General features: G+C 37.7%; 1 protein-coding gene and 1 pseudogene across 1 annotated transcript; one reads left to right on the top strand and one right to left on the bottom strand.

The window, feature by feature from the left end:
- The first annotated feature begins 70,652 nt into the window (after positions 1-70,652).
- On the top strand, positions 70,653-180,491 carry LOC149151953 (eukaryotic translation initiation factor 4G-like). Its single transcript, XM_089446014.1, is given in 15 exon segments — positions 70,653-71,221; positions 87,517-87,641; positions 139,415-139,506; positions 139,619-139,675; positions 139,917-139,994; positions 140,089-140,199; positions 140,201-145,002; positions 145,096-145,290; positions 145,434-145,788; positions 145,903-145,980; positions 147,108-147,209; positions 147,485-147,563; positions 179,412-179,500; positions 179,762-179,830; positions 180,030-180,491. Coding segments are annotated over 15 exon segments (6,495 nt in total). The 5' UTR covers positions 70,653-71,021; the 3' UTR covers positions 180,093-180,491.
- LOC149151954 (chaperone protein ClpB3, chloroplastic pseudogene) lies at positions 165,535-171,019 on the bottom strand (annotated as a pseudogene).
- Positions 180,492-288,358: the final 107,867 nt, after the last annotated feature.

The following is a 288,358-nucleotide window of genomic DNA, read 5'->3' as shown; positions in this document are numbered from 1 at the left end:
CTACAAAAATTGGCCACTTCATAGTTACTTGTCACTTATTCAATGACTTAAAGTAAAATAAAAAATTGTATAGCTTTACAACAAGAAATCACTAATCGTCAAAATTTAGCCCTTGGACATGTAACATTCTACATACATGTTAATGAAAAACGTTAAATGCAGTAAACATGATCTTGGCCCTATGGACTTGCACATGCCACAAAACACATTTTTTAAGTTTGAACACACCAATTAGGTAGTAGTTGAAAAAATTCCAACCCCATAAAGTGGTTGTCACAATCTTTAGGGGTTAACCTCATCCTTCAACAAGAGGTTTGTGATCTCAACCATTGTTCCCTAGTTTGATTGTTAAAGGCTTCTCAATCACTTAAATGGTGAAACCCAAGTTAGGGAATTATTAATCATTTGGACTGGAAAAAGTCACAAAGATAAAATTTAAAGGGAAGATTTCCCTTTTTTTTTATAAAGGTGGTACTCCTCTTCTCAAAAAGAATAAAAACTCACAATGATACATAAAGTAAAAGATTATATACAAATGGAAATGATATTCATATTGGCATTTACAACGTAAAATTGTAAATAAATATAAGTGAAATCAAGATGTTTGTTTCTAGCATAGCAATGAATAGAACACACCATATCATTGAGAAAGATGAAAGAAAACAAACCACATTTGTGGAGATATTAACATGGTATTTTCATTGATTTCATAAAGATCAAAAAGAGACATACACTAGAAATCCCATGCCTTAAATCAAAGTCTTGAGATTGCAATAGTTATGAGCTCTTGAGAGTTCTTTGTGGAACCTGGATATAAAAAAAATTAATAGGTTTATAATAGTTCATGAAATAAAAATGCCTTCATCCAAATGAACTGAGATGGGGTTCCCATGGACCATGTAAATGAGAAGACCTGGAAAGATAAGGAGAAGACAATTAAGGGAAATTTTACATACAATCTTGGAAAATAAAATCCATTTCTCTCTCTACACCAATGAAGTCTCTATTTAATTTTTCACCTTTGAAAGAAAACTTAACGGCTCCAACTGCCTTTATGTTATTGAAATCAATTAGCCTTCACTTATTTTTTATAACGCTTTTTAGCCATTTTTTGGTGAAGTATCGCAATGGTGCTACGATTATTTCATGCTTCACTCCAATATTGGAGAATTCATATTCAAATTCATCTAATTCATCACTTAGTTGACGTATGACATTTTCTTGATCATCAATCTTATTGACATAATTTACTAACCATTTTTTAATATCCTACTTCGAAAAATTTGTAGTTGTTTCAAAAATTTCAGCCAAGAGATGTACAATTCATTTAATTTTTCTTTCATCCTTTCCGTTGTTAGTATGGCATCCATTACCTTATGTGGGCCATCTAGTTCCTTTTCCATGTCAACAAGTCTAAATAATATATTAGTCCTTTTTGTGATAACATTGTCACAATCAACAATGAATTGTTTGAGAGAATTAATCATCTCATTCCAACAAGCCTTTAAGTATTTAAGCCATGTCTTCAAGGGAAATTTGTGCTCCTTCCTCTACATTTCACTCATATCAAAGACTCTAGTAAAGTAAACACTTAGAGAATTTTTAATAAAATTATGATCAGCTTCCATATCTTTTTGTAAAATCTCTTTCTAAGAGGTAATTTTCGGAGCAACAGTAAGTGAACTCTCTATTAGTTCCCATGATTGCAAGGTTATAGGAAGTATTTTATTAACATTTCCAACCACACATATTATAATCTCCACTAATACACTTGATGCTCCTTTCATTTATGCACTTCGTTAAGAGAACTCTCTAATGGCTCTCAAAGTATTCGATGGTTCAACAAATAATGGCCTCAAACACAAAGAAGCTTACAATTCATTAATAGTTTTATTTAAGTTATTGATTTACCTTACTCATTTATGCAATACTCAAGAGCATCCCTTGTTTCTTGGTGAAATTTTAAAACTTGAGAAGCTCTAGTTTCTCCAATATTGATATCACAATTCCATTGCTTCACTACTTTCTTATTTTTTACATTGACCTTTCTAATCTGTAATTTCTTGAAATGCCTATCAAATTCAACATTGTGTAGTATTAGTTACTCATCTTGACATAACATACCAAGTCCCTTAATTCCTAAATTAGGATAGAAGGCACAAAAAGTTCATCTTCACTAGCTTGAAAAATAGTTTTTTTACCACTCTATAACATATCCAACCCTTTAAGTCATATTTAAGGAGGTGGACTCAAGATTTTCACTTTCCTTTACTCTCGTTGAAACTCCTTTTTGAAACCATCATCGTCCTCTACTCATCAAAAGCTTTCCAATGATATAAATTTCATCAAAATTCGAGCTCTTGACACAAAATTATGCCCATTTGAAGATTGTCCTTCCAAATACCATGTTGACATACATATAGTCACTGCATGGTATTGATCTTTCACATGTATCTCCACCATTCAGTGCTACGCCAATTCTATGTGACTGACACATGGTAGTACGCCAATTCTATGTGACTGACACATGGTAGTCCCTACACATGTGTCTTAGTATCTTAGGCCATGTCATCTCCTGATACATTAGTCATAACATTATCTCGATCCAAAACCTTCCTTAAGTGATCATAGTTAAGAAATTCCATAACTCTAGATACATCTATCGTTCCTCCCCTTACATCTAGATCTGGGTATTTCCTTCTAAATACCATGTTGACATCCATACAATCGTTGCATGGTAGTCATTTTTCACATGTATCTCCACCATACAATGTTACTTCAGTTCTATGTGCCTGACACGTGGTAGCCCCTACACATGTGTCTTATTTGCTTAAGCCATGTCATCTCCTGATACATCAGTCACAACCTTATCTAGATCCAGGACCTTCCTCAAGTGATCATTTTTAATAAATTCCAAAACCTTGGATACAACAACCATTCCTCCCCTTACGTCCAGATCTAGGTATTTCCTTATGATATAATTATTAGAATCTTCATATTTTTGAATACATTTGTGAAATTTAAAACATTTAGATGCAGGGACAATGTAGGTGTCCCTCTTGCCTTATGAGTCAAATCTCTGAATATTTGAATTCTAGATCACATGCCACATAAACTTCATGTAGACTGTAACAGCCCTGGTCAAAATTTCATGTGATAAAGTTAATAAAGGCAAAATAAGACCAAGGTCATGGGACACGTATTCCAAGCTAAATGGTGGGAAAAAACATCCTAATGTGGGTGTTCATTTGGTTATTGAGGCTAAGGGAATTTGGCAAAGGCTTTGGAAAGGCAAAGTGGCATTAATTGGCATTTTATTTATGAAAATAATGGAAATTAGGAGAGAAGGAAGGTGAAAGGTCACAGGTTGCATTTGAGGAGAAAAATGAAGAAAATAGAGGCCTAACTAATAAAAAGTCTTTTGAGGATCATTTCACAACCCTTTTGTCAGTTCAGTTTTGGAGCTCTCTCTCTACTCTCTCTCATACTCTTGGACACTTAGAGCATACTTGGAGCACTCTAGCATTGGATGAAAGAAGACAAAGGAAGGAAAATAAAGCAAGAGGAAGCAAAATATCAAGCAAGGAAGAGTAGGATAAAGTTGCTACAGCGGGATTACTTACAGGTATCGAGTTGCATGTATGATTTCCTTGCTAGTTTTGGCATGTATGGTACATGCATGTGTGTTTTTGGTTCTCTTGTTGTCATTGTCATGGGTTTTGTCAAATGTGACAATGTTCTTCAGCCTTTCCTTGTCATTTCTCGATAGTGTGATGGGGTTCTCTTTTTTTGGTTGAGCTGGATTACAAGATGGATTCGAAGCTGAGTCGGGATGTCTCAGGACTAATCACAAGAACTAGGAATTCTGGAGTGGGATATACATTAAAGCATGATTGTGAAAATGCTTGATTGGGCATAGGAATCCCTTGACCAGTAATGGCAAGATACATGGTAAATCCTAGAGGGTGGTCACCTCTTAGGCCTAGGAATTCCTTGACCAATAATGGTGGGATACACGGTAAATCTTAGAGGTTGAGATAGAAAAATTCGTCATGGTTTAGGTGGAGAGCTTCGAAGGCATACACGCTTGTATAGGCCTAGTAATCTGATGGGATTGCAGTAAAGCATGGTTGTATTTATGAGGGTTTTGGGCCTAGGAATCCCTTGGTGGGATATATGGTAAAGCCTGAGGAATCCCTAGTTGGTTTTGTTGTGAGTCTTGCCATGCTTGGAATATGGCACGGGGGTGATTGGCTAAAAGAAAGATTTGGTTTAGCCCAATCTATGGTCAGGTGCTTCATGGAAGTCCCTAACTGATCTAGGTGGATATCCAGACACCAGTGGCATGGAAAAGGCTCAAAATTCAAAAGTGGTGGAAAGACGATTAACTTGACATCAGGTCGAAGTGCTCATTGCCTTGATTCCAGTAGTGCGAACGACACTCCAATCTGAGTCCGGATGAAGGAGATAGAGGTAGTCAAAGTTCGGTTGACTTTTACTCACTCGGCAGGATTAATGAAGACACAATTTGAACTTTTCTGGCGGACAGAATCCAGCCAACTCCAGCCAAATTCTAAGCAAAATTGTCGCTTGGTTAAAATGACTCCTTCGATCAAAAATCTGATTTTTCAAAAGGGGCATACTGTTTTATATAACAAAAAAATATTAAAAAAAGGGGTCTCAGGCCACCAACCCCCCCACCCCAACATGTACCATAAGCAATGTTTAGTGGAGGGGCGAGACACTACCCCCGCTCCCTCCCATGGAACCACCAACACCGTAACTGAGCGTAGAGTTTGGTTGGGCCAGCCCTTGGGGCACGGACCCAACCCATTCAAAAATGAACCATTTCCAAGTAAAGCATGGGCTGGTCCTTGGGGTGCGGACCCAGCCTCAACCGCCGCATAAATAAGTTGGACCTGGACGTAGGAATGGTGGGTAGGCTACCCAAGGTAGGCCCAATGCAACCTATATTTTAATTAAAGATTTTGTTATATGAAGAAGGGAGGAGGCGGGGTTTGACCGCCCGACCTCCTCTGTAATGAACTGATCTCAAACCAACTCTGCCAACAACATTATTACGAAATTTGTTAGCCTATTTTCTATTTAACACTCAGTTCATCAATGCGCCCAGGGAATAGGAGGGAGCGCACGCAGTTCGAGGCATACCTTGCTTTCGGAGCGACTGGAGGGTCTCGATCGCATGCATGGATTTCCATGGGAGTGGCTGGGGGTCTAGATCGGTAAAAAGACAAGTTGTCTCAGGGGTTAGGAACCTAGAAGGGTTGGTTTTCTCCTGAAGGGTCTATAGTTTCTGAGTAAGGTTAGATTGGGTTTGTTTTTTTAGTTCCACTTCCTTAATTGTATATTGGGAGTTGAATCACATCATAGTAGCCTCTCATCACATGTTTACCCTAGTGGACCAATTAGCTTGGGTAAATGTAGGAGGAGGGTGTTTCAGAGTGGTATCAGAGCATGGTTCGCCCCTTGGACTGGATGGGTAGAATGTGTTGGTTGTACATACATGTCGATTACATATGTGTTCTTTATGTTTGTGGTATATGTGCTTGTTGTGTATGCACGGTGGTAGTGATGGTTGTAGTTGTGTCACCATGTGAAAGTCGATGATGTTGTTTTTGGATGTGATCATCATGAGTGTATCTCAGGTATGCACTTGTTATGCATATTAGTGTCTATACGTCAGCATGGTTATAGTTTTCGTGCATGAGATCATGGTATGTGGTTGGTATGGTCATGAATTGGTTACTAGATAATTGTTGAAATGATGATTATATGTTGATATGATTATGTTTATACATGTATTGCGCTAATATGGTTTATCTTGCAGATGAGATATCCTCCCCTAAACTAAACTGAGGTATGTTGATTATGTTATGTTTTGGTTTAAGTTGACATGGTATACTTGCACGTAGAAGATCACATATGACTATCAAGATGGTAGACTACAGTTCACGAGACTCTCCTTATGTATCAGATGAGCATCGTGGTGTTGGGCACTCTTCTGACATAGCAGACACATTGAGAAGTTTGAAGGTAGAAATAAGAAGTTGTGTTGACAGTGTTGGACCTGCCAACATTCAAGGGATCTCCCTGGTATGAAGTCCCAATTAGACCTCACACCATTTGGTGTAGGAGTCTCATCCAGTATAAAAGCCCCGTTGCCATATACTTAGAGATATGCCTTGGCTCTAGCTGTCAGCACATGAGAGTGTTGTGCTGGTATCTTCAAACAACAAGGTAAGTGTGCCTGGTGAGTGCGTAATGTAACTTGTGTCTCGGTTCTCTTATTGAAAAGGGGGAGAGTAAAGTGAGCCTCTAAGTGAGAGGTAATAGTACCACCCAGGAAGAGACACACGCAAACCAGAAAGTTTTGTTTGGCATCCAGCGGAATAGTCCACAGTGGATGCAGCAGCAGTTAAAATTGAAGTGTAGGGGGACAACACATACACCACATAGCGGAGTAGTCCACACATATGCGACAGTTGTTAAAATCGAAGTGAAGGGGACAACACGTACACCACCCAAAGGAGTATTCCACACGGATGTGACGGTCGTTATAACAAGAAAAAAAATGGTTTGTCAATTATCCTATGGTGTAGTCCAAAAGGATGTGACAGCAGTGATAACCAATACACAAAGGTGGTCTGTCTAGTATCCCGTGGAGTAGTCCACAAGGATGAGACAACAATGATAACCAATACATCACATTCCCAACAATGTAGGTATTAAAAAAACTGAAGTAGTTCAACTATCTTAGTACAGGTGAAACAAATATGCATTACAAATACCGAAAGAATACTATTACAAACATCTACAAAACATGCATGAAAACATGTTGGCCTTAACAGGATTCTAAATCAAGCAGAAGTCCCAAGACACATCTGTACAACATACATCACTAGTCCTAGTAGTGGGAAATTTGAGCCACTCCTCGCTTCTCAAAGAACTGGTTCTCTACTCTCAAGGCCATGTAGGAGGAGCCAAGGTGAAAAGTCCTTGCTCATATAATGGGAGGGGTATATATAGCCAAGGTTGATGATTGACCCTTGTGACTCTTGGATTACCCTCATGACTGTTGAACTTCCTATGACTTTTCAACTGACATGAATCTTCAACTTCTTGTGTGTGTCCATTGGACTTCCACTTTACATTACATTCAGTTACAAAAAGATATGGCCCATGGTGGTGATGTGGCTTTGACAACTCATGACACAACTTGACACGACATTGCTGATATGTATTGGATGGTTGTGGTGTCCATGTCAAGCTGCTACGCTGCTAACTGATGGATGTAATCTCACGTGTGCTTTGTCTTCCCCTCCACATGGCTTGGTGTTGCAGGGTCTTCGATGGTCTTGGCCTTTTAAGATGGTTCCATGCATGTATTCCTTTCTCTTGTTGCTTCGTGTGCTTTATTCATTCGTCTAACTGTAATTAAGTCTTCTAGCATGTGCGTGCCTTCTTCATCTCATTCGTCGTCTCGCCATGATCTACCAATGTACATATTCCTGCAATTCATCATGATGGGACGACATCAAATCTAAAGCCTCCTAGTCTAGCATGATGCATTGTTTTATATATTTCGGGCCCGAGACAGATGATAGGATAGGAGAGGGCCCAGTAACTGTGCAATGCATAGTTCTAGGTAACAGGGAGGGAGAATTGGTCACTAAGACTATGCAAAGCGTAGCTAAGGCTTGGACAAGGAACTCTGGGGCATAGTCTTCACTATCTAGGAAAACTACGCAAAGGCCACTGGGAGGCAGAATTGCGTAGTGAAGGACACCAATGGTAGCTGCAAGGTGGGACCCTGAGGGGCACTTATGTGCAATTCCTAGAGGGAAGACAATACAAGGCTGCAGAGGGCCATTTGGGCAGTTCTTCACAGTTTTCAAGAGGAAGGCATGACAGAGCAGCAGGGGACCAGTTGGGCATTTCTGTGCAGTTTCCAAGGGGATGACTGGACAAGGCAACATAGGACCACCAAGGCATTTTTGCATAGTTTCTGAGAGTAGTGCAAGCCCAGGTATCTGTGTAATGTGAGGTTCCAACAGGAAGGAAGGAGGGCTAATGTTTGTGCTTGGGAAATACACAGTTCAGATAGGTTGTGAGGTAGTTTTCTGCACAGTTCTGAGAAGGAAGACAACTGCTCACTTCTGGGATAATGCAATCCAACTAGCCCAGAGGACAACCTCAGGTGCTATGCAGCTCCAAGAGATAGAGCAGCGCGACTGAGACTACGCAGTGCATCTCAGTCAGGGTTCAGTGAAGTGGAGTTGTTCCATCAAGAGATTTTCAGGAAAATGGCTAAGTGTGAAAGGAAAGTAGACTCATGAAGACCCGACATTGTGATCACACACTTAGCATACCTTGACAACATGACAACACTGATCAGCGGGAGAACATAGCAAAGCATGACCCTTTTTGAGACTATCTAGTGCTGAAAGCGACAAGTACGACACTTGGGATAGACCTTTGGACGTTCGTGATGATACTTGTGCGACGATGCTTACAACTTTGTGTATGAGCGCGATAGGTGTTCACATGGTTAGGACACTTGTATACACAAATACCAACCTTCATGGTCACCAGAACAGTTCGCAAACATGACATAACAACCAGACATGTCAAAAGATGACAATTGATCCAAAAGGCGAAAGGGGGCAAGACACATAGAGGAAACACATGGAATGAATTTCAGTGCTTGCAACCATGCATGCCATTGAACACAGAATGATATGACAATGATAAGAAGTCCTTCAAGCTATACTAAGAGGGGTATTTCAAAATATGTGCTTTGTTTTCCATACCTGCCCTACAAAGGGTTGTACATCAGATGGAGTCTTCATGTAGCCTTGATCTTATATCATACCATGGGTTCCTTGGTCTGCTTATCTTCTTCCTCATCTCCTTAAGAATCATCTAGCATGTCATCCTACTTTGTGGTCACTGAGAGATACATCTGCGCAGTTTCAGAATGCAAGGTAGACTCGGCAGCTAAGGGAACACACTGTGCAGTTTCAAGATGCAAGACACTGCTATGGGATGAGGTCCTGGGAGGACACGTCTGTGGAGTTTCAGGATGCAAGGCAGACTGGGCAGCTGAGGGACAACACTGCGTAGTTTCTGGAGACAGTGGGTTCCGGCTAAGGGAAGGACACTGGAGGGAACCATTGTGCAGTTTTGGATGCCAAGGGATGCTGAGCTCTTTGCACAATGTGAAGTTCTAGCTGATCCAGGTCTGGGTGTGAAGAAGGACCCTTCCAAGACCTTTTACTTTCATGATGTGTTAAAATTTATTTTTAAAAGAACATTAACGAATACATCTGCATGCGGAAAAGAAGAGGAACATAACAATCATCAACACATGAAAACATAAGCGTTGATAATGGAGTTCGTCTAGGAGGGACTACGTCTCCGGGCCCCGTGTCAAGATGGTGTAGGTCGCTGCATTAAGTGCTGTCAATAATGGTGATGTACACAAAGATGATGTCTTGATCATACAAGGAAAAATGCCCTCACGCAGGAGTGGCTCTAAGAGATATTCCACTACAAGAATTCTCAATCAAAAGACTCCTATCAGTATGACACAAAAACATGCATGGTGAGCATCCCGCCAACATGGCACAAAAGGGATTTCAATGCAAAACACATGCATGACGATAACAAGAGTATCCCAACAATGTACAACAAGGGATATCAAAGCATAACATAAAGAGTTATGACAACCAGTACATCACATTAAAGATTTTGCATAACATGAAGCAAGGAATCATGACAACATATAATAAACAAGACCCTGCATCAACATCAATCAAGGATCTGTGCAACATAATGCAGAAAGAAGAATTACATGAACACATCATATACCTCACAACTAAGGGCCATCTGAAGAAGTGGATGTCACACTGGTGAAGCTGCTCAGACCATCGATCTCAAGGCATCGATCGCATGAAGATGGCTGCTCGCACAAGAATGTGGACATCTGTACTAGCACTTAGAAAAGTGAATAGAAGAAGAAATGAGAGAATAAGAAACCTGAAAACACCATCAAATTTGTGGCGTCGAGTAGTGCTGAATCGACTGTCCAAAATCTGAATTCTGAGAAGTTGAGAATTCTGGGCTCAAGGAATCTTCTAGATTCCCCCGGGATTCCTCAAAGATTCTGTTCCATGGATGGACTGTAAATCTGCAACTCAAATGGTGAATCTGATCTCACCATTGCGATCCCTGCGGAAAACCATGAAAAAAAAGTATAAACTTGACTATATTCTGAAATGTCAAAATTTTACCTCCTTGGGAAAATTTCATGGCTCATGGTTTCGCTCCCTGTGTTCGCTGAAATCATGGTTCGATGTTCATTCTGGAAATGACTGGAAAATGCATACCTATGATGAAGAAATGAACAGCACCATTGTGTTCGTGGCGATGAGAGGTGTAAAAACCATATAAAATTTGTCAAATTCTGACAAAATGAGAATTTTGCCCTCCTGTAAAATTCATGGTTCCTGCATTAAAATATTAATTAATTCACTGCCTCGAAATCTGTGCCTGTATTCTACCTCGAAATATGTGCCTGTAGTCTCTCTCTGTCTCGAACTCTGTGCAGAGTTAAAAATACTGAGTTTAAATATGGAAAACCCTGGTGGATTTAACAATGAGAGCAGTTGGCGCACTGGTTAAAATGGGCAAATGGTTAAAGAGAGGTCGGGGGATCAAATCCCGCCTTCTCCATATATAAACCTTTCTTAACCATAAATGTATTTTATATAGGGGTCGAGTTCGCATTGGACGGTCCTCCCCTTAAATCTCGCACTTAACACATTATCCCTTAACGGTTGTCGGCATACAAATATTGGTGCTTTTCCCAAAATATCGGTGGATTAATCGCAATCAACGATCGGCCTTTGAAATTGGTGATTAGTGCGGTCGTCATTATATATATATCGGTGTGATTCACGAAGTATCACTGATATATATATCGGTGATCGGCGCCGATAATATCAGCGCGATAAAATGAGTCAGGGCGATATGTATATCTGCGATTGGGGTGTGTCGGCGATCAGCGCAAAGATCGACCGATACATATGTTTTATATATATATAATGGGTACGATAGTTGTGGAGGTTTTGGCGGAGGTTATGGCTGTCGATCCCTATATATATATATATATATATATATATATATGTTTAGTGATAAGTTTGTTTAAAGGGGTCGGCGGGGGTTGTGGCCGCCAATCCTGAAACCATGTATTTTATTGTTTTGTTATGTTATATAGTTATTTTAATAACCATATATATTAACAAATTTCGTTTACATGGTTATTTAATAACCATATAAAAATGATTTTGTCTCTTATGCAAGGTTAGGAGACAAATGAGAGAATGCCAAGTGTCAATGGTTGATGGGCTGCAATGTGGGTCCCACTTGCTTACTGGGATGCCATGTGGCACATTGTGGGCCCCACTTCTCCCTTGTCATGTCAAACTTTGAAGAGCTTATCTTTCACATACGAGCTCGGTTTGATGAACCATTCACACCACCGCAATCAGGACGACGAGATCTACGATCTGGTCTTGGTTCGAGCATAATCCAAACACTTTGAGTTTTGATCCATCTTTGTCCTGTGTGTCTCTATGGAGCCACCTGGATCAATCCTCCCCACTGAGGAGCTTTTGGTCCTCAAAAAGCATGAAAAATAATTTGAATCTCTATCTGTACCTTGTCTGCATCACAAATGTCCTGAAAAGGTCTCGCTTCCATCTCCTTCACCTTTGTTCTTCAGAGCCTTAAGTGACGAGCCGACACCTACTACTTCTGCAACCTGTAGTACACTGTTTGCAAATTACACGCTTTGAATGACGTGACCAACTAAAGACCCAAACGTCCCACACTTTCCACGAGTTTATAACACATACTCAGTGGTCAAGTTTACAACAAGATGGATGCAATACCTTAGCTATGACAACAAGGCCAACCCATCATGGTTGCTTCAAAAAGTGATGGAAAACACATCATCACTACAACACATGATTTACATACATAAGGCCAGACACTATTGTTTTGACAAGTGATGGAAACATAACATCACTTACAGATTTAACATGCAACTCAAATACGACTCAAAACATGACCAGACATCATTGTTGCTGACCAAGTGATGGAAAACACATTATCATTTTTACACTTTAAAATGCAAGAAATGATTTACAAAAGAATGACCATGAAATGACAACAAGTCAAAAAAACTATTTTTCACTTATCAATGTGAATGGGTCACCTCCTTGAGGTGGTTTTGCTTGTCGAACAACTGCTCTTCCTGGTTCACACACTAATGCTTTGTCTTTAAGGTGCTGCTCTGGATGGAGCTTCCAGCAAGTGGCTCTTTGATGGCCATTTCTGTCGCAATGACTGCAGTAGGCTTTCTTCCTCCATATCTGCTTAACCTGTTTCTTTTCATGTTGTTGAGAGGGTCTTTCACGCCTCATGAGTGCTGCCATTCTTTTTCAACACTTGGAAAAAGTATGGTTAGGTAAACCACAAAAAGTACATGTTTTTCAATGCCTTGATCTTCGTTCATTATTAATAACATGACCATAATCAAAATGAGCATTCGAAGACCGAAAATGGTTATACCATCCTTTGTTGTTTCTGATGTCAGTATGGCGATGAGAGCTTGCCTCAGCTCTTTCCCTGCAATGGAAACTGCCATGGGGTGATGGGGGTGTTTTCCTATCATTCTCTTTCCTCGACGATGTCTCGGATGAATCTGACACCTTTGAGCACTCTCCTTTAGTGTATCTCGAGCCTGAAAATTGATGTTCACGCACAACCTCCAAAGGTTGAATGATGCCTTGGTTATTAGCACCAAGTCCTTCTTTTTCTTCATGCCTCATCCTTGTAAGGAGCCTCATGTTTGTCCCTGCAATCGGGATCTCCAAATCTCCAACAGACATCATACTGTGTGAGGCTGAAATCGAAAGGAAATCAACATCTTTTACCTTCTCTTTCGATTTGGAAAGAATTGATGACGATTTCTCATCATCCGTCGTTGGTGGTTCGCTAACTGTCTTAGCACATTCCCCAACTTCTTTCCTGACATACCCAAGTCCTGTTTGACATGGTAATTCCTTTACCTTGATGGGATTGACGATGCCTTGGCCATTAACGCCCAATCCTTTCCCTTCATATCCCATTCTCTTCAACAGTTTGGAGCCAATTCCTGTTGTGTGATTTTCAAACGAAGCGAAATCATCATCAGGAAACATACATGAAGATGGAGAACTACTTTTTACCTCACATGGGTCATGCTGCAACTTTTCCAAGGCCTCGTCCTTTGCTTGCAGCTGTCGTAGCAAACTTTGTTTTTCCTCTTTCTCTTCATGTAGGCGCATCTTCAATTCGTCATTCTCTATTTGAAGATTATATTTGTTTTACTTCAGTTCATCCATGGCCTCTTCCGTGGCTTGCAACTGATGTTGTAATCGCTCCTTTTCCTCAGTCTCTTTCTGTAGAGTTTCATACATGATTTCCACTCTTTTAGAAATGTCAATCATGGTCTCATACATCGCTCTTTCATCCTCTGTCATTGTTCACACTGCAATTCACATCAATGCAAAGACCGCTCTGATACCACCTGATCCAGGTTCGGGTGTGAAGAAGGACCCTTCCAAGACCTTTTACTTTCATGATGTGTTAAAATTGCTTTTTAAAAGAACATTAACGAATACATCTGCATGCGGAAAATAAGAGGAACATAACAATCATCAACACATGAAAACATAAGCGTTGATAACGGAGTTTGTCCAAGAGGGACTACGTCTCCACGCCTCGATGTCAAGATGGTGTACACCGCTGCATTAAGTGCTACCAATAATGGTGATGTACACAGAGATGATGTCTCGATCATATAAGGTAAAATGACCTCACGCAAGAGTGGCTCTAAGAGATATTCCACTACAGGAATTCTCAATCAAAAGACTCCTATCAGTATGACACAAAAACATGCATGGTGAGCATCCCGCCAACATGGCTCAAAAGGGATCTGAATGCAAAACACATGCATGACGACAACAAGAGTATCCCAGCAACATACAACAAGGGATCTCAAAGCATAACATAAAGAGTTATGACAACCAGTACATCACATAAAAGATTCCGCATAACATGAAGCAAGGAATAATGACAGCATAGAATAAACAAGATCCTGCATCAACATCAATCAAGGATCTGTACAACATAATGTAGAAAGAAGAAGTACATGAACACATCATATACCTCACAACCAAGGGCCATCTGAAGAAGTGGATGTCACACTGCTGAAGCTGCTCGGACCATCGATCTCAAGGCATCAATTGCATGAAGATCGTTGCTCGCACAAGAATGTGGACATCTGCACTGGCACTTAAAAAAGTGACTAGAAGAATAACTGAGAGAATAAGAAATCTGAAGATACCATTAGATTTGTGGCATCGAGCAGTGCTGAATCGACTGTCCAAAATCCAAATTCTGAGAAGTTGAGAATTTTGGGCTCAAGGAATCTTCTAGATTCCCCCGGATTCCTCAAATATTTTGTTCCACGGATGGACTGTAAATCTGCAACTCAGATGGAGAATCTGATCTCGGAATTGTGATCCCTGTAGAAAACCATGAAAAACAAGTATAAACTTGACTATATTTTGAAATGTCAAAATTTTACCTCCTTGGGAAAATTTCATGGCTCATGGTTCCGCTCTTTGTTTTTGTTGAAATCATGGTTCCACGTTCATTTTGGAAATGACCGAAAAATTCAGACCTCTGATGAAGAAACAAATAGCACCATTGTGTTTGTGGCGATAAGAGGTGTAAAAACCATATAAAATTTGTCAAATTCTGACAAAGTGAGAATTTTGCCCTCCTGCAAAATTCATGGTTCCTACGTTAAAATATTAATTAATTCACTGCCTCAAAATTCGTCTATGCATTTTGCCTCAAAATCCATGCCTGCAGTCTCTCTCTGTCTCGAACTCTGTGTAGAGGTGAAAATACTGAGTTTAAATAAGAAAATCTCTGGCAGATTTAATAATGAGAGCAGTTGGCGCACTGGGTAAAATGGGCAAATGGTTAAGGAGAGTTCGGGGGATCAAATCCCGCCTTCTCCATATATAAATCTTTTTTAACCATAGAGGTATTTAAAATATGGGCCGGGTCCACATTGGGCGGTCCGCCCCTTAAACCCCACACTTAACACATTATCCCTTAACGATTGTCGGCATACAAATATTGTTGCTTTCCCGAAAATACCGGTGGATTAATCGCAATCGGCAATCGGCCTTTGAAATCAGCGATTGGCGCGGTCGTCGGTAAATATAACGGCATGATTCACAGAGTATCACCGATATATATATCGGCAATCGGCGCCGATAATATTGGCGTGTTAAAAGGAGTCAGGGCGATATTTATATCTGTGATCAGGGTGTGTCGACGATCGGCGCAAAGATCGGCCGATACTTATATATATATATATATTATATATATATATATATATATATTATATATATATATATATATATATACGATATACAATTGTCGCATATAGGATATTATATATATATATATATATATATATATATATATATATATATATATATATGTATACATATATATATATATATATATATGTATATGTATATATATATATGTATATATATATCTATATATGTATATATATATATATATATGTATATATACATATATATATGTATATATATATATATATATATATATATATATATATATATATATATATATATATATATATATATATGTATATATACATATATATCTATATATGTATATATACATATATATCTGTATATGTATATATATATATATATATATATATATATATATATATATATATATATATATATAATGGGTGCGACAATTGTGGAGGATCGCGGAGGTTATGGCTGTCGATCCCAATATATATATATAAATAAAATGCTTAGCGATAAGGTTGTTTAAAGGGGTCGGCCGGGGTTGTGGCCGCCGATCCCGAAACCATGTATTTTATTGTTTTGTTATGTTATATAGTTATTTTAATAACCATATATATTAACAAATTTCGTTTATATGGTTATTTAGTAACCATATAAAAATGATTTTGTCTCTTATGCAGGTTTAGGACACAAATGAGAGAATGCCAAGTGTCAATGGCTGATGGGCCGCCATGTGGGTCCCACTTACTTACTGGGATGCCATGTGGCACACTGTGGGCCCTACTTTTCCCCTGTCATGTCAAACTTTGAAGAGCTCTATTTTTCACATGCGAGCTCGGTTTGACGAACCGTTCGCACCACCGTGATCAGGACGACGAAATCTATGATCTGGTCTTGGTTTGAGCGTAATCCAAACACTTTGATTTTTTAGCCATATTATTCTTGTGTGTCTCTTTGGAGCCACTTGGATCATAGCAGGCAAGGGGAAAATCTTGAGGGTTGTAGATGCGAAGTGGACAGTTTAGGAAAGTTGGATGAGACTAGGGTGCTAAGGAAACTCCAAAATTTGGCTAAGTGTGGGATTAGTGGAACTGATGTGATCAGTGGTATAACTTGACTATGATCACACACTTGAACACTTAGTGACACAACATAGACCATCCAAAACATATGAAAACATACTTCGCTTAATGCAACAACCTTTGTGACAAGAGTGCGTGAAATGAGTGCAAAACATGTCTATGTGGTGAGGACAAGCCATTCTCACAAAGGTTTCCCCTTGAAGCAAAACAAACTTCCCTTTTCATGACAACGATAATCCCCATGCATAAAGATGACACATATTGTATAAGATAAAGCATGAACGACTCTTAAGATCGAAGAGGGGATATTGAGATCATCAACTTACCAATCAGTGACTAAGGAATGATCGATTACAAGATCCACAATAGGCTCTAAAATTTGAGTATAGGCCAAAATTTTGGAGGGTGTTGCAGTCGCTACAACAAGTTCCAAGGCAAACAATGACAACATCATTCAATCACAGGAGAAACAAGCAGAAGTCAATGCAGTAATCCTTTAGATCTTGTCATAATTACAGAGACAGGGACCGCTTAGGATCAGTCATGGATAGGAGGAAAGGACGAATGAGGAATATGGTAATAGATCTTATGGTGGTCACAATTTGGATACAGATGACACGATTAGTGATGGCAGGTTCTTGGACACATCGATAGGAGAGGTGATGGACACAGGTTCTATTATAGTTCTAGTTGTGATAAGTATCATGGTCATCATCATTATCATCCTTATAGGAAGAGTGACAGGGGATATTTTCCAGATGAGTTCAAGAAAGCCAAGCCACCTACCTATAATGGGGATTTGAAGAAACCAGAAGACGTAGAGGCATGGTTACTTTGGATGAATAATTTCTTTGAGTTACATAATTACACAGAGAACATGAAGGGAAGAATAACTATCTTCAACCTCAAAGGGAAAGCATGCATCTGGTGGGAATATGTGAAGTGGGTTAGAGACATCAAGACAGAGGAGTTGATTTGGCATAATTCAAGAGATTTTTCAAGAAGAAATATTCATCAGGGTGCTATGACAACAAATCCAAGGAATTCTATGAGTTAAATATCAGGTCGATGACACATGAGGAGTATACGACCAAGTTCTTGGAGTTGTTGAGGTATGTACCATATATTAAGGATGAAAAAGCCAAAGTTCATAGATTTGTCAGTAGATTACCATTAGCATTTAGAGATCGGATTCAGTATGATGATCCTTGGTCGCTTGAGGAGGTCATTGGGAAATTGAAGCACTGTTATGAGTAATCAAAGTGTAATATAGAATCTCAGCAAGGTTGGAAAGGGAAAGATGAAGCTAAAGGTAAATGGCAGTAGAAAAGAAGATGACCTCATAATGAAGGAGAGAAAGAGAATGTTACACCTTACAAGAAGTTTAATGGGTCACAGCATGGAGGGTAGCAAAATAAGGGTGATGGTAAAGGACAGTTGCAGTGTTGGATATGTGGCAAGGAGAATCTCAAGAGATATCACCCACAGAATCAGTGTGGTAAGCCTAAAATTTACAGTGTGCAGGAAGCGCAGAAAGTTGGGGATGTTGGACAGACCATTCAACGAATCTATGCAGCATTGGATAATAGGCATGAAAATCACCAAGCATCTATTATCGAGATGGATGGTAAGCTTTGTGATCAAGTTGTTTCTATTTGATTGAACCTGGATCTAATTATAGCTATGTTAGTCCTGATATGGTGGATAAGTGTGGTTTGAATAAACAAGAGCATGCAAAATCTTGGTTAGTGCAGTCATCTACAAGTACAAAGAAGAGAGTTCATCATTGGGAAAGAGCTTGTGCATTCAAGTTGAATGGTGTGCCTATTTCAACACATTTGAATGTACAGTATGGATTGGTTATATCTTCACTGGACTAAGGTGGTTTGTTATGAAAAAGTTATTGAATGCTTGGATGACAATGGAGAACAAAGAATCTTGTAGGGTAAGAAGAAAGCTACATCAATTAGAATGGTGACAACTATGTAGGCAAAGCACAGTCACAGAAAAGGGTGTGTGTTATTTGCAGTGCATATTTCCAATGATAAAGGTAAGGATGTTGAGGATGCAGAAGTTATGAAGAGGTACTCGATCTTGCAGCAGTTTCAGGATGTGTTTCCAAAAGATATTTCAGAGTTGTCGCCTCACAGGGAAGTGGAATTTCCATTGAGTTGGTACCAGGGGCAGCACCAACATCAAAGGCACCATACAGGATGAGCACACCAGAGTTAGTAGAGTTGAAGTTGCAGTTGAAGGAAATGCTTGACAAATGATACATTAAGCCAAGTGTATCACCTTGAGGTGAACCAACGTTTTTATGAAGAAGAAGGATGGTACTCTCAAGTTATGCATTGATTACAAGAAGTTGAACAAGGTGACAATCAAGAACATGTATCGGTTGTCGAGGATTGATGACTTGTTCGACCACCTGAAGGGAGCAACAATGTTCTTGAAGATTGACTTGAGACCTGGATGCCATCTTGTGCGCATTAAATAAGGGGACGTATACGAGACTACTTTATGGACAAGGTATGGGCATTATGAGTTTGTTGTAGTTCCATTTGGTTTGATTAATGCTCCATCTACCTTTATGTGCTTAATGAATAGTGTGTTGTGTCCTTACATGGACACGTTTTTTATTATGTTCATTAATGACATATTGATATATTCTAAAAATGAGGAAGAGCGTGCTAAGCAGTTAGTAGCAATATTGAGATTGCTAAGAGATAATTAGGTGTATGCTAAGCTTAGTAAATGCAGTTTATTTCAAACAGGGGTACACTACTTGGGGCATGTGGTTTCCAATGAAGATATAGTAGTAGATTCGGAGAAGATAAGAGTTATCATGGAGTAGGCAGCTCCTAGAAATGTGGATGAGGTAAGATCATTTATGGGGCTAGCAAGTTATTACCGGAGGTTCATTAGGGACTTCTCTCGAATTGCATATCTTATTATGTCATTGCAGAGGAAAGGTAAGAAATTTGAGTGGACAGAGGAATGTGCAGTAAGTTTTGAGAAGTTGAAGCAGTTGTTGACAAATGCTCCAGTGCTAAATTTGTAGATCCAAACAAAGAGTTTCTGGTGTGTACAGATGCCTGCAAGAGAGGGCTTGGTGGAGTCCTGATGTAGGAAGGATAGGTAGTATGCTATGAGTCACGAAAACTAAATGAGCATGAGAAGAATTATCCGACACATGATCTTGAGTTGGCAGTGATCATCCATGCATTGAATATGTGAAGGCACTATCTTCTTGGCATGAGGTTTGTATTTATGAGTGATCATAGTGGATTGAGATACTTGTTTTACCAACCAAATATAAATGCCAGACAATCTAGATGGTTGGCCACGATCAGTGGGTTTGACTTTGAGATCAGTTACATCAAGGGGAAAGAGAATAGGGTTGAATATGCTCTTAGTGAGAGGATACAGGTAAATCATATAGCATGTATGAGCTCCTGTGGGACAGATTTATAGGATCGGATTTTACAGGCAATACAATAGGATGACAGGTACATGGATCTTATGCATAGGTTACAGCAGGGTACAGGTGATCAGGATGTGGAATATCATCTTACAACAGATGGTTTGGGCATATTTAGGGACAGGATCTATGTGTCAAATGACAGTGAGCTCAAGAAGACTATCTTGCATGAATTTCATGCAAAACTGTATTCAAGTCACCCAGGATACCATAAGACATTGATAGCAGTTAAGAAGTCTTATCATTGGTCGAATCTGAAGAAGGAAGTGGCAAATTTTATGGGTAGATGCTTGGATTGTCAAAAGGTAAAAGTAGAGTGTAATAATCCAAGCTGTTTACTATAACAGAGTTTGATTCCAGAGTGGAAATGGGAGGTAATTTCCATGGACTTCATTTCAAGTTTGTCGAGGACATCTAGACAACATGATTCCATCATGGTTGTGGTTGACAGGTTGACTAAGGTAACGCACTTAATTCCAGTGAAGTCTACTTATTCACTAATGATGTAGCACATGTCTTCATAAAAAATGTAGTGAGGTTGCACAATGTTCCAAGGAATATTGTGTCATATAGGGATGTTAAGTTCACTTCCAAGTTTTGGAAGGAGTTGTTTGCAAGTTTGGAGACAGAGTTGGCCTTCAACACAACTTATCATCCACAGACAGATGGACAAACAGAGAGGGTCAACAGATATTGGAGGACATGTTAAGGATGTATGTGATGCATCAACATAGGAGATGGGAGGAGTACCTTCCGTTGGTTGAGTTTTCTTACAATAATGGTTATCAGGAGTCACTGAGGATGAGTCTGTTCGAGGCACTGTATGGGTGGAGTTGTAATACTCCCATCAGTTGGAGTGATCCAGTGAACATGGTATTGATAAGACCGAACATGTTGGTAGAGATGGAAGAGGAAATGCAAGTCATCAAGAAGAATCTAAAGGCATCACAGGATAGGTAAAATATTTATACAGATTGGAACAAGATGTTTAAGGAGTTTCAGGTTGGGGAACAAGTGTATTTGTGCGTCAAGTCAAAGAAGAGCTCCTTTAGGATTGGATCATGCACCAAGCTGGCACCGCAGTTTTGTGGACCTTTTAAGATTCTTAAAAGGATTGGACCAATAGCCTATCGACTTGCACTGCCTCCGACAGTGAAAGTCCATGATGTTTTCCATGTGTCATTGCTTAAGAAGTATGTTAAATATGTTGATCATGTGATTGACTAGTTTGTATTGTAGGTGGAGCCAGAAGGAGAATTCCAAAGAAACCTCAATGTATTTTGGAGATAAATATGCTCATGCTCCAGAACCAAGTAATGGAGCAGGTTAAAGTGCAATTGGAGCAACTTGGGCCTGATGAAGCTACATGGGAGATGGTTGATCAGATGCGGGTTATGTACCCTCCTCTATTCACTCATTGAGCGAAATTTTTTGGCATATGTTTTGGTATATGTATATATGTATATGGATTTAAATACCGCCATGAGTTGTGTTATAAAGCTCCAATAAGCGGTATGGGTATCATGTTGTTATTTTTTGTCATGTTGTTATGTTTCTCATGTTGGTTTGATTCTCAGCAAGATGATCATTGTAAATACCACACTGAGCTAAGTTATAAAGCTCCATGGGAAGTATGTTTTTTATTTTCAGAGGTCTCGCTGGTTGTGGGTGTCATTGAACACCGAGGAAGGCGTTCCCCCAAGGCGAAGGGTTCTGTAACAGCCCTGGTCAAAACTTCATGTAATAAAGTTAATAATGGAAAAATATGACCAAGGTCATGGGACACGTATTCCAAGCTGAATGGTGGGCAAAAAAATCCCAATATGGGTGTTGAGTTGGTTATTATGACTAAGAGAAATTAGAAAAGGCAATGGAAAAGGCTCTGGAAAGGCAAAGTGGCATTAATTGGCATTTTATTTATGAAAATAATGGAAATTAGGAGAAAAGGAAGGTGAAAGGTCACAAGTTGCATGTGAGGAAGAAAATGAAGAAAATAGAGGCCTCATTAATAAAAAGGATTTTGAGGATCAGTTCACAACCTTTTTGTCAATTCAGTTTTGGAGCTCTCTCTCTCTACTTTCTCAATCGTACTCTTGGACACTTAGAGCATACTTGGAGCACTCTAACATTGGAGGAAAGAAGGCAAAGGATCAAGCGACTACAGCGGGATTACTAGCAGGTATCAAGTTGCATGTATGATTTCCTTGCTAGTTTTGGCATGCATGGTACATGCATGTGTGTTTTTGGTTCTCTTGTTGTCATTGGCATGGTTTTTCTAGGTGTGACTATATTCTTTAGCCTTGCCCTACCATTTCAGAATAGCCATGGTGTGATGGGGTTCTCTTGTTCTGGTTGAGTTGGATTATCGGATGGATCCGAAGCTAAGTGGGGTTGTCTCAGGATTAATCTGGGTGGGATATACGGTAAAGCCTAATTGTGAATACCCTTGATTGGGCCTAGGAATCCCGAGATCGGTAATGGAAGGATACACGGTAAATACTAGAGGGTGGCAACCTCATAGGCCTAAGAACCCCTTGACCGATGATGGTGGGATACAATGTAAAGCCGAGGGGATGAGACAAACAAATTCCTCATGGTTTAGATGGACAGATCCGGAGGCATCCATGATTCTATAGGCCTGGTGAACCAGTGGGATTGTTGTAAAGCCTAGTTGTATTGATGAGGGTTTAGGCCTAGGAATCCTTGGTGGGATATATGGTAAAGCTTGAGGAAGCCCTGGTTGGTTTTGTTGTGAGTCTCGTCATGCTTGGAATATGGAATAGGGGTGATTGACTGAAAGAAAGATTTGGTTCAACCCAATCTATGGTCAAGTGGTTCTTGGAAGTCCCTGACTTGGTTGGCTTATGCATACATTAATAAGAACTCCTTCTTCTTTGGTATCTCATGTATAAATTTACTTGTTCATATATGATCTTATGTTTGTTATATCCTTGTTATTTATGTTGGTTATATTTTGGTTATAAGTATGGTTTATGACAAACTTTGGTTATGGCTCTCATCATGATTTGATTATTACATTAGATGTGAATGAATATATGACCTAATATATGATAATGCATCTATTGTGATAAGGCATCAATATTTCTTTATGAATCTCGAATAAGACCCCTATGCTCAAATCTGTTGTTATGACTTGTAGATTTCATATATGTGATATGTTTGACGAAATGTATGTCATGGCTAGCAGGGGTTCGATCAATTCCTTGTACCAATGCTTGCATTAGTGGCTTTAATTCATGGTTATTTAACACTTCTGGAAGTTTCATCAAGTTCTCGGCAGAGGCTTGAGTCTTCGCCCTGAAAAAGTGGTACAAAATTTGGCGTCACTGGCTCAGAACTGCCTAAAAAAGGTCACAATCGCATGCATACCTTACTGTAGGAGCGACTGGAGGGTCTTAGTCGCATGCATGGCTTGCCATGGGAGTAGTCAGGGGTCTAGCTGAGCAAAAGGACAAGTTGTCTTAGGGGTTAGGCACCTGGAAGGGTTGGTTGTCTCCACATAATTCCACATCACATGACAACTTGTATTAGTTAACTAACTTAATTTGACTTAGTTGGTTCAGTTAAGTCAAGATGAGGGTCTAACTAGAGTCATATAGAGTGTCTCCTACATTATAGGAGCCCTGGTTGAGTTTATTTTGAGTTGTAATTAATTAATTCAGTCTAATTGAGTTAAAGTCAGTTAAACTAGTTCCAACCGATGGAGGAACTAGTGGGACGTCTAGTAGTGTGGTGTTGCCTGAAGTGCAATGTGGTGCTTCCTAAAGTACAATGTGGTGTTGCCTGAAGTGTAATGTGATGCTGCCTAAAGTGTAGTGTGGTGCTGCCTGAAGTGATCAACCAATAAATAGATGATTATCTCATAAATAACTCATGCATGTCAGGTCTAAGAGTTACCCAATTGAGATTAGAGTTTAGGGACAATGTACTATCAGTTGTATAATTATCCGAATTGCACATATGGTGCATGTAGTGAGAAGAAGAGTACGTAATCCAATGGAGGAAAATTCCATTAAGTAGGGGCCTAATTCCTCATTGAACAGTACAAGGAAGTAGGAGCTTGGAAGGTTGGGAAAATGGTTAAGTATTGGCCAAGGCTTGTCTAGGAAGCAGTGAGATAGATAGAGATAATGCATATGTTTTTCAGGCTTGAGCAAAGCATTGTAATAATCTCATATTTTCTGACTAATGCAATATACAGATAGCAGGGGTTTTTAGCTGTGTCTTTCCCCAGGAAATCATTATGTAATGTGTTGATTGAATTCTATCTTATATGCTTCCTGATTTCGTGATCGTTTAGTTGTTTCCACTGATGAGTATAGTAGATTCAAGTCTATTGTTTTAGCATATTACAATTAGCAGTTTGAATCTACAGGGAATTTCTACATGGTATCAGGGCAGGAATCACTATCAGAACAGAAATCACAATAGAGAGGAATTTTGAATTGGAGAGTTATGGAGCCCTAGATTAGGGCAGATCCAAAAGACCCTATGTAGAGACTTCTTAATGGAGCTAGAAGGTTGCTAGTGGGCAAATCAATGAGACAATATTTAGTGACACAAAAAGGAGTTGTGATCATTGACATTGGTAGAATGAGCAGAGATATTTCCCACAGGGAAATCAAGACTCAGATGGAGTCTAGTTTCAGAGGGAGAAACCCTATGGAAGCGAGTACATCAGGATATAGGGAGTTCAAAATCATTATTGCAGTAGTTGCAGCAGCAATGTAGAATCATCAACAAAGCAATAAGAACAACAGTAGGAGGAGATCAAAGTTCGCTTTACATGCAGTTATACCTCTTGGTGTGAAGTGAGGCAATGTGAAGAAATAGTCCCAAGAGTTGCAGAAATTTGGGCAGGGTCCATTGATTTGTTTTTGTCTCATAAATCATTACCTTACTACGAGGGCCCATAGTATTCAGTAGCAGGAGGATCAATGGCCATTAGATATTGAGAAGTGCATAGCAGTGTTGACAACATAGCAAGAGGCTCAATAGCAGAGTTAGCAGCAACACAGTTTTCCCAGTAGACAAGGATCATTGTAAGTCAAATACTGAGGAGTGCAAAGCAGAGTTGACAACAGAGCAGGAGGCTCAGTAGTAGACTCAGTAGCAACACAGTTTTCCTAGTAGACAATTGCATATGGATTCAGTGGTTATTTTTTATTTATTTATTTATTCTCAATTGCAGATGTTGTAGTAGCAGCATCAACAGTGAGAGGTGTTGCATTTTGTACATTCCAAAGGTACTGGATTGGGATAGATGTGAATCCCTTTCTTGTTGAGAGGGAGTGTTGAAAATGGCAACAAGAAATGTTGAAAATGCAACAAGAAAATCCTTATTTAATTTTGTTCTTGAATTAAATTAGGAATAAAATTGTAATACCCCAACTTGTATTAGAACTAAGTTAATTTGACTTAGTTGGTTCAGTTAATTCGACTTGAGGGTCTACCTAGAGCCATGTAGAGTGTCTCCTACATTATAGGAGCCATGTTTGAGTTTATTTTGAGTTGTAAGTAATTAATTCAGTCTATCTGAGTTACAGTCAGTTAAACTAGTTCCAACTAATGGAGGAACTAATGGGAGATATAGTAGTGTGGTGTTGCCTGAGGTGCAATGTAGTGTTGCTTGAAGTGCATTGTGGTGTTGCGTGATGTACAGTCTGGTGTTACCTGAAGTGTAGTGTGGTGCTGCTTGAAGTGGAGTGTGGTGCTGCCTGTAGTGATCAACTAGTAAATTGATGATTAACTAATAAATAACTCATGCATGTCAGAGCTGAGAGTTACCCAGTTGATATTGGAGTTCAGGGACAATGTACTATCAATTGTATAATTATCTGAATTGTACAGATGGTGCATGCAGTCAAAATAAGAGCCTAAAGGAACTGCGTAATCCAATGGAGGAAAATTCCATTAAATATGGGCCTAATTCTCATTGAACAGTGCAAAAGAAGTAGGAACTTGGAAGGCTAGGAAATTGGTCAAGTATTGGCTAAGGCTTGTCTAGGAAGAAGTAAGACAGATAGAGATAGTGCAGAGGTTGCTCGGGCTTGAGCAAATCATTGTAATCTTCTCATATTTTCGGCTAATACAATATACAGATCACAGGGGTTTTTAGCTGTGGCTTTCCGTTGATGAGTAGAGTAGATTCAAGTCTATTTTTTTAACATATTACAATTAGCAATTTAAATCTACAAGGAATTTCTACATCCACTATGTTTCCTAGCTATGGTAAGTTCGTATCATGTAGTCTTGCTTAATACAAGGTGTGAGAAGGTCCCATAAATGCCTCAATGATAATGTCTACATCCTCCACTTAGAGTTGTCATAACAAGCCTTAACCAAATTTATCCAAGGTCTTTAATCAAATGAATACTTCCTAGCCTTCTTACCACCATACTAAGATTCAACACAGTTATTCCCTTCCATAGATGGTCTGGTTAGGGCCATTCACATCATAGAAATGACTAAATGTCCTTGAAGCTCAAGTCAACATATAAATTCCATTTCAGAAAAATTATTATTTATCATAGGAAACATATTTCAAGGAAAAACCTCTATATATAGAGGTTATACACCAAGAAAATAACATCTATTAAACATGCATAATCATACATTGACCCATCTCACTGTTACAACATATCTAATAGCTAGAAAAATAATATTTGTGAGGTATTGTATAATGATTTCATTTCATTATCAATGAAGATAAGTAGACTTATTTGGTTACTCAAGTTTGATGGAAATTGAAGAAGAGAGACCCACTCTCCACCCCACCAAAGGCTCAACTACACCATAGGCTTTCTTGCAGCTAGCCACCCCTAAGCCATATCCAATGCCATAAGGGGAAAACTCACTCAGTAATGCCAAGGATTTATAGGGTGTAGATTATGAAGGCTACTCTCCTTCATACACACAAACTTAGTATGTTTCCTTCTAGACAATGAGTCAAGGTTTATTATCTTTCACAATGTGGCCACATTGGGCCCGCACAACACAAAGGAAGTCCTTCTCCAATCCAATAGTCCCTCAATACTTCCCCTTTCTTAGTGCTTATCATACATAGCTTCATAACGACACTTTCCCAATAACTTCCTTCAGGCCCTCTAGCTCTAACTAAATGCTATAAAATTGACTTCCCAAATAATTGTGCAATCACAGCTCTTGAGTAGTTGCCATGTCATAAAATGATTTCGTCTTGCCTTCTATTCAGAGTTGTAATCTTAGAATCCATATCTGGTAAGTTTGGTTCATACCAAAGGTCATTAATGTTACACACACTCTCTTTGTGATTCTTGCTGCATATTTCACACACACCACGACTCTCTCCCCCTACTCTGTTGCTATGCACACACACATTCTCACACCATAGTGCCTAAGAATTCCAGGTCCTTCTAGATTTCATGGTCAATTCTAAAAATCTCTAGATGGTACGTTTCCTATACCTCTATACAAACCTATAGCGCTCCCTATTTTTTTTTCATAGTTATTAGAAGTTGGTGGTTCAATACCAAAATTGTAGTTTTGGAAAAAGGGAACTAATAGGACAATAATGTAGGTTAATAGAATTTTCCGCAAATCCCCCTCACAACTTCCTTTCTTAGGATCGAGATCTGTATTGGTTGCCTTGTTCTCCAATTTAGCAATATGTTACATAAAATGCATACTGCATCAATTAAAGTGTATAAGGATGTTTTTTTCTAGCCACTCCAACATTATAAGCCTTAGTTACAATTAAAAAATTTGGGGGTTTTAAAAAGAGGTGTTACACTTGATTAGTAAGTTCTTCAATAAGCATTATATTTCCTAATATTTGTTTTTCAACCCAACTATGGACTTCAATTATAATATCAATCTCCATATTTTGAGAGGCAATTTTTTCTTCTTGGGATTATTTAGTAGCTTTCCCTTTTGGTTTCCTTTTTCTCTTTAAACAAATAGATACATAATATTATTTTTTAGTCAACATTCTTGATGGTCTTCACCTCCTCCTCCACCATGATTTTTTTGTAGTAATGCTCTTTTCCTCATGAATTTTCTTATTGTTATGTTTTACAAAATGATGAGATTTTATGAGGATTATAGGGGAACTGTGGTCAATGTTGGTTGTATGTTGGTCATGTCCCTTTTGTTTTTCATTTGTACCAACCAATGTATTAATATCGTCACAGAGAGGGTTGCATCATGCTTTTTTCTTCTAAACTCTAATTATCCCTAGCTCATTCTTCTAACAACTTATTAAAACTCAAAGAACACCTAATATAAGTCATGGGAGTAGAGAATATACCACAAGGGTTAAATCTTTGAAAGAATTGACTTGCCACTTTTTGAAAGTGTCAAAATATGAAGCAATTTCAACTAAATGGACTATAGACTTCACTTTTAAATATCTTATTTTGGAAGGAGTATGAATGAATTGTTTTCTCCTCCTTTGTTTGAGGAAATGTGCCGAGTATTTATACTCCCAACATATTTCAACAATGAACAACTTATCAAAAACATAATATGGTAGAAGCATATTATTTCCTTCAAAACCAAAGACTGTAATGTCAGAAAAAAATTATTGCCATTCAAAGATTCCCTTTTCTGAAATAAAATATTGAGCTTCGTCAGAGGGTCTACCTCTATCGAGACCAAAAACCATCTTCTTAAATTTTGTAACAAAAGAATTTTGAACTCAATAAAATTGGAACAGAGCCTTCTGCTTTGATGGGTGCTTAAAATTCCATCTTTTCCACACATCACAACTTTTATTCATCATAGTATTATCCTAAAGTTGAAGGTACATTTTCTTATGAATTGCGTCATTTTAAGTATTTATACTAGTGTGTTTGGGGAAGAATTAACCTTTTTGTGCTTGTTAATGAAAGGAAATTCAAGATTATCCTCTTCACAAGCTATTAAAGACACTATTCCAGGTGCCAATGTTCCTAAAAGAGCTATCAAAGGTGTTATCACAGTTGTTGTAACATCCCTCAATGTTACATTGCTGTAAGACTGGACAAGCACTATTTTGACACTAGTTGCAGTCATCGTAACACAAGCCAAAGCATTGTTGTAACAACTTCAAGCATACTATAATTAACACAAAATCTCCCATTAGTTGTTGTAACACCTATGTTGTAGTCGTTGTAACATGTGTCACAATTATTATAACACTTGTTCTAATTTTCATAACGCATATCTTTGTTGTAGTAACACCTATAATTACTACTATTATTCCATCATTGTAACAATACTATAACCATCGATGGGTTGTTACACCTAGAACTAATGACTTACTAAGTGGATGATGTGCAATTTGGAAAAGCATAAGGTTGTTAGTTTAGGAAAACTTGACCGCACCAATTGACCAAGATCATTCTTGATGCGGATCTTAGAGGCTAAGATACAAAAGGCTTGAATGTCGAGAGAAGAGGAGAGAAAGCATATAGATCTACCACAAAACTTATCACAAGAACATTCATAAAAATGCAAGAACTGAAAACATCACCAAAATACAAAGAGAGAGAGAGAGAGAGAGAGAGAGAGAGAGAATTGGAGAAGAAGGATTCTATTAAGAAGAACCATTACATGTAATGAGGCCAGTTTAGGGACCTTTCCTTCTTGGCCTTCACTCTCTTCCTATTGCCTTCTTATAAGGTGTATTGTCAATGGAGTCAAATTTAATTATGCTTTACTTTGTCAATTACATGTATATCGAGTTCCCTTTTACATAAAAATATGACTTTATGACTTATACATTGAACATAGACTATAAGTCTCCCTAAGATCTAGATCAATCCTCCCCCTTGTAAAATTATAGTCTCCATCATTCACCCATGCTAAAAAAAGATGGACCCCATCATGTTTAATGTACCGTCATGATCACAATATGCTACGAGCCACTGAAGAGAAGGGTTTTCTGTGGTTAACCCATGATCGTAGGTTTGTGGATGACCCATAACCATCATATAAAATATATCAAGTGCTAATTAAGATATGACCCATGACCAAGATGGCAATGGAAAGTCTGAATAAGGGTTTTGTGTGGTTTATCCTTAAATGTGGGTTTATGGATGACCCATAACCATGGATTTTATTGATTTTTTTTGCTAATGGACTTCTTGTTGCATCTTTGTTGATAACTTTTGTTTCAGGTCATATAAAATATTTGCTTTGTAATTATCAGTAGAGCGAGAAGATAATTTTTGAAATTCAAGGTATGCGCAATTGCGTTGCTTTAAAGACAAGTATGACTTCAATTATTGACATCTCCGAAAGTAAGAAACAAAATCAAATTCTGTAAAAATCCCATTTGGGTTAATGAAAAATCCTTTTAAATGAGCTATAATGCACCCTCTGAAATGCTTTGTAGAGGTTGTGGCACCTATAGGAAGTTAGCTTAATATTGTTTCCCTATGTTCCATTCATTATCATGTTTTTACGGGGATCATACCATTATGTAAAAGGTGAGAAATGGTTAAAATTGTAACACCCTCCTCCCAAGCCTACCCAAAGTAACCATGTCAATCGAGGTAAACATGAGATGACAGGCTACTATGATCAAATTCGACCTCCTATGTGACCTTAAGGAAGTGGAATTGACATAAAATCACATATAGTCATCCAACCTCATCAACAGAACCCTCAGGAGACAAGTCAGCCACTGTGACAGCCTGTCCCTGGGTCCCACTATTGTTCTAGACCTCTTAGGCCATAGTCGCTCTCATGCTATGGGCAAGGGAGCGACCAGAAACCCAAAGTCACTCTCATAGGCCTGCATGCCAGTGACTATGGACCAAACTTGCCAGTTCTTTGCCAACAACCACGAGATGTAAGCCACTTTTCAGGCCTAAAGCCCATACCACTGCCCATAATGGAATGGTAGCTTAGAATCAGGAGATGTACATGGAAAACAATGATGCAAAAGCAATAAGTTGATCAAGACCTTAACCAAACCCCTACTAGCCATGACAGGCATTTCATCAAATATATCGCGAACATGTAACATATAGGTGTAAACAACATAATTAAGTGTAGGGATCTCATACTTATCTGAGAATCACTATTAACCCTTGTTCCCTCATGTCATTTGCTGCATCATCATCTATTAGGTCGTAGACACATTATCCATTCATGTACAAGTAAAAACATTCTAAGAGCCATACATAGTTGTTGTCACAAAATGTACCTATAACCAGCTGTTAGGCCCCTATACTGCTAGTGTAACCCCTTATTGTTATTAGTACAACCCACTTGTTATATATTATTTACCCATGTAGTGCCCATATTGTTACTATTATGCCCCATAGAAGCCCACTATTGTCATTATTGTGCCCTTACATTATTATTCTTATGTCAGCTCTGATTATGTTATGACCCCTTAGACTCCTATATATAGAAAGGAGGTCTTTTCATTTGTATCATCGAATAATTGTTCATTTATGTAATGTAAAGGAGGTTGCCCCCTCCAAGAGGCTGAATTCTAAGGCGTTGATCTATCTTTTCTATCTTTTTCTTGAGCTGGTTTCATAACATTTGGTATCAGAGCTTTGGATTCTAGGGTTTGCTGCTCCAAACAGGTCATTGTGGCATTTTCGCTATAACTTTTTTTCTGCGATGTTTCAAAAGCTAAAAAACAAACCCATTTGAGAAGAAATCGCGCTGAATCTCGGGTCCGAATTTCAGAGCTTTTCGCACTATATTTGCAGAGATATGCTCTGAGGAAGTTGGCCTTTTTGCAGACTCCTAAATTACATTCCAAACAGGTGACTGGGGAAAATCATCATAACTTTCTCTTTGAGCATCAGATTGAAATTTCGTAAGAAGGTACATAAAGAAGACGGACTGTAGTTTCTTGTAGATATTTTTTAGAGCCAAATGTCGAAACAGTGACACGTGGCACTTCATATAAGTTTGCTCTTCTGGAAAGGTCTATAATCAGGTCATCTTGGGAGATTGTGCATAACTCTTTCTTGGTGAATCCAATTTGGATCATACTGGTGGCATTGGAAAGAGGACACAGAGGGCTACTACAGGTCGCAATTTTAGAACTTAAAGATTCAAAAGTATAGAGATACAGTTGTTTCAAGATCGAGCTCCTAAAATCAAGAAAAAGCAAGATGAGGAAGTTTGATGGCAAGGATCCGGTAAATTGGATACTTCAGATGGAGCAATATTTTGATCTACATGGTGTACCACTGTTACAAAAGGTATGTATTGCATCTTCATATTTAGAACCGGATCAATTTTTATGGTATGAAGGGCTTTGTTCTCGTAAACAACTTGTTACGTGGTCAATTTTGACGGAGGAAATGATAGCACATTATGAGGATACAAAGAGCAACACCTTCTTTAGAGCAACACCACAACAATTGGAAAGAGTAAAAGGGCTTTGTGACATAGTGGAAAGCAAAATTATGGAAACTAGGAAGCATACCCCTCACAACTATAAAGATGGAAGTGTTGTTTCTCCTAGCTTTCCACAACCTACAGGGGTTACACCACAACAATTGGAAGAAAAAAGAGAAAAAGGGCTTTGTTACAATTGTGATAGCAAATGCACTAAAGGTCATAAGTGTGCTGAGAAGAAATTATTTTACATAGAATATGAAGAGGAGGAAGAAAAGGATCAAGAAACATCAAAAGAAGAAGATATACGCCAGGACCCCACCCCAGAGAAAGAAGAAATGAATCATACCATATCTTGTAAAGTATTGGCAAGAATTACCACTCCTCAAACTCTCAAGATAGAAGGACATATCAAGAAGAAAAAGGTGCAAGAAGTGAAAGATCACATTGAGAAGAAGAAATGAATCCAACCATAAATTACCACTCCTCAAACTATCAAGATAGAAGGACATATCAAGAAGAAAAATGTTCAAGAAGTGAAAGATCACATTGAGCATCAAGAAATGAATCCGACCATATCTTGTAAAGGATTGGAAGAAATTACCACTCCTCAAACTCTAGAGATAGAAGGACGTATCAAGAAGAAAAAGGTTCAAACAATGAAACATCACATCGAGCATCAACAACAAGTTCTCCAAATTTTAAAGGATAACGCCACTTCTGTGCAAAATCAAACGAAACAACAGGTAGATCAACATCGTAGTGAAAAAAATTTTGATGTAAGTGATTGGGTATTTTTACTGCTACATCTCAAGCAAGCTATTTATGAGAAGGAAATATTGGCAATACTACATGCACTTAAAAAATGGCGACCTTACCGAATGGGAAGACTCTTCAAGGATGAGTATGTGGAAACATTGTTTTGTGCTATTTCTATTATCCAACCAGATTGGATAAATGAAGCAAGGGATGAATGGAAGAAGGATGAAGAAGTATGGCCACTTATTCAAAAGTTGCAAAAGATCCCAATTCAAACAATATTGCCAGAAATTGAAGAGGAAGGAAAAATCATATTGGAACCTGGAGCAGTCACAGAAACAAGAACTCGACAGCTACGAAATCGATCAATTTCAGAGTATCTGATCAAGTGGAAGAACTTACTCGTTGAAGATTTCACATGGGAGGACAAGAATTTTATACAGAAGCATCAAGAACTACTCAAGCATTGAGGACAATGCTTTTTGAAGGAGAGGGGCATGTTAGGCCCCTATACTACTAGTGTAACCCCTTATTGTTATTAGTACAACCGACTTGTTATATTGATGTACCCATGTAGTGCCCATATTGTTACTATTGTGCCCCATAGAAACCCACTATTGTTATTATTGTGCCCTTACATTATTATTGTTATGTTAGCTCTGATTATGTTATGACCCCTTAGACTCCTATATATAGGAAGGAGGTCTTTTCATTTGTATCATCGAAGAATTGTTCATTTATGTAATGTAAAGGAGGTTTCCCCCTTGAAGAGGCTAAATTCTAAGGCGTTGATCTATCTTTTCTATCTTTTTCTTGAGCTGGTTTCATAACACCAGCATAATAGGAATAGAAATACCATAAACATATCAGCCAACAAAATCCATATATATATATCAGTACATTTTCACATGAAAATCAAGGGAATGAATTTCTCATTAGTGGATGTAATAAACCAACCAGAGATGGGACTACCACATTCCACCCGACCATAGAATGGCTGAACCAAATCTCTCTTCAACCATTCACCCTCGTGCCATATTCCAAGAATGCATGTGGGATATCATAAAACACATCAATCAAAACTCATCCAAGGCTTCCAAAGGCCATCCACCTCACGGTCGGACATCACAAAACTATCATCAAATTGGTCTCCATCCAAGCCTTCCAGAGTGTTTGTCCAACCAAGGCTTCCAACACTAGTAACTCAACCCACATCTTATACAAGGCTTCCAAAGTGTTTGTCTAAACAAGGCTTACAAAGCGTTTGTCTAAACAAGGCTTCAAAGACTAGTAACTCAACCCACCAAAGGCTTCCAGAGAATTTATCCAACCAAGGCTTCCAGGCCTAGTAACTCAACCCAAGGTGTTACAGGTCTTCCAGAGAGTTTGTTCAACTAGGGCTTCTAGGACTAATAACTCAACCCAAGCTAAGGAAACATGAGAACCAACCAAAAACAAGCAATGATATTAAACCCACAATCACCATGGTTATCCAGGAAATGGCAAGGCTAGGTAATCCACTCTCGATCCAGGCAATCCTCCATTCCAATGACAAATCACAACCAAGAAACCACATGTATATGCCATGCATGCCAAAACTAGTGAAGAAATCATGCATGCAACTCGGACCTGCAAGCGAATCTAATATAGTTGTTGATGACGATGCCTTCTTGCTCCAAGAATCCAAGTATGTCCTATTGGGTCTTGAAAATGTCATTCATTTCCATTACACTTTCACTATTATGTCCATTATATCACCTCCATTTCACTACTATGTCACTACATTCATCCCACTTTCATTATCATTGGTCCACATTTATGATTTTCCAAACTTTATTAATTCTTAGCCTTTTTAAGTGAATTTGTGATTAAAATCTAGAAAATAATGTGCATATGCTTATACCTAACAAGTGGGTTGAGATTGTTGACATGTGTAGGTCAATGGAGGCTTTTAGAAGACCTTTATGTGGCACTCTAAGGCCAAATTCGAATTTGAGTGGAAAGAATCATGGGATCATGAGGATATGTGTCACATCTCCTAATTGTATTGAAACTCTAAGAAGACATGTGTCTTATCAGTTCCTATTTTGATTATGACTTTAGAGGTAGAGGGAGAGATTCATGGACTCTCATTAATGAGATGGCTTCTTATCTTTTTGTATAAATAGGAGATCTCTCTCCTTCATTTGTTAGCTTGTTAGTTTAGAGCTTGTTAGCTTGTTAGCTTAGCTTAGTCTTAGCTTAGCTTGGAGTTTATAGTTCTTCCTTGATGGCTTTTGAAAGCTTTGGAGAGCTTTGTTGTACTTTGTAATTTTGAAGAATTTGAATAAAGCTTTGATGTTCTCAACATGGAAGGAGATGTGAAGTAGATGTCATGGAGCACATTAGAATGTAAGGTAGAGTAGATTTAATTTTTTAATTTTGCTCTGATTTCATTCATGTATGTCATTTTATTACTTTCAAGTTTGATAGTCTAGATTTTCCATTCATGCAATTTTAATTCATGCAAGTGTGTTCAACCGGTTGATTGTAGATTAGTTTTTCTTTACATGTTTTTGCATCAAATAGTGACATGAGATTTGCCTCTCTGTTGAACTTTTTATGAAGTTTTTTAATTCCAGTTATGCTTTGATTTCAGTCTTATTTATTTGTTGTTGTTAGTTAATTTAGATATCAAATTCTTCATGTCATTTGACATTATCTCCAGAGCCATAGCTTAACCCCGAAAAGCTACTTAGGGAGCTATCAGATTATGAGTGAAGTGATTTGATTTTACTTTCATCTCTGCAATTAGATATCAGGTTCTTCATGTTATTGACGTTATCTCCAGAGCCATGGCTTAACCCCGAAAGCTACTTGGCGAGCTATCGGACTATAAGTGAAGTGACTTGATTTTACTTTCATTTGCAAGTAGGTAATTTAGATATCAGATTCTTCATGTTATTGACGTTATCTCCAGAACCATGGCTTAACCCCGAAAAGCTACTTGGCGAGCTATCAGATTATAAGTGAAGTGATTTGATTTTGCTTTCATTAATCTGCAAGTAGGTAATTTAGATATCAAATTCTTCATGTCATTTGACGTTATCTCCAGAGCCATGGCTTAACCCCAAAAAGCTACTTGGCGAGCTATCGGATTATGAGTGAAGTAATTTGATTTTGCTTTCATTTAGATATCAATTCTTCATGTTATTTGACGTTATCTCCAGAGCCATGGCTTAACCCAGAAAAGCTACTTAGCGAGCTATCGGATTATAAGTGAAGTAAATTGATCTTGCTTTCGTTAGTCTGCAATTTTTGGTTTGTTTGAGTGCAATAGTTTAGATTTTATTTCTGTAATTAGATGGGCAGTAGAGACAGTGATTTCATGATCAGTATATCATCTTTTGTTTGATTTAAGTAGCTGCGTATTTACATTCCTGTTCAAGTATTAATAACATGTTTTGAGATCTTTTGAAGTGCTAAGTTTTGGAAGTTACCATAAGGGACATAAACCTTGTCTTGAAATCTACATCCATACTTTACCTTTGAAAGTATTCTTAAGACCTTACAATAGGATTTCCATTTGCGTTAAACACTTTAGGAAACCAACAAGAACAAAACCCCAAAAACAACATAAACTATAAAACAACGAAGTAAGAAAAAGGTTAACTAAGTACATATGGTGCACCACACTTCATCAGTTTACGATACCTGGATTAATAATTTATGTAGAGCAATTTAAGATGTTAAATTGACTAGACATGTCCTACCCTCCAAGATTGCTCCAAGAAAACTCTAAATATCCAAGAGTATGAGAGAGAGAGAGAGAGAGAGAGATAATGAAAGAGTTCCAACACTGAACTGACAAAAGGTTACCAACTGATCCTCATAAGCCTTTTTATGGACGAGGCCTCTATTTTCTTCATTTTCCATTATTTTCCTTCATTTTCTTCCTCACATGTGACCTTTGACCTTTCATCTCCTTTTTCTCTTAATTTCCATCATTTTCATAAATAAATGTGCCAAAAATGCCTTTTTGCCTTTTAATGCCTTAGTCATTGCCTTTGCCAATTTCCTTAGCCATAACCAACCAAATGAACACCCCCTAGGATGTCTTGGCCAACATTCAGCTTGGAATAAGTGTCCCATCGACCATGGTTATTGCTTTTAACTTTTATTACATGGAATTTTCACCAAGGTTGTTACAGAACCCTCCCCCCTGGGGGAAACATTATTCGGTGTTCAATCACACATATACCTCAGCAACCTGCTGAAAGAAGACATACTGCTCATGGAGCTTTATAACACAGTTCAATGCAGTATTTACATTGAAAGATCTACTCTAGAGAAAATCATCATGACAACATGACACAATACCACATAGTGGAGCTTTAGAACGCAGCTCATTACGATATTTACAATGATCATCCTACTGAGTGCCAACTCATATGTCATCATAACATCATGATAACATAACCATAATGACATGACACCCATACCGCATATTAGAGCTTTATAACACAACTCGTTACGACATTTACATCCATACACATGGGTACATATAAAAACATCAACATAAATGTAGATACCAAAACATATGCGAAATCATATACCAAAACATATATCAAACATATACTAGTCATCATATCTAAGCACATATTAGAACATCATATAGCATATATCAAACCATCATAAAACATATATCGAACCACCATAAAGCATATATTAAACCACCATAAGCAAATACCAAACCACCATGTCAAGCTGTCTTAATTGAACTGGCAAAAAAGGAAGGATACATGGCCCACATCTGATCCTCCATCTCCCATGTAGCTTCATCGGGCCCAAAGTGCTTCCATTGCACTTTAAATTACTCGATTGCTCGATTCTTGAGCATGAGCACCTTTTTTTGTAATATACACTAAGGCTCCGGCTAGAATTCTCCATCTGGTTCCACATGCAATACAAACCATTCAATCACATGATCAACATCCTTAACATACTTCTTAAACAAATATACATGGAAAACATCATGCACTTTCACTGTCGGAGGTAATGCAAGTTGATAGGCTACTGGTCAGATCCTCTCACTGATCCTAAAGGGTCCACAAAACCGTGGTGCCATCTTGGCACATGAGCCAATCTGCAAGGAGCTCTTATTTGGTTTGATGCGCAAGTACACATGTTCCCCAACTTGGAACTCTTTAAACAACATGTTCTTGTCTTTATAATTCTTCTGCATATCATGTGCTACCTTTAGATTCTTTTTTATCACCTACATTTCATGTTCCATGTTTGTCAACATATCTGGTCCAATCAATACACTGTTAACCAGATCACTCCAACTGATAGGAGTCTTACAACTCCGCCCATACAATGCCTCAAAAGGACTCATCCTCAATGAATCCTGATAACTGTTGTTGTATGCGAACTCTACCAAAGGGAGATACTCTTCCCACTTCCATTGTTGATGCATCACATACATCCTCAACATGTCCTCTAATATCCTATTGACCCTCTCTATCTGTCCATCTGTTTGTGGATGATAAGTTGTGTTGAAGGCCAACTTTGTGCCCAAACCTATAAATAACTCCTTCCAAAACTTGGAAGTGAACTTTGCATCCCTGTCTAATACAATCTTCTTTGGAACACCATGTAGTCTAACCACATCTTGGATGAATACCTAGAATACGTCACTAGTTAAGAATGTAGACTTCACCGGAATGAAGTGTGAAACCTTTGTTAACCTGTCCATAATGACCATGATGGAATCATGTTGCTTCACAGTCTTCGGTAAACCTGTGATGAAATCCATGCAAATAACCTCCCATTTCCACTTTGGAAACATGATCGGTTGTAACAATCCACCTGGATATTTACACTCTGCTTTCACTCACTGATAGTTGAAACACCTCGCCACAAACTCTGCTACATCCCTCTTAAATTCAACCAATAATAATATATATTCATTGTTGTCAGTTTCTTATGATAACCTAGGTGACTTGAATATGGTTTCGCATGAAACTCCCTCAAGATCACGTTCTTGAGCTCAGTGTTATCCGGTACATATATCATGTCTCGGAACTTGGCTAATCCATCTATCATAAGACAATAATCCATAACCTATGCACTTGAACTTGTACATGTACTGCCACCTGTACCTGTACCACTACCTGTCCCTGTACTTGTACCTGCATCCTACTGCAACCTATGCACAATCTCCATATACCTAACATCCTGCTAATCTTCCTGCAAGATCCTATCATATAAGTATGTCCCATAGGAGCTCATAAAGTCCAAGTGGTGTACCTATACCCATCTATTGAGAGCATCTGCCACCATGTTCTCCTTACCTTTGATGTACCTGATCTTGAAATCAAAATCGTTGATCGTGGCCAACCATCTAGCATGCCTGGCATTTAGATTCGGTTGGTTAAAAAAATACCTCAACCCAATGTGATCACTCATAAGTACAAATCTCCTACCAAGAAGATAGTGTCTCCACATCTTCAATGCATGTATGATTGTTGCTAACTCAAGATCATGTGTTGGGTAGTTTTGATCATGCTCGTTTAGTTGCCACAACTCATAGCATACTACCTATCCATCCTACATAAGGAATCCACCAAGCCCTCTCTTACAAGCATCTTTGCATGCCACAAACTCCTTGTCCGGATCTGTAATTTGTAGTATTGGTGCATGTGTCAACAACTGCTTACATTGCTTAAAGCTAGCCGCACACTCCTCAGTCCATTCGAACTTCTTACCTTTCCTCTACAAGGATGTCATAGTATAAGCAATCTGCGAGAATTTCTTGATGAACCTCCTATAATATCCTGCCAGACCCATGAAAGATCTCACCTCATCCACACTCTTAGGAGCTACCCACTCCATGATGGCCCTTATCTTATCTGGATCTATTGCAATGCCTTCCTTGGAGATAACATGTCCCAAGTAGTGCACCTTAGTCTGAAAGAAACTACACTTGCTGAGCTTAGCATAAAACCGATGCTCCCTCAACAACATTAACACTGTTGCTAAATGCTCGGCATGCTCTTCCTCATTTTTAGAATATAACAGTATATCATCAATGAACACAATAACAAACTTATCCAAATATGGATGCAACACACTATTCATTAAACACATGAATGTAGTTGGAGCATTAGTTAAGCCAAATGGAATGACAATAAACTCATAATGCCCATACATGGTCTTGAACACAGTCTTGTAAATGTCCTCCTCTTTGATGCGTACCTATTGATATTAGGATCTCAAGTAAATCTTCGAGAACACTGTTGCTCCCTTCAGCTGATCGAACAAGTCATCAATCCTCGGCAAAGGGTACATGTTCTTGATAGTCACTTTGTTCAACTACCTGTAGTCAATGCATAATTTGAGAGTACCATCTTTCTTCTTCATAACTAATACCAGTGTGCCCCATGGTGATACACTTGGCCTAATGTATCCCTTGTCCAACATTTCCTTCAACTGTAATTTCAACTCAGCCTCCTTAGGTATGCTCCTCCTGTATGGTGCTTTAGATGCTGGAGTTGCCCCTGGCACTAATTCAATAGAAAAGTCTACCTCCCTGGGAGGTGGAAACTTTGTAATGTCCTCAGGAAATACATCCTGAAACTGTTGCAAAAGTGGGTACTTGTTCAACACATCTTTATCCTCAGCCTCCTTACCCTTATCACTAGAAATGTGTATTGAAAATAGCTTACACCCCTTCCTGCGGCTACGCTTTGCTTGCATAGTTGTCACCATCCCAACTGATGTGGCTTTATTCTTACCCTGTAAGACTCTTGGTTCTCCATTGTCATCAACACGTTCAATAGCTTTATCATAACATTCTACCTTGGTTCTATGTAGATACAACCAATTCATTCCCAATAACATATTGTATGAACGCAACGGTAATACATTTAAACGTGTTGTTGTAGGCATACCATTTAAGTCAAATGCATAAGCTCTTACCCAATGATGAACTCGCTTCTTTGTACTTGTAGCCAACTGCACTAACCAAGACTCTGCATGCAACTCCTTATTCAAAACACACTTATCCACCAATTGAGGACTAACATAGCTATAATTAGATCCAGGGTCAATCAAAATAGAAATAACTTAATCACAAAGCTTATCGTCCATCTCAATGATAGATGCCTAGTGCTCTGCCTACCTGTTGTCCACGGCTACATAGGTACGAGGAATACTCTGGCCTACATCTCCAACAGTTTATGCCTCTTGTGCACTATATATCTGGGGTCTACCACGTTGATTCTGAAGACAATCTCTCTTACGATGATCTTTGCCACAAGTCCAACACTCTATAAGCTTCCAGTCTCCGTCCTTATTCTTTTCTTTAGATCGATGCCCCTATCCTTTATTTGATGCATTGAACCTCTTAGGTGGTGCAACGTTCTCCTTGTTTTCCGTACTTTGTGGCCCTGCTTGCTTTTTATCCCATTTTTCTTTATTCTTTACAATACCTCTCTAGTCTGGCTTAGTCTCAGTTTGCGCTTCAATTGTTCATAGCAACGTCTTAGCTTTCGAATGGCCTCCTCCAATGATCTAGGCTCATCGAATTCAATCCTATCTTTGAATGCAATCGATAGTCCACTAATGAGCCTCTGAATCTTAGCCTTCTCCTCCTTGAGGTAAGGCACATACCTCAATAGTTCCAAAAACTTACTGGTGTACTCATCATCTGTCATGGATCCCATCTTTAGCTCATAAAATTATTTTTCCCTATCATCAAAGTATCTCTTTGATAGATACTTTTTCTTGAATAGTCGCTCATATTAACTCCAAGTCAGATCTTCCTCATTTATGTCCCTGACATTATTCACATCTTCCCACCAGATGTCTGCTTTACCTTTAAGACTAAAAAGTAGCCATTATAGCTTCCATGTTCTGTGAATAATCACAAAACCTAAAGAACTTCTTCATACCGAGTAACCAAGCCTCTGCATCATGTGATCTCTTTACCTCTCCATCAAAAGTAGGTGGCTTTGCTTTCTTAAACTCATCCATAAAGTATCCCCTATAACTTCTCTTATAAGGATGATAATGGTGACGATCATACTGCCCATCTGAATCAGAACTAGAATCATACATGTGTCTATCCCTTCTCCTTTCCGGAGTGTCCAACAATCTACCATCTCAGATTGTGTCATCTCTATATGATCGGTGACCGCCATGCAATCTACTACCATATGCCCCATTAGTTTTGTCCTCCTACTCATGACTGATCCGAAGTGGTCCTTGTCACTACAAATATGACAAGCTCTAGAGTATCACTGCATTTACCTCTACTAACTTTTCCTATGTCTGCATGATTCTATCATTATTTGCCTTACAAATCCTTATTTATTCCTTTAAACTTTTCACTGTTACTGCCAAATCGAAAGAGTTCCCAACACCATACTGCTCTTCGGATTCGTAGGGAGAGTCTTTGTAGTCAACCATCTTGCTAGCCATTTCATATTTCTTCTTGCAAGGCATAATATGTCAGATAAACCAAATCATAATAAATCAATGTACCTTAGCATAGCTCAAGGATGATAACTTGTCTGCAGATCACCAAATCAGTGTGATACATGTATTACATAACCATAACAGTGTATCGACATACACAAGTAAATGTATCAACTCATAAACATCATTCTAACTAGTGTCCAATCATCAATGTTAAGCCATATCAACAATGCATGCTATGACCCCGTGCATGACAACAACCATCACTCCATTGTACACATTTCCACATGCAACCAATAGTATGCATAAGCAATGCCAAATCAACTACACCTATGCATAAATGCATGTAGTCGAACATAAGCGATCAAATCTTGGAATCAACCTACAAGACTGATACATGTAATCCAAATATTCAAGAATATAACCTAACATACGTGGATGTAAGTAGGTGCCATAAAATAAACATGTAAGTGACATATAATCTATACACAGTCAGTCACATACTCATGACAATTACTCTTCATGAAATCAATATCAAATTCTCCATGATAACCATACTATAACCCTAATCAATCATCACGAAAATGTAACAAGTATATAAGTGTAAGAGACACACATGAAATTGACATGCATGCATGACCAATACATTCAAACCATCCAGTCCAAGAGTTGAACCATCCTCTGATACCACTCTGTAACACCCTCCTCTTCGGCCTACCCAAAGTAACCATGCCAACCGGGGTAAACATGAGACGAGATGCTACTATGATCAGATTCGACCTCCTATGTGACCTTAAGGAAGTGGAATCGACGGAACATCACATACAATCATCCAACCTCATCAACAGAACCCTTAGGAGACAAGTCAACCACTGTGATAGCCTATCCCTGGGTCCCACTATTGTTCTGGACCTCTTAGGCCATAGTCGCTCTCATGCTATGGGCAAGGGAGTGAACAAAAACCCAAAGTCGCTCTCATAGGCCTACATGCCACAGACTGTGGACCAAACTTGCCAGTTTTGTGCCAACGACCTCGAGATTTAAGCCACTTTTTTAGGTGCAAAGCCCAGGCCACTACCCAGAATGGAATGATAGCTTAGAATCAAGAGATGTACATGGAAACAATGATGAAAAATCCAATAAGTTGATCAAGACCTTAACCAGACCCCTACTAGCCATGACAGACATTTCATCAAACATATCATGAACATGTAACCTACAGGTGTAAATAACATAATTAAGTGTAGGGATCTCATACTTATTTGAGAATCGCTATGAACCATTGTTCCCTCATGCAATTTGTTGCATTATCATCTATTAGGTCATAGACACATTATCCATTCATGTACAAGTAAAAGCATATTAAGGGTCGTACATAGCTGCTATCACAAAATGTACATATAACCAACACAATAGGAATAAGAATACCATAAACATATCAGCCATCAAAATCCATATATACATCAGTACATTTTCACATGAAAAAACAAGGGAATGAATTTCTCATTAATGAATGCAATAAACCAACTGGAGATGGGACTACCACATTCCACCCGGCCATAGAATGGCTGAGCCAAATCTCTCTTCAACCATTCACCCTCGTGCCATATTCCAAGAATGAATGTCGGATCTCATAAAAAAAATCAATCAAAACTCATCAAGGGCTTCCAGAGGCCATCCACCTCACAATCAAACATCACAAAACCATCATCAGATTGGTCTCCATCCAAGCCTTCCAAGGCTTCTAGAACTAGTAATTCAACCCACATCTTATACAGGGCTTCCAGAGCGTTTGTCCAACCAAGGCTTCCAGGACTAGTAATTCAACCCACCAAGGGCTTCCAAAGCGTTAGTCCAACCAAGGCTTCTAGGACTAGTAACTCAACCCAAGTTGTTACAAGGCTTCCAGAGCGTTTGTTCAAATAGGCCTTCCAGGACTAATAACTCAAACCAAGCTAAGGAAACATGAGAACCAACCAAAAACAAACAATGAAATTAAACCCACAATCACCATGGCTATCCAGGACATGGCAAACCTAGGCAATCCACTGTCGATCTAGGCAATCCTCCATGCTAATGACAGATCACAACCAAGAAACCAAATGCATATGCCATGCATGCCAAAACTGGTGAAGAAATCATACATGCAACTCGGTACCTACAAGAAAATATGATGTAGTCATTGATGTCGATGCCTTCTTGCGCTTTCCTTCCCTTCCTTTGCCTTCTTGCTCCAAGAATCCAAGTATGCCACACCCTCCAAGAGTGATGCAAGAAAACTCTAAGTATCCAAGAGTATGAGAGAGAGAGAGAGAGAATAATGAGGGAGTTACAACACTGAACTGACAAAAGGTTACCAATAGATCCTTAGAAGCCTTTTTTTGGATGAGGCCTCTATTTTCTTCATTTTCCATTATTTTCCTTCATTTTCCTCCTCACATGCAACCTCTGACCTTTCACCTCCTTTTTCTCTTAATTTCCATTATTTTCATAAATAAATGTGCCAAAAATGCCTTTTTGCCTTTTAATGCCTTAGCCATTGTCTTTTCCAATTTCCCTAGCCATAACCAACCAAATGAACACCCCCTGGGATGTCTTGTCCAACATTCAGCTTAGAATAAGTGTCCCATCGATCGTGGTTATTGTTTTTAACTTTTATTACATGGAATTTTCACCAAGGTTGTTACCAAAATGAGGTTGCCCAAGATTCTAGATGTTGCATACATATTTTTTTAAGTTGTGGCATGGTTGTATATATCTATAACATAGTGAATGTGAGAACACTGTGTAGAGGACCACAAAGGATGCCAAGGGTTTGTAGAGCAACACGAGTTGTTTTAGAGATCATGGTGTTGATGTTTCAAATACAATAGATAGAAGTACTTTGTTTTTGAACTATAATAATTACTTCCAATGATATATATGTGTTTAGCGCAACAATAGGATCATTAAGTAATTATACTTCAAAAATTTAACACCATAGACAATATAGCAATAGAGATCACAATGCACAATGAGACAAAAAAAATTACCCTGCAAAAATCCCACCAAGGGGGGAAGCCCAGCCAAACTTTTCCTTAGAGAATTAATTCAACAAAAGATACATCAAAGTCAACTAGCCAACAAGATGCCCAAGATGCCAAGTCAGAAGCTTCACCAAGTCACTTCAAGATTCCTCTTCAAAAGATCTCACAAGGTCTACACTAGGTTTGAATTTTGGCCTCTCCTTATCTCAGAATTCAGACCTTGACTAGACTTGTATCACAGAACTTAAGACATGCCATCACATGTGTGAGGGCAGTAGAGGGGCACACACATGCAAGAATATTCTTCCTTGAGTTCGACTTCCTTTTATCCTTCAACTCAGCTTTCCTTCCTTCATCATTCTTCGTTATTTCAGATCATATATATGCTAGAAGATGTGACATGAGTTGCTCGGAGTGGAAGCAAGTGCTCTCTATATCTACATAATGGAGGGGGATGAATAGGTGTCTCTTGGGCTAGGCCGACTTCATCATTGGGATACTGACTTGAGCATATTTTGGTGTCAAAATTGCAAATTGCAAATTTTCATTTTTTCCCACTAAAGATAAGGTCATGAAGGACACTCCTTATAATATTTCTTTGAATAAAACAAATAAATAATTTTCTTTTTATTGCAAGCATGAAGAACATACTTCAAATAAATATTTATTTTACAAATACGATTTATATTTCACTATTGCAAGTACAAAAGAATATTATGAATACCAAACATAGCTACAAAAATTCAACACATGGAACCTACAAGTTGTAGACTAATGGATGTAGTAAATCCATGTAAGAATTCCCCTATAGTGGTGGATGAAGGCCCAAGGGCACAAAACCCTGTAATGTTTGCGGACCAACTGTGATACTTACAGTGTATGGATGATCAAATGGAATCCAAAGGTGTTAAAAGGAGGTTAGAGATGCTGCGAAAATTCAAAACTAAAATATGCTTCAAACCATGGTTCCTACGAAGTGGTAACCTACTCTAATACCAATGATCCATATTTTGGGGACTAAGATCCAAAAGGCTTGAATGTCGAGAGAGGAGGAGACAAAACATAAAGATCTGCTACGAAACTAATCACAATAACATTGACAAAAATGAAAGAACTGAAAACATCACAAAAATTGAATAGGGAGAGTGAGAGAGAAAAGAAGAAGGATTCCATTAAGAAGAACCATACATGCAATGAGGCCAATTTTTGGACCTCTCCTTCTCAACCTTCACTCTTTTCTTATTTCCTTATTATAAGGTGCTTTGTTGGAAAAGTCAACTTTAATTAGGTTTTACTCCGTCACTTACATATCTATCAAGGTCCCTTTTATATAAAAATATGACTTTATGACTTATATGTTTGAACTTATACTATAAGCCCCCCAAGATTTAGATCAAATCCAACACTATTATTCCAACATTTTGACCAACTAACGTGGTTGCCAAGTTGTCCATTGTCATTTTTTATGAGTTGTTGCAATCAAAGTGAGACAACCTAAGAATCATATATTCTCATGGCTATCCTCATCTCCCTATGCTAAGATAGGACATTAGGAAAATTATATAAAGGCCTTACCCAATTTAAGTAGGGGGGAGATTGTGAATGTAATTTTGACATTCTGTTTCTAATTAATAAAGAATACTTTGTTTCTATTCATACACACTCTATTTCCATGATTGAATGTTCATTTAAGTTTTAGCTACTACCGTAACTTTTTTCCAGTGCCTCGCCTAAGGAGCTAGTGCCCCTTCTTAGCAAGGTTCTACTATAGTATAGTTTAAACAAGTCTTTATTCATTTCAGCAAAGTTCCTAGGTGTATGTGTGGATATTTCATTATTTATTTATTTTTGCAATAATGTAATTAATTACCTATTACAACAATTTTGATTCAAGCTCTTATTTCGTATCATGAAATGATTTGATTACATTTATATTTATTGGCACATTTGCGTTATTCTTTGAGATTACAATAGCTTATGTGATTAGTGATTAACTATATGCAAAGTTGTAATTTATTCACAGGGTGGAGGGTTAGAATACACTTCTAAATATAATCATTAATTAGCTTTTAGTTTCATGTAATTTCCATTTCCAACAATAATGTGTGTATGTGTTATCTATTTCAACAAACTAGTTAGCTTTTACATGTCATGTTTGCCTAACTAGGGATTACAAAAAAGAGGATTTCTATGCCAATGTTAGGTCCCTATAATACTATTGATTACCCCATTACAATTGTAGTTGTATCCCTTATTAATATTGTTGAGCCCCTATTGTCCCCATATTTTTATTACTGTGCCCCATAGAATCCCTTTATTGTTATTTTTGTGGCTATATATTATTATTATTAGGTCGGCTGGGTTATATTGTGACTCCATAGACTCCTATATATAGAAAGGAGGTTTTGTCATTTGAATCATTCAAGAATTGTTCATTTGTGTAACGTAAAGGAGGTTGCCCCCTCGAAGAGGCTGAATTCTAAGGCGTCGATCTCTCTTTTCTATCTTTTTGTGAGCTGGTTTCATAACAATTGGTATCAGAGCTTTGGATTCTAGGGTTTCGCTGCTCCAAATAGGTCATCGTGGCATTTTCGCTATAACTTTTTTCTGCGACGTTTCTCAAACAAACAAACAAAAACAAAAACAAAAACAAAAAAAAAAACAAAAAAACAAAACAAAAACAAAAACAAAAACAAAAAAACAAAAAAACAAAAAACCATTTGAGATGAAATCGCACTGAACCTCGGGTCCGAATTTCAGAGCTTTTCGCGCTATATTTGCGGAGATATGATCTGAGGAAGTTGGTCTCAAAAAAAAAAAAAAAAAAAAACAAAACAAAACACAAAAACACAAAAACACAAAAAACAAAAAACAAACAAAAAAACAAAAAACACAAAAAACAAAAACAAAAAAACAAAAAACACAAAAAACAAAAAACAAAAAACCATTTGAGACGAAATTGCGCTGAACCTCGGGTCCGAATTTCAGAGCTTTTCGCGCTATATTTGCGGAGATATGATCTGAGGAAGTTGGTCTTTTTGCAGACTCCTGAATTACATTCCAAACATGTGACCTAGGGAAAATCGTCATAACGTTCTCTCTGAGTATCGGATTGAAATTTTGTAAGAAGGTACAGAAAGAGGACAGACTGTAGTTTCTTGTATATATTTTTCAGTTCCATAGGTTGAAACAGTGACACGTGGCACTTCATACAAGTTTGCTCTTCTGGAAAGGTCTATAATCAGGTCATCTTAGGAGATTCTGAATAACTCTTTCTTGGAGAATCCAATTTGGATCAGACTGGTGACATTGGAAAGAGGACGTAGAGGGATACTACAGGTCGCAAGTTCAGAACTGGATGATCCGAAATTACAAAGATACATCATATTCAATATCAAGCTCCTACAAAGTGAAAAAAGGTGTGTAGTTTTTTTTAAATTTTTGCTTAAGCTTGGTTTGAAAAATTAGTTTGAAGGAATTCAAAGGGCATAGTAAAGCATTCTTATCGGTAATTGATGCCCCGAGGAAAGAAATGCAAACACCTAGTAAGCAACCTGAAAGCTCTAGCATGACTCATGAAGAAGAGGGAGAAATGCAACATGATATATCAAAATTACGAGACCAAGTGCAACAAGTGTCACTTGCACAAAAAGTAACAGAATCTAAGATGAAAGATGTAGAAGCTAAGATGGATGGTTTAAAGAAAGGTGTAGAAGCTAAGATGGATTGTTTAAAGAAAGGTGTAGAAGCTAAGATGGATGGCATGGAAGCTAAGATGAATGGCACGGACGCTAAAATGGATGGCATGGATGATAAGATGGAAGAATTGAAGATAAATATGAATAAGTTGCTACAAGAAATGGTCACTAATGGTGAAAGGGTAGTAAAGGAAACTCGTGATGAGAACAAAAAAAATGTTAATTGTGATTCCATAGACTCTAATGTTGGATCGAAGACCCACCATATTCCAAAAATCGATATGAGGAAGTTTGATGGCAAGGATCCCGCAACATGGATATTACAGATGGAGCAATTTTTCGATCTCAATAATGTGCAAAACACACAAACGGTACGTATTGCAACTTTACATTTGGAACCAAATTAGTTTGTATGGTATCAATGGCTTTGCTCTCGTAAACAAATTATCACTTGGGCAATTTTTACAGAAGAATTGATAGCACATTATGAGGATACAAAAAGCAACACTTTTTTTAGCCAATTGATAAGTCTCAAACAAAAGGGTTCAATAATGGAGCATATTGAGTTCCAAAAATTGAACTTAAGGCTAAAAAATATTCCAGAGGAGCATAGGATTGATGTGTTCATAGGGACTTTAAAGGATAATATCCAACATGATGTTCACCTTTGGGAACCTGATTCATTAGAGAAGGCATTCAGGTTAGCAAGAAAAATGGAAAGCAAAATTATGGCAACCAGGAAGCATACTAGTCACAACTATAAAGATGGAAGTGTTGTTACCCCTAGCCTTCCACAAACTATAAGGTTGACGCCACAACAATTGGAAGAAAAAAGAGCAAAAGGGCTTTGTTACAGTTGTGATAGCAAATACACTAAAGGTCATAAGCGTGCTGAGAAGAAATTATTCTACATAGATTGTGAAGAGGAAGAAGAAAAGGAGCAAGAAAGGTCAAAGGAAGAGGATATACTCCAGGAACAAATCCTAGATAAAAAAACAAATGAATCCAACCATATCTTGTAATGCATTGGCTGGAATTACCACTCCTCAAACCATCAAGATATAAGGACAAATCAAGAAGAAAAAGGTAATAGTGTTGATTGATTCAGGAAGTACCCACAATTTTATTCATTGTAAGGTAGCAAAAGAATTGAATTACTTCCTATATCCAGCACCATAGTGTCAAGTGATGATTGCAAATGGAGAAACAATAAATTTCTCTAGAAAGTGCCATAATATCAAGCTATCCATGGGAGAATATGTATTGACTAGCCCAATGCTTTCCATTCCAATGGGAGGTGCTGATGTTGTACTAGGAGTCCAATGGCTACAATCCTTGGGTACAATAGCTTTTAATTTTCAAGAACTTTTCATGAAATTTTCTGCCGAAGGAAAGGAAGTTGAATTAAGGGGTATTGCAGGGAAACCGGGAAAGATAATCAGCTCTAACGGTATGACAACGCTTCTAAAAAAGGAACAAAGAGGTGTAATTGCTCAATTATGTTCGCTAGATGTTTCCACATTGGAATCATCTATTTCTCCAGATCTCCAAAAAGTCTTGGACAATCATTCCAAGGTATTTGAGACTCCCAAAGGTCTCCCACCTATTCATGATCATGATCATGCTATTCATCTGATTTCAGGAAGTGTTCCTCCAAACATCAAGCTGTACAGATATCCCTATGTCCAAAAGAGTTAAATTGAACGTATGGTTGCAGAAATGCTAGAGGCTGGTATAATTCAACCTAGCCAAAGTTCTTTCTCTGCTCCAGTAGTATTGGTGCACAAGAAGGATGGATCATGGCGCATGTGTCCGGATTATAGGGAGCTCAACATGCTCACTATTAAAGATAAGTTTCCCATTCCTGCCATTGATGAATTACTGGATGAATTGCATGGATCAATTTACTTCACCAAGTTGGATCTTTGTTTAGGATATCATCAAATCAGAATGAAGATTGAAGACATTCCGAAAACAACATTTAGAACTCATGAGGGTCATTATGAATTTTTGGTCATGCCTTTTGGCCTTACCAATGCACCTTCTACATTTCAAGCTTTGATGAATTCCATTTTCAAACCCTTCCTTAGAAAATTTGTGTTAGTATTTTTTGATGATATGCTAATCTGCAGCAAGTCTTGGAAGGATCATGTTGAACATGTTGACAGGGTGCTACAACTATTGGAGGAGAAACAATTATATGCAAAAAGATCCAAATGTTTCTTTGGAGTACAAGAGGTGGAATATCTAGGTCATATTGTATCTCATGAAGGAGTTAAGGTAGACCCTAGCAAAATTAAAGCCATTAAGGAATGGAAAATCCCCACATCCATAAAGCATCTGCGAGGATTTCTCGAGTTGACAGGGTATTATCGCAAGTTTGTTAAGAATTATGGGAGAATAGCAGCACCTCTGACAACATTATTGAAGAAAGATGCATTTTCATGGACTCCAGAAGCAACAAAGGCCTTCGAACATCTTAAAGAGGCAATGTGCCAAGCACCGGTCTTAGCTACACCGGACTTCACAAAAACCTTTATTGTGGAACGTGATGCTTCAGGAAATGGAATTGGGGTCATTTTAATGCAAGATGAAAGACCCATTACTTTTGAAAGTCGTCCAATCAAGGGAAAGTTTTTACACAAAGCTATTTATGAGAAGGAAATGTTGGCAATACTACATGCACTTAAGAAATGGAGACCCTACCTAATGGGAAGACACTTCAAGGTAAAAACGGATCATGATAGCCTTAAATACTTTTTAGAACAAAGATTATCCTTTAAAGAGCAACAAAATTGGGTCACAAAGATGTTGGGTTATGACTTTGAAATCATCTACAAAAAAGGGAAGCAAAATGTGGTGGCAGATGCACTCTCAAGAAAGGATGAGGATGTGGAAGCATTGTTGTACGCCATTTCTATTATCCAACCAGATTGGATAAATGAAGCAAGGGAGGAATGGAAGAATGATGAAGAAGTATGGGCACTTATTGGAAAGTTACAACAATATTCCAGTACATCTGATACATTTAACTGGCAAAATGATTCGTTATGGTACAAAGATCGCTTATACCTATGTAAGAATTCGCAACTCAAACAAAAAATGCTTATGGAATTGCACACTTCTCCCTTAGGAGGGCACTCAGGATTTTTAAAAACTTGCCACAGGGTTAAGAAGGAATTTTTTTGGGATGGCCTTAAATCGGATATTCAAAAGTTTGTGGCAGAATGTTTGGTTTGCCAACAAAATAAAGTTGAAACAATTAAGACCCCGAGTCTATTACAACCTTTATCCATTCCAAGCCAACATTGGGAGGAGGTTGCAATGGATTTTATCACAGGTTTACCCAAGTCTGAGGGAAAGAGTGTCATCATAGCGGTAGTTGACAAACTTACCAAGTATGCACACTTTTGTGCATTATCACATCCATTTAAAGCCAGTACATTTTCTACTGCATTTATGGAAACAATTCAAAAGCTACATGGAAACCCAAAGATTATTGTAAGTGACAGAGATCCCATTTTCACTGGAAATTTTTGGACAGAATTATTTTCTTGTCTTGGTACTCAGTTAGCTCATAGCTCATCTTATCATCCTCAATGTGATGGGCAGATTGAGATAGTAAACAAATGTTTGGAAGGATACATTCGTTGCTTTGTATCTGATAAACAGACACAATGGGTCAAATGGTTGCCTCTGGTTGAATGATGGTATAACACTTCCTTCCATACAACAACAAAAATGACCCTATTTATGGCACTTTATGGATATCAGCCACTATCCATCACATCATATTTAAGAGAAAATTCTAAGGTTCAAGCAATGGAACATCACATCGAACATCAACAACAAGTCCTCCAACTCTTAAAGGATAACCTCCTGTTGGCACAGAATAGAATGAAACAATAGGCAGATCAGCATCGCAATGAAAGAAGTTTTGATGTAGGTGATTGGGTATTCCTGCGACTACAACCATATAAACAAATGTCCCTCAAGCAAGCTAAGAAGGATAATAAATTATCACCAAAGTATTATGGTCAGTACAAGGTGTTGCAAAAGATTGGTACTATGGCATACAAATTGGAGCTTCCTGCAACGTCTCAAGTGCACCCAGTTTTCCATGTTTCATGTTTAAAGAAGGTTATAGGCGACAAGCTCCTAGTTCAAACAATATTGCCAGAACTTGACGAGGAAGGAAAAATTATATTAGAATCGGAAGCAGTCACAGAAACAAGATCTCGACAGCTACGAAATCGATCAATTTCGGAGTATCTCATCAAGTGGAAGAACTTATCCGCTGAAGATTCCACATGGGAGGACGAGAATTTTATACAGAAGCATTCAGAACTACTCAAGCGTTGAGGACAACACTTGTTTGAAGGAGAGGGGCATGTTAGGTCCCTATAATACTAGTGATTACCCCATTACTATTGTAGTTGTATCCCTTATTAATATTGTTGAGCCCCTATTGTCCCCATATTTTTATAATTGTGCCCCATAGAATCCCTCTATTGTTATTTTTGTGGCTTTATATTATTATTGTTAGGTCGGCTGGGTTATATTGTGACTCCATAGACTCCTATATATAGAAAGGAGGTTTTGTCATTTGAATCATCCAAGAATTGTTCATTTGTGTAATGTAAAGGAGGTTGCCCCCTCGAAGACGTTGAATTCTAAGGCTTTGATCTCTCTTTTCTATATTTTTGTGAGCTGGTTTCATAACAACCAACTAGGTTGGATTAGATAGGGTTCTTATGCCAATTGGATTAAAATATTTTTCCCTTCTTGTGTTTCATGCTTTGTCTAATTGGGTGTTACAATAGAAAGGCTTCCTATGCTATTTAGACTAGTTAGTTTATCACAACCATAATAGTTTACTATAGTGAATCCATCAAAAATGTCCTAGAACAAGTTCATCGCTAAAACAATTGTAAATAGATTGCCCTAGCATATATAATGCGTCACAGTTCGCAAGTTCCACATCAACCACGTGTTGACAATTAAATGCAAATATCTTAGTTGTCTTTTTGAGCAATTAAAAAGGTAATTAAAAGGCATGTTAGCATGTTATAGTAAATAGATTGCCCTAGCATACATAATGCATGATAGTTCGCAAGTTCCACATCAACCATGGGTTGACAATTAAATGCAAATATCTTAGTTGTCTTTTTGAGCAATTAAAAAGGTAATTAAAAGGCATGTTAGGATGTTAGATTCCACAACATTTGATGCCAAAATTGAGCAAGCTATTCATATATATTCAGATTTTGAGCAACATGTAGGCATTTAAATATATTTACATAGACCAAAGCATAAATCAAATAGGAAGCCATCAAAACCTCTTTCTACTTTTGAAATTTCCTAATTGTTATGGAATTTCATTAGAGATTATATCAAGCCAATCAAATATAATTCCATCATTGGCTAAACGATAGAGAATGTAAAGAACATATCTAGGTACATGTTTAGTGGAATCCTGACCAGTAATTCCTTGTAGGGGTCAACCAATATATTTACTTGAATTTGAGCAATGTTTTTTGAAGTGGGATAAGGATTCTTTAGGAAGCTTCTTAGAAGTTCACTACATCCTCGTCAACTCTTGATGAATTCATTTGCTTCAGTGATTATAAGAACTTTATGTGGATTTAGTAATCGTAATATTCTTCTAGAAAGGCTAGGTGTTACTTGTACAAGATTTCTGTCAGTTTCTTCAAGATTTATCATCCTTTTCTGCTTATCAATTCTGATGTACACCATGAAACAATGTCCATGAAGTCAGATTCTTTAGGCATGCAACCTACTTTTGTTATTCCAATCATCTAAGTTTGGGTAGTACTTTTTTCCTCTTATGGTAATCCATAACACCAATTATATGCAACAAATTAGTGAAAGTCACAATGTTCTCTTTTGGGTGTATTAACGATACCTCCACAATAAGGCTCCTTCTTTCTATTTTCCATCTTTTGTTTTGGTAGTCTCGAGATATTAAGTGTTAATAAACTCTTAATGTCCACTCAATGAGGAAATTAACATTGAATGTCACTAAATCCACTAACCACTTGTTATAGCATTCCATAGTCATGTATTAATAACGAATGCTTTCACAAGGTAACAACCGTAGGATCCCCTTATGAAGAACCATGCCATAATGATCGCTGAAATCAATTGAAATGTGCAAAGTATGTTGTGATGGTCAGTATTTAATTCACCTTGAAAGTGGTGCTTCGTATCAAGTTGGTTGGAAAAAAGACTAAGTATGAAAGGATATGGAAGTCAAGAAGTTGGGATCGAGATGGAGTGTAAAGGTTGAATGGGGTTTAATTCATCCTACTATCTCGGATTTCAAAAAAAGACTGAGTAAGGAAGTAGGGTGTCAGAACGCGGATATGTGAATGGAGTGGTAAGTTGTCCTGCCATCCCAGCTAAGAGAAAATGGATAAAGATGGAGTTTTTATTGAGAGAGGTATTCAACACTATGGACTAAATAAAAGAATGTTATGGCTTAGGATATTTGAATACATGTACAAAGGACATGAGAACATCAATACTTTAAAATGTTTTACTACTGATAAAAAAATATTAATCGACAAATACTTATCATTCAATTAAGTAGTGGGAAGGGATCACTTGTGGCTTTATTATCACCATTCTCTAATAATGTGATTACTTGATGGTGAGACCTTCATCATGGCACCAAGACTAATTAGATTAGATCGAATGGATGGGAGAAGCATTAAGCAATGAACTTTTCATAATGCACAAATTGTTGCCCTAAAAAACAAGTATTTTTCTTGAGTATTTGTCTACATGAATATTTTGAACTTACACAACAATTTACATTTACAAATTTACATATATTTATAGTTGGTGGATTTGATTGTGCAATGGAATTTCTCTATGGTCAAGAAACCCATTGTTAATAGAGCTTGGATATTGGCTAAATGTTTTCTCCTTTGGAACCTATGGAAGGAGAGGAACATCAAGAGTTTTTAGAGATAAGAAGAGGACACTAGATATTATTAATGAAACGTTCCTCCATAATATCAGAGAAACCATCCTTGCCATTCCCTGGACTGTTGAAGATTGGAAGGTTACTGATGAGGAGGTTCTGATAAATTATATTTGAACCAACAAATGATCTTACTAAAGGAACAACTGACCCCAAATGTCTATTCAAAGGTGTATTTTTTACCTCCTCACAAAGGTTTCATTAAGTTAAATTTTGATGGGGCGTTGAAGAATAATCCTGGCATAACTGGTTTCGATGATGTTTTCTGAGACTATAGCTAATATCCTATGTAAATTTTTTCACAAAGTGGAGGAATTACTACTAATAATATGGTAGAATTATTGGCTTTAGAAGCGAGCGTTCAAATAGTTATTTTGTTAGCAATTTGTTTTGTTACAGATGGAAGGAGATTCACAAGTGGTAGCACAATGTGTCCAAAGGTTGTTGAATGGTTAAACCTCTAGTAAATTAGTGAAGAGTTGGAGACTGGATGGAGTAGTTGTAAGAATTAAAATTTTTCTTAATCAACTAGAGTATGTGGTTATTCAACATTCAAGAAGGGATGGTAACAAGGTTATGAATCTTTTAGGGAACTAGGGTTGTAAATCTCGTGATCTTGTTTTGGATGAGAGTTGGCCCCCTTCTAAATCAATGTTTGACTATGTTGTGGTTGTTCTCTCCATACTTTACCATAAATTGATAGGATGGAACCTGATGAGGCTAACATTATAGACATGGGTGGATAGACTTGATACAAAGGTCATCTCTGGTTAAATGTTGTGGTAGGATTTCATTGCGAAGGGAACATTGGTTAACAATTGGGTTTGTGACTTTAAATAGGCCATGGTGTCGAAATGTTGGCTTAGGTACAAGGCTGGTATGAATAGAGGCAAGGTTTGCTCCTCGTTCTCCCTCAAGTGTTACAAGTTGGTGAGGTTTTTATTCATTCTTTGTTGCTCAGAGTAGAAGTGTGCGCAAAGTCCTGTTTAAGAGTGGTTACTAGAATTTGTCAAGCTCGTCTCTAGTCATGGAATCAAATGGAAGTATGATCACTATAAGTTAATCTTGTTCCTTTCATTGTCTAGTTCATTGGAGGTCATCTATCATTTGCTTAAGTCACTATAGTCATTTGCAGTTTCATGGTTTCTTTGTAATTTTAGTCTCATTGCAAGCCTTTTAATGGTGGTTGGAATAGTAGTTATTGTGTTGGTGTATTGGCTTATTGTCTTAGTTTGTTTTAGTCAGCTAGTCATCTAGTCCCTTAAGTCGTTGGATGAACTGTGTTTTCTCTGTCCTCTATCTTATGATGCTTTCAATATAACGATGGTTATGATAGTATTTTTTGGATTTGAATTCTATTTATTAGATCTGGTTTGGTCTGAATTACCTTCTCTTTATCTAGAAAGCAAAAAGGATTCATAGTATTGTCATAGTCTTGTTATTGTAACACCCTCCTCCCACATCTACCCAAGCAACCCACCAATCGGGGTAAACATGTGACGAGAGGCCACTATGATATCATTCGACCTCCTAAGTCATGTTAAGGAAGTGGAACCGACGGAAACACACCATACAGACATTCAACATCAGCTTCAGAACCCTCAGGAACCAATCCAACACATCAGCCAGCTTGCTCTTGGGTCCCACTGAACTTTTGGACAACCTAAGCCTTAGTCGCTCTCATGCTATAGGCATGACAACATCCAGAAGCTGAAAGTCGCTTTCACATGCTTGCTTGCCAATTTCAAGAGACTAAATTTGTCAGTGTTATGCCAGCGTCCCTGGGATTTGAGCCACTTTTTCAAGCCCAGAGCCCAGGTCACTGCCCAAAATTTCATGACACCTTTAGAACAGTAAAATAACATGGAAATGACAATACTAAAGCAAATGCTTGAATGAAACCTTGACTGGACCCCTACTAGCCATGACAGGAATTTCATCAAACATATCACGAATATGTAATCTACAGGTGTAAATAATAATTATGAGCATAGGGGTCTCATACTTAGCTGAGAATCGCTAAGAACCATTGATGTCTCAACACATCAACTGCCATTCCATCCATTAAGTCATAGATACATTGATCATTCAATTACAAGTAAAAACATGGTGAAAGGCATACATAATTGATGTCATAAAACACATACATAACCAACATAATAGCAACATAAATACTCATGAAAGTACAACCATATAGACCACATATAATCCATCAAAATAATCATATAAATACAAGTACAAATAACCTTTCATTAAAGATGCAAAATCCAAACCCGGGATGGGACTTCCACCTTCCACCCGACCATAGAATGACTAAGCCAAATCTCTCTTCAGTCATTCACCCCTGTTCCATATTCCAAGCATGAATGTGGGATCTCATAGAACACATCAATCAAAACTCATCTAGGGCTTCCAGAGGCCATCCACCTCAACCCATCAAACAATGATTTCACCACCTGGTCAGACATCATCAGATTGGTCTCCATCCAAACCTTCCAGGGCTTCCAGAACGTTTGTCCAACCAAGGCTTCCAGGGCTTCCAGAACGTTTGTCAAACCAAGGCTTCCAAGACTAGTAACTCAACCCACAACTTATACAGGGCTTCCAGAGCGTTTGTCCAACCAAGGCTTCTAGGACTAGTAACTCAACCCACCAAGGGCTTCCAAAGTGTTTTTCCAACCAAGGTTTCGAGGACTAGTAACTCAACCCAATTTGTTACAAGGCTTCCATAATGTTTGTCCAACTAGGGCTTCCAGGATTAGTAACTCAACCCAAGCTAAGGAAACATGAGAACCAACCAAAAGAAAACAATGAAAGTAAACCGACAACCACATGTCTATCCAGGAAATGGCAAGGCTAGGCAATCCACTATCAATCTAGGCAATCCTCCATGTCAATGATAGATCATGACCAAGAATCCACATGCATATGCCATGCATGCCAAAACTAGTGAAGGAAACATACGTGCAACTCGGTACCTACAAGATAATCTGATCTAGTTGTTGATCTCGATGCCTTCTTGCACTTTCATGCCCTTCCTTTGCCTTCTTGCTCCAAAAAACCAAGTATGCCACACCTGATCCAAGGAAACTCTAAGTCTCCAAGAGTATGAGAGAGAGAGAATAACGAGAGAGCTCCAACACTGAACTGATAAAAGGTTACAAACTGATCCTCAGGAGCCTTTTGTGAATGAGGCCTCTATTTTCTTCATTTTCCATTATTTTCCTTCAATTTCCTCCTCACATGCAACCTTTGACCTTTCACCTCCCTTTTCTCCTAATTTCCATTATTTTCATAAAAAAATGTGCCAAAAATGTCATTTTTCCTTTCTAAAGCCTTAGCCATTCCCTTTGCCAATTTACTTAGCCATAAACAATCACAAGTGATCCCCATCACTAGGATTTTGCCCAACATTCAGCTTGGAATAAGTGTCCCATCAACATGGTTATTATTTTGCCTTTATTAACTTTTATTACATGGAATTTTCACTAGGGCTGTTATAGAACGCTCCCCCTTGGGAGAACATCGTCCTCAATGTTCAACAACACCTATAAACACAAACCTGTTGTAAGCTAAATATATTGCCGAGGGAGCTTTATAACTTAGCTCGATGCAGTATTTACAATGATCAACCTGCTGAAAAGCAAACCAACGTGAAAATAAGACAACATAACATCATAATGATATGACACCCATACCGCTTATTGGAGCTTTATAACATAGCTCAAGGAGGTATTTACATCCATATGCATATGTACATATACCAACATCATCAAACATATATCAAAACATATACCAAATCATATACCAAAATCACACCAAAACACAAAGCCAAAACTGCTTTGCCTCAACCGACAAACAAGGAAGGACACATAGCCACATATGCTCCGCCATCTCCCATGTAGCTTCATCGGGCCCAAAGTGCTTCCATCACACTTTAACTTGCTCAATTTCTCGGTTCTGGTGCATGACCATCTTTTTCTGCAATATAAACTGAGGCTCCGACTGGAATTCTCCATCTGGTTCCACCTGCAATACAGACTAGTCAATCACATGATCAACATCTTTAATTACCTCTTAAGCAATGACACATGGAAAACATCATGGACTTTAACTGTCAGAGGCAGTTCAAGTGAATAGGCTACTGACCCAATCCTCTCAATGATACTGAAGGGTCCACAAAACCGCGGTGCCAACTTGGCACATGATCCAATCCGCAAAGAGCTCTTCTTCGGTTTGATGTGCAAATACACATGTTCCCCAACCTGGAACTCCTTGAAAAACCTGTTCCTATCTGCATACATAACCGTTGCCATATATAATCGTTGTCATAAAACACATACATAACCAACATAATATCAACATAAATACTCATGAAAGTACAACCATATAGACCACATATAATCCATCAAAATACTCATAGAAATACAAGGAGAAATAACCTTTCATCAATGATGCAAAATCCAAACAGGGGATGGGACTTCCACGTTCCACTCGACCGTAGAATGGCCGAGTCAAATCTCTCTTCAATCATTCACCCCCGTGCCATTCCAAGCATGAATCTCTCTTCATCTCCTTTTTCTCCTAATTTCCATTATTTTCATAAATAAATGTGCCAAAAATGCCATTTTGCCTTTCCAAAGCCTTAGTCATTGCCTTTGCTAATTTCTATAGCCATAAACAATCACAAGTGATCCCCATCACTAGCATTTTGCCCAACATTAAGCTTGGAACAAGTGTCCCATCAACCGTGGTTATTATTTTGCCTTTATTAACTTTTATTTCATGGACTTTTCACCAGGTCTGTTACAGTTATATTTGGTTAATGATTTGCAGTGTTTACCTCTTGCTGGAGGGACTCTATCATGTCCTTGAGTTGTAGTCACATTTACCAAAATTGTCCCTTGTTTTTTAGTCTTTTTGTGACGAGTTATTAGTCTTTAATTTGGATTTTCTAGGAGGTATATTTTGGCTCTTTTCTAGTTTTGCATGGAGGGGTTTTTGTTTTTCTAGTTCTTGGTGTTTGTCGACAATTCCTTTCATGCCTCCTCAACAAAGGATGAATTCTAGGAGGGGTGAAAGAGGCAATGTTGGTAAAATTAGGTGTCGTCCTTTCGCCTATGACTTAGTGTCCACTCTCTTCGATGCAATTCCTTTGGAAATCTGGAAAGAGAGTTTATTGTTGTAAAGAAAAGAGGTTATGGGTCACCCTTATCACTCAGATTCTGAGGTGATGGGTGAGGAATTGAGATGGGTTCGAGACCCAGGAAAATCTCGGAAGAAACATATTCATTTCTTCAACTCGTTGGCCTCACATTAGCAGATGGTTACTTACTTCGCCAAGTATTTCAGGATAATTAATATAAGACCTGTAATCTCTTTCCTTCCCTTGAAAACGTAAAAATAATGCTTCACAACCTTTGATATTGTTTTGATAGTTTGGATTCTCGTTTAATTCGTGATGAAGGTTTTCTTGTCAATGATTCATCCTTTGGGGACCTTATAGATCCTATAGTTGATCATGGTCAAACTCCCACTATTATTTCTTCTCATCATGATTAGGGTTGGTGCAATTCAGATATTTTGTTGTTATTTTTGGTTCAAATGGTTCATGCTTGTTGATAGTATGATTGTCCACTTCTCTCGGAGGTGGTGGATTCCCACTATTGTCATTGATATTATTCTAACCTATCATTTCATTGGTAGTTTATGCTTAAGTTTTCATGATACTTGGGTTTTGGTGCTAGCATTTGGGTATGCTTTATTTCCTTGTATTCCATGGACACACAAAACTTATATTTTGCCAATTGAAGTCCGTTTCAACACATGCTTTCAGCTTGGCTTGATCTGGAATGGATCGGTATGTTCGCCTTTAAGTAAGCAGTTACTCTTTCACTATTGGGTGGAAGGCATGTTTTTGTGTACTAGACACTATGTCAGATTTTGGATCAGTTTGTTAATATTTCCCTCTGTCAACAATTGCTCTTCTATGGGTTTGAAGCTCTTGTTTCTTCTTATTTTCAAGGATGTAATTTATGAAGTGCATTTATTCACAGTTGATGCTCAATTCTTCTCTAGAATAGTCTCATTTTATGAGGGGCCTAAATTCCTGTTGCAAATCTTTAGTTGTTGTTTGAAACAAGACTCTAATTATTGTTGTAATGGTATTTTAGTGGTTCTAGGATTTTATTTTTTTTGCTAGAGAAGTTGGTGGTTGTGGAGTATATGAATTTGATGTCTAAAACACATCTAATGTTTGTTGATGATGTCCTTTGTACAAGAGCTACCAAGATTTCAAAATGGCAGGTTTTTCATCAAATAATTAACAAATTTGGGAACGCCTTGGGGCTTTACATGAATAAAGAGAAAATAGTACTTATCACAAATGGGATGGATGAGGCGAAGATAAAGCATATTGCAGATCTTTTTGGTGTTAAAGTCAGACCATTGGTAGATGGGTTTAAATATTTGGGATTTTATTTGAAGCCTAGCATTTATGAGAAGAGAGATTGGAAATAGCTAATTGTGAAATTTGAAAAAAAAGCTTGCCCTATGGGAACACAAATGGTTATCTTGGTTGGTAGGTAGGTAATGATCAAGGTCATGCTTCAAGGTATTTTAATATACTGGATGCACTTGGTTCATTTACCCTTGGCAATCATCCATAGAATTGATTCTATCATTGCTAATTTCCTATGGCCTGGTGTAGGAAACACAAAGAAATTTCACTTGACATGAATTAGATCTATTCCCAGGCTTATGGCCGAAGGGGCTTGGGTATAAGAGATATAATGAGCTTCAACCTCACCCTGCTTACTAAAATTTTATGGAGAGCATATGGAATGAGATTATTAGTGAGAAGTATCTTCATCACAGAAAGCTAGAAGAGTGGGTTAAATCCAGGGTGCCTGAAAAGAAAATGCATCATATATTTGGCATAACTTGATGAAATCCAAGCCCTGGCTTTGTGGCAATTTATGTTGGGAGGCAGGTCATGGTAATCAGATCTCTATTAGTTTAGATGCATTTCAAGGAATGTATAGGGATCACTCCCTCTCTGCTCCAATTATCCTATTTCTCAGTAGATGTGGTCTTCACACTTTAGCACATATCAGTGGCCATCGAGTTTCCATCTTATCCACTACTTATTGGCCGCATTCATGGGATCTTGGGTTTCCGGTGATGTTTGAAGCAGAATGGGAACAATATCGCTACAAACTCTATAAAGCAAGGATTTTGTTGATAGAGAAGGTGGACATATTTGCTTGGGGTGGCCTTTCACAAGATGGGACATCTTAGTAAATGAAACATACACATTCATTGGTCAGCGGAACAAACAAGGTTGATGTTTTGATTAGTTGCCTTTTACGTGGAAATGGGAAGCACCACTTAAACTGAAATGTTTTACGTGGTTTGTTTTTCATAACCAGGTTCTCACTTAGGAGAATATTTCTAAGAGAGGTTTTCAGGGTCCGGGAATTTTCCCTTTGTGTGTTGTGGTGAGCAAAGAGGTGGTACACTTATTTTTGTGTTACCCCTTTGCTCTCAATATTTGGGATGAGGTTTCCAAATATCTCAAAATTTATGAAGTGTTGGACAGATCCTCCATTGAAACATGTCTCATCCAATGGATGAAAGGCCATAAAGAACACTGAACCATTATGCTATATATTTTTTGGGTATTTGACACTGTAGAAATGTCTATATTTTCTTAGAACATTGTCCCTGATGCACAGATTACAAGCTTGAAGATTTTGGCTTCTTTTTAGGAGATTTGTCCATGTAAAACCTCAATTACATAGGAGATCTATTATTTGCAAGGAACTTGGGTGGTCTTATCCGTGGGTTTCTTTGATGAGGCATCAACAAGTGGCGAGTGTGGATGTAGAGCTTATATCGTGATTCGACCTTCCCAAACCTATCATTTACTTTGGTATGGAGGTATTGGTACCAATAATAGAGCTGAAGTAATGGCGCTTTGGGGAGTGTTGTAGTGTGCGTCATTGATGGCTATTGAGGAGTTAGAGATAACACGTGACTCTAAGTCGGTGATTGATTAGGCTCATAGTAGATATTCCTTTGGAGTTCCATCATTATTCCATTGGCCACAACAAATTAAAATCTTATTGGGATATTTCAAGTGCCTCTCATTTTCTCATATTTATCGTGGGCAGAACTCGATGGCAGATCTCCTCTCTAAATGAGGTGTTTCAGTCCAGCTGGGTTAGATCTACTATAGTTATCTTATCGATGGATTGGTCTGCAATTCGGGGCATTTATCTCCTAGAGGAGATGTTGTTTTGTTTATTTTTGTGTGTCTGATAAGTTTCTTTCTTATGTCTTTGTTTTAGTTCCACTTTTTGCTTTTGTCAGCTTATATTTCTTTGATGTTTTCCTGCTTTATGAGAGACGTTTTTGTTGACATCTTGATTGCATGTTTGGTGATGTTGGGCTAGCTTTTCTGATCGAAGATTAAGTTTGTTTTGCCACGAGTATCCCTTTTTGCATTTGCTACAAAGCCCTTTAGTAGCGCCTTGTATGTATCTGTTTTAATAGACTGTTGTTTTTGCCTAGTCTCTTTGACTGGGGCTTTGCGTTTTGAATGTCTTGTAAGGGATTGTTCTCTATAGCACCTTTGATTTTTAGCTTTCAACCTGCGTTTTCCATAGACATAATCAGAATATTGTGAACATTAAAACAAACATATGCAACTATTTTTGTTATTAAAATGAAAGAAATTTTTTTTAGAAACAAATATTACTTTAATATCCAAGCTAACATTTTAAATCTCATATTTTAATATAAATATTAAATATTTTATAAAAAAAATAAAAATTACATATATTTATGAATTATTATATCAAGAAAAACATCTCATTTATTTTATTATTATTATTATTTATTTTTATTTTTATATCTAGAAAAATCAATGGCGTGAGACTACAACGGTGTTCACGCTCGCATGACACGGATCGATACTCACCGATTACCATTATAACCCAGATGCAATCCTATACAAATTTAACAAAACTAAAACAAGTATTTACAAATTCCAACTTTATCAAGGCCTTTAACCTTGAAGAACAAAGGGATAAAATTAATAAATCATTATTAATTTGTATTATTAGATGAACATCAATTTTCAACAGTGAAAGACTTTTTGTGCATAAAGAGTAAAGTAAAGATTTTTTGTGGAAAGTTGTAAATCCAACATCACAAGTGAGTTTCGTGGAAAGTAAATGCAACGTCTTGTCTGTACATTTAAAAATATATTTATAACGTGGATTGTGGAAAGTTGTAAATCCAACCTCACAAGTGAGTTTTGTGCAAAGTAAATCCAACATCACAAAGTGTCCTGTTTGTGCATCTAAAAATATATTATGAACGTGGATGGTTGAAATTATTATGAACATTTTGGGAATTCTTTACTAAAATAATGCAAAACGTACCTTTGACGTTTCCGATTCCAAGGAGAAAGGAACTTGACTAAGTCACCCAACATTCCATTATATTATTATTCGTTAAATTAATAATTTTATTTAAATCAGCCAAACTATATTATTAAAAGGAAATATATATATATATATATATTTTTTTTTTGACAATGATAATTATTTGTCTTTTAGGTTTGATATTTAATGATTAAATTATATATATATATTAGTTTTGATATTTAATGATTAAATTAAACATATTAATATTGTTATTGTGATTTTATATTTAGTTGGTTATTTAAATTAAAATGTTTAATTATAGATAAATGTTTTTTGGATTAATCGCATTCTTAGGATTTGGTTGACTTTTCGAATCAACTAATGTGGTTCATCCTCAAGATGTTTCGAACCAACTAATGTGGTTCATCTTTAGGACCTTGTCTTGAGGATGAACCACATTAGTTGGTTCGAAATGTTGACCAAATCCTTAAGAATGTGATTAATCCGAAAGACATTTATCTACAATATGGATCACAAAAGTCCAAGATCTAACATGTTTAATTATAATTAGATAAATTTATATTTTGGTTTTATTTCATAATTCAAAAAAATATAAATTTTGGTTGTATTTTAGGTGAAGGAGTTTGAAAATAAATATGTTTATATTTTTCGAGTTTTTTTATTTGCTTATCAAATTTCTTTGAAATTTGTGAAGATTGTAGTAAAATTGAATATCATGCAATGAAAGGTTTATTGTGTCTTAGGCTAAAGTGATTTAATGCATATTATCTTTATACTCTATTTTAGTGATGTTGAATTGACATAACTTGAGGTTTTTTTTTTTTTAGTAAATTTAAAAACTTTATTGCCTTATAATGTCTTCAAAACCAATTTAGATAGATTAGCCATACTATATTGTTTCTTCCTATTGAATCGAGCAATTCTCACTGACATTTGAGGAGCCAACAGAATCCTCCGTCTGTTTATTACAAAGAAACTCAAAAGAAAAACCAAACATTCTGGTTTTATCTAGATAATACAAAACATAGGATGACATCATAAATACTATCAGACTTGTCGACCATTAGGAGTCCGAGGGAGATATTAGAGTTGAATCCTTTGCACTTGAACTAGGAAGAGCAAGTGTGGCAGAATCACAACGGAGATTCCCTTCTACATGGGCCAGTTTGGCATCAAGCCTGTCCATAAAGAAACATTGATTTGTCAACATTCTTTTGATATCATTCAGTGAAGTAAACACAATGTGTGTTTCCCCCTACTTATCCTTCAAAACCATACCCAACAAGGTCTTCATTTGCTAGTGCAAAGTAATTGCATTTAGGTATTGTTTCCTATGATCCCTGGTATGACTAGGGATAGGTACCCAGTTGGATACCTCCTTGAAAATCTTAGAATCATCCACACCAACCTTACTTTCCAATTTTTGAATTTCTTACTGAGTCTCAGGAGGACCAATGTTAAAGTCGGCCTCAACAGAGTCTTGGGAAAACAGATAGGCCTTGCATTGACCCTGGGCATTGTTGTTGCCACCGCCTCTCCTGTTATGCATACATTGCCTCAAAGGCATGATGCATAAGGGAGGCTCTTTTTTTAAGTGCCCATGCAACCTTCCCCCTCTTAGAGTCCGAAGAGTGCACAAACATGTAGAATAAATGCTTGCAATGAACTAGTTAACAAAAAGTCTATAACCCAACCACTTGATACCAGCTACAACTAAGCAATAAACCACCCCTGCCCCACTCCCAAGAGAACAAGTACCTACGACCCTTGTGATCTACAATACTTTGAGTGACAAGACACAACCATAGACAAACCCCGAGAGGATGAATATCACATTACCCCCCCCCCCCCCCCCCCCCCCCCTTTTTGAAAAACAAAACCAAAGCTCCGAACCCCAATAAAAATATGACCAATATTTCTTTAAAAAACACCAAACAGACAAAAAACCAAGACTTACTAATATGAGAAATCCATAGACATAATAGCTTTGCGCGACAAACACTTTGAAGGGGAGACTAGGTATATTCTTCCAACAATACAAATCAATTGCAACCACCAAACCCGTGAAGCATAGAAGGACTAGACTAAACTTAGACTCCATCTCACCAACCCCAAAAACTTGACAGGGCATAGGTACATTACAAATCGATAGAACGGAGATACTCTTTACTGAGATAATTAACAAGCTAAAGAGGGATTACCAGAAAAACCATTAGTAGATAGATTAGGAAAATAATTATCGCGAGAACCATAGCCACTAGCTGCACTTGCTAACTGACCTCATTTCTAGCTTTTCCTAGACTAGGTGTACCTCCATCGCCCACCAAACCGCACCCAACTAGAGGTTCACCTTCCCCGACTAAGTTCTTGACTCCACCAACAAACACAAACTTCACTCGATTTTCGAAGGACAAACTAAATTTATCCCCACGAACATCAAAATCTAGCTCAAACATTATTAGTAGAGGCTTCATTTCCTTACCCGTGCACATACACCGACCTCTTTCACCCCTCGTTGAACTCATAATTATTGCCAGCCCACTAGTCATTGTATTAATATCCACTTGTGTTATTGCATACAGGCTCATACCAGGGGCGAGTTGCGCCCCTTGGCCTTTAATGTCCATCATGTCGGCAGGGTGGTCGGCTTGTCCCATGAGAGTTATCCCATGCGACCTGCCCGATCATTAGATTCACCCCCATCAAGGAGACATAACTTGAGGACTTGAGTTATTTGGTAGTATTTAATTTATTTATAAATCACCTTTTTTAGATGGAGAAGTTAGCTTTTTCGTTAATGTTTATTATGATTAATTTACATTAATTTTTGAACTTTTTTCTTTCGAAATTTGTTGAATAGTGATTGAAGTGTGTAGATTTTTTGTTTTTTCCTCATAAAGACTTTAATTTTGCAATAGAACATTACACACTTTATTGTAATTATGTAATTTAAAATAAAAGATCTATTTTAACTTAAAAAATATCAAGCATTGAGAGAAGTCAAATCCTTTGAGACACAAATTTCATTTTTTGCTCCCCACACAAAGGTTTGCACATTAAGTGAAATGGACCCTCTTGATGCTTGATAATTTGAGCTTAAGATGGATCTAAATTAATTTATTTACAAGGCTAGTCTATGGTTTTTAGTTTTAACATTATTTGGCTCATGTCAACATTATGCACATTATATTTTTCTCCCATTTGAATTGTAAAATGCACCTCTTGACATAAAATGAAGAAAACAAAGATAATGTTTGACATAAGGGACATCATTAGTTTTTTTCTATGTTATAGCACTTGGGGAAAACCCCTCAGCACTTCCCCTCATTTTGAGGATCATAAGCATAATAGGGTAAACCTACATCATTTAGGGCACAAGGCTAAGTCAACAATATGGTTCAAAGCAATTACAAAAATATAATCACTACGAGATTAACATGTCACTTACAAAAATAGAATTTGGATGGGGAGGATAACTCTGCATCCCACAACCACTTGTGTTAGACCCAATGCACAAGGGACATCATGACTTATCACTAAATAATGCTAGAAATTAAATATATAGAGGATGCATAATGTATCTTAAGAATATTTTTTTTCTTTGGTATAAGGAGAACGAGTAGACTCACCCCTTGTCATTGAGGAGGCCCAAGGTCAAATCAAAGGGAGCCTAATGCAACCACCAACAAGCACATTAAGTGGGTAACTAAGTTTCAAATCAGGTGGGTTCCAATATTAACTAGCAAAAGCTTTTTGACAAGAGATGCCCACTATTTGACCTAGCCTAATAAACTTATATAATGTGTGCGTGCATATATATATATAATATGTTTGGTCAAAGAGAATCCAAAAGATTATATTAATTCATAAACATTATTGTAAAAAAATTCAAGATTTTTGTTTGGTTCAAATCTTAGTCAATATTTTAGAACACAATTTTCAATAACCAATTATTACCATCTTCCTTTCAATAAATTAAAAAAAAACACAATCTTTATATAAAAATAACAAATACCAACATCCTCCCTCAAAACAATTCATAATTTCTTGAATAAAAAACCTTCACATCATGCCTCCCTCAAAACAATTCCCCTCAAAACAATTCATAATTTCTTGAATAAAAAACCTTCACATCATGCCTCCCTCAAAACAATTCATAATTTATTGAATAAAAAAAGCTTCACACCAGGAAAATAATAAAATGATTATATTTTAACAAAATATTGGTTCAAATCTTAGTCAATCTTTTGCAACATGATTTTCAATAACCAATTATTACCATTTTCCTTTCAATAAATAAAAAAAAACACCATCTTTATATGAAAATAACAAATACCAACATCCTCCCTCTCGTAATTTCTTGAATAAAAAACTCCGCATCATGAAAATAGTAAAATGATTATATTTAAAAAAAAACATTGGATAGATAACACTTAAAATTTCCATTTTGAAGTTGGAATTTTAACCTAAATATTAGCATCAAAATTTCAATCAATCCTACCTCTTAAAACTTTAAATCTACTCTGAAATAACCAAAATATATGCCATAAAATCATGATCAAAGTCAATATGTTTTTTCACCACATACGTGACGAATTTTTTTACCTTTAAAAAAGGAATTTTGTGCAACCTTATCTTGACGAATTTCTTTTCACTTTAATGTACCGATGTACCATTTATTGAGCACAGAACCCAGGTTAAGAGTTTAACCATAGTTATTGCAAGGGGCTTCAGTGCATCCGCCTGGTCATCCAATAGGAGAGTTACCTGAGACGGAATTTTTAATTATAGGATCGGTGCCATGCATTTTATCATTATAAATCTCCAAATACTGAGATTTGAAAATAACTGAAAATGTGGGACGAGGAAAAAGAAATGGCGTTGCGGGGAATCCGTCCCGAAGCTGCTAACCAACCAACCCAAATCTGAGGCTTACACCTTACCAAACCATCCCATGTAGCTGCCAGCAAGAAAAGAAACGACTGCTTCTTTCTTACATAGCAATATATTTAACATTTGTTATTAGATTCATTCTTCATTCCATTCTTCATTCCATTCTTCATGCTCTTTCCCCTTCCGCAATGATGAGCAGGGCAATATAACGAGCGCGCATGCACGCCAACAGAGTTTCGAGCTTGTGGCCGGGTTGCAGGATCCGCCATTAAAGTTGCAGAGAGATAAGAGAAGATTTATTTATGTCCCTTCGCCAAGCAAGAGGAGATTCTTCACACGCCAGAAAGCAGGGAAAAGCCGCCGGCTCTGGACATAACGCTAAGAAACCGGGAGGACCAGCTGTCCACGTAACTGCTAAGGGCGGTGGCGCACTTGGCGCCCCCCCACCTTCACCTTCTTCTTCTGGCTCGCCTTCAGCTTCCTTACCTCCAACCAGTCGAGGGTGAGTTCAATTCTCTTACCCTTTATCTCTAATTTTTTCTTTTGCTGGCTGGTTTAATTCCGTTGTGACATTTTTATGTGTCTCTTTTCAGTTTTTCTTTTGCTGGCCGGTTCGGTTCCACGGGGCCCTGTTATTTATTTTTTTTGCCTTGATTTTGAGGGACCCTCATGGGGTTTGGTACTTTTCTAGACGTCGCGGGTTCGGTTCTTGCAGATGGAATTTCGGTTCTCGGACCTCTTTTTTTTTCCATTGGTTCGATTTTTGTCTTATGCGATCCTCTTTCTGGGGTTCCGCGTCTGTCTTGTTCAGTTTTCCTTTGAACCAATAATGCTCTAGGGTTTGCCTATCTACTAGTAATTTCTCTTTGCTAGCCAGACTGAATTCTTTTGTTTCAACCAAATTCCTTAGCGGCCATTATCGTCTTCTTCTACTCTTCTTTCTAACTAAAATTTGCACAAATTCAAGCGTTTAGTTTTTCTAAGTGGTGTATTCATCGGGATGTATGTATTTTGACGGAACCCTCTTTGAAATACATGGTTCCAAAATCTTATCCTGTACGTGGTCTTTTTATTATGATTTGTATTCGTTGGAGCCCCTTTTGGAATGCATCATTGTTCTTTGCTGCAGTGATTTTATAAAACGTTTAAGTTCAATTCCCTATAACATGTGGTCCTCACATTTTATGCATTCCACTAGTTTGTTTACTTTGTTCATTGGGCCATGCTGATGCCATTCCCATTGATTTTTTTTATGACCTTTCAGTGGATTGTTTATAGTATACTGTATAATTATTATAAACTTCTGGTTTTTCATAATTTTGCCCATATGCTAATTTGGTTGCTTTGTTATTTGGGCCATGTGATGCCATTGCCATTGATTTCTTATGATCTTTCAGTTGATCGTATATAATATAATTATTGTAAACTTACTATTTTGTCTTACCAGCCGATTTTATCATTCAACCCCTTGAATTTTGAAAGGAAAATGTCACCAGTGAAATTCCTGGGCATTTACCCACATTTGTGGATGCTACACAGCAAACCTGGCAGGGACATCTGTTGAGGCATGCAACAGATGTAGCCAGCCTATGAATTAACCTGGAGAAATCGAAAACACTTACAACTCAAACCACTCAAAGTAGCCCATTTTGGAGATTGGAACTGGGCTCCTTCTTGGAATTAACTATCCAAATGCCCAACAACATTGGCGAGGAATGATTGAGCTAACCCCTCACGTGCTGTTAACCCTTGAATTATTTCAACACATTGCTCATTTATGTTTTCTTGATCCTTGAGATAAATTTCTTATAAGCTCAGACATTACATTTAGTTGAGATTCTCAATTCATTTTTATATTAAACGGGTACTATTTCTTACAAACGTTGGCCATTCAAACTTTACATTCAGTTGAAGTGCTCAATTCATTTTTATATTGAAAGGGGTACTATTTCTTATAAGCTCAAACTTTACTTTCAGTTGAAGTGCTCAATTCACTTTTATATTAAAAGGGTCTAATTGTAACATCTATTTTAATTTTATTTCATCATTTATACCTGTCCTTTCTTTAGTATTAATAACATGTTTAACACTGGGGAGAACTGCAAAGAAACCTGCAAAGAAGATGGAATGCTTAAGATCTTACTTTAGAATGTCTAGCTTTTCGTGGTGCACAAACAATTTGCTGTGTCCTTTTTCAGTTTTGAACTGTAGCTTTGTAAGCAAATGGGTAATGAGTTTGCTACACGCCCAGCAGGTTAAATTGCATGGCAACTATTTTCCTAATAGAAGCAGTAGTAAACAGATGAAAAGTTAAGTAGATTATTATACAGTGTTCCACGGGGACACGTCCCCCAGGGTCGGGTGCGCGCACCCCTCGCACCCCACGCACCCGGGACGGGGAGTCTCTTGGGGGTGCGTTTCCCCACGCACCCTTTTTGGGGAGTCTTGGGGAGACGCAAGGGGGTGCGTTTCCCCAGTGTGGGAGTCTAGACTCCCCAAGACTCCCCAAAAAGGGTGCTTCTGGGCGTCCCCCTTCAGTATGGGAGTCTAGACTCCCCAAAAAGGGTGCGCCTGGGCGTCCCCCTTTAAATTTGTCTAATAAGACTTAAAAATTCAAAATTCAAAATCAAAAATTCAAAACTCAAAACCATTAAATTTTTTTTTTTTTTAACTAAATAACTAAAACTTAAATGTCTAAAAAAAAAATTAAAATTAAAACTAAATAACTAAAACTTAAAAGCTTAAACCTTAAAGTTAAAAGCTCATTTCATTTCAACCCAAAGTCATTTCCATTTCACTCTTAACTATTTTTGAGTTTGAACTTTGAAACTTTGAGTTATATAGATTTAGTGTTCAAACTTTGAAAATATACTAGTATGTTTTGCTTTCAATTTAGATTCTAGAATGATGGATGATGAATTTAGTTTTTAAATCAATGTAGATTGTAGAATGATGAACCATTGAATGATGAATGATATCGATCAATGTATTTGAATATTTTATTATTGATTTTTATTTTTGTTTTTCGAATCTCATGGTATGTATGAATAATAATTAATTCAATAATGAGACTTGTCACTTGAGTATGTCATATGAATGATGTATGTATCAAAATGAATGATGAGGATGGATCAATGATTCAAATTTCAATTGTCTATTTAATATTTTTATGCTTTCATTATTGAACAGTGAACAATGAATATGAACTTGAATTATATATATATATATATATATATACATACACCTCGACGACTCCCCGCACCCCCGAAATTTCCCTAAAATTTGAGGGTACTCCCACACGTCCCCCCTGTGCGTCTCCCCGCACCTGCGTCTCCCCGCACCGGAGTCTTGGTGGAACATTGTTATTATATTTCTAATTTTATAGTTGAAGGTTAATGTGAAAACGTACAGCCTGTTTAGGGCACTCCCAGTATGGTGAGTGTGAAAGCAACATTTTTTCTTTAATCAGTGACTAGCAGGACACTTTTTGAAGGGGGATTTTTTTTGTAGAAAAGGTCTCGTGAATTGGTCTACAATAATATACACAGAACCGCAGGTGGATTAGGAGAAGTCTGATGTACAGCCAGCTAACTTGTCAAAGGCCATCGAAAGGTCCACTTTATAAACCCTATGTTCCACTGAGTTTTCGGGACGGGGGAGTGCGGGAGCGAGGAGATGCACATGGGGGACGTGTGGGACCATCCCCAAATTTTAGGGAAATTCAGGCAAAATATCTCTGAAATTATAAAACATAAAAATAAGAATGATAAGGTACCAACAATAACAATTCATCCCATGCAAATTCATCATTGTTCAATCCACTGGAAATGCTATAATCCCACTCCTAAAATCCTGAAAGCTGTTAAATCTTCTGTTAAATTCTACTTTCTCCATATGAAGTCTGATGAAGTTGGAACCACTCTCACACATCCTGAAACAGTTAATGGTAATGTTAGAAATTTAAGTAAAAGCGAAAGCAACATTCTCCTTTATCTTATCACTTCTGTGGAAACCTTCTTGTGCTTCTGATGCTTGCACTGAATAAACTGAAGACCTTCTTGAGCAAGGTCAATAGATTTGTGAATTTGTCTCCCTCTTAAAAACTCAAATTGCAGATGTTCTTAGAGAGAACATCCTTGAGGTGCAAGGTGATAGTTTTGGAATTAATCTTATAAATAAAATTTAGAGGGAGATGGGCCTAAATTGGTCAAAGGAAGATGGACTATTAGATTTGGGAATAAGAGTAATTAAAGTGGAATTAAAGGAAGTATTTGGCTTGAGGCCTGGAGTATTCATTAACATTTAGCAAATCCTTGCCCTAAAAATCATAGTATTCTAGATAAAATTCAATTAGAAGCAAATTTGGGCTTGGGCTTTTGCCCTTTTGGAAGCAATGAAGTGCCCTTTCTAGTTCTTCTCTCTAGACTTCTCAATGAGTTGGTCGTTCCCTTCTTGATGAATGAAGTTGCAAAAAAATTGGGCTACCTTGAGGATATGGTCAATGGTAGCTCAAGAATTTGCTGTTGTTCCCTCCTTGATGAATGAAGTTGCTAAAAAAATGGGCTACCTTGAGGATATGGTCAATGGTAGCTCAAGAATGTTCTTGAAATATTGATTTAAAATGTTTGGAACCTTCATCTACCAAATTCTTGAAAGAGGTAGCACGAGAATTGTTCGACCTTGTGATATTCCAAATGGTTTGACAACTTCCATATTGTTTACAAAATAGTGAACATATTTTCTATTGTCTTCTTTTGCCTGTAGCAAGAGAGCTTGACTTTTTCATTCTTCACTCCTCTTGGTCAAGAATGTCGAAAATTGTAGAGAGAATGGGTTCCTTGTTTTGTACCTTAATTCATGGAGCCCCAATGAGTTTCAATTTTTTCCTTGAGCATGCATGAGTTCCTATGAGTTGGGAGCTAATTCTTAAAAAGTAGGACAAGTTCCTAAAATTTAGGGTGAATTCCAAAAATTAGAAAGCGTTTGTGAAGCAGTTAACTAATGTATCAGAGTGGAAGGTTGAGTTATCAGTCTTCTAATGTGAGTTAATTGAGGAAAAGAATTTGTGGTTGAGTCTCAAGAGATAGGACGAGTTGCATGAGTAGTTAACTCATGCTAACTCAAACAATCACAAAAGCAAACTCCTTAATTAGAAACTCACCAAATTTGGCCATTTGAATTGCTTCAAAAGGAGAAAAGGTGTATTGTTACTCATTGTTTTGGTGAGCACGAGTTGGTGAGACTAAGCAATAGGAAGCACAAGTTTGTGCGTGGAGCTTGTGAGAGGAAGAGGAAGCACAAGTTAAGTGATCAATTGCTTAATTTTTCTATAATAATATTCTCATCAAGTATAGGGTTTTCCTAGTTGGGTTCCCTAGTAAAAAAAATGTGTCTTGAATTGTGTGACTGTGTTTTATTTCTGTTCCTAATTTCGCTGCAAATTAAGTAGAGAAATTTTGTGTTTGTAAGAAAAGAAAGTGTTTTTAGATTATTCTTATCAACATATCAAAATTTCGTGGAAATTCTACATGGTATTAGAGCAAAGAGCAAAATAAAGACTAGCACAAGTTGAGAGCAACACATCATAGGAGAAGAACTTTTGAAGCAGCTGAAGCACAATAAGTGTATGGACTGTTAGTGGTTGATTTGCAAGCCCTAGATCAGTCAAAGAGTTGACTGTGCGTGGGCAGTTTTGGAGGCCTTGAGGAGAGTGACAATAGGGTTGATGTGTCACAGTGACAAGGAAGATTTGTGTGCCCTAGGCGCAACATTTTGGAGCAACCAAAATCTTGAGAAGTGTGTAGTCCTTGAAGTCCTCATGTACAATGAGCTATTAGGAGGTAGAGTTATGGAGCAGATGGCCAAACCACTGATAAGAGGGTAGATCCAGAAGACCCAATGAGCAAACTTCTTAGTGGAGCTAGAGGCTTGCTAGTGGGTAGATCAGTGAGCCAAAGTTTAGTGACACAAAAGGCGCTGTGATCATTGATAGTGACAGATTGTGGACTCACAAAGCATGGTGGGAAAGAACAAGTCTTCAAAGCAAGGGAAGTCTTCTAGTTTAGAGGGAGAAGCTACAATAGTGAAGAACTTGATAGAGTTGGAGACAGATCCAGGTGGACGAGGTTCTTCCAAGAACACCTTCCTCGCTAAGAGGGAGTGTTGAAAATTGTAGTGAGAATGGGTTCTTTGTTTTGTGCCTTAATTCAAGGAGCCTCAACAAGTTTCAACTTTCTTCTTGAGCATGCACAAATTCCAATCAATTAGGAGCTAATTCTTAAAAAGTGGGTCGAGTTCCTAAAATTAATGCAAATTCCTAAAATTACGAAGTGTTCATGAAGTAATTAACTGATGTGTCAAAGTGGAAGGTCGAGTTATCAGTCTTCTAGTGCGAGTTAATTGAGGAAAAGAACTTGTGGTTGAGTCTCAAGAGATAGGACGAGTTGCATGAGTAGTTAACTCATGCTAACTCAAACAATCACAAAAGCAAACTCCTTAATTAGAAACTCACCAAATTTGGCCATTCAAATTGCTTTAAAAGGAGGAGCAAAGGCACATTGTTACTCATTGTTTTGGTGAGCACGAGTTGGTGAGACCAAGCAATAGGAAGCACAAGTTTGAGCTTGTGAGAGGAAGAGTGTGTAAGAGAACCTTGTGCACAGATTGGTAGAGGGCAACAGAGATCAACAGTCTTGCGAGGGTTTCAAGCCTGGTTCAAGGTAGGAAAACTACGTTGTTTTCAGATTGAAACAGTTGTATTTCTAAAAGATCAATTGCTCAGTTTTTCTATCAATAAGATTCTCATCATGTAGAGGGTTTTCCTAGTTGGGTTCCCTAGTAAAAAAATGTCTTGAATTATGTGACTGTGTTTTATTTCTGTTCTTAATTCTGCTACAAATTGAGTAGAGAAATTCAGTGTTTGTAACAAAATAAAGTGTTTTGTAGATTGTTCTTATCAACATATCAAAATTTCGTGGAAATTCTACAAAGAAGTATTTTTCGACGGTTGTCCTCCAAAGTGTTTAGTTTCTCTCTAAGGATGTTGGAAAGGGGACTTTTAATATCTTTGTTTAGATAGTCTTTTATCATCTCTTTTTTTTCGATTCGTATTTTAGTGCCCCCTTACCTCTTTTGCTTAGCTCCAGAGATAATGGTTGCTTTAAATCGTTTTAGATTATCCGGAAATAAAATGGGAAGAGACTATCTTCAGAGGAGATTGGCGCCAGACATCTTTGATAGCTTGTTCAAAAGATGGGTCCTTGAACCGATGTGGATTTAATTTAAAAGGGCAGGGAGGCTTTTGAGGAAAGGACTAAGATAATGGAACAATGGTTCAAGTACTTTTCTATCAAAACCTACTGGCTATATCTCAAGCTGGTATCAAGGAAGGATTTCCGAGATGAAAAAATGATCCAATCTTTTAGCGAAGCATCCTTGCCTCCTAACTTTGTTGTTCTCCATGTGGGCATGAGCTTTGGAGGTTGAATATCTATAAAACCTACTTCTTCCAAGTGATTCAACAAGAAGTCCGCAAGAGGATTAAGATGGGTTGTAGAACCCTAAACTTCACATGACCCCAATGTAAAGTTTAGATATCCACCAATTATGATGTAACCAAAATGATTAAGGGGATTTAAGGCGTTTTTGTAGAAATCCTTCCTATTTGCACAATGTCCATACACAATTAGATAAAGTATGGTCATGTAGAGATCTTTGGAATGGAAATCAGTTGTGAGACCCAATTTAATCGACCACATAGATACAATGTTTAAAGCATCCTTCCTCTAACTTGAGACCAGACCCCCTGATCTACCAGAAGCATCAGATGTTAGAAAATCCCAATTTGGGAAGAAATACCCCATTAATCTATAACAACTTTATCACCATCCATCATAATTTCCCGAAGAAATGGGATTTGTGGAGAGTGGATCTCCTTTAGATGCTTTATGGCCATTTTTTTTACAGTATTGGCTAATCCCCTATAGTTTAAGGATAAAATCTTCATTGAGAAAACGCCAAAGGGGATGATGCTCTAAGGGTCTCAATGATGGATTTTTGCTTCCTTGACTGATTTTGAACATTTCTTGATGGTGAACTATTGAGAGATAAGATTTTTGGCCTCAACCATAGGTTTTGATTGAGTTCCCAAAGGAACCCAACTCATAGCATAGAACGAAGTTGAGAATAAGATCCCTTGAAGAGTCAAAGTCTGAATGGAGAGAAAATTTGGATTTTGATCGAAGGTTATAGTTGGATAATGAGGCAGTAGGCGGGGGCCTTACCTCACAAGCACGAAAGGAAGGGATTAAGGGATGCTATGGGGCTTTGAAAGGATTGGGGGGTTGAAGGAAAATAAATGGGAAGAATGAGGGAAGGAGAGATTGGCAAGGTTTGACAGAGAGTCACCAAGGGAAACACCGGGGGAGAGACAAACCATAGAAAACCCCAAATCATTGAGAAAACTATTAGGAGAAGCAAAAAGGGTAGTGATTGATTCCCCACTTAAGGAGGGGCTCTCTGAAGAAACTACAAATTTACAAAAAGCATTGTGGCCAAGAGATCCTCAAGAGCAAGAGATTGATTTATGACTTGGTGAGCCACCAGACCCAAAGAGGCTGAGAATGAGGGCACCTCAAACATGGGCCAAGTTAGTTCAACTTTTGGACATGCCACCATACCCATAGAAACCATAGGTGGGACTCCCCATAAGTAGGTGGGTTTCCCTTTCTGTAGGTTGCCCTACAAACCAATGTCTATCTTCTTTGAGGGAGTGGACCATCTATTCGTAGGTGATCATAGGTGTGACAATATCCACACGTAAAGGGAAACCATAATACCCTCATAATCCAACGTTTGACTATGGATTAGGTTCCATGATATAATGGAAATAACATCTGCCACGACTATTGAGAGATTAAGCCCTACCAGAATCCACACCAAACACATGTAAACAATATGTAGATATGAAGAGTCTGCTTTGTAAAACAAATCCACCATATTACCTATCTCCCTGAATACATCTTTCAACCAAAATATGAGGGGAATCCTTAGAAGATGAATGTGAATAGGGATAATCTCTCGCTTCTTTGACCTTGCATCAAAATCGATTGTCCATTTTTTGGTGAAGAGCGCCTATGAACACCAGTGCTAATAGGTGTTTAGGAATTTTAGAGCATCTTCACCAGAGTAATTGACCCAACCCATACAACCTAAAAGTGCTGAGAAGTATGTTGTCATCCATTTATTCAGAAACTCCATGGTCATGCATGTACTAGCAAATGTGTCCAACTATGGAAACATTCTCAATTTTTGTGATTAGTGTTCAGACAAATGTTCTTTCCCAACACTAGGCTAGGCTCCTTGGATTGCTTTACACATTTTTTATTTTGACAGGAAGGGTCTTCGCTAGGTGGAGCTAGAGAAGCCTTAAACAATGAGAAGAAGCATATTAGGGGTTAGAAAGCTACAAATGAAATTGCGCTGCAAGAGGAGGGGAGGACAAGGAAGGAAAAATTGTGGCGACGGGAAAGAAATTGAGTTGGAATAAGAAACAGATGGAGACAAAAATATCAGAGATGCCTTGGAGACCACGACAATTAAGGGGCAACAACAATATGATAAGGAGAATACATGAGCTCATTGCTAGTTGGGAAGGAGGAGTTAGTAGTAGGACAGTTGTCTCCTAAGGAAAATATGGCATAGGAGTTTGGCTCACTTGCATAACCCATCTCAGAGAAGGAAAGATCCATTGTCAATTTTGTTGAACCATCATGCATTGACAGGGATGGTGAGTTGTTGTTTGAAGAGACTTGTGTCACAAAGAGTGGCAGTATAGGATTCAACCAAATTTGAACCCCTTTAGTGCAATGTTTTAAAAAACGGCCGAATCGAATCCTAAACGGTTGAGTTGATCCGAGTTGATGGGATTTTTTGTGACCGGGCAGAAAAAATGGAACGAGAGGCCGAGTCATGACTGAGTCGGCTGAGTCATTGCATGACTCGGCCAACCCGGCCGGTTTTGCAATAACTCGGTCGAGTCAATGAATGCGGCCTGTAACCCCAAAAAAAATGCGTTTTTTCATATTTTTTTAAATTTTTTTAACTGTTAGCTAAGTGTTGGGGACTCCAAGGTGTTTTCTAAATTAGTTAAATGCTATTTGGGGTCCATTTCCCTCTCCTAGTATTGATATACTATTCAAATTTCATGGTAATGTTAAATTCTTAAAGTAAAAGTGACATTTTCCTTAATCTTCATTTTCATCTTGTCACTTTTACTTAAATTTTTAACATTACCATGAAATGACTCAGGATGTTTGAGAGTGGTTTTGGCCTCATTGGGTTTCATATGGAGAAAGTAGAATTTTAGATTTCATTCAAAATCCAACAAACTTATCAATTTTTCAGGATTCCAGGATTGGAGGATTGCAATGTTTCCATTGAATTTTGTCATGTATTAGGGTATGGAACTTGTATTTAATCAAGAGCACCAATCCCTTTATGTACCTTGATGTTAGTGACATTGGTTGTCGAACTCCTCTGGGATTCGCTCCCAAACCGGGAGCGCTTCTGAAAATGTCGCTCCTGCCCTCGTTTTCGCTCTCGCTCCCTACTTTTGCTCAAGCTCCCAAGTAACACTGACCCAGATGATGTTGGCAACTCTAGCAGTAGCCAGTAGTACTGGTCACAGACTTTTGTTGCAGAGGCCATTTATAGCCTCCTTGGTTATGTGTTTTTGTTTTGATCTCTATATCATCATCGTGTATGTATTGGACAATGCACTGGGTGCCATTTTGATATAATGGATATATTCATGAGCCTACTTTGATCATATGTTGTCTTCTATCTATATTCTAATGCTGTGTGTTTGGAAACATGAATGAAAATCTTTAAAATTATGTGTTTTTATAAAAAATAAATATTTAATGTATTTTTTTACAACGATCGAGTCATTGAAATCGAGCCGGGCGAGTTGATACCGAGTCGGAGTCGACTCTCGGCCGAGTCGAAGTCGGAGTCGGAGTCGGAGTTTTAAAACATGAGTTTAGTGGGGTCAAGATTCATCATCGATTTTGGTAAACCATCATGCATTGACAGGCTTGTGAGTCATTATTTGAAGAGACTTGTGTCATAGTGAAGTTGTGGCAGCATGGGATCAACCAAATCTAAACCCTTTCAATGGGGTTAACAAAATAGCGTGCTAGGTCTTCATCCATGATCTGGATTTGAAAACAATTAGGGAAGATTTAGTGTGCTAGAGGGAAACTGAGAGGAGAAGTTCACTCCCTTAACTTTTGTATTTCATATTTGTACATCTAGGAGACTTGGTCAAAGATGATCACTCTCCATAATATTGTAGTATATATACTTGATACAATATAGTGTTTACCATATCAACGACCCATGTACAATTGCGACAATCTCCTGTAGTACTTGCATCCTTGTGTTTTTATGTTACCATATCAACTCATCTTGTGTTCTCTATTTTTTAAACTTAAAAAAAAGATCAATCCCATAACTTTTATATTTCATATTTGTGCATCTAGGAGACTTGGTCAAAGATGATCATTCTCCACCATTTTTGTAGTATATATACTTGATACAATATAGAGTGTTTACCATATCAATGACCCATGCACAGTCGCGACAATCTCCTTTAGTACTTGCATCCTTGTGTTTTTATGTTAGTATTTGCATTGTTTTGATCTTCTCTTGCTTTGTTATATGAAGAGGCCTGGTATATTAGGTACAACAACTTGCAAGATTATTTCCATTTCATTTGATGTTTTTTTAACCCTTTGATGATCTCATAAATTAATTGCGTTGATGTGTTAAATTTGGTAATTTGTCTTTTTAATCTTTATCGTTATGTTGCATATCTCAAATAGTTTTTGAGTAACTCTCTTATTTCTCCTAATTTTAAATGTCTTAAATTATATTAATTGTTCTTAAACATATGTTTTTGTCCATTAGTCACCTTTGTTTCTATTTTCCCTTTTAGTTGATTTGACACATTGATGTAAGGTCTCTATTTTTTTGGGAGGTATTTATGCATTGGCCTTTTGTTTTGGATAGTGTTATATGATATATATCAAGTCAATTGTGTTGACATTGACAAGTTCAATGGTTTGTTTGTTGCACAAGAACCCCTTTATTGTGTTGAGAGGCATTTTGGGAGGTATTTATGCATTGGCCTTTTGTTTTGGATAGTGTTATATGATATATATCAAGTCAATTGTGTTGACATTGACAAGTTCAATGGTTTGTTTGTTGCACAAGAACCCCTTTATTGTGTTGAGAGGCACTCTACAACTTAGTATGGGGGGAGATGTTGTAGTGAAGAAGTGTTAGATCAAAATAATAATAATAAAAAAAACACATTGGCTACTCAATTAAAAAGGCAATAAAAAGTAAAAAGTAATAAAAGTAATATCATAAATGATAAGTTGGTTCAATTCTAAACCCGTTATGCATCGCGCACACATATAAATACATGCACAAATAGAAATATAATAAATCAAGTCAAACAATTGAAACTTGTTGAGGAAATTGCAAAGGGGAACAATAGAGAGTAATTTCTTATATTTTCACTTTCCACTGTGTGTAAGATGTGCAATTCTTTTGTTTGTAAATGTTTTAGTGTGGGCCTTAAATAACATATTTGAATATCCATGTTAAGGAATATATTTCAATGTCAACTTCATATATATTTATAAAGAGAGAGCAAAGTTTTTTTAATGATAACTATAAATAAAATAATTTTATATCAACTTGATATATATATATATATATATAGAGAGAGAGAGAGAGAGAGAGAGAACTTTTTTAATGATAAATATAAATAAAATAATTTATTTTATTTATAGTTATCGTTAAAATAAGTTTTACTATCTTTATAAATATATATGAAGTTGATATTGAGAGAGAGAGAGATAGAGAGAGGGATTTCAATTATTTCTTGCTTGTGTAAGCCAATTCTTTCTTGATTAATTCAGGCTATAAATAAAATATTTTAATATGCATGTTAAGTACTATGTTTCAATATATATAACTTTGTACTTAACGTGCATATTGAAATGTTAGCTTGCATTAATTAGAAAAACATTGTTATTAATTTTTTTTGTTTGTTTGTTTAAATTTAAATTCTAGAGAGAGAGATGTCTTCTTCCATTGACAAGTGCTTTCTAATTTAGGGGACGAGGGAGATGTGTAATTCCGTAAATGCTTAATAGGGAGTGGACATATATATATATATATATAGAAGTTGCACGAAACATTGAAACATGTTGGAGTTTCCGAGATGGGTATGTTTAGAAGCGTCACCTCCCAAAAATTGAAACGTCGACTGAAACGTCATATATATATATAAAATTGAATAAGACATTATCTTGCAAGAAAAACGGAATAAGACCCATAGATGACAATTTAGAAGGAAAAACAAGTCTCCAAGTTTCAGAGTTCGGGTACGGGTACAGCCTGGAATGCCGGGTTCCTAGAAGTTTCATGCAACACAGACACACACACACATATAAGAACACACATTTGATACCCGGGGTGACCTCTTCATGGGGTAACTGATTTGTGAAGCAGAGCAACTATGTCTTCGGGGGGAAATAAATCTATGCCTATGTCTGTCCTTACTCGAGTGGGACGTTTTTGGATCCTATTTGCGCAGAGTCACATTTATAGTTTTATCATATTGTATGATGGTCACCAAGGGGGATAGTTGGGATTCTGGGCCTCTAGGCACTTGATAACTTACTTGGATCCCCTCCCTATTTCGGACATCCCTGATCATAGATGTAGTTTAAGGGGCTCGAACCCGTGGTGCCTCTCACTTGCTTTCTTGCTTGCTTCCATAATCTATATGCCTATGTCTGTCCCTGCTCGAGTGGGGCTTTAATTTTTTTTCTAATTAATGCAGGCTATAAATAAAATATTTCAATATGTACTTAAGTACAATGTTATATATATTGAAACATTGTACTCAACAAGCAAATTCATTGAACAGAAACCTACGTGGCCATCAAGCGCTGTATCCTCTTGGATTGGGTTGTGATTCCCTGCATCTTCCTAGATGAGGCTTGGATTTTGAGTTGCAAAGGCAGTCGTGGATTCAATTCTGCCCAACTCGCTAAACTGCTCTTTGAATTGCTCAGTCTCAATCTCTGTTTATATATAAGGGTGAACAGATGGCATCGCAGCTGAGCTGTGTGTGTGAGGCGGGCGAATTGAGATTTAGTTCATCCCTGGAGAACCCACACTACACGCTATGAGTTTTGACCCGCCACCCCAATCACTTGTCAAGTTATAACTTGCATTAATAAAAAAAAATTGTTATTAATATTTTTTGAAATGCCATCAACTTCATATTAAAAAGTAATGAATTACACAAGTAGGGAATAATTGAAATCTCTCTATCTCTATCTCAATATCAACTTCATCTATATTTATAAAGAGAGTAAACCTTTTTATAAAACTTTTTAGAGAGAGAATTTTAAAATATACTAATAAGAAAAATAATTTAATATTTCAGTGCCCATGTTTAGTAAAATATTTCATTGTTAGTTATGTGGTTCACAGTCACTGGAGATTGGTGACTCGCTACGTCCATGGAATGTTGTTCTAGGCAGATCCACTAGAAGGGATTACTTCCTGTCGGCTCAGACACATAGCTTGACCCCGAAGGTGTCTTGAACTTGTGGCCTCCTAGTAGCAAAGGTGCTTAACTATAGGAACTCGACCAATTGAGCTAACCGGGTTGTTAACTATGAATATATTATATAAAGTTATCTGTATATTATAAAAATAAATTGAAAATAACAAATTTCTTATGGTTAAAACATTTTATTGGTGTGTTGTTCAAAGTGAAGGTGTCTAATTCCTTCTAGGATAAGCATGGAGTTTATGCATGTTGCCCCCTCCGCTCCATCTTGATCGTGGATCTATCAAGTGTTGAGAAGGAGCAAGTCTCTCGAGGTGTAAATCTTTTTACAAGTTTTGCATTCCAAAAGAAATTTGCACCTGATGAGATTTGATCCCTCTCGATGCTTGATAGATTCAAGGTTAAAATGAATCTGTGCTTGTAAACTTCTCATAGACTTTCCAACCGATTGTTAACTCACAAGTGTGCTTGCTTAGTCTTGATCGCAGATCTATCAAGTGTTATGAGGGATCAAATCTCTTGAGGTGCAAATCTTTTTTCATGTTTTGCACTCCAAAAGAAATTTGCACCTCAAGAGATTTGATCCTTCTCGTTTGCGGGTTGAAATGGGTCTATGCTAGTAAACTTGTCATAGATCTTTTCAACTGATTATTAACTCACAAGTGTTCTTGTTTAGTCTTGAAGTTGTTGGTATTTAGATTGATGCGTGGTTTCAAAAGCAAAATATGATTTTAGGGTAGATTTTTTATTGTCTTATGGCAATCACAAGGTGCATTTGAGTGCCTCATTAGTGAGGTTGGTTAGTAAGTTATCTAAGCTAGAGAAGCCTAGCTTTTTTCTTGAGGGATGTTTTCAAACACAAATCATAGTCTTACTAACCAAATGTAAGATCAATGGGGCGTGATGTTTTGTTTTGACCCACCCCCGTGGTACGTCGATTGGCTTCCACCAAACTTCTAAGGAGCTCTCTTTCAAGACTCTAGAACAAATACCACCATATTGATAGACCTGTCGTTCCTTGGATGTCCGCGAGTTCGGATTCTCTGCTTGCGTAGTACTAATTTCCATGTTTCGTCAGGCATTTAGCTTTCCATTTAGAGATTCTTTCCCCTAGCCTTTGTTGTTAAGGGTGATGACTTCCTTGATCTAGTTCCCCCCCCCAAGGTTCGTCCTAAGATTACATGGCTAGTCCCCTTTGGCCTTGGGTATTCTCTAGAGGACATTATAAGGCAATGCATTGCCCCCTTTAGCTGAGGAGCCTTATTTTCTGTCCCTTCATTCAGTGTTAGTGTCTTCTTCCAACACATTGACATTGTTTATACTTGTCATGGTCTTGTTCTGCACTTATTTGAACATTTTTCTAGCCACATGTCTAGTTCTCTTTTTCTACTATTAATGACTTAGCTCTAGGAGCTGGCCTTGCACTCCTATGTATATACGCTTGATGTACTTTTAATTACATTGGCCTACTTGTTGTGATCATTCACTGGACTTCAATAAATTATCTCATTATCTCATCTAATTTTGTCTAAGGTAACGAGGCTTTGCCACTGTAGATGAGCAACACTGGCATTGTCCTTCAGTAAACGCTTGTTAGTGTGATTTGTTTTTTTCCAGGACTATAACTTTCACATCTTTTATTGAAATGCAGTGCATGTTTGTATGCATTATACTAATGAAACAACGCCACTTATGCTTTGAACTTGCATTTTTTTAACGAATTTCTAAATTCAATTGTTATCTTGGTATGTTGGCTTATATGGCATGTCAATGATATTTTGAGCTTTGTATGGTTTGTCAATGCTTTGTGGCTTAAGTTTTGAAATAGGGTTGCCTCCGAATATGAGAAAGTTGGAATTTTTTTTTGGTTTGAAGACTCGAGAGTTAATTTGATTGGAACCTAGACAGAACTAGAGTTAGTGTTTTTGTGTCTGAGTGGCTGGTGATTCAATTGATGCAATTTCTATCAACCTCTTAGAGTTTGTTTTGTGAAGGCTGGTGTTGATGGAGTTTCTTAACTTGTACAAGAACCATATTTTATGCTCACTGCTTTTGTATTGTGATTGGGCTTTGTATCATGTAGGACCATTTATATCTTTTTGGTTTGGTGGATAACTTATTTTGTTTAATTGCAGCACTACTAGGCCAAATACTCTTGGGGACCAGCCAAGGGAGAGTTCAAACAAAAGTTCTGCCAGCAATAGTAAAATTCAAAATGGCAGTAATGCTGACAGTCATCATGGGTTGCCATTGACACCAGGTCAGTAAGATCATAAATTACTTAGACTTGAGTTTTGTTTTCAAAATCTGCCTAATAACCAGATAATATGTTAACTAGGTCAATTATTTATCACCATAAATAACATGTTAATTTGGTGGATTGTTTATTGATTATGATATTTATATAGCTTGGTGCCCTATATCCTGTGTGGTGGGTGGGTGGGGGGGACTTCAACATTTCCTGGGTCTGTTGTCTATTGGTGGGTGTAAGCTAAAAAAGGAAAAATGGGGCTGACAATTTTATTGAATTACATTAGCCTTTAAAAAGTCAATGCACTGTATATCTTACCATGTTTGAACAACAACAAAAAATTAACGTAGATCCTTCTTAACCTTGGAGCGATTAAGCACACATTGATCTAAAAGCTCCTTGTTTTATGACACTTGGTTTTAACTTCCAAGGCCCTTGCCATGAGACTACTTTTCTGCTATTCTTTGTAGCATGCATTTTTGAAATATGTATACTTCCTATTTTAATTTGTAAATGCCAAAAGAAGATCATGTTTCTGTTTCTCTTATTGATGAATCTAATTTCATTGTGTAAATCTTGGGCACAGGGTTTTGGGATGGTTGTAGCTTGCAACCTATATTATGATTTAGAGGACCCTTCTTCATGTATATTAAAACATGTATCACATTCAGATTCTTCTAGGTCACATTGGATCCATCATGGATCTTTCGTGGATTTGTACTGTGCTCATAAAACATCCATTTGAAATTTGTCTAAGATAGATTCCTGTGTTGTATTCTCCTTCTTCTGTGCACTAAACAATAAAAAGGATAAAATTAACCATCCACTTGAGCTCCCTTTATGTTGAATTTTTTTGTTCATATAGATGCATCATGCATGTTGATTAATATTCCAACGTGTGAGGAAATATTCGAAACATTTTTTTGGTTTTTATTTCCTAGAAATCATTTGATGTGGCAATGACAACATATCAGGCAATCTCTATTGTCTATCTACTAGAGATTTGTTTTGATAGTAGAGGACCAGCCAAGGGAGAGTTCAAACACAAGTTCTGCCAGCAATAGTAAAATTCAAAATGGCAGTAATGCTGACAGCCATCAGTAAGATCATAAAAATTACTTAGACTTGAGTTTTGTTTTCAAAATCTGCCTAATAACAAGATGGTATGTTAACTAGGTCAGCTGTTTATCACCATAAATAACATGTTAATTTGGTGGATTGTTTATCGATTATGATATTTATATAGCTTGGTGCTCTATATCCTGTGTGGGGGGAGAACTTCAACATTTCCTGTGTCTGTTGTCTATTGGTGGGTGTAAGCTAAAAAGGGAAAAATGGGGCTGACAATTTTATTGAATTACATTGGCCTTTAAAAGGTCAATGCAGTGTGTATCTTACCATGTTTGAACAACAACAAAAAATTAACATAGATCCTTCTTAACCTTGGAGCTATTAAGCACACATTGATCTAAAAGCCCATTGTTTTATGACACTTGGTTTTAACTTCCAAGGCCCTTGCCATGAGACTACTTTTCTGCTATGAAACTGGATTTGTTCAAAATGGCTGACGTGTTGTGAATCCGTCGAATCCGACACGATTCGTGCCAAATCATGTCCGGAAATTTTGACACTTTGTGTCTGATTGGGACGGATCGTGTCCCAATCGGACACGACATGTCATGATTTCCGGACACGAATCCGGAAAAAGTCACCCGCGTGGCCTTAAAAAGGCGATTTTGCTGCTGTTTTATTTCACTCTCTTCTCTATTTTGCTGTGGGTTTACTGTGAGTGTGTTGGAGCAAGGAGCAAAGGGTGTGGGAGCGTTTTCAAGGAGATTCAAGCAACAGGTAAGTGCATTTCTTCTCTATTTGTTTTGCATTTTTATTACAGCGGTTTGCATATGCATTTCTTTTACAAATTTGTGCATTTTTTGGTTTTTTTTTTTTACAGTATTCATGGCTCAATCAAGGGCAGTAGGGAAGGGCCGAAGGAAGGGGAAGAATGTCCCCTTTGGAGATGCCCCTCCTCCCCAATTTCTTTAGAGTCTGCTACAAGTATTCCTTCTATTGCAAGTAATGTTGAGGGAAGACATCCTCCTCAATGTAGCATTGAGAAATATCCTTTGTGGAAATATGTGACAAGAGAGCAAAGGCCAAGCAACAAGGTGAAGGGAGGAGGCAATGTGAATTGGAGATGCAACTTTCGCCACAATACTTTCACGAGCACATATTTCCGTGTGAAAGGCCATTTGTTGGCTTTACCAGGTTGTGGAATTGGAGCTTGTACAAAAGTGTCTTTACCAAAGAGGAAGGAAGTGGAAAGAGAGTCCAATCTTGGTATGGCAAATGTGGCTGCAAAGAAAAAAACCAAGAATGATGATACCCTTCCATTTTTGAGGAAATGCAGCAACAAATTTCCATTTGAGAGTTCTAGTGTGGGACAATCTGCAAAAAGAAAGACAATTTCACTTGGTCCAATGGACATGATTTTTCAAAAGGAGAAACGGGAAGAGCTTGATCTCACCATTGCCTTTTTTTAATCAAAACTTCATATCCTATAATGTTGCATGCTCAACTGTATTTATTGAGATGTGTTAAGCTCTAACTCAAGGGGCTCCATCAAGGTATGTGCCTTTTGGTTCAAAGAAGCTTAAAACCACATTGTTGATGAAGGCAAAAAAAGAGGTGCAAAAAGTGCTTGAGGCTATTAAAGCATCATGGCCAACATCTGGGGTTAGCATTGTTTTTGATGGATGGACATGTCCAACATGGCACCCACTCATCAACTTCATGGTGTCTTGAATGGTCAAGTTTTCTTGAAAGCAGTGGATACACTTGGAGAATACAAGGATGCACAATATATGGGTGAGTTGTTTATTAAATTTATTGAATATGTAGGTGTTGATTCTTGTGTGCAAATTATTATAGATAATGCATCTATTTGCAAGGTTGTTGGCATGTTTGTGGAAGCTAAATATCCACAAGTGTTTTGGATATCTTGCATTGTCCATTCATTGAACTTAACTGAAATCCATTGCTTCTTATGTGCTTTGGATTGGTAACATTATTGAGGATGCACGACATATCCGTAACTTCGTACAAAATCATACAAATGGCCTCACTATTTACAAGGAGTACAACAATCTATCATTGTTGAAGATTGTGGATACATGGTTTGCCTCTTCATTCATCATGTTGAAGAGGTCGAGGGAGGTCAAGACTGCCCTTGGGGCCATGGTTATTTCAGAGTTTTGGTCTTTTTGGAGAAAGATAGATCAAGTGGCCTCTAAAGGAGTGAAGGACACAGTGCTAGATGATGCTTGGTGGGAGAGGGTAGATCTACTTATTCAGAGCATGGACCCTATCATTGTAACATTATTGAGGATGCACGACATATCCGTAACTTCGTACAAAATCATACAAATGGCCTCACTATTTACAAGGAGTACAACAATCTATCATTGTTGAAGATTGTGGATACATGGTTTGCCTCTTCATTCATCATGTTGAAGAGGTCGAGGGAGGTCAAGACTGCCCTTGGGGCCATGGTTATTTCAGAGTTTTGGTCTTTTTGGAAAAAGATAGATCAAGTGGCCTCTAAAGGAGTGAAGGACACAGTGCTAGATGATGCTTGGTGGGAGAGGGTAGATCTACTTATTCAGAGCATGGACCCTATCATTTCTTTGGTTCGATTTGTGGATATAGACCAACCCATCCTAGGAGAGGTTTATGAGGGATGGGATTCCATGATTGAGTTTGTGAGGAGCATTATTTTACGATTGAGTGCCCCGAGTATGAGACATCACCAAAGGCCTTCTTCACCATTATACATGATATTCTTGTCAGCAGATGTGACAAGAATTCCACACCTTTACATTGTTTGGCTCACTCATTGAACCCAAAATACTACAACCATGAGTGGCTGAATGGTGGACCTTCCTGCAGATTCCCTCCTTACATGGATGGGGAAATCTCATAAGGGAGGAGAGATGCATTCAGGTGGATTTTTCAAGATAGAGCATTGCTTGATGAGGTGGAGGATGCCTTTGCAGAGTTTTCACTTGGCACTGGTCAATTTGCAGGATATGATCTGATTAGAGACAGGGGGGCTAAGAAACCCTATTCTTGGTGGGCAAATCATGGAGCAACAAGCCCTCTACATCAGTTAGCCATGAGGCTCCTCTCTCAAGTGACTCCATCTTCTTTTCTGATGATATGGGTCTGGACAACAGTGTTGAGTTGGCATTGGCCAACATGGATCTCAATGATCCAATGCTAGAGCTTGTTAGATTTGATGATAGTAATACTGTAGAGGGGCCATCCTCCACACCAGAAGATGCAAAGATGACTTTGGATACAGGGGAGGAGGATGCGACAGAGGTGAGCAGTGGTGACCATGATGATGGGGACAACGATGTTGATTTTGATGATGACTATGAGGATTGATGACTCATGAGTCATGAACTACCTACTTCCTTGAGGCTTGTATAATTGTGTAGTTGTTTTGTATTTTCTATTTCTTTTTGCCATTGGCATTGCACTACCTATGTAACACATTTTGATTTTGATGACTTAATGAGAAAACTACAGCTGTAAGTATCTTTTATCTTACTATCTTGTCTTTCTCCTATTGGATCATTGATGAATTGAATGTGTATTTTGAATTCAGAATTTATGATTTATCATTTATGTGACATGTCACAAACTACAATTGTATTTGAATTTTGTATGTACTATCACTATGCATAATGTTACTAACTTACTTTGTAATAGTAAAACTTACATCTAGATGAAGATCTATGTTTGAAATCAATGAATGTATCATGAATGAGAATTTGTGTAAGAAATCTCTCTCTCTCTCTCTCTATATATATATATATATATATATAACATATTCGAACGTGTCCTTTTTCGGGGGGTCAATGTGTTCGTATCCGACACTCGAATCCCCGTATCCGTTGAATCCTTAATCCACGTGTCAGGGGACTTAACTTTTTTGCTATTCTTTGTAGCATGCATTTTTGAAATATGTATACTTCTTATTTTAATTTGTAAATGCCCAAAAAGGATCATGCTTCTGTTTCTCTTATTGATGAACCTAATTTCATTGTGTAAATCTTGGGCACAGGGTTTTGGGATGGTTGTAGCTTGCGACCTATATTATGATTTAGAGGATCCTTCTTCATGTATGTTAAAACATGTATCACATTCAGATTCTTCTAGGTCACATTGGATCCATCATGGATCTTTCGTGGATATGTATTGTGCTCATACAATGTCCATTTGAAATTTGTCTAAGATAGATTCCTGTGTTGTATTCTCCTTCTATGCACTAAACAATAAAAAGGATAAAATTAACCATCCACTGGAGCGCCCTTTATGTTGAATTTTTTATTCATATAGATGCATCATGCATGTTGATTAATATCCTAATGTGTGAAGAAATATTCGAAACATTTTTTGGGATTTTATTTCCTAGAAATCATTTGATGTGGCAATGACAACATATTGGGCTATCTTTACTGCCTATCTACTAGAGATTTGTTTTGATAGTAGAGGATCCTTCCTCATGTATTTTAAAACATGTATCAGATTCATATTCTTTTAGGATATATTCGATCAATAATGGATCCGTGTCTATAACCAATACATTGTGGATTTTCGTATTGTGCTCATACAATACCTATTTGAAATTTGTCTAAGATAGATTCTTTTGTTATATTCTCCTTCCTCTATGCACTAAAGGCTAAAAAGGATACAACTGACCATCCACTAGAGCTCCCTTTATGTTGGATTTTTTTTTTGAATCATATAGATGCATCATGCTTGCCTATTAATATCCTAACATTTGAAGAAATATTCGAAACAATTTTTGGGTTTTATTTCCTAGAAATCATTTGATGTGGTGATGACAACATATCAAGGAATCTCTATCGTCTATCTACTAGAGATTGTTTTGATAGTTGTTATACAACTTTTTTATTAAAACCATGTATATTTGCATAGAGAGTCATACATGAAAATACTCTTTAGAAGTTATGTTAACAACTAACTGCACTTCTCTATGCAATCTGTGTAAGAACTAGTATTGTATTTCAAAATGATTATTATGGGTGTGTATTTTTGGATGTTGCATCCAACCATATTATCTCTGAAATGTTCTAATAGTGACCTATTTGTTTCTTCCTATATTTGTATTTGTAATACGTATTCTATAATGTAGTTTGTAAGTCTTCAATGTTGATTTGTTTTGCTTCATACATGTGGTCTTTGAACCATATAGATAAGGAGCTTTTGGGTCAACATTCAACATCATTTGTCTTTGATCCTTTGTTTGATAAAAATTGTTGATGTTTTGGGTAGTGTCGGGAGTATTCTCATGTATGGGGAAAGTGGGCTAAGTGATGGGGCCTTGCACCCATAGACCCATGGTATTTTGATGACCCATGGTATTGCACCCTTTGGCAAAGTATAACGAGGGTAAGTATAAGTACAAGGGTGAGCGATTCATTCTCATGGCTCAGAAAGGCCGAGAGGGATGAGCAAGGCACAAAGATGTGCAGGGGCATGAGACATTGAGAGGGAGATTCTCTCAAGTAAGCAAGTGATCTGCATGACTAATATTGCAAGTTTGTTATGAGTGAGATACTCAGTTGTGTCAAGTTCGAGGAAAGAACACGAAGTAGTAAAGGAGATCGAGATCATCCAAATCGAGGACAGATCTACGACTTGATCCACTAGATCAGATCTATAGTAATTGTTGTATATGTAATTTCCTTGAGGACCATTATCCCAGTAAGGGAGCTTGACTAGGTTTTGAGAAGAATTTGATGAAGAACTATTGATTGGGCAGAATGTGTATGTAATATGTTTATTGTGTTGATGAAATAACATCTTCCTCTACAAATGTTCTCCCTAGTCATTATTAAGGTGGAGCCTTGGAATATGCCACTTTGGAAGGTAATAATGTTTAGGTTATGCTGGAAGAAAGAGGTGGTATATCCTACATTCATCATGTAGTAAAATACTAAGTGAAATTACATTATCCCATATGACTCGTTGGGAATCATGATTGCAATTAGACCAAAACCCGCAAGTGTTAGTCAACAATTGGATCGCCATAGATAAGGATCCACAAGAGGCTGTTAGTCCATGTTGCGAAACACACAAGGAGCGTTGTTTTATCCAATGTTCAATAATCTCCCTCCAATGCAAGCCGGGTGTGTATCAAACTTGTGACTATGCTCTAATGCCATGTTAGAATATTGAAAATATGTAGAAACATATAACAATATAAACAAAACAAATCTTTACTATTTTAATCTCCTATCCAATGCTGCGTGGAAGAGGGAGCGGGGAGTAACAATTTTAGAAGCTTCCATGTCTAGAGCAAATCGGAAGTGAATTTTATATAATATTTTTTTATTATATTTTGATGCATATATGTCAACAAAAGCATGTAGAATGATGAATTAGATATAAAAACATAAAAACATGGATTAAACAATATAAATTCCTGATGATGAACCACAAAGGATGGTAAAACAAGAAAATGCGATGGATCCGGAAGATATAAAACGCTGATTGCAGAAGTCTCAAGCACTGGAACGATACAGGGTAAAAATTGCAATGAAGAAGTCAGACCCTTATCTTTCTCTGACTTCTTCACACATCTAAATTCCTGATGATGAACCACAAAGGATGGTTCGAAATGTCGATACATAAAACAACAAAATGCGATGGATCTGGAAGATATAAAATGTTGATCGCAGAAGTCTCAAGCACTGGAACGATACAGGGTAAAAATTGCAATGAAGTCAGACCCTCACCTTTCTCTGACTTCTTCACACATCTAAATTCCTGATGATGAACCATAGAGGATGGTTTGAAACGTCGATACATAAAACAAAAAAATGCGATGGATCTGGAAGATATAAAATGCTGATCGCATAAGTCTCAAGCACTGGAACGATACAAGGTAAAAATTGCAATGAAGAAGTTAGACCCTCATCTTTCTCTGACTTCACACATCTAAATTCCTGATGATGAACCACAGAGGATGGTTCGAAACGTCGATACATAAAACAACAAAATGCGATGGATCTGGAAGATATAAAATGCTGATCGCAGAAGTCTCAAGCACTGGAACGATACAGGGTAAAAATTGCAATGAAGAAGTCAGACCCTCATCTTTCTCTGACTTCTTCACACATCTAAATTCCTGATGATGAACCACAGAGGATGGTTCGAAACATTGATACATAAAACAACACAATGGGATGGATCCGGAAGATATAAAACGCTGATCGCAGAAGTCTCAAGCACTGGAACGATACAGGGTAAAAATTGCAATGAAGAAGTCAGACCCTCATCTTTCTCTGACTTCTTCACACATCTAAATTCTTGATGATGAACCACAGAGGATGGTTCGAAACGTCAATACATAAAACAACAAAATGCGATGGATCAGGAAGATATAAATGCTGATCGCAGAAGTCTCAAGCACTAGAACGATACAGGGTAAAAATTGCAATGAAGAAGTCAGACCCTCATCTTTCTCTGACTTCTTCACACATCTAAATTCCTGATGATGAACCACAGAGGATGGTTTGAAACGTCGATACATAAAACAACAAAATGCGATGGATTCGGAAGATATAAAACGCTGATCGCATAAGTCTCAAGCACTGGAACGATACAGGGTAAAAATTGCAATGAAGAAGTCAGACCCTCATCTTTCTCTGACTTCTTCACACATCTAAATGCCTGATGATGAACCACAGAGGATGGTTCGAAACGTCGATACATAAAACAACAAAATGCGATGGATCCGGAAGATATAAAACGCTAATCGTAGAAGTCTCAAGCATTGGAATGATACAGGGTAAAAATTGCAATGAAGAAGTCAGACCCTTTCTCTGACTTCTTCACACATCCAAATTCCTAATGGTGAACCACAGAGGATGGTTCGAAACATCGATACATAAAACAACAAAATACGATGGTTCCGAAAGATATAAAATGCTGATCGCAGAAGTCTCAAATCCATTATTTTCAACCTATATGGAAGGGAGAAATCACAAGAAGTTCGTGCATTGGAACGATACATGGTAAAAATTGCAATGAAGAAGTCAGACCCTCATCTTTCTCTGACTTCACACATCTAAATTCCTGATGATGAACCACAGAGGATGGTTCGAAACGTCGATACATAAAACAACAAAATGCGATGGATCCGGAAGATATAACCACACAATATAACATCAATCATGTAGTAGTTATAATCTTCATCAATCACATTTCCACAAGTTATGAGTTACAACATATTGATTCTTATGATTCATCAATCTTAAAGTTTTAAAGTTTCAAAATTCAATATATAACATTTGTCATCACTAAGGTTGTACTTGTAACCATTACCAAACTATAACAAAGAATATCAAACATGAAATGAAACATTTCAACTCTCATGAAGCATCATATTCATAGTTCATTACTAATGAATTATAATTGCCAACTTCAAACTTCAAACTTAAATTGTCATATATTGTTTGCAAAAACAATATATGAAAGAGTCAATAGTTATAAAAAGTACTTGAAACTAGAAAAGACAAGTAAATCTATTATCTACTACATTTTCCTCTTGCCACGAAAAATTTCTAATTTTTTTTCTCGTGGTTTATTGAGTCTCCTCACTCATAGTTGGACGACCACATCCAAAACGAGAAGGCACATGACCTCCACATGAGGCTGCAGATGGAGGTGGCGACAAAGCTGTTGCAACTCGAGCACTGCTAGTGGATAATGGGGGTGGCATGGTTGTTGATGCTGTTGTTGCTACTTCATCATCTTCTTTCATAAGTTATGCTTCCAACTATTCCAAATGTAAGGTTTCATCCTCCAAATTGTCCTCCTGTAGGTTGTTGTCCCAAGTGACATATGCTTTATCATATCGATCACAGTCACTATAATGTGTTAACAACCTCAAGTTGTAGTGTACATGAACCAAGCGTTCTGCTCGAAGTTATAGGTGCCCCAACACCTCTATGCAAAAGAATTATTAACCACTTGTAAAAGCACTTAACATCCAATTTTGCCAAAGGCCCCTTGGATCCATTCTATAGGATCCATTCTATCTCTATCGTCAATAACACAAAGAACCAAACACTCTAGTTTGATTGAAGTATTTGTCTAATTCTCCATGTGATTTGGAACACTTCTCCCTGTTAGGCACCAGTTTGTCTAATGCCGACATATACCCATTTTGTACCTCTAGATTTGTATGTGGTTTTCTCCTAACCCCACCCCTAGGTGTAGGTTGGACCAACCAAGATGGAGAGTAGTATTTTGGTGTGAGGACATAGGCCAAAGCATGGAGTGGAACATTAAGATTATCCCAATTTTTGAACACATGTTTGTGAATATGATCATACAAGATGGGATCTTTCGGCTCAACAATATATTTTATTTGCTCTAGCATGCTACCCATCTGCTCATGCACCTGTCCAATCACTAGTGCATCTGTATCTGCAAAACAAATCATATTATAGATGGGATTGATGAATTGCAAAACATTCCTCACACCTGTCCAAAACTGACCATCAAGAACAATGTCGTCCACCTCTTGAAAATCTTGCCAGTCAGATGCCGTTGTAGCCCTGTCCTTTAATATCTGCTATGATTCACTTGATACCATGCTAGCCAATGCCTCTCTTACCTTCAAAAGGCGCTTGAAGGTAAGGTAATAACTAGCAAATCTAGTCTTTGCTATCTTCAATAGCTTCAATGTTGAGTGACTATAGAAAAGGCCATGGGTATTACTATGATTGGTAATGAATATTGTCATTTTTTTGCCTTTCTTGTACAATGAACCAATTCATTTGATTGAGGTTCCTTTATCTTAATAATATCATGCATCAAAAGGTTAATTGCGTGAACCAAACACCCAAACTTTAATATGTTGGGGTATCTATCCATTGCCTTATAATTAGAAGCATTATCAATGATGACTTGGATGACATTGTATGGCCCAATATTTTCATTTTTTTGAAGTTTCACAATGTTGATGCGAGTCTTAAACTTATTTGAGTAGTCATGAGATGAAAAGAAGACTTGTTAATTTTAGATAACAATGGTATGTTTTGTGCCTACAATCTTTGAGTTGTACGAACCAATTAGATGAGGAGAGAGAAGAATGTTGAGTTGTGATGAGATGCCAAATAAGGATGGAGGTCTCTCTTATTTATACAAGTCGTTTAGGGTCAAAAGACATGTTGCTTGGGCTTCATGAGCCTACATGATGGTGTAGTCGACCTTGACAATTTGCACATGTGTGGGCTTCAATTCAAAAACACATTTCTCTTTGTCCGATTTGGATGATATTTAGGTTGATTTTGGTCCTCTCAAAAAGAGGAATTCAATGTAATAATTATCTCCATCAAATGAGCTGTTCCATAGTGGAATTTGGCCCTAGTTACCAATTTTAACAAGACTGCACCAACAATTTTAACAAGACTATTAAACACATACATGGCGGAGGGAATATGAAAGATAAACATTAGATTGCTTTTCTTATTCACAATGATACATATTTATAATACATAGGAATGACCCTTGGTTTCATATTCCAGGTGGTCCCTTGGACCCCCTTTGGTTGTTCAGCTTCCACACCAACCCTTAGAGGATTAAGTGTCCAACATTGCCCCCTTAATCCGAAGGTTTATGTATGAGTCCAAGAAGAGAGTTGTAATACACAACGTGCAAAAATGCATGGCAACACTAGGCTGAATGTGCTCTCTGAAATGTTGGTATCCAGGGAGGTGGTTTAAGGATGACCACCAACACTAGAACGCTTAGTGCATTTCCCAGAACTCTTCCAGGGCTGACAAGAAGTTGAGGTCTTCTGCTAGAGGAAGTGCTCGTGATGTCTTGAGGAGGGAAACCTTCAACCTTGAAAGGGAGGTCTCACCCCGCATAAAAGGGAGAACCTCAACCTGAAAAGGGAGGTCTCAACCTGTGATGGTTCAAGGATTACCACCAACTCTGGAATGCTTAATGCAATTCTTGGAACTCTTCCAAAACTGGCAAGAAGTTGAAGTCTTCTGCTAGAGGAAGTGTCCTCAATTCTTTGAAGAGGCATCACCAATTGAAGGCATGCTTAGGGGCATCTTTGTCTCTGGCTACAACTCTGAATTTGGTATGGCAGGTTGTGGCTCAAGCTTGCTTGATGTGGCTTTGAAGCTTGTAGATGACCATCATTTCCCCCCCTGTCAGATACAAGGTGAGATGATGGAGAAAACTCAACTGCAAGATTGTTCAATATTCGAGAACAAATCCTGTTGTATGAGCGAAATATCTTCTTCGCTGTTGAAGCCCATTGCCAAGAAGCGATTCATCCAAGATGAATATTTGTTCTTGCAGGAGGTTTGGTTTTGAAGCATCTGTTTGAAGAATCACTGGTTTTATGACAGTCCTTACATGGATGAAGATCAAAATAGTGATCTTTCACATGGCCAACTCGGTCACAATGTTGGCATTTAACATTTTGTTGTTGTTGTTGTGGAAGATGAACAAATTCTGAAACAACTGAAGGTGAATTGTCATGAAGAAATCCAACACTCTGAAACTGGATGGGCTTTGAGTAATATGGAATATGAAAGGACACGTTCTTGTCATATCCAAGACCTGTTTTGTGCCTGTTATGGACAAGCTCTTCCCAAGGTCTGATGAGCGACTTGGGAAGTGCACACTGAATTCCTGCATCTACATGTACAACTGCTGCTTCATTAGGTATTGTATTTGATTCAACCTCAATCTACTAATTTCATCACTTGTTGGTTGTTGATGGGTGTCTGTTTTAACCTTGAACAACATATTGTTTTGAGCAGAAAACAATTTAGAATGACAAATCTGTTGAAGCTCATCTTGCTGGAACTGAGATTCTAGTTGTAAAAAATCAATCTTTTCCTGTGCATTATGCAGACAAATTCAAATATCGGAAAGAGTGTCCTTGCTGATATTTACCATCCCACCAATAGTGGAATGTATTAGTGTATTCAGTAACTCTAAAGCATCATCAAGTCTAGCCATTTTCTCCAACTATACCTTAGGCTAGAATTTACACAAAACTGGTTGGTTAAATGAGAATTCTCAAGTTTGCAGACCAAATGGACTATAACTGCAATCACTATAACCCTTTTTTTTTTAATACGACTACTCAAACACTGCAATGAGTCTTAATCAAGAATCGACATGAATATGCCTCAACTAGCATTAAGATTTGCTTACATTTTTGACCACTGCATATTCTAGGAGACATCGATTTGGAACTTCATGTTGAATATAGCGAAGTAATAAATCAAATTCTGCACATGAATCGAATGCAGGTCACATAGGGAGCAATCAATGCCAACATCAAAGGTATATTATAAAACTCTGGTGCTAACTCCAATCTTCAGACCAATATGATAGCTACGGTCCCTCTTAGATGTGCCTCCATGATGCCTGATGTCTGCGAAGATCAGGTAAATAATCTTGTACCTTCTCTCTTAACTAGTTCAAGAGAGGGACATCATCGCTAACCACTTTCTCAAACATCATTGAAATTGTGGCCCGGTTTCACAAATGCACCAAATGCAAGAGATAAAAAGAATCAAGAGGATTATTGCCAACAGATAGTCTGTGCAAAGATCACGCGTAAGGAAGTTGCATTACATTTCATAACTGGAAGAAAGTGTCACTGCATTGGAGGTGGAAGTCTCAACTATGTCTCCTTAGGTTGCCTTTCTTAACCACGGACGAGCCACATTGAACATTGATAACAACACATTAAACGAAAGAATAACTTCTCTTGTACAGGAAAATATTTTCAAGGATGAACATAGTGAAGCACTTAAAACAAAGCTTCAAAGGCTAGAACAACTATATCTGCAGCAACAACAAATACAGTGCAAACAACAATGGATATAACACTCAATTTCTTCAAATGCAACAAAGGATTTAATCAATGGACAGAGACATGCTTTAGGGCACTCCGGGTTTTGAACACAGGAATTAACAACGCACATTGTCTCTGTTTTGACCATTCTACCATGTTCGCTTTATGCTCAGTTCACACAATGGAGCGCCTTTCCCAGTTATTTGTGTTTTTGCTTTAGAAGGAGGTTTCTCATGAAAATGTGATTCAATACGTACAAAGATGCACAATGAATTGACATCAATACCGCAACAGGACTGTTCGAAGGGCCGCACGGTGGAGTGTAGTCGCCAGAATTCAATGGAGTCTCTAGCATTCAACGCATTGGAGGATGCATGTCAAATGCGTTGTGGCCACATCAGGCTCCATGTTTAGTTTGAGGATTACGATGCACATAAATGGAGGCACGAATCCATGCGCTAGTTTACTGCCAAACGCAATTACTGCTGCTAGTAGCTGCAATTGCTCCGATGAACCCAAATATGGATAGTAACGATCTTTATCTTGGAATTCTTCTCGGAAGGCCAAAATCCCTATTGAAGACTCTTACGGTTGCCAGGATGGTCTAGAAGTGTCAAATTTCTAGTATTCCTCGAAAATATTCGCTTGGCTTGCTACGAAGAATCAGTTAAAGATCCCAAAATATTTTCTAATTGATCATGCATGTGCATTCGACTTGATGCTAGAATTAGGGAACTATTCTTGGCCAAAGGAGCAGGTGGAGAAGCCTACTGAACCATAACGAGAGGTGTTAACGTTGTGGGGTCAATGGATGACTGTACCAGCGTTATATATTATGGAGGGTGGATCGATGGTATTGCACTAAGCATTCAACTGTGGTATGGCACATACCTCTCACCTCCACGCTGTCCATTAAATGTGGCTCCGTTGAATGGTATATGCGGGATTATGAACCGGTGGTAGGAGTGGTGGTATTGCATGTCAGGACGATGTTATTTATGACAACGATGGTGTTAACGAAGAAACCAGGTAGTGTGGCTTTCAAAACATTAATACAATACTTAGATATGAATACAACACATATATATTCATCATATGAACCAACGCACATAACAGAAGGAGCTTCAACGCATTTTGTAAAGCACATACTAGAAGGAGAAACTCACTGCTTCATTCACTGTTGTCGTATTAAATACAATGCCAGATTGTTTTGTATTCCCTTTGAACTTCAAATCCAAGATACAGGATACACTAATATGGTTAGACCTTGCCGGCAAGGAGTAGGGACAGATACATTATGCAAAGGATTGTTAGACACCTTTGAGAAATCGAGATCATAGGAAACTCAGACCTGTAGACTTGATGCTCAACCAAACACATACAAACATATTCAATGCATGAAGCCTTGTACAACAATTTTAGAATCCATTTTGGAACAAATCGTTGAACATTTGAATCGAGAAAAGCCAATACGACTGCTGCAAATAACACAATGGTCAGACTTCAATGTTTCTGCAATCTAAAATTCAAGAGTAACGTTCTTGTAGGAGGAACACACATTTTTCTATTTGGGGAAGTGTGCGCAGAGAATTCAACTTTAGTTTAGCTGAGATGACATTCAAAAGTGCAACACTAATAGCATAAAGTTGATGGATATAATGTTAGTCACACAACAACAAAATAGGCAGTGTAGCAAGATGACCAAAAATGCAGCAAAATTGATAGGTAAAGAAAGGCCACAAAAACCAGTGGCTCAAATTTAAGCAGGGCAGGAATACGCATGTAGCTCTGATACCATGTTAAACACTTACATGGCAGAGGCAATATGAAAGATAAACATTAGATTGCTTTTCTGATTCATAGTGATACATATTTATAATATATAGGAATGACCGTTGGTTTCATATTCCAAGTGGTCCCTTGGACTTCCATTGGTTGTTCAGCTTCCACACCAACCCTTAGACGATTAGGTGCCCAACAGTTACCAATTTTAACAAGACTGCACCAGCAATAATTATCTCCATCAAATGAGCTGTTCCAAAGTGGAATTTGGCCCTAGTTACCAATTTTAACAATATTGCACCAGTAGGAGACACACCAAGAACACTTATCAATGGCTTATCTTTTACATTTGTCCAACCATTGGATACAATGGATACCCCATATTCATTCCAAGAATTTGTGAATTTCCGCAAATCATTTTTTATTTTGGCTTTCTGTTAATTTTAGGTAACAATGGTATTTTCTATGCTTTAGAGCAATTTTACTTCAATTTCTTTATTAGCCCAATATCAATATCCAGTTTAGCAATCACATCAACATGATAGTAAAATGAAGATAGAACATAAACATAAACAACAGAAGACGAGCCAAGACAAGAGGACACAAGATGTGGCACCAGCCAGGGACAAACCCCAATGTGGGGAAACCCTTGATCAATTCTTCTTTTATTCATCAATAGTTTAGCAGAGAGAGATAGTACAATTTACAAATTTGATATTTTGTAACAACAGTAAAAGAGCACTAACTAGAAAAGTCAACGCTGGTCAGCTGGGCAGAGTTGACCCTCAACAAAATTGTCAACTTCAGTCAACTTCGACCTCCAAATAGCAAGATGAATCAACCCTCAAAACAACCCAAAACAGTCCAGTCAAACCAAATAGCTAACCCTGCAATTAGCCCTAGATGCAGCCAACGTTGGTCAAAGTCAACGTTTGACCTCGATTTCTGTGCCTAGAAATGTGGCTTGTGCAAACAGAGCTATCTCACCCAAAAACACAGTGAAATAGGTCAACACTGGTCAAAACACTTCTTGAAATTTGGTCAACGCCCAAAACAGAATTTCGTCCTCCTTTCCTTCGCACGTGTGAGAGAGAAAGCTGCCCAGAAAATGCGTACCCAATCAGATGAGGAGAGAGAGATGTGTGAGGATGAGTGTGTCCAAATGAGGCTAAGGCATCATGTATATATAGCAAACATTGAGGATGAATAGGCGTGACTGTTGGGCTTCTGAGCCTACATAAGTTTGTTGGCCGACCTTGACAATTTGCCCATAATCAAAATAAATTCATAACTTCATATGTACATGTCGGAATCGGATGATCTTTAGATCAATCCTACACTTCTTGAAGAGAGGAATCCAAGAAAAATATAAGTTGTCATAAATAAGATGACCCATGTGGAGTTTGGTCCTAGTTGTCAATTTTAACACTCCCTCTCAACTGGTGAGAACTCCATCTGCTACTTTGTTTGCCAATCTGGACTATCTCTGCCATCAATGCATTGCTCTGCTTTGCTGAACTATGACGAAGAAGAAGTGATTGAGAACGTATCATACCATTCTCTACTGACCCGAAGTCAGTCCCAAATAAAGGAGATTGTCTCATACCACTCTTACTGACCTGAAGTCAATTCCAATGATCCTAGATCAATATCGCTCATCCTAGCATAGGGAGTACGGTAGTACACGATGCGTCCATTGGTAGTATTATGGTCCCTATCCTCATTTCCCTACTCATTGGTCAGATGAGAGGTACTTCCCATGAGTCCTAGATTGCATGGGTAGGATGTTTCAGCAGGAGAAGGATGAACCACTCATCTTGCCTACATGTTGCCAAGGGGTATCACAGGGGAAGGCTAAACCATTCACCCTGTACACAAAAAATCACTAGGGCAAGGCTAAACCACTCACCTTATGGTTGTTCATCTCTCTAAGAAGTACCCCAAGCCCCTGGAGCTCCTAGAGCTCAATGTACATATCATATAAGACCCTCATAAGAGGGTCTCTCCACGACTCCAAGTCGTTCTTGGAAGGCCTAGAACTTGACCTTCCCTAGGGGCTTTGTCAGGATATCGACGACTTGCTCATCAATCCCAATGTGATGGAACCTTATTGCTCCTCGTTGTACCATATCCCAGATAAAGTGGTACCTGATATCTATATGCTTGGAGCGATCATGAAACACAAGATTCTTTGATAATCGGATCCCACTCTGGTTGTCGCAGAGGATCACGATGGTATCCAACACATGTCCAAACAGCGCACTGAAGAGCGTCCTCAACAAGACAGATTCACATGGGGCCATACTAGCAGCTATGTATTCGGCCTCAGTGTTGCTCAAGGAAATCGATTTCTTCTTCTTGCTCATCGAGGATATCGAAGCAGAACCAAGAGAAAAACAACATCCAGAAGTGCTCTTGCGATCCACCATACTGCCAACCCAATCAACATCAGAATAACCATGTAGCCTCACATCTTTGGCAGTGTATCTCAATCCATGAGTGATTGTGCCCTGAAGATATCTCAGAAGATTGTTGGCACCAATCCAATATATATGATGAGGCTCAACCATCTATTGGCTCAATGTGTTAACTGTAAAAATATATTTGGACGGGAGCTCACCAAAGAACATCAGTGCTCCTATGAGTTGATGATACTCAGAAGCATTTCCCAATTTAGGTCTGACAACACTACCACATAACATCTTAAAGTTAAGTTCCATCGAGGTAGTCACAGGCTTGCAGTCTACCATCCTAAATCTTTCCAATATCTTCACAACATATTTTCCTTGAGATAGGAAAATTTCACCTGGCTTTTGCCAGACCTCCAACCCTAGGAAGTAGTGCATCGGTCCTAGGTCCTTAATCTTAAATTCAGAAGCCAAATCCCTCTTACATTTGTAAATGAGAGGGTCTGCACCTGTCAGAAAGAGGTCGTCCACATAAAGTACCAGAATGAGAGGTTTATCATTTTCAACCTTAAAGTAAAAGTTCGAATCGACTTCACTTCTAGTGAATCTCAGCGTCATTAGATAGTTATCTATCCTCTCATACCAACTCCAAGGTGCTTGCTTCAAACCATAGAGAGCTTTCTTCAACTTGCATACATGAGATTCCCGGTCATGAACCTCAAACACCTTGGGTTGTTCCACATAGATTTCCTCTTTGATCGAACCATGCAAGAAAGCGGTCTTGACATCCATCTGATGTAGGTTCCATCCTTGTGAGGCAACAAGGGCTATGATCGAGCGAATGGTGGTGTATCAAGCAACAAGTGCAAATATCTCATTGTAATCTACACCTTTCTTTTGAGAGAAGCCTCGGGCAACGATGCGAGCCTTGAACTTTTCTACACTTCCATAAGCTCCATGCTTGATTTTGTAGAGCCACTTAGAGGTGACAACCGATTTGTCCTGGGGTCTAGGGACCACATTCCAAACATCATTCTTCATAATTGACTTGTATTGTTCATTCATAGCGTCCTTCCATAATTGTCGATTCACGACTTCTTCAAATGATGAAGGCTCATTTTGAATGATAGTGCTCATGACAGTCAAGTATCCTTGATACCTGTTCGGCTTCTTGCTTTCACGGAAAGTCCCCCTTGGTGCAAAATGTCTCTCGGCATCTTCGAGAGTCTCCCTAAGCCATGAGGGTCTCCTCTTGGAGGAGGAAGGCTCATGAGGAGGAGGATCTATAGGTTCCATAGGTTCATCAACATCCAACATCGGCTCGTTCTTTTTTTCACCTTGTCTTTCGGTGTCAGCTTCTTTGTCCTTCCTTGGGATAAGAAGGTTGTTGATCTTGCTGAAAGCCATATCTTCGTCAAAGGTGACATCATGACTTATCTCAAGTTCCCTTTGACCAGCCACATAAATGCTATAGCCCTTAGAATTTTCGCTATAGCCCACAAATATTCTTTTCTTCCTAGATGCATTGCTTCTTTTCTCTTTCGGCACATGAAAATATACGGGACTTCCAAAAATTCTAAAATGAGAGACATCAGGTTTCTTACCAGTGAACATTTCTTCGGGCATCGGTTTTGAACATAGACAACGATATTCACAGCTTTGGCCCATAGAAACTTCGGAAGCCCTTGATCATGAAGCATGGCACAATCAACTTCCACAATAGTATGATTCTTCCTTTCATCCACACCATTCTGCTCGGGAGTGTATGGTGTTGTGATCTCCCTCTTAATCCCAACTTCTCTACAATAGTCATGGAATTCATTTGATTCGTACTCAGTCCCATTATTAGTCCTTAATATCTTGATTCTCTTCTCTGATTGGTTTTCGATCATGGCTTTGAAGTGACAGAACCAGGTGAACACTTGATCCTTCTTTTTCAAAAAGTAGATCCAAGTCTTGCGAGAATAGTCATTCGTAAAAGTGATATAATATAAGTATCCTCCCAAAGAGTTTATCGGCATCATACCAGATATGTCAGAGTGGATCAATTGCAATATATCGATGGTCTCGCTATTACTTGAGGGGAATGGTCCCCTTGTAAGTTTTCCTTCGGCACATCACGAACATACACCTTCATGCTCTACTTTGAACTCGGGCATACCTGTCACCATCTGTCTCACATCGGGTAGGGCATTATAATGAAGATGGGCAAACCTTCGGTGCCATAGTTCAGATCAGTGTTGTGAAAATCGCGATAATATCGTTTTATCACGATTTTTTCCTGAAGCCGAATTATCGTGAGTAATAATCGTGGATTTTTTTATACCCGGTAATTTCGAAAAAATCGCGATTTTTTCCCAATTTATCGCCGAGGGTCGGGGCAGCACGGTTTTATAAGGGATGCTAAATGTTTGAAATGAATTTTTTTTTGAAAGAAACAAATAATTTCTGGGTGGGGCAGCTTAATGATCAAGTCTAGGTCCTAGTATTGATACGCTATTCATGGTAATGTTAAGTAAAAGTGACATTTTCCTTAATCTTCATTTTCATCCTTTTACTTAAATTTTTAACATTACCCTGAAATGACTCAGGATGTTTGAGAGTGGTTCCGGCCTCATTGGATTTCATATGGAGAAAGTAGAATTTTAGATTTCATTCAAAATCCAGCAGACTTATCAGTTTTTCAGGATTTCAGGATTGGGAGATTGTAATGTTTCCAGGTGACACCACTTGCTCGGGCTACCCCTGCCACCAGTAGAGGATGTGGTCTACCTCCTATAGCTCCTACTTCTAGTTCTTCAGCTTCTAGAGCACAATGGATTCCACTGCAAACTCCACCAGCGCCAGCATCTACATCTAGAGGGAAAGGGAAAGCTGTGGCATTTTTTCGCAAGAGATGCAGAGGAAATCAATAGGATTAGACTTTAGTTATTTTCTTCATTTTATTGTATATGACATTATGACATGATGAGATACATTATTATTTTTTTGTTGATATTTTGAGGTTGAGTTGGGACTCAGGAGTCAAGACTTACTATTCAGGGCATGATTCAATGTTATTTGTGATTTTAGCACTAGAAATGATATTAAACATCTTATATATTAGTTCTTTTATCATATTTATGTGTCAACGTATTTATTTTATGTTGTAGATGGTTTAGATATTAAAAAAATTGAAAAAAATGAAAAAAATGAATATTTTTGTACCAAATGATTTTTTCCCGATTATTTCCAATTATTTCTCGATAATTATGATTTTTTTTTCCGATTTTTTCCTCGCGTTGATATTATCCCGATAACGATTAATGCAACATTGGTTCAGATTGTCAAGATGTGTTGCAAGACATGGCTCCCAATGGACTTCAGCCCTGAATCCAAGAGTAAAAGCATCTTTAAAATTTCTTTTCCAAACACGTACCTTTCCATCGATGAATGCCACCTTGAATCCTTTGTCTTCCATTGCCGAAATGGACACCAGGTTATTCTTGAGATCAGGTACATATAGTACTTCTTGTAAATGAATAGTGTTACCTTGATTCAATTGAAGGGTAACATTCCATACTCCCTTCACAGGATAGGTGGCATCGTCTCCAAGGATGATCTCCAAGTTTGTCCCCTTTTCTATTAGATTAGAGAGAGCTTCCTTGTATCCGGTGAAGTGCCTTGAGGCACCACTATGAATTAGTCAATTCCCCAAAGTGTCTGGTGGAGAGGCAGTGGAGAGGGCCGATATAAGATAATACTCCTTTTGCTTTTTGTTAACAACATTTGATTCTTCATACTTGGAGTTCCTTGCTTTCTTGGAGGGTTGACCATTTCCTTGATGTCCCGCATTCCTTTTGCCCTTGTCATTGGACTTGCTATTCCTTTGATTGTTGTTGTTGAAGTTGCCCCTGGAATGACTTCTCCAATCGAAAGTGGATCATTCTTCATCTCAGTGATCCTTAAGAAGTAGGATTGAATATCCTCGTCCTTGCCCTTCTTAATGTCCTTCAACTTATTTTCGAGAAATAGAAATTGATTAGCATTACTAACCTTCAACATGCTGATCTACCTGTGGCAGATCTCCTTGGAGGTCTTCAATTTAGAGATGTAGGCCACCAGACACTTGTCAATGGAATCTCTGATAATCTTCTTTGCTTTGACTTCAACCCTATTCTACTTGATCTTCGCAATAGCCGGTGCATTTGAAGGAGGCTCAAGGATTTTACCCTTCACATAATCCATCACTTCTTGTTCTTCCAAGGTCAAATCAAAAGACATCTTTCATCCATGATAGTCAGATTTATCATGGAACTTGTCTGTAGCCGGGAAGTGGGATGAGGAACCCATTGAGCCTTTTGTCCTTGTCCAACTGTCTTTGGCGGTTGCTCTTTCACCCTTGTTCGAGCTTTGTCTTCACCTCAGCTCTGATACCATGTTAATTTTAGGCAACAATGGTATGTTCTATGCTTTAGAGCAATTTTACTTCAATTTCTTTATTAGCCCAATATCAATATCTAATATAGCAATCACATCAACATGATAGTAAAATGCAGATAGAACGTAAACATAAACAAAAGAAGACAAGCCAAGACAAGATGACACAAGATGTGGCACCAGCCAAGGACAAACCCCAATGTGGGGAAACCCTTGATCAATTCTTCTTTTATTCTTCAACAGTTCAGTTGAGAGAGAGAACAATTTACAAATTTGATATTTTGTAACAGCAGTAAAAGAGCCCTAACCAGAAAAGTCAATGCTGGTCAACATGGCAGATCTGACCATCAACAAAATGGTCAACTTCAATCAACTTTGGCCTCTAAATAGCAAGATGAATCAACCCTCAAAACAACCCAAAACAGTCTAGTCAAACCTAGACAAACAACCAACCCTGCGGTCGGCCCTAGTTGTTGTCAACGCTGGTCAAAGTCAATGTTTGACCTTGATTTCTATGCCCAGAAATGCGGTTTGCCCAAATAGAAGTATCTCACCCAAAAACGCAATTAAACAGGTCAATGTTGCTCGTCAACGCCCAAAACCGGATTTCGTCCTCCTTTCCTTCGCACATGTGAGAGAGAAAGCTGCCCAGGAAATGCGTACCCAATCAGATGAGGAGAGAGGGAGATATGTGTGAGGATGAGTGTGTCCAAATGAGGCTAAGGCATCATGTATTTATAGAAAATGTTGGGGATGAATAGACCTGACTGTTGGGCTTCTGAGCCTACATAAGTTTGTTGGCCGACCTTGACAATTTGTCTATAATCAAAATAAATTCATAACTTCATTTGTACATGTCGGAATCGGATGATCTTTAGATGAATCCTACACCTCTCAGAGAGAGGAATCCAAGAAAATTATCAGTTGTCATAAATTAGATGACCCATGTGGAGTTTGGCCCTAGTTGCCAATTTTAACACTTTCTCCCTATCAAGTCCCATGGTTCTAGCTTTGTCATACCTAGGGCTCTGGTATCCTTAAGGGGGCATCATTGATGATGACAACCATTTCATGCCAATAAGGTGAGCAAAGAACATTGAATGGTATGCCACATGCATAGAGAAATCATAATTTTTTTGCGTCCATGTCATCCCTACAACCTTGGTCAAGGAGTTCTAATATTGTTACACCTTAAAGGGATGTTTGTAGCCATGGCTGCAAATCCACTACTATGGGTGGATGTTGATGGACTTCTTGAAGTTGCTTTGTGTGCTAGTGGTGTCATGTTCACCCTTCAATTTTTTTGAATGGTAGTGTGCTTCCTCCTCTTCCCTTTTGGTTCTTTGCTGTGTTGACACATTTGCAGAGGTTTTGATGCCTATTTGTTTATCCCCATCCCATGCCATTTTACCACATATATGCTTTCTAGCATGGGTATTCTCACAAATGAAATGGTGGTAATGAAGGAGGGGAGGAGGCTTTTTATTGTTTTGCCCCTCTTTTTCGTCAAAAAAGTTGTTGAAATTTGATGACTAAAAAGTTTCCTGCAATCCCAACCCGGTTTTAATTTCACCTTATCACTCCCATTCAGTTAAATGCCCTTTCCCATAAACATGCATTCAACATATAGAATTCTAGAAATGGAATTTTCAGATTGAAACACATGGGACTGTCAACACATGCTGAAAATAAATATGGACATAAACAGACCAGCAACACATAAAAATACACAGATGTTTGGTCAAGTTAGATCCAAGCAAAACCCCTTCAATCTTCTCCGGGAAAACCTGTTAGAGAGCTCTTCAAATTTATTTATCTTTCAAGTTTAGGAAAAATACATTTGCAGACAAAACAAAACAGCAAAATACAACTTATCTCTTCAACCCAAAACTCCTTGAAAACCGTGCCCATTTTGTCTTGATTTCCGTGCCCACTTGAAGCTGAAAATATGTACTGTACAGATATAGACTTTTTTGTTGTTTGGTTTAATTCTATATTTCTTATAATTTCAAAAACTTCTCTCAAACAACGCGCAACTCACATCATTAAATGTTGTTTGTATTGTACCTTTTGCTGTCTTCTATGCCTTGATTTTTGTGCCCAACTTTGCCTAGAAATCACTCCTTCAGCTTGTTGCAACAAATTTCTCCTTCAGAACTTTTCTCTAGCTCTCACCCTCCTTTCTCCAATCTGCTCGTGAATAATGAATGCATTCTTTCTTTTCTTTCCCCCCTTTTGTTTCCCTAAATGACTTTTAGATCAAGGGATGAGAATAAATGTGCATTTAATTCTCATTTTCTGTTTTTTAACTCACCCATTAAATAAAGTACCCACATTGTACTTTATGTCTAAAGTCACTTTTCACTTTATAATTTAACATTGACTTTACCACTTATAAAGTCACTTTCACTTCATAAAATCACTTAGGAAAATAATTATTTTGGACACTTTTCCCTAGGTAGAGACTAACCCATGGGAAACCACTTGTCCAAGGTACATTAAAAATCAACAAAAGTTGCCTCTCTTCCCTTGGTCGTGTGCAGAGATTTTGAAGGGTTGAAGCATTTTTCTCCCTGATCGCTCTCATGTTGCTCTCTAAAAACCATAGAGCAATTTGTTTTTATTGGGAGCGTGCTCTCGGGGTTGCTCCCCTAGCGCTTCTAAACAAAGCGCGCTTAGAGAGCGGATTTCGGGGGGGGGGGGGTGACACTCCATCGTATTTACGTGGTAAAAGCTCAATTACAAAAACATCCATTGGAAGGTAATAATTTCTTTACTATCTTCAAAAATCTCTAATCTTACAAACACCACCACCACAAATGCCTCGCCACATTATAATGATATAACTATATTATATATTCTTGTGTGTCTTATGAGACTCCCTAACCTATATTATATACCAAGAGGTATTGAGAAATTATATTCCCATAATACATGTGGGATAATGTAATTTCACTTCTTTATATAATAAATTATTACAAGGGTATTTTACTACATGATGAATGTGGGATATGCATTTTTACATAAAATTGGATTTTCTTTCGACATAACCTAAACATTATTATCTTCCAAATTGACATATTCTAACATACTGTGCATTTGGTGTGTGTCTGTGCATCGAGTCTAGTGCCCCAAAATTCTAACAAAAATCATTCCAGGACAACTATATTACCATCATTACCACCAACAAAATGACCTAATGCATTGTTAGACGTGATGGGCCTTTTTCATGATCAACATCTTTAATGGGTTTGAAGGTTTTAGAAATAACGTTATCTTTTATTTCAAAGAATAAGTAATCTCTTTATTTCATGTAGAAATGGTGTCATTACGCTTAGCCAATGGAGTTTTAAGCAACTCTACCAAGACAAAAAAGGCAGTTAGGTGCACATAATGAAGAGTAGGACCCAAAAACTTAGATTTAAGCAATTCTACCAAGACAAAAGAGGCAGTTTGGTGTGCATAATGAAGAGTAGGACCCAAAAACCTAGATTTAAGCAACTCTACCAAGACAAAAAAGGCAGTTAGGTGCGCATAATGAAGAGTAGGACCCAAAAACCTAGATTCCACCAAGAACTCTGCTAATGTCTCCTTGCAACTTTTAAAGGATCAAATTTCTTGGATTTATCCTTCATTGAATCAAACAAACTACTCATATTTGAACATTGCAACCCACATAGGGGTCAGTGACTCCAAAGCCATAGAGTAATCCAAAAGGCAAAGGAAGTGAGTGTTGCCATGTCGAGTCATCTACTTGATGCAAGGGGATCAACTCTATCTAATACCAAATGAGTTCCACACCCATGGTACATTTAATTTTTTAGACATTTATCGTTGGGGGTCCAACATTTAAATTATCAACAATATTGGGGAAATTGTCAAAAATAATTGGAAACTTGAAAAATACAATAATAATATTTTTATTTATTTATTTATTTTATTTCCAATTTTAAACTTCCAGAGCAACATCAACATCAAACAAACGCATTGCTACATAAATATGAAAAAAAATTCAATATATATGATGTATAAGATGTCAAGTGATACATCAAAATTGATATTGAGATATAATCTTTGTTCTGAAGCATAAGATCTGCTAGAATGATGCAAAATCATATCAAAACAAAAATAAATGTATCTCATGAGATGAATCACAACAATGAAAACAACATATTTACAAAAATAAATGTATCACATGAATGATGAGGAATAATGGCAATGAAAACAACATATTGACCCTTGTTTGCTTAATGGAAAATGGTCACAACATTCTCAACAATGTCATCAGAACTGGAGCGAAATGTTGGTTGACCAAAAAATACATAAAATATTCAAAATTTGAAAATAACATATAATTCATGTGCATCCATATGAATCCAAATTCTAATACACAAATATGCCTAATTTTGAAAACAACATATTTACAAAAATAAATGTATCACATGAATGATGAGGAATAATGGCAATGAAAACAACATATTGCCCCTTGTTTGCTTAGTGGAAAATGGTCACAACATTCTCAACAATGTTATCAGAACTGGAATGAAAGATTGGTTCACCAAAAAATACATAAAATATTCAAATTTTGAAAAGAACATATAATTCATGTGCATCCAAATTCTTATACACAAATATGCAAAATTTCTCGTGTATATAGCAAGCAAGGGTGCATATAACCAAAATATCCTATGTTGCCAGGAAACGTGGGTGCGGGGACGGGGACGGGGACGAGGACCGGGACGGGGACGGGATTTTTGGAAACATGGTGCGTGGGTTCGTCGGGTAATATAATAATATTAAATTTTAATAATTATATTTTATAAATTATAAATTTATAATTAATAATATATATGAAATTTGAATTTGTATATTTTTTCAACTTTAAACAAGAAAACTTTAATGATAATCATTTAAACATGCACATCATTGAACATTCAACATTGACATTGAAATTTCAAAATTTATCACCAAAAAACTGTTCTTTTGAATCTTTTCTGTGTAACCATGACACTGTGACAACAATGTGAGAGAGCTCAAGGCTACTACTAAAACTGAAAATTCAAAATACATACTAGGATAAATGCTAGACTTAGCTATTTTGGTGAAACTTGGGACAGATTTTGTCACACACAGGCTTTAAAATAACTATGCAGCTTAGGTTCATTTGCAAGGATGCCTATCAATGAATCAGGCTGTGGTCGTACAGACCCTTCCTCCTACACAGCCAAGGAGTGTTAGCATTTGTGCCTCCTGCTCTAATTTCAAGACAACTTCTCTCCTTATTGAAATTGCTCATTCTGGCTGGAGCTTGAGCTTGTAACTTTGCTTTGAATGTTTAGTCTCTCCCATATAAAAACACAATTTTTCATAGGAGATTCTTCTCAACCTGATAGTGGTCTAGAATTTTCTTGATGTCTAATCATCCACCTGCCCCATGCATGGTGTGCTCTGTGGTAAAGCAATCCCAAAAACAGTGGCAGCCTTACCCTTCCACAAAACACGCTTATCAGTCTTTGTTTCCCAATAAAATGCACAATAGCCATCTGATGGCTTGAGGGATAGTTTGTCTTTGAGTGAGAAGCTCTGCCTGAATATTAATTATCTAAACATAAAACATCTTCGCAGTTTTTAGAGATTACTTGGTGTACAAGTCTGTAGAGACCATATATCATTTAGGCATATTTTCCTAGTTTTAATCTTAACATGATGTTATCAGAATGCTGTGAGAAATTGGCAGATTTTGATACTTAATTTAGCCATTGTCCAAAATAGCCCTTCACCATTTAACAGCATCAGCTGATTACAGCTTATGGCTGGTCTCAATCCTACTTTCTATTTGACCGAAAATGTCTGAACTTGTATGTGTGCATTTACAGTTTATAATTTGATGGTTATTTGGCTTGGGAATGAATGTTTCATTCCAAATTGATTTACAAGAATTCTTAAAAAACATGACTTGTAAAAAACTTAAAAAACCGGGTGCAGGTACCCGTGCAACACAGGTTTTGATGGTAAGGACCGTGGAAGAATGTTTCATTCCAAATTGATTTACAAGAATTGATTTAGGGTTTTTTAGGTTTTGTTATAAGTTTTACCTTTGTTATAAGTTATTTTTTAAATTTCAATAAAAAAAAATTATTTGAAAATTAAATTTTTAATGTAGTTTTTTTTATGAAGAACCCGAAGAACCCAAAGAACCTAACCCGAAGAACCCAAAGAACCCAACCTGAAGAACCCGAAGAACCCAAAGAACCCAAAGAACCCAACCCAAAGAACCCGAAGAACCCAAGAACCCAAGCACCCGAAGAACCCAAGAACCCAAGAACCCGTTAAAGGAAAAGAACCCAATTTTTTTTTTTGAAGAACCCGGTTCTTCTGGGTTCGTCTGGGAAGAACCCGTACCCGAATCCGGTACTTGGGTGCGGGAACCCGGGACGGGTTCGAGAACCCCAACCCCGGGTGCGGGTACCCGTGCAACACAGAAAATATCACTCAGTGCAACCCATCTTTGAATCAGAATAGATCAATAGAGAGACTCTAAATGGCCTCTAGAGTCCAAAGAAAATCATGCTACAACAAATAGCTACATAACATTAAAATCATTTCTTATATTGGGATCCTCGTCATCATGATCACCCTTAAGCAATAAAATAAGATAGAAAAAGCATAATGTCCTTATCAATGATTTTGCTTGAGTGAAGTGTACATTTTTACTAGGGTCATGGTTGAGGATTTCAACAGTCAATGCCACCATCATCAAGGTACATGGAGGGCTTGGTGTTCTTGATTAAATGTTAATTCCATATCCTCATTCATACTTATAGAATCTAGTAGGAATGTTGCATTCTGCTGATATTGAAATCTTGAAAACTATTAATTTTGTTGACTTTTGAATGAGATCTAAAGTTCCACTTTCTCCATATGAGATTTGATGAGGCTGAAACCACTCTCAAACATTCTGAAACAATTAATGGTAATGTTAAAAATTTAATCATCCTTTTACTTGAAAATTTTAATATTACCATTATTTGCCATGGGGCATGTATCTTATGAGAATGGAGAATGAAAACAATAGGTTTCCCCTTGTTTGCTTGAGGAAATAGTTAGTATCCTCATAGATCAATCACCTAACTCACTTTAAAAAAATTAGGGTTCAAATTAAAAAATGATTATAAGTTGAAATTAATAGAGACAATGTGATAATTTTAAAATAATCATGATAATTACCTAAATTATCATAAATTGAAATGAAGGGCAAATTATTGCCAAGGTTGGTTTTGGCGATACTACAGCGATAAGCCTGAAATTATCACGATAATTGCAACACTATTCCACACAAAAGATACCTAGTCCAACACTCACTAGAGACTAAGCATGTTAAGTTCCAAAGGGATTGAAAGCTATAAAGCCTTGTGAAACATAGAGGATCAAGGCATAAGCCAAGGAAGGTAAGCCCTTAATCACAAACAACCAAATGCATTCAAGTATTGGTGGGCAAGAGAGTCCACCTCAATGAAAGAGTTGCCAATGAAGAGAGGAGTAGATACCAACAAAAAGCTGAACAATGAAATCACTACTTATCGTTGAATGCAAAAACCAATGGTCTAACCCTTGAATTTGAGTGGGATCAAAGGAAATCGCAGAGCTACACATAGTTTATAGAGCTGCCCATCTCTAGCACCCAAGCCCAATGAACAAGAGAGCTCCAAAACTATTGCTTTTCCATTAATGAACCCCACATTAAACGAAAACTATGTGGCTCCAACCAAAGGTTTCCAGGAATAGCTTAGACTCAACTCTATGCGTAGGTGGGGCAACATGAACTCTCCTTAAACACCAACAACAAGAGCAAACTAAAAGTGGAAACATTGACAAAAATTAGGAATAGTGTTGTCGGGAAACTTGAAGGTGGTAAATGGTGTGGCTAGAGAAACCCTAGCTATCGTATTCACATCCCCTCCTCAACATAAAAACATACTTTTTTTACCATGAAAAAAACATTATATATGTGTGATATTTCATAAGAGAAATTAAAATATACCTTTTTTGTTCGAAACAAATCACCTATCAATAGAAGGTGTTACCTTCCAAATTTGTGCTACCTTTTTTTTAAAGTCCCAAACCAAAGTGCAACCCCATCGACACTTAGGAAGGTTGCCCATTGTTATGACATCAACTCTTCCTCTCACTTTAGGATGGCTCTCCTTCAGCACAAGGTGAGATTCCCTGGAAAAGAATGTGTTAAATATGCTTTAAAAATAAAAGGATGGTGGATTTCCAAGATTGGTGCCTATCCAATGGGCTATGGGTCAAAATGAGCAATAGAGATGGTTTGAATAGTATGGAAGGTGTAGTTAAATTGTTATATGCATGCTCAAACTAATTATATGTCTTTACTTCAATAAGCCAAAGATTAAAGGAGGGTCTTTCCAAAGATGCTTGTCACAAGTACAAAATCAGTCAAGTAATAATGTGTAACCACAGATTATTAAAGGACAAATGGGAAGCCTTCTTTATAGAAAAACCAATTGTCAATACAGTTGTCTTCAAGCACTATTTAACCCAAGCTCAAGAGAGCCTAGGTGTGATCATGTGCCATACTTAACCTTGAAAGTTGAAACCCTAGCTAGGGTGGTCCTTATAATAGAGTGAACGACCTTAAATGCGACATTACAATAGCAATATCTTTCAATTAAACCCAATGATTTCATCAAGTCAAAGGGACGGTTTAACCTCAACCTTAATACCCTCTTATTGGAGCTAAAACACCATTCTATAAAAATCATTACAACAGATTTGTGTTACTAATCTCCAACCATCAGATCAACCTAATAAAACAGAAAAAAGATGAAGAATCTCACATTAAATGTCCCTTGACTTCTTCCTCCCAATAGATCTTCAACTAAGCTTTGAAGAATCTCCAATAATTGTAACCACGCCTTTTGCAATTGAATCTCTCCCCTATTTATACCTCCCAAATTAAACATTAATGAATAAAAGTAATGATAAGGAAGAGTTTGAAACCATAGAACTAGGGTGCAAAATACTATTCTGAAAAAATCATTACAACAGATCTGTGTTACTAATCTCCAGCCATTAGATCAACCCAATAAAACAGAAAAAAGATTAAGAAACTCACATAAAAACTCCCTTGACTTCTTCCTCCCAATAGATCTTCAACTAAGCTTTGAGGGGATCTTATTTTCCTTAACCTTGATAGTGCTTGTGAATCTTTAGTTAGATCTTTCATCAAACATTATCAAGAACAATAACAGTGACAAAAGAGGACATAGATATAGGTTCTAGCCCAGGGAAAAACCCCTCCAAGGAGAACCCAAAAACTCTTCTCTTAGAATCTGTTTCAAATGAGATACAAAGACCCAATCCCTAAACCAAGTCCTTCTCCCAGTACCAAGTCAACTCTTTCTCAAGTCCTTCCTTTATTCTGCACCAAATTGCTATAGCGTGCAACTTCGACCTGCCAACTACAACATTACTACTTGACCTGCAAATTCAACCCAACAACTTCGTCCTTGCAACTTCTTTGAAGCCCTAATATAGCCTCCTCTTGAGACCTACTTAGAGCAAGACAAATCTCTAAGGTCAACAAGGTCAAGATAAGGGTTTTCCCTCTTCCAGCTACCAAATTTTGCACTTCGTCCTACTACAACTCGGACCTGCAACTTCTACTTGTTTCAGCAACCCATAAACCCTAGAATGTCGCACGTGTGAGAGAGATAGAGCCCCAAAACAAGAAATTTCATCCTTCTAGCTTCTTCCAGACCTTCGCTCTCCTTCTTCAGCCTTTCCCAACTACAAATCAAACTCTTACTTGTAGATCGACCATGTGAGTGTGTCTCAAATGAAGTCGAACTGCTCTTTTTTATAGCCTTCTCAAGGGGTCGAATTCCCTCCTTTAGGCCGACTTGATGATCTCAGGGTTGCCTCATAAAACCCCTTTGACTTGCTTTAATTTCTTTTCAGCCATTGAGTGGAACACCCTTCATCAATATAACTTATTTGACCATATAAGTGCTTCTACTGTCGCTCGGTGTCACCTTATAGGGGCTTTTATTGCCACTTGGCATCACTGTAAGCTAGGGTGTTCCTCCTTTGCCCACTTTTACCAAATTTCATGCTTAGGGGCATCCTCTATGTGGGATGTTTTACTCCTTTCGTCTTTCTTTGAATGCATGCAAAGGGTCCATAATGCCGTTTGGTACCCCATATGGAGAGTTTTCTTTCTTTCCATGTAACCAAGCATCTTGTCCTCGAGTTTGTAGGAAAGGGTAATATATTCTTCAAGGCCCTTCAATAATAGGGCTCAAAGCCATTACACAACAATATACTTGATATGAGCTCAACACATCACTTGCGGGAATTGAACTTGAGTGGGGAGGATAATGATCATTCCTCCCAACCACTCGAGATATACCCAATTGACAACCTCATGTGGAGAGGTTTCTTCCCAATATGTAGAAAAGGCCTTGCAAATGTGCCTTACTCCAAAAGGTGAAATATGCCTCGAAATGTGTAAACTTGTATGTTAGGGTTCCCTTTTGTATTTGACATGCTTTGGCCATCTCCTTGAAGAGGGTGTTGAACCCTTGATGCTTAATAATGGCTTTTGATTACCTTGTATGATGCTTTGTCATCCAAACAAGGTAGGGTGTTCATCTCCTCAAGTTATGTTTGACCCTAATATTGAAATGCACTGTGCCCTAGACATTTCTTGAAGAAGTGCATGCATGTTCTAGGGCTCCCTTCTTGCATCAATCTACAACATGGAGTTGGCCTAGGAACAAGTCTCCTCAAACTATAGCTAGACACACCACCAACACACCCCCTCCCCCCCAAGGATTTTTGATAGTGCCGATGAGAGAAGAAAGGCCCGTGAAGTGCAAAATGAACCATGCATTTTCACATAGGGCAATAGAAGGCTGAGTATTTACCTTTTCTTTTTTTCCAAGGAAAGCCTCACGAGGAAACATGAAGGCTATTTCCCACGTTCGTGGATGGTATCCCTAGAACGTAGACTAGTGCACCTCACCTAAGGGGATTTGAATTAGGCACTTGCTAGTATGAAACTAACCAAATGCTCAACAATATTGGCTATAACCCTAAGCTGCATGATATGGGGAAACAGGTACACATTTCTGAAATAGAAATGCATTGGAAACATGACCTCCCAAAAATTTGGGAATGGGAATACATGATACACAGACAGAAAGCACATTATATTGAATCTTATAAATAAGTGAATAAGAACATTTAAATGACAAACATGAATGCCAAGCAATGTTCAACTTATATATATATATATATATATATATATATATCCAGAGCACATTATATTGAAACTTATGAATAAATGAGCAAGAACTTTTAAATGACAAACATGAATGACAAGCAATGTTCAACCATCACTTATATTGGGATCCTCATCATTAGTATCATCCTTTGCCTCTTCCTCAATCCTCTAGGGACATCAGTCAACAGCACCCAATTTTGATGAAACTAGATATCCAAGCTTTAAAATATGCTACGAAAAGCTTAGCATGCCTGATCAATGATTTTGGTTTGAGGGAAGGGTACATGGATACATCTTTGCTAAGGCCATGACAGAGGAGTCCAACAAACAATATCAGTAACATTGAGGTACATAAAGGGCTTGGCGTTCTTGATTAACTACCAATTCCATACCCTCATACATGATAGAATCTAATGAAAATAATCCTGAAATTTTGAAAAACTGTTTTATCTGCAGAATTTTTATAGGATATGAAATTCTACTCTCTCCTTATGAATACTAATGAAGTTGGAAACACTCTCAAACATCCTGAGCAATTAATGGTAATGTTTAAAATTTAAGTAAAAGTGACATTGCCTTTACTTAAGAATTGTGCAAATTCAGAGTGAAACCCCTTTTAAAGAAAAAGTTCCATTCATAAATGTTTCTAAAAGTCTCATTAATTCATAATTAACTTCTAATTAGGCATTAACAAATGTGGGTTCCAACAATTAAATCAAGGAAAATCAGACAAATTTCATTTGGAAACACATTGTACAGACATTGAAGCGCGTTTCAGTTTGCATGAAACACATTTTCGGCATGTGAAATGTGTTTCATACTAAATGAAATGTGTTTCAGTCTAGTTTCAGAGTTTCAATACGGAAACACGACAGATATGCTGGGCTGGGGCAAGTTTCCTGCAACATAGCTATAATTGAGTGAGCTAAGCCTTTGGGATAAGTTCAATATTTACTTTATTTGTTAGATCACCATTTTTCAATGGTGACATAACAATTGACATATGATTGTGGAAACATTTTTGCATTGCTATTGGAGGTTTTGGCTTTATTGCTTCTTTTGGGTGTGAAAAAGAAGTATTGTATTAGTGGTTCAAGGCAACTCTCATATATACTGAGATATTTATTTTAGTTTATGAGCATAACACGCATGATACATCTCCTCCATCCTACACTGTAAGAGCACCTGACTTCTTTTGGTAGAGAGAGTGTTTGATGTTAGTGAAAATAATAGGGACAATTTTTAATGTGGAGTGGAAATGGAAGACAGGACCCCAAATTTTATTATAATGTGTGAACAATTAGGATGACAAGTGGTTAAATTACTAAGCAATATTGGATCTAGTCATTTATTGCAGCATTTCAGAAATTTGTAAATGATTGGGAGGAATTCCTTTGTAGATACTTAGCTAAGTGGAAAACTTTGTGCCGAGGATTGCAGAAGGAAAATTTAAGTTGTTGAGAGATGACTTGTGGATTTAGTTACCTGGATGTGAATATGGATTAGGATTCGGATGCAGATCTGTTAGGATTTTGAAAAGTTAGGATCCAGATATGATAGGGAAACGACAAGAAAAAACAATATAAGTATATATATATTTTTTACAAACTGGGAAAAAAATAATGTAGTTGTTATCAAACTAACCCCCGTTGATACAATCTCAAAACCTCAAGGTGTTGCTGGATCGTTATTTCTTGACAAAACTTGACCGCCTGAAATAACTCACTAGTAGCACTAAAAGGGGTGGACTTCTACTTGTATTAAATACCTCTAGGTCTTGGGTTGTTAACTTATATCCTTACTTTTGATGAAGATGAACCTTAAGCCAATTTTTTTTTTTTTTTTTTTTTTTGTTAATTTAAATTGTTGGTAAAAATAAAGCTTATACTTGCATAAAACCTTCTGGCCTTCGAGATCAGAATGCCATTACATCAGGACATTTATTAATATAACTATATATATTCTGTAAAAAGTTCCTAAACTAAATCCAGATTTAGCAGGTATATAACAAAACGGGAGAGAAAAATTTGTTCTTCACCATTGTCACACCAGAACCCAGTCGTCGAAGATTACCACATTCTCCATGGAGAAACCTCTGTTGAGGTCTGGGATCACTGCCCAAGGAGACAATGCAGAATTGGCAGAAGATATCTGGGCCACTTCAGACCATAGACCCCCACGCTAGAACACACAAGGAAGTTGTGTCTGGATCTGAGTTCTTGAATTTCTTCACTGAGCTAGTGAATCAGATGTCTATGACATTCTCCTTGGAGAAACCTCTGTTGAGGTCTGGGACCACTGCCCAAGGAGACAATGCAGAATTGGCAGAAGATATCTGGGCCTTTTCAGACCGTAGACCCCCATGCTAGAACACACACAAGGAAGTTCTGCCTGGCTCTGAGTTCCTGAATTTCTTCCCTGAGCTACTGAATCAGCTGTCTATGCTTAGTGATTGTCTCCATCGTAGAGTTTAACACAGTCAATACCTCCACCTGGGACCTGAAGTCTTCCATTTCCTTTTGCTGGCTGAACTCAATAGATTTTTCTCCCCTGGATCATGGCAGTCTTGAACTGTGGAACATAACGAACCCTGAGATACAAGACAAGTATGCCCACAATGTGTCTGCACTGGAATAAGCCAGAGAGAAAGAAGGAAGCCTCTCTGGAAACTGCGACCACATCTTAAAAGGAACACAATAGAGACCAAGCATCTGCGAGAAGAATAAATATCAGACCTCTTCTCAAATTTGAGAGCGCTGAACTCAATGACTTGAAGGGGTCTGTGTGTAGACAGGACTGCCAGGGACAACTCACTTGCAGTATCTCATCTTCAATCTTCACCAAATGAGCCTTTTGGCATCCATATTCCCTGCTCCATGATCTCCACTACTTCCTACCAATGAAGCACACCAGGTGAAATAAATTCCAAGCACACATACCAAAAGTGAATGCAGACCAAACTGCACTACAGGGTGCATGAAGTGATCTCCCCTTGGTTGATATAGATCCCACCAAGGCTTGAGGACCGCACATCGTGTTCCAGGTCACACCAAACAAGGCTGCTTGCAGCCACGAGGAGGATGGGATAGGAGGGTGCCACAGGCCACTAGTTCTATGATTATCCAGATTCATACCCATGGAATAGGATCAAAGCCTTGCCTCCTGTTTATGACCAAGCTGCCCACGCCTTGCCCTAGGGCTTGATTGGCCATATGGTCTGCACTCTTATTAAGTTCTCTTTAGCACATGGAAGGCCTGAAGCTCCTTGAACATTTGAATCAAAGGCATTAATTTATAGATTAACTATTAATATATAAATTATGAATTATAATATAAATATAAAATGGCACATGAATTATAATAAAAATATAAAACGGAACATGAATTATAATATAACATACACACACACACTCTCTCTCTCTTTGGTAACTAGATATATAACCTTTTAATATAAAATAAATTTATATAATATACTTATTATATCATTTCATTTATATATATGTTCATCCCAAAAGTTTTAATACATGGAATGATAATGTTAAAATAGATCACTGTGTCGTGGCCCTCTTTCACATTTATCCCCATATGTAATGGGATGGATCTTCCTCGAGTGCTGGTGTAACTGTACGCCCTTCCTTTGACTTAGCTAGAGTGTACCTGTGACTTCAATTTGAGCTACAGGTTGAGAATCCCAAGGTGAATCCCACTTGTGAATTAGGCACACTGGACTAAATTCGAATTTCAAAGCAGGCCTATCACTTCAAGATGAGCTACGGGCTGTGAATCTCAAGGCGAAACTCATTCATCAAATCCATGACCTATATTCGAGCTATTAGTGGGCACAAAGATCGAAGTTTAACAAATACAAGGGACAAGCAAAACTTTTTATTTTCATATTTTAAAAAGACCAAAACTGTGTAGAATAAGCTGACAATTATGAGGACTTGTTTTATAATGGAGGGTTCAGTTTTCGTCAGCACAGAAAATATTATCAATTGGATTTTGGGCTGATCCAAGCAGATCTGCATCCAGATCTAGATCTGATCTGTGAATCAGGCTCCTATGGTAGATGGATTTGGTAACACATCTTATGGACAATCAGGGTGACAGATTGATAAACTGATTAAGCAATATTGGATCTAGTAATTATCGTGACATTGCAAGACTCTACTATTGAGTAGATTGTTAGGAGTTTGCCAAGGGACATTTTTGAAGTGGAAAGATTTGTGTCGAGGATTGCTTTTCTTAGAGATTATGTGTGAAAAGTTTGGATGACAAATGGTTAAATTGATAAATCAATATTGGATCTAATCATTTATTGAGATGTTAAGGGACTTTGTGAATGGTTGGTAGGATTTCCTTAGGGAACACTTTGCTAAGTGCTTAAGTGGATAGATCTGTCCCAAGATTGGACAAGGAAAATATAAGTTGTTGAGAGATTATGTGAAGTGGTAGATGGATTTATAAACTTCAAGCTAGAACATGGTGAAACTATTCAATTGTACAATCAATTGTTAAAGGCCCTTGTGAAGTAATTGGAGAATGAACCCAATGATGGATAAAATAAAACACAAGGAATGGAGGGATTGTTGCTAAAATACATGAGAAAGTTGAAGGTGATGGAAATATGGTAGCCATGGTCAGTGTTTTCATCATGAAGAAATTGGAAATTTTGAATTTGTTTTATGCCTCCCAAAATTACTCAAGTCGGCCTTCTTTTGTTGAAGATGGCTGGGCCCCTTAGAGGCACATATTTGACCCTCTTGAGAAGTCTATACATTGAAGGGGTTCGGAAATCTCAGGAGGCTCAGCACACATGTTTTTGGTCAGATATTATTTTCGACGTTTTGTTTAGGTGGATGTATTGATGAATTGAACTCTCTCTCTCTTAAAGAATGATTTTTGGGTTTTCTCCTTGTGGGTTTTGCCTTGGCCTCAAGCCTAATTTTAGTTGCTTGTCTCATTGTCTCATGGTTATTTTCTATTGCTCTTTCATGTTTAGTGGTTGGAATTTTCTTTTGATGCTCACTGATCATTAGAAGAAGTTATTTGTTGAAGAAAACTGTTCTAGCTTGTTTGCCTTAGAAACATCAACATGGTATTAGAGTGAGGCTGAAGAGCAATTTGAAGAGAAGGACGTGGTTTCTAGTTGGTCAAGTTGATAAAGGTCAGTTCTGGGCATAAATTCTGGGGTGAATTTGTGACAAGGCCAAAGTAAAAACACAATGCTAAGAAGAGGGTCGAGACCCTTGTTGATGATAGGATGCAATGTCAACTTAAGGTTGAGTTGTCTCAAGGAGTAGCGAGGTAAATTTTAGAGGTTTCTAAAATGTGTAACCCTATCATGGTCGCAAAGATCTGGAAATGAGGTTGAGAATCTCAGTGAAGTTGAGCCATCTCTAATCTTGAAGTGATTCATGTCGAGGTCTGTAGTACAAATACTAGATAAGCTCTATGGAAAATTCAAGTATGAATCCAAGGCATCTGAAACTATGTGGCCATTCGAGCTCTCTCTGTAGTAAGGCATTTGAACTCTATGTCGAATCCAAGGCAACTGAGCTCTCTATGTGGTAAGGCATTCGAAATCTCTAAGGTAAGCATTATCATTTCTGTTGTTATTTATGTAAGGGCAAGATGATGGTCCAAGCTCTTTGTATTCAAGACAAAGCTTCATCTCTGGTACTGAAGCTTCATGGCATCTAAGTTACAATTAAGTATTAGATGATCCGAACTATGAAAATTTGAAGTCTGTGCCATGTCTCCGTGGAACAAAATATGAATAGGTTTGAACTTGTATTAAGTCCGAAGTCTGTAGCATTATGGAAGAGGTCTGATGTTTATGCTGAGGAGATCATTTTTGGGTTAGTTAAAAATGCAAGTTTAAGTTCTGAATAATGATCCTAGTTCGAGCTCCCGCATATCGTTGGAATGATCAAGTTCCTATCAATAGTTTTGAAGAAGACTAAGACCAAACCCTGTAAGACAAATCTGAACTATAGAAGGATCCAATCCTGAGGTTATTAAGGACCGAAAGTCTGCTCTATTGCAAATCATGTGGCATCATTTATGTGAATTTTGTGACACAAATTTTTGTGGTGTTAATTCAAATCTAGTAAGATTTGAACCTCCTCTCAAAATTTTATTAAATCGTCTATGGAACAAGGATCTAAGTTTGCCTTTATAAGTCTATTGTAACAAGTCCCATCTCCCTCATGAGGTTTGAAGTTTGTTATCTCTATGACTATAATTTGAGCTTTTGATTTGTGGATCAAAGCCAAAGATCATTGTAGTTATGATGTTCATGACAAGGTTTTTAGGATTGAAGCTACAAATCCATGGCATCCGAGTTTGACAAGGTTAAGTTTGGAATCAAATCCAAGCATGAGAGTTCGAGCCTCTTTAAAAGGATCTGAGTTACAGTTACATCCATGGACTCAAAGTTTAAGTCCGAATTGTGAAAATGTAGTTGAAGATGCATGAGTCCGAAGTTTTGTTCAAGCTAGTTTACTTTTGTCCGAACCTATTTATCTCTGAAAATTAACAAAGTTGAGGCCTGTTTGAAATATCCGTTGAATAAGTATATGGTGACATCCGAGATCATCTCTATGACCAATAGTCTGAGCTCCTTTGTGGCACAAGATAGCGGAAAATTCATATCTATGGTTTTTTGATACTCCTTGAAAGAAGGACGAATTACACTGAAGAAAGACCAAGTCTGAGCATTAAGTTACTGAGGCACTATCTTTGTAAATATGTGAGTCGTGGAAGGATTCAGATCTGCATGAAGGAAACACTTCTTGATACTCTTATCTTTCTTTGTGAAAGATTCGAATCTGTTGGAGACACTCGTTTATACATAAACGAAGGACAATGCACACTGAAAAAAGCTGACCTAATTGATCAGAAGCCGGGTCTTATAGGTTTCAGATCCAAGATCGTGTCACTTGCAGGGTCTATTATATATATTTTTTGAATGCCATGCTCCTTTGTAAGACTTCAAAAATGTTATTGAAGTTTCACTAATTATCTCCCTTTTGAGTTTTGTTCTAACCTATAGAGCAATCAAACAATGATGAGTTGCTTTGTAAAAGACGATCAAGTTGCAAATTTGAGGAACAGTGTCAAGACTGTACTTTGGAATTTCGAGTATTGAGCAAAAGGTAAGCTAAATCTATAGATGTTACTTGTCTCCCTTCAAGACTAATGTCTCTAAAGGTCAAGACTTTGTTTGTGAAAGATTCAAATATGTTTTGATACTCCTTGAAAGAAGGACAAATTACACTGAAGAAAGACTGACTCTGAGCATCAAGTTACTGAGGCACTATTTTTGTAAATATGCGAGTCTTGGAAGGATTCAGATCTGCTTGAAGGAGACACTTCTCGATACTCTTATCTCTGTCTGTGAAAGATTCAAATCTGTTGGAGACACTTGTTTATACATAAATGAAGGACAATGCACACTAAAAAAGGCTGACCTAATTGATCAGAAGCCGGGTCGTATTGTTTCAGATCCAAGATTGTGTCACTTGTAAGGTCTATTATATATATTTTGAATGCCATGCTCCTTTGTAAGACTTCAAAAATGTTATTGAAGTTTTGCTAATTATCTCCCTTTTGAGTTTTGTTCTAACCTATAGAGCAATCAAACAATGATGAGTGGCTTTGTAAAAGACGATCAAGTTGCAAGTTTGAGGAACATTGTCAAGACTCTACTTTGGAAATTCGATTATTGAGCAAAAGGTCTGTTAAATCTATAGATTTTACCTGTCTCCCTTCAAGACTAATGTCTCTAAAGGTCTGGCATGAATATTTGAATAAGTCTTGACCTAAATGATGAAATTTATTGCAAAAAGCAATGCAATTGATACATTGTGAGGATGTCAAGATTACTTCATTTTCTAAGCATGCTTCCCTTTTAAGCTTGAAGTCTGATCATAATATTGCTAAGGATTTGAGACTTGATGAAATTGCAATAGGGTTTGAAACTCTAAATGATTGACCAGACTTTTGGAATGTTTTGGGTTTGTGAAACTCTAGTAAGGGTTTGATGAAGAAAGCTCTAGGGGTTGTGAAACCTTAGGATTGCCGATGTTGAAAATGATGAAGCTGAAAAAGAATGCAAGGATGAATGTTACTCAAAACCCTAGGATTGATTGATGAAGTTAAGCATTGGGGTTTGTAAATCGCAAACTAAACTTGAAAGATCATTAGGGTTTGGAGTTAAAACCCTAGCCAAACAATTGTTAACTCTATCTACACAAAAAGGGTTGGAGAAGAAAAACTTGGGCTTATAGGTTAATCACTTTCGCTTAAAAGAAGAAACCCTAGCTCCTAGAAGATTTGACATCTTAATGATAAGGTTGATTTGCAAGTTGGATGCAAGAAGGCTAAAGATTAAGAGGGAGTTGACATGTTCTCAAAAGATAAGTATCTCGTAATTCTTTTATTTTTAAATTGTTACCGATGATGTGGACTCTTGATGATGATGTGAATGATGTCAACTCCTTGATGATATGAACAAGGTTAACTCCTTGATGATGTGGATGAGGTTGATTGGATCTAAGAAGGCTATGATCAAGAGGGAGCTAACACTTTCTCAAGAGATAAGTATTTTCTTGTTTGTTGTTTCATTATTAGTCTCTTGTCTTTGTATATTTTGCTTGGTTGTATTTGTTCTTCCATCGTCTCCTAGTGAGGATTGCAAGGACATAATGAAGACTGCAAGGACATAATGAAGACTGCCAATATGTTGCAATCGTTGGAAATGGATGGAAGAACAATGTGAAAAGAAGTCTTGTGATTGGATGAGATCTGTACTCGAAGAAAGAAAACAAGATCAACTCCATTGAAGCATGTTTTAATCTATGATGAAAAGAAATCTGTTCCATGATGAAGATGGCTAGAAGTTTTGAAGAATGACGTTGATCTGAATATATATTGAAGATGAGCCCTGATTTTTCTATGTATTGATGATATGTTTCTGACAAGGGTTGAGGACTGTTGTTTTCCTAAAGGCACAAGCCTAATGAAATTCTTGTTGCAATTTCGCATTATGGTTTGCGAGTCCTTGGATATCTCCATGATGAAAATTTGAAGAATTTGTAAGACTCTGTTACTGACTTGGTTGATTTTTTGATTGGCTTGTTGAACCACCTGATGCATGGAATTGACTCTATATGGATAGATTTATTTTGGGTGCTATTTTGGTCCGAATGACATAGATCTTCCTGCTGCATGTAGCACAATTGAAGCTGGAAATGTAGCTGATTTGTGAAGCAGTTTGGCTCCAGAAGTCGTTTGCTGATCTATTTGATCTTGTGCTAGAATCAACCATGATATACCTGTCTTCCGATGAGCAGGTTGTTGATGTTTGCTTCTATGAGAAGCCACATATATAGTTGTTGGCTGTTCAACCTATTGTTGTTTTGCTGAAATGTGTGATCAAGTGCTGAAATCCAACATGGCTACTTTTATGTTGTTGAGTATGTTGTTGATGTTTTTGTGAGAAGTCTGGAATGGCTGAGAAACCCTTTGGGGAGGGAACATTGATTGATAGCATCATGAATCTTCTTTAGGCTGCGATTGAGAGACCTATGGAATGGTCAAGAAGATTGTCACTCCCTTAGGTTAGTTGGTCGAGAGGCCTGTGAGTCTGGTCAGGGAGCTTGGTTTTGAGGCATAAAATGATCCCTTAGGTCATGATGATGGAGAGACCAATTTGGTCGGGGACACTGATTTTGTGATCTCTCCCTTAAGCAGTTGCTTAGAGACCTATGGATTGGTCAAGGAGATTGATCTCGAGTTCTCTCCCTTAGGTAATGGATTGAGAGACTGTATAGTCGGGGATTGAGATAGGGATTCCTCCCTTAGGTCATGGACCAAGAGACCTTGTTGTGGTCATGGAGATGTACCATGTGCATATGATTAGTATGGCCTCATGAACAATGTCGATTGATCCCATTATCAATAGGGGTACTGATCATTGTAGCCATATGGTTGTGGCTAGTGGGATGAGTTTGCTGCTATGTATCTTTTCTTATGATGAGACTGATGATCTCTCCCTTAGGCTGTTGCTGAGAGACCTATGGATTGGTCAGGGAGATTTATCTTAACAAAGAGAGACTTCTACATTTGTTACCGAGAGACTTATGGTTTGGTCAGGGAGATTGATCTTTAGAGAGAGAATGAAAAGTACCTCCCTGGCTAAGAGGGAGTGTTGGAAATATGGTAGCCATGGTCAGTATTTTCATCATGAAGAAATTGGAAAATTTGAATTTGTTTTATGCCTTCCAAAATTACTCAAGTTGGCTTCCTTTTGTTCAAGTTTGTTGGGCCCTTTAGTGGCACCTATTTGACCCCCTTGAGAAGTCTATATATTGAAGAGCCCTCCTCCTCATTTGGGTATTGATCTATCTCATGATGAGTGTTGTTCCAACAAAGAAAGGAAGGATGAAGGGGGTCGAAAATCTCAGGGGGCTTGGCATACAAGCTTCTGGGTAGATATTATCTTTTGATGTTTTGTTTAGCTGGATGTATTGATGAATTGAACTCTCTCTCTCTTGAGGAAAGATTTCTGGGTTTTCCCCTTGTGGGTTTTGCCTTGGCCTTAGGCCTAATCTCCGTGTCTCTTGTCTCATTGCCTCATGGTTATTTTCTACCGCTCTTTCATGATTAGTGGTTGAAATTTTCTTTTGTATAACTGCTTATATATATATATATTGATGCTAACTAATCATTAGAAGTAGCTATCCGTTGAAGAAAATTGTTCTAGATTGTTTGCCCTAGAAACATCAACAAGAGGTGTGTCCATTGACATCATATGATGAAACAATCAACAATGCATTAATTTTTGGAAACAAAAGGCAAGATAGAAGCTTTGGATGGATTTTTATATTATAGATAATGAAAGTGATGATGAACCCTCGTTTGCTGTAAGTTTATGTAAGGCCAGGGTGCTGATGATAAATGGATGATATGAGGGAAAGCTTAAAGCTAAAGAGAGGTGTTGGTGTGGGTTGCGGAACATAAGGCCATGTCATAAGGTGTTTGCCAATTTTTGTTTATTATGATATATGTGAGGTAGAGGATCACTCATTAGGATGTCCTTACTTTTTGAGAGCAAAAATGCAGCTAAAGGAGATAACATTTTTATTAACCCATGAACTTGAAAGGGTAGTTTGGAAGAAGGAACTAGCAGGGTATTTGGATTCTAGAAACCATTATGGGACAAGAAGTGTCAAGGAGTTAGATTGAATTATGACAATAGTTGAAGATCAATCACGTAGTGGAGGAAGTGTAGCGAATAGGGGCACATTGTAGAAAATTTGCCCTAACCATAGATAATAAAGTAAAGAACTATGCAAGTTGTGTGGGTTGGATGGCCACGAAGACAAAGCATTTCTAAAACATGCAACCACTAGTGTGCATCTTATTTATGTAGAAGTCAATAGGGACTTAGTAAAGTCACATCTAAGGATGTCTTTAGAATATGAAGTTGAAAGGGAATGCATAATTGATGCCATGAAGGAAATCAAGAAAGTATACATATCATGAGGTCCTCTTGACAGAAGGACTTGACAAGATGTAGAATATAGCATTTTAAATTCTCTTATGAATCAAGTTTTTAAAGCTGAAATTTTAATGAAAGTGGCAATGTTTATAAAGAATATATGAGGATTGGCAGCCTTCTCTAGACCACTTGATAGTCATTGCACATGCAAACCACTCGATGGACTGAGGTAATGGATATCCTTTGGGAAGGTGACTTGCAAGGATAGATGGATACGTGGTTATAGAGAATACTTGTCATTTATTCTTAAAAAATCTTCGGATGCCAGAGTAGGGGCATGGCTAAGATTGCATATGTAACATATTCATATATGTAAGCATCCATACATTAAATAAAGAGGAATTCTAAACTAAAATAAAATTGAGCTCAAACATGAAAATTTAAAATTCAAGAATCTTGGGAGCAAAAAATTTAACTTTTATGAGCAAAATAAATATCTCCCTTCTCCACTTTATATTGAGCTAAGGCCCAAAGGGCCAAAACAAAGGTACACATTATTATTGTTAACTCTTTAGACAATTTACAAAACAAAAGTGCAATGATGAAAAGAGGGTCATCTAAGAAGCTGATATTATCGTATTTTGCTAGTAAGGGATTGCTTGTTTTCAAGCTCTTCATATCTATAGTGTTTTGTCATGGTGAGCTTTTGATTGCTCCACTAACATCTATTAGTTTGTGTTGAAAATGAAGCGATAGAAGGTCTTTTGGCTTGTGCCTTAGCTAGTGAAGGTCTTTAGCATGGATGTGAGTTCATGAGATAGACTTCAGTTACAGTTAGATTATTTCCAGTTTACTGGAATGGTCATCAAGATTGCATGTGTAGTGTTGGAGCTTCAGTTATGTGGAGTCTTCTTCAGTTTGACTACAAGATGAGGTGGCAGTTACAAGCAGTGTTTTAAAAACCGGCCGGTCTGAACCGGTAACCGGTTAAACCAGCCGGTTAGCAAGCCCACTGGGTCAAACCGGCTTAAAAACCCGGTTTACCTCATTTCACCTTTTTTTGCCCTAATCGGCTGGTTTGTGGTCAAACCGACTGGTTTTGTCCTAAACCGCTCGGTTTATTGCCAGGGCAACTATAACCCCCACAAAATGCATTTTTGTGAGTTTTGAAGCTAGTTTGAGGGAAATTTGGGGTTGTTTTCCTCCAAAAATAGTCCCTCCAAGAAAAACATGCATACCCTCTCAGTTTTGTGACACATCTCAACCATAACAATGTTGGCAATTAATGGTAATGTTAAATTCTTAAAGTAAAAGTGACATTTCCTTTAATTTTCATTTTCATTGTCACTTTTACTTAAATTTTTAACATTACCATGAAATGACTCAGGATGTTTGAGAGTGGTTTTGACCTCATTGGATTTCATATGGAGAAACTAGAATTTTAGATTTCACTCAAAATTCAGTAGACTTAATGGTTTTCAGGATTTCATGGTTTGGGGGTTTGTAGTGTTTCCATTTGATTCTATCATCCGCGAGGGTATGAGATTGGCATTTGATCAAGAGCATGAAGCCCTTTAAGAACCTTGATTGTGGTGGCATAGATTGTTGAACTTTGTTGATGTTGGTGGTACTGATTGTTGAACTCCTCTACCATGGCCTTAACAAGAATGCACCCTTCACTCAAAGGAAAACAACTGGTTAGGCATGCTAATCTTTTCCTACCACATTATAAGATTGAGGAGATGAACCCTTCATTGAAACCAAAATCATTGGTTAGGCATGTTAAACTTTTTCAATTTCTATCATGTTATAAGGTTGAGCAATCCAAGTCTGAAGACTTTGAGCTAGATGATGTTCATGTATCTCTTGTTGATGATGTGTATGTATTTCTAGTAGCGTTGAATCAATGATGAGTTTCATGAGTGACCATGTTGATCAGTGATTTGTAATTTTGATGTCTATTTTTTCTACTACTACTAAAGTTGTAGAGGAGTTTTACGAGTCCTCAAACTCGTAGGCATATTATTTATGTAGCTCATGTTGATGATCTCTTGTCCAATAGTGGTGATGAGTTTGATCATGATGAGGAGTGATCATGTTGTTGATCACTGATATGAAGACTTGTAGTAGGTCGGTGACCCCATAGCCTAGAGCATTGTTTTCGGACTCTAGAGGCCATTTAGAGCATCATTGATTATGTATTTTGTTGCGGATATGTATTGCACTCGATGCCATTTTGATATATTCACCTTAGATGAGCAAACCTTGCATATTTTGTTTCTATTGGCTTGGAATCGTGGTTTTAAATCTTAAAAATAGGTTTTTTCATTAAAAGTTAATTATTTGATGTATTATTTTAAACCGGTTTGTTAAGACCTGACCAGTTCTGGTTTGAAACCCGGTTCATTAGTTGGACCGGTCTGGTCACTGGTTCCGGTTTTTAAAACATTGGTTACAAGGTCATTTAGAATGGAGTCACAATCACCTTTTCAAGGCCAAGACAACAGAGCCAAAGGGATTTTGGAGTTGGTACATTTAGACGTATCTGGGCCCTTCTCTTCTCCTCCTCTCATGAGACACAGGTACTATGTCACTTCCATAGATAATTATTCTCGAAACACATGGATCTTCTTTATGAAGAAGGAGGAGGCCTTTTCCGAATTCATGGAGTTTAAGGCCTTGGTAGGAAACCAAACCAGGAAGAAGATCAAAGCATTGATGAGTGACAATGGAAGATAAGATGTCTCCAATTCTTTCAAGGACGTGTGTGCCAAGGAGGGCATTAGGAGAGAGCTTACAACACCCACTCTATAACCCTCAGTAGAACAAGATGGCTGGGGGGAAGAATTGCAACATAGTTGGAGTAGCCAAGACCATGTTGAATGACTAGAGGCTACCCATGTTCTTGTGAGCAGAGGCACGCAATGCTGCAGTTTTTTTGTTGAACAAGAGTCCACACAGAGTGCATGGACGAGGTACACCGGATGAGGCTTTCACAGGCAAGAAGCTTGATGTTTCTCGCTTCCGCGTCTTTGGGACAAAAGTTTATGCCATGTGTCAAAAGAGAGCAGGAAGAAGTTGGAGCCCACATTTGAAATGGGAATTTTCGTTGGTTATAGTGAGACAACTTAGGCGTACAAGGTGTATATAACATCACTCAAGAAGACAGTTATCAGGCGGGATGCGAGTTTTGAGGAGGACAAAGCTCGAAGGGAGTCCTTCGAGCAAGAGCAAGTTAGATTACCTAAGGAGGAGCTACTCACTCTCAAGCAGGAGCTTCAACTAGTATCACAAATTGAGTGTTAGCTACGTGGCAAGCGGGCCACACAACAGGATGACCAGGAGTCATTGCAGGATCAGGAGGAGAGACCGGGACGAGTGGAGGTAGCCACTTAGTCAGTGACTCCCAACATAGGGAGGAAGCGAGCCAAGTGGGCCGAGGTTGATTAAGGAGGCCTAGGAATGAGTTGAGACTCCTAGCTCTATACTCATTCAAAGTAAGAAACCACAAAGGTACACCAGATATATGGCATTGATGACTGAGTTGTTGGACATAGTCTTCTTGTTATGAGGAGGCAACCTCTTAGCAAGTTTGGTGGGATGCCATGGGGGAGGAATATTCCTCCATCATGAAGAACAATGTTTGGGAGATTTTGCGGCGACAAGAAGGCAAATCAATAGTAGGTTCATGTTGGGTGTACAAGGTGAACCATGGTGTAGATGGGTGTGTGGAGAAGTACAAGTTGGTTTGTGGCCAAGGGCTTCTCGCAGGTTGAGGGCATGGACTATGATGAGACATTCGCTAAAGTGGCACGTTATTCATCCATCGGGACGATTCTGGCACTTGCAGCACAAATGGGGTGGAAGATCGACCAGATGGATGTGAAGATAACATTCCTCAACGGAGTAGTTGAGGAGGAGATATATATGGAGCAGCCAAAGGTGTTTGAGACTTATAGCTGAAACAATCATGTCTCTTTGCTAAAGAGAGCTCTTTATGGACTCAAGTAGGCTCTGAGAGCATGGTACACTTGCATTGATAGCTACCTTCAAGGATTGGGCTTCACTAAGAGTGAGGTGGATGCCAACTTGTATTACATCATAGATGGGGGGCTTCCACTCATTCTACTGCTCTATGCTGATGATCTTATATTGACTGGGGCAGACAACTTGATCCAGGATAGTAGATCTTGCAAGAGAGTTTGAGATGAAGGATATAAGGCTTATGCACTATTTCCTCGGTCTGGAGGTATGCCAGGGTGATGGGGAAATCTTCTTGGGCAAGGGAAGTACACTACAAAGATCCTTAGGAGGTTTCATATGCAGGATTGCAGGCCCATGACTATGCCTCAGTCACAAACTGAAGGAAGGTGGACGCTAACAAAGAAAAGCGAGTAGGTGTGAAGCTATCTAGATGAGGAAGTTGCTTGTGGGACTTTTCAGGCAGGGAATGGAGCCGACTATGATACACTGTGACATTCAGAGTTGCATTAAGCTCTATGAGAATCCAATGTTTCATGATCGCTCCAAGCATATTGAGATCAGGTATCATGATCTCAGGGAGTGTTGAAAATGTAGCAATGGAAGGTCTTTTGGCTTGTGCCTTGCCAATGAAGACCATGAATTTGTCTTTCTCTAGCATGGATGTGAGTTCATGAGCATAGTGTTGGAACTTTAGTTACGTGGAGTCTTCTTCAGTTTGACTATAGGATAAGGTGGCAGTTACAAGTTCAGTTAGAACGAGTCTTCAATGTTGATTGGAGAGAGAATGAGTTAAGACTCCAGTGTTGATTGGAGAGAGAACGAGTAGAACTCTCGGTTAACTAACAATCACAACTCGAACTTCTAAATTGAGCTGAGCCTTCTTGCTTGCTCGAATTCTATCTATAAAGAGGAGGACGAAGGCACAAGATCATCATTCTTGTGAGATGATTCTTTGTGTGTGGAGTGTGCAGACTTGAGGAGCTTGTGTGCAAGGATTTAGGAGGCTTGTGCGCAAGGAAATAGGAGGCCACAAGTGCACAAGGAAATAGGAGATTTGTGCTAGGAAATAGGAGACCTCTTGTGCGCAAGGAAATAGGAGGCCACAAGTGCACAAGGAAATAGGAGATTTGTGCTGGGAAATAGGAGACCTCTTGTGCGCAAGGAAATAGCGGCCTGAACTGCGCAAGGAAATAGGAGCAGGGATCAGGGATTCTCAGTGCAAGTCAAGGCTATTCAACAGGAGAACAAGTGTGTTCTCAGAGACAGATTGCTGGCTGCAGTAGCCAGCGTGAATTGTAATAGATCCAATTGCTCAAGAACAACCAATAAAATACCACAACAAAGAAAGCAGGTTTTCCCATTTGAGTTTCCTGGGTAAAACAAGTGTTGCAATTTGTGTGCATGTGTTTTTATCTCTGGTGTTTTTTCAGCTGCTTATTGATTGTTATGAAATTCTATCTTGGTGAAAGTAAATTTGGTTTCCTTTTTTTTTAGTTTCCTTGTTTTCAGTAATTCATGTAAGTAGTTGCAGAGTTTCAAGACAAAATTAACAGTCTGGGGTTTTAACAAAACACTATGATATGCTCCCCTAAATCCAGTTGTTCTCGGTTCTTCATAGAAGCAGCATAACGGTGTTCTTAAAGAGATTCTTTTATATTGAGTTAGAGGCCTCTTTGATCTCTTCCCCTGTGCATCAACATAATTTTTTAGTCTTGTTATTCTTGAGTTTGATGAAACATCCTTTGGAAACTTTTTTTGGGTTATAATTGTAGCGGTGCAATTAATTTGCATGGCCATTACTTTCATATAAATAGAAATTTTTACTATTCTTTTCTTATCAGAATTGTTAGCTTTATTATCTAGGTGTTTAGTTGATAATCACGAGCTTAGATTTTCTGACCTTAGCATTTAGCGATGAGTTGCACTCCTGTGCTGTACCTTCTTTCACTGGTGTACCTTTTGGTCTTATTGACCTACTTTTGGGTTCATTTGTCAGATGCTAATGAAATTATCTTATCTTTTGTTATAGTGGGATCTATCAAATGATCCGTTCAATTATGTTAGCAGCATCACTTGGTTTATTGAGTTTGTGCTGAAAGTGATATAGTTTGAAAAAGACTGACTACCTTTAGGCATCACCTCAGAATATCACTTTTATGGGGGAAAAGGACATTTTGATTTTCTCTTTGGCAAATAAAGATAGGTGTTCTGATTTCAGTCTTATTTTTCTGAGTTTTTTTAATATTGATTTAAGATTTATATTTGGTGGGTCCTTTTGTGAACGGATGGTGAGAAATTTCTTTCAGTGGAATCTTCTCAAACTACCTGTAGGCATGCCCAAGTAGCTAATAGGTGAAGAATTAGGCTATTAGCTTTACTAACAAAATTTTAGTGAATATATCTATCATACTGATCATATAACTTGATGTGTAGATGCTTCTGAGGAGGTTTCTAGAGCTGTATATGAACAATCATTTGCATTTCAGTTTGGCAGCATAAGTCCTGGGTTTGTAAATGGCTTGCAGGTTCGTCAATAATTATGTATTATTTTTTCTATCTATCCTGGTGATCTTAATTAGCGCACATTAAATGGAGTTTAATTGCTGAATGCCTTCTGATATGTCCGTTGGATTGTAGATACCTGCTCGAACTAGCTCAGCACCTCCCAACCTTGATGAGCAGAATGGCCACCAGGTCTTTCTTTTTAAAACTGCTTGTTTGCTAAACTATTGACTATTTCTGTTTTATGTGATTATAATCTCTATTGTATAAACTGGTGATGTTGGTTTCTTTTGCAATAACTGTCAGTTTATTTCCTGATTATATCCAGTAATTAAGTGATTGGCTAATAAGTAATAACTTGTACTATATAGCTTAGTTATACACTTGTAATAGGAGTTGGACTTAAGATGGTGTTCTTATCATTTTTCCACAGTCACGATATGACTCTACAAATGCTGCTTCTCTCAATAGACTGCCTATTGTTTCAGCTGAACCACAAGCACATCGCCAAGTATGTTGAGAAATTTGCAGTAATTCTTGAACCTTCATCTTTTACTTGATTCTTCTCCATATTATCTTTTCACTCCTGTTTCTCCTGTCAACAGAATCAAATACTGGAGTCTCAAGTTCAAGGGAGGAGATATTTACATGATGGTGGTGGACATCCAATATCTCTGGCACAGCAGCACCCTACTTCTGGTGGCACAAGTCCTGTATGCACCAAGTTCACAACAATTGTCGGGTACTCCTCCGCGACCACCACCAACATTACCATCACCTGCCTTGCGTTCACAGCAAGTGCTGATGCAACAAGGGCAGCGTTTGAATGTTCAATCACATATACTGCCACCTTCACTACATGGTATGCCTCAACATATTAATCCCATTGGTGGTCAGTTTTCATCGCAACAACTACCACAGATAGTCCATCATCTGGGTACTCAAATGAGTCTTCCCATGGGGACCAAGCTACCAAGCGGGATTTCTGGTACACAGTTTAGGTCTCCAGTGATGAATCACCATATTCCTGCCCGTACCAATAAGGCGGTGAAGATTACTCATCCAGAGACTCATGAAGAGCTGAGGTTTGATTCCAGTGGTAAGAAATCTGAGTCGGATAATGCTGCCACAACTTCTCTTCCAGGATCTGTTTCCTTGTCAGTGAGAATGGCAACAAATGGCTTTATTCTCTCACGTCCTCCAGGTGTTTCACATGCTATGAATTTTTACCCTGTACAGACAGGATCGTATGGTCATCCTTCATCTACTTTTTATCCGCATCCAAAAAATTCAGTTCCACCCCAAAGATCTAATTCTGTACATCAATCACCAGCACAAATTGTTTCCTCTGGGATGGATGCACAGTCCATTGTTCCCAAGCTTGAAACTTCCGGGGCTTCTAGCACTGAGCTTTCACGGCCTATTGTTCATGATGGTGCTGCAGTTCCAGTTTCTCTGACAAGGGGTCATGGCATAACACAAACTCGCCTTACATCAACTTCAGAAAAGGATATGTCTGTTACTTCATCCTCTACTCAGACTCAAGATACTCATTTGCTAAGCAATGCAACTGACATGCCCCAAAGTAAACCACTGGATTCATCAGAACAGCTTTTCACTCCAGCTGATAGTGTTTCTTCGGAAGTTCATAATGTTGAACCTTTGGGTTCATCTTCATCATCTGTAGCAAACGAGGTATCAGTCCAGAGCTGTGGTGTAACAAAACCTGTGGTGGTCTCAGCTACTGATGACATCAAACTCTCAATGACATGCACGACTGTTTCAGCTCAGTCAGTGCCAGTTGTTGATACGGTTTCGTCCTGTGCCACTGTTTCCGCTCAAAAACTGGGATCAAAAACCTCTGGCCATGAAAATCCTAAAGGTGATTCTGTTAAAGCATCAGGTTCAACAGCAAGGGAGCATTCAAAAAAGAAACCTAAAAAAAAGAGTCAACGAAAGGCACCTTCTACATTGAAATATGACGATTCAAAGGAAGCTTCAGTCTCTTCTTCTGATTTGACCAGAAAAGTCAGCGAGAAGATGTTAAAATTACCTCAAGAACCTGATTCTGTTTCTGTTGTCTCTTTCTCAAGTCCTGTTGGCATTTCTTTATCTGCTGATGAAAGTTCATCAACTTTACATCAATTAGGGAGCTCAATGAATGGCGTGAACACATTAAATGTGGGGACCTCAACATTGCTAACAGAGAGGATAAATGGACCGTCAGGACCTGTGTATGAGTTTGTAGGAGATAGCCATGAAGCGATTAATAAGCCTGTTGAATATGTAAAGCCTGTGGACAATGTAAGGTCTGTGGACATTGGTCAAGTCACTGAAAAGTTTAATAAATTAGAATTAAGTGGCTCAGTACCCAGTCAAGCAGATGCGGAATCAGATGCAACTGTCAGAGATTTCAAGATACAAAGCACAACTGAAATACCTAGTGGGGGTAATTTTTCTGTGAACAACTTAGATGCTGGCAACAATGTTCCTGTAATCAAGAGTCAGGCTGTTCATCAGGATGAAAGTCAAACCAAGGATATTTATAACTCTGAATCATATTCAGAAAATCTGTCTGTATTTGATGTGAACCATGGACAATCCAATGACATTGTCAGTACTGTGGGAATTTGTGAATCAAACAATCTTTTTCAAAGCTTACCAACGACTGAGGAAATAAAAGGTGAGGAGTTATCTTTGGCTACTGAGTTAAGCACAACTCCTGATGAACCACATGAAAAACACTTGAGCTCAGATGTAAGTGTTCAAGAGCTATCATTTCCAGCTTTGGATGGAGAATTGACACTGCTTGAGGTCAACAGAAAGGAGAACAAAGATAGCACTTCAATTGCTGCAAGATTTAGGAAAGGTGACTCTTATCAACTCAAAGAAGTTCCACATGATACGGAGCTGCCTTCTGTATCTAGTGGCATTTGCGGAGAAGCAATGGCTATGTATGAACAATTTCCCTCTTTTGCTAGTGAATTTAAAGCTGAGGAAGTATTATATGGTGTTGCAAAAAAAGGTAATGCTAATTTGAGGGACAAGCCTATGAATATAGTTCATAATACTATCGAAAAGAATGAAAGTACCCCTCCTGTTACCAATCATCAGGCTGTAGCCACAGCCTCTATTGGCGCTGGAAATAAGAGGGCTGATAGCAAGAAGAAGAAGAGGAAAGAATGTCTGGCCAAAGCTGACGCTTCCAGTTCAGCTGGTGATTTGTATAATGCATACAAGGCACCAGAAGAAAAGCAGAAAGATGTAAGTTATCCAGATGCATCAACTGTAGCTGTTCCCATTGTTAATGAAAAAGCCTTTGTCAATGACTCTGAGAAGGAAGTTCAGAAAGAACTAGATGACTGGGAAGATGTAGCTGAATTTCCTACTCAGAACGAAGTGACAGAAGAATGTGCCACGATATCTACTAATGCAAAGCAAATGGTTGTACCAAAGGCAAGATGTCTGGAAGATAGAAAGTACACAAGGGATTTCTTGTTGACATTTAAGGATCAGTTTAGAAAATTACCTGTTGAGTTAGTTCAATCTGACATAATGGAAATACTCAGCCCTTCCAGGTTTATGAGCCATATGGGCGAAATACAGACATCACCAAACCTTGGAAGGGCTCTTGATTGGCAGCTTAGTGGGAATGTTCGACCTGAACACCTTGGAAACAATTTAGGAGCTGAGGATAAATGGAACAGATCAGGTGGAAGTTTTCCTCCAGGGAAGGACACTCGGGTGGAAGTAAGCCCTGGGGGGCCTACTGGTGGGTTTCGACCTGGGCAAGGCATAAATCCAGGACTTTTGAGGAATGTGCGTGGAGCACCAATGAATGCATTTATTGCCTCTCCTAATTCTGGTGGTCCTTTGACACAAATGCATGTTCCTCCAGGTGGCTTTCCAAGGAATACTTCTGATGCTGATAGGTGGCAACGAGCTCCTGCTTCCTCCCAGAAGGGCTTGTTTTCATCTCCACGTAATAATTTTCCTGCAATGCACAAAGCAGAGAACAAGTATGAAGTTGGTAAAGTTTCCGATGATGAACAGTTGAAACAAAGACAGATTAAAGCAATATTAAATAAATTAACACCTCAAAATTTTGATAAACTTTTTGAACAGGTAAAAGAAGTTGATATTGATTCTGCACTAACTCTTACGGGTGTCATATCTCAAATATTTGATAAAGCCTTGATGGAGCCCACATTCTGTGAGATGTATTCAAAGTTTTGTGTTGATCTTGCTGCTGATTTACCTGAATTTAATGAAAATAATGAGAAAGTTACCTTTAGGCGAGTCCTTCTGAACAAATGTCAGGAAGAATTTGAAAGGGGGGAAAGGGAACAAGCAGAAGCTGATAGGCTGGAAGAAGAAGGTGAAGTAAAGCTATCCAAAGAGGAAAGAGAAGAAAAAAGAATTAAAGCACGGAGGCGGATGCTAGGAAACATACGGTTCATTGGTGAGTTGTACAAAATGAGCATGCTTACTGAAAGGATCATGCATGAGTGTATCATAAAATTACTTGGGGAGTATCAGTATCCTGATGAAGAAGATTTAGAAGCACTCTGCAAACTGATGAGTACTATTGGTCACATGATTGACCGGCCAAAGGCTAGGGTGCACATCGATGCATATTTTGATAGAATGATGAAACTGTCAAATGATCAGAAACTATCTTCCAGACTTAGATTCCTGTTGAAAGATGTAATTGATCTTAGGAAAAATGGATGGCAGCAGAGGAGGAAGGTAGAGGGCCCCAAAAAAATTGAGGAACTACACAGAGATGCAGTTCAAGAACGACAAGCACATGGTGGTCGCTCTAATCGTGGAACTGGCATGGGATCATCTGGAAGAAGGGTCCATACGCCACCTGATTATACTTCACGTGGATCTGGATCCATGGTGTATTCTTCAGGACAACCAGTGGGTTCATCTCAGCAGATTCGGGGAGCACAGGCCCAGATGGGATTGCGTGGATTTGGTGGTCAAGATGTACGATTAGAAGACAGGCCTCCTTCAGAGAAGAGGTCAATGCAAATGCATTTAACACACAGACCAGATGATGTTCCTATTGCGCTTGCCCCCCAGGGAAGCCTTTCCAGGGTAATGAGCCATAGGGGGAATCCTGGTTTGGTTGGGCGGAGTACTTTATTAGATGTCCCACCAATTCTGCCTACAGATAACAGACGAGTAAATGTGGGTCAAATGCAAGACCATGCTTTTCATATGGATGTTCATCGATTTCCAGTGAAGGAAGATCTGCCGATAAAGATAGCTTCTGTATCAAAACCTCCAAATTCACTTATGGAGCCTTTGCTTGAGAAAACAGTTATTCCAGAAAGAAGTACTGCACCTAATGTCAGAAGAGATTCTAGGAGACCAGAGTCTTCTATTGCTAAATCTGAACTGACTGCAAACCATGGCAGCCAACTCCAAAGTCTCTCACCTGTACAAGTGCCGCTAACTGAGAAGCAGTTGCGAGAGAAGTCTGATATGGCTATAAAAGAGTATTACAGGTGCCATATTCTAATAGGATGATTTTGTAATTTTATATATTCAGTTTTATTTGTATCTGTAGTGTTTATTTTTCATATCTTTCGTTTATACAGTGTGAGAGACGAGGATGAAGCAGCTTTGTGTATGGATGAGCTCAAGGCACCATGGTTTCACTCAAATATGGTGTCGCAGTGGGTTACAGATTCCTTTGATAGGAACAATGTTGAAAGAGATTTGCTTGCAAAGTTACTTATATATCTCTGTGACAAAAAGCCAAATTTGCTGAGTCACGAGCAACTATTGATGGGGTTAGTATTAGCTTTGGGATTATTTTCTGTCAGAATGCCACGGATGTGTTTTACTGATATAATCATGGGCTGTGATTTGCGCACTAGTTTTTTATTTTATAAAATAATCTTCCTTAGTTTGATGTGCATTATTTCTTTTGCAGACTGGAGATCTCATTATCTTCCTTGGAAGATACTGTTGTTGATGCACCCAGGGCACCTGAGTTCTTTGGTGTGATTATTGGTAAACTTGTTGTAGCAGAAATTCTTTCTCTTGCTGAATCTGCAAGGATTATTAAGGGAGGAGGTTTGGAATCAGGGCATTTATTAGAAATAGGTCTCGCTTTAGATGTAATTACTAGTGTCTTGGAATTTGTAAGAAGAGAAAAAGGGGAAGTTGCAATGACGGATATGTATAGGACATCCAGATTACAATTGGAAGAATTCATGCCTTGTGTTAAGAAGCATGGAGAATTTGAGGCTTTTCTTGAGAAGAAAAAGTTACAATATTTGTATCCAGTAAGTATTAGAAGACATGAATAGTCAAAATGGTATTCCATATGCTCCCCTGTTAATTTGCAGTATTTATTATTTTATGATGTATGTGTCCTCTATTGCTCTATTTCTACATAGTTAATTCCAGTTGAGAATCAAATAAGCGAGTTCCTTATGCGAAGCCAACCTGTGGAGCAGATTCTGAAATGGGTGGAGGTGCGTAAACTGTGTTATCAACTCCTATTTGTAAATTTGGTTCAGGTTTTGATGTGGTGTCCAATATATTTCTATTGATTTTGAAGGGCATTCTTTCAGTGAATTAGCTAAATTCTTACTGATCCAATTTGTACCTGTATTTGTTATGCGTTTTCATTACGATTTTTTTTTTGGTATTGTGTACAGTGTAAACTATCTTAATATCTTGTTTTGTGAAGGGTATGCAATGATATAGGGACCAGCGAAATTTTGTTTTTTTTTATTATTCTGGTTGTTTTGATTGCATTGTTTATACTAACTGGCAGATTTATGAAGCTTTCAGGGCCATGTCCTAAAATGTTCATACTCGCTAAACTTATTTCTCAAAAGTGCAAATTTTAGTCTCATATGTTGTACTGTGTTTATATTAGAATTTTGTGTTCTGTAGCTGCTAAGATGAAATGCTGCTTGTTTTTCAGTTTTATTATCCGCATTGTTCTGTTTTATGGTACACATTGTGATTGCATTTCTAGCTTATACTTCCTTTTTGGGTGTTATTTTGAATATATATTGGCTTTCTTATTTTTATCTTCAATTGTGGAAATTAAAAACGCTGTAAAAATGTTATATGCTTGGATTTTTCCTGTTTTTTTTTTTGGCTGCCAAGAGGAATTGCTACTTGTTTTTCCGTTTTATGATATGCATTGTGATTGCATTTCTAGCTTTATACTTCCTTTTTGGGTGTTATGTTGAATACACATTGTTTTTTTCATTTTTATCTTCGACTGTGGAAATTAGAAACATTGTAAAAATGTTATATGCTTGGGTTTTTCCTTATATTTTTCGAAGCTGTAAAACATGACTATTTGTTTCATGGTTAACTGTTGTGCATAGGCCAAGTTGATAGGACTTGTCTTGTTAAATTTTTCCTTTTCTATTAGAATAGTTGTTTCTGGAAGTTCTCCTTTTAACTTGACATGTTGTGGTTGTCTTTTGAAGAATCTTAGATGTGTTAGAACAAAGCAAGGGATATTGATGTCCAATCTTTGTGCTTCTTTAGATCACCTTTATATTATTGTGTTTGTTTTATCAATAATATTGTGTTCTACCTGTTATTATCTGGACAAACTGTTTTACTTTTTTTGCAGATGAATGTTCCTCCTCTGTTACAGTCAGAGCCTGAATTTTTGAAGATGCTTACCATTCAAGTCTTAAGATGCTGTGTACCTCGCTGCACTCTAGACTACGAGGTGATCAGTTCATCATCTTTATTGTCTTCTTCATTCTTTGTTACCATACTTCATTCTAGACCAAAAGTGATGTCTGGATCTCTGTTTAACTGATTATCTCTTTTTCACTGTGTTTTTGGTTTGCACTTTTCATAATTTTGCATGCATTAATCTTATTTTTTGATTTTTTTTCATCTTTGTAGGAATTCAGGCAAATGCTGCAAATCTGATTAGTTCTGTTGTTGCTATTTTTCTGCAATATATTTTCACTGTTCTCTTTTGTGAATTTGTTGCAGAAAGATTTGAAGGGAAAGCTAGTTCCTTATGCTCCTCTTTTAAGGCATTTTGCGCCGAGCAGGCACACGCAAAGGCATTGTAAGTTTCACTTAGAATTGTATTCCTTTTACACTGGTATAGGATCAGGAAAACATGCATGGAAAGGATGGAATCATAAGGTGGATGAAAGATTTCTAAAGATTAATTCTGTTGTCTGCATCGATTTAGTGAGTCAAAAGATTGGGGAAAGGCGCGAGAAAATTTAAAGGTTTAAAAAGTTCAAAATATTGAGCTCTAAATGATCAAAACCATATCAGGATGGAATCATAAAGTGCATGAAATATTTCTAAACTTTGTAGTTCTATTATCTGTGTTGTTTTAAATATGAGTTAAATGATCAGGAAAAGCCCAAGGAAAGTTCGAGGTCAAATGTACAAAATATATCTATATCAATGTTTTAAAACTCCAACTCCGACTTGGAAACGGCCGAGGGTCGACTCCGACTCCATCTCCGACTCAGTATTGACTCGGCCGGTTTGATTTCAACGACTCGGTCATTGTAAATAATACATTATTTTTTTTTTTTTATAGAAACAGAATTTTAAAGATTTTCATTCATGTTTCCAAACACAAAGCTTTAGAATATAAAGAGAAGACAACATATGATCAAAGTAGGCTCATGAATATATCCATTATATCAAAATGGCACCCAGTGCACTGTCCAATACAAAGTTCATACTTAGCCACCAATGCCAGGATTCTTTTCTGCTTCATTCTAAGGACAATCACTAGACTACAACAACAATAATACCAATTCTCTGCCCCTAATGAAGTCTCAAAACCTTTGATTTAATTCTGGTCAAGCTCCAGAGCAATCAGATGTAAATATGTATTTATTAGTCCATTTCCAGAACGTTTGCCTTTTTTAAAAACATTGTATGGCGCAATGCATTGTTTCAGTTTTCTAATTCATGCCTTTAGGATAACCATACTTCGGCCTTGTAATTTTCAAAACTTTCTCACAGTGATAGATTACTTTAGGGCTATAAATATGCAATAAACAACAACCCAACCATTGATATGTAGGAGGCAGAACAACTTTTGACAAATGTGCTTCAGGATTTTTGTCAAAGAGCCTAGTCGGCCGAGTTGTTACTGAGCCGGTCGAGTCATTACCGAGTCGGCCGAGTTGTTACCGAGTCGACCGAGTCAATGACTGGCTCCGTAATAACTCGGCCAGCTGTTCTGTTTCGGCCACCGAGTCGACCCGGCCAGGCATTGGCTTGGTCTGACTTGGCCAAATCGGAGTCGACTCGGCCGTTTTTTAAAACAGTGATCTATATCAGTTGACAAAAGCTTTGATAAAGTTCCTCTAGTCTTCCTTAAAGTTTGTCTATGATTTACCGAAAAGAATCCATGAAGTATCCTATGGCCATGTGTCTCGAGGAAACAAGCAGCTGTAACTAAGCAAGCAAAAGGATTAAATTTGTAAGATCTGTTTTAAAGGATTTTTTGGTTTTCAAGATTAACCAAACAAAAAACTCTTTTTTTCCTTATGAGTTTGCTTTGCTGGTTTTCTGTCTAGGCTTTTTTGAAGTGAAAGTCAAATTTCTTTGGTGGCATACTATTCCTATTTAGAATTATCTTGGATGATTGGATCATGTCAATAAGTATAATGTGACAGACTTTTTGATTTTGTGGTTTGTGCTTATGTATTTTGGGACTACTACAATGGCTATAGAAATTGTATATATGTAGTATGTTCAAAGAGAATCTAAATTTTATAAGAAAAATATATCAATACGAGTATGTGGAGCTTTTTACATCTAAGTTCTATGGAATGTAAGTTGTGCTACTATATATATAATTTTTTGACTACTCTAAGTATATAAATTGTAAATATGTACTAAGGGCTTTAAAATTTTGTTTATGACCATTCTCACAAACTACCTTGTTTTCAAATTTTGTATTTTTCCATTGGTCCTTGTAGCTTGAGTGGGCCTAATGGTCAAGAATATGTTTTTCCTTCTTGGAGGGCAAAGGTTCAAGTAGGAGGTGGCAAGTTATGTACACATGTATACTAAACTGCTAAATTGTTGTGTAGAGGGGGGTCCCTTGTGCCATGAACAAGGTGTTGAGAAATCTAGGGTAGCTTAACCTAGGGCTTATTATTTTTATTTCTCTTTCACTCGACAATTTCTTGTGATTATTTAGAACTTCTTATTCTTTGCTATTATATATATTCATCATCAAGACAATTGCCAAAAACTTACGAAGATCACAAAGACACCAAGAGAGCACAAGATGTAGGTGCTCAGCCAGGGATAAACCCCTATGAAGGGGAAAACCCAGTCAAACTCTTCCACGGGTAGATTCAAATCAAATTGAGACAACTTAGACATTTGACCAAGACATAGAGTTCCTCCATCCACCAAGTCAGCCATTAGTACAAATTTCTTCTCACCAAGTCATCAAGAATCTCTACAACTTCTAAAATTGACCTACACCTTCGGTCCTTGCAATAATTGTTCACACTTGTGGCAGAATGTCTGGTCCTTTTTGCTTGACTTATCCCCCATTCCTTCGCTTGTCTTATTTCTTCCTTTCTTAGATTTTGTATCTTTTTCTTAACACTTCAATTGCAAAACAAGTTCTTCATTAAATAGGTCAAATGTTCTTCTTATTTATAGTCCCTTCAAGTTGGTTGTATCTCTTCATGAAGCCAACTTGTTCTTCCCTTGGGGCTGACTTGGTGGAGGAGGCCTACATGACATTTTTGACTTAATAATAAATTTCTTTCTTGTTTTACAATGCACAATAAGGGTTTATTACATAATGGCTTTGACTTTGACTTAGTACAAGAATCCTAGGGTACACAATGGATGCTTTGACCTATTGACCAATGACCCAAGCATGAAACCCATGTTTTAGTAAGTCAATTACTTTTACAATAAAAAATTCTTTTTCTTTCTTTTAACAAATACAATTATGAAGACCGACACTAGTTACATTTTTCAACACTCCCTCTTAACTAGGGAGGTATTCATAATTACATATATACAAAGGTACATGGAAGATCTCAAAATGATATGTTCTACGAAGAGCAACAACACATAATGCTACAGATTAGATACTTGACCAAGGTATCTAACTGGTTGGGACTAAGGTGTGTTTCAAGCTTTAGCCACTCTAGGTATCATCAGGCTTCAAATCTAACACCAACCTAGGGATCTAGGTGCGTATCCAATGTTGGAGCTCCAAAACCAACGCCACCCTCCCTTCTTCGGGATCTAGACATCATCACAGGCCGGCCAAATGTCCTCCCAAGCATCTTGTCGCCCCAAGAATCTTCATCTCTCCTTATAAACTAAATCAGATATATCCACCAATTGAAGCATGCTTCGAAAAATATTCAACCTTATATATGGAAAGATCCTGCACAATCACAACCCCAATTAGTAATAAATTTTCAATATATATATGTTTAGCTCAAACCTTCGGGGTTTCTCAAATATACTGATGCTGCTTAGATCATCATCATATTAAACACATCTAGTCGGAAGCTTTACTTTTACTTTTCTAGCAACACCAAACTCAACCTCAACACTTCTTCCAAGAACACCCAAGTCTTGTTCACAACTTTATCAATCACGAATTACCATCAGTCTTGGTTCAACTATTCTCCGATTTCAAACATCCTCAGGGCCTTTTCATGAAGTCATTCATTTCTCTTCAAGATCCCTCTTAACTAGGGAGATATACACTTTCCTTTATCCAAGTAACTAGGGGACAAGTCCATCAACTATCTTATTCTTCCAGTCACACAAGCTCTTCCTTTTTGCATCAACAATTTATCAGAGAATTTAGACCTTCCAAAACTTCATCATTCCTTCACATGGCAACAAGGTCATCTATCGAACTTTAATGTCATCGAGGTTCTCATAGCTCCCTCTTTCCATCATGCTCAATATCATCATCAAATATGAGGTAGGCATCTTCATCATCTTGAAGACTATGTACCTGTAAACTTTCAACAAGTACAACCAAACACAAATATATATGTACAAGAGCATGAAGTTAACTTTATCAATATGTCATTATAATAAGAGCATAATAAGTCAGATTTTAGACATTCAAGACTTAAACCTAGTTAGTTTTTATAATCAATCAAGAGTTACATCCATTAGACTTCTTGCAACAACATTTACTAGGGTTTTGTCACAAGCCCTAGATTTCATCATCAAAACTATATCATATCAATAATCAAGTTAGCATTCTAATCATAGCAAAAACATTATACTTCTACGATTTCATTATTGTGCCCTAGAATATCAATCTCTACTAGAGTTTTGTCGTAAACTTGTAGATCAAAGTACAAAATTAGATATACAACAAATTTAATCAGGTTAGGAAATCATATGGTAGCACAAAAACGTAAGGTTTCATTCCTAGGACCTTACCCTAAAAGCGCTAGGGTTTTACCATAACATTACCAAAGCCCTAAATATCAAAAGAGTAGGATTTCATTATGAGATCTAAACTTTATCAACAAACCCTAAAATACTAGGGTTTCATCATTAGCATACCGTAAGCATTGAAAGGCTAGGGTTTTACAATGAACCCTAGAGGTGGTAAGGGTTTCACCAAAATGAGCAAACAACAAGAGATAGTGATAAGGGTAGATTCAATCTAAAGATTAATCACCCAAACAAGAATCATTATGATTCAAAAACCTAGACATGAGAGAGTTAGTAATGTATAGTAAATTACAAAAATAATCGTACCATTTTATGTGAGGAAGACTAGCTATAAATTATGTGAACTTTGAATGTACCTTGAGTTGGTTGTTTTTAGGATTTCCTAAGGACTCCCTTTGCTCAATTACTTGACTCCACATGAAGGTTTTATGTTTTAGCAAGCTTGTTAAAAGAGCAACAATTTTTTCCATAATTTTTCACAAACTTATTGTTAGAGCTTTTAAGTCTAAGAACTCACATAGGTTCTTTAAGGTCTTTGGGTGAGGCCAACTTTGCATAGCAACAATTTTCTTGGGATGCACTTGCACCCTATCTTAGCTAACGATGTGACATTAATATTCAACCTTTAAAGACTCAAAAACACAACTGGTGATTTAGTATAAGTTCAAAGGCCCTATCCACATGCTCTATATAAGGTTCTCAAGTTTCGTTGTAGCTCAAGTTATCATGAAAGTATACTAATATGACATCGCATAGGAAGGTTGAAAAATCTTTGTTCATGAGGCTTTGAAAAGTGTATGGAGCATTGCAAAGTCCAAAGGCATCACTAAAACTCGTAATAACCTTACTTTGTGCAAAACGTTGTCTGAGAGCTGTGTCTGTCAATTATTACTGGATGATAGCCTAAATGAAGGTCTAGTTTAATTAAAAAACTTTGCTCCATGAAACTTATCAAAGAAATCATTGATAATTGAAATGGGAAATTTGTCCTTGATGGTTGACTTATTGAGAGCTTGAAAATTAGGTCATATTTTTTTTAGTGTTCCACCAAGTTTTCGGGACGTGGGGATGGGGGACCGAGGAAACGTAGGAGCGGCCTATGCACAAGCTCCCTGCTAATTTTTAGGAAATGTGGGGGGATGTCGGGGGTCTTTAACATAAGGGACCCTGACAAAAATTGTAAAATACTAAAATATTATAAATGTATCATTGAAATTTTATAATTTCACTGTCTTTATCATTATATAACGCCTACATCATGAAGGATAAATTGATGAATCATATAACTGAAACAAATTTAGAATGAAAAACATGATACAATCATACAAATAAATATCCAAACAATATCTCCTACAAAGAAAGAAGGGCAAGTAGCACAATGCAAATTATTTTTCATGTTACCAAACCATTATTTTAATATTATTCTGATCTCGCAATCTGCTATCAACAACCGTTGATCTATTTGATTGTATATATTTATCAAGTTGTCAACAAAAATAAAACATGAGTCGTATCATTTAGATTATGAAGTTGGCATCATTTATTCGAGTCATATCATTAGCAATGTATTAAAACTCCAACTTTGACTCCGACTCGGCCGAGGGTTGACTCTGACTCGATATCGACTCGGTCGACTCGATTTCATTGACTCGGTCGTTGTAAAAAATACATTAAATATTTATTTTTTATAAAAACACATAATTTTAAAGATTTTCATTCATGTTTCCAAAACACACAGCATTAGAATATAGATAGAAGACAACATATCATCAAAGTAGGCTCATGAATATATCCATTATATCAAAATGGCACCCAGTGCACTGTTCAATACATACACGATGATGATGTAGAGATCAAATCAAAAACACAACCAAGGAGGGTAGAAATGGCCTCTACAACAAAAGTTTGTGACCAGTACTACTGGCTACTGCTAGAGTTGCCAACATCATCTGGCTCAGTGTTACTTGGGATCGGGAGCGAAAACGAGAGCGGGAGCGACATTTTAGAAGCTCCCGGTTTGGGAGCGAATCCGGAGGAGTTCGACAACCAATGTCACTAACATCAAGGTACATAGAGGGATTGGTGCTCTTGATTAAATATGAGTTCCATACACTAATACATGACAAAATTCAATGGAAACATTGCAATCCCCCAATCCTGAAATCCTGAAAAACGTATAAGTCTACTAGATTTTGAATGAAATCTAAAATTCTACTTTCTCCATATGAAATCCAATGAGGCCGGAACCATTCTCAAACATCCTGAGTCATTTCATGGTAATGTTAAAAATTTAAATCTTCATTTTCATCCTTTTACTTTAAGAATTTAACATTACCATGAATAACATATCAATACTAGGGATCAGAGTTAGACAAGGGAAATCCATGAGTAAGACAGGGAAGCCCAGGGAGTCCCCAAAAATGAAATTTAAAAAAAAATGCCGCTGAAGTGACTTGACCGGCCACTGTTACCCAGCCAGCCGAGTCGTTAGCCAACTCGGCCGGCTGGTCTGGTTCAAAGGCCGAGTCGACCCGGTTGGGCTATGACTCGGGCCAACTCGGCCGAATCAGAGTCGAAACGGCCGGTATTTAAAATAGTGATCATTAGTCGATCTGATTCTCGGAGCATGCAGAGGGCTAATCGATACTCGACCAACCTCCATTATTGGCGACATAATTCAATGAATGAACAAATCAGTTTCAGTCAGAAGCTCAACACGCCTCTGCAAGTGGACCTCATCATTTTCTTGACACAAAGTACAAATTCATATTTTGTACACTCCAGACCGTACTGTACCTTACCCTTACCTGCCCATTAAATTGTTTGGCGACAAAATAGAATGTGAGCCCCAGTTAGATCTGATGTTGCTCAGATTATATAGGCACTGCGACAATTGCTTAGGGCGGGCACTGTCACTTTGATCCTTGCCCACTCTATTCTAGCTGTCTTCCAATAATAGGCTATGAGGGGTAGTCCCTCTGGCATGAGGTGAAGGAAAACAAGCTGGAAACCAACTTGTTTGGGAGACACGGATGAATGGCCTCGTTACTTGGTTAAATTTAGCAAGATTAATGATTAGATTAGATTTTATGTATGAGACCAGTGCTTTAATGGAGTCAAAATTCCTACTTACGGTGATTTGAAACCAAGTGACCGGATAGACATCTGCTGCTTGAATGATTAACTATCCTATATGATATGCAAGTCATAGGATCTATGTGAGATGCAATGATCTTGGTTTATTTTAATTATGTGCCTAGTTTAAGTATGGCCTTCCTTTAACTACTTTGAAGTTGGGCTCCAAGGTAGGTTGTGGGAAGGAGACCAACAGGGCCTGATTAGCGATACCTTCTGTTGTGCTCCTATCAGCGGATGCCTCTAACGTTGCAGAGATTGTGGCTTTGACGACTGCAAGGTCACCGTGTTAACCATTGAAGAGTTGCCAAGCCCCTCAAGCTAGGTGAGAAGGGTTGCCCTAGATTTCTATCAACCTAGCTTATGCTAGGAGGTAAGTTTTAATGCAAGTTAGATCTAGGATGCTTATGCAAGAGATTATGAGTGAGATTATCTTGAATTAAGATTGTTTGTTACTCAAGTACTTATTGTGAATTAGCTTATAACGAGAGTATTTAACGATGATGAGATGATCTTGAACAAGATAAATTGCTTTAGAGACACCGGTGTAAAACTTCAACAAATTCTCATAGGATGTAAAATGTCAATTTTTCAATAATGTTCGATGCCACTTTAAGATAAACTAATCACCATTCAAGATAGCCAAATGAAAACTTAGATGCCAAGATTTGGAGTGATTACCAAAGACAAAGATGTCAATTAGATTCCAATTATCACAAGATCAAATCTAGAGATTAAATGTAGAAGTGCTTTAGGTGCCAAATTCCGGAAAATTTAGATCTCAACAGTTAAATCAACCGTAGTACTTAAGAAAATTTCAGCGCTTATTAATGTTTTGACAGCAGTAGAAAAATCACTCTAAATTATAAAATTTGCCCAACATATGAAGTACAAAACTTTCCAATCACCAACAAAAGTAAAATTATGTGTGTAGCTTACTTTATGAAGATTTATTCAGTAATATTTCAGACATGTAATAAGTTATTACAACAGTGAATTGACCCACAGATCAACAAGTTAGAGATGTCAGAAACAATTCTCAATATACCAAAAAATAGTAAAATTCACCCAACTTGAAAAAAATCAATTTTCAGGGTCTTTATAGTGTGATTTAGTAAATTTCAAATCTGATTTATTTACTACAGCAGTGAATAATTGACAGATCAACAAGCTAATGCAGTTACAATTAATGCCAAATTTGTCTAGAAATATTCTTTTTCCTGGAAACTGAAATTTTCAAGTTTTAGACCCTTATTAAGTGTACGCTTCAGAAATTTCAGATCTTGAAATTTCAGTTATGCAGTGAATTCTAGCAAGCATAAAAGCTAGATCTAGACTAGATTTGGGATGATGCTTAAGTGGCCTAAATTTACGAAAAGGAAATTTTACAATGTTAAACAATTTTGACCATGTAACATGTGACTTTAGGGCTATTATATCACTTTTATAAAATAAAAATTACAGCAGTAGCAAAATAGTGAAAAATTAGGGTTTAGAGAGCAAACCAAGAGGCTTTGGGGCCTTGTAGATGGCTAGGAAGGCTTCCAATGAAGGTGAGCACCTGAAAACTCAGTATTAACCCCAAAATTGCTGCAAAACAAATTGTCAGAGCTAAAATGCCAATCCTTTGAAGAAATCCTTGTTTGCAATGAGATATAGCCCTTGTAGGGCTTATGACCTTTTTAATGCTTGCAAAATAAGTCCCAAACACTAGCCCTTTAGGTTGGGCAAGGGCTATGGCCTTCAAAAAATGAGTTTTTTCCCGATTTGAAAATAAACAATCTGCAAAAATAGAATGAAAACCCTAGACGTCTAGGGTTTATGAGGTCTCTAATGCCAATTTTTTCCTTTAGATCTGAAATTTACTGCAAAATTTTCGGTGCTTGACCTTGCAAAATTTCCTAGAGACTAGATCTTACCCTCAAGGGCATAGATATAGCTCTACTTCAACCTTTTCTCTTGACTTCACCTCAAAAAATGGAGATATAACACCCAAACCCCAAATATATACAAAATCTCAAAACCTCAAAATCCAAGTTAGCAAAATTAATTTACAAAATCTACAAATATACAAGGGTTTTGAAAAATTTAAATTTTCAGAGAAATATTTTTTGACTTTTTTCTTTGATGAATGGCTAAAAATGCATTAGAAACTCCAATGTACACTATAACCTTAGGGAAGATTTAATCCATCACATAAATATTTGGGATCCAAGTAACAATGAATTGTGTCCAAGTTTGTGAACTTGGAGGCCAAAGACTTAAGTACCTGCAAATATTATGTATTTATCTCAAAATAATTTGTTAATCACATGGGGAATCAAACCACCTAAGATTAGCTCAAAACTATCAATAATATGATTTTATCTCTATCTAATGAAAAAACAAATCTTACCAATATTCAACACAACATAAGAATGCCTGCAGTCAGTACATACCACAAATCAATAAGCATGAACACCTTGAATTGTACCCCAATGTCTTTATTATGATAAAAAAAATAGTTCCCAACGGGACAATAGCATTACAAAGATGCTTCAACAACAATTTTCTAGCAAGAAATCAGATGCTAGAGACCCAAATGACTCTCTAATTTATAGATAAATCCTCCAAATGGAAAAATAATGGCTAGTTTCTTTGATCTTTGTCAAAATAATCTTGACCGTTGATAAACACTTCAAGATATTTCAATCTTAGCCCTTGATTTTTTTCTTTTCGAGGAATTTTCGAATTTATCATTTAATTCCATTTTAATTAGCTCATCCTCAAAAAATTGACTTTGACTTAACCACCAAGGAACAAGGGTCCAAATTTTCTTGAAATATACAATATTCCTCGGAGAACCTTTAAAAATTGACTCTTTTAAGACCCGCAAATTTTTCTATTTGGAGAATTTATTTTCTTAAGACAATTTAAATTTGACTATAATTAATTAATTTTTTGGCTTATAATTTAATTTAATTTTGCTAGAAAAATTAATTAATTTACACGAGGGGATTTAATTATTTTCCAACCCCTTAATGCATAAGATTTTTCATTTACAAAACTCAAAGAGTAAATACACATTTGGCTTAGACACACAGCCCATCTGCGACACAATATGATTTAGTAAACCAAGTGATTTGTAATAAAATAATTAAGCCAACTAGCTTAAATTATTTCCAAACTACTTTTACATCAGACTCAACTAAAAACACTAGGACTCACCTAATAATTCGACAATAAATTTCACTCTAGCTTTGGGGTTTAAGTTGGAGGGAAAAAACTCTTTTGATTAGCCGTGTCTAGAAACATAGGTAATCAACGAGGTTAAAAGACCTCCTAGGATGGAATTCGTCATCAAAATTATAGGCTTACGTAGGTTGATACATAGACTCAAGGTTTTACTAGGATCATTTACATTACATAACTTGCAGAATGGGATAACCATGACACATGGACTGCTGATCAGATTATGTTGAAAAAATTTGTACTTCTGCTTCCCTGGAACTTTGGCAATTTGAGTCCAACAAGACCTTGATTTTTTTTGGAACGCAGGAGACGTTTCTTCTTTTGGGAGGAATCATCCCCCCTCCGAGTTTCCTCGCGTTTCCATTTTTTGGGGACGGTGAGAAATGTACCTGAAACATCCCCACATCCTCGGAGCACAAAAAAGCGTGGGGTGCATTTCCCAGGTAGGGGACGTGTCCCTGTGGAACACCGACTTTTTTAATATCATGACCATGGGTGATGAGTAAGGGCTAGCGATTTGGATTGGAGCATTATATTATTTTTCATCTATCTTGATGCTTTTAGAGTGATAAAAATTGGTGGAATTGCCTGGCAGTGTCACATTAATGATGGGCCGCAATTTTGAGAATTTGGGTTTGAAACCTTTCAGAGCCAACTTGAGGCATTAAACGATGTTTTTTGGGGTCAAAAAACTCTCGCTTGTCCTATACTCTTTGGTGTTGTTCTACACTTAGAGACCTTTTTGACGGTGTATGAACCACATCAGTTAGAGTTTGTATGCCAAAGTTATGCCTCTTGCATGTTGATCACAAGTTGGCCTTTGATCACCTTGGTACAAGAGGATGCCACATTAGCCCCTGTTACTCATGCATATGGGGCTAGCCATGTGTGGGATTTCAAGAAGACTTTAGAAGGGCCAAAACCTATAACTCTAGCTAAGTGTTGAGGGAGTCAAACCTTACCCCTAATTGGCTATCATGCTATGTTAAATGCCAAGCTGCTAGGAGGACTATGGGTTCCTTTCTATGCTATTGCATTTTGTTCCATAGTTGAGTAGAGTAATTGGGAGTGGGAAGTTAGAGGGTAGAACTGTGGGGGCTAAAGTTCTTTAGTAGCCTTGCATGCCACAAGTCTGAGGTAATTCCGTAGAGAGTACCTCTTCCTTTGTACTTGCATATTTCCATACCAAAGAAAAGGGAGTAGAGTAGCCATACCTTCTAGTTGGGTTTTCTCTCGTAAAGATTTCCTAGGACCAAACTTGTGTTTATTGTGGATGGTGTGTGTGTATTTCTTTTTATTCTCTATTTCTCTCGTTTTAGCTATTTCATTTATTTAAAGAGAAAATAAACAATTAGAGAATACAAAATCTGAAGGAAAAATTAACCTACATATTATAGATTTCAGTAATTTTATAACATTTACTGTGATGAACTATTTTAGTGGAATATTCACAGTTGTTTACGTATCAAACGATATTTGGATGTATGACTCCAACCTTTCATAGTTCTCGAATGATCATTTCTATTTCATTCCAAAGTGTAAAAGGTTGCCTGTAAGGATGCACATTGGGTTGTTAACTAGCTAGAGCCAAGGGGATTCCATGGTCATGCTCGTTATATGAAGGTGGTAACCATGAGGTGTATCAAATACTTGTTGATATTTAAATAGGATCAACTGCAAATCAAACTCCCTTAGACAGGTGTTCAATAGTTGTATGGCTTGTTGTAGGTGGTAAGCCACGAGGTGTATCAAATACTTGTTGATATTTAAATAGGATCAACTGTAAATCAAACTCCCTTAGAGAGGTGTTCATTAGTTGTATGGTATTGAACTAGGTGATAATGCCTAAGCGACCTTTCTTCAATAGCTTCTTCATATGGTGAGAGGTAATGCTTTTAGGGAAACCACATTTAAGCTCCTTGAGGGTATGCTTTTGTCCAACCTTAGTGAAGCTCATATATAAAGCCTTTAATTCCATGATGATTGGTCGCAAAATGTGTAACCATTCTACATCAAGGACTACATTACATCCCTTGATACTCACCCATTTGACTCACGTTTTTCAGATCAACCTCCATATTTCATTATACCCCCACTTTTGAATCCTCACATTTTTTACATCAACCTCCATATTTCATTATACCCGCACATTTGAATCGTCACATTTTTCACATCATTATATCCCCATTGGCTATCATAACTTGAAAATTAGGTATGGTGTGGACATAAAAATGGGTGTTCCACTCTCCAATGAACAAAATTATGGGTTCTATCGCAATCAATCAACACAATCAGCTTGTAGTTCTTGATGTAACCAATCAACTTCGAAGTTTGGGTTGTGGAAAAGCCAGGTAAAGCATGGAGAGAAATTTGAGGTTTATCACAAGGAGCTTGTAAGGTTGTAGGAGTTGTTGAGTCTTCAAATTTAGGTTTAGGAGTGCCTTCAACTACCATGTGTTCTAAGTGATCTAGGTGAAGTACATCCATTTGAAATAATTTATTTTCTTTACATTTGTGCCCTTTGAATTACTACTCGTCACAATTATAGCAAATTCCAAGGCATTGACATTCTCCTGTTTTCTCCAGGGACAACTTTTCAATTTTGAAGGGAAGAGAGTTAGAGGGGTTGAGGTGAACGCAACAAGAGGGAAAGTGCAAGAAGTGAATGAAGATCTATTGCTTTGGGCATTGATTACTATATTGGCTTCTGTAGCTTATTTATGGGGTTCAAACCAAGTAGTTGGGTGCTACATTATGACGTGTTTTGAATTTTCTCCTTGAGATCACTAATGAAATATCCCTAAAAAGGGGTATTAGAAAGGCCCTTTGTACAAATTGTCAACAATTCAAAATCTGATATAAAATCTATAATTGTACATGTTTGTCTTAATTTTGCCAATTGCCCCCAATTTTTAGTGGCTTGTTCAAAATGAACATAGATAGATTTCATAAAATGGCTCTAGGAAATGTAGTTGTCGTGGGCCTTTTTATACAATTGCTACCACTGGTAATGTTCAAGGTACATATATGAAACCCCCATTCTAGTATATCATCACTAATTCCATGGAGAGAGACATAGTGTTCCATTTAGGTAATAACCAAACTTGAGGGATTGGACCCATTAAACTTGTTCATGTCAACTTTTAAACAGTGTTGCCATGAATGGTGGTCTTGAGAGTGTGTGAGGGTTATCAGAAAGAGTGTGTGAGTATGCTTCTCTTTAGTTGTTGAGTACTTCTTGGGTTGTTCCATGTTGTTTTTGGCACCTTGAGCCATGTGTAATTGAGGTCAACTCCTTTTTGGGTAATTTGGGAGAGTTCAAATGCCTATTTGTTGATCTTTGCCAAAGGCTAGGAAATTGAGTCATCTAGCTTATGGTATTTAGTTTGTAAATATTTGATTTTCGCTCCATCTTTTCGCTTTTTGGTTGCCATGTTGTAATTATGGGGCATTGAAAGGCTTAAAATCTTTTCGAGGTGTTATACTAGACTTATTACGATACTAGTGGCTTTAGAGTTCTTTGAGATATGTCACTGTAATGTTGGTTCCACGCAAAGAAAAGGTTATTAGAGAGGTATACCCATTCATTCAACATTGTGCAAGGAATATTTTTAGATAGGTCTCCTATGTTTAAACGTTGGTGCGAGTATCACTTCCAATACTTGGTGGTATCTTTCATGGCACCAAGGAAGATGGATTGTATCCTTATTCATACTACTTGATTCCTTGATATGTAGGTGGTGGTATCTTTCATGGCACCAAGGAAGATGGATTGTATTCTTATTCATACTACTTGATTCCTTGATATGTAGGAGTGATGTCAAAGAAATCTATTCTTGGTGTATTATAACAATAGGACAACTAAAGGTTTATGTAAGGTTGGTTTTCGCTGTAACTATAGGGCTTCTGATATACCATAAGGTATGTGGAAGACAATTCCATATACATGTGTTGTATAATGAGTTACTACTCAAAAGGTTATCAATAGAGGCTACAAGCATGCCCAACTAGGTAACACAACTTGTATTTTCTACGTGTATACTTTCCCGACTATAGATTTTTTGGTCGAGCAACAAATCTTGGGTTATTTAAAGCCATCGAAATGTGCTTATAGCCTAAAAAAAGTTGGCTAAAATTTGAGTACATCTTGGATTAGAAGGAGCCCTAGTATCATTTGTAGTGTTCCTTAACCCTTGGGCAGAAAACTAGATAGAAAAAGACAAACAAGATGAAATATGCAAAAGCTAGCCTTGTATTAATGATTATCAAAACAAAAAAAGTAATGTTTGCTTGCCTCTTAAGGTGGATTGATATTTCACAATGCCAAGGAGGATAGTTTGTATCCTTGTTCATACCACTTGATTCCTTGGTATGCAAAAGTGATCTCAATGAGTGCTATTCTTGGTGTACTAAGTAATATCACAACTTATATAAAGTTGGTCTCAGGTGAGCCTATGGGGATTTTGATATATTATAAAGTGCGTGGAAGACAATTCCATATATTTGTGTTGTGTAATGCTGTACTACTTGAAGGGGTATCAATAGAGGTTACAAGCATGTCCAACTAGGTAACATGACTTATATTTTCCATTTGTATAGATCCCCAACTATAAATTTACTTAACAAGTGACAAATATTGTGTTATTTAAAGATGTCGAAACATGCCTATAACTTAGTTTTTTTTTTTGGCTAAAAGTCGAATGCATGTTGGCTCAGGAAGGATCTGTAAAAGTCGAATGCATGTTGGCTCAGGAAGGATCCCTAATACCACTTGTAGTGTTCCTTAGCCCTTGGGTAGAAAACCAGACACAAGAGAGAAACATTATGAAATATGCAAAAGCTAGCCTTGTATTAATGATTATCAAAAGAAAGAAAGCAATGTTCATTTGCCCCTTAAGGCGGAATGAATATTTACTAAGCAGATTTCCTTTCCAAATGCAACAATACTCGACAAAAGAATTTCATAGTCTCCTAGCTCTTTAAATAGAGTCAAAATAGCAAAACCTTGTCTACTTGTCTGATGCCAAAACTAATGTATCTACTTTATTTTACGAATTAGTCAACTAATGTATCTGACCATCTTTGGACAAAGCCCATTAGATAACACTAGACAATTATTCAATGTAAAAGGGTCCTTTTTACTAAACAAGACCCACTAGGTAGTCAGTACTCATTAGAAATGGTACAAGTAGACAGGGTTTTGCTATTGTGACTATTTAAAGAGCTAGGAGACTATGAAATGCTTTTGTCGAGTATTGTCCAATAGAGGTTACAAGCATGTCCAACTAGGTAACATGACTATCAATTCCCAACTATAAATCTACTTAACAAGTGACAAATATTGTGTTATTTAAAGATGTCGAAACATGCCTATAACTTAGTTTTTTTTGTTGCTAAAAGTCGAATGCATGTTGGCTCAGGAAGGATCCCTAATACCACTTGTAGTGTTCCTTAGCCCTTGGGTAGAAAACCAGACACGAGAGAAACAAGATGAAATATGCAAAAGCTAGCCTTGTATTAAAGATTATCAAAAGAAAGAAAGTAATGTTCATTTGCTCCTTAAGGCGGTGTCAGGCCAGGCAGTAACTCTCCAAAGGCAGTAAAACTGATTCGTCTATTATTCCATAGGTAGGTTATTGTTATATACAATAGGAGTGATTGTTCAGTTCATCTCCCGATGACTGTTCTCATTCCTAATTTATTTATTTACACAAATTCCCCAATCATGAAGATTAGGTGTCAACATTCCCCCCCTTAATCTGAAGGGATGTTGGTGAGTCCAAGCATCATTCTGAATCGTTCAAGCTTTTCTTTTCCAAGTGCTTTGGTGAAGATGTCTGCAATTTGCTCATTTGTGGAACAATGACGGAGATGGATTGTTTTGGCCTCAACATGATGTCGAATTAGATGATATTTAGTATTGATATGCTTTGTTCGATCATGGAACTTTGGGTTCTTGGCCAACTTTATTGCAAAGGTGTTGTCAATCATGAGTGGAGTTGATTGTACTTGTTTTACCTGCAAATCTTCAAGAATTTTCCTGAGCCACACAATTTCTTTCGTTGCTTCAGCTGCTGCCACGTATTCTGCTTTTGTTGTGGAATCTACTGGAACTGATTGTTTGCGTGATCTCCATGAGATAGCTCCTGATCCAAGACTCATAGCATATCTTGAAGTAGATACCCCAATTTCTTTGTCTCCATTGAAGTCTGAATCAGAGTATCCAATCAAGCTGAAGTTGTCCACATTTGTATACTTGATTCCAAGGTCTTGAGTTCCTTTCAAGTACCTTAGAACTCTTTTTGCAGCAGACCAATGTCCCTCACAAGGCTTTCGCATAAACTTGGAGAGGATTCCAACAGCAAATGAAATGTCTGGTCTGGTAGTAGTGAGGTAGATGAGACTTCCTACAAGCTGTCTATACTTTGTTGCATCCTCAAATTCATTTCCTTCAACAGATGTGAGCTTTAAGTTTTGTTCCATTGGAGTAGAAAGAGGATTGCACTCTGTCATGCCAAATCTGTTTAACAAATCTCCAATGTATTTCTTTTGAGAAAGAAATAATGTTTTTGGATGTTGGGTTACTTCAATGCCAAGATAGTAATGAACATAGCCCAAATCAGTCATTTCAAAGCTTTTCCCCAATTCCTTCTTTATGGATGCAATGTAACTTTCATTGTTCCCTGTCATTAAAAGATCATCTACATATACCACAAGATATACAACTATTTTGCCAACTTTCTTGACAAATAAAGCAATGTTCCACCAAGTCTCCGGGACGGGGAGACGCGGGTGCGGGGAGACGCACAAAGGGGACGTGTGGGAGAACCCTGAAATTTTAGGGAAATTTAGGGGAGACGGGGAGACGTCGAGGTATATATAATATAATTTTTAATTATATATATTATAAATTTATATATATGTATATAATTTTGAAATTTTCATGTTCATATTCATTGTTCAATAATGCTAATTCATCAAGATTCAATACCATAAGATTCAATAATAAAATTCAATATGAAATTCAAATATTCAAATACAATGTACATTGATCCATATCAATTATCATTCATCAATCATCATTCTATAATTTACATCATTCTATAATTTACATTGAAAACCAAAATAATAACTGAAACTAACATATATTCCAAACAGTTGTTTCTATATGATTAAATCAAAAAGTTATAAATAAATTAACTTCTAATATATCTGACCAACCTCCGCTATTTCGCTTTGGTTTTCACTAAAAGAATGACGATAGATGAACCACATACCTGTAATCTTACAATGCTCTTAATTTGTTCACGGTCTAGAGGTTGGAAAACAATATACTCATCAATGCGATTCATGAACTCAGGGCGGAATGTCGTTTGAGCCACTTCCATAACCCTGTTCTTCATTCTCTCATACAGTTCCTCTTTTGAGCCAGGTTCATCATCAAGCCTACTTAGAATGTACTGAGAACCAATGTTTGAAGTCATAATAATGACAGTGTTGGTGAAGCTTACAGTTCGACCCTGAGAATCAGTGACCCTTCCGTCATCTAAAATCTGAAGTAGAATATTGAAGGCATCTGTATGTGCCTTCTCAATTTCATCAAACAGAATAATTGCATAAGGCCTTCTACGTATAGACTCAGTCAACTGTCCCCCTTCTTCATAACCCACATACCCTGGTGGTGCTCTAATTAGCCTTGAAACTGCATGCTTCTCCATGTATTCACTCATGTCAATCCTCACTAGAGCTTCATCAGTATTAAATAAATAGGATGCAAGAGCCTTAGCTAATTTTGTTTTGCCAACACCTGTTGGGCAACGACTGCTAAGTGCTAACAGCAAACCGCTGCGTGGAGAAGAGTGAGGATGCGCTGAAGCTCTCGTGGGCGCAGTGAGAGCAGATGGAAGAAAAAAATGCGTTGAGGTAAGAGCATAATGAATGGCGGCAGAATGAAAACTTGAAAAGTGGAGTTAACCCTAACTTGTTCATGTAATTTTTTATTTGTAATTGTTAATTTAGTTTATTTTTATTTTTTATGTTTTTTTAATAAATTAATTTTCATTTTTTTATATATTTTTTTTTGGTTTATAAAGGGTAATTAGACAAAAATGAAGGGGGGACGCCCATAAGAACCCCATTTTCGGGGGGACGCCCAGAAGAACCCCATTTTTGGGGGGGACGCCCAGAAGTACCCCTTTCGGGGAGTCGAGTCTCCCACATTGGGGAAACGCACCCCCTTGCGTCTCCCCGAGTCTCCCCAAAAGGGGGACGTGGGGAAACGCACCCCCAAGAGTCTCCCCGTCCCGGGTGCGTGGGGTACGAGGGGTGCGCGCACCCCACCCTGGGGGATGCGTCCCCGTGGAACACTGAAATAAAGTTGCATCATCAAGATCAAAATGATTGAAGTTGAGTTTCAGAAGATGCTCAGTTAGTTTTTCATACCAGGCTCGTGGTGCTTGTTTGAGGCCATACAAGGACTTCACAAGTTTGCATACTTTTTGTTCGTGTCCTTTCACAGCAAATCCTTCAGGCTGGGACATAAAAACATTCTCTTTTAGATCTCCATTCAAGAAGGCAGTTTTTACATCCATTTGATGGAGTTTCCAACCGTTCTGAGCTGCTAGTGCAAAGAGTGTTCGAATGGTGGCCCATTTTGCTGTGGGGGCAAAAGTTTCCTCATAATCGACCCCTTCCTTCTGTGCAAAACCTTTTGCCACAAGCCTAGCTTTGTGCTTGTCAAGTGAACCATCAGCTTTGTACTTGTTCTTGTAGACCCACTTGCAGCCTATTGGTTTGGTTCCAAATGGAGGATCAACAAGCTTCCAAGTGCCATTTTTTTATGAGGGCATCATACTCCTTTTGCATCGCTTCTTTCCATTCATCATGAGAAGCAGCTTCTTTGAAGGAAGTTGGTTCAAAATCTGTAGACAAGTTCAATTCACAATCATAAGTAACATCCATATCAACAGGTGAATTAGAGTCATCTACATCACTTCCATTTTGTCGGTTTGAATTTCTGGTTCCTGTTTTTCCAATTTCATCAGGATGAACACTTTCAAGTGTCTTTGTCAGCCACTTTGGGGGACCTTTCTGAGATGGTCCAGGCTGCTCTGTTGATTGAGTTGGAACTGAATCAAGATTGAGTCTCCCAATTCTATCAATTACATCACTTAAAGCATCATCCATTGTTGGAGTTTCATGTAGGGGAGATTGTTCTTCAGAAGAAGATTCCACATGTTGATCTAGTATAGGAATCCCCCCTTCAAGATGTGGAATCTGATTATAAAATTCTTGAAATGATTTCGTTTTTGCGAATCTATCCAAGCGATCAAGTTGCCGCTCAACAACATTGTCAGATTTGGATGATTCAAGAACAATTACATCTCTAGATACAACAAACTTTTTATTTACTTTCATCATAGAGGCGGTATGCTTTGGAGGTTGTTGAATACCCCAGGAAGATACACTTACGACTTCTAGCACCAAGTTTGTTTCTATGTACCTTTGGTATCAAAGCATAACAGGTGGAACCAAAGATCCTGAGATGTTTTACCGAAGGAACATGTCCATACCACAATTCAGAAGGAGTCTTGTTTCTTATAGCATTAGATGGACATCTATTCTTTATATATGCAGCACATAGAATAGCATCAGCCCAAAACATTATCTTTACATTTTTGAAGGAAAGCATGGATCGTACCATATTCAAGATTGTTCTATTCATTCTTTTAGCTACACCATTCTGTTGGGGATTATAAGGCACAGTGGTTTGATGTTTGATCCCATGTTGGCGAAGATAGTTTTCAAATTCATTTGATGTATTCTTTTCCATTATCAGTGCGAATAGACCCAATATGAGATTTTGCATAATTTTCAATCCATTTATGAAAATTCTTGAATGTTTGAAAGGCATCAGATTTGTTCTTCAATAAATAAACCCAACACATTCTGGTGTAATCATCAATAAATGTCATGATATATTTATTTCCATTTGCAGAAGGAACAAGCATTGGACCACATAAATCTGAATGAATGAGTTCAAGCTTCCTATGTGCTCTTGAATGTGAATCATGAAAACACTGTTTGCTATGCTTTCCTAGAATGCAAGCATCACATTGCTTATGTTTCCTAGGAATTGTAGGCAAACCAACAACACCATTTTTCTTCAATAAGCGGAGACTGTCATAGTTTAAATGTCCAAATCTAGCATGCCATAATAAACTTGATGGAAGTGTACCTTCTTCATGATGAGAAATATATGAGAAATGTTGTGCATGAGCAGAGGTTCCTTGCAGTTTGAGAAGCCTTTCTTCTTCTATTCCCCTCATGACAAGTGAGTGGTCAGATGCTTTTCTTACCTCAAGCTTGCCATCAAACATATGAACGGAGTGACCTTGCTGACGGATGTGAAACAAGGACAACAAGTTTCTTTTGAGCTGTGGGAGATATAGAACATGATCCAGAAGAAAGTCTGGAAGACCAGGCAGTTTAAGCCTGATTGTGCCAAGCCCTGATGGCTTGATTTTTGACTGATCTGCAAAGTATACTGCTCCATCAACATTGTCAGTGAAATCTTCAAAAAAATCTTTTCTATGAGTCATGTGACAGGTTGCTCCTGAATTAAGCAACCAATCATTTTTCGAAGAAGCAAGTGAAGCATTAAACAAATCTTCATTTACTCCAATGTTACATTGTGCCTCAATATAGTGAGTGGATTCAGGTGCTTTACCTTTGTCTGTATCATCAGTTTTACCTTTCTGTTGGTTTCTTTTCTGCTCAATTTTGTCCCATGGTAGCTTGCATGTAGAAGCATCATGTGATCCATTTCTTTTGCAGCGAATGCAGTGTAAGTCTGCCTTTTCTCCTTGAGAATGTCTGCTCCCTGCCTCTGAAGTATCTTCCTCTTCCTCTTCGTCCACCTCTTCCTCTTGTAGAATCTTCAGCAGGATGCTTTTCTTTATGAGCAAGGCACACAGTCTCTTCAGAAGATTCAGGGGCTGTCTTCTTTCCAAAGGCTTTCTCTCTTTCAGCAAACTTTTTCACAAGAGAGTCAAAGGTTATATCTTTAAGATTTCCATTTGCTTGCAATGACTCAAGATAGTTGGAGTAAGTAGGATAAAGTGCCTTGAGAAAAGCAATAAGAGGGATATCCAGCTCAACCTCAGTGGATTTGATATCATGCATTATAGATTTTACTTCAGATGCAAGAGCAAGAGGATCATTATTTTTCAGTTCAAGAGTGAAGAGTTTAATCATGAGTTGAACAACTTCAAGTGCAGAATGTGAGTTGTAGAGCTCTTTCAGCGTTTGTAAAGCTTCAAAGGCAGTTGAATATGATAAAATATGGCGACTCACCTCTTCATTTACAGATGTTGCGATTAATGCATAGGCTTTGCCGTTCTTGTTTTCCCAAATGACGAGCTCTTTGTCTGAGGTAGGCTGTATTGGGTCATTGTCTCCTTCTCCGACACACACTCCTTTCCACAACTCATTGAAGATGAGGGTGTGTTTTATCATCCGGGACCATTCAGGATAGTTCTCCTTGCCAGTGAGAACTATTCCTACCATAGAGATGATTGAATGCATTCTGTAAAAAAATACTTCTGTTGATAAAAAAAAACTTCTGGTCATAAAAAATGTACTTCTGGTGTAAAAAATTACAATCTGATCTGTATAGAGCAAAGATATTATTAGGGAAGGGTATATGGGAAGGTGTATATGGAGGAGGCTTAACGTATATGGGCAATTTGGTGAACCGAGTTATATGGAGGCCAACACATGTATCAAAAAGTGGTGTATTTAAAAAACAAGCATTATATTAAAAATGCAGCAGTGTATTAACACCGAAACGGTGGGAGGTGTATTACCAGGTTGGGAATGTGGAGAAGCAAAGGCATACCACCCGTGGCCTTCACTTTGCCAAAGTAAGCAACACGACCACGATTTACAACTCGTTGTTCCAGTATCGTATAACCTTTGACTATATGCAGTGTGTATGCTAAGGGTGGTGGCACAATGATTTGGGAGCTGACTGTGTATGGAGGAGCAATGCTATATGGCAGCGTTCAAAATTGGGAAGGGAGAAGGCATAAAATGTGGTATGCGGATTATGAACCAGGATTCCGATTGAGGCCAACAGAATGGTATGGGAAGAGTTGCGTATTAAACCGAAGGAGTGGTTGTCGCATGATATGAGCCAATAGTGGTATAAGAATTTGCACCATGAGCCAACAATTGATTGTGCATTTGTTGCGTAGTGGTTGCAACGTCCAATGTAAAAAAAAACTGGAACTGTATGGGCCTCTGAAATATCTTCCGGGCAAAAAAAATGCTGCGAGGAAACGAACCTCTGACCTGACAGAAGAAACCCTTGCTTTACAATACCAAGATCTCTTCCTAACTCACGGAACAAACGCCTGAACGGAGACTGATGAAGGCAATTTTCGCTTTCCACAGGTCAATAATGACTGTCTCGACCAATAGTAAGATGGCCTCCCGAACAGAACAGCAAGAAGCGTCCCTACGACGCGCAGCTTCGCCCCAGGTTTCGAATCGCTGGGCCTTACGAAACAGGGGAAGCGTAAACACCAGACGACTGCAAACGAGAATTTAGAGCGCAATTAACGGAGTAAAATAATGTAACAACTGAGATATACCAAACAGCGCCTCCAGCTTCAATGCATCAACATTCAATCCTTCATAATATTTCATGCAGATATGGAGGCCAGCAGCGTGGAGAGAGCAGCGTATGGAGGTAGCAGCATAGAGAGAGAAACGTATGGAGGCCAACAATGTATGGAGGCCAGTAGCGTGTGGACTATGTCAGAGGAGCATGGGAGGTTACAAAAATTGGCAGAAAATGCAGGACAAACTGACAAATTTCTGAAGAAATGACAGAAGGGAGTTACAATGGCAGATAGAAGCCAAAAATGGTGCTGGCTCTGATACCATGTCAGGCCAGGCAGTAACTCTCCAAAGGCAGTAAAACTGATTCGTCTATTATTCCATAGGTAGGTTATTGTTATATACAATAGGAGTGATTGTTCAGTTCATCTCCCGATGACTGTTCACATTCCTAATTTATTTATTTACACAAATTCCCCAATCATGAAGATTAGGTGTCAACAGGCGGAATGAATATTTACTAAGCAGATTTCCTTTCCAAATGCAACAATACTCGACAAAAGCATTTCATAGTCTCCTAGCTCTTTAAATAGAGTCACAATAGCAAAACCTTGTCTGCTTGTGGTACCATTTCTAATGAGTACTGACTACCTAGTGGGCCTTGTTTAGTAAAGAGGACCCTTTTACATTGAATAATTGTCTAGTGTTATCTAATGGGCTTTGTCCAAAGATGGTCAGATACATTAGTTGACTAATTCGTAAAATAAAGTAGATAATTAGTTTTGGTGTCAGCCTTGAAGAATATTTGTTACTTTTTACCTAGACGTTCTTGGAAATGTAGATACACTGATTTCCAATAGGTTTCTACTGGCCTTATCAACCAACAATGTTTTTGGCATCATTGCGATGATTTTGACATTTCTCTTACTTCGTTGGACTTTGGATATGTATCTTCGATAGAAGTTACCAGCTTCACATGAACTTTGGTATCATCGTGTATTTCCACGTACTTATGTCACCTTCACCTTCAACATGTAAAAGGTGATCCCATTTACATGTAGATGGACCATATGTCATATGTCAAAATATTGAGTAGTCACATGTTTAAAATGTTAACTATTCAATATCTCATGATGTTTTACATTATTAAATATTTTATCCTTCAAATTGGTGGGAGATCAAAATATAAGCATCTTAACAAAAGAACCATTTTCTTCCATTTACACCTTATAATACATTAAATTACTGGGATTCCGATATGGATTTGCAAGGAAAATTTTAAAGATCCATATTTGTCTTACTAATTATTTTTAATGTCAAACCATAAGGGTTCGCCTATGTGATTGGTATGGGACCAGATCCCACAGTTGGCCTTATCGGGGTAAGCTCCTAGCTCCCCTCCTCATCTTGTTTTCTCACTTCTGTGCACATCAACACACTTGTTATCACTACAATTGCCCCAAACAGGGGACAATGTTTAAAATGTTTGGCGATATTTTTGTAAAAATATTTAAATTCAAATTCTAAGGATGGCCTTATTGGGTTAAGCTCCCAACTCCCCTCCTCATCTTGTTTCCTCACTTCTGTGCGCATCAACACACTTGTTATCACTACAATTGCCCCAAACAGGCACAATGTTTAAAATGTTTGGGGATATTTTTGTAAAAATATTCAAATTCAAATTTTAAGGATTTGGTGTACTTCTAAGAATTTGGGCGAATCATTTCGGGAAAAAACATGGAAAATTAGCCCAGTAGTGAAACTTATTATGTGTTTAAAACTTTAGTATATACTGCTTACATATTTGTAACATATAATACTCCCATAAAATAATTAACTTTTAATATCAATGTTGCATTAATCGTTATCGGGATAATATCGGTGCGAGGAAAAAATCGGAAAAAATCGTAATTATCGGGAAAAAATCGTTTGGTACAAAATTATTTAGTTTTTTTCAATTTTTTTAATATCTAAACCATCTACAACATAAAATAAATATATTGACACATAAATATGATAAAAGAACTAATATATAAGTTGTTTAATATAATTTCTAGTGCTAAAATCACAAATAACATTGAATCATGTCCTGAATAGTAAGTCCTGACTCCTGAGTCCCAACTCAACCTCAAAATATCGACAAAAAATATAATAATGTATCTCATCATGTCATAATGTCATATACAATAAAATGAAGAAAATAACTAAAGTCTAATCCTATTGATTTCCTTTGCCCCTCTTGTGAGAAAATGCCACAGCTCTCCCTTTCCTTCTAGATGTAGATGCTGGCGCTGGTGGAGTTGGCAGTGGAGTCTGCTGTGCTCTAGAAGCTGAAGAACTAGAAGTAGGAGCTATAGGAGGTAGACCACGTCCTCTACTGGTGGCAGGGGTAGCCCGGGCAGGTGGTGTCACCTGGAAACATTACAATCTCCCAATCTTGAAATCCTAAAAAACTGATAAGTCTGTTGAATTTTGAATGAAATCTAAAATTCTACTTTCTCCATATGAAATCCAATGAGGCCGGAACCACTCTCAAACATCCTGAGTTATTTCATGGTAATGTTAAAAATTTAAGTAAAAGGATGAAAATGAAGATTACTTTTTACTTTAAGAATTTAACATTACCATGAATAGCATATCAATACTAGGGCCTAGACTTGATCATTAAGCTGCCCAACCCAAAAATTATTTGTTTCTTTTAAAAAAAATTGCATTTCGAACATTTAGCATCCCTTTTCAAATTATCGGGTATAAAAAAAATCTGCAATTATTACTCGCGATAATATCAGCTTCGGGAAAAAATCACGATAAAATGATAATATCGCGATTTTCACAACATTGTTTAATACTTGTAAATAAAAAATAATTAGTCCACTTAGGATTTCACTTATGTTACTTATAATATAAGTTACATGTATTATATACCTACTTATCTCTTGTAAGGTACAACATGAGTGGGCCTAGTGGTTAAGAACATGTGTTTGTTCTTAAGAGGTCACAGGCTCAAATCCAGGGGGGAGTAGAGTATATACAGCTTCGTAAACTTTAGCAGTCAAATCATTGTGCAGAGGCAGGCCCCTTGTCTCATAAACAAGGGGTCTCATGCAACAGAGGCAGGCCCCTTGTCTCATAAACAAGGGGTCTCATACTACATTTTGGTGTCTGGCTTGGCCATTACTATAAAAATAAAGTATGATTATTGGTATAATGTAAGTTAAATGTAATTATTTAACTTAATATAACTATCATGGTTGGTTCCAAAGTTGTCAACTAATGTAAGTTAAATCTAATGGATTAACTATTTCTTTCAGTTGTGGCCCTTCTCTCGCTGGCCTATAGTGATGGAGGGCGGGTTCTGCTTTCTGTACCAAATCTTCCACTAAGAACATTGAGTGAAATATTTCCCCTAAGAATACTCAACCATCCGATGCGGTGAATTAACAAGGAGAATGATTGAAATCAATGATATGCCCTGGTTTGCCACCCTGCCTGTGTCATAAATATATATTGATTGTGGGGGCATTGAAGGGGTTGGATTGTCCTTCTAGGTCCTACTTGGAATCTGACAATGACTTTAGTAACAAAAGGGGGAATGTAGTGGAGGGTGGATATATAAGCCTTGGAGATATGAGCTTAGTGATTAAAATTTATTACCACACTCACATTGATCCTTGTATGGCTCCCTGCCTTTAACTTATCTAACATCCGATCAGCGTTGTTAAATGTTTTTGTTATCTGCCATACTGTCTAACCAGTCAGGATTTTAGTTCCCTGTTATCTTGTGTTGTAAACAGGTGGGTTCCCCGACGGGGGTGCGTCCACGGCTCAGGAGTTAGTTGTTTTGGGCAGTGTGCCAGACCCACATTTGTCCCATGTCTTGGGTTGTGTGGCGACGCATGGTCGTGAAAGCTTGGAGTGTCTGTTTGATGTCTCATCAATTTAAATGCACCTTGTGTCTCATGAATTGACACAGGTACGAGCATTGGCATGATGGAGGTGAGGCTCACCCCTTCACCTCTGTCACCTTAATTTCCAGTGTTTCGAGCTGCCCCTCTGATGCGTATGGTATTCTGGTGGTTGGGCGTTGGTTTACTGTCCTCCTGGGATTTTCTGCTCATGGGTAAAGTTGCTGGTATCTGGGGTTTGTGGGCACTGGCAATTTTCTTTTTCTGGTTACATGGTTTCATTATGGTTATATGCCCTTTCCATACGGCTTGCATACTCTGCTGCCTTCGCCAAGCAGCTCGTGGAATATGTTGTTGTATTTGTCTGTTCTGCTCTGTTTTTACTGTTACTCCAATGCTCTGTCTTCTCCGTCAGTTGCCTCATGATATGTGTTGTGGCACTTGTCTTTACTGTTCTGTGGTTCCATTGTCCTTGTTGGCCATGTGGCTCATGTTTCTATCGTCCCTTATATGGTATTATTGCTATATTTCAGTGGCTGGAAAATAAGTGTCCATTTCTTGGGCCCTCATGAGGAGTATGTGTTGTGGTATTAATGCTTCAGCCCTCTTGGATACTGGTGATGTAATTCTCTTTTTGATATTAATATAAGTTGTTTCCAGCTTAAAAAAAAACAGGTGGGTTCCCTATTTTCATCAATTTCCATGTTTGTCAACCAATTGCATTTTATTCCACATGACTTAACCCTGAAACTCATTCCACCTTCCGCCGATTCAGTTGACCACCCCATGTGACTTAACCCTAAAACTCTGCCTTCTGCTGCTACAGTTGATCACTGAACATAACCCTGAACTCAGCCTTCTGCCACTGCAGTTTGTAGCAGTGTTGATAAAATTGCCAATTTTTTCGGCCTGAAAAAATTATGATTTTTTCCTCTGGCAACTTTTTCCAATTTTTGCCGATTTTTATCGATTCCTGCTGATATTTTTTTTCTGATTTTATACTTTGAGTTTTTTAATATGTCCCGTGGTTTGTTGATGTTTCCGATAATTTGTTTTCTGGACCCTTGCCAATTTTTTGCCAATGCTGATTTTTTCAACACTGTTTTGTAGTGCATCTTTTCAGCATGCCACAGCATCTGTCAATGATTGACAAGCTAAGAGTCATTGTGCTGTTTTGGAGTGGATACAGAAGGATCTGGATTCCAATCTGTCTCCTATGTGGGGATATGCAGATCGAATCCTGTCTAGGGTCAATGGATCTGGTAACATAGACATTATTTAATCCCCAACCTCCATATTCGGATGTGGGAATGATACAGAGAATTACAATTGAAGTTTGAGTACATTTGATGTAGCCTATGGGTAGCAGCCTCCTTCCATAGGTTAGGGAATTGATTTGATTTCTTGTTCATTTGAATCCATTGCTTTCTCTTGGATTCCATGTATGCTTACTGCTATGGATGGTTATGGATGGCTTTGTTTTGGGAGTTTAATGACTGATCCAAAAGATGAACTATGTGTTGATGGGAGGAGCCTCAACCAAGTTCCTGTTCCGCATGGGATGCATTGCTGGCTTGGAAGTGATGCAGAATCCATTAAGAGATTTATTTCCAGCTTTGCTGAAAATGTTAACCTGAATCCCCAAGAAGCCATTTGAAAAAAAAATAACAAGGAAAAGTATGGGGCTATAACCCTTATCTTTTACCTAAAAAATAGCACCTTCTCCGGATCCTAAAACTTTTCAATCTTCTATCATAATTTGCATACTATTATAAAAAAACTCAAGAATGGCTTTTATATACATGTTTCTAGTTCAAATATTTTATGTTGACTTTATACATCTTGTTTTCTAGGATAAATGTCAGGTTTTTTCAATGATACCACACAAGGAAATTACAACGTGGCCTGTACAAACCCAAAGAGCAAAGAATAGTTTGACATGAGAGGGTTTTTCCGAGGTCTCCAAGGTAGAACCCAAACTCAAAGATGAACTTGAACATATAACCAACATCATGCGTAGTGTTGTCTAATCCAGGTGATGAAAGGTTCATTTACTGTGTCAAAACTTAAAAGATTGGCTTCAGATACCAAAGATGACTCAAAATAGCCAACAGATCTGTCACCTACCCCTGGGATATCACTGAAAATTTCTTTGGAAAATGACCCAAATTTGGAAGAGACTATGTCTTGAAGAGTGTAGATGAAGGAAGGATCTGCTTTCCCTTTATCTTGAGATACTCGAGATCAAATCAATGCTACACCTCCTGAGCCCTTTCTCCTCTTTAGCCTTCTTATGGTTTGAAAGGGCAATCCTGCAGGATATGACTAGTTTCGTTGCTTGAAGAAAGGACATGAAGGATGTGATTTCTATTCATCTCGAGAAACTGGAGATTGAACAGATGCTTTCCGCTTCTTGAATCGAGAGAGAAATCCTCCAGTATATGACTAGTGTTTTTGCAATGCCAACAATGCAAAGGATTTTTTTTCATAATCCAGTGTTTGCTGCCAATCCGTAACTCCACAGATCAGTGTGAACAAATCAGGGAGCGTTCCTTTTATGTCCATTAAAACCAGCCATCTTTGAACACGTTCGAGATTTTAAGGTTTCCTGAGCAGTGTACTAATAAGAGCCCAAGGCCTTCCCCACTGGTGGAACCTTAGCGTTCAAGAAAATGCAAATTGATGCCAGGAAGACGAGCCCACAGAAAGAAAGAGAAAACAAAAGCACAGAGACAAATACAGCTCTACTGTGGTGCTATGGTTCTCTCTAGAGCTAGGCCTTTTGGACTTTGGAGGATATGCTAAGGACCTCTTATAAATTTGAAGATAGGTCCTCAGGAAAAACCACACCAAGGTGGATTCAAACTAGAAAGGGGAGAAACCCTTTTTTAAAGGAGCGTACAGATCTTGCCCTTTGCTAGGCAGAACAAAGACTGAAATGATCCACAAGATTAGATCAGAAAATGCTTATTTCTTCCTGCCAAAGCCAATAAATGATCGCTGCTGCAGCTCTTCAATCCCACCATTGATTTCCGTTCCATCAGAACTGAAATCTTCTTCACACCCTTGTTGACATATCTATCTCTTATGTGAATTGGACGAAGATGATGCTGGACCCTGAAAGTTCTTTCTTATCCTTGAACGAAACACTGCCCTCACTTTGATCATTCAGCTGGATCTCATGACTGAAGAAGGGAAGGTATAGTCTAAGATCTCTCCAGTGGGAATAATTGTCCTTGCTCCCTGCTCTGATCAGTGACACAATCAATCCTGCTCTGATCATTGATAGAAACCTCCCCTTCAATAATCCCAATCCTCTTAACTTGTACTCCATCTCCTCCACTCTCCCCAAATTGGCTGTAATAGTTGGAAGACCATCTGATGGAGAAGATGATGGTCTTCGCTTACTGCTCCAACTAGTGACACAATTGTTCCTTCTCTGATCCTTTGATAGAAACCCCATCTTCAATAAATCCTCATAAGTCATACTCAGTCTCCTTGTATACAGATCCCCAGTTTTCAAAAACGTATGGCAGGGCTGGATCCATGTTTATTTCTGTACAAACATGTGTGTTTTAGTTTCAAATCCAGATCCATTGTGATGATATGTTTCTTCTCTATATAGCCTGGCATTTTAGACTTGGAGAAGTTGCTAAGGACCACTTATAAATTTGATTGCAAGGGGAGGCCACGTGCGATAAAATGTGTTGTAGTTGACAACAGAAACCATATATCAGTTTTGATGAATAATCAGAATGGTGAATGGTTTTGTCTAATCACAAAATACATCATATGGAGGATGTGTATTGAAGAAGTATATCGTGTGAGAATATATTATATTGCTTAAATTATTCGTCTCTATTGTACATAGTACATATAATGAACAATAAAGAAACTAGGTTTAGCAATGCCATTTGCATTTTATATCTGATGGCTACAACGAAAAGGATATAATGATATACCTGTCTATGGTTAATACTTCGCAAGAACTTGAGAAATGATTGAAATATTTGAAGCAGGGAACGAACATACATTTTGCTTTCCAGTAATATTTGTTAAGACCTAGTACATAATCTGAAGGAAGTCCGTGTGATGTAGTGCAACCCCCAACGTCTAGGGTATGCTTCTTGATGCAGCTTCCAAAATAAAATGACAACTATAAAAATTTCAGTATAATGGGGCAAAAGGCGACATTTTCCTGTAGTGGACACATTATGATGAGAAGGAATCTGGTACTGGGTTCATAACAAGAACCGAAATTTAACACCATGATAGGCCTCGTCTCGATAAATTGTTAACATAACTTTTATGTCTAACCTTCAAAAACTGTGTATATTAGCCTGACCTCAACTACATCCAAAAACTGGATAGGTGTTTCTGTTCATTTAACGTGGTCATCATTCCAGTTATTGTAGATGTTACGTAGTTAGTGAAATTATTTGATATTTGGTGTAGTATCCAGTTGAAACATGTTTTTATTGATATTGGAATATTGATGTATATTTAATATTTATATATTAGAAAATATTTTGTTTGTGCTTGATTTTTATGATATTGGTCTATTTGATTGGCAGATATCACAGGAATCCAGTTATTTGTTAATGAATTAGACCATCCCGTGGGACTCATGACTGCTCTATTTAATAATTTCTATGTCGAGGAGGTTAGTTCCATCTGTGTTGAGTTGCTGTCGAGATGCCTTTTTTATATATTTTAGTGCCATTCTGTTATAGGTTCACTGGAATTTACTAAAGCTGTTCTCTCAAAGATGGGATTGACTTTGCGTTCCCATCTAAGCAGAACATCAAGTGGATACTCTGTTGTGAATCACATTATATTTGTCATCTATCCTACTTCACTAAATTTGCTAGTCTATATCTTTATTTTGGAGTTGTTATCAGTGTGCTACTATTTTGTGTTACAGGTAATATTAGAGGACACTTATTTTAGTTGGCAAGACGACCTTGAGGATACGACTCCTGGGAAACACCAGGCATGTTCTTTCATATTACTCTCATACCTGTACTTTACGTTCGAATATGCAATATATTTTTTCTAGAGTGGAGAACCAGTAACTATTGTTGGGGTATGCATAATTTTGTGAATAAACCCTAACTACGGAACTTTCAAGGGGACCTCAATGTTAAGTGTTTCTGTTTTGGACAAATAGTAACCCAGGTTTGTTTTTCCAGGCTATCCGAGAGGTTGGAAAATGGCTATCCTGGTTGACACATGCTCCAGAGGCTCAAAACTGATTTTCACTCTGAAACTTTTGTGAGGCGGAACTGTTGTACATCAGAGAGAAATTTAGGCCGCGACTTCTTTTATTTGTTTGTGATTATTTAGCATAACAACTGAATTTCTAGAAATTATATGTACTTCATTTGGGCACTTGATTATTGTGGTTTCCATAACAGCTTGAGTGCAAGTACAACCAACTGGTTACTGATGTGGAAATAACACCGAACTGTTTAAGACCGACCATTTCCTTTGGGAGGCAAGCCCTTTGGAATTCACTCTTTTATGTGAGCTCATTATTTTGGCCATTTTTTTTATCTTGCTAACCTTTAACTGCAATGTGACTAATTTGATGGATATTCCTTGGTAGTATACCAGATGGATTTACTATAGTATTGTATAGTCTTTTCACCAAAGATTGTGGCGTTCTATCTGTGCGCTATTCCATACATTAGTTTCAGTGTGAAAATTTTGCCTGTATAAACTGTATTGTTGCCGTGCAAGCTCGAGGAGAACTGCTATTGACTATCAACGATGATGATACTCTTGGGATTTTCCTGTTCCATTTATGGACGAAATTACAATTGTGTTGGCTTCAATGACATTGTAACGGGTGGAACTATGGACAACTGAATCAATAATTAGATAGGTTTAAATGCAGTAGTCAAGTCCATGTGCATATCGCTATATATGGTTAAGAAATGTGGCAGGGATCAATATGTACAGGGTCCACGAGCTATTATAAAAAGACAAAAATCTTCATGAGAAATGTGGCAGGGATCAATATGTACAGGGTCCAGGAGCTATTATAAAAAGACAAAAATCTTCTTTTTCTCCTTGCTTTTCGATAGCAAGGGTGGGTTTTAAGTAAAGTAACGCAATTATTTGAGTGTCTAATTAGAAGTAATTTATTTAAAACAAAATATCTGAGTTGGTGGCAGACTTTTAGAAGTAATTTATTTAAAACAAAATATCTGAGTTGGTGGCAGACTTAAAAAAGACACGGAAATCTAATTCTGCTTTACGATACACGACGAAAATAAAACGATTTTTTTACAAGAAAGAAAGAAAGAAAGAAATTATTTTAACGTCCACGAGGTTAAAGATAGCCTATGGGACAGATTGCTTCTTCATCTGCTTGATATATTCAACGCTTTTTCTGTGAAGCTTCAAAATAAATGCTCTCAGTTTATCGACAAACCCCTCGCTAAATAGATTATCTCAAGAGCTAGCTACCAGCATAGCTGCATAACTTTCCCTGTTGTCTTTGAAGGCCGCACATTCTAAAATGAAATGTTGTTTTTTCTGTTTCCACTTTTCCGGAAGAAAAAAAATGCATACTTTTTCCTCTTACACTACCTTTGGCCTTTTTCAGCGCTCTGTTTCACCACAGAGTTGATGAGAATTAGTCTTTAATTGAGCCATAAGAATTTTGGCTCTCCAAGATATATTGGCCTCTATGTATGCTTTTGGTTGATGACTGTGAGTGGGATTAAACACTTCAATATAATAATTTTTCTTTCTTCCTAGCTCCTTATCCCAAGTACGCTTGTTAAACTTTTCCATAACAAAAGCTTTTATCTCTTTGCTATTTATGGGGCACGCGTTCAAGCAAATACCCCATTTACTAAACCATTTGTTATTTTACTGCATCCAAGTTTTTTTTGCTCTTGCACAATCCATCATTAAAGACAACCTTAGGCCATCTACCCTCTTCCATTTGCTCAATTTTTTTTACTATCTTATGACTCGCACCATAACAATTGCTTCAATAGGAGCAGTCCCTGTTTCACTTAACAAGATATCATAAGGAACTGTACGTTTAATCTTAATTTTGTTTGTAATCAAACAAGGAACTACACTTCTAATCTTAATTTTGTTTGTAATCAAACGCTTTTGAATATTCTCAATTTGTTTCTATTGCATGTCGGATGTATCGCTGGCCCATAGTTCACAACCATAGAGAATCACTAAAATCACTGGAAGTCCAAAAAGAGTTTGAGTGGTTTTCCAGTGCCATTACTCGGCCTCTCTACACCTATTTTGAAAAGCATAAAATGCTTTTTTAACCCCCCATAGTTCTTTTCTTTCTACAACCATTCAAGCTTAGATTTTTGTTTAAGTCAATTCTGAGGTATTTGTAATCCGCAACTTCTTCTAGAATGTTGTCTTCAAAGTAGAACTTACGCTGGTTATGTTTTCTTTTCTTAGAGAAGACCACTACTTTTGTTTTGCTGATATTGAATTGCATCCCCATACTTATACAAAAATGTTCAAGGGAGTAAGTTATTTTGCAAACCAAAAGCCGATTTAGCGACCAGGATAAGGTCATCTGCATACAAAAAAAACATTATAACAAACTTGCCCAAATAGATACCATCACCCCCTTGCGAATTTAACCACCCAAACTTGTCGATATATAAATCAAAAAGGGTAGGAGAGAGTGGGCAACCTAGCTTGACCCAGATATCGCTTCTAAAACTTTTAGAAATGCCTGCTGAAGTTCTAATTTTGACTTTTACCTCTTCATACAACCTATGTACCACTGCTCTCAAATGTTTAGGAACCCCAAGTTCTTGCATTCCATGCCAAAGCTTATCCCTAGGAACCGAGTGAAACGCTTTTCTGAAATCAACAAAGTGACAAAATACTTCTTCCTTTATCTCCCAAACTTTTTCAATGATGTGCCTTAAGTTATACAATGATCAACTGTGGATGTTTAGGTCTAAAGCTTGTTTGCTTTACCACACTTATCTCTTTCTTCTGCCCACCTGCTAATTTTGTTTTCTAGCATGCTTCCAAATAGCTTTGCAAACAAAGGGTTTATCATGGTCCTATAATTGGAGGGATTATTGAAGTCACCGCTTTTGAAAAGTGGTATTGCTAGACTAGTTGTCCAATCTATGGGAAGCCCTTGTTGTATGATGTTGTTGAAGATTTTTGTAATGTGAGGTGCAAGAATCTTTGAGCCCCACTTTAGATATTCTGCTTGGAGTTCAACTAAATCTTTTGCTTTTCCAACACTCGACTTCTTGATACCCATCTCTACCTCTTGTACCGTGAAGATTTCAGTATCAGTGTTGGCCAAGGGGGGAGGGTCAACATTGGGAATCTGCTCATAGAGTTGTCTTGCATAGTCAAACCATTTAGAAGCTTTAATATTATTTCCAATTTGTATCTTTTTCGGTTGGACCTCTTTCCAAAATAATTTGGGATTATTTTTCCCAAGGAAGATTTGTTCTGCCCTCCTTGAAACCATGAAATCGACCTTTTTTTGCTTAGTAATAGTTTGTAAGCTTTGAGCTTTATGTTATCATTGTTTGACTTTTTCCACATTCTCCTTGCCTTTTTGCATTCCTCGTCAAACCAATCATTAACCAGAAAACAATTTGTTGCAGACTTAAGTTTTTCTCTTTTGCACTTTGCAAGTGCGCATTGAATTAAATGTGTTAATTCATGACTATGAAGGCTTTGAATTGTAATTTTCTCCTTCTCAAAGAGCCTCTCTAGTGTCATTTTGAAGGTATTACAATTTTTTGGGGTCAAAAGAATTCTGTGCTGTGAGAGATTTTGTTGGACATGTTGAATTTTTGAGTCTAATTGTTTTTTCCAATCCAAGAGAAACATAAATAAATTGGCTTGTGATTTGATTTCAAGTCCCACAGCTGATCTCCAACCAAAACTTTCTCCATTTTCTCTTACAAACCATGCGAACAAATTACATAAATCTACCACACTTGCTCCATTGTAAGTATTGCAAGTGAAGTTACCGGACTTTGCCCATCTAGTTAAGCCATTACAAATGACTAAAACAAAGGCCCCACATAGACTAAGCAATTGTTCGCCAAAGAGATTGCAATCCTTGTCCTTTGAAATTCTTTTCCACTAATGATTACTTTTTTCTGTAAGCCAAATAGGGTCACAATCATCTTTACATCAAAGAATGCTAGCTTACTCACTTTTAGTCCTAGCATTGAAATCACCAACTATAAGGACTTCACCTAGCTGCGAATATGTTGCAATATCCGCTTTTAAGGCTGCAAATGGGTCTTTGTGGTCAAATCCTCTACCTTCGTAGATTTTTGGAACCCGCAGCGCAAAATATCATGTTGCAACTCTGATATGGTTTCCATTTTCTGATATTTTAAACCAAATGAATTGCTGATTTGAGTCTTTTTTTTCTAATTGAATGAGACATCCTTCTTTCTCTCTTATTAAAACCATAATACCCCATGCCCTTTTCCATTCCCTGCCTTGTTCCACACTGCCATCTTCCAATATCTTTCAAACAGAGGTGTCTTGCACCCTTCATGCTCATATGTTTCTATGAGGCAAATTATGTGTCTATTTTTTGCAATAGGCTCTAACCTAGGTCCTCGTCTCCATCGGTAACCTCTGCAGTTCCAACAAACTAATCTTAAGGAACCCTGGGTATGACTTGATCGCTATTTATTTTGACATGCAAGACTCACATTTGAGTCTTTGTCCCCGCTTTCCCATATTGACCTTGCTTTCTGATTTCCTGTTGAAGAGTTTGTTACTTCTTCTTTATTACCTTCTTGCTGCGCTATTTTGGAAAGAGGTCCAAATCGCGCTATCACAACTTTACCTTTATGAATCCATGCTCTCTTGTCTTCATCTCTTACTGCCTTAACTTTTAAAATTTCCTCGCTTCTTTCCGCCTGTTGTTTTATAGTTAAATCTTCTTCTAGGAAAAAACGAGAACCTCTCAAAAGATGTTTCTTATTTAGAATGATATTTTATCATGCAAGCTAGGCATAATGGCTTTTATGGGTTTGGCTCTCTCCTTGTTAAACTTACCCACCCTCCATGCTTGGCATATTTGTCCTTGCCATAACAACTTGTCTTTCAAAAAGTCTCTTGCAAGTTCAATAGTACATTCATTTTTCCCATAGTCTTTCATTTCTTTAATAATTATGTTTGTTGTCATATTTTGTCTTTCCTTGCCTTCACTATTTTGCATGTTGTCAACCTAAATATTTGTTTCTCTTTCCTTATTAGCAGAATTGCGAATAACTTGAGCCCAAATTTTGAAAACTTTGATGGGATCTCCCCGGGAATCTATAAATAATGGCGTGGATTCTGGGGAAAAACGTTTTTTTTTTTTTCTAAAGACCTTAGATCATGTGTGTGTGACCAGAACGTGTTTATTTGTTTGCCCTGCTCTGCTGCGCTGTGAGCTGAGATTTGGCTTGGTTTGGTAAGAGGAAAAATGGTTGGAGTCTCGAACATAACTTGGATGGAATTGGTACAGTGATCAGTCTATTAATTCGACTCTATTACATGGTCGCGCCTGTGCGTAGTATGAGAATAGAAAAAACTATGGGAATGGAATAAATTGTGTTACAATTTAGTGGGAATGGATTGTGTGAGAGGTGCGTATGGGAATATAATAACCATGGGAATGGAATAGATTGTGTTACAGTTTAGTGGGAATAGATTGTGCGAGAGGTGTTTAACAGTTGTAGTGTGGGAAATGTCATGTCATTATTAAATAAACACCAAATATATTGTGGGAATGGAATAGATTGTGTTACATGGGAATAGAATAACCATGGGAATGGAATAGATTGTGTTACAGTTTAGTGGGAATAGATTGTGCGAGAGGTGTTTAACAATTACAGTGTGGGAATGTCATGTCATTATTAAATAAACATCAAATATTTTTATAATATCTTTATAAATGAAAATTGATTAATTAAAAATATTATCTATTTCAAGGTATTTTTTATTATAACATAAAAATTTAATGTTCAAATTTCATCTTTTTAATGTTTGGAATATTAAAAGTTTAAAATAAATATAATTTTTTATCATAAAAATTTACAATAATTAATTTACACATTAAACAATTTTATCATAAAATTTTTAGTATTTAAGGAGTTTAGTTTACAAAATAGATATAAATGTAAATTTAAAATAGGTTTAGCTTACCAAATAGATATAAATTTGATCATAATTTGTTTTTTTAGCTGTGGTTCATGGTCACTGAGTGGCCGCTACATCCACGGGAAAATATCGGGGCAGATCCACCCGAAGGGATCTTCCTGTAGGCCAATCTTAACATGCCTAACCCCGAGGGCGTCGAGGAGATTTGACCCCGTGACCTCCCAAACTGGGAAAGTGCTTTTAGCAACGGGAACTCGACCATTTGAGCTATCCCTTGGGGCTATTTGATCATAAAATTTTACGATAAATAATTTACACAAAATATAATTTACACTAGATAATTTTAATATAATTTACACCAGATAATTTTATGGTAAAAAAATTAATGTTAAATTTGAATTAATTTACACATTACATTACATATAATTTATACTAGATAATTCTATGATAGAAAATTTAATGTTTAAATTTGAATTAAATTGAGTTTAGCTTACAAAATAGATATAAATATAAATTTCAATGAACTTAAAAATACAAATACATATCTTTGGTTAAAAAAATTATAAAAAAGCCTTACTTAATATTAGCGTCTTTTGGACCTAACACAAAATGAAACCTTGTTTAATATCTGGACTTGTCTCATGTGTCAGGGGTTTGCTTTTATATTTTGAAAAATATATATAAAGGATTGTGATTAAGGTGAGTGATAGGGAAATGCTTTTGAAGGACTTGTCTCATGTGTTAGGGGTTTACTTTTATATTTGAAAAATATATATACAAGATTGTGATTAAGGTGAGTGATGACCAGTGATATGCTTTTGAAAGATTAAATCTGTTGAAAGAAAGGAATATTTAAGATTTTAAATTTGAATTAGAAAGAAATGCTTGAGATTTTAAATTGAGATTTGTAATGAGCAAGGGAAATGCTTTTGAAAGATGAAGTCCATTGAAAGAAAGGAATATTTAAGACTTTAAATTTGAATTAGAAAGAAATGTTTGAGATTTTAAATTTAGATTTCAAAACGTAAAGAGAAAAAACGGTCAATAATATATAAAAGCAAAAAAAGAGAAAAAATGGTCAATAATATATAAAAGGGAAAAAAGAGAAAAAATGGTCAATAATTTACGGTCAATAATATATAAAAGCAAAAAAAGAGAAAAAATGGTCAATAATATATAAAAGGGAAAAAAGAGAAAAAATGGTCAATAATTTATAAAAGCGAAATATTTGAGTCTTTGTATTTAAATTTCAAGCTAAAAGGCGAAAAGATGAAAGTAAGTAAATTTTAAATATGGAAAAATAGAAAAATGATAAAGAAAATCTAGAAGTAAAATATTTACCAAATTAGGATTAAGTTTGTTTGGATAAGAAATGTGTGTTAAAAATGAATATTAAAGTTTAAAAGTGAAATATTAAATTAAGTTTGTTTGGATAAGAAATGTGTGTTAAAAATGAATATTAAAGTTTAAAAGTGAAATATTAAATTTTAAGTTTAAATAAGATAAATTAATGTTATTGGGTTAGTTTTGGTAGTTGGAAGGATGGTTTTGGTGGTGGGAGGAATGTTATTATCCTCTATGTGAAGGTTCAACACGTTGAACCCATTCGTTCAATTGAATCTTTGTAGTTAAATTTCAAGCTAAAAGGCGAAGAGATGAAAGTAAGTAAATTTTAAATATGGAAAAATAGAAAAATGATAAAGAAAATCTAGAAATAAAATATTTACCAAATTAGGATTAAGTTTGTTTGGATGAGAAATGTGTGTTAAGAATGAATATTAAAGTTTAAAAGTGAAATATTAAATTAAGTTTGTTTGGATAAGAAATGTGTGTTAAAAATGAATATTAAAGTTTAAAAGTGAAATATTAAATTTTAAGTTTAAATAAGATAAATTAATGTTATTGGGTTAGTTTTGGTAGTTGGAAGGATGGTTTTGGTGGTTGGGAGGAATGTTATTATCCTCTCTGTGAAGGTTCAACACGTTGAACCCATTTGTTCAATTGCTGACATGTTGAACTCATAATGAATGGATTGGTGTAATAATTTTGAATTTTCTTGTTGACTAGTCTCATGTCTTGAAGATTTTAGTGTTTATTTTGGGTTTCATTTTAAACGAGGAGAAATACTTAAACGTTATGAAAAATTGTTATTAAATTATTTAAATTTATATATTATAATGGAATAATAATTAGGTTTAGTTTGAGTGGTTGAGGGATGAAAGTATTATCCTCACCACTTAGGGTCTAATTTTATCAGTTATTTTTAATGAGTAATATTGTGGATTCAACCTTGTGTTTTGAAGAATTTGTAATTTACCCTAAATACCATACATTTAAATATATTTACATATGAATAGAAACATTGATTATGTTGAAAGTAAATCTATTCACATAGAGAATAAGATCCATTAAATTTTAAAGCTTTACGTAATTGTTTTCTTTGTTTATAATAAATAAAATTTGAACATCTACATATGAATAAAAAGAATGACAATGTTGAAAGTAAATCTATTAACATACAGAATAAGATCCATTAAATTTTGAAGGTTTATGTGATTGTTTTCTTTGTTCACAATAAATAAAATATTTTAGACATGATTTGATACGATGAAACACTAAATACTTAAAATTGTTATTTCAATAAATAACTTATCAAAGTGAGCATAATACCTGAATATCTAAAATGGGTCTTTTAAGGAAAATAACAAAATAATAATTTAAATAATAAAAAAGGAATATATATATATATATATATATATATATATATATATATATATATATATATAGTTGTATTTTTTATTTGTCTAGGCACTTGATAGATGCAATAATTAAATTCAACATCCCATGGGTACCCATTACACATAATTTTAAGTAGATGCACACAAAAATAAATTGAAAATCTATGAAAATATGTGTTCCTTTAGTATGCAGGGTTTATACTAGTTGGATGTTGAATTTAATTCTACATTCAATGGGTGCTCACACTTCACATTTAAGTAAATATATATGGAGATAAGTTGAAAATAAAATTAAAAATAATAGTTTTTTTTTTTTCTTTTCTCTCTAAGAATATTATTATCATCATCTTGAATCTTTTTCCCTTATTTTTTTTTGTAAATTTTTAGTACATTTTTTATTTGAGGTCCATTTTTGACATCAAAATTCCCTTAATGCATAGCTTAGCCTTGACAAAATAGTCATTTGAGTGCATGTTTGTCTTTATTTCTAAAACTAATTTAGAGTAGTGTTGGAAATTTAGGAATTGTTTTGAGGCCATACATGCATAGAATTCTAAGACATAAGGAGATTAAATTAGGATTGGGCATTTAGGGTTTCTTCACTTAAAGGCACACTTGCAAAGAATGTTTAGAAACGGGGAGTTTGGATTAACTCCCTAGTAATTTTAGAAAGTCAAATGGATAAGAAGCAAGTGAAATCACATATTTTTCAAATTTAACTCCAAAAGCTTATTGCTTGAGACTTGTATAAAAGCCCTCATCTCTTGTCACAACTCCCATAGTATCCTTAGTTGAGCAACAATTGCATACCAAAATAAACTCGTTTTGAGGTTTCTATAGATTTTTTCTTCCCACTCATGTCATTGATGCACTTAAAAATTAGAAGACGCCCCCAACTGTTGTAGCTTGACTTTCTAATGCTTGCATTTCTTGATGCTATGTTAAACCTCAACAAATTCACACAACACATTGATTGTCTCAAGAATTGTCCTAATCAACACTTGAAATGTCTCAACTACAACAATCCCAATGTCTCAAGGCTTGTTCCTCAACACTCATGATTTTTGAAAAACAACACTTGATTATCCATTGTTGCAACTAATAAGAGCTAGAAGGAAGAGTGTGACATTAAATTGATGCAATACAACCTATAGAAGAGAATATCAAATTCAGTGCATGGATGGCACATTGAATCATCACTAACTTCAATCTGAAATTGAGTAACATCAAATGATGAGGTAGACTCACTGTCTTAACTTCTTCCCTCCTTAGCTTGGAATGACTAGGCCTTTGAATGAAAAATTCACAATGTAACTAATTGAATAAGAGGTTCAAGGAGAGGTTTGAGAAGGAACTCCCTTTTGATATTAAATTTTCCTTCTACCATACTTGCACCAATGTTTGTTAGTTAAATCAATTTCTTGATGATGAGCTCAAAGAGTTTGATAGAATTCCATTTCTTCAAAATCCTTCACTTCTACTAGAATTCTCTTAACGAAAAGAGAAAGATAGGATTTTGTGGGATTGAAAGATGAAGTAATATCCTTACTAAACAAATATTGGATAAACCAAGTAGAAATGTTTAACCACATCTAATAAACTTTTAATTTTAAATTATTTTATATTATATTTTTTCTTTTTTACTGTTAAAAGTTTAACGTTGCATCTCTTATATAAATTGGTGATCTATTGATCTTGCTCTTCAACCTTGTCCTGATGATGAACCTTGATAGGGGTTCAGAACACGTCAAACCTAAGAATTCTAGGTAATTTCTCCGAAAAATCTTTGCTTAATATTTTTTTTTTTAATAATTTTTTTTTTTTTTTTATAATATTTCAACTACAAAATAAGCTGAAAATATTAAGTATAAAATAAGCTTAAAAGATCTCTAAATGCATGGAAATTAGAATTTCAATGCTATTCACTAGTGAAAAAAAACTTATTTAGCTTTTTCATTTATAAAAGAGTTTAATGCACATATTCTATGTGATACTTTAATGTACATCATTTTAATGTATTTGTATATTTGAGATTATATATATATTGGTTTGATACATGGGGTTTGAAATTTGATTTCATTATTTACAAAATACTTTATAACACAATGTTCGCCAATTGAGCTACCCTGTAAGTTTATGATTAATATCTTATTATTTTTATGTATTTATATATTTAGAGTTATGATTAATAAATTTGGTTGAAAATCAAAATTTCAGGCTTTCTTATTTATTTGGTTTTCCGTTTGTGAGAGAGTTTATTGTACATATTTTATGTGATATTCTAATGTACATATTTTATGTGAGAGGGTGTTTAATTTACATATTTTATTTGGTATTCTAATTTGTATCATTTTCATGTATTTGTATATTTGAAATTGTGATTACTATCGAGGTTATTAGACTTTAAAGTCATATATTATTTTTTAAGTGACTTTTCATTTAATCACAAGTGAAGAATAACATAATAAATTAAATATAATGTTATCTTGAAGTTTCAGAGCACATTGACTTGTGATGTATTTATAAAATCTTTACAAAGTAAAAAAAGTTTCATTGTTTATTATGTTTGGGGTAAGGGATAATTTATGTCAGTTTTGTCATTTATGCTTGTAGTATGCTAATATAATTTAAAGAATATGACATAGTGTTTATCACTATTATTTGAATATGTTTTAGTAAGTAATATGGGTTTTTTCCATAAAAGTATAATTTTATGCTCTAAATATGGTCATGGTTTGGAGTAATATAGAGTGATTGATGTAGATTTGGTTCAATATTTTACACACAATATTAGACTTTGGTGGAGGTCTCCTTACGTTTTCTTTTATATATTGTCGTTGATGGATGGGTGATTACCTTTGAAAATTAACCTGAAGGTTAACTTGTTTCTCAATTCAACTAAGGTATCTCAAGTCAACCAAGTTCATCAATGCCTCTTTGACTTAGACCACCTAGTTAAATAAGTAATTATCACTTTAAATAATAAAGGTTCTCAGTGGGATTAATGACATACTATGGAATTGATCCACTTTGAGTAATGTAAAGAAATCCCCACAAATGAGTAATAATCACTTGCTTGAAAGCATCACAAATAATGGTCACATGTTGTATACTAAAGAGTGAGACATGTGCCAATATGGAATATGACTATAAACAATTAATATGATGAATTTAACAAATATCAACATAAATTGTATAATGAGTTTACAGGTCTACATGTTATCTCGTCTTATTAAGCCCAACCCTAATTTTAAGGTAAGGGAAGACTCTTAGTGAAATGACATTATATTAGAGAATTTGATGTTGATACTAATTTGAATTTTCATGAAATTTGAAATTTATTTAGTGGCAAGCCATAAGAAAATTGTTATTATTTCAATCATAACAAAAACCCATGATATTGTAAAGCATCAACTTAACTTTATGTTTTAATGAGTTTATTCATTAAGACTAGTTCATCATTTGGGACATGGTTGAGGTCAATAATATTTGAGGTTTAAGCGTCTTTTTAGACTTTAATATTTTCATTTCCTATCACCAAGCCTTTAGCAATATTTTCTCTTTTGAATTCAATGTTTTTAGAGGCCTATTAGAACCATAAAATAAATAGATAGAAAGATAAAGAGGTAGAGAAACCTCATGGTTCCTTCTAATGACATTGTCATTTGGTGGATTATTTGGTGAATTTACCTCAAATTATAGTAATTGCCACAATTTTTTCTTAGGTGGCAACTCAATTTTTTCTTTAGTTGTTAACACTCCCTAACCATCATTAACATTAGTAAAAGTAGCAAGCTCTTATAGATAACACTCAACAACCTAAAAATTCCACAATCTATAATTATTCTAGAAATACAAGGACATTATGATGTCATAGTGTTAACCTTGTTTGAAATAGTTTGACCTCAAACTCAATCCCTATTTCCCTCTTTCTTGGATTTTGTGATTCTACAAAAATGGCAAATGTCAATACACAAGGAAAACCCAAGGGGAAACATCATAAACTTAGTGAAGCAAGCAAATGAACAACTTATTGGACAAGTTGATGCTTTTAACATTGTTTTAAATCATGATCCAAAAAGTCTTAGCAAACATTGAAATAAACAATAAAAAAGATGTAGTTGGTGCATCTTAATGACAATAACCCTAATTTTGAGAAATATAGCTCGAACATGAGCTTCTTACACGAGTTAGGTGTGAACATGTGAGAAGTAGTTTGAGACAACTTCTAGTGACCACTAAGTAAAAGTGGGCATTAATACTATCTTGTAATTTCACTTAAATAAATAAAAGTAACTTTAAGGAAAATTATGATGATTGAAGTTCCTTGAATCTTATAATCTCCAGCCATACAAAAATACTCTAGATAATATAAAGCTAGTAATGAATGATTGACATATATATATCTAACTTATGTATTTTCTTGAAAGATGAACTCAGAAATGAGACATTGAATCTACATATGTTGATGCTAAGTGAAAATGACGTCGAGTCCCTCTTCAAGTTTAGAGATCAAAGTTCCAAGTCACTTGCAAATCTAGTACTTTCCTATCATAGCATATCAAGGATATAAATGATTGAAGACATATTGGATTGAAGGTTTTGTTGAAAAAATCTGAGCTTCTATATTATTGATGTCGTGGAAGATCTTACATCTACTGCTATGGGTATTAAGTAATGATATCTATACAATGCTCAACACAAAATGATGAAGTCTATTCCTTGAACATTGAAATGAAGACTAAGTCTTTAAGGACAAGATATTGATGCTGCTACAATGATTGCGAGGAAGTCAAATTACTTGGTTTGGAGAGATCAAGGATAATCATTGGATAAAAAATACTTGATTGATTAATGACAATGATGAAGTTCATATCATATGTAAATAACATATTGATTCTAGGGTTTTGACATTTGGATATGAAAGTTGAAAATCTTGGGTTTCAAAACGCTAGCTAGCTAAAAGGCTTAGATAAGAAAGTTTTAGGGTTTATAGAAGGAAGGGATGCCATCATGAAAGGAAGGAAGGGATTCCACCATGTTGATGATCAAGACAAGGATGATAAAGTCACAAGATGGATGCAAGAAGGACAAGAACAAGAGGGAGCTGACATTTCCTATGATCCTCAAAAGATAAGTGATTTATATCTCTTTTCCTTAATTATTGTTGATCTTTTACTATTAGGTAGCCTCTTGTCTTTATTTCTCTTTGTTGGGTTATAATTGTTCTTCAATGCCCTCCTAGCGAGGATTAACAGTACATAATGAAGGTTGTCAAGGCGCTGGTAGTGGATGGAAGTACTAGAAGAATGAAGCAAAACTCGGGACAAGAGTACTTTCCAAGAATTAATGATTTGTGTTAAGAGATATTGTATTAGATGATATCCAAGTTTAAAGTATACATTGCCAAAGAGAAGTCAATGGTGACTTCCAAGTAGATATACAAGATCTAGCATGCAACATATGACAACATAGACAAGTACAAAGCGAGAATTGAGAATATAAAGTTCTCCCAGAAAGAGGGAAAGGATCATGACAAGACGTCAGGTACACTTATGTTAGAACCATTATCATTGTTTTGAAAATTGCACAAGGTGGATGTAGAGATCATTTTTCTCTATGAAGTGATTGAGGAAGAAGTGTACATAGAGCTACCTTAGGGATTTGTGTTACATGAGACATGTTGGGCTTGGTATTTTTGGATTGATGTTGATCCTATTTGATTTGTCTTTGAAGAAATTAGAAAGACTCATGTGTCAGAAGGAGCAGCTGTGGCAGAAAAAAATTATTTCGGTTACAAAGGGAGCAGTCAAAGATCCTTGTTTTAGCTTCATAGGCATTTGACCTCCGAGTTTGAGATGATGGTCTATCAAGCTAAGAAAGCATCCAAAATCCCCACAACATGATATGTCTCAGTGTGAGAGGGAACACCCAATCAGGGTGACAAGAAAGCAACAATGCTAATGGATCCAGTGAAGGACGCAGATCAACCTATAATTGAGCCAAGGCATGTTGCTCAACATGTGTTGAAGTACCAACATGGTATAGTTGGTCATGAAGTAATTTATGGTATGACTCAAATAGTAAAGCACAATTGCGGGGATTCACGGATTCAGTTCGGGCAGAGTGTAGAAGATAGAAAGAGTTCATCAGGATATTGCTTAAGTTTGGACTTTGTTATGATTTCTTGGATAATTACGAAGTATACATCTATCACACTCAAAGGATGAGAATATTTCAACTTGGTTGGAAATTTGAGAAGCAATATGGCTTTCGAGGCTACTTGTAGGATTTCCTTGATTAGGTACATGTCACGGCCATGATGATAGGTTGAAGCACAGTGAGATCTAGTACCGAGACATGGTACAAAAGGGAGCAGTATGGCTCTATATATTGTTTATTGAGCCATTTTTCTGACACAAGCTTTTGTCCTAGGATGACGTATTTATACTTCAAGGACAAGCTTATATTGATTGAGAATGTCTCTCTCAGCAAAGAGGGAGTATGAAATTGCAACATCTAGGACAATCATTTTCTTTAGGTCAAATTTGTAGAAATTTTGAATAATATGACACTTATTCACAGAGATTATCCCGATTATACACTATTGCGGAATACATGCATAATACATAACCTCCTCTACATTGATAATCAATTTAGCAGCATTAAAAACAATGAAACATCAATTGCATGCACACATTAACACAGTGTGTAACCCGGGGAAAGAATACAACTGAAAACCCCACACTATCTGTATATTATAATGATTGAGAACATGTAACAATACATAGTACAATACTCCTCACAAGTACTCAGTACTATCTCCACCTGTTACACACAAAACTAGATCAGATATGAATCAATCACAGGTTCAAATCTCCTCCACTGCTTTGCCTACCTCCACTGCGCAATCTTGCATGAGAATAGATGAGAATGGCTGAAGCAAACTCGTATTTCCTTGGCTGAAACACGCAATCCTCATTGGAATTACTCAATCCATTGATTGTGCAAATCTCATGCACAAATATAGTCACAACTGACAACTGTCTTGCCCTTTCACTCACCTCTAACACCTGTATCCACTAAACTGTCCATGCACTGAGTTAACTGATGTATTCTTTAGTTGCTTTATGAGTTAAGAGTTATTGAATTAATTAATAATTAATTCACATCACTCATCACTAGTGTATTTGCAGTTAGACTAAATACAACTAGTTCAACTAAGTCAAACTGAACACAACTCCATCAACTCCTCAATCAACTCCACCAAAACTCAACCACTTGAGTTCTAACTGAAGTCCATCATGCAATAGCTCAACTGACCCATAAGAAAAGCGTATTTCCTTCTGACAGCTGCATGTGCCACATCCGTAGCTCGAACTGAAGTGATCTAAGAGGATAAGATAATGTTTGTAGTCCAAATATTATTAAGAGCTAATAATATTCGACTGTTTTATTTTTAGCCTGGTAGTCTAAGAATAGACTCTGCCCATATGTCTAAAAATAGAAGTCCATCTATTTTTACCAACGTGACCAATCATCCACAAATAGCATCCTGCAACTCATGGACCATGATCCATATGTCTAAAAATAGACTTTGCGCCAAAAATAGCCTGCGGGCCCACTTAGTGAAGGCGACTGATTTCTACTAAGCTCCATCATCTTGTTACATTTTCAACACTCCCTCTCAACAAGATATGGATTATCTGCAACCCCTATCCTGTAACTCTGGAATGTTCTACATGCAACACATTTGCCCGGTCCACTTGCTCCAACAACACTTGGAACAAAAAACACTCCCAACTGACCACTCTGTTGGGCTAGGAACATACTTTGATGTTGAAGCTCTACTTGCTGCTGACAAGTGCTCCCTATCTAACATCTGCGCTACTGCAACATCTCCATGCATCTCGCACCATTGCACACTTCTCTGTGCCACCTAGCACTGTGTAAAACACTTGTGCCTCTCGCATTGCTGCAACCTGCTAGCTATGCGTTGTCCTGGGATTCCCTACACTGTCGCTCTCTCTGCCGCTCCATCCGCATCTGTCTCTACCCAATCAATCAGTTCCTGCTACTCCACATCGGGGCTCCCGTAGCAAGGTCTCATCCAAGAGGTTGGGTACCTCAAGGATCCTGCCCCTCCTCCTTGGGACAATCAATCCACATCACCCCACCTCCTACCTGGAGGTATGGCTGCATGCGATCCCTCTGCCCACCTAGCTCGAAGTTTCCCCCTACTGGAGGTCTCTACATGAGTAGATGTCTCTACTCGATCTCCTCTCAGCTTCCCTTGTTGTGGCTGCTCCACAACCTCCTGAAGTTGCTGCACCAATCGTGGCTCCTCCACAATTGTCTGAGACTTCTTCTGGCTCTGCATGTTGAGAGGTAATATACGCTCCCTCTCAACCACCAAGTCTCCATTAGTTGCCTCGCTGCTCAAGGCTTTGCATGCATCTTGAACCTCAAGAGCATATAGGTTCTTGACCCGTGAACCAATCTGCTTCACCTGTCTAGTGATGATGTGTCTAAGGAAAACCTTTCCCTTACTGAAGATTACATCATAGCCTCTGTCTTCCAGCATCGCGATCGACACCAAGTTTCTCTTCAGTCCTGGTACATACTTGACATCGGTCAAGGTAAGGCGAGCTCCATTCTCCCTCTGAAAAATAACCGTGCCTACACCTGAGACACTATACTTCTCATCATTACCCATCGCTATGAGTATCTGGAGATCTTTCTCCTCCAAAGTACTGAACAAACTCTTGTCACCGGTCATGTGGAAAGAAGCTCCACTGTGAAGAAACCAACCACTTCCCACCATGGATGAAACCATGCATGCGAAGAGTGTGAAATCCAACTCAAACTGTGAAGCAAGTGCCTCACCTTCAGATCCTTCCTCGGATCCCTTCTTGGATTTCCTCCATGGACAATTAGAAGCATAATGGCCCACCTCATGACAACGAAAGCATCTCACTTTCGATTTGTCAACCTTCTTCCCATCATTGGAAGAACTATATTCAGAAAGAAAACCCTTCTCCTTCCCCTTCTTCACCTTACTCGCTAAGGCACATTTCTCCTCATCATGCATGGATGAAGAACTGTCTCTGGTGCTTCGTCTGATCTACTCCTGCACAAGATCCGACCAAAGTCTCTCCCATCCTGGCAATTTCTCCCGACCATTGACAAAGTCCTGATAGGAATGCCAACTCTTTGGAAGACCAAGGAGAGCCAAGCTCACCAAGTCCTCATCATCAACAGTCACCCCCACACTTCCCAGCTCATCCCGGCATTGGGTGAACTTCGTGAGATACTTGGGCATACTGTCTCCATTCTCACACTTAATGTTTCTAAGTTTATCCTTGAGCGCCAACTTCCTCTGGTCGCTCTTGCTTTGGAATAAATTTGTCAACACTTTCCACATCAAGTATAGAGAAGCCTTTCCATGTAGGTTGGACACAATGTGATCCTTCACGCTCTCCGATAGAATCCTTCGACACTTTGCTGTCTTCTTTTGCCAAACCTCAACGTGAGCAGCATCAGTAGGCTTTGGGACCTCAGCCTCTATGAACTCCTTCAACCCATTATCATCTAACACCGCCTCCATCCTGTCTTTCCATGCAATATAATTCGAGCTGCCCTCAAGAGCATACTCCAATCACAATCCGTTGAAAGACATTGCAACGTTGACACCAAGAAAACACTGCTGCAAATTCGAATTCCACTAGCTCAAAACTCAACCGCCTCTGATCTAAAATTTGTGAGAACAAAGTATTTCTCATACAAAGATTGACTGTATGGGCTTTTACCGGATATCTCACCTTCCAAAGTAAGGATGAATCCAGAGGCTACCTGGCCCGATTACAGACTCTTCTTGAAGAAATAAAATGTAAACACTTTCTAAATAATAGATCTGATGATCAACAGCTTTGATACCATGTAGAAATTTTGAATAATATGACACTTATTCATAGAGATTATCCTGATTATACACTATTGCGGAATACATGCATAATACATAACCTCCTCTACGTTGACCATCAATTTAGCAGCATTAAAAACAATGAAACATAAATCACATGCACACATTAACACAGTATGTAACCCAAGGAAAGAATACAGCTGAAAACCCCACACTATATGTATATTATAATGATTGAGGACATGTAACAATACATAGTACAATACTCCTCACAAGTACTCAGTACTATCTCCACCTGTTACACACAAAACTAGCTCAGATCTGAATCAATCACATGTTCACATCTCCTCCACTGCTTTGCCTGCCTCCACTACGCAATCCTGCATGAGAATAGATGAGAATGGTTGAAGCAAACTCGTATTTCCTTGGCTGAACCACGCAATCCTCATTGGCATTACTCAATCCATTGATTGTGCAAATCTCATGCACAACTATAGTCACAACTGACTGATGTCTTGCCCTTTCACTCACCTCTAACACCTGTCTCCACTGAACTGTCCATGCACTGAGTTAACTGATGTATTCTTTAGTTGCTTTATGAGTGAATAATTAGTGAATTAATTAATAATTAATTCACATCACTCATCACTAGTGTATTTGCAGTTAGACTAAATACAACTAGTTCAACTAAGTCAAACTGAACACAACTCCATCAACTCCTCAATCAACTCCACCAAAACTCAACCACTTGAGTTCTGACTGAAGTCCATCATGCAATAGCTCAACTGACCCATAAGAAAAGCGTATTTCCTTCTGATAGCTGCATGTGCCACATCCATAGCTCGAACTGAAGTGGTCCAAGAGGATAAGATAATGTTTATAGTCCAAATATTATTAAGAGCTAATAATATTCGACTATTCTATTTTTAGCCTGGTAGTCTAAAAATAGACTCCGCCCATATGTCTAAAAATAGAAGTACATCTATTTTTACCAACATGACCAATCATCCACAAATAGCATCCTGCAACTCATAGAACATGATCCATATGTCTAAAAATAGACTTTGCGCCAAAAATAGCTTGCGGGCCCACTTAGTGAAGGCGACTCCTTTCCACTAAGCTCCATCATCTTGTTGCATTTTTAACAAAATTGACCAGGATTAGGGAAAATGATTAAGATTATTGATATGATAACATCATGGAAACACATTCTTCCTGTGTCATGTATGTTGACCATAATTAGGAAAAATGGTCCAACATAGGACAATCATTCTTCTTATGTCACATACATTGACTAGGATTAGGGATAATGGTCCAATAAAGGATAATCATTCTTCCTATGTCAAGTACGTTGACCAGACTTTAGAAGAATGGTCCTAAGGGCCCAAGATCACTCAGTTGAGTGGGTTCTTTTAAGCACCATGCTCATATTACTCTCCAGATAGGTTGATTAAGCCCATTTAGCATCAGGGCTAGAATTACTTAGGTAGAGCATGGCCTTCGGGTTTGGGACCAGATTACTCAAATAGATTGAGTATGTCTTTAGGGCTTCACCATGAGTAAAAGAGATTGAATAGGATGATGGTGAACCAGGAGTAGTCAATATAGCATGGGTTAGAGGCATTGATCAGGATCATGGTGACTAATTGATGCTAATGATTCACTGTGTGTCACAATTGTTTACCAGATTATGGTAATTAGATGGTGCTGATAATAATGATTTGTTATCACTGTTTCTTAGAAATTTAACATGAGAACATATTGATAGTCATTATGAATACCTCCCTAGCTAAGAGGGAGAGTTGACTTTTGTAGTTATGGTTGGTCTACATAATTAATATTTTAATCCTTTATGTATTTGTAATGATAAATATAAAGCATGTTCTTCATGCTATTGTCAAAAGATACAATATATGCATGTTCTTCATGTTGGTTCTAAAAGAGAAAAGTTGTGAATTTTAAGTTTGAATTTTGGATCCAAATATGACATGGTCAATCCTCCTACAAGACAAGTATGCCCAAATTCTCATAGGCACTCGTTCGCCTCTCAAGGCACTATATATACACACTATTTCGTCCTCCTCTAAGAGCAAGTAATTTAGTTTATCTAAGGAAAGTAAAAATATCAGTCTAAGGTAAGTAAAGAATTCAAGTTTGTGGCAAACAACGAAGTCAAATCTTAGGCAAGTGAAGAAGAGGAATATGAGGCAGATAAAGGACGAACCAATGACATTATCTAGAGCAGAAATAATTCTCTTGAGAGAAGAAGAGGGCTGAAATTAAGCCCTAATAAAGCAAACTAGGCTAAGTTAATTGGGCATCTTGGTGACTTGATCTAAGAGTAGTTGACCAGGTTTCACCTAGCTATAGTATTGGTTAGTTTGACCTTGTATATGATTAGATGTATCTCTGTTGAAAGTAATGATTTTTCTAAGGAAAAGGTTGTTGGGTTTTCCCCCATGTGGGTTTTCCTAAGGTAAACATCTTGTATTCTTGTTTGGCTGTCTCTATGATTCTATTGACATTTTGTTTCTACTGTTGATATCCTTTGTGTAATTATTGCTTTATGGTGAATAAGAATGAAAGGAAAAGATTAAGCTAAGAAAAATCATACGAAGTAATTATTAGTTTAGAGGATACTTGAAAAATCAACATTACCAGAGGTTAATGTTAAAAATCACTAATGAGGGCTAGCCAAATTTATGTGAGTGGGTTGAGAAAGTACACAATGATTATTGTGAAGAACAAGCACTAGAAGAAAGAGTTTTAGCTAACAAAACAAAATGATATTTCAAAATGACTTTCATGATGATTCTTATGCATTATACCTTTTTTCCTGTATAAATTTTTGTTAGACAAAGGTGTTGGTCACATAGTTGAATATCGATTACATCTGAATATTCCACGTATAAATACCAATTGGGACCAAAGATAATGAATTTGGAAAATATTTTTAGAATCCAACTGTAAAAATACAAAATGGGTTTGGAACTAATTTTAAGCCAATGAACCCAATAATTATTACTATGATCTATAACAAACATAAATATATAATATAAATAATAGTTAATAATTATAAACTAATAAGTTATGAAAAGACATGTCTGTTGTTTGAGACATGACTGTTCGTGAAGGGGCACCTTGCCTAGTATATAAGCAGGGCCCTTATTTGTAACCATAACATATTATTTCATATCATATCATATCTATTGTACATTCAAAATTATTATACATAAATATTGTTGTCGTATTATGGACATTTACATATTCCAGATATTTTGAATATTCTATTGCATGTACAAACCTTGTTCGTTACTTTGGTATTAGAGTATGTGCAACGAAATATTATGAATATCTGGAATGTGCAAATATCCATAATATGAAAATAATATTTATATATAAGAATGTTGAATGTATAAGAGATATGATATGATATGAAGCATTTGTAGGACCATTAGGAAGACACTACCAAGTAGATACAATGGTATGAAATATTATTCAGGCTATTCTTTGGTGGCTTTCATTTGGTACACCCATGTTTACCATTTGAAATTTAGGCAATCCATTTTATCAGTACATTCCCTCAACATGTGAAAAGAACTAGAGTGAAGTATTTAATCACTATTGTTTAATACTTGACGAAGTGGATAGAGGCAGAGGCAGTCAAGTCATGTACCAAAGAAATAAATACATAATTTATTTATGAAAATATGATTACAAGATTTGGTTGTTTATTAATTATGATCAATGATTAAGGAAAACACTTTGTAAATGGGACAATCAAAGTATTACTGAGAAAATGCCTGATCGACCATAGGAAGACATCAACGTATCAACCACAAGAAAGTGGTGTGGTCAAATCATTTAATAAAACCCTACAGAAAGGGATCAGAAAGATATGTGGAATCACCCACACTAATTAGGATGATAAAATGCCAACAATACTATGGGCCTATAGAACAACATACAAAAGTTTAATTAGTCGAACACCTTTCAAGTTAGTATATGGACCTATAGCGATAGTTCACTCCATTTATGGACCAATTCCATAAAAGTTTTTTTGCACTAAGAAATAATATTAATAGGGCTTAGGAACAAAGAATTCACCAATTAATCAATTAGAAGAAGAACGAAAAATTGTGAATCATCATCAAGAAAATAAGAAAATATAGTAAAAGGCATGGCATGATCAACAAATCAGAAATAAAGATATGAAACAAAGGCATATGGTGTTTTTATATGATAGTAGATTTGAAGGAAAGCCTTGAAAACTAGAAATTGCATGTCTAGGCCTATTTCACTACTACGTATAGGACTAAATTGTGATGACATAGTCTGATGGTATGGCCCATACTATCACAAAGGTAAAAAAAATGTCATTTTTTTAGTTTTGGTAGTGTAAAGTTCGTGTGTCCGTCACAATTACGACGACCTATTTGTATGGTGTCAGAATTATGACATGCCATTTCTAGATCATCCCACATGTGACGAAAAATTTAGTATGTCGGAATTGCGATGATAAATAAATATATAAATATCCCGGGTGTAAGATATATTGCGACATCTTTGTTATAACTACAATAATTCTAAAAGGTTATAATGTCTTTTTCGCAAGTGAATTTTTTTGTTTTTTTGTTTGATATATATAAAATTATTTTGTCGTTGGGAAGAATGTCAAAAAACATTAGATGGAGAACTAATTGGCTACAGGTCAATGATGGGAAATGTTGTTTCCCTTGCAAAGTTTGCGGGTGCAGAGGTCCATGGAAAATTTCATGATCACTTGTAATCTAGTGACTTTCATTCTACCAATTGGACTAGGCCCAATCTTTTACCAAACTAAACTTTCCAAACAAATGTCAAATGCATCAATGAAATGTGAATGGAAATTCGATGAATATTTCTGAATATTTTGGGATATATTATGTTGCTCGCAAAATTTAATTGTCACAACTTAAGTGCTAAGGATTGCTGAAAATTCATTTGAATTAAAGGAATAAGTTGGTATGATATGAACCTCAAATAGACCTGAAAGATTAGAATCTTTTGATGCTCACGATGAAAGCCCCGAAATTGATTTTCACATTTGTCTATTAATACACCTTAATCTCACGATGAAAGCCCCAAAATATAAAAGTTGAATAAAAATTAGAAATGAACCAAGAAGAAAATGCAATTACATGGCTAATTACACTAATATTACAAATAATGTTAGAAGATAGTTGGGATTTGTTCACAAAAATTTCCTTTTCACAAGTGTTAGCCAAGATAATTTAGTTGAAACTTTTACTGACGTCTACTTGTAAAAGAAAAAAAGGCTCAAGACCATCAGTAAGAATGAAAACTTGATCATCATAGGAATAATAAATTGGGAATTCATCAAAATGTTTAGAAATTTGAAAGTGAGAATTTACTGGAACAATTTCTAAATTGTGGTTTTCTTCATTTTCAACAATGGATGGACTTGAAGAATTGAGAATATGATAGTTTGACACAGTCATATCCAAAAGGTGAGGTGCCTCAATCTTCCCAATTCTCATGTTATCATCATAAATGACTTCACATGTTTCATTATAATTGTCTTCCTTTTCATCTTAGAACAAGAAGAATGATTAGATTCAGAAGTATGACAATTTTCAGGTTGGTTGCAAACATGATCATTTGCAAATCCTTTTTTCTGATCAATAATTGGTAATTCATTATTGGTTGGACATATGGAAACCCCTCTATTTTCTAAAATAACATTTGCATGTAGAGGAATTGCAAAATGATTATCAAATGAATTACTTTGATTAAAAATATTAGAATAAAGCGAAAAATGACTAATTGAAAATGTTTACCTGAAGATTCTTGCTCATTTTCCAGAATTTAAATTTCAGATTCTTCATTGGTTATTTGGCTAATCATACTTTCTTGAAGATCAATGCTTGGTTTCCCCATACTTTGTGACTGATGATTAATTTCAGCTAGAAAAAGTTTGAAATTATTGAAATTTTCAATTTACATTTTTGCTTGTTGATTAACACTTGCTAAATTTATTGTTTGTTGATTTTCATCTTTAGCAAAAGTAACATGATTTAGAACAATAAAATTATTTTGATTAAGAATAGTTTATTTATTAATAGCAACACTTTTAGGATCAACGTTACTTGTTTCAACATCATGTACTTCTTCTTGAAATAGTTCATTAGCAACCTTTACATTTTTTGTTTGAAGCGGATCAATGATGCCATTTTGAGCAATTGATTTTCAGTAGTAGTGAATATGCTTTAAAATGTCATATCTTCCGGTTCTTCACAATTGTTAGCAATACAAGGAAGATAAACTAAATGTTTAAACCATCCTATTAATTGAAATTGAGAAGGCAAACAAATTAATTTAAATTGAATAAGAAAAGTATCCAAAGACTCACCTTCAAATCTAGAAAGAGCTTCAAGTTGATCAAAAACCTTTTCATAATCGGAGTCCTGAAATACATGAAGGAAAATTCTCGTACGCTCATCCCAACTGTCTACACAGGCAACTGATAATGAAAGACATCGATCTTTGACTCGGCGTATCAAAGTAAGAGTAAAGATTATGCAAATAATACTTTCTTCAATATCATAATTATTACAATTTAAATTAAATTGAAGAACATGATCAAAAGAAAAAGTTTTTACTTTACCATTAAACTTTGTATTCAACAAATGTTTTACTACCTTTATTGGAGTAGTGGCAGGTGCATGTCTAGAAAAGCAACTCCAAATAGGCAATTTAGAAGTAGCCATTGTAGATGGATAAAAATTTAAAATCAATACTCAAAAAAGATTACTTGGTGTTGGCCCTCCTTCTAGTGCAAAAAATGTTAATGGCCAAAAATTACATCATCAAAATTTAGGGAGACCACTCGGTCATAACCCCAAATTAGACTCTTTTCTGTTTGGATTGGTGGTTTTGACTGGTTCAGCCAAGTCACACCAGGATTTTCTCCTGCATAAGGAGACTTCTAAAATGAAATGAATTTATTCTATATGAAAATCTAGTCTAAGATGCAAGTAACATGAAATAAATCCTAAATCTATTACACACATATCCAAATTCAAATGAAATAAATTTAAAATCAATGACATGATTGCATTAAGGAAATAGTTCTCATAAAATAATCATGATTTAAAACAAAGACACACTTGCTATCAATATGCTAAATAGTTAACAATGATAACATAAATATATATTTGGATTCATTATTCATTTTGATAGCAATTAGATCTATCATTAAAAGATAGCCTTTAAATGATTTAAACAAGCATGCAATTATATGAATTTACAATAATACAAAACCCAAAAACCACATACTTATCTGGATCAAGAATTGCATCAAATTTTAATTAAATGCAGACCATCAATCAACCTCTATCTCTAAGAAAAGTGTACAAAAATTATAGTTATGATCAAAGCCTTTTCAACATAAAAGTTCTTAGAAAATTTCATGATAGCGTGAAATTTTCAGAGTTGAAATACATATCCTTGAATCTCCCTAAATCTGGTCCAAAGAATACTTAATTCTCTACAAAATTACCTCTATCTCTAACAAAAGTGTACAAAAATTATAGTTATGATGAAAGCCTTTTCAACATAAAAGTTCTTAGAAAATTTCATGCTAGCATGAAATTTTTAGAGTTGAAATACATATCCTTGAATCTCCCTAAATGTGGTCCAAAAAATACTTAATTCTCTACAAAATTCTGTCCCCTGCAGTGGTGCTAAAAGTCCTATTTTTACAGAGAATTTCCACCAAGGTTTCAGATCTGAAACCCTTTCTCATGTGTACTCTTGCTCTTTTTATAAGCCCTTTGAATCTAATTGGCCTCCTTACTTTCATGCTCCAAATCCTCTATTCTCCATGATCTTAAATCTCCAAAAACTATACAAAAGCTCAACCAAAATTTTATCGCCAAAACCCATTAAATCTAATATTTCAAATTAAATAATAAAATAAATAAAAAATCAACAAGCAACTAAAATATTTTAAATAAAACCAAATATAAGAAATCAAAATATATCTGATACTAAAACAATCACCCTAAAATTAAATTACATTACAAGTGAAATTGTAATTAAACAAATTATAACTTAAAACAAAAATTCTTAAACCAAATTAACCTAAACAAAATATATATACATAATTGAATAAAATGACATTAAATACAAAATTAGAACTAAACTAAATTACACCTAGATAACATAACTAAACCAAAAATTAAACTGAACTATAATTAAAACTCGAGTTATTTAAAATGAAATAAACGAAGTCAAATTAATACTAGTTCTGTATTCTGGTTATTTTTTCTATCTGTACGGCATATTCTGGTTATTCTTTGTATCTGTACGGCATTTATAATCGCAGTTGTCGACTTTTTGAAAGTTTTTTTGATGGGTTTTTCCGGTCGAAATTCGGCAGGAATTTATTGGAATCGCAAGTTTGATAGCTAGTTTCTGCACAATGAAAGCGTCCCAGGGGTTTTCCAGGGTGCTGAATCCAAATATGCAGTTAAAAAACCATTTTAACTGCAACAAATCAAGATTTAGCCTCAATTTCTTCGGCCGGATTTCGTCACTGGAATCTCCAAAAAGTATAGACAACTCCTTTATAATCTTGAGAGATTCGATAGCGATCTGGTGAGGATTTTTGTAACCACGAGGCATTTTGAAAATGGTGAAATGACCCATTCAGATGGTCTACCGATGCTTGCACCTTCATCATCTGGTGTGTAACAACCAGATGAATCGTAGACTAGAGGTTTGCTACATTCATCACTTTTCTTGGTATGATTCTGCAGCTGAACAGATATTGTAGTGTTCCCATGATGATATTGTTCAATAGGAAGATATCGGATCACGGAAATTTCCAAAGTTCCAGCTGATTTTGCCAGGTGTTGCTCATATCCTCCTTTGCTAATACTTGCATTTAACATGTACTACCAGTTTGCAAACCTTCATATCTGAGCAACATTCTCCAAATCAACACCCTATACCAAGCGGCGGTTATAAATTCATTATTTACTGCTATTGGCGTGTGGACATGACAGTTGTGAAATTCAGTGAATTGGTGCACAATCAGATTACCAAATTAGCTCTTCAACAATGGAGTTGTGAAATTCAGTGAATTTGTGCACAATCAGATTACCAAATTAGCTCTTCAAACATTCGTATAGCAGCACGCCTTTAGTCAATAAGGATTAGTTTGTTGGATTTTGCTCAGAAAACAAGTAATTTTTTGTATGAATTTTTTTAGATTTTATGAGCATTATTTATGTGATTTGTAATTTGGTTTTGAAAATAATATACTAATTATTTTGAGTGAATATGTGCATCATGTTTGTTTATCAAATTTTTTTCTTAGTATCAGAGCCAGTATGAGCTTAACTCCCTTGGGCTAAGCCCCAAGAAGATGGAAAGGACTGATACTTTGTACATTGAATTAATCATTGAATTAGATTAAATTAAAGTGTGTTGTTGTGTGGAATTAACAGTGCATGGAAATCCTGTTCACAAGAGACGGAGACCGTTGATCTTCTTCACTTCCAATCGACATTGGAGGATGTGCAAAACAAAGAGTGATTTTACACAAAAGCTACCTTGATTTATGGAATTGCAGCTTTTCTTAACTTATGGAAACCAACTGCAGTAGTTTCCTTAAGTTAAGAAAATCAACTGCAATTACTAAATTTATAATTGGGAGCTACTAAAGTGGTCCATTACTTTGATCTGATCTCTACCTTGATTTGTGGTTTTTCTAACACATAACTTTTAGAAGCTTGATGGAAGCTTAGCTATATGTTCATCTGTTTGGTCCCCAAGCTCATATCTCAATCTCCTTCAGTTCTACACCATCTAGCTGAGATAGCAGAGCTCGGAAGTTCCTTCAGATTAGTTGTCTTCTTCCTTTTTGCATGCGCAGCTGGAGCGTGGTGTTTCAGAAGGAAATTGCATCAACAGTTTCACCAATGGCTGGAGGTAATTCGTATCCCTGGGCATTAAGTTTCAGTGATTCTTTTTAGTTCTTTCCGCATGAAGAATCGCTGTTTAAGTTTATAAAATTTCTTACATTTGGTATCAGAGCCCTTTTACCTCTGCCTTGCTGTGTGTTGGCCAAGAAACGAATTTCGATCCACCGTTTCGTTCCATAATTTATTTCTTTTTGCGCAAACCTGTGTGTAGCACCTTAGTTCTGGCATACGCATTTGATTGTGTTTATATGCATGCATTTGATTGTGTGTATATGCATGCGTCAAAACAACTGCCTGGGAACCCTTGCCGTACCAATTTTTGAGCCGGATGCTCGATCCTGTATTGCGGTTGTGGAAGTGGCCACTATGGCGAATGAAATCAATTTTGCTTTTGAATAACATTCTCGAACCCTGGAGCCATCGCCTAGGATTGAAAGCAAGAGGGTCTGTGTAGTACTTGCTGTCCAAGTTGGAGAATTCATCAAATATTATGCACGTCCATCCTTTGGGAATCGTATATCCTTAAACAATAATTATGTATTCAATTGTTAGAACTAGAAACCAGTGGTGTTATAACGCTGTAATTTCCTGAATTGGTGAGTGACAACGTGGCATACCCCGGATTTGTACAGTCTCGGTAGTTTTCCTCAACAACATGCCGTTAAAGAGTCCATCCCCTAATCTCAAAGCCTCCTTGATAACCTGTGAGAAGTTCGGTGTTCTGCCTCTTGTCCACTTTTGCGGCTGGTAATCTTAGAGAGGTTGCACCCTTTTCAAGATGCATACTGAGTCGGATTGCTTATTCTATCACATGTCATAGTGTTAGCACTTGGCTGTCGGCAGTTTTAGGGAGTTTGCATCTGTTTCAAATTCAAGGTGTTGGAGTTGATTTGTCGGATGCGAATTCTCAATATCATCCACAGTGCTAGCACCTTCAAATTCCTGTAATAGAAAACATAAAATGCAGTAAAAAACGATATTCCAACCTGAATTTCTAAGAAACTTGGTAATATATAGACCACACCCATCTTTGAGGATTGTTGGCAGAGGCTTGAATTTCCAAATAAATTACTTTCATTGATATCTGGTGAAAGTGGAGGTTACGTTAAGCGTATGAGAGAGCACGGTTTAGGCCTATATGGATCTTGCGTTCCAAGATCATTTGGAACAGTTTAGGCCTATAAGGAAAAACCAGCGTGAACCTAGCTATTCTAATTGGCAAGCGTGCGAAATTTACTGTGTTGATAGTTGAGTTTTTGGTTTTTATCTGGAGTTTCCGCTCCATCTCCGCGTGCTCGTCCTCGTCACTCTCCTCGCTGGAGCAGTCTTCGTCGCCCCTTGCATCGACCTCGAAACCGTTGTCCCTGAGCCGTATTAGCCCCTTCATGGAACCGTAGCCATTGACGCCCCATTCGGCGATATGACCGGGGTGGGAAGAATGGCTGGGGTTACTGGGCAAGGTGAAACCAGAGACGCAATGCCGCTTTATCTTTAATTTTGATTTTGTGAAGATCGAAATGGAATTAATGTTCATCTTGATATTTTAATTTTTTGAAAATGAACCGAACTGAGCGACTGACCTTTGGATCTCTGGTGCGTACAATCTGGGCCCCTGCATATTTGTGAGTGAGGCGTATCATGAAGCATCCGAGAGCCTCGTCACAGTGAAAAGAGCCATTATGTGTACCGATTCTTTTAAGGGTTTTCCCCGTCTCTTCTTTGGACATATCCACAGCTTTAACCAAAGAACTGTCATAACTGTTATGGCATTATCAACTGTTAATTTATGATAATAACATGATAATAACGATAATTTAATTTATTGTTATAATTTAATGCATAATTGATAATGGAGTTGTCTATAATGCGACTTTTTGGAGATTCCGGTGACGGAATCTAGCGGAAGAAATTGAGGTTAAATCTTAATTTGTTGCAGTTAAAATGGTTTTTTAACTGCATATTTGGATTCAGCACCCTGGAAAACCCCTGGGACGCTTTCATTGTGCAGAAACTAGCTATCAAACTTGCGATTCCAATAAATTCCTGCTGGATTTCGACCGGAAAAACCCGCCGGAAAAACTTTCAAAAAGTCGCGTTATAGACAACTGCATTGATAATGCCATAACTGTTATTATCATAATTATTAACATGATAATAATGTGAAGTTACGTTAATCTTATGCCATAACAACGCGCAGATTATAATTTGATTGGCAAATTTTCACAAAATCCCTTACGACATTAGAATCCTTAAAATTATTTTGGTGAGAAAATATATGTATGTAATTTTAAGTTTTATTTGTTTTATGTAAATGAAAAGATGCGTAACTCTTCTTTATAATATTTATAATAATAAACATTTTAGCCAACTGTTTTGGAAATTATGTTTATAGGCGTTTTTTTTTAAAGATTTTTGTGGCGATGGTGTAGAAGATTTGTCATCTTTGACAGGTGGTGAATTTTCCACTGGCAATACTGCTTATAGTCATAACCTCTAGTCTAAAAATTTCAATTTATGGATTGAAGGAACTTGCACAATTTTGTGTGTTAGCATGTGTTTAGGCTCACATGAAATTTTATATAAATATATATATAAAATCAACAATGCAAAATGCAAAGTAAATTGATTACATATTTATTGTAAAATTTACATTGGACTTACATTTATGAACATTTGTAATTAAAGAGAAATAAGAAATGGTTTATTTCTCATTTGGGCATTCAGTTTTGATTCTATGTTTATTTCGCATGAAGTTCTGATTTAGCATTGTTGAAAATTAATTCTTGTGAGTCAATCTCTGGGTTTAGTTTATAAATTGAACAATCAATTTGTAGTCATTTTCGGTAATGCTGACTGCTTTTGATTTTGCTGGAGAATTATTACAGTTTTATGGAGTTTATTAAAATGTCATTTTGACTTACTCCTTTCAGTAAACATTATTTTTCTCTCTGGTTAAGTTTTGTTTATGCAACAAAATAATGTCTAGTGATCCATATGATTTTAATTAATTAGAGAATAGCCACAACATCTTTAATTAAATAAAATTATATATTGATTGGCAAGATCACATAAAGATTATTTAGACATTAAATTGTAATTAATTACACTGAATATAATAAATTTTATCCCACATGAATTTTTATTATATTTATGTGATTAATTAGGATAAAATTTCATAACCTACCCACAGGAGTTATGAATTAATAAGTTTTATCATAAAGTTTTATTGAATCTGTTTGAATTGAAAATTTTGCCCACATGCAATTTTCATGTCATTTGATTCAATTCTTTTTAGCATGTTTTACATTGGTAAAACATGAAAGTTCATAAAGTTTTATTGAATCTGTTTGAATTGAAAATTTAGCCCACAGGCAATTTTCATGTCATTTGATTCAATTCTTTTTTGCATGATTTACATTGGTAAAACATGAAAGTTATTAAGCCTCAATTTTAACATAAGCATGTGATCCTTTATTTTGATGCAGCAGTACAACCTGCAAATTTCTCTGAAATTCGTTGTGACATTCTCGAACTTAAGGGAGATAACTACAAGATTTGGAAGGAGAGGATTCTCCTTCATTTAGGGTGGATGGACATAGATTATGCTATCAGGAAAGATGAACCATCGACACTCACTAATACCAGCACTGCAGCGGACGTCGCGCTTTATGAACGATGGGAGCGATCCAATCGTCTAAGCATGATGTTCATTAAGACTAAAATTTCAGCTGGTATTCGAGGTTCCGTTGATCAGCATGACAAGGTCCGAGACTTGTTGAAGGCCATTGATGAACAATTCGTCTCTTCAGACAAGGCACTGGCAAGCACCCTAATCATGAAATTCTCATCCCTAAGGCTCACCAGTGTGAAAGGTGTGCGCGAGCACATCATGCAGATGAGGGACACTGTGGCTCAATTGAAGAAACTCGAGGTTGAAATATCGGAGTCCTTCCTAGTGCACTACATCCTGAACACCCTTCCGCACCAATATGGACCTTTCAAAATCTCATACAACACACATAAGGATAAATGGTCAATTAATGAACTCATGACCATGTGTGTTCAAGAGGAAGAGAGACTGGTGATGGAACTGAGAGAGAGTGCAATGCTGGCAACGCGTGGAAAGGGCAAATCTCAAGCCAATCAGAAAGGGAAAGGTAAAGCACCTCCCCAAGCCGATATCAAGAAGGTTTCCAAGTGTTTTTTCTGTAAGAAGAAGGGACACATGAAGAAGGAATGCGCCAAATTTCAGAAATGGCTTGCAGACAAAGGTAATTTAATCTCGTTTGTTTGAATCTAATATGGTTAATGTTAATATTAACACATGGTGGATTGATTCTGGATCAACAATTCACATTTCGAATTCCTTGCAGGGTTTGCAGAACCTAAGGAAGCCAGTGGGAAGTGAGCAAAGCATCTTATCAGGAAACAAGATGGGCTCGCATGTGGAAGCCATAGGAACATGTTATTTAACTTTAAGTAGTGGTTTTGTTTTGGAGTTAGAAAAGACCTTTTATGTTCCAAGTTTTTCTAGAAACTTGATTTCAGTTTCAAGGCTTGTACCTTTTGGATATTCCTTAAACTTTTCAGAAAAATCTTTCAGTCTATTCTATAAATCTGATTATGTTGGGAATGGTATTTTGTCTAATGGTCTTTACTGCATTAATTTACAAAACAATGTCACATATGATTCAATGCATGTTCACACTGGCACTAAAAGATGTGTTATTAATGAAGTTTCCTCTAAATTATGGCACCGGAGACTAGGTCATATCTCCATAGATAGAATTAAAAGATTGGTAAATGAAGGAATATTTAATACTCTAGATTTTACTGATCTTGAGACTTGTGTGGACTACATAAAGGGAAAGCAGACCAACAAGTCAAAGAAAGGTGCCAATAGGAGTTCAGACATATTAGAAATCATACATACTTACAGATTTTATTGTCCATCTCACAACACTAGGATTGTGGAATCAAGAAATGCAAAGTTTCTTGAAAATGACTTGATCAATGGGAGCGATCAAACCAGAAACATAGTTTCTGAGAAAGATCATTCAGAATCTCAACCTTCCACTTCAAGTGAAAGATTGGTTATTGTTCATAGCACCCCTCAAGTACAAACTGGTGTTGAACAACCAATTGTTGAGGTTCCACAAGCTGCTGACGATATTCCAGTAGATCAAGGAGTTCAAAAGTTGCCAAGAACTTTTGAACAAGAAGTTGAACCACATAATTCTCAGGAAGATGATGGTACAACATTAAGAAGATCTACTAGACCTAAGAGATCAACAATTCCTAATGTATGCTCAAGTCTACACAAGACCTGACATTGCATTTGTTGTGGGAATGTTGGGACGATATCAGAGTGATCCAGGTTTAGACCACTGGAGAGCTGCAAAGAAAGTAATGAGGTACCTTCAAGGGACCAAAGACTACATGCTTATGTATATCCTGTTTGAGGCTGCTTTACATGGTGTATGGCTTAAGAATTTCATTTTTGGGCTTAGAATTATGGATTCTATCTCTAAGCCATTGGGAATATATTGTGATAATTCAGCTGCTGGTTTTATGGCTAAAAAAGTGGGAGTCGAAATAAACACATCGACATTAAGTATTTAGCTATAAGGGAACGTGTTAAAGAAAATAAAGTGGTCATTGAGCACGTCAGCACTGAGTTAATGATCGCTGATCCTTTGACTAAGGGCATGCCACCGTTTAAATTCAAGGATCATGTATTGAATATGGGACTTGGTTCCATTATGCAGTTTTTCATTGTATGGACAATGTTAATGAAATTCTTAATTATTGTGATGTTTTTTCTCATATTTATGTGCACCTTAAGTTGATTTGAGAAAATTCATTTAAGAAGGACCAAGAATAAACATAAGGTTTATTCATTAAGAAATTGTTGCCACATAAATTAGAATAAGAATAAATGCATAGTAATACATGGAAGATAATACTCGTCATTAGAGGACTTATCGCCATGATTCATGTATCTATTACTTAATAAATATTGTCAATGGTTTTTGAGACATTAAGTTTGGAAGTATGGACCAAGTGGGAGAATGTTAAGCTCCATTGATTTTACACAAAAGCTACCTTGATTTATGGAATTGCAGCTTTTCTTAACTTATGGAAACCAACTGCAGTAGTTTCCTTAAGTTAAGGAAATCAACTGCAATTACTAAATTTATAATTGGGAGCTACTAAAGTGGTCAATTACTTTGATCTGATCTCTACCTTGATTTGTGGTTTTTCTAACACATAACTTTTAGAAGCTTGATGGAAGCTTAGCTATATGTTCATCTGTTTGGTCCCCAAGCTCATATCTCAATCCCCTTCAGTTCTACACCATCTAGCTGAGATAGCAGAGCTCGGAAGTGCCTTCAGATTAGTTGTCTTCTTCCTTTTTGCATGTGCAGCTGGAGCGTGGTGTTTCAGAAGGAAATTGCATCAACAGTTTCACCAATGGCTGGAGGTAATTCGTATCCCTGGGCATTAAGTTTCAGTGATTCTTTTCAGTTCTTTCCGCATGAAGAATCGCTGTTTAAGTTTATAAAATTTCTTACAGATTAAACCAGATCTATATTGCAGCCCGGTTCCTTGGCAAGCTGAATTCGTTCGTCCACACGGAGGAATACGTATGTCTGGAGATGTTGCGGGCAACTGGAAGGATTGCTAGCGTTGGCCAGAGGAGTCATGACGAAGCCAATCTTTCATTGTGCGGATTAAAGCTCCGACAACCGCTGTGGATTCAGTATTATGCAGCAACGACGCCTGCTTCTAGGGTAACCATAAAGTGGTATTCATTTGCTTCAGATGAAATTTGATACGGCAAACTATTTTCATCTATCCATTATGATATCACATATATACAAGAAGTGTTATTTCAAGATAGGGAATCTATCTTGGACACATAATTAGTTGTTTGAGAGAATATCTCAACCACACACTAAACGAGGGACATATAGATATAACCACTCCTGATGCGGGAGCATCTTAGTGAAAAATTGAGAAATGTTTTAATTTTATTTTATTTTGCTGGACAGAGAGGAAAACACTTTGAGTTTCTGTTTCATTTTGTTTAAATTCATTTAAAATGAAGGCTGACTTAGCAATTGTTAGTATTTAAAATTAAGCACGCAGATCAAGATAGGATTAGTTAGGGACTTGTTTGAAGAAATTGTTAAACAATTGAAAAGTAATTGAGGAACAGATCCTCAACTGTAAAGAAACCACTGATAATGCATTGAAAAGGAGATGGAGGCGCTGCCATCTAGAGAGGAGAGAGAGCCCAGAAGTTGAAATTTACAATTATTTTGAATCTCTATAGAAGCAAACAATTCAAAAAAATCTGTCATTAGGAAAGTAGAGTAGTTTTTATTATATTCCCTGTGCATAGATGTTTCAGGCATCAAAATGAAAGCAAGATAGTTATCAAAAGATCCGAATAAGCATCGACAAGACTTTTATAACAAGAAGAATTTCAAAACCGAGAACCAAATAGAGGTACAACAACATATATTTTTCCTTTTCCCTCAAAAAAAGACCAGGGATTTTTATATTCAATGCTTTAAGCATTTCCTGTACATTTCATTTTCGTTCTCCATTCAACAAATTTCATTGTACAAAATCTATAACCTGGAAATCGTGGAGGGTTCCAAACCCATGCAAACCAAAAACATTATAGTTCATAGGTTAGACCCTAATCAAATAGCGAGGGCATGAACACCTCGAAGACCACATACATACACGAAGGAACCGAAACCCCAAGGGTATAACAGATTACAGACAGAGCAAGCAACAGAGCAATTACAGATAGAACAAGCAACAAAGCAAGCAAGAAATCACTATAGCCATATAAAGACCCTACCCGGGTTTTCCCTAAGCCCGCGAATAGTCCCAAGGACGAAGCCATGGAGCAGCGTTCCCCTGGAAGGGCCTGCACACCACCACAGAATAGGGTAGCGGTTAGTTAGGGCCATGATACCAAAACAACAGTGAACAACAAACCGAAAGAGGAGCAAGGGTTTTACCTGGAGGAGGATCGATTCCACGACAGAGGACGAGAGCTGAGACCCGCAACAGAGGGTTTCTACCAACAGAAGTGCCATGAACATGTTCTTCCTGCTCACCAAGGAGCTAGAGCGTTAGAACCTCAAAAACAAAGGGTGAAATTGCAATTGGAATGAGAAGATTACCTGAGAGCGAGTTCGCCGAGCCGTCCCGTGCAGCAGCTAGGCAAGAACTTATGTTTGTAGAGCCGAACCATCACCAGACCCAACATCAAACATAAAAATCACCACAAACAGAGCAAAAACAAAGCTTGAGCCAAATGACAGAGACAAATAGACTTGCGGGTGGAAAATGACCTGAAACCCTCCAAAAACCAGAGCAGTGAATCACCGCAAAGAGCAAGCAGAGGCACAACACCAAAAAACTACAGAGAACCAACGAAGCACAACAAACCACCATATGGGACAAGCAAGGCATGATACGTACCAACCATCGCAAGAACCAGGCGAAAGCACCAAGCACCCACAGAGCCAAACCATAGGGAAAGAACAAATGTATTCCAAATATCCTCGGCGAAAGTGATAACCCATGGTTGCAAGCTTGAGGCCAGTATAGAGGGCGGGAAACATACAATAAATCACATTAAAGCCATATACCAAAACCATGCCACTAACTTTAATTCGAAAGCAAAAGAATTAAACGGTCACAGCTACGTGTCCCTCCTCGGGATTGCCACCAAATTTTGGTATCAGAGCAGATTGTTCTTTTCTCTCAGCAAAGATGGTTGTAGGAAGAAGGGGTCGAGGAAGAGCCATCAGAAGAGTAGCAGATGAAGGTTTATAAGAATAAATTAGGAATTTAAATGCACGTTTGGCAGCAGTGGAAGCAAGAAGGCGTAGAGATCTGGAAGGTGGGGATGACAGTGAGGAGGAAAACATAGCCACGATGGATGGGTCAGATGACGAAGGACCAGAAATTAAACTATTGAGGTCAGTTTTGTTGGCTAGCAGCAAGCGAAGACCGGAGCTCTCTAATTATGATGGCAGTTTGTCCACAGAGGCATTGTTAGATCAGATAAGTGAACTAGATAAATATTTTGAATATGAAGAAACAACGGAGACAAGAGGATCAGGTTTGCTGTCACCAAGTTGAAGGGACATGCACCACTATGGTGGTACAATGTACAGGCAGAAAGGAGGAGATTGAACAAACCATTGATTAAAAAATGGGACATGATGGTTGCTAGAATGAAGAGCAAGTTTCTTCCTAAAGATTATCAAATTTCTCTTTATAGACAAGTACAGAACCTGAGGCAGAGAATGATGACCGTAAAGGAATATACTGAAGAATTTTATAAAGTTAACCTGAGAGCTGGTTATGTTGAAAATACCCTTAAGAAAACAACAAGGTTTGTAAATGGTCTACGAATGGAGATCCTAGACGAAATTAGTATTCGTTTTCCTAAGACCATAGAGGAAGCTTATCAGAGTGCTTTGAAGGTGGAGGAAGAGATTGCTAGGAAACAAAATGCTAGAAGAGGATGTGGTTCTGGTAGAGGTCAGGGACAAACCTTTGGCAGAGGTAGGGCTGCCAACAACAATGAAGAGGGTAGTAGTTCGAAGACTTCGGAATAGAGTGAAAGGGAAGGTAACACCAGAGGAGGAAGGTCATACCAGCAAGGAAGAGGTAATGGCAGAGGCAGAGGAAATGCTTATCAGTGTTACAAGTGTCACAAGTGGGGACACAAGTCCATTGAATGTCCTGAAAATGAACAAACTGGGCAGAGGGGAGCATATGTCGCTCAACCTGACGAAGTAGAGGCACCACCACAGGAGGTGGAAAATATGCCAGAAATCGGGGAAGCCTTGGTGTTGAACAAGGTATTATTAAAACCAGCTAAGGAAGTAGCTGATCAGACACAGAGGAAAGCATTGTTTCGGACTGTGTGCAAGTCACATGGGAAATGCTGCAAATTAATCATAGACAGTGGAAGTACTGATAATCTAGTAGCTACTAAAATGGTGGGGAAATTGGGTTTGAAAAAGTTGAAGCACCCAACTCCATATAGGGTGTCTTGGTTGCAGAAAGGTCACCAATTGCTGGTTGATGAGCAGTGTGAAGTAGAGTTTCATATTGGCAAGTACAAGGACAAGGTGACTTGTGATATCATGCCTATGGACATGTGCCATATTCTGTTGGGAAAACCATGGCAGTATGATAGGAAGGTCGTCCATGATGGGGCAACAAATTGTTACAAGTTTGTTAAAGATGGGATAAAGCATACGCTAGTGCCCATGAAGGAAGAGGATGCTGCAGAAACCAGTGGGACAAAAGCATTACTGTTAGGCGGAAAGGAGTTTCTGCGACAGATGGAGGATGATGAGGTGAAGTATGCAGTTGTGAAAAGGCCAAAATTAGTATTGATCCATAATGAAGTCACTGACTTACCTAAAGAGATACAGGACATGCTGCAGGAATTTAGTGATATTGTGGTAGACGATCTACCGGACAAATTACCACCGAAGCGAAGCATTAGTCACCATATTGATTTTATTCCAGGAGCCAGTTTGCCAAACAAGACTGCGTACCGGATGAGTGCGAAGGATAATGAAGAAATCCAGAAGCAGGTGCAGGAGCTGTTGGATAAATGATTGGTTCAGGAGAGTTTAAGCCCTTGTGCAGTTCCGACTGTTTTAGCTCGCAAGAAAGGAGGTGAGTGGAGAATGTGCACGGATTCTTGGGCCATTAACAAGATCACTATCAAGTACAGGTTCCCTTCATCTCGGATGGATGATATGATGGATTGTTTGAGTGGAGCAGTGTACTTTTCAAAGATATACTTGAAAAGCGGCTACCACCAAATTAGAATTCGAGTAGGTGATGAGTGGAAGACAACTTTCAAGACTAATGAAGGCTTGTACGAATGACTGGTTATGCCATTTGGATTGAGCAATGCCCCCAGCGCGTTCATGCGGTTGATGAACGAGATGCTGAAGGAATTCATTGGTAAATTTGTGATTGTATATCTGGATGATATACTTATATTCAGCAAGACGGAGGAAGAGAATTTTTGACACGTGAGGTATGTATTGGAAAAATTGCAGCAAAATAAATTATTGATAAATTTGAAGAAATGTTCTTTATTCAAGAAAGAGTTAATTTATTTGGGATTTGTCATTTCCGAGAATGAACTAAAAATGGATCCGAGAAAGGTTGCATCCATAGTTAGCTGGCTGTTTCCCAAAAGTTTGTTTGAGGTATGGAGTTTTCATGGATTGGCGAGTTTTTATCGGAAATTTATTAAAAACTTTAGTGGAATTTGTGCACCCATGGTGGACACCATTAAGAAGACAAATCAACCTTTCTGTTGGACAGAAATGGCAGAGAAGAGTTTTCAGCTGCTCAAAAGAAAAATGACTAAAAAACCGATTTTGAGATTACCAGACTATAACAAACTTTTTCAAGTTTGTTGTGATGCCAGTGGGACAACTATTGGTGCAGTACTCAGCCAAGAGGACAAGCTAGTAGCCTATTTCAGTGAGAAACTAAATGAAAGTAGGCATAAGTACATGTCTTATGACAAGGAATTTTATGTAGTGGTTCAAGTGCTAAAGCACTGGAGATATTATCTGTTGGCCAATGAATTTGTCTTATTTTCAAACAATTCTGCGTTCCAGTATATTATGCAGCAGGATAAGCTGAACCATAAACATGCGAAGTGGGTGGAGTACCTGCAGAGTTTTACGTTTGTGTTGAAACACATCAACGGTCAAGCCAACAAAGTGGTAGATGTGTTGAGCAGGAGCAATTTGATCCTACAGGAAAGTACGATACAAGTATTAGGATTCAAACATCTTAAGGACTTGTATGAGGCAGATGCAGATTTTAAGGAAGCTTATCAAGCTTGCCAAAATCCATTGTTGAGAGATAACAGCTCATGGCTGGACTATAATATGCAGGAAGGGTTGCTGTTCAAAGGAGGGTGATTGTGTATTCTAGAATGTTCTATGAGAGAGAACTTAATCCAGGAAAAGCATAATGGAGGTTTAGCCGGGCATTTTGGCGTAGACAAGACCTTTGTAACAACCCCGAAATAAAAACATATAATTAATTAAATTAATCATGCGATTTATAATCAACACGCGATTTATCAACTAATTAACATTAAATTTCAAAAGAATATGGGTAGAGACAACTTACCTATTTCTCACTTATGATTTCAAGGTTGAACGCTGGTTGAATTCTGCTAACTGCAACAAAGTCTTGGGGACGACTCTCCACCCAACCGTAGGCTCAATTGCACAAAATCTTGCTACCACTGGCCACTCCTGAGCCCTCAATCAACGTACTACTGAAACCCTAGCCGTATGGAAGAAATTATGAAGGAATTGCAAGCAAGAACCCTCAATTTCGTAAGATCTACAAAATTCCAAAAGACAAACAGAAGATACAAAGGAAATCGACTATATACAATGAGGGTTAGGAAATATATAGACAAAGAATATTTATAAATTTACAGATTTATTATATCTAAAACGTATGAGTACACCAACCCTTTTTTGATCAGTGGAAATAAGCTCTAATTTAGCCAGATTTATTTAATAAAGCACAATAGCTCAGAGAAATGAGAATATATATATATATATATATATATTTCATTGGCAATTGTCAATAAACCTCTGCATCCCTTTTAATATTCCCTTTTAAGTAGATAGAATCATTAGAATGTGATTGTAAATTTTCTAAGGAATAACCCTTTTAAATGTCAAAAAAAGGAATTTAAGGCTCTTAGATAATAAAAAAGGAATTTAAAGCTTTAAAGAAAGTTTACAAAAAAGGAAAAAAAATTAAATACCCCTCAAAATATTAATGAGAAAAATTCTTTACAGTGATTTTATAAAAATTAAAATGATAACCTTTCTCCCAAAGGAAATTGATTTTCCTCTAAATAAAAAAACTCAAAGCAATTGACGTCAAAGCTCAACGATGAAAATTACGCACTAGGTAAAGTGAATACAGCCTTAGAAATTAAATTATAGATTCCAATGCTCTGAATAATTTATTTCTCAAAATCGACTTCAAATACTGTAGAGATTTTCACTCAGAAATGTTGACGCTTCCCAAAAGAAATCAATAAATCATTTAGATCGAATTTTTCTATATTAAAATGTCTATAGGCCCTAAGAGTTGAACCTAGGCTCTGATACCATATGTACTAGCCCTAAAATAAAAGCATGTAATTAATTAAATTAATCATGCGATTTATAATCAACACGCGATTTATCAACTAATTAACATTAAATTTCAAAAGAATATGGGTAGAGACAACTTCCCTGTTTCTCACTTATGATTTCAGGGCTGAACGCTGGTTGAATTTTGCTAACTGCAACAAAGTCTTGGGGACGACTCTCCACCCAACCGTAGGCTCAATTGCACAAAATCTTGCTACAACTGGCCACCCCCGAGCCCTCAATCAACGTACTACTGCCAGGGAATCCTTTGTCTCACAATACTATTCTCCCAAGAGAATGGATGATGGAATCATGGAATGATGGAATGCCTTTCATCTTCCTCACCATCTATTAAATAGAGCAAACATTGGAAGGGGAACCACATGCACACACTCCATGTGTCAACATGCAACATTACTGCTTTTTTGTTTTATTTATTTTGTTTTTACTTTTTGACAGCTTTACTGATTTTTATTGCTTTCTTGTTTTATTACTATTTCTATTTATTTAAAGCTTTAGTATTGTTATTTATTATTTTATTATTAAGGGACATTACAACCTTGGATCAGTTGAGCCACTTTTATTATTGGCTGAAGATGTGCAGAGATGTACAGAGGTTTGTGACTAGATGCAAAGTGTGTCAGCTTGCAAAGAGACACAACCAAAACACAGGGTTGTATACACCCTTACCTATTCCAAACAGACCATGGGACTCAGTTAGTTTAGACTTTGTCTTAGGTCTGCCAAAGACACAACGGGGATACGATTCCATCATGGTGGTGGTGGATCGTTTCACCAAAATGACACATTTCATACCATGCAGGAAAACTAATGATGCCACATATGTAGCACATTTGTTCTTCATGGAGATAGTTAGATTACATGGCTTGCTGAAGTCTATTGTTTCGGATCGAGACGTTAAGTTTACAGGACATTTTTGGCGAACCTTATGGAAAAAATTAGGCACCAAACTAAACTTTAGCTCAGCTTATCATCCGTAGACCGATGGTCAAACCGAAGTGGTGAACCGAAGTCTGGGAAATTTATTGAGGAGTTTGGTTGGAGAAAATTCTCGACAGTGGGATCATGTGCTTGCACAAGCAGAATTTTCTTATAACGATTCGCCCAACCGAAGCACGGGCAGTAGTCCTTTCCAGATCCTATACAGAATGCACCCACATGGAGTACATGAGTTACGAGATTTGGGTCAGTTGGAGTGCAGGAGTGCTGATGGTGAATATTTCGCAAAGGCAATCAACGATCTTCATGAATAGGTGAAATTAAAATTACAAGACAATAGCCAAAGATACAAGCAGAAAGCAGATTTGAAAAGGTGGGAGGTACAATTCAATGTAGGAGACCTGGTATTAGCACACCTACGCAAGGAGAGGTTTCCTAAAGGCGAATACAACAAGTTGAAATGGAAAAAAATTGGGCCTTGCAGGATTCTTTGGAAATTTTCTACGAATGCTTATGAATTGCAGTTACCCCCAGGTATTGGAATTTCACCCATTTTCAATGTGGCAGATCTGTATCCCTACATTGCGGAAGATGAAGAAGACAGTTTGGAAAGACGAACACGGGACACCTAGAATGAGAATGATTTGTGGATTAAACAAATGCCCCCAGCAAAGCCTCTAGAGATCAGATCAAATAGATCCTAGACACCCAGGTGGCTAGATGAACTCGAAGGAAAGAATATTTGCAGTACCTAGTCAAATGGAAGGGTCATCCTATTGAAGATAGTTCTTGGTTAGATGCTGGCCAGATTCAAAGCACCGAGTACTCTATTGAAGAGCTCATAGACAGGAGCCATGAGTTTAATTTACCCCGGGAACCTGATGCATGAGCATCCAAGTGAAAGGCGAGAACTGGGAAATGTTTTAATTTTATTTTATTTTGCTAGACAGAGAGGAAAACACTTTGAGTTTCTGTTTCATTTTGTTTCATTTAAAATTAAGGTTGACTCAGCCATTGTTAGTTTTTAAAATTAGGCAAGCAGATCAAGATAGGATTAGTTAGGGACTTGTTTGAAGAAACTGTTAAACAACTGAAAAGTAACTAAGGAACAATTCCTCAACTATAAAGAAACTGCTAATAATGCATTGAAAAGGAAAAACCAGAGAGGATGGAGGGGCTGCCATCCAGAGAGGAGAGAGAGCCCAGAAGTTGTAATTTACAATTATTTTGAATCTCTATAGAAGCAAACAATTCAAAAAATCTGTCATTAAGGAAGTAGAGTAGTTTTTATTATATTCCCTGTGCATAGATGTTTCAGGCATCAAAATGAAAGCAAGATAGTGAAACAATTTATCAAAAGATCTGAATAAGCATCGACAAGAATTTTGTAACAGGAAGCATTTCAAAACCGAGAACCAAACAGAGGTACACCAGTATATATTTTTCCTTTTTCCTCAACAAAAATACCAGGTACTATTATATTCAACACTTTAAGCATTTCCTGTACATTTCATTTTTGTTTTCCATTCAACAAAGTTCACTGTACAAAATCTATAACCTGGAAATCATGGAGGGTTCCAAACCCATGCAAACCAAAAACATTACAGTCCACAGGCTAGACCCTAATCAAACTACGAGGGCATGAACACCTCGGAGACCACATACATACACGAAGGAACTGAAACCCCAAGGGTATAACTGATTACAGATAGAGAAAGCAACAGAGAAATTACAGACAGAACAAGCAACAAAGAAAGCAAGAAACTACTATAGCCATGGAAAGACCCTACCCAAGTTTTCCCTAAGCCCGTGAATAGTCCCAAGGACGAAGCTGTGGAGCAGTGTTCCCTTGGAAGGGCCTGCACACCACCATAAAACAGGGTAGCGGTTAGCTAGGGCCACGATACCAAAACAACAGTGAACAACAGACCGAAAGAGAAGCGAGGGTTTTCCCTGGAGGAGGATCGATTCCGCGATGGAGGACGAGAGCCGAGATCCGCAACAGAGGGTTTCTACCAACAGAAGTGCCATGAATGCATTCTTCATGCTCACCAAGGAGCCAGAGCGTTAGAACATAAAAAACGAAGGGTGAAATTGCAATTGGAACAAGAAGATTACCTGAGCGCGAGTTCGCCGAGCCGTCTGGTGCAATAGCTAGGCAGGAACCTGTGTTTGCAGAGCCGACCCATCACTAGACCCAACATCAAACATAAAAATCACCACAAACAGAGCAGAAATGAAGCTTGAGCCAAATGACAGAGACAAATAGACGTGTAGGTGGAAAATGACCTGAAACCCTCCAAAGACCAGAGCAGTGAATCACCGCCAAGAGCAAGCAGAGGCACAACACCAAAAAACTACAGATATCCAACGAGGCACAACAAACCACCATATGGGACAAGCAAGGCAAGATACTTACCAACCATCGCAAGAACCAGGCGAAAGCATCGAGCACCCACAGATCAAAAACATGGCAAAGAAGAAATGAATTCCAAATACCCTTGGCGAAAGTGATAACCCATGGTTGCAAGCCCAAGGCTAGTACAGAGGGCGAGCAGCATACAATAAACCACATTAAAGCCATATACCAAAACCCTGCCACTAAAATTAATTCAAAAGTGAAAGAATTAAACGGTCATAGCTACATGTCCCTCCTCAGGATCGCCACCAGCTCCTATAGAATAGGAACAAACTCTTTTACATAGAAAGTCACAACTAAGACAAGTAGGAATTACATTTTCCAACACTCCCCCTTAATGAGTACTTGTCTCGGTATCAATATGAAAGATCTACATCTGGTCCAATCTAGTAATTATACCTCGTACCTTGTTCATGCAATTGTCGATGTCCATATAAAGGAACAACCATCTATTGGAATGCATGGGTTCCCAACCGCTGCAACCACCAATCTACTAGGAAGTCCTTCACATACATGGTTCATCCAACCTCTTGATGAACTCCCCCTAAATATAAAATTTCACCTCATGGAGTCTAAAACCAATATGACCCACCCAAGTGTATCCATCTCACATGACACACTCTTCTAGGGTGTTAAAACTATCTAATAGAGGGAATGCATAACAAAGGGTATGCATGCCTCTCTGGGTCTTACAACAGGTACATAAAACATTTCAAAGACCACAACTAACCATTAGCAAACAATACATGACATGTAGATTTTCTCTAATGACAATATGTGACTCATAATACACCATGATCATGAGTCTATTCCACAAACTCACACAAACTTTAATTGGTTGTCCATCATCCTTTAATCTTTGATGTAGACCCTCTGCCTTCTCTTTTGAATTGTTCATATCATCTTCAACATTATCTTTGAAATCTCTATAATAGTTATCTGGGATTTCCATATTCCACACAAGTGATTTGTTAGAGTAGCCAATTCTAACCAAATCACTACACCTCATATTGAGTTGGCTAAACTCAATATATTAATCAATTCCAAGACAATTCTATTATCTCTAAACAACATGATATTCTTTACAGACAATTGAGAAGCACATTTCATTTATCATGACCAAAGATTTCTATGATTACCACCAGGAAAGTCTTGAGGAGTCATGGGAGCTCCGAAATCGCCACACCTCAAAGGCTAAACTGATCGGTCGTTGTTGCATGTGACATCAGTCCATGGCATTGCTCTGCTGTGTGAAGACATGGCATCAATTCTGTGCTCCAACCACCTTTCTAGTGCCAGACCGCGACTCTCTTCTCTTCCTACTGATCTGCTGCTATCACGTTGCCTCCTCCAAACTAACCCTCTTTCAACAAATTTGATCAAATTGGAACCCCATTCCACAAATTTCAATGGAGTTGCAAGTTCCCTCCACTCAGGTTCGAAGCTGTGAGGGTTCTGTCCAATTCTCTGTAGATTCTGCAAAGAGATCAATTTTCTCGATTCCGTTGCACTCAGCGAAATTGAAATTCCAACTTAAAATTCAAATGCATTCGTCTCCAATGGATTCTTTGTATTAAATAAAATCGATCCAGAGACTAAAGGCACGAGAAATCAACATGAGATTTGGCCACCACTCTTCCATCATCGACAGACCTCCCCTCCTCCATTCATGAGAAGATAAACCATTGAAAAAAAATCGCCCGATGTCATGGTGATCATAGTGGAAAACATATCGCAAAAAATATCTATGAGAAGATGGCCTCCTCCATGGCCGAGTCTCAATCACCGCTAGAGGCCGAGCAACATCGTCGTAGGCAACGTAGGAAGAGATTCCCTTGTTCAAGAAATAGTCTTTCTTGAACGTTCACAACGGCAACTAATCCTTCTGTAATAGAACCACGCCCACTAACAGAGATGCTCTCGATGTAAAAAAAACACACTACATCAACGAACTCTTGGGTGTGCTCAAGAACCCAAAACCTGAAATGAATAGTTGCGCAATTAATTTCACCTTATAGCAAAAACCCAATAGTCGGTTCAATGGGTAGATAATGAATATCGACCTACTGCAGACACTCGATAACTGTTGGATGGATATACAATGAATATATCAAGTTATTGTAGAAACCCAATCTCTCGTTGAATGGAAATATACACGCTTAATATCAAACTGACGCGGAGTTTACACTGATCTAGAAAATGGGTATTGGATCCAAATCTTTGGGCTTTGGGTATCTGCAATAAACACCCAAAGGCCCCCCAAAAACAACCATATTTGATGTTGACTCAAGCTCAATTTTCTGCACCACCAGTCTTCCAAAATTACCACGACCCCAATTTCCCATGCATCTCTTAAAAAAAACTCCCACAACTTCACACTCTGCAACTTGACCTTGGCAGAGAACGATGGCTCTAGCGCCCAACCTCCACGCAGCCAACTCGACTCACAAGTCGATAATAGCATCAGGCTTCAACCAACTGTTCTACACATCTCAACACCTAGGTCGTGGTGTCAAATAGAGTATCTCTGCCAGCTTTCCATCCACAGGTCTACAACCTCAACAGGTGCGCTAACGGCCCTTCCAATGTCGCAACAACACAATTAGAAACATGACTTTTGCACACATCTCCATGACACTTGAATCAACTCCACAGGCACTTGAGCAATCAAAATGTAGATCGGTCCTTTCCTAGACGCTAAATCCACCCATGTTGCGCCATCACACCACTCATGAACTCTCTGCAATCGTTGTTGGAATCCAAACAACCACATGCGCCTAGCTAGAACAATTCTTTAGCCACGCCACCGCACCACGCTCTCACGCTGGCACGGATTTAATTCGACAAACCTTCGTTGACCCTCCTCATGCAGTTGGTACTCCTCATGCAATCACCGTCTCCCCCACATAGGTGGAGCTCATCCCTCTTCCGTTACGCACGAAAAGGCACCAATAGGCACCATTGTCGCTGTGGGAAGAGCCTCGGATTTGTTCCAACGGGAAATCACTCCCCCAACCTTCGCCATATCGATCAACCACCATAAGCACAGATCGTCGAGGAGATTTTGCTTATCAGGAAAGAAGGGAGAAGATCGCTCAACAGAGAAACGTTGTCTTCGATCCTCTTACGATCGAGGGCTCCTGCTATAACGATCCAAGGATGGGCAAACCAAAAAGCAAAAGCAAAAGATGAACAAACCAGGCCCAAACGGGCTCTGATACCAAGATCAAATTTGATAGTGCAAGTTGTATTTATTGATCAATTATCATATTACATTTATACAAGAAGTGTTGTCTCAAGATAGGGAAACTATCTTGGACACACAATTAGTTGGTTGAGAGAATATCTCAACCACACACCAAACTATGGACATATAGATATAACCACTCCTATAGAATAGGAACAAACTCCTTTACATAGAAAGTCACAACTGAGACAAGTAGGAATTACATTTTCCAATAGATTCCTTGATCGAATCTCAGAGATTTCGTTATAAATGCAAGCATTGGTGTATGGGCGCCTTTATCTTCCCATATCAACTTCCGCTGATAAACAAAAATATGGAAAGTTGTCGCTTGTCATATGCTTTCACGGGGGAGTATTCATGATGGGCTCGTTACCATGGTCTATTTACCAATGACCATGTTTTTATTTTGAGATTGGATTAGAGATCAAATCTATGGTAGTTTCAGTAGGTTATAGGCTTGCTTGAGATCATCGCCTCTCCGTGGCTTACGACAATAATTTCAATGCCATCCAATGAGTCTGTCAAGAAGTTGCTCGAGTCAAGCAAGTGCAAGCTCAAACCCCTGACGAATTGGAGGAATCATGGTTGAGATCATATTTCGATTTTTCACATTGTTTTTTGTTTTGGCCAAAGATAGTGCGGGGGTAATATTGTTCATCATGTTGCATTGAATGTGACTAAAGTGGATGTGAAACCTCTACATATACGAAGAGAAGATCAAAACTTCACCTGTTAAATCTTTGACAACGTGTTTTATGGGTTGTTTGAAACTGTTGGTTATTTTTAGAGTTATGTTCCGATTTACTGTGCAAAATATTGTTTTTATGGTCATGTGTGGAAGATTGGTTTCATTATTTATAGTTTATGGTGTGTAAAATTTGTGTGCTTGTACGTGAATTTGTAAAAGTATAGAACCAAATAATGAACCAAGGATCATAATTAAACTAGTGGTTCTCAATGTTCTTCGGTGCCAAGAGAACGTGTTAATTTGATTGTGTGAGTATGTTATACGTTGATGTGTCTTATTGTGCTTCGGGCTTCAAGAGCATGAGTTACAGGTTATGTTATGAGATCCATGTGTGTAGAAATGTCAGTTGCATAATTGACTATTGAAAACGCTAAGTACCCAAACAAATCACCTATATGACTATCAAAATTGTAGTTCGTTGCATTTTGATAGATGGGAGTTTGTCCATAGGGTGGTCTACTATCGAGATTGTCCTTCGGGAGATCAAGAAGCATCAATTATACAAAGTTTGTCAAAGATGGTCAGAGGCATTTATGTTTTAAATGGAGTTCAAGTGACAACTCGAAGATGAGGTGGTGAAGAAAGAACATTGTTTGCAAGATTCCAGAGTGGATGTGATTGATGATGAAGACCAACTAGACAGATGTGACTATCTGTGATTTATGATTCTTGTAATAATATTTGTAATGATGTAATGTAAGCATTAAAGGGGAGACTTAGAAATAATGCTTACATTAGTAAATAGGTAAGATTAGTTTGTTGGTTGTTGGGTTTTGTTGAGAAATTTTCTCAACAAATAATTCATTGTCTAGAATTTGTTAGATCTCATTAGCACTATTTATGCGACTTATAATTTGGTTTTAAAAGTAATATACAATTTTTTTGAGTAAATCTGTGTACCATGTCTATTTGTCAAATTTCTTTAAAATTTAATTAATTATCAATCCACAAAAAATCATTTTTTATTAATGGCAAATTTTCTTCACTTGCAAACCGCCATGCGATGAGACACTTGGTTGAATTTGTTGTTTTGGACTTTGAGGTTTTCATATTGTTATGCCATAGTATATATAAGTCGAGTTTTAACATTTCAATATATGGTTTTGATTGTTTGGAGTTTATGGTTTTTAACATATACTTTTAAAACGTGATCCTCTTATTGAAATTTTTATGTAATATATTATGACTTTTGTATTAGGTTTTATTTTAATATATAATAAATATTACAATATTCACGAAGTTTTTAAAATTAAATAATAAAATTATTTATATTTATTTATATTATTCTTACATAATAATATTATGAATCTTATGTAAATGTTACTACTTATTTCTTATTGAATTAATTTTACATGTTTTTGTCTTCTATCTATATCATCATATATATAATATATGGTTTTAATATATTTACAATATTATGTGTATAATATTTTATAATTAATTACAATAAAATAAAATTAATTATATTTATATAGATTTAACAAATTAAAATAACTAATATTTACGTATTTTATAAGTTTTTAAAATTGTAAAATTTAAAATTAAAATGCATATTTACAAAATTTAACCCTAAGCTTAGCAGTGAAAACAACTAAACTTCAATCAATTATAAATTTTTGATCATACGATGAAATCAATGAAATTTAAACCATTGGAAACCTAATAGGGAGGCAAGAGCAATGAAGTGATTAGAAACAAAAATCAAAATAAATCGAAAACACTCAAAGAAAAGGAAAGCAAGCTTAAAAAGAATGGCATTAACCAAGTGATATGGAGGGTCCCCATATCTTTTGCGAAAAAATATATGGGGTGGTTGTGGTTACAAAAGTACCATAAACCACTAGGTTTTCATATTTGTGACATCAAATACACCTAAAAGGGAAGGGTTTCATAGTTGATGGTCTAGCACTAAATCTCAACACCCCAATGAAATGAGAATATGTGTCATTCCCATATACCTCAAACCACGATAAGTCATGTTTACCTCATAACAATGCTAAGGGAATTTCCATTTCTTCAAAGATTGCATTTAGCGTCAGGTCCATTGCTACTACTAGAAATATTACCTAAATAATAAATCCAAAAGAGTGTTTCTGGCATGAAAGCCTAGTAGCCATTTTTTTAGAAAGAATAATTAGTCACCCCACTTCCACCCATTTTGAAGAATTTTGTTAATTTCACCCCAAACCATCCAACCTCAACTTTGAGCAGAGAATCTATCATAAGTTCAAATTTTCTTTTGTCCATTATTTTAACGAGCCATCATTCTTCTACATGAGAATTGACCGACAAGGACTAGGTTAGTCATATCCACAATAACATTTAACCTCATATTCCCCCCCATATGTAGATTTACTAGACCCCGCATTTTCTTAGTACATTTATGTCATTTTGGCTTCCTCATAGTCTATGGGTTCTACAATCTAAGGTTATTTGTCATAATGCTTATACCACTCATCAAATCATAAGTTAAACCTTCTCCTATGAACCTTGGTTCAAAATATTTTTAGCTTTTGGAACAAAGGCACAAGATCTCCTTATTAAAGCCAAGTGTACATTTTAGGTGGAGAAATGTAATGTTCTAATTTGAATCCATTCAATATTTTGTAATTAAGAATGTTTCTAAATGGTTTCCACATAAATATATTACCATGTTTTAATTATTGCGATGAAGAGGAAATTCCATGGTGGTTACAACATCTTGCATGCATGTGAATATTTTACTTTTACAAAGTTAATTAAATACCAATATTGACTAAGGTAGGAGCACCTAAGAGGGGATGTGATACCACAAGTGGGGAAATGTGAGGTGGTCTAAAGGAATTCTACATGCAAAGAACCCCATGTTACCTTTATATTTGTCATGTTATTAATGTTTATTTTTGGAGCTCCTCTGTTGTCAAACTTTGGAATAGGTGAAACTTTGTCTTAAACTCAACCTACCATCTCCAGTATTCTTTGAAACATGTTCCTTATACTCATGGATATTTTCTCCCTACCTTCTATTATCACAATTTTAGTCCATAGTTTTAAAGTGCTGACAGTTTCAGTGTCAGCTCCGATTTGTAAAAAAGCAGTGTTAAAGCGCTGATAGTTTCAATGTCAGCGTCGATTTGTAAAAGCCAATGTTAAAGCGTATGTAAAAAACAATGTTAAAGCACTGAAAGATAGAATATCAATGTTATTGCAAGTTTTGAAAATAAAAATGTGTTGACAACCAGAGTAGCAGCGCATATTTATAAAAATGGTCAGTTAAATGGTAATAGTTGGAGTATCAGCGACAAATGAAAAATTAAATTTTTTTTTTTTGTTATGTCCAAAATAATGTGTTGATGGGGCACACGTCAGCGAAGGAGCAAGAATTTGTTCAAGCAAGCGTTGGCTAAATACATGGTGACATGTTGTGTCATGATTTCACATTGGATTATTTCTGTCGCCGACAGGTAATTATCATGGTAAATTAGTGGTGTAATTAATCATTTTTATGAATGATTGATTTACTGTCACGTTTAATCTCAAGCGTCTCTAGACGACAGAAGTTATATTGTGCAGAGTTAAGAGTCATGAAAGGTTAATCCATTCTATTATTTTATTCGCCAAGGTTACTATCTCAAACATAATGACACAAACTTAGTAGTCAAAAGGAAAGGGTGCCAAAACATGTTTGTTTTCACTTAACAAAACTTTGTTTTTTACTGTAAAACACATTAAATTTGGGCGCAAATTCCGAACAGTTGGAAACAAAATTTTAAAAACCAAAAGAGGTTTTTGTTGGTAACAAACTCATTTAAAAAACATATTTCAATTTTTACACGTGTAATGGTTTGAGATATTCGAAGGGATATCTGAAGCCTATTTTCAATATTTTGCAATTCAGTGTTTTCTTGTTTTAGTCATTGTTTTAAAAATTAGTTTCTAAACAAGTGGGGATGAAGTTTTGAAAACCAAAAGACAGTTTTGGAGGGAACAGACCAATTAACCAAAACCTCTTTCATTTTTTAAACAACTATCGTTGTTTGAAAATTTAGAATCGATATTTGAAGCCTATTTTTCAGGGATTCATGAGAATTATTTTTTTCTATTTTTAGAAGAAAAAAATGCCCAATTAGTTGGAGATCCACCTCATCATTTCGACTTGGGATCAAATCTTATCTCCTTGATTATTTGATTTAGTAAGCTATAGATAGATGAAGAGGTTTGAGATCCATTATGTTTTGATCTTGAATAGTTTGTAAGTAGTCTATACATACTATCATTTTTGTAATGTATAGGGTTGGATTTTGAAGAGAAAACCTATTGTAACCATGTGCATTTGATTAATAGAAGAACTTTTGGACAGAATCACAAGGGTTTTGTACCAAAGATTCATTTTTCAACATTTTTGCTATGCTTCTCAGTGTTGTGTTCTTTCTTTGTTATTCATTGAGTGTTTACGCTTCTCATTTGAATCTGTAAGTAGATGTAGAATTCATGTTACAATGCTATATATCTTATATTCAGATATTCACCTTTCAGCTGGTGAGTTAAATACAAAATTCCTCATTATGATGTTCTATTTTAAAATCTTTGAGTGTATTCCTCTTCTTCCTTTCATGTTATAAATGATTAATGTCTAGCATATTGTTGAAATACATGCCTTTGGAACATAGAATCCTTACAAACCAAGCTCCAAAGATTCTTAACTCAAATTATTTGACTCCATTCCCCAATGGTTTCTTCCCATACTCCAACCAAGCTAGAAACTTCCACATTAATCTGGCCATAGAGTGTTTAACAAACCTACTACCATTGTGACCTATGGTATTTGAGTTTGAGGAGAGGTCCCCCTTTGGATGAAGGGACCAGCTTCAATCCCAAGGTGGTTAGAGGTTACCTTAGAGTTCCCCCACCACCCCCCCAACAGTTGAGGTTTTCTCTAAGTGATAACACCTTCTTGGAACCTAATTCAAATTTGTAAAAAGGTTTATGGGAATATTTTTATTATTTAGTGATTTTATAACCACCCATACCACATTTCCCGCTTTTACAGGCTCTCTAGGGTAAACATGAGTTGAGTGTTACTATGACATGACCCGACCTCCAAGTTATAGTTATGGAAGTGGGGTCTATTAAAAAGAAACATACTGCCTCTCCTCAAGGACATTAGATCACCCAAGTGTTTGACAACAACCACCGGTGATCAATCCTTAAGCTGGAACTTTCCCTTCTCAGGCTTTACACCCCAACCAGATGCTTGATAGACTGTGCATGTAGTTGGAAGGATCCGACTTCACCCATGAGCCTTCCTCCATGCGATTATAATCGTAATTATTTAGTTTAGAGGGTGCGGTTACGATATTGGTGCCACATTTTCAGGGTTGGCCTATAGGCTATTACCTAGAACATCCCAAAAATTTCCAGAACTAGATATAGGATAATCAAAAGTGTAAACAATAAATAATATAGCTAGATCTCATCTAAGACATGTCTAATACATGATAGACATTTTGTCAAACAGATGGTAAACATAGCAGCTACAGGTCATGAATTCATATCTGATCATGAGCTTCTTAACTTCATCAGAGAATCATAAAGAAGGCTCAATGCCCTCTCAAGCTAGTTGAAACAAAACTTGTCAGTACATGCATACATTAACCATTCCATAACTATTCAAATCATGAAAAAGATCCATAGTAAGAGAACATCATTCATCCATGCATGTACCCATCATATAACCATAATAAAGTCCATGACAAACTAGCCATAAGATCAACACAATAACCATTACATGCGCTCACAGATCACAATAGGAAATTAAATCATATTAATCACATGCAAAATCCAACCAAGTCAGGGACTTCCACCTACCACCCAACTACAGATTGGCTAAACCAAATCTCTCTTTCAGCCAATCACCCCTGTGGCATATTCCAAGCATGAATGTGGAATCATATGGGTTAAACCAAAATAGAACAAATATTGGCTTCCAAAGGCCAAACCACCTTAACCCTCAACCATAGTGATTTCACCTAAACTGGTCCATAAATCACTAACATCAAAACAAGCTTGGATGCCTCTAACTTCCTTCACCAGCTCCAGAGGAATTTTCCTGTCTCCACCCATCCATCAAGAGTTCCAGGAGAAAGTCCATATCCACCCTTAATCCTTGGGAATTTTCCTTAGACCACCTCAACTGGGATCCAATCATATCGGCCATCCAAAGCTTAATCAAACTAGAGAACCCACTACATCATGACTATCTAGGAAATGGAAGACAAGGGTGAAACCATAGTCAATCTAGGCAAATCCCATGCCAGTGACAGTAAAATAACCAAAGAACCACGTGCATGTACCATGCATCCAGATATCAACAAGGAAATCACGTGTGCAACATGTTACCTGCAATGAACTCTAGTTGTAGTTGTTGATCCAATCTTCTTTTATGTTTCCCACAAGTTCTTTGTTTGTCCTTTGCTTGCTTCTCTCCAAGTCCAAATGAATGCTAGGATGCTCCAAGAATTCTCTAAGTGTGCATGAGTGTAAGAGAGCTAGAATAAACAAGGGTTGAGCCAAAATCTGTCCAAAGCTGAACTGACAAAAGTTGTGAATTGTTTCTTTGATGTCTATTCTCTTCCTTTCATATTTCTTTTTTATTTAATTTTCCTCTAATTTCTCTCTAATTTCCCTTGCATGCATATTTGTGTCTCTTCATTTCCCTTTTCTCATATTTTCCTTTATTTGCTTAATTAAATGCCATTTATTGCCTCTTTGCCTTTACCAATTTCCATACTATTAATAAACCACAAGTGATGCCCACTACAATGTTTACCCACCATTCAACTTGGAATATGTGTCCCATGACATTTGTTTTATTTTGTTTACATGAAAAATCAACCAGGGGTTGTTAAAAATCCCTCTCCCTTGGGAGAACACCATCCTAGGTATTCGATGACACTTATTACCAGCAAAACATACTGCCTATGGATATTTATAACACAACTCGATGCAATATTTACAATAAACAATTGTTGAAAACCATGACCAAAATGAAACATGACACACATACCACTTATTGGAGCTTTATAACACAACTCGATGTGGTATTTACAATGACACACACACACACACACACAAAGATACCAAAAAATTATTTTCTTCAATCAGTAAATAAAAAAGGATATAATTCTCGCATCTGATCATCCATCTCCCATGTAGCTTCGTCGGGCCCAAAGTTCTTCCAGTGCACTTTAACCTGCTCTATTTCTCTGTTCCAGAGCATGAATTGTTTCTGATTCAATATGCATTGTGGCTCTAGCTGAAACTCTCCCTTTGGTTCCACTTGCAATACAGACCAATCGACCACATGATCAACATCCTTCACATATCTCTTAAGCAATGAAACATGGAAAAGATCATGGACTTTCATTGTTGGTGGCAGTGCAAGTTTGTAGGCCATTGATACAATACTCTCAAGGTTCTGAAAAGGCCCATAATATCTAGGTGTCATCTTGGCACAAGACCCAATCCTTAAGGAGATCCTCTTGGGCTTGATGCGCAAATACACCTTCTCCCCAACTTGAAACTCCTTGAATGCTCTATGTTGATATACACAACTCTTCTACCTGTCTTGTGTTGCCTTCAAATTTCTTCTCATAAACATCATCTCCGACTTCATCTCAACCAACATATCTGTTCCAATCAACACCCTTTTCAATGGATCACTCTAGCTGATAGGAGTATTACAACTTTGCCCATAGACAACCTTAATAGACTCATATTCAAGGATTCCCCATACCCATTATTATAAGCAAACTCCACCAATGGAAGATACTCCTCCCACGTCCTTTGTTGATGCATGGCATACATCGTCAACATATCCTCAAGAATCATCTTAACCCTCTTTATATGTCCATATTTTTGTAGATGATAAGTTGTACTAAAGGCTAACTCTGTCCCCAAGCCTGCAAAAAACTCCTTCCAAAACCTGGAAGTAAACTTGGCATCTCTGTCCAATATAATCTTCTTGGGAACTCCATGAAACCTCACTATCTCCCTGATGAAGATCTGAGATACCTCATTAGCTGAATTAGTAAACTTCAGTACAATGAAGTGAGTTACCTTTCTCAACCTATCAACCACAACCATGATGGAATCATGTTTCCTCGATGTCCATGGTAATCATGTAATTAAGTCCATGGAAATGACCTCCCATTTCCATTCCAGAATTGAAATAGGTTGCAATAGACCAGTTGTATGCTTGCATTTAGCTTTCACTTGCTAGCAGTCCAAGCACCTTGCAACAAACTTAGCTAGCTCTTTCTTCAAATTTGACCAATTGTGGAACTTCTTAACATTTGTCAAAGTCTTCTAGTATCCTAGGTGTCTTGAATATGGCTTGACATTAAACTCTCTCAAGATAAGCTTCTTCAATTCGTTATTATCTGGCACATAAATCCTACTCCTGAATTTGACCGAGCCATCTATTGTGAGGTGATACTCTTCGTCCCTATCTCCTTCACCCTATTATTGCAATCTCCACTTCAGTTGTTGGTACTTATTATGTTTCTCTACTTGAAAGATATTTTCCTACAAATCTGTCCCATAAATTTCACAGCTAAAATATGGTTCACTTTCACTCTCCTACTAAGAACATTTGCAATCCTGTTCTCTTTGCCTTAATGTACCTGATCTAAAAATCAAACTCGCTGAGGGTAGCCAACAATATAGCTTCCCTGAAATTCAGATTGGGTTAGTCAAACAAGTACCTTATCCCACTATGATCACTCATCAGAATAAACCTCCTGCCAAGGAGATAATGTCTCCACATCTCCAATGCATGAATGATAGTTTCCAACTCAAGATCATAAGTCACATAGTTTTTCTCATGCTCATTCAACTTACTTTACTCATAATGAACCACTTGTCCTCCTTGCATCATGACTCCACCAAGTCCTTCCTTGCACGCATCTATAAAAACCACAAACTCCTTACCAGGATCCACAATCTTCAAAATTGGAGCATTTTTAAGAAATTGCTCATAACTAGATATATACTTAGTAGTCCATTCAAACTTCTTCCCTTTCCTCTGTAAAGATGTAATAGGATAGCCGTTGAGAAGTTCCTTATGAATTGCATGTAATAACCTGCTAGTCCCATGAATGATCTGACCTCATCCACATTCCTCAGAGCTGTCCACTCCATGAGAGTCTTAATGTTTTCTGGATCCATTGTTATTCCTTCATTGGAAAATACATGTCCCAAGTAATAAATTTGAGTCTGAAAGAAACTGTACTTGTTGAGCTTGGCATACAACTGATGCTCTCTCAACAATCTCAACACTGATGTCAGGTGCTCTACATGCTCCTCCTCATTCTTTGAATATACCAATATTTCATCAAAAAATACTATCACAAACTTATCCAGATAAGGGTGCAACACATTGTTCATCAAACACATGAAGGTGGTTGGAGCATTGGTAAGACCAAAAGGAACCACCACAAACTCATAGTGCCTATGCCTTGTATGAAATGCAATATTGTAGATATTTTCTTCTTTAATGTTCACCTGATGATATACTGGTCTTAGATCAATCTTCAAAAACACTGCAGCTCCCTTCAACTAATCAAACAAGCCATTAATATGGAACAATATTTAATTGTTCTTGATAGTCACATTGTTCAACTACCTGCAATCAATGCACAATCTGAGGGTACCATCGTTATTCTTTACAAACAACACTAGTGCACCCCAAGGAGATACACTTAACCTAATGTATCCCTTATCACACATTTCCTTAAGCTGTAATATTAGTTCCACCAACTTAAGAGTACTCATCCTGTACGATGCCTTAAATGCAATAGAAAATTCCACCTCTCTATGAAGAGGAAACTTTGGAATCTCTGTAGGAAACACATCCTAAAACTGCTGCAAAATAGGATACCTCTTCAAGACTTCATCATCCTCATCATCCTTCCCTTTGTCACTAGAAATATGAACTGCAAACAATACACATCTCTTCCTACGACTATGCTTTCCCTGCATAACTGTAACCATTCCCACTGATGTAAGCTTCCTCTTTCCCTGCAAGATTCTCCTTTCCCCATCATCATCTAGGCACTCAGTGGCCTTGTTATAGCAGTCTACCTTGGTTCTATTAATGAACACCCAATACATGCCCAAAATCATGCTATATGATCCGAAGGGAAGCACATTTATATGTGTTGATGTAAGCATACCATTAAGCTCAAATTCACAAGATCTCACCCAGTGATGAACTCTTCTCTTGGTTCTTGTAGCCAACTGCACCAACCAATATTCTGCATGCACTTCTTTACTTAACCAACATTTATCTGCTAGGTCAAGACTAATATAGCCATAATTAGATCTAGGATCAATCAAAATAGAAACAAGCTAATCACAAAGCTTACCTTCCATCTCGATAATAGATGATTGATGATTTGCCTTCCTATTATCCACTACTCCATAAATTTGGGGAATACTTTGGCCTACATATCCAATTGTTTGTGCCTCCTGAGCACTATAGATCTTAGGCATGCCACCCTAATGCGATGGGAAATCCCTCCCGCGATTCTCTCCACCACAAGTACAACACTTCAAAGGTTTCCTACCATTAATTTTATTTTGCTTCTCCTTAGGTTGAGACCCATGTCCTCTCTCAGTTGCATTGAACTTCCAATGAGGTCCCAGATTTTCCTTGTCACCTCCATCTTGATATATTCCTCGCTTATTAGGCCATTTCCATTTAGTCTTCACATTACCTTTATAGTCATGCTTGAACTCAAGCTTGTGCTTATACTGCTCATAACAATGCTTCATCTTCCCGATGATGTCCTCCAATGGTCAAGCCTCATCATTTTCAATCTTATATTTGAATGCTATCGAAAATCCATTGATGAACATTTGGACCTTTGTTTTCTCATCCTTAAGATAAGGCACATACCTCAAGAGCTCCATAAACTTGGTTGTGTACTCTTCATCTGTCACGGAACCCATTTTGAGCTTATAGAATTCCTTGGCCTTCCCGTCATAATATCTCTCAGACATGTACTTCTCCCTGAAGAGTCTTTTAAACTCATGCCAACTCAACTCCTCTTCCCTAATGCCTTTGACACGTTGTTGACATTGTTGGATACCACCAACATGTAAGGGGATTTCCTCGATGTGAGGTCCCAATCATACCTCACTTCGTTTGGTGTAGGAGTCCCATTCAGCTGTATGGTCCAACCATCATTGCAAAGGTTTTAGAGATATGCCTTAGTTACAATATATACACAAGAGACAAAAAAAAAACCTCTTTGGGGTAGAAAGTATGTAAGCTTTGTGTGACAAAACTTGCAAGATGCACAGGGAACTTCCATAGGTAGTAAAGGGGAAACGAGACTTCGGTTATAGAAGTAATAGTACTATCCTAAGGCAAACCCAAGAGTGGAGAGAAAGGCTTGTTGATTAACTGCAAATTATTTCACCCGATAAACAACAATCATGAAAACATAATAACACTCATTCAACAATATCATATCTAAGCAATGAAATAGTTCATTAGTCTTAGTATGTAATTAAGCCAACATATATCACAAACATAACAAGAATAGTCTTACTACATCCACGATACATGCATGAAGAAGTGTTGGCTCATAGAGCTTCTAATTATAAATGAAATATTCCAAGTACATTATTACATATATGAAACACTAGATCAAGTAGTGGAACATGAAGCCAAAACTTGCTTCTCCAAAGAATGATCTATCTCCTATGCACTAAAAAATAATCCAAGGCAAGAATCCCCCCTCTCCTTGAGTTTTTTTTAGGGGTGGTTCACGGACACTGAGTGACTGCTACATCCACGCAAAAATTTATGTAGATCAACCCGAAGGGATCTCCCCGTCGGCCAAACTAGCAAGGCCTAACCTTAAGGGCGTCGAGGAGATTTGATCCCGTGACCTCCTAATAGGCGAGGTACTTAGCGACAAGAACTCGGCCAATTGAGCTATCCCTTGGGTCTAACCCTCTCCTTGATTTATGAGGAGCTATTTATAACAAATGAAAATGGACTTTGAGCTTTCTCATTACTTTTCAACTCCTATGACCTATGGGCTTCTATACAACTTTTCATATTCCATACATGACCTTTTACATTCCATATGTGGCTTTTCACATTCCACATGTGTCTCTTGGACTCCATTACATACAACTTATTACAAAAGAAAAATTACATATAAGACGGTGGCTATATGAGACAAAATAGCCAATAGGACAAAATGTTTTCAGATTAACAAGTCATTTGCTTCCTCATCGAGCTCATTGGTACTGTATGTGTTCCATGCTCTAAAATTTGTAGAGATGACTTTGATCCGAACTGGAAAATCCATTGTATACTACATCTTCACCTCTAGTTCTTCTGTCAATATAGTCTTGGAGCTTGATTGGACACTATTCCATAGCCATGAAAATTTCATGTGGGCCTTAGCTAGTGCGATGACATATTCTAGAATAATGTCTTTGGTGATTTCCAAGCCTTCTTGTTCTGATGCTTGCTTGATTTGTTCTATGTAATGCTTGGTTTCTTGAAAGATGATTTCCCTGTCTCTTATTCCTTCAAGTGATCCTACTGAATGAATCCCATGTTTCTGTGTTATAGACTTGAATCCATTGTGTAGTTGACCATAAGCGACAATAGTGTTAGTCGATTGTTCTCCAATACAGATGGAGTCTCAGATGTACTCTATCTATCTCAATGTCAATCTTTTCCTTTCTAACCAAATGCTGTGGAACATTTGGATATTTGGCAGCCCATTCTATAGTTTATCAACAAATTTGTTTACCACTTTCAGGAGCTTTAAAACTTCTTGTTCTTTCTTTTGTATGTCAATGAGGGGAGCCACCACTTGCTATTGAATTATCATCTCATCATACAAATGTGCCATGGTGTCCTCCATTGGCCCAAATTCCTCCTGTATGGTTGACTTCCATTATGCCATGTTGAAATTTTGGGAAGATAGTCATTGGTTTTCCGCGATGAGATGTTCCACTTGTTGCTTTCTTGCATCCAACTCTTTTCTTAATCGTACATTCTCATTCAAAAAATATTCTAATTTGTCTTGTGGTGTTGTAGCAAAAGCAACATTTGTTGTCATGATTACCTTGGGATCTCTCCTAGTATTAGTAGTTATCACCTTTTCTGTGGGTAGAGACTAGTTTCTAAGGATCATTTGGGAAGTATCTACGCCTTTGTTGCATGATCCTTTTCTTTAGTTGATCAAATGTGAAATTACACACATCCATGACCCTTTCCATAGGGGGAGGTGTGATTCCCATTTCATCGAATGGGAGATGACCACCTGTAAGAGGAGTTTCCATCAGAGAACCTAGCTCATCATCTATAGGTTGGATGGTCCTCTTCCTCCAACTCTTCTTATATCTCCTGAGTCAATTGTTCTTATTCCATCCTTCATGTTGCTTCCTCCTCTTGTGACTACCTTTGTTGTTCTTCTACTACTCTCCTTCTCTCCTCTTCTTCTTCCTGTTACTTCCTGAGCAGTTCTTCCTGCTTCCTCTTCTTATCTTCTCCTTGTTGCATCTTTGCCTCTAGTTCTCTCCTTTCATATTCATCTTGTAAATCTCTCATATTTAAAGGATCATTTTTCAAATTCCTTCTACTCTCCCCTATCGAATCATGCTTGATCCTTTTCTTGGGAGTTGTACTCTTTTATTGAGGAGTTGATTGTGGTGCATCCTGTCCCTGTATATCTTGGGGGGGACTGGCTTCAATTCTTGGATGCATTCTTCTCACTGCATTGTGCTAGTTATTTACCTTCTCATCTTCTATTGTAGACATTGATGAATATCCCCAAGTGAAACAAATCATTTCGTAGTGTTTCTTACACACTCTTCTCGGATCATATTCATGAAAGTCGTTGAAATCAAAGTACAAGCAATCCAACTCCTATATTTCTACCTCCATCGCCTTATGTCTCTTCATTTCATACAATCTGATCCTTAAAGGAAAAATGGGCCAGGGGGCTTTCTTCCTTTTTTGAAGGACTCCGGATAACCCTTTGCTAAGTTGATAAGCCACTTCTTGCATGACCACCTTATTAGTTACATATTGCGGCATGAGATGGGGATAAATATGACATCCAAAGAATCGAATGTATGTACCTTCAGGCGCAAAAAACCAATATGTGATATCATATAATGACTCCTTCACATGGTAGGTCAGGCAAAGAGGATTGATCTCATCTATAATCTGAAATGTGACTATAAAGAAATTCTTTGCTAATCTGTTGTATGCCCCTCTGAAAATCAAATATGACAACACCCTGTAGTGGAAGTAAAATTGAACCTTATCTTGTGGGGTACAGTTCCAATACATTCTTTGGAATGCATATCGTGTACAAATTCCATCAAATAGAAATGCATACATGTAGAATTTTTGTGCCTGGTTTGACCTTAGAGATGCTTTAGCCTTCCCAACATGACGTTGCAACTCAAATGACAATATATCTTCCCAATTGAAGACTTTGCCACAGGTAACTACCATGTTGAGCATATATATATATATATATTTCTCTTCAAATACCTCAGAGTTCTTTCACGCATGCAACCTACAACACATAGCAATGAGATGCTGTTATACATTTCTGAGAATCCTAGTCGGGAAGACTGCTGATGAGCGGTGTCAAACTTAGCAGGCTCTCGACACCAAGATTTAATGACATCACTTGTGTTGAGATTAGCCCATCTAGTGTAAAAGTTGTTATTGGAATATTTTATGGGCTTCTTCATCTTGTAATAGGTTTGCATGTCTTCTCCATAATATGTGGAAATATTACCACCACTTTCACTTTGAAGCACCAAATTTGAATCATCCATGTGTGTTTAAATCCATTCAATCACTTCTACACAGGGAATGACTAGGAATCTGCATGCAATGTTGTGCATCCTGGACCACTTAATATTAATGTATACTCCCATATCTTCTATATTTTCATTGAACTATTTCTGCATGAATGTTTCCTTGATATCTTTCCATGTGACCTTAGTGGACTTGTCTATGAAGCACTGTGTGGCCACTCAATGTGTAGATTGAGGCATCATTCCAGCATATGATGAAAGAGTAACAATACTAGCATCTTGAACATTTGTATGTGGAAGCACACTCATGGTGACAACAATTATCTTTATGAAATCTCCTATCTATTACGAGAAATAAATTAGAAAATCATATTCATAGAGCCATGAAGGAAGTTCAAGGGTCATTCGGGGCTTTGGGGTGTGCTCATGCACTCAAGAAATAGAGGGAAATAATCAAGGGCGTAGGGTGCACTGGCGAAGCTCAAAGGGAGATCATTCGGGACTTCAAGGTTTTCTCATGCACTCAAGGAGACTAAGAGGGTGCAAAGTCACACTCCAAAGAGATTAAGGGAGTGAGGCTTCGGGCCTTCATGACTTCAAGGTGAGCTCATGTGCTCAAGAGGACAAGGAGGGCACAAGGGTGCATGCTGAAGAGATGAAGGGGAAAACACTTGTGTGTACAAGGTGCGCTCATGCGCTCAAGGAGGGCGCAGTTCTTCATGATGAAGGAGTGTGCTCTTGAGGGAAACTTGTCTTTTTTGGGCGTAGTCTTCTGAATTAGTTGGGCTTCAACTTCTAGAAGCACGCTCTGTCATGGAATGACTCAAGGACAAGTTCAAAAGTAAGATAAAATGATAAAATGTTGAGAGAGAAGATCTATAAGTTTTATATATTCCGTCGCAATCAGAACTGCAATATGAAGAGTTGAAGAATATGCAGAGTCACAACTTGGGATAGTAGTTTGACACTTGTAGAATAAAGAACAAACTAAAACTCAAGTAAATAAACAAGAAAAGAAAAGAAATGCCAGCGAGGAAAATAAGATCGACAACAAAAACATCTAAGGCAACCAAACGACATGCAAAACTTACTTGGAATGGAGATCGACGAAGAGTTTCTTAATCCACAGATGTGCACCCAACCCAGATGTAAATGATTATGAGAAAGAAAGATTAATTGGGTTGATTATAAAGAGATTACATGGAAAATCCATTCCATGCATTCTTGCCACTTGTCAGTGAGTGGATGAGTTATTTAAGGAAGTGAAATGAGCTCCTATTTTCTTGGAGTGCTCCCACATGCAACAAGGAAGTGCATGTGTGAGTTATAAAGGGTGCATGTCTTCGTGCCGAAGGAATGTGCTCAAGGAGGGTGCATGTCTTTGTGTCAAAGGAATGTACTCAAGGAGGGCACACTTGTTGAGCATGAAGGCGTGTGCTTAAGGAGGGCGTAGTTGTTTAGCACGAAGAAGTGCGCTCCACACAAGAGAAACTCTTTGACATCTTGAAGTGCACTTTTTCTTTACAATTTCTATTCTTTCTTTTGTTTGCTTCAATGTGCTTTTGTGCAATGATTAAGGCTAGTTTCTAAGTCAAGAAAAGCTACGACTTCACCTATCCTTGGACAAGATAACATAGGTGCTTCTAGAGGTTAGGTGAGAACACTTAGGAAACATTGACTTAGGAGGATGAGACACTTAAAGAAAACATAAGAATACCAAATCAAATAATGTGATGACACTAGGTAGCTTGGAACAACAGTTTCTTGTAGTCACCAAAATCGAGTTAGGAGAAATTTTTGGAGGGTCGTTGTCGTAGTGACAAAACTTTGCGGCACACTGGGAGAACCCAAACTTCTTTGTTTGGGTTTCATTTATGCATGAAGTCTCGATTCTCTGGGAAGTATTGATTCAATCGATGAGTTACCTCAGCTCCCCATTCTACCTAGTTAAAGATATAGTCTTCCCTGTTATATGACTCAGCATAACACAACATAAAGCAAGCCAAATAATTTTGATGAGAACAAGGTTAATATAGAACCACAATTTGAGAACTAATCAGAGTATGAGTTTTCATCTCTGGTGTTGCTTCGCTGCCAGCAGGCCTGGACAGTACCCCGACAGAGTCAATTCATGAACACAAGTGTTGCTTCGCTGCTAGCGAGCTTGGAAAGTACCCCGGAGAATTCACTTGCTTTACCTCCCTGTATAGGAAGCCCTTCTCTTCTTTCACCTTTTATTTTTCTTTCTTTTCATAGAACTGTGCTTAAGCACTTATTATTTCTAAATTCAGAGGTGGAAGAGGGATCCTGCCTTATTGAGATCAGAAGAGGTTACTCCTTCAAAGGCAGATTTATAAACCTAGCTCGCTAAATATTTTCCCCTCATTCTTATCAATTCAAATAGATAGGTGAGAAAACACTATTAACAAACAAAATCAAGTGCAAGAATGAGAATCCTAAAATAGACATTGACATTATGGTTTTGCTTATGGTTTCCTAGCTAAAGGATCATATTTTCCATCCAAAAACCATTGAATTTAAAGATATAAACCAAATCACAGAAGAGGGTAACAAATAAGCCAAGGGTTGCATGTTACGACAAATTTCCTTTCACAAAAGATTAGCCACATCATCTTGAATCTCAAAACCAAATTTATTCAAGGAAACATAAAGCGGGAAAATGAAAAACAAAACAGGAATGCAATGCATCTACCTAAATGCAACCTATCCTATCATAAACTAAAAATTACAGGGTCAGGTTAAGTAAAATGGAACTTCCAAAGCATCCATAGAAGTTGATCCCGATTCTTGACTCAAAAGATGGGAACGTGTAGAATGAAAGTGAAATACAATGCAGTAAAACAGATAAGCAACATAAACATTTGCACTGACAGATAAAAACAAAAAGTGTGCACACAATGGTGTGACACACTTAACCACTCTATTGAGTGAAAGACTCCACAACAACACTGTTTACCAGGTTCATGACTATAAAAGACCCAATTGAAAGCATGAAGGGACTAGGCATGATACATGGGTCCTAATCGATAGGACTCTTGAGGGGAACTTGCAATAAGATCGTGGAAATAACATTTAGGAAAACTTTGACAAAAAAGACTGATAAAAAAAATCCATATCATAAAAAAAAACAACAGGCTGACCATAATTCATGTTGTCATCAGTGTTGAATTTTTCAAAGGATGATGCAGAAGGGATTTCAGATCAAAATATTTGACAGTCGTTAAGATCATTGTTTGTTTCCACATAGCATATTAGAGATTTGGGTGAGGTGGGATGTCGAAATTGAAGTTCAAAATTCAGATTAAACTTTCCACCTTGAGGGTTTAAAAATTTAACATGTAGAAAATGAGAATCCCTCAAGAGAGAATCAACATCCCTCAAGATGACATTAACGACAAGGTTTCACACGAAAATCATAAACTAGCCAAAATCACGAGTAATGTCAGGGTGGTGGCTGGGAAATTGACATAACCATCAGTGTAGGTTGAAGTATCCTATCCACCTTACTTAACCTTGAAATATGAAAAGATTGAAAGCTAGATTGAGAAAACATGGTCCACTGCTTGTTGAAACAAGAGTCATCATTCAAATTACAAGATTCATAAAAGTAATTGAGACTCATCGGATGGATCTTCAAGATTCCTACAAAAATACTCAATAGAAAGCATGCCATATTATTGATCAAAAGGAGATATACCTGGAACGAAATATTCAATAATCACATCAGACTCGATTTGTAACTTCTGCAAATCTGAATCTTCCTGCAGAAAAAAAAAAAAAAAGATTCATCCATGAATTTTGAACAATCATCACCATACAATTCAGAGAAAAGGAAAAGACCGGGATGATGGTTGTCCAATGATTCAAATTGATCAATGAGTATAATATCGACAAGAGGATTATCAATATTTGAAGATGATTGATTAGTAGGATCAGGAAAATCATCATAAAGGGAAATATGTGAAAGAAAGATTAATTCTTCTTCCAAAAATTGATATTTTAGTTTATTGATCAGTTCAGGGTCAAAACATGGAACATCAAAAGGAGGGGGACACAAAACAAAAGTAAAATTGGTTTATTCTTCAAGATACTGGAGTTCCTTTTGAATGAGAGTGCGTGATGAATCTGATTTAAAATATTTTCTTGAAATCCTGACCGTGAACCGAAACTTTTCATCTAGAAATTTCTAGTCCACGTCCTCATCCAAAAATTCATAACAAAGATGAAGGAACCAGTCAACAAACTATTCAAGAGATTCATTTGATTCCATTCTAAGTTGATTTAGTTCTAAGGACATCTTGATATTCATACTTTTCAAAAACACGACAAAGCTCATTAAGAAATTGCTTAAATTAAGAGATAGAAGTAGTGGGTAAAGAATAACACCATTGCTTGGCACGATAATTCAATATAAGGTTAAAAAACCTTGCGAAAATATATTCAGAGTACACACCACTTGAAAAAACAAATTACACAAAGTCAATTACATAATCAGGGACAATTGTTGCACCCTTGCCATCAAATTTCGAATATGACAAGTTATGTAAAAATTCCATGAGGATTGAAAGATCTAAATATTTTGAAAAACACCTTAGGATTATGATCTGGGATGAATCCATTAAAGGTAAGATCTTCAAACAAACGTCACAGTCTCAACTTGTCATTTGGCCCTTCTTCTAGTGCCAAAATGTTGACTGTGCTAGATACTACCAACATGTGAAGGGATCTCCTTGATGTGAGGTCCCAATTAAACCTCACACCATTTGGTGTAGGAGTCCCATCTGGTTGTATGGTTCACCCACCATTGCAAATGTTTTAAAGATACACCTTCGTTATAATATATACACAAGAGATGACAAACACCTCTTTGGGGCAGAAAGTATGTAAGCTTTGTGTGACACCAAATGTAACATGCACATGGAACTTTCACAACTGTTAAAGGGGAAATAAGACTTTAGTTAGGGAAGTAATAGTATTATCCTAAGGGAGACCCGAGAGAAGAGAGAAAGGCTTGTTAATTACTTGCAAATTAGGTGACATGATAAACAACAATCATGAAAGCATTATAACACTCATTCAATAATATCCATATCTAAGCAACGAAATAGTCCATCAGTCTTAGTATGTAATTAAGCCAACATATACCACAAACATAACAAGAATAGTATTACTACATCAGTGATACATGCATGAAGAAGTGTTGGCTCCTAGAGCTTCTAATTATGAATGAAATATTCCAAGTATGTTGTTACATAGATGAAACACTAGATCCTGTAGTGGAACATGAAGCCACAACTTGCTTCTCCAAAGAATGATCTATCTCCTATGCACTACAAGAGAAGCCAAGGCAAGGCTCCAAGAACCCCCCCCTCCTTGAGTTATGAGGAGCAATTTATAACAAATGAAAATGAATTTTGAGCTTCCTCATGAATCGTCAACTCCTATGACCTATGGGCTTCTATACAACTTTTAATATTCCATACATGACCTTTTACATTTCATATGTGGCTTTTCACATTCCACGTGTGTCTCTTGGACTCCATTACATAAAACTTTTTAAAAAGGACAAATTACATATAATATGGTGGCTATATGAGACAAAATAGCTAATATTATCAAATTGACAAGTCATTTTCTTCCTCATGGAACTCAATGTTAATGTATGTGTGTCATTCCTTGAACTTAGTAAAAATGACTTTGATCTAAATTGGCAAGTCTATTGCATACCACATCTTCACCTCTAGTGCTTCTGTCAATATAGTCTTGGATCTTGATTGGACACTATTCCATAGCCATGATAATTTAATGTGGGCCTTAGCTGGTGTCATGAGAGCTTGATTGGACATTATTGCATAACCATAATAATTTCAAGTGGGCCTTAGCTGGTGTGATGACATATTGTAGAGTAATATCTTTGGTGATCTCCAAAACTTATTGTTCTAATGCTTGGTTGGTTTGTTCTACGTACTACCTGATTTCCTGAAATATGATTTCCCTACCTCTTATTTCTTCAAGTGATCCTACTGAAGGCATCCCATGTTTTTGTGTTAGAGACTCGAATCCATTGTGTATTCGACAATAAGCAACAATAGTTTTAATTGACTATTCTTCGAGATGGATGTAGTTCTAATGATGGAGTCTTAGTTGTATTTTGTCTACCTTAGCTGCGATCATGTCCTTTCTAACTAGATGTTGCAGAACATTTGGGGTTTTGGCAGCCCAGTCCTGGAGTTTATCAACAACTTTGTTTGCCACTTTCAGGAGCTTTAAAACTTCTTGTGCTTTCTTCTAAATTCCAACAAGGGGCGCCAACACTTGTTGTAGAAGTACCATCTCATCATACAATTTTTCAATGGTGTCCTCCATTGGCCCCAATTCCTCTTGTATGTTTGATTGCCATTATGTCGTGTTGAATTTGTGGGAAGATAGTCATTGGTTTTTCGTAGCGAGATGTTCTTCTTGTTTCTTTACTATAGTCAACTATTTTCTTAATCATGTATTCTCATTCAACAAATATTTAGAGTTGTCCTATGTTGTTGTAGCTAAAGCAACATTGGTCGCCATGATTTCGCTGGGATCCCTCCTAGTATTAGTAGTTATCACCTTTTTTGTGGATATTGAGACTGGATTCTAAGGATCATTTGGGTAGTATCTATGCCTTTGTTACACAATATTTTCCTTTAGTTGATCAAATGTGACATTTCCCACATCCATGACTCTATCCCCAGGTGGAGATGTCATTCCCATTTCATCGAATGGGATATGACCACCCATAAGAGGAGGTTGTGCTGGAGAACATATCTCATCATCTATGGGTTGCATGTATCATATTCCTGAGTCAATTGTTCTTCTTCCAGCCTCGATGCTATTTCCTCCTCTTGTGGTTGCCTTTGTAATTCTTATTCTACTCTCTTTCTCTCCTCTTCTTCTTCTTGCTACTTCCCGAGCATCTCTTTTTTCCTCCTCTTCTCCTCTTATTATTGTTGCATCTTTTCCTCTAGTTATCTCTTTTTCTGTTCAACTTGGATAGCTCCCGTATTCAAAGGATAAACTTTCCACTTCCTGCTACTCTCCCTTGTCGAACCATGCTTGATCCTTTTCCTAGGAATTGTACTCTTTTCCTGAGGAGTTGATTGTGGTGCCTCTTTTACCTGTATACCTTGGGGGGAATTGGCTTCATTTAGTCAATGTGTTCTTCTTACTACATTGTACCAATTCTTTACCTTCTCATCTTCTATTGTAGACATTGATGAATATCCCCAAGTGAAACTAATCATTTCACAATGCTGCCTACATACTCTTTTGGGATCATATCTTTGAAATTCCTTGAATGCAAAGTGTAAGCAATCCATCTCTTGTATTTTTTCCTCCACCACCTTATGGCTCTTCAATTCATACAATTTTATCGTCAAAGGAAAAAAATCCCAAGGGGATTTATTCCTTTTGTGAAGGACTCCCAACAACCCTTTGCTTAGCTGATAGCCACTTCTTTCATGACCACCTTATTAGTTACATATTGCGGCATGAGATGGTGAGAAATATGACATCCAAATCATTGGATTTACGTACCTTTAGTCGCATAAAATCAATCTACGATATCATGTAATGACTTCTTCACTTGATCAGTCATGCAAGGAGGATCGATCTCATATATCATCTGAAATACAACTGCGAAGAAATGCTCTGCTAATATTTCGTATGCCCCTATGAAACTCAAATATGACAACACCCTATAGTGGAAGTAAACTGGAAACTTATCCTGCAGGGTCCAGTTCCAATACATTCCTGGGAATGCATATCGTGCATAGATGACATCTAATAGAAATGCAAACATTTAGAATTATGATTCCTGGTTTGACCTTATAGATGCTTTAGCCTACCCAACATGATGCTGCAACTCAAATGACAATATATCTACCTAATTGAATACATTACAATGAGTAACGACCATGTTGAGCATATATATATAGTTCTCTTCAATTGCCTCAATGTTCTTTTGCCCATGCAACCTACAATACATAGCAATGAGATACTGATATACATCTCTGAGAATCTTGGTCGGGTAGACTATAGATGGGTGGTGTCGGAACTTAGCAAGCTGTCGACACCAAGATTTAATGATGTCACTTGTGTCAAGAACAACCCATCTAGTGTAAAAGTTGTTATTGGAATATTTTTTGGGCTTCTGCATCTTATAATAATTCAACATGTCTTCTCCATAACAGGTGGGAAGTTGACCACTGCTTTCATTTCGAAGCACTAGATCTGAATCATCCATTTGTGTTAAAATCCATTCAATCACTTATGTATATGGAATGACTGGGAATCTTCTTGCGATCTTGTGCTTCCTGGACTTCTTAATATTAATGTATACTTCCAGTTCTTCCACATTTTTAGCAAATTGTTTCTGCATGAATGTGCCCCTTATATTTCCATGTGACCTCAGTGGACTTGTCTATAAAGCACTTTGTATCTACATAGATGGAAATGGTTGGATTTGTAACTTCTACTGCTTCTTCAACACTCGCTTTTGAGGCTTCTTTGGAGGCCACTCGATGTGTAATGGGAGGCATCATTCCAATAGATCATGAAAGAGTAACAATACTAGTAGCTTGAACACTTGTATGTGGAAGCACATTCATGGCGACAACAATTAGCTTTATGAAATATTTTAACTATTACGAACAATAACTTAGCAAATCATATTCATAGAGTCATCAAATGTAATTGAGAACATAATCATATCAATGGCAAGGCATAGTTACTCATACACGCAAGAAATTTGCATAAGAACAAGTAGGTCGCACGATCAAAGCACAAAGGAAGTTTAAGGGTGATTTAGGGCTTTGAAGTTTCCTCATGTGCTCAAGAAAGAGAGATAAATCATCAAGGGTGTAGGACGCACTGACGAAGCTTGAAGGGAGATCCTTTGGGCATTCAAGGTGTGATCATGCACTCAAGGAGACTAAGAGGGCGCAAGGGCACACTCCGAAGAGATGAAGGAGTTTGGCTTCAGGCCTTCATACCTTCAAGGTGCGCTCATGTGCTTAAGAGGACAAGGAGGGCGCATGCTGAAGAGATGAAGGGGAAAGCACTTGTGTTTTTGAAGTGTTCTCATGTTCTCAAGGAGGGCCCAATTCTTCATTATGAAGGAATGTGCTCTTGAGGGAAACTTATTTTTTCTACGCACAGTTTTATGAATTAGTCAGGCTTCATCTTCCAGAAGTGTGCTCTGTCATGGAATGGATTAAGAAAAAGTATAGAACTAAGACCGAATGATAAAATATGTTGAGAGAGAATATCTACAAGTTTTTATATATTTTGTCCAATCATGAATGTAATATGAAGAGTTGAAGAATATGTAGAGTCACAACCTACGACAATAGTTTGACACTTGTAGAAGTAAGAATGAATTGAAATGCCAGTAAATAAATTGAAAAGAAAAGGAACGCCAACAAGGAAAATTAGATCGACAACAAAAACATCCAAGGCAACTAATTGACATGTAAAACTTACTTGGAATGGAGATTGACGAATAGTTTCATGATCCACAAATGTGCGCCCAACACAGATGAGAATGATTATGAGAAAGAATGATAAATCGAGTTGATTATAAATAGATTACATGCAAAATCCATTCCATTCTTTCTCGCCACTTGTCTATGAGTGCAAGAGTCAATTAAGGAAGTGAAGTGAGCTCCTATTTTATAGGAGTGCGCCCACATGCAACAAGAAAGTGTGTGCTTGAGTTATAAAGGGTGGATGTCTTTGTGCCGAAGGAATGCGCTCAAGGAGGGAACACTTGATGAGCATGAAGGAGTGAGCTTGAGGAGGGTGTAGTTGTTCAACCCAAAGAAAAGTGCTCCACACAAGAGCAACTCTTTGTCATCTTGAAGTGTGCTTTTGCTTTAAGAGTTATTTTCTTTCTTTTGTTTGATTTTGTGTGCTTTTGTGTGGCGAACAAGGCTAGTTTCTAAGTCAAGAAAAGTTATGACTTCACCTATCCTTGGACAAGATAACACAAGTGCTTCTAAAGGTTAGGTGACAACACTTAGGAAACATTGACTTAGGAGGATGTGACACTTCAATAAAACATAAGAATAACAAATCAAACAACGTGATGACACTAGGTAACTTGGAACGAAAATTCATATAGCCTCCAAAATTGAGTTAGGAAATTTTTTTGGAGGGTCATTGTTGTAGCGACAACACATGCTTAGCATATTCCCACCATATATTTTATTTTCCCTTGAGCTTGAAGGTAGGTACCTTGGATTTCATGTTCTCTCAATAATCATGCAATCTGAAGAACTTCTTCATCCCAAGAAACCATGCTTCTGCATCTTCTGATTTATTCACTTCCGCATCAAAAGTAGGAGGCTTGGATTTATTGAAATCATCTAGAAAGTACCCCCTCTCACTCCTCATGTAAGTATGTTGGAAGTAATGACGATGATGTCTCTCAGAAATGGAGCTATAATAAAATCCATGAATGTTGTCCCTCCTATCAAGTGTATCCAAAGATCTGCCACCTCTGAGTTTATCATCTTTTTCCATCATGTGTCTCCTATGAGACCTGCTACCATATGCCCCATTGGTCTTCTCCTCTTGCTTATCTCCATGATTGTTCCCTAGTTGTCCATGCTTCTTGGTGAGCTCCAGTATTGTAGCAATAATGCTACAACTCCTGGGGCTTCCTGTCTCTTAATTTTATCAACCCGGTAGTTCGTACAAACTTGGAAGCGACGGTGCTGTATGCACAAGTACTAGCCCTTGTCGCAGCTGTCACTTGGTCAGCTGGCACAAGTCCGCTAGGGCTTGAGCCAACTTCTATAGGCTCACAGAAGAAGCTTTATCAATGATGGACGAAAGTTAACTTCAAAGAAAGGCTACTCTACTTGACAAACTGAATCAAAAGCAACTTAAAGCATGTAAATCTATGAAACCCTAATTTAACTAGTCTATCCTCTATAATGCAAAGAATGTGGGTGCAACTCTTATGAATGCTGTCATCGCCTCTAACGAGTATGAATGCATGGGTCTAAGCTACTGGCATCATGAGAAATGTGTTTTTGTGTTTTTCCTTTAAGTGTGTGGAATGATGGTGATCTTGAGCTAACTAGGGTTTGGTTGTGCAGATGGGATGGAGAAGGAAGGAAAGCGTGGGATAGGTTGGGGAGGCTAGGAGAGGTCCCTAGGGATCCTTAGCACCCATCCACAGAGGTTCCTCGCATTCAGATGCTCAGCAACCGAGAGAGTGGCCTCCTACAGGATGGCTGTGGAGAATCCTACAGGATACTCTGTTTTCTACAGGATGTCGAGAAATGGCTACAAGATGACCTACTGTGAATGTTTGGAGTGATGGAGGGATGGTGAAATGGTAGGGGGAGATGTGGAAGGTAGGGATGAGGTTGGTGATGGCCTTAGAAGCGAAAGATTAGGATGGGAGGTGAGTGTAGGAAAGAGGATGGAAGGTGAAGGGCTATGTCAACGAAAGGCGAGAGAATGGAGACACGTGAAGAATGCAAGACTTGATGAGGTAACAGAGCGGAGCAGGGGTCAAAGAGATGTCTGCATGCGTGATCAAGATGGAGGACAAAGTGATGGAATGAGAGAGAGAGGGAGAGCAGTGTAAGTGAAACAAATGATTATGACTGTTACTTAACCAAGAATGCATCAACCTAAACTACTTGTGCTTGTAAATTCAATGAGCAGCAATCGAAATGTGGAAGAGAACGTGCATGAAGCTGTGGTAAGGAAGTGCAGTGCATGAGTGGATGACAAGGAAGCATCTAACGTAACAGTGACTGTATTGCAGCAATCATCAAGTGAAGAAATGCGTGTTTTTGGTGGCTAGCTTTGGGCTGCACCCCAATCTTCAAGAAAGATGGCAGTGAGTCCTAACAGCCTTTTTGTTGGAGCTCCAATGGACTCTATCTATCCTCTGCTACACTAAATGACTGTAAACAAACTCACCATAAGCAAATCCTATCTACTCATGAAAAAGACCAACTCATCAACTTGTAATTCGAATTGCATGTGTAAATGGAAAGCTCACAATGCTACAATGAAATGGAAATAACACTACAACAGAGGGGATCTATGGCTCTCAGGTTGGGCCCTAACCTGAGAGCTATAGTCTCCTTAAGGAACTCAGAACTAGATCACAAACTGTCTTCTTTATTCATAACTGATATCATGCCAAATTGGCTTACAAAAGAGAACGAAACTTGAGCTGTGCTCCAAAATTACAATAGTAATACGAGAGTTTCAACAACCTAACCAAGGCTAAGGCTTCTATACTTATACAAAACGATGCTCCAACAGATATCCATGATTCTAGGAGCTCGGCTGTTCAATCTATAGTTTAACTGCTGATCCTGTAGGATGGTCATAAATGCTGTTTCCTGTAGAGCAGTTTTGAACTGCTGTTCCTGTAGAACAGCTGGCCGTGTATTAAGCTCGGAGGGAGGCTGAAGTGGGCTCGGAGTTCTTGGTGAGGATCACGAGGAATGTCCCCCAAAACCGTGGACAACCTCTCCTTATGTCAGCAATGCCAACTCGTTGTCTCCTTGCCACCTTTTCGTTGTCTTTTTCTCCCTTTTAATGCCAAAACCTGGAATCACAATGCATTAGCTACGTGGATAAAGTGCCTATCCTTTCTCCTACAAACAACATGAATAAACTAAGAAGTGTATGCATAAACAATAAAAATGAATGGTTTGAGCAAGCAAAATAGGCCAAAAATGAGCCCAAATTGTACCAAAATTGGGGCTCATCATCACCCCCCAGCTGAACCATTTGCTCATCCTTGAGCAACCTTGCCCCTGCTCCTTGTCCTTGGCCGAGGACTCGGGACCGGAACAGGCTGTTTCTTTACTGCTTTTGATGGTCCTGCCTTTTCTGCCCCTGATGGTGATGAGGGTGATGCTTCCTTCCCTTTTTCTATTTCCTTGAGTCGGGCTTCAGAAGGCGACTGGCCTATCTTTCGTGTCCAGGAAGTTATTTTTGGGCTCCCTTTTTCGGGGGTAGCTGATTGTTTAGAGGGGGTTCTTGCAATGGGTGAAGTAGGTACATCCCCTGAAGTGGTATGGCCACTGGGTGAAGGCTGTGGCTTGCTTGGGGACATCCTCTTGCTTCTCGTGGTTTCAGGTGGCAGAGGGATCTCCCTCTCCCTTTTCTCTTTCGGTTTTGGAGGAGTGCTGAGGACAGCCAGTGCCGCTGCTGCCTCCTTATCGAGGATGTCAGCCTTCTCTTCCTTGTGTTTTGCTTTCTCGGAGCTCCTTGTAGAGGGTCCCTCCTTTTTAAATTTCAGGCTTCCTGTGGAAGACCCTGCTTTGCCCGCTTTCGGGCCTCCTGTAGAAGATTCCTTCTTTGTCTTCGGGCTCTCTAGAGGAGGCTGTTTTTCAATGACCTTCGGGCCTCTTGTAGGAACCCCTCTTTCCGGCCTAGTGATTCTTGTAGGAGCCCCTGTCTCTGTCTTCAGGCCTCCTGTAGAAGCCTGTGGTTGTACTGTCGGGCTTCCTGTAGAAGCCTTTATCTCCATCTTTGGGCCTCCTGTAGAAGCCTGTTTCCCAGCAATTTCCGGGCTTCCTGTAGAAGCCTTGGTCGTTGCTCTTGGGCTTCCTGTAGAAGCCTGCTCCTTACTGATCTTCGGGCTTCCTGTAGAAACCTTTGCCTTTGTTTTCGGGTTTCCTGTAGAAGCCTGAGTTTGCGTCTTCGGGCTTCCTGTAGAAGCTTGTGATTGCGTTCCTGCAGATGCAATTCTCACCACCTTCTCTTGCCTTGTTGCGTGGCTTTTGCGTTTGGCTTTGACTGCAGAAGCTGACGAGGTGCTTGGGCTGGCAGGGGCCACCTCAGCTTTGACTGCCCTGCTCTTCAACCTCTGTTCTCTTGCTGATAGGATGAGGGTGTCCTCTTTGACTTTGTCATCTTCTCCCTCCTCCTTCTTCTTTCGTTCCTTTTTCTGTGCTGGAGCCGGAACTTTTTGGCTTTTTCCTTTTTGACTCCCGGCTGCCGGCTCGTCTTCTTCTCCGTTAGAGGATTCCGCTTCTTCAAGCAACATTTTTATGTTCCCCATTCTTGATAAGTTCCTAAATGATTCCCAAGCGAGGGGAACTTTATATGAGCGGAGAGCATCCTCCACGAGGAGCTTGACTAGCCCATGGTGGGCTATCTGGTCCGGAATTCCGTCCTTGAGCTTGGTGGAACACTCCATTAAGGATTGTAGTAGAAAGTAAGAAATGCTCAACCTCTGTGCTGCAGGGAGGTCAATCTGGTGTCTTAGTTCGTTAAGCAGCCTGAAGTGATACGCATATACAATGCTATATCGGCCCTCACAGGTGATATATTTCATAATTTGTAGACTGACTTCGTTCCATGGCAGCAACAGGCTTGCCCTTTTGACTCCATTTTTGTCTTCGGTGAATGACTCTTCCGGTGGGAAGAACTCCTTCTTTGCTTGCTGGCTCTGCTTCCGCTCTTCTTTGTCCCACGGCAGACCCATGGGCAACTCTGTAATCCGACTGATATGCTCGGGGGTGAGTTTGAGGCTGAGACCTCTGAAGGTTACCGTGGCCAACGTCTGTGATTTAGGCTGCAGAGCCTGCAAAAATTCCTCGGCTACTTCCTCATCGTAGCCCTGTAGTTTATCACAGAAAGGCATCCATTGTGCTCTAGTGAAGAGCTCAACCACTGCCGGGTTTCTCCTTAATGCATTTGAATTAGTGGGCTCTCGCCTGATAAACCCGCCAGGCATGATGAACACAGTGTTTGTACCAGAGGTGGTGGATACACAGGAAATTCGGTCTTAAAGACAGAACATGCAATGAATTTTCAGACCACAGTGTGATTATACAGCTATCCTGTAGGAGCGATAGTATAGGCACGGCAAACCAAAATTTTTTTATGACCACACTGTGACTAATTGCCTTGCCACCTTTTTTAGAAAACCAATTGCGGAAGGAGTTGCAGGGTTACCTCTTTTCTGCCACCTTTTTTTACGTGAAGACTTCACCTTCCTGTAGAGCCGCGTGCCTGTAGAAACTGCTTCCTGTAGGACGGCGTTCCTGTAGAAACTGTTCCTGTAGGAGCAGTGTGCAGGCTTTGGGAAGAGCTTTTAGCTGGCTGACGGTCGAGAGGTGCTTTACCAGCGTTCAGGTGGCTGAGAGCTCGGCGTGTCAACATGCAGAGGTAAGCAGAGGATCTACTCGAGTTTTGAAGTGAGGTTGATGGAGATACACGCTTAATCGAGCCGATTAGATTTTGAATCGGCGCAGCTCGTGGCGCGGAGGTGAGCTGTCCCCGCCGGACCGTTGAGTGACGTCACCCCTCATCCGCTTGCACATTCGTTTGTTGCCGCATTCATTCCCACAGATCTGCCGCCGCCCTTTTCGGTTAAACTTCACTTCTCGGTTGACGGGACTGATCTTCACATGCTTGCTGCGTGTGTCTCTCGTCGTGGCTACCACCTCGTCCTCTGACTATCCCTTTACTAACCGACGTGGCCCATCACTGGCCTTTAGGCCGCTCAACCATTCACCTTTATGCCATGCAAAACAAATCGAAGTAATAATCATACAGTTTGATGGAGAGAAGGATTAGAACACTTACCTGCGCGCGGCTGCACATGATTTCCAGATTTTTTTAGCGATGGATCCACCTGCCGCATGTGGCTGTACATTCCTGTAGGCTCGTGGTTACAGGATGCTGGCGATGGAGTGGATGGATCTGCGTTCATGCACCTGTGTTTGATCTCAGATGGCGGTGCTGTGAACGGTCTTCACTTGAGCAGGTCGAACTGTTACAGGATCCCCGCGAGGGGTCTTGTCACCGTTCTTTCTTCTCGGGTGTATACTGCATGCTGGCGGTTCTGGCTTCTCGATCATGATCCCAGCGCTTCTGATGTATCAACATGGATGTGGTATGGTTCTCGGTGCTTAGTTTCTCTTTGACAGGTGCTTTCTCACGAGAACTGATTACTTTGGTGTGCTGCTGCAGGGATCTGGGTTGCATGGCGACGAGGGTGGTGGAGGACGATAATGGCAATGTTCAGGGGTGCCATCATTGACATGCATTCATTCAATCCACTCCTCAGTCGCTAGATCTTCATTTGAAACACATTTCGGCCATCGTAACCTTCTACAGGAAGTTTCCTGTAGAACACAGAGCTTCCTGTAGAAATTTGGCACTTTCCTGTAGAAGATCCACGTCTTCCTGTAGGAAGACTGTCTGTTCCTGTAGAAAAACTGTATCCTCCTTTAGAAGATCCAAAGCATGATAATAACTGCACATACCTTAAAAACATTGCTGTTCTTGGAGGAGGTGCTGATGACATCCTTTGCTAGCATGATGAAGGCCCCTGGCTTGGAGTGGAGAGGCTTCTTCTCCTCCATAGAACATCTGCATGCAAACCTTTTTATTGTGCTGATTGTTTTTTTTTCTTTTTTTTTTTTTTTTTTTTTTTTTTTAGAAAGACAATAGGAGCGCCTTGATGAGGTTTTCACCCCCACTGCCTGCCTTGGGTGCCTCAGAGGGGTTTTCACCCAAGGATCTTTATTTTCCTCTTTTTTCTTGAAAGACAATAGGAGCGCCTCAATGAGGTTTTCACCCCTATTGCCTGCCTTGGGCGCCTCAGAGAGGTTTTCACCCAAGGATCTTTATTTTTTCCTTTTTTTTTTTTTTTTTTTTTTTTTGTGTTTTAGATCCTTCAGGGTATGCCCAAAGTGGATGCAGAACCCTTCTCTATGACCAAAACAGATTTCTCCATAGTGCTGATAAACTCTTGTCTTGAGAGAGGTCTTCTATAGATCTTCAATCGGTGCCCATTTACAAGCATGGGAATGGATGCCTCATCAATGGTTCGAATGAGGACAGATCCATTGTCATGGCACTGTTCCACCACATATGGTCCTAGCCATCTGGTTCTCAACTTCCCCTTGAAATCTTTGAATCTGGAATCATACAACAAAGCCCAATCTCCCGGCTGAAATTGCTTGTCATGGAGATGTTGGTCATGCCACACCTTCCTCTGAAGTTGAACCACCTCTGAGTGAAGGAGGGCCTGCATGCGGTGTTCATCCAGTCCATTCAGCTGCAATAGCCTTTCTTGCTGTGCATGGCTGAGATCTAGGTCCAGCTGAGCTGCCAACCTCAAAGTGTTATACTCAAATTCAATGGACAGCAAAGCTTTCTTCCCATAGACCAGCTCATAAGGTGTGAAACCGGTGGTGGTCTTCCAAGTGGTGTTGTAAGCCCATGTGGCTTCAACTAGGCGATCTGCCCAGTCTTTTCTGCTGCTGTCTACCACTTTGGTCAAGATCCCTTCTAGAGCTCTATTGGTGACTTCCACCTGCCCATTGGCTTGAGGATGATAAGGGGTGGAAGTCCTATGCTTGATCTTGTGATGAGCCAATAGATCTTCAACCAAGTTAGAGGTGAACTGGCTCCCTTGATCGGTCACCAGCTCTCTTGGGTAGCCAAACTTGTAGAAGATGTTCTCTCTTAAGAACTCAACCACCTTTTCTTCAGTTGCTGCTTTGATTGCTTTAGTCTCTGCCCACTTTGTCAAGTAGTCAGTACACACTATGATGTAGGATCTTTGCCTCGAAGAGGGATTGATTGGGCCCACAAAGTCCATGCCCCACTTCTCAAATGGCTCGAGAGTCACTTGAGGTTGGAGAGGCATCTCATCCCTTTGGGTCGGTTTCCCCATTCTTTGGCATTGGTCACACTGGCTAACATATCTTCTGACATCTTGATGAAGTGTGGGCCAATAGTAGCCTGCCTGCAGGATCTTGAAGGCAGTTCTCTTTGCCGTAAAATGTCCTCCACAAGGCCCATCATGACAGGTGAGGAGAATGTCAAAGACTTCCTCCTCCCTTACACAACGCCTTAAGATCTGATCGGGGCCAAGCTTGAACAGGTTGCCCCCAATCCATGTAAATGAGGCACTCTTTCCGATGATTTTGCTCTTCTCTTTTGAAGAGAGGTGCGGAGGAAACTGAGCTGAAACAAGGTAGTTTGCTATGTCAGCAAACCATGGAGAGAGTACTGAGATAGCAAACAGATGCTCATCAGGCATCTGGTCATCCACCGTCCCATCTTCATCTGCAGACAAATCCAATCTAGACAAGAAGTCAGCAACAACATTTTCTTTTCCTGGTTTATCAACAATGGTTAGATCAAACTGCTGCAATAAAAGTAACCATCTAATAATACGAGCATTCACATCTGGTTTATTCATCAAGTATCTAATAGCAGCATGGTCAATATGTACAAAAGTCTGGTAACCGGTAATGTAATGTCGGAACTTGTTCAGTGCATGAACCACAGCTAAGAATTCCTTCTCGGTTACAGTGTAATTCAGCTCTGCTTTGGAAAAGTTTTTGCTAACGAAGTAAATGGCATATGGAAGTTTTTGCTCAACTTGTCCTAAGGCTGCACCTATGGCTTTGTTCGAGGCATCAGTGTGGATGTGGAAAGGTAGGGCCCAGTTTGGACCTCTTAGGATTGGAGCTGACACTAACTTGTCTTTTAATTCATTCAAACTCTTCTGACAATCGTTAGTCCAATTGAACTCCACATCTTTTGCCAACAAACCAAACAACGGTGAGGCTAACTTGCTGAAGTCTTTAATGAACCTCCGGTAGTATCCTGCTAATCCCAAGAAACTCCGGACATCCCTTACTTTTTGAGGAGGTGGAACCCTCTTGATGAGAGCAATTTTGTTAGGATCCACCTGCAATCCTTGAGAAGAAATGGTATGGCCTAGCACTGTCCCTTCAGTCATTAGGAATTCACATTTCTCAGGGCTAAGGGACAAGTTCATCTCGATGCACTTGGTTAGGACCTTTCCCAAGTTGGACAATGCTTCCTGGAAGTTGGCCCCATAAGGGGTAAAGTCATCCATGTAGATTTCCACTGCATCATGGACCAACTCCGAGAAGATGCTCAAGACAGCTCTCTGAAAAGTAGCAGGAGCATTGCATAGCCCAAAGGGAAGGACTCGGTAGGCAAAGGTACCCCAAGGACAAGTGAAGGTGGTCTTATCTTGGTCTTCCGGGCTGATTTGGATTTGATTGTACCCGCTGAACCCATCCAGGAAAGAGAAGAACTTCTTTCCTGCCAGTCCATCCAACACTTGATCTATGAAGGGTAGAGGGAAATGGTCCTTCTTGGTAGCTTTGTTCAGCTCCCGGTAATCTACACAGATCCTCCACTTCCCATTCTTCTTGGGAACCAACACCAGAGGGGACACCCATTCACTATTTGAGATGGGGTAAATGAATCCGGCGTCCAACAGTTTTTGCAATTCTTCCTTGACAATGTCCTTAAGGGCTGGATTCATTCTCCTCTGGGGTTGCCTAACTGGTTTACAATCCTCTTTGATGTATATATGATGGGTACAGACCGAGGGATGGACTCCTTTCATCTCCTTATAGCTCCAAGCAAAGGCATCTAAGTGGCTGGACAATAGGCTACACAACTCCTTCTCCTGGGAAGGAGATAGGGAGGAGCTGATCTTCAATGCTCTCTCAGGGCCGAACTCCACATTCTTAACTCTAGGAGTGACAGGGTTGGTTGTACAAAGATCCACTAAGGTGCTGGCTTGGGCATCCTCCACCAATTTTTCTAAAGGTAGTGCACTGGTAGGTGGGCTTTGGATCAAGTTCTCGATCAAATCATCCTCGGTTGGGGGATTTCTTCTATTGGTTTCTATGGTACATAGAGGTGCTGAATACACCTCGTCTTCTTCTCCTTCTTCCAACCAGAGTGGTAAGTCATGCTCTAAAGAGGGTTGGGCAGGAGGGTATAGGACAAGTTGCTTGGACATAGGACCATTTTTGATGGTCATATTTCCAGCACGACAACTGATATAGGCATCTGCAGTGGCTAACCAAGGCCTTCCCAAAATGAGGGGATATCCAGTAAGCTTTGCCTTTGGTTGCAGAACCAGGAAGTCTGCAGGATACTCCCAAGAGTCAATAGAGACCAAGACATCCTCCACAATCCCTTCGGGAGTCACGGTGGAGCGATCTGCTAACTGCAGTACTGTCGAAGTCTTTCTCAAGGAACCCTGAAGATTGAGTTTAAGCATGGTATCCCTGGTCATCACATTGATGGCTGCCCCCAGATCAATCAAGGTGTGGGGGATAATGGTGCCATTGATGTGTACATCTACTACAGGACTTCCAGGATCTAGGTATTTTGGGAAGATGACTTGTCCTAGCATAAGGTCAGACAGTTGTCCTATGACGTTGATAGTTGAGGCATCTTTCTTCCGTCTGCCTGGGTGTTTGAAACACTTCTCCTTAATCAGCTTGTTATATATTGGCACATCCTTGATGGCTTGGAGAAGTGGGATTTTAACACACAACTGTTTGAGCTCACCCAAAAGCTCATCTTCCTCCGGGTTGGGTTGTGTGGTGGCTGTAAGTCTCTCAGGAAAGGGTGGAATAGGCTTTGGTTCACTTTCCTGATGGTCTTCCTCCTCCTCTGGGGGAGGAGGTTGGCGATCTGGAAGAGTCTTTCCAGATCTCAGATTGATCTCCTGGATCTCCACAGCATAGGTAGGGCATGAGGTCTCCCCAGTATATACCTGCTGAGCCTGTCTATTGTTGGGGTTCGGGTTCGGTTGAGCAGGCATTTGAGGTTGCCTTGGAGGAGCAGGAGGTAATGGTTGTGGCTGAACTGGAGGTGGAGGCAGAATGGCGGGAGGATTGTTGTATTGAGGCCTCCACCCCGACTGAGGTGCACTCCATTGAGGCTGCGACTGGGTATGTGAGTGATATGAATGAGAAGTAGGTTGAGTAGGGTACTGAGGTGGATAAGACCATGGAGGAGGCATGGACTAGGAAGGATGAGCAGGGGGACCCCAGGAAGGCATGGGAGTCAAGTGGTTGGGGTTGTAATAAGCTTGAGATGCCCCTTGCATCCCCTGCTGATAAGGTCTAGATCCTTGAGGCCTCCTTTGGTTGATGAAGTAGAGAGGTTCAGTGGGGGCTTCAGTCCCTTGGTACATAGCTTTAAACCCAGGCAAGGTTGGACACTGATTTGTTGGGTGTTCCTCCTCACAAACGAAACACACTTCAACTGAATGCAATGGACATTCGTTCTTAGGGTGTCTTCTGGTGCACCGAGGGCAGAAGACAGCCAAGGCTCTCTCAGCTTCCTCTTTCTTTTGCTGGATCCTGAATGTGTCCAGCTGCATGGCAATGGTATGTCTCACCTCACTCTTAAGATCTTCTAATTGGTTTGTAAGCTCATGTTTGGAGAAAGGGACACCGGTGGAGAGAAGGTTTCCTCTACCTCGTTTTCTAGCTGCCCTGGAATGATTTCGAAACACAGTTTTGATGTCCTCATAAGGCAGTTGGTAAATGTCCCCCCCAGCTAACATGTGAAGGGTGTCTAGGAGATCTTCAGGGACTCCTCGGAGTAGAACCAACTTGAGGGATTCAGGGTCAAGTGTGCACCTGGCCCGTTTATAGCTAAGTTGGAACCTCTCCTCATAGTCCTCTAAAGACTCATCATTCCCCATGGTCATTCGAAAGATTTCTCCCTTGGTTTCCTTGGACCTACAATAATCCCTATACTTGGTATTGAAGGCTTGCTGCATCTGAGCCCAAGTGGTGATGCTATTCCCAGGTAATCCCATGAACCAACGTAGTGCTGCATCCTTGAGAGTGGAAGGGAAAAGCTTCAACTTTTGCTCATCCTCAGTATAGTCATAGGTTCGACAAAGGACAGCAAACTCAAACAAGAAGGTATCCGGATCCTCAGTGGTCAGTCCATGGAAGTGAGGCAAGGCAGAGGGGCTAATGTTTTTCATTTTCATATCCCCATTGGTTTCTCGGATGGGGAAAGCTCCTTCTATTCTCTCATATTCTCTCCCATTATCAGCCATGGCTTCAGATGGAGTGGTTTCTAACTCTTCTTCGTCTATAGGGTCTTGGTATATCTCGGGATGTTCACCTATAGGTTCCTCTGGGTCACTGTCACCAAAGAAGAGAGAAGGGTGACTTAGTGATGTGGTGGGGGTGTTTGGTAGGAATTTGCCTGATCTATCTCGGTTCCTACGAGGCATGAAAGGGAAAGGACTCTTCTCTGTTTTTAGTGCTTTTGCTTTTTTCTTGTACCTGCAAAACTGAAACAAAGTGATCTACAACTAACTAGATTGCTCAAATGAAATTTGCGGAATTGGAAATATTAATCTAGGAAAGCAGGAAATATTAATCTAGGAAAGCAGGAAATACTAATCTAGGAAAGCAGGAAATACTAATCTAGGAAAGCAGGAAATATTAATCTAGGAAAGCAGGAAATACTAATCTAGGAAAGCAGGAAAGTCTATGCTACTTTTGCAGAATGGAAATGAAGCAAACTACTTAGCAGAAGGTAAGAGTAGGAAAGTAGAGGAAAAGCAACAGGTGCTAATACTCTGACGCTTCCCCGGCAACGGCGCCAAAAAGATGGTGAGCTCCAGTATTGTAGCAATAATGCTACAACTCCTGGGGCTTCCTGTCTCTTAATTTTATCAACCTGGTAGTTCGTACAAACTTGGAAGCGACGGTGCTGTATGCACAAGTACTAGCCCTTGTCGCAGCTGTCACTTGGTCAGCTGGCACAAGTCCGCTAGGGCTTGAGCCAACTTCTATAGGCTCACAGAAGAAGCTTTATCAATGATGGACGAAAGTTAACTTCAAAGAAAGGCTACTCTACTTGACAAACTGAATCAAAAGCAACTTAAAGCATGTAAATCTATGAAACCCTAATTTAACTAGTCTATCCTCTATAATGCAAAGAATGTGGGTGCAACTCTTATGAATGCTGTCATCGCCTCTAACAAGTATGAATGCATGGGTCTAAGCTACTGGCATCATGAGAAATGTGTTTTTGTGTTTTTCCTTTAAGTGTGTGGAATGATGGTGATCTTGAGCTAACTAGGGTTTGGTTGTGCAGATGGGATGGAGAAGGAAGGAAAGCGTGGGATAGGTTGGGGAGGCTAGGAGAGGTCCCTAGGGATCCTTAGCACCCATCCACAGAGGTTCCTCGCATTCAGATGCTCAGCAACCGAGAGAGTGGCCTCCTACAGGATGGCTGTGGAGAATCCTACAGGATACTCTGTTTTCTACAGGATGTCGAGAAATGGCTACAGGATGACCTACTGTGAATGTTTGGAGTGATGGAGGGATGGTGAAATGGTAGGGGGAGATGTGGAAGGTAGGGATGAGGTTGGTGATGGCCTTAGAAGCGAAAGATTAGGATGGGAGGTGAGTGTAGGAAAGAGGATGGAAGGTGAAGGGCTATGTCAACGAAAGGCGAGAGAATGGAGACACGTGAAGAATGCAAGACTTGATGAGGTAACAGAGCGGAGCAGGGGTCAAAGAGATGTCTGCATGCGTGATCAAGATGGAGGACAAAGTGATGGAACGAGAGAGAGAGGGAGAGCAGTGTAAGTGAAACAAATGATTATGACTGTTACTTAACCAAGAATGCATCAACCTAAACTACTTGTGCTTGTAAATTCAATGAGCAGCAATCGAAATGTGGAAGAGAACGTGCATGAAGCTGTGGTAAGGAAGTGCAGTGCATGAGTGGATGACAAGGAAGCATCTAACGTAACAGTGACTGTATTGCAGCAATCATCAAGTGAAGAAATGCGTGTTTTTGGTGGCTAGCTTTGGGCTGCACCCCAATCTTCAAGAAAGATGGCAGTGAGTCCTAACAGCCTTTTTGTTGGAGCTCCAATGGACTCTATCTATCCTCTGCTACACTAAATGACTGTAAACAAACTCACCATAAGCAAATCCTATCTACTCATGAAAAAGACCAACTCATCAACTTGTAATTCGAATTGCATGTGTAAATGGAAAGCTCACAATGCTACAATGAAATGGAAATAACACTACAACAGAGGGGATCTATGGCTCTCAGGTTGGGCCCTAACTTGAGAGCTATAGTCTCCTTAAGGAACTCAGAACTAGATCACAAACTGTCTTCTTTATTCATAACTGATATCATGCCAAATTGGCTTACAAAAGAGAACGAAACTTGAGCTGTGCTCCAAAATTACAATAGTAATACGAGAGTTTCAACAACCTAACCAAGGCTAAGGCTTCTATACTTATACAAAGCGATGCTCCAACAGATATCCATGATTCTAGGAGCTCGGCTGTTCAATCTATAGTTTAACTGCTGATCCTGTAGGATGGTCATAAATGCTGTTTCCTGTAGAGCAGTTTTGAACTGCTGTTCCTGTAGAACAGCTGGCCGTGTATTAAGCTCGGAGGGAGGCTGAAGTGGGCTCGGATTTCTTGGTGAGGATCACGAGGAATGTCCCCCAAAACCGTGGACAACCTCTCCTTATGTCAGCAATGCCAACTCGTTGTCTCCTTGCCACCTTTTCGTTGTCTTTTGCTCCCTTTTAATGCCAAAACCTGGAATCACAATGCATTAGCTACGTGGATAAAGTGCCTATCCTTTCTCCTACAAACAACATGAATAAACTAAGAAGTGTATGCATAAACAATAAAAATGAATGGTTCGAGCAAGCAAAATAGGCCAAAAATGAGCCCAAATTGTACCAAAATTGGGGCTCATCACTTCTGTAAACCTGAAAGGCTCTGAAGAATCACTGCATTGACTTCTGCTTGCTTTTCCTAAGCCCTTGCAAGTCTTTCATGTTCCTCAATCAACCTATTATTATATGCCTTTCAAATTTGAATCTCTTCCCTCAGAATCCTCAGTGTGTCTACTAGATCAGGAGAATACTCTTCTCCTTGCTACTCAACTAGAATTTCTCATTCCATTGATTTCACATCACACCTGTAAGGGTAGTCATGTGAACTGTAGTCCACCATTATGCTCTTCATATTTGATATTCTATTTCCTGCAACATACCATGTTAGATAAACCAAATAGAAGACATAATCAATTTCATACCTCAATGTATCTAAGGAGAGGCTATCACATCTATACAACTCAATCCAGATTAGAGTGATATATGTAATAATAGAAACACATATCAACATCATGATACATGCATGATAATAATACAAAATTGTAACAATAATTGCACACATGATAACCATAACCATTTGTGTGTACCCCTGGGTCCAGTGTTGCAACCTTGTTCTGATACCACCCAAAGGAAATATAACATTACTCTCATACCATCCTGTAACAAACCCATCCCATATTTACCCGCTTTTACAAGCTCTCCATGGTAAACATGAGCTTAGCATTACTATGACATGATCCAATCTCCAAGTTATAGTTATGGAAGTGGGATCTACTAATTGGAAATTTAATGCCTCTCCTCAGGGACATAAAATCACCTAGGTGTATGAAAATAGCCACTGGTGATCAATCACTGAGTTGGAACTTTCACTTCTCAGGCTTTACACTGCAACCACAGGCTTGACACAATGTGCATGTGGTTGGAAGGCTCCAACCACACTCATGCTACTTCCTACATGTTGTTATAACCAAAATTATTAAGTTCAAAGTGTGTGGTTGTGAGATTAGTGCCACTTTGTCAAGGCTGGCCTACATGCCACTGCCTAGAACAACCCAAAACTTTCCAAAATCAGATCTAGGATAATCACAATTCTAAACAATCAATAATCGAGCTAGATCTTGTCCAAGACATGTCTAAGACATGATAGACGTTTTGTCAAACATATGGTAAACATAGTAGCTACAGGTCATGAAAGAATATATGATCATTATATTCTAAACTTCATTAAAGAATCATCAAGAAGGCTCAATTCCCTCTCATGCTAGCTACATCAACACTTGTTACCCCATGCATACATTAACCATTCCATAATTATTCAAATCATGAACAAGATGCATAGTAAGAGCACATCATCAAACCATGCTTGTAACCAGCATATAACCATAATAAATTCCATGATAAACCAACCATAAGATCAACACAATAACCATTACATGTTCTCATAGATCACAATAGGAAGTTAACTCATATTAATCATATGCAAAATCCAACCAAGTCAGGTACTTCCACATACCGCCTGACCATATATTGGGTTGAACCAAATCTCTCTTTCAGCTAATCACCCTCGTGCCATATTCTAATCATGAATGTGGGATCATATGGGTTAAACCAAAATAGAACCAACTAGGGTTTCTAGAGGTGAAACCACCTCAACCATAGTGATTTCACCTAAATCAGTCCAGAAATCACTAGCATCAAAACAAGTTTGGATGCCTCCGACTTCCTTCACCGGATCCAGAGGAATTTTTCTATCTCCACCCATCCATCAAGAGTTCCAAGAGAAATTCCATCTCCACCCTTAATACTTGGGAATTTTCCTAATACCACCTCAACCGAGATCCAATCCTACCGATCATCCAAAGTTTAATCAAACTAGAGAACCCACTACATCATGGTTATCCAGGAAATGGAAATGCAAGTCTAAAACCACTGTAAATCCAGGAAAATCCCATGCCAATGACATTAAAATAACAAAGTAACCACATGTATGTACCATACATCCAAATCTCAGCAAGGAAATCACACATGCAACCTGTTACTAGCAATGAACTGCAGTTGTAGTTGTTGATCCAACCTTCTTTTTTGCTGCCCACAATTCCTTTGCTTGTCATTTTATTGCTTCTCTCAAAGTCCAAGTGAATGCTAGGATGCTCCAAGAATTCTGTAAGTGTTCGAGAGTGTAAGAGAGCTAGAATGAACAAGAGCTGAGCCCAAAATTGTCCAAGTTTGAACTGACAAAAGTTGTGAAATGTTTCTTTGATGCCTTTTTATTGTTGATGTCTAGTCTCTTTGTTTCTTTTTCTATCATTTTCCTCGAATTTCTCTCTAATTTCCCTTGCATGCATATTTGTGTGTCTTCATCTCCCTTTTCTCATATTTTCCTTCATTTCCTTAATTAAATGTCATTTATTGTCTCTTTGCCTTTGCCAATGCCTTCACTAATTTCGATAGCCATTAATAAACAACAAGTAATGCCCACTACAATGTTTACCCACCATTCAGTTTGGAGTATGTGTCCCATGATCTTCATTTTATTTTATTTACATGAAAAACCAAGGGCTATTACAGATTCATGGAAAAGAATTTGAATGGGATAGGGAGGAGAGTTATTAAGAAATAATGGTGAATTGTGGATAGCCAAGAACCTAAGTTTTCCTACTAGGGCTTGGTGAGTATTTTCCTAGACCTTTCAATGTACTTATTAAAGAGCATTGAATAGAGAATACTTATAAGGGGTTATGGAATAGAGAAATAAGACCTCCTTGTTTTGTATGTGTAAGTGTTGTGGGTGCTAGATAATTGCTCTATCTATAAAAAAACTCAACAATGGAAAGGATGAGATATTTGTTTTATATTGAAGACATCTATATGGACCTTTATATGTGTTGAAGTAGTATCTATGGTTGGTATTCATAATTATCATTGTCTTCATTGATGCATTTATAACAATATATGTTTCTATGTAAAAGCAAAGAAGAAAAAATATTATTTGTTTAGCACGTTTTTCATGCTCATTATTTCATCAATAGAAAATATGAAATGCATGTTCTTCATGATCTTTGCAAAAGAAAATTTTTGAATTTGGTATTGTATTTTTCCCTCCACAAGAAACCAATTCTGCTTCTATAAATGCTCAAGTCATCTCAGCCCCTTATGGCATCTGTTCGACCTCATGATGGCTATATAAAGGAGACATCTGTCCTCCCTCTTGGGGCACTTGCATCACACACAACAAGCAATATATCTCTGCAATCTATGAAGGAATACAAGGAGTCAAGGAGGTCGAAAAAAGAAGTAAAAGAAATGCTCTTTCTACCCTCGCTCAAGCAAGTACAGGAGGTCAAGATCAACGTGAGTTTATGTCGTATCTTTCTATGGAAAAGTTTGAAATTTTTTATAGTTCATTTATGGTCAAGACCTAACTTCTATGGCTAAGGTAGAGGCTGAATTTTGGCCCTTTGGAGCAGACCTATTTCAGATCTTGACCAAGTTATTCAAGGATACTTTGTGGACAATTTTGTGAGGGTTGACTTGGTTTCTTGGTGAGAGGTTGAGCTTTTCATCTATGTTTGTTATTTGTCTATCATCTTGACTTTGATGTCTCTCTTGTTGAATTGATTCTCTAAGGAAAAGATTGTTGGGTTTTTCCCCCATGTGGGTTTTCCCAAGGTAAAATGTTGTGTTATTGTGTGGCTGTCTCTTTATGATCATTATGGAATTTTTGTTTCATTGTTGAGCTCCTCTATGTAATTTTTTATGATTGAAAAGATCACAAGAAAATAAGTAATCTAATGGATATCATAAGAAGAAATTACGAGTTTAGAGGATGGCCTAGATTTTCAACACTATGCACATACTAAAAAGTAATGGGGGGATAATACTTACAAGGCGCCATTAAGTAGGGAAATAATATCTACTCATGTTGTTTATATAGTTATTGTGGGTGCAGGAAAGCTGTTTTATCAATAGAAACATTTATAGTAAAATACTTTGTTAAGAAACTCTCTTGCTTGAGATAAATATTTTCCTTAAGTATTTCTTGTGATATCTCTTCACCCTAGTGGTGTCATAGCCTAGATATTGCATGTTATGGAAATATTAAGTATAATAGAGCCTATGGTTGGGCATAAAATCATTCTATCTCAATCAATTTCTTAGAATCTAGATTAAGGAAAAAATGCGTGTACATTTTTTGTTTGTCATTGTGGAATGATGAGTACAACAACTTCACTATTATGAAAATTTGCTAGAAAAATCTTGCAGATAATGATTAGCGGATTATTTATGTTAATAAATTTCCATTTGAAATTTTAAAAACTCAAATATTTTCCCTCTAGGTGAATGTTTTGTTCCCCATGTCATTTTCTTAGCATTTAAAGACATCATTTATAGTGAGCACATTTTTGAAGAAATGAAAGGCTTCTTTGATGTAAGACACTTTCCTCTCTTAGACCTCAAACATGGGTTCAATTTGGAATAATTTTTGTTTAGCTTTGATAAAATGAAATTCTTGAATTTTTCAAGCATGCATATATATGGAAAATAATGATTTGATTGTGTCTTAGAAATTGTAATATGGGCTAATGTGATTTTTGTTATGAAGTAACCTTATATTGAAATGGACACATCCACTAAAAATATCAAATACCCATATTGTATCTTAAAATATATAGGTTGTTTATTACACCTAGAGTTTGCCACAAATCCGTCAAGTTGTTGCTACAAAATGTCTGTAGAGTTTGATTTGTCTATAACTTAAAATATTTTATCTACGTAAATGTGATTTTTAGTACAAAGGAACCTTTTATTGAAATGAACACATCCATAAAAAATATTAAATACACATATTGTACTTCAAAAGATATAATTTGTTTGTGAGTGTTTTTGGAGCTTTGCAAGATTGCAATGGAAACCATAATTAGTTCATTCATCGCCCTCTTCTTCAGATATTTTTCGATCTAGGACTATGCCATTTGCTAGAATCCTCTTCATCTTACTGTTTTTGTTGCAGATCTGGTAAATAAGGGGAAGTTTATTTTGTCGTATGGCTCCTCTTGTATCTAAGCTAAGACCATTATTCCAAATATCTTGCACTTTTTTATTTTCATACGAACAATCTCTGGTGGTATTCTTTATTTAGGTGAAATCAGTTGATCTACTATCTATGCTGATACCAAAATTCAAGATCAGATAGGAATCCCTTATGTATTTATGCAACTCCTACAAGAAGTTAAGAAAATTTAGGAAGGAAAATTACTTAGAGATTAACGCATAGCTAAGGACACTACAATATTCCTAGTTTCAAGATTAAACAATGGAGCCAAAGGTTGGGGTGCACCCACTGCTTCTTAGTCCAAGTCCTTTAAATATTCCCTTAAGCCGAGGCTCTTTCATTTAGCTCCCAAAGAGCTCTTAGGGTCAACCTTAATTTTGGATCAAGCTAAAGATATTCCAACTATAAAAGTGGATCATCCTCAATCCAATGGTTCTTGCATGGATTATTTACAACATGCCATTAATTGTTGTTATAATAGGTTATTGCCTTCGACATATGCACTTCCAAAATGGATGGGTTAGACCTAGATCCTGAATATAGATTTTTTTTCTTTCTTGAATGGTTTCTTTGTGGTGTATTTTAAATATCTTGAGGACTATCAAAAGGTTTTTGAACAATGGCCCTAGTTTTGGGGTCAATCTGAGCCCTTAATTAAGTCATGGTCTACTCGTTCTAACCCTCTTTCATTTCCATCTTTGACCACTCTAATTGGGTTAGACTCCAAAATATTCCCCTTCAGCTACTTCATCGGGATATCTCAGCTAATGTGGGAAAATCACTCGACCATTTCATTAAGGTAGACACAAACATGATTGACAAGGGTATTCTAACCTTTGATCACATATGTATTGATATAGATCTCAGTAAAGCATTGCTAGATAAAATCCTCCTCAACGAGAGGGGCATTATTTCTTACAACCAATGGAGTATGAAGATATGGCTTTCCATTGCAAGATCTATCAACAACCCGGTCAACTTTAGAATGTCCACCCATCTTCTTAAGGATGCTCTCCTCATTTGAATTCCAAGAATAAGATATGAGGATGGCAAGATCCAAATGTTCAAATAGGATCCAAGAAATATTCAGTGGAATAGCCAGATAACATTCAACACCAAAAAACCTCTAACTAAATTGATTCCTTCTGTTAGTGTCAGTCAGCTCAGCCTGTCACCGGTGATCAAATATGCTCTTACAAGGTGTTGTTAAGGTGTCAAGTCAAATTTTTGTCATTTAAGTGAATCTTCAAATAAAAATTTGGTCACCGGTTGTTGTGTCTAGGTCATTGCTTCTCACTTCACTTACTCATGGTCTTAATAACTCATCATGGTCATTGTCTTCTTCTAGGTATCATATCTTCATTTAAGTGTCTTGGGTCATGAAATGGTTAAATTCCTCATTTTAGGTCATGGTCTATGGTTTCACTCCATGTGTCGTCATGATACCATATGTCAAAACAAAACATATCCATAATATAATTAAATGGGTAAAGAGTGTTAGCAGCTTAGGGAAAGAAAAATAAAGGTAAAGGTAATGTTTTATTTCAAATAAGACAATGCTGCAGTACACCACCTCGCCTCATCATTCCTCATAGGGACATGTTTGCTTCAAAATATGTTTCTGACAAAATGGAGAAGAATTTTACAAAAGTGAAATAGGTTTTTGTCCATTATAGTCCAAGGAACAAAAACCTCCTTCAGTTTATGTGCATGTGTTATGATTTGAAAGAAATACCCAAACTACACTTGCTACAGGAGAGTTGTTGTACTTCTGGACAGCTTAACGTCAAGATAGTTTTTCAGGGGTTTGGGGCAGGTGTTGGCAGTGCTTAAGGACTCTATTGTGTATCAAAAATCATAAGATTTCCAATGGTACCTTAATCTTGTTATTTGGATTAGTGGAAGGCATCCAAAAGTTATCTGCAAGTTGGCGTTGCGCTTTTGTGAGAGACACCCTGGGTTTTTGGAGTGACCTTGGGAAAATAGATTTTTCTCCCTGATTTCATAGTCAACATGGCGAGAGCTAGATACATCATTTCATTCCTTGAACAAGAGAATAGTCAGATCAAAGCAAAGCAATTGATCATGGAAAAAGAGCAAACCAAACTATTACAACAAGTTGGAAAGGGAAAAGAAATCATAGAGTCAAGTGATCCTGAAGGAGAAAAAGGGAAAGGTAAGAGGAAAAGGCCAAGAACAAAGGGCCTAAAGAAGGAATTACAAGAAGAGGAAGAACACATCCTGTTGAATGAAGACATAGACCTAGAGGACATAATTGTTGTTAAGGTCAATCAAGACAAGGAGTATTGACTCAACAGGGTGAACGAACACTTGGAGAAAATACTTGAGAAGGAAAATAGAGATAATCGGTTGCTTAGGCATATGGCGCACCACTACCAAGCTCAAAACATGATCGCAAATGTCAAGGTAAAGCAGCTTGAAAACAAGCTCAAAGAAGCCAAAAAGGACCAAAAGGATGAGGGAAAATTGGAGATGCTTACTGAATCATATATGAAGGTTTAACATACATAATTTTACATCTCCTAGCCAATTTTGAGCAAATTCTGAGCACTTTTGGTTTTTTGTGAATTTTGGAGCTAAATTCAAAAAATCAACAGCTCCAGAAGTGCAACCCCTTGGCCCTGCGCTTTTTCCTCAAGCATATATTTCAGGGAAAGTTTATATTTTTGGAAAGCTCTTGCCATCCTTTAAAAACCCATTTGCTCAGATTTTATAGAGGTGGCTCAGTTTTCGAGAAAAGTGCAAAACAGTGGAAAAAAACTAGCATTTTGGACCCTTTTTTGACAAGTGCTATGCACCTGGAGCGACCTTGGGAGAATGGAGTTTTGAAGGTCTTCCCATGGGTCAAATTCAAAAATTAAAACTATTCTGGAAACTAGACTTGAAGGGCTAGTTGACCATTCTCTTTGATTTGCATTTGGACCTCTGGAAGGCACCTGAACATGAGCTCATAGTCGGCACTGTGTTTCTGCACTTTTCTATGTTTTAAATTGTAAATTTCACTATGTAGAATTTCTAGTTTCCAGTTTGACTTAGTCAAAGTCAATATTCTCTAATGGCACTAGTTTCGAGGCTAGGTGATGTAGGCATGAATAAATGTACATCATAGGTTGTTTTTGATGTTTATTAGGCCTCATAAAGGAAGCAAACTCCTAAACAAACTCTCCAAGAAGTGTTTGAGTTTCACCTTCTCACTCTCACCCGTTGGTTGAGAGAATCTTAGAGTCAGTTCCTCCACCAAGGAATTCGACTCCTGAAGGTGGTCAAGTGGTCTAAGAGAGTCTATATGTATCATGTTATGAAACCAGCTCACAAAAAGATAGAAAAGAGAGATCAACGCCTTAGAATTCAGCCTCTTTGAGGGGGCAACCTTCTTTACATTACACAAATGAACAATTCTTGGATGATACAAATGAAAAGACTTCCTTTCTATATATAGGAGTCTAAGGGGTCATAACATAATCAGAGCCGACATAACAATAATAATGTAAGGGCACAATAATAACAATAATGGGCTTCTATGTGGCACAATAGTAACAATATGGGCACTACATGGGTACATCAATATAATAAGTGGGTTGTACTAACAACAATAAGGGGTTACACTAGTAGAATAGGGGCCTAACATGCCCCTCTCCTTGAAAAAGCGTTGTCCTCAACGCTTGAGTAGTTCTTGATGCTTCTGTATAAAATTCTTGTCCTCCCATGTGGAATCTTCAGCGGGTAAGTTCTTCCACTTGATGAGATACTCTGAAATTGATCGATTTCGTAGCTATCGGGTTCTTGTTTCTGTGACTGCTCCAGGTTCCAATATGATTTTTCCTTCCTCTTCAATTTCTGGCAATATTGTTTGAATTGGGATCTTTTGCAACTTTTGAATAAGTGGCCATACTTCTTCGTCCTTCTTCCATTCATACCTTGCTTCGTTTATCCAATCTGGTTGGATAATAGAAATAGCACAAAACAATGCTTCCATATCCTCATCCTTGAAGAGTCTTCCCATTCGGTAAGGTCGCCATTTTTTAAGTGCATGTAGTATTGCCAACATTTCCTTCTCATAAATAGCTTGCTTGAGATGTAGCAGTAAAAATACCCAATCACCTACATCAAAACATTTTTCACTATGATGTTGATCTACCTGTTGTTTCATTTGATTTTGCACCGAAGTGGTGTTATCCTTTAAAAGTTGGAGAACTTGTTGTTGATGCTCGATGTGATCTTTCTCTGCCTGAACCTTTTTCTTCTTGATATGTCCTTCTATCTCTAGAGTTTGAGGAGTGGTGATTTCTTCCAATCCTTTACAAGATATGGTCGGATTCATTTCTTGATGCTCGATGTGATCTTTCACTTCTTGAACATTTTTCTTCTTGATATGTCCTTCTATCTTGATAGTTTGAGGAGTGGTAATTTCGACCAATGAATTACAAGATATGGTTGGATTCAGTTCTTCTTTCTCAATGTGATCTTTCACTTCTTGCACCTTTTCCTTCTTGATATGTCCTTTTATCTTGAGAGTTTGAGGAGTGGTAATTCTTGCCAATGCTTTACAAGATATGGTCTGATTCATTACTTCTTTCTCTAGGGTGGGGTCCTGGCGTATATCCTCTTCTTTTGATGTTTCTTGATCCTTTTCTTCCTCCTCTTCATATTCTATGTAAAATAATTTCTTCTCAGCACACTTATGACCTTTAGTGCATTTGCTATCACAATTGTAACAAAGCCCTTTTTCTCTTTTTTCTTCCAATTGTTGTGGTGTAACCCTTGTAGGTTGTGGAAGGCTGGGAGAAACAACACTTCCATATTTATAGTTGTGAGGGGTATGCTTCCTGGTTTCCATAATTTTGCTTTCCACTATGTCACAAAGCCCTTTTACTCTTTCCAATTGTTGTGGTGTTGCTCTAAAGAAGGTGTTTCTCTTTGTATCCTCATAATGTGCTATCATTTCCTCCGTGAAAATTGACCACGTAACAAGTTGTTTATGAGAACAAAGCCCTTCATACCATAAAAATTGATCTGGTTCTAAATATGAAGATGCAATACATACCTTTTGTAACAATGGTACACCATGTAGATGAAAATATTGCTCCATTTGAAGTATCCAATTTACCGAATCCTTGCCATCAAACTTTCTCATCTTGCTTTTTCTTTATTTTAGGAGCTCGATCTTGAAATGACTGTAACTCTGTACTTTCGGATCTTTAAGTTCTAAAATTGCGACCTCTAGTAGCCCTCTACGTCCTCTTTCTAATGCCACCAGTCTGATCCAAATTGGATTCTCCAAGAAAGATTTATGCACAATCTCCCAAGATGACCTGATTATAGACCTTTCCAAAAGAGAAAACTTGTATGAAGTGCCACGTGTCACTGTTTCGACCTTTGGCTCTGAAAAATATATACAAGAAATTACAGTCCGTCCTCTTTCTGTACCTTACGAAATTTCAATCCAATGCTCAGAGGGAAAGTTATGACGATTTTCCCCAGGTCACCTGTTTGGAATGTAATTTAGGAGTCTGTAAAAAGACCAACTTCCACAGATCATATCTCCACAAATATAGCGCAAAAAGCTCTGAAATTCTGACTTGAGATTCAACGTGATTTCTTCTCAAATGTTTTTTTTTTTTTTTAGCTTTTGAAACATCGCCGAAAAAATTTATAGCGAAAATGCCACGATGACCTGTTTGGAGTAGCAAAACCCTAGAATCCAAAGCTTTGATACCAAATGTTATGAAACCAGCTCACAAAAAGATACAAAAGAGAGATCAATGCCTTAGAATTCAGCCTCTTCGAGGGGGCAACCTCCTTTACATTACACAAATGAACAATTCTTGGATGATAAAAATGAAAAGAGCTCCTTTCTATATATAGGAGTCTAAGGGGTCATAACATAATCAAAGCCGACATAACAATAATAATGTAAGGGCACAATAATAACAATAGTGGGCTTCTATGTGCCACAATAGTAACAATATGGGCACTACATGGGTACATCAATATAATAAGTGGGTTGTACTAACAACAATAAGGGGTTACACTAGAAGTATAGGGGCCTAACATATCATTTCTCTTTCAGAGAGGGGTTGGACATTTTGTGAAGGAGGCTTGCATGTAATCATCTTTTCAACTAATACAGAGACATACATAGCTATTTTCAAGGAACTCTAGCCCAGTGAGTTCATGGTGTTTGTTCTTCATTCTATTTGTTTTCTAAAGGTTAAAACATCTTTATCTACATGATATCTCTTCTTTCTATGGATTCCTTACAATGAAATATACAAAATTCTTGTTTCTCAAGCTCTATTATCTGGTTTTCATAGTTATGTTTATGTCTTCCTAAGCTAATGAAATCATGTTTACTTATGCTCATTAGTTTCTTCTACATTTTCTCTTCTATACTACACTGACAATATTCTAAATACACCATGGCTTTTGATATCTAGCTCCTTCTCATATTTTCTCCTGCACTCCTACAGCCTAGACCTATTTGTGGCTCCAAACCCTAAGTTCAGCAAACCCTAAAACCCAAATTTTCACAAACAAACAAACAAATATATATATCTAGCCTAAAACTCATTTTCTTTAAAGTCATATCACTGATAAGAGACTTAGAGAGATCCCTCTCATGCTCAGTAGGGCTAGCTACTGAGCTGAAGTGGTTTGAGGTTACCCTTCTTGATTTCCTTTCCAGCCTAGGAAATTGTAAGGACTAACATTTTTGGCGTCGTTGCCAGGGAAGGAAAGATCATATCTTCCCTAGGAAAGAATGACAAAGATTAGATCTGATTGCTGATGGTGAACAATGATCAGACATAAGAAAGGTTGTGCATCTTTCACCTGGCGACTCCAGTGTCAAAGAATCCAAAGGTTAGAATTCTCATGGTGACTCCACTGTTCAAAAAACCGGTAGTTTGAAGAACTTCTTGGTGGCTTAACTATTTTCAAAATGGATTCAATTGCTCGAAGGTATGCTCCTATGAATCGAGCTCATATTCCTTCTTTTCCGAATCACATTCCTTGCATAGATTGGCAAGATAATCTGCCCAAATTCATAGTTGGAAACGAGGATGAGGCTATTATGCATCTAATCAAATTTCATTGGCATACACATAAGCTCAGGATTAAGTTTCATGAGGATTGTTTGATGAAATTTTTTATGGCTACCCTATAAGGAAAAGCAAGATCATGGTATGAAGGATTGAAGCCATGTAGCTTATTCTCTCTTAAAGAATTCCACACAACATTCTTTGAGTTTTATGGAAAATCTCATCATTCATTCTTGTTGTTTGAAGATTGTTGTGAATCCTGTGAAAATTTCATTCAATACCTTGAAGAGGCTTTTGGTGATGAAGAATGTCTAGATTATGAGATCATAGAGGCCCTTTATGAATATTCTTCCCAACAGAAAATAACAGATATTAGCTGCTTTGATACAAAGGATCATTCACAACACACATCAACTTCTTCTTTGCTTGAAGATGAAATAGATATGCATCCTAACAGTCAGGAAGAAATTGATCCAAGTCAAAATTCTGAAATTGCATGTACAAAAAACTTAAGCAGTGAACCATCTTATGACAATGATCATCTACTTTTGCAAGGAAATAGTGAACAAGAATTTGTTTTCCTTGATTCTTGTGACAATCAAATTGATATTCTTCCTGTTGAAGCACATGAGGAATCAAATATACTTGAAGTGGTTTCTTCATTTAAAGTTTTCCATGAGCATCCAAAACCCTGTCTTTTGGATGAGAGGTATGAAGATAATCATTCACCTATTTTTTCAGATTGTTCTTTCTTTGAGTTTTTATTTCAAGATCAAGTTTGTGAAGACCAAGATGAGGTTTCTGATGAAATGTATGAACACGGATCTCTAGACATTCATCACTCATATGTCTCTCTAGCTCATCGATTTTCTGAAGCACTATTTCAAGGGCAGATTCATGCAAATCATAATTTTGAAATGGCATGTGTGAAGGTTCAGACATTGTAACTATGGCAGAGAATAGTCATCAAACATTGCAAGTAGATGATGATCTTATTCCACATAAAGAAAATGAGGAGTCTTTTGAAGAAGAGGAGATTGTCCCTGTTAGGATATTCCGACACATAGGAAATAGTTAAGTACAACTTGGTCTAGTATAGAGTTAGGTATAGAGTTAGGTAAAGTGTGTTTCTTTACCGTTGTACATTTTGTAACTTACAATCCGACGGTCACGATATGTAGTGATCCGACGGTTCATTCTCTCCTCGGTATTACCGACACTTGATCTGTGGCTTGACACCCGATTGGTCCATGAATTCTATTTAAAGTGCATGGAGGGTCATTTTTAGGGTAATCCGTGCATGAGAGAAACATATGTAAATTTTCATTCTTTTATTAATAAATTGCCTGAAGTGGCCGCGTTGGCTCAGGCCGTGGACTGTTTCCCTCTTTGAGGGTTTTAACCACGTCAAAATATTGGTGTATTGATCTGCGATCTGGTTGTGAGCGGTGTCCTTTTGGTGTTCTGTCTGAGGAACTTACCCTGTAAATTCATACATGGTATCAAAGCTATTTGAGGGCCGCGTCCGTTGGTGATCCAAATCTGAAGCCGGTAGAACTGCATCCGACTGCCGTTTCCTAGATCTGTTGTTTCTGACTGCTTTCGGGCCGAGAGGACTGCTCTGTTGTGTTGGGAGCATCTGTTCCAGTGAGGAACCCCTTTCGTTTCATGCGAAAAGGTTTCCGGTAGCCCTAGCTGCGTCATTTTTAAGATCTGGAGGTATACAATGTTTATTTGCAGTTTACTGTTATTTTCTCTCTGTTTATTTCGGTTTCGGTTTATTTAGCCTTTTTATTACCGGATCTATACCTTTCATTTCTGCGTATGCTCTTTGCCCTGCGACTCTGTGCGATCTGGGCAAATCAGAAACAGAAAGGAAGGATTTTTCTCATGCGTATGCTCTTTTCCCTGCGCCTTAGGGTGATCTCGGAAAATCAGAAACATTGAGGAAAATATTTAGTTTTCGGCTAAAGCTAACTTTGAGCCGCAAGGTTCATTTTTGAAAATATCTAGTTTTTCGGCTAAAGCTAACTTCGAGCCGTAAGGTTCGCTTTCTTTGCATGTCCGTGTTGGGTTTTGGGTTTTGTGTTTTGTAGGGAAAAAGAACCTTTTCAAAGCCTCTCTCTCTCTCTCTCTCTCTCTCTATATATATATATATATATATATATAGATCAATTGGTTCAAAGCTATTTTAAGAGAGTAGAGGTCTCTCTCTCTCTCTATATAGATCAATTGGTTCAAAGCTATTTTAAGAGAGTAGAGGTCTTGGGTTCAAGTCTCCATTTTGTGGGGGCGGACTTTTCATTTCCGCACATTCCCGCACTTCGTCGGCAACTTCAACAACTTTTTTTCAAAAAGCCATAACTTCTTCATCCAGAAGCCGTTTTCAGAGCCGTTTTTTTTAAACCAGCCTAATTTTTCGAGATCTATCCATTGGAACACTTATTTTTAGCATCTTTAGCTTCAGTTTCCATTGAAATGGAAATTCAATACCAAGTTACCCTTGACAGCACCAACTACTTCCAATGGTTGGCTTACATTGAGGATTTACTTAGAAGTAAAGGTCTCTACAGAATAGCCTCAGGCCAAGAAAAGAAACCGAAGGATGAAGATAAGGCTGCTAAATGGGAAAATAGGCAAGATCAAGCACGTGGATTGATAGGGATGTCTATTTCTCCAGATCTTAGATTCCATATTGCAGAAATTGATACTCTTGATGAAGCAATGAAACAAATCAATAAAGTTTTTGGGATTAAAAATGAAATTAGAGCCCATCAACTTGAAAATGAGTTGCTTACATTGGACCCTAATAATTTTTCTTGCATTGAAGATTTCTTGTCCAAGTTCAAGACCCTTAGATATCTTTTGGAAGGTGTTAAAGTTAAGAAAGAAGATAGTAACCTTATCTATTCCATTCTTACAAAGTTGGGACCAGCCTACTCTGTGTTTGTTTCCACCTTCCATTCTACAAGAGAAGCCTTCATTTCTCAAGGAACAGACTACAAACCCCCTTCCTTTGACTCTTTTTGTGATTCTTTAATAAGAGAACAAGAAAAACTCTTACACCTTGGTCTTCTTAATCTTGGAAACTCTTCCAAGAAAGCGTTAGCCGCCCAGCAGCAACCAAATTCAAAGAATCCTAAGAAGTCATATCCTAAAAAGAATGGTCCTAAACCAAACAAGGGTCCTAAGCAATTTCAGCCCCAAAATGAAAAATCATTTCAACAAAATGATAAGACAAATAAAAACAAAGGGAAGAAGACTGATAGACATTGCAATTTTTGTAATCGAGATGGCCACTTAGAATCAAAATGCTTTAAGAAGATGGAAGCCTTGGAAGCAACAATGAAGAAGCATAACATCCATTTGGGGCAATCTTCAACTTCAACTTCATCTTCAGGAATGGCACTTTCTGCATGTGGTTGTCAAGCATCTCGGTCTGGCTATGCATTAAATGTATCTTCTTCTTCTCATTCTCATGAGTGGCTCATTGATTCTGGAGCTTCTTATCACATGGCCAAAAACAAAGCCATGTTTTCTTCTTTAAATGATTGTAACACCAAAAATATATATGTTGGTGATGATAGATCTCTTAATGTTGTAGGGACTGGAACTGTTCATCTAGACAATGGTCAGTTTAATGATGTATTATGTGTTCCAACCTTATCCTGCAACCTTCTATCTGTATATCAGATAACTCATTCAGGTGAAGGTAAAATCGTTGAATTTTCACCTCATGATGTTGTAATCAAGGACTTAAGAGATCCTAAACAGATTTTGGCTACTGGCATTGCTGATGATTCTACAAGGTTGTATAAGTTTCACAACTTTGGGTCATCAAATCTTCCCTCAGTATTTGTTGCTCATAACGATGAAGTGAGCAAACTTTGGCATGAGCGATTTGGTCACTTAAACTATCGCTCCCTTCAGCATCTATGTAAAGAAAATATGGTGACAGGTCTTCCTATGGTATCTTGCAGAGATGGTGTTTGTTCCGGATGTGTACTCGGAAAACATCATCGGGACAGTTTTGAAAAACGTGCCTCTTGGCACGCCTCAGCCCCTTTACAGCTTGTGCATAGTGATTTATGTGGTCCACTTCCAGTTGTGTCATTCTCTGGCTGCAAGTATTTCTTAACTTTCATTGATGATTTCTCCAGACGCACTTGGGTATACTTCTTAAAACTCAAGAGTGAAGTATTTAACACTTTTTTGGCCTTCAAGGCCTTTGTTGAAAAACAATCTGGACATCAAATTCTTAAGTTAAGATCTGATAATGGCGGAGAATATGTTAAAAACACATTCATCAACTATTGCATTGAGAATGGAATTCAAATGCAACATACTGTTCCATATACTCCACAACAAAATGGTGTAGCTGAAAGGAAGAATCGCACCTTAAAGGAAATGGCTAATTGTATGCTACAATCTAAAGGACTTGGTCTTAGTTTTTGGGCAGAAGCAATTAACTGTGCAAATTACATAATAAATCACACTCCTACTAAGGCTTTAAAGAATATCACTCCAGAAGAAGCATGGAGCTCAATCAAACCAGATGTAAGTCACTTTCGTGTTTTTGGAAGTGAAGCGTGGGCCCATATTCCAGATGAAAAGCATAAAGCTTTAGAACCTAAGAGTGAAAAATGTACTTTTGTTGGATATTCTGAAGATGTCAAAGGCTATAGAATTATTCCATTTAAGTCCAAAAATGTTATCATTAGAAGAGATGTAAAATTTGATGAAAATATATCGGCCTGCGAGCCTAGTCCGGCGGTTGTGCCACCTCTCCCTATCTCTTCTAATTTTGAAAACATTTCTTCTTCAGATGATGAAAGTGAGGATGACAATCCTCCCCCACCATATCAGGATCCTCCTTCAGCTCCTGAGCTTCCAAAATGGGTTCGTGCTACTCGAGATGCAGCAGGTGATCTTGTCGGTGATCCTACAGATCAGCGACGCACACGTTCTCAGTTCGAGAGAGCATCTTCTTTACTGGCTCAAGATCCAGTAAATTATGATCCTGAAGCTTCAGGCCATCCAGATTGGGAAGCAGCTATGAATGAAGAATATCATTCATTATTGGCAAATGATACATGGGATCTTGTTCCTCTACCAAAGGGACGAAAACTTGTTAGATGCAAATGGGTTTACAGAACCAAGTATGGACCAGATGGGAAAGTTGATAAACATAAAGCTCGTCTTGTTGCTAAAGGTTTTTCACAGGTTGAAGGCATTGACTACACTGAAACCTTCTCCCATGTTGCCAAAATGAACTCTATCCGCCTTGTTCTTTCCCTTGCTACCTCTTTCAAATGGGAAGTCCATCAGATGGATGTTAAATCTGCCTTCTTGCATGAGGATTTGCATGAAGAAATCTATATGGAACAACCCATTGGCTTCATACAAACAGACTCCAGCCTTGTATGTCGACTTAAGAAATCCCTTTATGGTCTCAAGCAAGCTCCTCGGGCTTGGTATGCCAAAATGGATAGCTTTCTTTTAGAATCTGGCTTTTCTAGGTGTCATTCTGACAATACTGTCTACACCAAGAAAGTGGGCAACTCTCTTATCATCCTTGTTCTTTATGTTGATGATCTTATCCTTACTGGTAGTGATCCCAACCTTATAAACCATGTGAAGTCTAGCCTTAAAAGGAAATTTGAAATGACAGACTTAGGACACTTACACTATTTTCTCGGTCTTCAAGTCTTGCAATCCAAGGAGGGTATTTCCCTTTCCCAGTCCAAGTATGCTTGTGATATTCTACGTCATTTTCACATGGAAGACTGTAAGCCAGCCCCTTCTCCCTTTCAGTCTGGAGTCAAACTTTCAGTCACTTGTAATTCTCCTGAAGTTGATGCTACCTTATACCGTCAACTTGTAGGAAAACTTTTGTATCTAACCCATACTCGTCCTGACCTTTCCTTTGTTGTTGGCCTTGTTGCTCGATTCATGCAAAACCCCCATGAAAGTCATTGGAAAGCAGCTAAAAGAATACTTCGTTATGTTCGAGGTACAGTTCAGTTTGGGATTCATTACAGTGCCGAAGCAGCTCCTTTATTGGTTGGTTTCACTGATTCCGATTGGGCTGGTGACCCTGATGATCGGAAGTCTACTGCCGGTTATGTGTTCACTCTTGGTTCAGGACCTATTACATGGGCTTGTAAGAAACAAGCTGCCATTTCTCTTTCATCAGCAGAAGCAGAGTATCGTGGTGCCGTAGAAGCTAGTAAGGAAGCCTTGTGGCTTCGTCAGATCCTGTCAGAGTTTGGCTTTCAGCAGCAGCATCCGACTACACTTTGGTGTGATAATCAAAGTGCCATTCAGCTATGCAAAGATCCAGTCCAACATCAGCGCAGCAAACACATTGAACTGCACATGCACTTCATTAGAAAGCTCATTCACGACCATGTTCTTGAAGTGCAATATTGTTCAACAGATGATCAAGTTGCAGACATCTTCACAAAGGCTCTCACAGAGGCGAAGTTCACTAAACTTCGATTTATGGTTGGAGTTCAGGAAGTTGTCACTAAGGGGGGATAGGCTCTAGTGCCTCCTTCCTTCTCCTATTGTGTCATATTTGTAAATCCTTCAATCCTATCCCAAGTTGTTCTTAAGGGGGGATGTTAGGATATTCCGACACATAGGAAATAGTTAAGTACAACTTGGTCTAGTATAGAGTTAGGTAAAGTGTGTTTCTTTACCATTGTACATTTTGTAACTTACAATCCGACGGTCACGATATGTAGTGATCCGACGGTTCATTCTCTCCTCGGTATTACCGACACTTGATCCGTGGCTTGACACCCGATTGGTCCATGAATTCTATTTAAAGCGCATGGAGGGTCATTTGTAGGGTAATCCGTGCATGAGAGAAACATATGTAAATTTTCATTCTTTTATTAATAAATTGCCTGAAGTGGTCGCGTTGGCTCAGGCCGTGGACTGTTTCCCTCTTTGAGGGTTTTAACCACGTCAAAATACTGGTGTATTGATCTGCGATCTGGTTGTGAGCGGTGTCCTTTTGGTGTTCTGTCTGAGGAACTTACCCTGTAAATTCCTACAGTCCCGGATCCTATGGATGTGCACATATTTGTTATTGATGATATGGTTGCCTCAAACGTAGATTTTCAAGAACAAAATTCCATTTTTCCTAATGTGAATGAAAAAATTTATGAACATTTTCATCCCGACAAAAATTTTGCATTGGAAAATGAAGGGTGTGCTTGTATTTGTTGTATCCATTTGGAAAGATGAATTTTCTTGTATTTATGGATCATGAGCACATGTTGAGTCAATACTCGGAGTTGTCTATCTTTTGTTTGTTCTACCTGCTCAAGCAAAGTATAAGCATAATTAAATTAAGTAGCCATTTGCTCGATTAGTTACACTTGAGGGATCATTACACATGATTGTATATACATCTTTAGTAGGAGGGCAGTCGTCATCAGGATTTGAAGCCCGAGGTGAAAGCCCTAAGATCTTAATGGCCTGCTGCCATAACTAAGTTCAGTCACTATTTTTTTTATAGTTAGTCAGTTAGCTTTTAGTTTGAGTTTAGTATTTGCATTTTGAGTCAATGTCCAATG

Source organism: Pinus tabuliformis, chromosome 9 (assembly GCF_031772625.1).
Source record: "Pinus tabuliformis cultivar Carrire ecotype Pingquan chromosome 9, CPIR1, whole genome shotgun sequence".
Taxonomy (NCBI): domain Eukaryota; kingdom Viridiplantae; phylum Streptophyta; class Pinopsida; order Pinales; family Pinaceae; genus Pinus; species Pinus tabuliformis.
The sequence above is the reverse complement of the archived record's forward strand: the minus strand, read 5'-3'. Positions and strand labels throughout refer to the sequence as shown.